Genomic DNA, 288,358 nt, shown 5'->3' on the forward strand with positions numbered 1-288,358 from the left:
TGGGCATAGTGGTGTTGGGTTGATGGTTCCAACCTTAATTATTCTGTGATTATGATTCCTCAAAGTGCCAAAGGAGAGAATTTACCAATGATGACTCAGAGGTGGAGAACCAACAATGGTGCTGGTTAAGTCTAAAAATTACTGAGACCCCTGCTAGTGTCAGTGGATGTGCTCCATCTTTAGAAAACAACAAACATAGCAGCAAGTGAAGCACTTAGTAAGTAATCAGAGCATTTAAGAGCCTAACTGTCCTGTAAAGCTTGTGGGGAAAGTCTGAATTCAGCAATGACATTTTTCATCCTGTAGAAAGCTAAATCCAGAAGCAGTGAGAGAGTTTAAACTGATCTTAGAGGTCTTTTCTAACCTTAAGGATTCTATGATCTCTCCATGATCTCCCACCTATGACCTAGGTGATCCTGCTTTGACAGGGAGGTTGGACTCGATGATCTACAGAAGTGCCTTCCAAACCCCACAATTCAGTGACTGTATTTTATCTTTCCATACCTGTTTCCAGTTATGAAGCACCTGGTATAACTGATGTCCCCACCTATCTACCTCTTTTTTTCTGCCTGTATAATGAGGGCAACAATGATGATATTCAGTGATGATATTCACAATGGTAGTGAAGGATCCTGAGATTGATGGATGCTATGAAAGAATAATAACAAGAGGGCGTTACTACCACAGCTGTAAATCTTGATGAGAAGTGTCACACTGAACAATTTTGACAAAAGTGCATTTTTCAAAAGAAAATGGAACCATCTCAAGGAGCTCATCAACTCTAACACCCTTCTTGACAGGCATGTGTCAAAATGAATTGGTTTACCTTTTCGTTTCATTTCAGTGGTGTCAAAATATTTCAGATCAAATGATTAATTTCTCCTTTTTATTTTTTTTTTTTTTGGCTGCTTATACCCCTGTGGACACTGTCCTGGGGGCTTTCTTACCAGGTTTACCTTTCTAACCCAGGTAGATGACTTGATGATGACACTGCTTGTCCTCACAGTCTGATTAGGGGTGAAAGGGGCTTTGCATGCTTTCTTTGTGGTTTGATTAAGAGAAGTAAAAATGTGTAGATATGAATCCTTAATATATTCAAATCTTTCTGTGTGGATTTTCATGGGGCCATCATTACAAGAAAGAGGTGCTGCAGCAGGTCCAGAGAAGGGCAACAAAGCTGGTGAAGGGTCTAGAGAATAGGTCGGGTGAAGAGCAGCTGAGGGAACTGGGGTTGTTTAGTCTGGAGAAAAGGGAGCTGAGGGGAGACCTTATTGCTCTCTACAACTCCCTGAAAGGGGGATGGAGTGAGGCAGATGTTGGTCTCTTCTCCCCAATAACAAATGATAGAATGAGAGGAAATAGCCTCAAGTTGCACATTAGAAGGAACTTCTTTCTTGAAAGGATTCTGAAAGACTGGAACAGGCTGCCCAAGGAGGTGGTTGAATCCCCATCTCTGGAGATGTTTAAAAGCTGCAGAGATGTGATGCTGAGGGACATGGTTTAGCTCCAGACTTGGTAGAGTTAGGTGATGGTTGGACCAACCAAAATGATTCTATGATTTTATGATTCTGTGGATTGTTCAGTCTCAATATGGATATCTTGGATATGTTTGAAATGCTCTGACTGCAAGAAAGTGTAATTAATGTTAGAAGGCACTTTTCTTCAGGAGCCCTGGGCATGTGACTAATTAGAGAGACACTGAATAACATCTTTTGAATTGATGTGCTGTTTATTCATCCAAAAATGCATAGCATGTATACAGCCTGAGGCTCACCTATTGCAACACTTGAGATCTGAAGGCTTGGGAAAGGACCTTAGCTCCATATCACAGCATTGCAACAGCTTCTGTCTTGGCACAGAGGGACAGACTTTCCTCCTCTTGATGACTCTTTCAGCTGCACATTATCCTCTTTTCCTCCAGGCTCAAGTCCTTAACAGTTCAGTGGTCTTTCTAACCTTGAGAAATGGGCTGGTGAAAGATATTTCTTACTGACTGGTTTACCAATTATTTCCCCTGAGGATTTGTGGTGTTCTGACTGAAGAGATCCTAATGATGACTTACTTTGTTTACTGCTTGTTGTGGCTTAGCAGCCCTCTTTGACTGAATTTCACACAGCCAGCCACAATAATGTCAAATGGGTAAATGGAGGTACACAAAATCCTCAGATATAAAACAAGGTTCAGAAAACCACAGTTCCAAGAAACTAACTGCCTATTATGTTGATGTGGTTTTTCACACCTCAAATATATTCATGAAATCACATTTGAGCTAGGCTTGATGAAATGAGAATTGGATATGCAAGGAAGCATCTTGGTTAGATTTCTATTTTTGCTTTTATACTATCTTTGCTTAGTTTGTATTATCTGCCCTCTGTTTTTGTTTCTAATAAAGCAAAGTTCTTTAAGTCTGGATCAGAAGTAGGAATTGTACAATGGCCCAGAGTAGAGGTCTGCCCTGTTGGAATAGTCAAGAACCACACTTGTATTTCCAGTTACTCACCAGTATCCACACTCTACTATGGCTGTAGCCATAAGTGGGGATGCAAGATAATGAAGAAAACACAAGGATGCGTTTTAAACCACTTCTTTTTCTGCTTCAATGATTCGTTGTGCTGGAGGGAGCTATTCACAAATATTTATTTGGGAGGTTGAAAAGCCAGCTTACTAGGTGGTATAACTAACTACTTAAGCAATACTGCTTAAAGAAATGGGTAACTAGGAAGTGGGATTTGATAGAACATAAAATTATAGAACCACAAAATGGATTACATTGGAAGGAAAACTTGAAGGTCATCTGGTCAACGTCCCCTTCAGTGAGCAGGGACATCTTTAACTAGATCAGGTTAGACATCTAATGTCTTTTTTTGGTAAGGACAGCAGGCAGTTTGTGTGGTATGTAGTACTATGAGTAGTAAAATCTGTAAGACACATGAGCAAATTACTCTGAAGCTGCAGAAAGTGGAATGAGTAAGGAATTGTATAAAGAGTAGATGGTAATAGATAAAGGAAATGTTGAGAGAAGGAACGTGGTTGTATAATTTTTGTGAAGGTATAGTTTTGAACAGGTAATTTAAAATGTTTTAATTAATGGTGTAGATATAAAAACCAGGGAAAGGAGCTTTAGCACTCTCATATGGGTGGTTTCAAAAGCAGCCTTCTTCATTGGCTTCTACTTCAGCACCATGTATTTTCTGTTTCAGCTCAAATCCCTAAGAAGGTTCTTACCAGGCTAATATTCTGTATGCCATCACTCAGGAAGGAAATGCTTTCACATTGTTTATGTTTTGAAGGAAGTAAACAAATACAAGGAATTTAATTTTCAATATTGATTTCACTGAAGAATCACAAATTACCTTGAAAAGATTCACAGAATGTGACATGGGATATATAACAATTAATAATAAATATCATTAAGAACCCACACAATAACATGATATATTTATCAAATAATGTGCTAGACACTGATTTTGTGTTTATTGTCAGTCAGGAATTGATAGTTAATAATGTTTTTCAAATTATTATTGCTTGAGACTTATTTTTTATTGTGTGGTTTCTAGTTAGAGGTCCTGATGTTAAAGAAGGTGTTTTTTTCTTGAGTTCTATTACATTTTATTGCTATTTTCTATTCACTTCACTCATTTATTTACCTGGAATACTTTTTTATGTCTTTAGGCAGAAAAAGATATATTTATATTTATTTGTGTAAAAAGATGTAACTCACAGGCATCCCATTCATATTTCTGTGTCTTGGTATGACGGGTGGTACTCAATATTTAAACACTGGCAGATGAAGTGGGAGTGAAAATTGTTTTATGCTTGGTAGGTAGATGAGTTTTAATCTACTGGCAGTATATGCAAGCTTTTACCTTGGTGGGAAAGGCATCTCAAAACTGAAGGATGAGAGAATCAGAGAATCATTTTGGTTGGAAAATCATAGAATCATGAATCATAGAATGGCTTAGGTTGGAAGGGACTTTAGAGATCTACTCTAATCTCCCTGCCATGGGCAGGGACACCTCTCAACTAGATGTAGTTGCTCAAAGCATTATTCAACATGGCCTTGAACATCTCCATGGAGGGGGCATCTACAAACACTCTAAGAAACCCATTCCAGAGTCTCACCAGCCTTGTACTGAAGAACTTCTTCCTCAGATTCAGTCTAAACCTACTCTCCCTCAGCTTAAAACCATCCCCCCTTGTCCTATCGCTAGACACCCTTACAAAAAGTCTCTTTCCAGCTTTCCTGCAGATTCACTTCAGGTATTGGAAGGCAGCTCTAAGGTCTCCCTAGATTCTTTTCCTGGAGAGGCTGAACAACCTTAGCTCCCTCAGCCTATCCTCATAGCAGAGGTGCTCGAGTCCTTGGATCATCTTAGTTGTCCCTTTGAGGTCATCAAGTCCAACCAGTATCTAACTCTACCAAGTCTGGAGCTAAACCACGTCCCTCAGCACCACATCTATGGTCTTTTAAACACCTCCAGAGGTATGATCTAAGTTCAGTATACTCACTATATAGCTTGATTCTGGAAGATAAACTATCCCAAACATCACTGCAAACAAGTTTTGGTAGACAGTAGGACAATGAGGAAGGCAAAATGACCACACATTTCCCCAGACTGAGATTATCTTTTATCACTCTAAATCCTGTAAGGCATGTTCACGGAAAAGAAAAAAACTAGAAGTCTGAAAACCTAAGAATAACCTCCATAGACTGGAGATTAGAAAGAAATTCCTTACAGTAAGGGTACTGAGACACTGGAGCAGGTTGCTCAGGGAGGCTGTGGATGTCCCATTCTTGGAGGTGTTCAAGGACAGCTGGGATGACGCCTTGAGCAAGCTGGTCAAGTAGAGTGTCCCTGCCCACAGTAGCAGGGGTTGGAACTAGGTGGTCCCTTCCAACTCAAACCATTCTGTGAAATTATGTTTTGTAATTTGTATATCTCTTAGAATTAAATCAATTTAAATTAAGGTATTGCTGAGAGAGAGCACTCACAAGTTTTGAGAACTCTGAACCCAGGGGGAAATCAGATCCACAAACTGAGCTCAATGACTCATTTTTATCAAGCACATAAATATCTGTATTTTAAGTCAGCTGGAAAAGCCTAAAGCAGAAAACATATTATTCCCATTTTAACAGTTGCTAGACAAAGGGAACTGAAAAATTATGGCTAGATGAGGATTATTAGAAAATGTCAGAATCATTTAAATTTCCTTCAAAAAAGAATAAAGGTCAGGCAGGAATAGCAATGCAAAACTTTCTAAATTGCTTCACAGGCTGGATCTGAGTAAGTGTTGCACTGTACAGTACCAGCAATTGTCTGTTTAATATCATGGCAGCATCTGGTGGACCTGAACATGTCTGTGGTTTTTTAGATGTCCTATAAGCAATGAAAGAAGGAAAAGTATCTTTGGCCTTGAGTAACCTGGTCTAGTAGAAGGTGTCCTTGCCCATGGCAGGGGGGTTGGAACTAAGTGATCATCAAGGTCTCTTCCAACCCAAACCATTCTATGATTCAACCCTAAGTCTGTTAACCACCAAGGTGGCTGAATGCCCATCCCTGGAGATATTTCAAAGACAGAGAGATGTGGACCTGAGAGCCATGTTTTAGCACCACCCTTGGTAGAGTTAGGTAATGGTTGGATTCAATGATCTTGAAGGACTTTTCCAACCAAAATGATTCCATGAGTTCACCCAACACTATTGCTCATGTTAGGCTAGAGCTAAAGCACTGGAGTCAAATTTTCAGGGAGCCAGAAATTTTTGTGTATGGATCCAAGCCATTTTACAGACTCTTTTGTATTTCAGTCCAGCTATCTGTGTAGCTATAAGCAATTCCAAAGAAATGAGAGCAAATTTAAAAAAAGGAAAAAATGATTCCTGAAGCCTTTACCATGCTGAGAGAACTTCCATTTATGTTCAGTCTGGGTATAGGATTCCAATGCAATCTTTTACAAAATAGCACAAGTCTGAGAAAGATGAAATCAATTATGAGAGAGCTGCAATCCCCATTGTGTCTGGGTTCTTTCTGGGGTGTCTGACAACAGCAACGACACTGAGAATTAATCACGATTTATGATTCCATTGATGCCTACACCACAGATCAGTTTTTCTTTTGCTTATGTATGTTTAAATATTAACATCCAACAAGAAGATGCAGGAGGGAGTTCTAGTAAAATTCTTATTCAGTTAATTGCATGAAGGTACTTTTTTTTACCCTGAGCCCTGCAAATAAGTGATGGACAAAAAAATGAATAACAACAGCAATAATAATAGATCTCAGATGACTAGACTCAAAACTGTGCTGATTAGACTCAAAACTAGGCTCAAATTTATGATGACTAAATTCAAAACCATGCTGCACTATATCTGAGCTTTCCAGTGCTTAACCTGAGGGTGGATTCTGAGCTCAGAGTGTCTTTTGGCTATATCTTTAGTTTACAGCTCATGTCAAGCACAGGACATAAAGCCTGGGAGCAGTCTTTCCTGCTGGCCAGACGTGGATCACAGAATCATTAAGGTTGGAAAAGACCTCTAGGATCATCAAATCCAACTGTCCACCGAACACCACCATGCCCACAATGGGTAGATGGGTCCCAGTCTTCGCAGCCTGTTTGGGAGTTTTAGAGGAAGGGATTTGAAACCTTCTCCAAGGACAAGAGATGAAGCACTTAGAATTTGTATCCCTGGGCTTGGAGGCAATTGAGACCTTTCTGGAAGGCAGCCCTAACTGCTGGATGGTTTTGCGGAGTTAATATAAATGTCATCCTTCTGACATGGAGCATTGCTTCCCTTCTTGTCTGCTTTAACAAGTAAAATGGGGAGACAACATTGCTCATATCCTCCTTAATTAGAGAGGACTGTGGAGAATTTTTAGCTTGAAACTGGCAAGAATGTTTAGGTGATAGAAGAAATATGTATATGTGTTAGCATATATATGTGCATGGATGTTTAATGTGTATGTGTATGGATGTTTAATCTATTGTTGTAATATACTTTAAAAATAACCCCTACATTTCATAATTCCAGAGCAATTTAAATGTTTTGATAATAGCTGGGGTTTTTTTCTGAGACACTGATTAGTTATGATCACTACAGTTTTCACATGCATAGTGGAGCTGATTAATAATTTTGTGTATTAATTATGATAACTGGCATTAGACATGCTCTATATTCTCTGTATTAACAGCAGCAGTTAAATGATGATGATGAGGAAAGCAATTCATAAATATTGCAGAGGTGACTGAGGGAAGGGTTTGCAGTTCCAAGGCTATCATTTTCATTGATTGTAGTGACAGTAGAGTTGCTGGAGGTTATATTTTTTTTAAAAGTAGACTTGAATTTAAAAATAGAATCCTAGCTCCCTGGTTTGTGTCAGATTCTGTTATTTATCTCTGATACAAAAGAGATTGTGATCTGGAAAAGTAGACATTATTTCATGAATCTATGATATTTTTTTAAGAGCAGTCTACCTAGAAATAGTTCACATTAATTTACTTTATTGAATTTATAATGCTCCAGATAATATGTCCTGAGGAATAGGGTGAAGCATTTATAGAACCATGACGTAAAGTGGTGCGTGGAGTGGACATGAGCAGCTCTGCTTCTTCCATGCTCTTAGCCAGCCATGCCAAAGTCTCATCCTGCATCATGAACTGATTTCCAAAGACCTCCTTTTCCTGAGGCAGAAACCTCTTGCTTGAGTGCTGGGGCAGGGAAGCAATAAGCATCTACCTCATTAGTACTTGTACTGTGACTGTGGGTAACATCCCAGAGCTCAGCAAGCTCTGCTCGTTAGAAATGTTGTAAACCAAACGGTTCTTGTAATACCTTTTGAATTTCATGGAGTCTTTGGAAGTAGAATTGTAGAATCATAGAATTGGGTTGAAGGGACTTTTAAAGGTCTTCGTGTCCAGAGAGCAGGAACATCTTTAACTTGATCAGGGTGCTCAGGGCCTCATCAAGTTTTACTGTGAATGTCTCCAGGGATGGGGCCTCCACCGCCTCTCTGGGAAGCCTGTTCCAGTGTTTCACTATCCCCATTGTAACAACTTCTTCCTAATGTCCAATACTAGAACACTATGATCTGATGTAGAATTTATGTTAATATCAAATCATGCTGTTTTCCTTTCTAATTTCTTTTTTCCCCCTTCCTTTTATTTTTTTAAGTATATTTTAAGTATATTTTTTTTCATAGAATCATGAAATGGTTTGGGTTAGAAAGGACCTTGAAATTCATCTAGTTCCAAACCCTCTACCATGGGCAGGAACCAGGTGGCTCAAGGCCCCATCCAACCTGGCTTTTAACACTTCCAGCCTTGGAGCCCCAACAACTTCTCTGGGCAACCTGTTCCAGTGCATCACCACCATCACGTGGAGGAATTCCACCATCATGTGAAGGAATTTCTTCCTAATGTCTAATCTCAATCTTCTTTCAGTTTGGGCAGATCTTTCAATCTGCACACAAACGCTTTTCCTGATACATACTTAGCTATGTTTATGGAGTTTCTTTCAAAGTTAAGGCTAATTTGATGCTACCTTATATCACCCGACATTTGTAATGTGCACCCCATGTTTCTTTTGTTTTAAGCTAATTTCTGGTGGATAAATCAATTTAACAATAAAATAGAGGAGTCATAAAAGTAGTGTGATCCTACATATTGAAAACATAAAGGATTTACTTCAGTTTTATTACACCACCAGCATAAGACTGGAAAAATGCTTATCCAGTTTGCAACAAATTTTAAGGCTCACTCTGATAAGCCATTCTTAGCAAAATTGTAACTCTGGTAACTCTTCCATATTGTGGATTCCAATCTCTTAGGAGCACCTGTTTTAACTCCTGTTAACTCCTGCACCTAGTAGCAGGTAGTTTTAGTTACTAAGGGCAGGACCTGAAAAACTGTTTTGTGCAGTAGATGTCAGAAGTTGTACTCCCCAACACATGTGACATAAGTGATATGAAAATTTCTGCAGATCAAAAGAAAATTCTGAGAGTGCTTTTTGAAACTCTTACCTCTTTATACTAAATTCTTTTGCTGTCATGAATGAGCTCTGACCTTTTGCAGATGATAGAGGGTTGTGTTACCACCCAGAAGGACCTTGACAGACTGGAGAAATGAATTGATAGGAAACTCATGAGGTTCAACAAAGCAAAGTACAAAGTCTTTACAAAGGCAAAGTCTCAGAATGGTAGAGTTTAATACAAACTGACTTTATCAGTAGAATTTAGCCTGGCATTCCTCTTGCACTGTGAGCATTGCATGTATTTTCACACTGCTTTCCTTCAACAAGCTGTTCCTAGTAGGCACACACTGATTTAATCCAATCTTACATCTGTTGCTGAGGAGTGTTCTGAATAATAATAAAGCTTTTCTACTGAATATGTCTTAATTTATAAAATGCTGCTGATGCAAGGTGGCAGATTCATTAAACTGCATAATTGAGCAATGTGCTTATGCTTTGGAAAATACTATTTTTTAAGTTAGATCACTTGGTTACCTAATAATCATTTATATACCTTGTTTTGCCTTACAGTGGTGTTTGAAGAACACCTCTTAGGAACCAAAAAATCAAGACAGTGATCCTGAATTAGCTTTAGTAGATGTGAAGTTTCCCAGTTTGGTGCCTTTCTGTATGGAGAAGGTCATGGAGTTTTTTCATGAAAACACAAGATTTATTCTTCTGGTAAGTCTACCTTTGTAAGTTCCAAAGCACTGTGGAAGATTACTTCTTAGTATGTTGAAGGGACAAACCTTTTGTTTAGACTATGATGATCCATCTTGCTTGCTAGTACCCCAATTTCATTAGCACAGATAGATGCAATAGAAATAGTTTTCTCTTTCTTCCTTCAGTAACAAGACAAGAAGAGAAAAAAGGGAGAGCTGGATATTAGCTTTGCTAGACATTGAATTGATTTTAATTAATGGCACTTTTTGATTTATAAACCAATTTTTTTTAAACTACTATTGACTGAGAGGGACAACCATTTCAGTCTTCCTCATGTTAGTAAAATCATAGTGCAACCATGATGCTTAGACTGTAATTATTAACTTCTTGTTTGAAAGTAATACACAAAAGAAGGCTGTTTTCTATCAGGTTCTATTAAATTTTTGCTTTACCCATTACCAGGGGAGGTTTAGGTTGGATATTAGAAGAAACTTCTTGACTGAAAGGGTTCTCGAACACTGCAACAGGCTTCCCAGGGAGGTGGTTGAATCCCCATCCCTGGAAGTGTTTCAAAGAAGTACAGATATGGTGCTAAGGGACATGGTTTAGCCCCAGCCTTGGGAGAGCTAGAGAAGGTTTGGACCAAATGATGTTAAAGGTCTTTTCCAACCATAACACTTCCATAATTCTATTAGCTGTTGAAAATGAAATTATGAGAGTTTACACTTAGTCTCTGATCTGTGACTATCTGTGATAAGGGACAATTATTCTTCTTTTAATGTCAGGTCATGCATTGATCTAATAAAACAGAAAGAAGATTAATCTTCCTAAATTTTCTGAGTAAACATTTTTCCCCTAAAATTCTACTGTGGTTTATTCTGATTATGATCCTAATGAAATATTTGTGTTCATAGCGAAGCCTGAATAATGAAATATCTTTCTTATCAGTGTATAAAATTAACTATGATACAATTTCTGTCACTGGAAAAAACTAAAAACATTGGCCAGCAGTGTGCTAGAATCAAGGCACTAGAAACAGGCAACAATAAATTAAAAAGCTCTGTGGTCCATGCATCCCTGCTTGTTTAGAAGGCAGTGGGATAGAACTTGTCTTAAGGAAACAGTGCACAAGAACATTGGAGATTAGCTCAGTGCCATTTGGAGGTTGTTCTGTATTCAAAATAAACTTTCATCGGGATCATTTACATCACAGCAAGGAAAAGTGTTCTAGAAGCACCTCAGAGAGGTGGTTGAATCCCCACCCCTGGAGGTGTTTAACAGATGCAGGCATGTGATGCTGAGGGACATGGCCTAGCCCCAGCCTTGGTTGGACTGCATGATCTTAAAGGTCTTTTCCAAAGAAAATGACTCTGTGATTGCTGCCATGATTAGTTAATATAATGGCTGATTGCTTATACAGATCATATCTGGTCTTTCTGGGTCCCTTCTGGGTCCCTTCTGGGGCCACTGGCTAAGCAGCCATTTCTAATAAATAAAAGCAGCTACAGGAGAAGTGTGTATTATTCTCTCTGCTGGGAAAGGGGCAGAAGAAAATTATGTTACTGGGTGTTCATAGAATCATAGAATGGTAGGGGTTGGAAGGCACCTCTGAGGATTATCTGGTTCCAATCCCCTGCCAAAGCAGGATCACCTAGGGCAAGCCATGAAGGAAGAGACAACTGTCGTAGATGATATCCCTGGGTGTTGTGCCTATTTCACCATTAAGCATCCCATACAGGCTATTTGAGTACGGGGCTTCTAGGCTCTGTTGCAGAACATGTGAATGAGACTCACCCTGGCAGAACACAGAATTAAAAATTTAGTTGATTAGAAAGTTCTGTGGTTTGCATGAACAAGTCATATCAGATTTGCTTTAATTTTTCCAAAAGGATGTTATTTTTTTTCCTCCTGATAGAAATTCTGACTTTTTTGGGGGATAAATGAGAATTTCATAATATTTGTCCATAGCTCCCTTTTCCCTGGAAAAAATCTTATTGATATTTTAGACACAGACAACTATAACTCATGGTGAACCTATCAGAATTTCATTGGTCTTCATTGATTTTATACCTTTTCACAGTATTAAGAAACTATTGTTACTCAGGTTTTGAAGAAAGAGGGAATAAACATTTAGATTTTGGTTTAGCTGATTTTTTTACCCATAACTTGAAGGAGAAGTCTTTAAACAGATTGTTATTTAATCCTATATTCTTTAACTAAAAAACTTTGCATGAGGCTCAGAGTGGAGTTGTCTGAAATATTATTCTGATTTTTCTTCACTCTTATCCCTTCTCTCATAATATTTCACTATATCTCACCTGATTTTCTGTCATCATGATTGCCTTTCCACATTCCAATATTGCTATCAAATTCCAAAAATTCTCAAAGTTGAATGATCTTTTTTTTTTTTTCTTAAATAAAGTGGTTTCTGACATTGCTAAATGAGTAAAAACAACAAAGGCATGAACATCTTGCAGTGCTATCACAGAGTAGGGAAATTTTAGGCATTGAAGATTTGGTGAAGAAATGAATTTATGAGGATTGATTAATTTTGAAAATGTCTATTTTCACTACATTTGTATCTGGGACATGTTGGGACTTGATAGAGCTGCAGGTTTTATTGATGGAAAATATGCTTCCAAGGGATGAAAAAATTAAAGCCTGTCACTAAAATACATAACTTTGCAGTGCAGCCAAATACAACACTTACACTAGTTAATTAGTTGCCACCTACCCACAAACCCCCAAAATTTGATCTACAATCATCATAGCAAAGAAGATTGAAGTTTAAGACTGATATGCACCACTCTCTCAAATTCTATTTGGTGTATCACAGAAGAAAATCCAGTTTAAAGAAAATGTGGTTTGTGGCAGTGTAAAAGAATCATACACAAACCCTTTCAAAACCAAAGAAGAATAAACTAAATAAAATCAAGGGCAACTAATTAGTAGGCTTCTTTAGGAAATTTTCCAGCCAGTGCCTGGAGTTTATTAGTAATCATACGACTAAGCTTGCCTCGTGGTTTGAATATCACTCTTTAGTGTCTTCTGCCAAATACCTAGTGATAGGAGAAGAGGAAATAGCCTCAAGTTGTTCCAGAGGAGGTCTAAATTGGGCTTTAGGAAAAAATTCTTCACTGAAAGAGTGGTCAGGCATTGGAACAGGCTGCCTAGGGAGTGGTGGAGTCGTCATCCCAGAGGTGTTTATAAAACCACGTAGAAATGGCACTTTGGGACACGGCTGAATAGCCATGGTGGTGTTAATGGTTGGACCTGATGATCTTAGAGGTCTTTTCCAACCTTTACAATTTTATGATTCTATGAATTTAATAGTTTTAAGAAGACCAAAATTGAGCAGTTTAAGACATACTGCAGTGGAGTCACCAGATACAGCCACTAAGGAAAGCAACATATATCATCTTTGTAGACAAATATCTCCCTGACTGTTTAGCACTGAGTTACGTGGATTGTGGTATGCAGTACCCCTGAAATACTCATCTTTTTTTTTTTTTTTTCCTATAGAACAATGGACAGGAAAGGTGAAGTGTTGTCATTGCAGCAATCATCTTCTAATTCGGTATTTGCAAAGGTCTAAGAGGAAGGGGTTTGGAACTAGATGATCTTTAAGGTCCCTTCTAAGCCAAACCATTCTATACTTCTATTATGGAGAATCACCTGTTCTAGTCAGTATTTTCCATCTTCTTTATTGTCTGTTTAATCTGTGTAAATGGCAGACACTCTTTATCCATGCACTGAGGTTTAGAATAATCACTCTTTTCTAGTACTATAAGTTTGCAAGAGGTACGGCAGTGTAAATTGCAGGTAATTGAGAGGTCAGCTGCATGGGTTCTTTTGACTCAGTATCCCTTCCCAAATCCTCAAACCCCTAGTCTTTCCTGCCTCTCAGCTGTAGTTAATAATAAATCATTTGATAAACAATAAATTACGCCTGTAATACAGGAGATTGCCTTTAGAAGTATATGGTAGCTGAATTTTACTTTCTGCTTTTAAGATTCCAAAATCCAAACTACTTTTTATATCTGTTTGGCCAATTGCACCGTTGCCTTGTTAGAGTTATGTATTTGGACCAGATGATCTCCAGAAGTTCCTTATGACCTGCACCATTCTATGTGCTCACCATCCTTACACAGGAGACAGGAAACCTTCTGAATACAGATAGTCTTAGTGTTTCTTTTCATAGTGATAACAAAATTCTGTAGAGAAATTCAGATAAACTAAAACCCCTAATCTTTTAAGTCAGAGTCTGATGTGAAATCTGATTTTTATTTACTTGAACACATGTAATTTTTATGAATATAATCCACCCATCTCTTGATTGCAGATGCCACTGGTATTTTCAGAGACTTCCCTCAGATCCTAACACACCTATGTACTATTTTTGTCTATGTCAACATTATGCAGTAGAAAAAGATACATTAATCCTGTTACATGGTAAATTAGGCAATAAGCTACAGACTTTTCCATTCCTTACTAAAACAGCAAACATTTCTGGTTTACTCTCTTTAAAATGGAAGTTTTCAGGGTAGTAGAGATACAGAACGTGATGAGAGTGGGCTTCCAGAGATTGGGAGAATTTATTTAGGTGAACTCGGTTTGGATTTATTTTCAATTTCGTGTATTTCACTGTCAGCTTTAAAAACAAGACCCTGTTTTAAAGATGAGAGGTTGCTTTTGACAAGTGGGTGTCTTGTTACCAAACTGGCACTTTCTGCTTCAGAAGGATGATTAGCTGCCTTCTGCTTATGTAGATAGATTGCTCAAATCAGATTAATTAGCCCAGGGAAAGAGAGAATCGAAAAATACTCTCTTTTTTCATATCAATTTCCCATGAAAACATTAATGTATGCTCTACTCCTTAAAACGACTTTCTGGTTTGTGGAAAGCAGAATGGAAAATAATTGACCAGAGGTACTCTGCTGATTTAGTCCATTGTGCAAATATTTAGAAAGAAAAGTGTCTATTAGTTCACAATTGTTTTAAAAAGAGGCCATTAAAAGCTAATACACCTCCTCAAATTGATGAGGTAATTTTTTCCAGCATATTGAAGAACCTGTGAAGAGGAGAAAATGTAGATGGAATCCCCTTACAACCTGCTGCCTTCAGAGAGTTTTTTTCTTTGAACGTATCTAATGAATCCTGTACATAGAATTAGATTTAAGAAAAAGACTTAATAAGATAAAAAAATTGCAGATACCATATTTTTGTACTTGTGTAGTCTTAGGGAAAAAATCTTTTCCTGTTTGAGATTATCAAAATTAAACATTCAATGTGCTAGGTAAACCAGACTGTCATATCCTCTGAAGCATAATTTTTTATAAATAGATCCATAGAGCTGAACATTCCATTAGAAGTCATGATTTGATTGGACCATTATCTTAACTTATTCTACACTAACAGCTCTCTAATATTAAATGCATATCCTGACACTTAGGAAAATAATTTTCTGGAGTTAATTTATACCCAGTCTTCCAAATTTGACTAGAGATCATCTAGTACCATTCACCTGCTAAAGCAGGGGCACCCAGAGCAGGTTGCAAAGGCAGACAACCAGGTGGGTTTTGAAAGACTCTAGAGGAGACTCCACAACCTCTCTGGGCAGCCTGGGCAAGTGCCCTGGCACCCTCAAAGTAAATAAGTTTCTCCTTAAGTTCAAGTGAAACCTCCTGTGTTCTGGTTTGGTTTTTTAAATGACTAGAACCTGTTGTCTTTGTTGAAACTAGTAGTTTTGCCAAACCATACCATCCTTTTATTCAAGGAAACAACTGTTCTTAGTTCAGCAGCAAATGCTTATACCATCCACAATGTGTTTATCATATTTAAAGTTTTCGGTCAGTTAATAAAATATCGTTTTTTAAAGTGGCAAAAAATGTAGAAACAGTGCCAAATACTTTGATTTACCAGAAATTCATTAGCACAGCAGCAGCAGCAGAAATTAATTATTCCTTGAGTCATCTTGATTCTCAACTAAAGTAAATAAAGAAATAAATAAATTTAAGCCCACAACAAAATGAGACTAGAAGAAGCAAGTAGGAATTCACTGCAACAAACTGTGTCACAAAAAGGACACTCCAGTAATAAGATGACAAGGTAGATATATGCTGAAAGTGAAATTATCTGTCTGTGCATTCAGCTAATTGGGTTTCTTAATTAGAAATTGTAGTACAAGAACTAAGGCACATCAGTTTGGAAAGCAAGGATCCAGAGGAGATAAAATAAAAGACTCTAAAATAAAAATTATTATGAAGGACTTACACAGAATCGTAGAATAATAGAATGGTAGGGGTTGGAAGGGACCTCCAGACATCACTGAGTTCATCAATATTTGTGAATATAATATTAAAACATATTAATATTATTTAAATGGAAGAGCTAGTTACAATCAGGGATACTGCCAGGCAGAAGATTTTAAGTAAACAATAGGAATTATTTTTGCAAAATATCTACTTATACTGTGGAACTTGTTTGTAAAGCAGTGGTGGTTGAAAAAATAAATAAGAATAGAAGAGAGATGAAGCAAAGAAATTAGCTAGAGTGAGACTGGCATACAGTGAATTTATTTACTAGAGTAAGCCAGGTATAGCCATAGTCTTATTTCTGGAATCTGGCAAGACTCTTTACAGAAAGAGTGGTCAGGCATTGCCCAGGGAGGTGGTAGTGTCACCATCTCTGAAGGTGTTCAAGAAACATGTGGGCATAGCACTTGGGGACATGGTTTAATGGCCACGGTGGGGTTGGGTTGATGATCAGACTTGATGAACTTAGAGATCTTTTCTAACTGAAACAATCCTATGATTCTATGACATAGGTGTGAAAATCTGGATGTTTTTCCCCTATTTCGTATATTCTACATGCAATTCTTCACTACTGGACTCCTTTAGAAACAAGACATGGAAGTGTTTGGACCTGTCATTAGTGTTGTTGGACTGCCTGGGAAATAAAAACTAGAAATGTCTGTCCAAACTTCGGAATTTTCCATACAAATGGAGATTACAGGGCTAGGTTCTTTCAACTCATAGAGGAGATGATGGGAGTGAAAAACATACACATGTGTAAAGCCATCAATGAGCAGGGAAAATATGTTTTTATCCTGCTAGAGTAAAAGATGGCAGAATGAGTAAATCAGACCTGAGTTTTGATCCCTCCTGACAACTATTAGATAACAGCTAATCCTAAAAGAAATGGAAATGTTAAATCAGGCTTCCAGAAATACACCAAAACATTCCTGAAAGCCCTGCTGGGCATTTTTCTGTCTATTTTAGGACAAGAATTGTTATGTTTCTGCTGCAAACCCACACTGGGCATTATGAAAATAGACTGACATAAAACAGTAATTTTTATTGAGAACATTTCACTAATGAAATGATGTAGCAGAAAATAAATCTTTAAAGGAATTTTCTGGAAGAAGTAATCTAAATCACATCAAAAAGAGCTTGGAAGAAAGAAACACACAGAAACTAAAGTAATTGGTGATGTTTTTAAGGAACAGAGCTTATTCTGAAAAGCAAATTATGCATGAAAAAGTGTATGAATTATATAATTTATCTCCTATGGTCTCTAGTCACATTAAGGATTTAGGTTTAGCATAATGAACATTTTCTTATGGTGAGAACAGCCAAGCACTGCATAGAAATGTTGTGGAAATTCAGCAACAGATGCACATTAACATCACTCATGACAAATATTTGGGATGATGGATTTAGACTTGCTCCTGGTTTGAAAGAATGGGATGGGCTGTATGATCATTGTCATTCCCTTTCAATTCTATTATTAAAAAATTTCTATTTTATTATTTACTGATAATATGTGACATTTACTCAGCTGCAAAATTACACAGAGTCAGATCCCCAAAAAGGACTTTGCTAAAGGTTAGATGACAGAGCACAGATCTCTCAATCCCAAGCGGAGAGCATGCAAATCCTGATTAATATCTGCCAAATCCTACAGATGTGTAAACACCATGGTGCTCATGAGGATCACAAAGGAGAGTTTCTGTGGAACCACAAGCTCCTCTCTGATCTGTGCAGCTGTTATGCAGCTGTGCAGGCATCAACAGTACAGGCAACTACTGTAGTAAGTATTTGTAGAAAAGTAATTTACAGACAAGTAACTTGTAGACAAGTAACTTGTAGACAAGCACTTATACACAAATACCTGTAGATAACTGCAGTCTGAGAGAAAGGTGCATGGGCAAGCTGTGAGTTAAAGCTATTTTAAATCACCATTGGCAAAGTGGTTGAAGAATAAAGGACTTTGAGTACAGTTTACCTTGCTTCTTAGCACACAACTATGTCAGGACCATAAATGCTGTGATAATGTCAGACTCAACATGACTAAATATTGTTTTGCCTCCTCATAGGACAAACCTGACTCTAAAAACTAAGTAGTTCTCTCTCTCTTGAAAGACTCACACAAACAAATGTGCTTTGAAAATATGTCTTCTACAATCTATGATCTGGGCTCATGAGACACTGCAGGCATGAGATGCTGACTTCAAGCTGGTGGACAAAGTGTCTCTTGCCTGTTTGTACACCCTTCAGATAGCTGCAAAAGCTAGGAAAAGCAAGCAGCCTCAGTAAGCCTAAATAGGCACATTCCTTCTTCATAAAAATATGGAGATTGAAATCTACTAGCCTTTTAATCCAAATAGCCCCTTAGCTTGCAGGAGACCTGGGGAGAATAGATTTGTCCCTAAAGGCTTCAAACCCACCTCTCTACTTCCCTAGATGATGCTGTAACTTCCACATCATACACTACTCTTAAGCAATACTTGCTCTCAAGCCTCCCTTTTGAAGTACTTCGAAGAGTGGAGAAGTGAAAAAACCCCAACAAAACACACATTTTATTGAGTGGTTGGGGGATTCCTGTGTTCCTCTGTGTTTCAAGTACAGAGTACATTGATCAGTGAAGAAGAGAGGTCAGAGATAGGGTTTAAATACTGCTTTTCTGCAGAAGTGCCTGGCCCAATGCTACAAACATTGCCCAATACAATAAGCTGAGGCTAATTTTTATTCTGAAACACTAAGTCAGAAAGTTTTACAAGAAGGCAGAGTCAGAATATTGTAATTCTGCTCAGATTGTTTTTCTGCTCTATCTTGGCAAGTCGTCACTGAAGATACTTGATGTGTTTCTCTGTCTGAGATTCATAGCTACATAAACAAACTAGGGAGTCAATGCATTTGGCCCAGACATCTGGAGTCTTCTGTGGAGACCAGGAATCTAGTTGTGTAGGATATTTTGTAGAATTGTAGAATGATTTGGGTTTGAAGGGACATTTAAAGGTTATCTAGTCCAACCTTCCTGCAGCGAACACCTTTAACTACATGAGGTTGCTTAGAGCTCCATCCAAGCTAAACTTGAATGTTTCCAGATATGGGGCATCTATCATCACTCTGGACAACCTGTACCAGTGTTTTACCACCTTCAGTGCAAAAAAATTCTAATCTTAAACCTAGTCTAAATGTACCCTCTTTTAGTTTACAATCATTACTCCTTGTCCTATCCCGACAGGCTGAGGTAAAATGATTGTCCCCATCCACACCGTCCACGTCACTGAGGTTTGAGGATACAGCTCACATCCACAGCTGGTGGGCTTGTTTTAAATGCTTTTAAATGCTAGGTATTGCTTCTAAGTGTAGATACTTCAGTGGAACTTCTCAGCACCCTGCAAGTGAGCATTTACTAATGCCATAAATTGACTCTGGAAATAGATGGTCCTCAAAAAGGACTTCAGCCTACCTGTTCCTGAGAGCTAGCCAGTGAGATTGTTCTCTGGGGAAAAATCAAGAGTAAGTAAACCCCAAGCATGCATTTTATTAAAGCTTCCTTTATAATTCTTGTCAAAGCACTTTTGTTTCCTTGAGTGAGTCAGTGTTTCACATCTCACTCTTCCAAAAAGACACCTTCCCAGCACTTACCTCTTCCCATTGTTAACTTCCTTAAGGAGCAGGCTTCACCGCAGGCTGGGAGGGAGAAGGGCCATGCTGCACTTCACCCCTTCCCCCTCCAGGCAAGCCTTGCTCACTCTGCACCCCAGGCCACAGTGTTATCCCTACTCAAAGTTTGAGAAATGAAGTCATTTTAGGAGGAGTCGTGCTCCTACAGGATTGTACAATAAATGAGGCTGGGGAGGGACCTTGGAGATCCTCTAGACCTTGTTCCAAGGCGAGATCAACTACAAAGCTAGCTCTTGTGGCTCAGGACCTAATTCTAATGTGACAAAAAGGTGAAAAAGGCAAACAGTAACAAAAGACTTGAAAACTTTTTCTTTCCACTTAACACCTGTGTATTTTCTAGGCCAGCACCCCCTACATCTGTTTCTTTCAAGTCACATTTTAAAAGGCTTTCCTAGCAGCACAGACTCCACATGGTCTTACCCCAGGAAGAGCTCAGACCTTTCCTTTGACAGGCAGCTTTTCCTTCACTTCTGAGGCCTGGTTTTGGTTCTGCATCTCACTACAAATGAGCTCCCCACTGCTGAAACCTGCCCTCCTGTAGGCTACTGCACTTTCTCCGTTTCCCCCCCTGCTTTTTTCCCCACTAACCAAATCATATTCTTCTCCCTACTCAGCCTTTCTCCACCCCATTTTGCTGTATTATAGAAGCTGCTCCCAACCAGCATGCGTGCTTCTTGCTTCCAGGAAGAAAAACTCTTCTAGAAATTCTCACCTGACCTTGGGCAAAATAAGTGAGACAAAGGACCTCACTTATACCTTTTTATAAGCACGCAGCTTACAACACTGAAAAGGTGCAAATGTAATGCACCCACCACAGTTTTCTTAAGGAATATTCTCAAAGTCACCAAAGAACTATGAATTCCACAGGTTTCTAGGGATACTGGCACCAAAGAATTGTACTTAAGCAGACAGGTTAAGCCAATTTTTGAAAGAGAAGGTGAAAACCCAGATTATTTCTCTTCAAAATGTCATTAGAACTTCTGAGACCCTGTTTTGGCAGCTACTTCTGACAACAAATAGCTTCTCATATGTAAATTGCCTGTTAGTTACTTGATGTAATTGACTCTAGTTAATGTAATTTAGGTAAATGTTCTGGAGCATATTAATTACTTAGAACCTTAGCTATAAAATAATCATATCCTGCATGAACATGATGTGAATTAAGTTTCTCCAGGCCTAAATGAGATTTTTTTTAATGAGTTAATAAACATTTTGTACCCTTTTCATAAATGAGGGTATAATGAACACTGTCTGTCTCTCTGTTATATGATCCAGCCTATGTAACCAAAATTATTGGCAAATGCTTACAGATTTTCACATGTATAATTCATAAAAAAATTCCTTTTAATAAGACCTTGACATGAGGAAGGCCAGCCAGGTGGATTTAAAAATAATTCTATTTAAACCAGAATGCATTTAAAATATTTTAAGCATTTCTTGATTTAAATTCTTTATGTTTTCTTTTCCTAACAAATTAGGATTGTGCAATCTGAAATGAATACAGAGACATTCTGGGACTTAAAAAGTAGCTCGCTCAGATAAGAAAACTATTAATTTTATTTTCTGTAAATTGAGTCTCTCAATGGCAGTAAGAAAGCAGCAGTCACAGAATCATAGAATAGTTTTGGTTGGAAAAGACTGTTAAGATTATCAAGTCCAACCAACATCTAACTCTACCAAGGCTGATGTTAAACCATGTCCATCAGCACCACATCTCTGCAGTTTTTAAACACCTCCTGGGTTGGGTATTCAGTAAACTCCCTGGGAAGCCTGTTTCGGTCTTTGAGAACCCTTTTAAGTCATGAAATTTCTTCTAACATCCAAACTAAATTTCCCCTGGTGCAACTTGAGGCTGTTTGCTCTTGTCCTATCACTTGTTACTAAGGAGAAGAGACCAACACCCACCTGGCTCCAACCTCCTTTCAGGTAGTTGTAGGAAGCCAGAAGGTCTGCCCTGAAGCCTCCTTTTCTCCAGACTAAACAACCCCAGTTCCTCAGCTGCTCCTCACCAGACCTGTTCTTAGATTCTTCACCAGTTTTATTGTGCTTCATGACTTACAAAATTTCAGTTTCTTTTCCATGTGGAGCAAACCAAGGTAATTGTGAAACCAATGGCATAACATAGGATCTGTGGCTATTTACATGAATCATCAAAGGATGCTTAGGGATGTTAAAATTCTTGTCAAGTCCTTACGTTGTAGGCAGTTTCTAGTCTTGCTGGAGTTCTGTGTTTTGCTGGGCAGCTGAGAGAGGTAGAATAGTCTTCCATTTGCTTGCTCAACAGCAGAACACTCTAGCTAGACTACAGCATCTATTTTCTCCCTTCCTTTTCCACTTTCTAACTTGAAAACTGCTAAGCTTAATGGAAACACTATCTATCCCCTTATCTTTGAAGAGATATGCTATCTGCTCTTCAGCCATCCGCTCCATTTATTTTCACAGTTCTTCCATTTTCACTATTCAGTCTAAAGGAGTTAAGCACAGATTTCTAGGATTTGCCTTCAACTTCTCAGTCTTCACAGGAATGACTTTCAGATGTGATGTACTGGCATTTCTGCAGTTCCACTGTGAAGGAGCAGTCTCTCTATAAATTTGTGCCATTGCTTTCTAAATTTTTTCTGACTATCTCTATGGTCTTCTTTGACCTTCATTCCCACAACCCTGAAAGCCACTGATGGGTAACAAGAGCTCTGTGTGGAATTTTTTTCCCTTGGATGGCCAGGGACAATGAACGACAATGAAAGATTATGCTTTTTTTGCCCAGAGAATTAATTAATCATGATACAAAATGAATTCTTATCCCCCCCCCCAATTACATTCTATATCATTGATAATTAAGAAATTTTGTTCTTGATGTGGGAGAGCTCTTAGAAGAGTAGAAAGTCTTTGGAAATTTAATTCTCTCTGGGGTGGTCTAACACGCCATGAACCTTACAAGCTTCTAGGCTTAATGGGCTTTCCTTCCAGCTTGCCAGCTCTAATTCAAGGCAAACTCTGCTGCAGTATGTTATTCTATTAGCTTGTGTAAAGTCACTCACATTTGCATAAGCCTGTCAAACCTCATATTCAAACATGCCTAGTCTCCTGAATGAAGCAGGAGATTTCCTTTCTGTTTTCTTCTGGCCATCATGGTCTTCTGAATTAATTGTTGAACGCTTTGATTCTGCAACCATGAACCTGACAGGTAGGGCGTTTCTCATTAACAAGGTTTTTTTGCCTGTTCTGGTGTCACGCTGCTACATTCCTTCATGCTGCACAGCAAGACTGTTTCCTAGTCAAAGAAACAGTAAGATAAATGGGAAGCTACCTCTAGAAAACTGCCTGGCATTACATGATGGCACAGATATATCCTAGAGAAAGAGAAACTTGACATAACATTCATTATTAGATACTTTCAAAAAATCAAAATAAAATAAGAAACAAAAAAAAAAAACCCTCATTGAATTTACATTATTCTCTTACTGCATTTAGAGATTAATAGGCATTAGTATTCTTAGTTGTTATTATGTCTTATAATCCATAAAAATAATTCAGAAAAGGGAGTGATAGGAAGCAAACACTACTCCTACAAACTGTTTAAAGAGATTACCCTGTACTTTGAAAAATTGGATAATAACAATGTTAAACAATCCTTTTCTTGTTATAGGTATTTTATTTGCTTCCACAATTTAAACATTCATTAGAAAGAAAAAGAGCAGAATCTGTCATGACTCTAGTTCTCTCCATCCAGAAAATCTGCAAACTACCTCACAAATCAGATGCTTTCACTTCATTGAAGCATAGCTTTGTTAAAGGGTGATTGTCCATGTAGAACTCAGTAAATATGTCTGAGGCAGATACTGTGGTGACTTGCATCAAATCCAAATCCCCACATGATTTCTCAGATAGATAAAGTGTCATTATTCACTTCCAGTTTCTAGCTAAGGACATTCAGCCATATGCTTGATTGTGTTTGTTACTGCTTTGTGATATCTGAGTGCTTCACTGGACATTCATGGGTTTAGCTTCTCAATACCATTAGATATGGTAGTATGACTAACTTTATTATGCAAAAGAAGAACTGAAATGCTGAGAAACATAGGATCCTAATTAAAATCCATTCAGGGAAGAAAATATTTTGTGAGCTTCAGCTGGCCTTGGATTACACCCAAGCTTATACACGAGACCTGGAAAGACTTTATTGTTGTCAGAAAGTCTCTTAAGCAAAAAAAAAATCTATTATGAAAGGGTAATGGGATCTGTAATCAGTGCAAGTGATATGAGCTGTAGTTTGAAATGCCAAGAACTCTGAAATGTCAGTATTTGTGCTAAAAAGTCACCAAGGCAAAAAAAAAAAAGTCATCAGTAGTTCTCTCCTGAAGGAAGAACAGTTACACTGGGACAGTTTTTCTTACTATTTTCTAGCTGAATAGTAAAGTACCTGAGTTGTGACTTCGACAGATTTACTCTCCCTGAAGCCTTCAGATGCGTATCTATTAAGAACACTTTCTTGTTATGGTTATTTTTATAAAATATTATCAGCAAATAACTCCTAAAGTGAATGCATCCATACATCTGCTCCTACAGCTGATATCACCCAGGAAACCTGTCTCCTCACTCCAAAGATTCATACAGCACCTCCAATAGATGGACTGCAGGATTGATCTAACATCAGTGCACAAAAGACTGCACACACAGATTGCTGGGAATTTAAGTGTTAAATTGTCAATGTATTATAAAGTTGATCTTAGCTGATATGATTTTGCTCTTAGAGAATTTTCTGTGACACATACATTGATGATGACACTAAGAAAATTCAAATATTTTAGTAATTTTTAATGATCTTTTAGTCCCTCTTTGATATTTGGAACTGTAGTGTGCTTTAGCATACCCAGCTCTTGCTTCTGTCAGGATTTGAAAGCTCCTCTAAGCTCATTACAATTATATGTTTTGGTGAAGCCTACAGTAAAAGGATTCTCAGACACTGGAACAAGCTTCCTAGGGAAATGATGGAGTCACCATCTCTGAAGTTATTTAAAAGATGTATGGATATGGTGCTGAGGGATGTGGTTTAGTGGTAGTAGATTAGCATTAGTGGTGGGATTGTGAGCTCTAGGTGAGAGGTTGGACTTGAAGATCTCAAAGGATCTTCAGCAGTTCTATATAATTCAGAGAGACAGAGACCTGCTGGAGAAAATCCAACAGAGAGCCACGAGGATGATTAGGGGACTTGAGCATCTCCCCTGTGAAAAGAGACTGAGAGCCCTGAGGCTGTTTAGTCTTGAGAAGAGAAGACTCAGAGGGGATCTGATCAATGTCTATAAATATCTGAGGGGTGGGTGTCAGGAGGAGGGGGCCAGGCTCTTTTCGGTGGTACACAGTGATAGGACAAGGAACTGTGGGTTCAAACTAGAACATAGAAGATTTCACCTCAACATGAGGATAAACTTCTTTACAGTGAGGGTGACAGAGCACTGGAACAGGCTGCCCAGGGGGGTTGTGGAGTCTCCTTCTCTGGAGAGTTTCCAAACCCACCTGGATGCGTTCCTGTGCAGACTACCCTAAGTAATCCTGCTCTGGCAGGGGGGTTGGACCTGGTGATCTCTTGAGGTCCCTTCCAACCTCTGATATACTGTGAGACTGTGATACTGTGATCCACGCTAAAAAACAAGTTTTAAATTCCCTAACTGGAGATGTCATAGAAGCTGAAGCCTTCAGATCAAGGCTTAAGATAAGAGATAATGGCTTCAAGTTGCACCAGGGGAGGTTTAGATTGGATATTAGGAAACATTACTGAAAGAGTCATCAGGCATTGGAATAGGCTGACCAGGGAGGTGGTGAAGTCACCACCCTTGGAGGTGTTCAAGAAATGTATGGACATGGCACTTTGGAACATGATTTAGTGGTCATGGTGGTGTTGCGTTGATGGTTGGAACTGATGATCTTAGAGGTCTTCTTTCAACCTTAATGATTCTATGATTCTATGCTAATCGCTGATAGAAGATTTAGAAATGGTAAGGGATAAATTGTTTGGGGCCTTGGGTGATGTGTCTGTTCAGCTTCAGCACTGTGCTCAATGCATGCTATGCTTGGAAAGCTGTAGTAGAAAGTCTAAAACCTAGCTTTGATCCATCCAAGGGGAATTTTGGAGCTGTGTGGATGAGCTAAAGGCTGTCTGGACACAGATGCATTTTCCCTCTGAATCCTGTAGTTCTACCCTGTGCTGCCAGGAACCAGAGCATGACCTGAGTGAATCATGCACTTTTATAGGTTTGTAATCTTTCAGTGGAAGTTATTTGTTATTTGTTCCTTCCAGTCAGTGATTAAGATGAAGTGTGAGAAGAGAGGAAACGCTGTGGAGAGAGCAGCTCTTCCAGTCCTGGAAAAGGAAGACAGACTCTGCTTTCACTCTGCTTTTGCCTAACTTCACTTTGTTTCTGCTTAGAGCATCTCTAATTGGATTACTTTAGATCTTACTGATTGAGAAATAAAACAAGAGGATCCAGCCTGAGGACATTTCTGTATTTGAATGTTATAGTTCATGGGCCAAAATCCTCTGAATTCACAGCTCCCAGCCTCCTCTGTCTTACATTAGCTTGGCAGCTTTTTCAGTTCTGAACACTGATCTTTCCTTACCCATAACTCCAAATGTCCTCTAACATTTACAATGACAGATGTGCCACTACTCCAGCAGCTTCCATATGCCCTTCCTTTCTCCTGGCAGGGCTCCCTTCTGTCCCCCCTGTCTCCTGGCATAGCTTTACTTTCAAGAGTTAGCATTCTTTTCACTTTTCTATTTGGCATTTCGATTTCTTTCATCATTAATAAATGTCTGTTGTTCAAGTTCTGTGATGTCCTATTAATCACCCAAATAAAGTTACCAGGCACTTTTTTTTTTTTAATAATTTTTAACTCAGATCATTTCTTTCCCCTGTGTGCTCTTGCACTGTCGCTTTGATTGTGTTTGAAAAACTACCTGCTATCAGTAGATTGTTCTAAGCAAAGATTTTCTGCACTTTCATCAAATTGTAAGGCAATTTGCAAAAGTATTAACAAAATATGTAACAAAGTTCTACCAAGCTTCACATCCAGGATCTGAACAAAAATCAGTTGGAAACCAAAAGAAGCAGGTTTGAAAGATTTTAGAAATATTTTTCCAGAAGAAAAGTTGAAACATTATGAATGAGAACGGATTAATGTAATTAGCCTTCACATTCAGGACCTGATGAAAAAAAATCAGTTAGAAAGCAAAAAACACAGGTTTAAAAGCTTTCAGAAACACTCTTTCAAGAGAAGAGTGAAAACATAATGAATGAGAACAGATTAATTTGTTTCTTTGTTCTCAATCTTCAATCTGAATTCTTTCATTAAACTGCAGACAGATCTTTGTCCTTTTGCAAAATACCAATTGCAGGTTTTCCATATGACCAAATACTTAAAAAGACAGAAGTGACTGATCTAATTCACCTGAGAATTTATGGTCTAATTCAGTATTTTTCTACTACCTAGCTTGATCCTGGAGTGGAATTTCCTTTATGTGCCTGAATTTGCTTTGAATTCAAAGGCAAAATATCAGAAGCTGACCCATTCTCATGAAAATTGCTGAAAATTATCCTTATAAGTAGACAAGTGTAACAGATGTTAAATATCATGTGCTTGCTTGATGTAATTTTATTTGCCTACACCTCCTGGTGCCTTCCAGAGTTGGAGATTACCAGTCATTTAAAGAATGTTAACAATGCCTATAATAAGACATTGTATTTTTTGCTCCAAACCATTGAAATAGAATCTTAAAGATAATGATAATTGCTTCTGAAGCTGTAGGAAAATCTAAACTGTAGATGTTTTGAGAATATGAAGGTTTATAGGGCTCAAGTTGTGCCAGGGAGATTATGTTGGATGTTAGAAGACACTTCTTGAGTGAAAGGGCTCCCCAGGGAGGGGACTGAATCACCATCAAGATGAATAGATAGGATGCTGAGGGACATGGAATCAGATCATGGTTGGACTCAGTGATCTTAAAGGTCTTTCCAACCCAAATGATTCTATTATTCTATGATTCTGTAATAGCTTTCCTCTGTGCATTTCTGAATATTCATAGTAGAAGGAATTCCTGGTAAGAAACAGAAAAATGCTTAAAACTTTTTCTCATAAATTCCCATTCTTCAGCTGAACTGGAAGTTGAACAACACACAAACTTAATGCACTTTGTAGCCTTTTGAATTCAGATACCGAAAAAGTAATAAAGAATAGTCCTTCCTACTAATTTGCTTATTTATTTACTACTAAAAGAATATAGAGATGTTTTTATGAGCTAAAGTTAATTGGGATTACTTCTGTGCTCTAAATAAGCTAAAGTGTTACGGTACCATCAGGAATGTAATCTACTCATGGCCTCACATTGCACCAGGGGAAGTTTATGTTGGCCATTAGAAGAAACTTCTCAAAGACTGAAAGAAGCTCTCCAGAGAGGTGGGTGAATTCCCGTCCCTGGAAGTATTTAGAAGGTGCAGAACTGTGGTGCTGAGGGCCATGGTTTAGCACCAGACTTGGTAGAGTTAGATAATGGTTGGACTTGTTGACTTTTCCAACCAAAACAATTCTATGATTCTATGTGTGCCTGAATGTCCTTTCCATATGCATGAGTGCTCGCAGCTCGCAGAACCAACAAATTAATAGTCTGCACTGCCTTTGCAAAGAGGCAGTCGAGACGCATGAGTCACTTTACTATTGATTCAGGCATCAGGACTGCCAAGTTGCTACAAATAAAGTAGTTTCCTAAAACCCTAGCAATTATGACCTCAAATTTATCTCTGTCTTTAGGCAGCAAAACATAATTTTTAAATGACAGAAGAAAATTAATTAGAAATCTGGTGGTGTTCGGATGGCAATAGTAAAGCTCTTTGAAATAGTGCAATAAATGGGAAGATGTGTTGATAGCAGGGGGAAAAAATGTGATTTTCATCTGTTTTATTTAAAATCAGAAGAGAGAAAGGATTCAAAATGGAGTTTCATCTGTAGCTTTACAAATCATGCTATGGTTCAAGGAAAAACTCAAACTGGATCAATCCTAGACACAATGTACTATTGAGTTAAGATGAAATAGTCTTTGCCCTGATAAAATGTATGGTTGCCTAAAAAGTTTCTCATTTCTCAGAAATTATTGCAGATAAATCAAGTGATGATCAGATCCACTGTGTTATTTTCACAACTGCTGCTCTGACATGGAAGAAGCCCTCGTCATTTCTCCTTCCTTAAAATATAGAATAATGGAATTGGGATCATTGAGTCCAATCATTATCAAACTCTGCCAAGCCTGGTGCTAAACCATGCTCCTCAGCACATCTCTGCCTCTTTTAGATAGCTCCAGGGATGAGCATTCAACCACCTCCCTGGGGAGCCTATTCCAGTGTTCCCAACTATCTCACTGCCACGGGCATCAGAATAAGTCTCTAGGATCCTGCCATAATCTGGCTACAAAATGTCCCTTTCTTTCAGGGCCTTTTATGAACAAGGTGTTCTTCAGTTACTGAAATTATTTTGTTGCTTCCCAGTCTTACCATATTTCTATAAAAGTAGCCTTTGTAGGCCTAAAAACATCTGCTGGAGACTTGACAGTCCAACAGTTTAATCAGGAAAGAAGCTTCCAATACATATATGATTTTTTGTCTGTTAATGTTAACTCTTCTTTGAACCATGACAGCATTCTCCTAAAGTTGTTAAATGCAAAATGTGCCTCCTCAGTTTCATCTCTGATCTCAGGAGAATGTACATCATCTGCTATTATGAAAGTTTTCAGATATTCGTGGTAGTTCCCTTGCTCCACTGGCACAGCATCAATATGTCCTTGATATCTTATCTTGTCTAGGGAAGATATGCTCACAAAAGAATATGCGAATCAACCCTCATTTTATGCTAAAAGGCACTCTGCAACCCCCCTTCAAACATAGCTCTGGGCTTACACTTTCTTTCAAACCAAAAGCTGTGCTGAGCTTTGAGCAGCACCTTTGCCCTTCCTAAGGCTAAGAACTCCTCAGGGACTTTTCTTCTGGCATCTTTCCCTTTCCTCTGGCAGCCCCTTTGCAGTGTCCCTTCAGCTGTAGCTGTGTGCTCTTTCTTGCCCTGAGCCCTGTCTCTAACTGCATGTAGTTTATCAGATCCCAGGAGATCACTCTTCCTCCAGGAACTGAATATTCTCCATTGGAGACTTCTAGTATCAGCCCTTGCCTGGTTTTACATAATTATTTCCAGTCCCTAGCCATGGATGCAGCTGCAAGCACTCTCTTTGAGTTTCATCCTCACCCTAGGCTGAGCCACAGGGAGCCAGAGCCCTTTGATTCATCCAGAAACAAAAAGCTAGTTATTTTTAAATCCCCAATGTCCTTTGACAGCTCTTCTCTGTCAGTATTTCCTTTGTAGCTCTGGGCTTTCCCTTTCTCTCAGCCCTTAACTAAGACTTAGACAAGACACCCTTTGTCTTCCTCACAGGGAAGAGTTGTTCTTGTGCCCTTCATTTGCCTCTCCCAGCCCTTCTCTGGCTATTTTACAGACTTTATGTGGCCCTGGGCAGCCTGACCTAGTTGGAGGTGTCCCTGCTCATTGTAGGGAAGTTGGACACAATGATCTTTGAGGACCACCCCAATGCAATCTGTGAATCTGTGACAGCTGAAGATCAATCCTTTATTTCAAAAAATATCTCCAGATTTCAAATGTTTCAAGAGGTCTAAAAGGCAACCATGAAAAACCACACATTGGACCTTGGTAAAGCCTTTAGCACTGTTTCTTACAGCATTCTACTGCAGAAACTGGCTGCTTATGGCATTGACTGGTGTACTCTTCATTGGTTAAAATAATCGATGGCTGGCTGGGCCCACAGAGAGGGGTGGGGAAGAGAGTTAAATCCAAATCAAAAGCAGTGATCCCTAGGGCTCAGTACTGGGGCCAGTTCTGTGTTTCCACAGCTTTTAAACTCCTCCAGGGCTGGGTACTCTCCACCACTATCCTTGGCACCCTGTTCCAGGCCTTGACAATCCTTTTGGGGAAGAAATTGTTCCTCAAGTCCTACTTAAACCTTCCCTAGTGCAACTGGAGGCTCTTTCCTCTTGTCCTATCACCTTTTCCTTGAGAGAAGAGACTGACTCCTACCTCACTCCAACCTCCTTTCAGGGAGCTGTAGAGAGCAAGGAGGTCTCCCCTCTACCTCCTCTTCTCCAGACTAATCAACTCCAATTCCCTCAGGCACTCCCTACGAGATCTGTTCCCCGGACCCTTTGTCATCTTTGTTGCCATTCTCTGGATATGCTCCAACACCTCATTGACCTTCATGGAGTGAGAGCCTCAAAACTGATCCTAGGACTTGAGGTGTGGTCTCATCAGTGCCCAGTACAAGGGGACAATCACTTCCTACTCCTGCTGGCCACACTATTGCCAATCTAAGCAGGGATGCTGATGGCCTTTTTGGCCACCTGGATACATGCAGGCTCCTCTGCAGTTTGTGTTTAAATCTGTCTCACACTTCATCATGACTCTATGACAGGACAAGTCCCTGTTTGTGCAATAAATTTCATATGAATGGAATCAGAATCCTCACATGAACAGCAGGATCCTCACAGAGAACTCAAACAATCATCCCATGGACTGGGAAAGTGGATTCTCTCTCCAGTAGATAGAGGAACTGAGAGTTCCTTATTAAATCAAGAGAGTTTCCATCAGAATCTTCCTTTACCAGCTGTGCACAGGCACATAAGCATGTTTACACTCTTAGCATAGATACAGATTATGATCCAAAACTCAAGTTGATAGATGCTACAGTAATTGCAGGGAATGAGATAAGAGAATATCACTGGTAATTTTTACGAGTCTGTGTAGAGTTATTTCTCCTTGGGGAGACACTTTATGATTGCCTGAGGTCCTTTCTAGCCCTATATTCTATGATTCTCCAGTTAAATGCTATTCAAAGTATGCTCTAAGAAAGCATTATAGATTTGTAAGTGCTTATTTATTTCATGAATAAGAAAATCTGTGGGTAATGGCACTCAGTTATGTCTGAATTGCCCTGGTGCTTAATGTAGTAAGTACAACTATACACATATAAGTACACACAACAATATGGCACAATAAATGCACAGAAATTAATGTTTTCAGGAGGCCAGCTACAAATTTACACCTAAACTGCTGTGGCTGATCGATATTATATATATATATAACTTGATACTGCAAATAAAATGCAATGAAAATGTTGATTGTTTGCATCAGATATAGAGAGAAATTGGGTAATTTTTATTTCATCTCTGATACTGGTTGAAAGTGAAACAAGCTTGTTCACATGTAAAGCCATAATTTCAGGATTTCTGTATTACACCAAAAGAGAGTGAATTCACAGTTGAAATTGCTGTTTGAAATCCTTTTGCCATCATTTTGATACATAAAGTAGAGCTGAAAAGGAAGCCTAAGCTGTAATTTATACTTTACAAGGTCTCTTTTCAGGTTCTTGACCACTACGATTATTTATTCACTCTGTTAAGTGATGAGGCTCTCAAATGTGGTGAGCTAGGTACCTAGGAATGGGCTCTGGGCAGAAGAGAAAAACTGAATGTCAATCTCTTACAGCTAGTCACAACACAAAGCTGTGTTTGAAACCCTACTGATCTCTGTAGGGAAGAAGGCCTCTTGAGAAAGCATCTCCACTCCTCTGAGATCCCCAAATCACTTCTTAGAGTAGGCACCCACAGTCATTCTCACAAACAGATGAACAGAGCTTACTGGTTTATTTTAAAATGTGGTGACAGGAAAGAGTAGTGATGGTGCTGTTATATTTTGTGGGTAAAGCACTTGTCAGACAGGAGGTAAACTGTCTCTCCCTTTTTTCCCTCTTGGGTGATACTGCTTAGCATGCAGCTCTGAGGGTAAGATGGTGAAGGATGGGTGTGAATCTCCTCAGGCTGTGGAGAATCTAAGACCAACACTTTCTGGATGGCATGTCAATTAGTAGGATGAGGTCTTTTGGAAAGTTAGTGACTGCAACTGCTTTTTACATTAGGTGCTTAGGGAGAACAACAAATGAAAGGTCAGGATTTAGAAGGAGAAAAAAAAAAAGAAGGTACTTTCTGTATGCTAGGATATATTTCAGTGGTATTTGGCTGTGGAAGTAGCAACAAGTACCTAACACTGCTGGAAAACTTCAGAACTCAAAGATCTTCTAGAACCTGAGAGACCAGGATGCCAAATGAAGCAAGCAAAATCAACTGTTTAAACTGGAGGTGCTGAAAGGACCAAACACTGTGAAAAGAACCAGGGTTTATATATTTGCATGTTAACCAGGTTTTAACATTTGCATGTTAAATCTCAGACTGAGCTTCTGTCCAAGCTTGAAGCTATTGCTTTTCACATCTTATAACTAAATATAAGCCCTGGAAAACATCAGCCCATTCAAATTCAGTTCATGAACAAGCTAGTCCAAGGACTGCTTAATCTAGATGCTTTTATTCTCTGACCATTATTATTTTTTTCTTTTTTTTTTCTTTCCTGTGAATAATCTTTTATCTGCTACCAAACTGATCTATGGGGTAACAAAGAGTTTTCAGTCTTCCAGGACTTGTCTGTCTCTTTGCAGACTTTCAGATGTCTAGAAGAACTAAGCAAGCAATCTGCTTAAACTTGAAATTACCTTTATATAAAATTCATAGGAGGAAAAGAGAGAATTAGTTGGGTTTGGGGTTTTGTTTTCAGTTTTTTTAACAAAGACTGGTTGAAAATCTCTGAAGTTACTTTTCTCTTCCTCCTTCACAGAGATGACTCAGCCTTAAATAATTGGGAAGACACCTTGTGTTCATTAAGCAGTCTGTGAACCTGGCATTATATTGAAGATCAGAGAGGAAGGCTGGTGGCACGCTGAAGGTGTTCATCAGGTACTTATGAAATTAATTTTACAGGTTAGACCTGAGGTTGAACATCACAGTATTTGTTTAAATGTGTATTAAAAATGGTATTAGAAAGTAGTTTAAAATGCAATCTCAGGAATTCAGTTTTGTTTTCTTCATAACATTAACACAGATGGAAAGGTAACTGGGAGTATGGAAATGGAGTGGATGCCACCTAGGTAGATTCCTCTGTCTCTTTGAATGGGAGACCTGAATAGGAAAAATCAGGAATTTCTGCAACACTTCAAAATAACTATAAACTATTTGAATGCCATGGAATGAATAGCTAAAATCAGGTGCCACTGAAATACAAAAAGCTTGGAGAAAGAAAATGAGTGCATTTTTTTCCTGTTGTTGAAAAGAATGTTATGATTTTGATTCACCAAGGCCTAATGCCAGGTCCTGCACTTGGATCACAACAACCCCATAAACAGTCCAGGCTTGGGGCAGAGTGGCTGGAAACTGCCCAGCAGAGAAAGACCTGGGGGTGTTGGTCTGATAGATGGCTGAACATGAGCTAGTGTATGCCCAGGTGGCCAAGAAGGCCACCAGCATCTTGGCCTAGGTCAGGAATAGTGTGACCAACAGGACCAGGGCAGTGACTGCCACCTTGTACTCAGTACTGGTGAGGCCACACCTTGAGTCCTAGGTCTGCACATGTATCTGAGGCAGAACATCTATTATATCTTTCTGTCTTTTCTGTGTGGAGCAGAAACGTGCTTGCCTTACTAATCTGTGACAGTGTGTTTTGCATACCAGAGCTTTGATTCTCTAATGTTGTGGTAAAGCCACCTACAACTTTTTCCTTGTCTGTGCAAGTGGGAGTAGGAAGAAGTAGGTTAATTCTCAGCTCAGCCACAGAGATGCCTGTACAACATTAATGAGCCAGTTACCTTAGCGAGCTCCAGTTTCCAAATATGCTAAATAAAATATTATTAACTGCTCATCTCAGACTCAATAACCATTTTAAAAGACTCTCAGATTTGGAACGTGGGTTTTTCCGAAAATACACCTGGCTAACAAAGTTTTTTAAGAATTTGTTGCTGTGTTGAGCTGACCATTTTCACCTTGGTTTTGTCTGTATTAGCAGTTAATTTCTGTCGAGTGAAACCATTGGTGCTGAGGGCATCACATTCAGACTAAAAAACATTGATTTTGGACTAGCTTTAGTGCAATCCCATGGAGTACATGGTTGGAATGCAGGAAGTAAGCTCCTGGATCGTATCTTCTCCAGTTTCAACTGAAAGAGAAGCATTTATTTGCTTGAAGACTACTCCTCATAAACTAAAACACAGTAAATTGATGGTTGGACCTGGTGATCTTAAAGGTCTTTTCCTACAGAAATGATTCTATGATTCTATGGCAAGTGTGGGTGGTTAGAATCTTTTAAAATCTCTGCTGCTGCAAATTAAAACACTAATGCAATTGCACCTTTAGCCTCTTGCTGGAGAATCATATTTGAATATAGCAAGGTTTTTTACTGTGTTATCACAGAAATCAGATAGTATAAATTCCATCCTCTAATAAAAAGACCTGCTATAGGGTATTTGTTTCTCTCAGAACAGTCAGACCAATCATTTGTGATAGCTGCCAGTAGTCCCTCAAATTCACAACCTTGGTCTGTCAAGAGATTCCTTCTCTAAATCTTTTTAATGCCAAATTTGAAAGGATTTTTTCTAAGGATATCATTTTTTTTCCCAGGAATTGGTTGTTTTTAACTCTCTTCTGTCTCTGAATGAGGTCATTATGCAATCTTGTGCAGGACAGAAGTTGTTGCTGCACAGCAGGTGAAACTTCTCCTTTGGAGAAGACTGCAATGAATAAAGAATAAAAATCACTGCAACTGCTTATTTTATCCACAGAGAAAGCAACAGATGTGTAGGATTCAATCTGGTGAAAACCAGAGAAAAACCTCGTAACTCACAGTCATAATAGAGGCTGGAAATGAAGCAGGGAAGAAGATCTGTTCTTAAATCCAAAATATGACATTTGTAGACAGTGGTTAGCCCTCAACTGTGAGATCATTTTATGAACATTATCAGAAGGAAAATTAGGCAGGAATATGGCATTTCATAGGAACTTTATGAAAGAGTTTTTGTCACAGAGAAGGAACTGAAAAGGCTATTCACGTATCTGTCTGTCTTGGAATACTGACTGCAGTATAACAGTAACAAAGCACTCATCACCTTGCACTTTAGGGTTTCAAAGCAGCCTGGATCTTGTGTCTGAAACAGCCAAGATGTGTATCTGAAAGCAGGCAGAAGAATTCCATTAGTAAATTTGTATATAAACTTTAAATAAAATGTTCTGAGTAATCTCTAAACTCCAACCCAATTCCACCTCAGCCTGGGCAGAGTGCCACACTGTTTTTTTGAAACGGAATCTGCTCCAGTACTATAAAGCAGAACAAATGAAATCTGTTTATTTTTGAGTAAAAAGGCAGCAGATTGTTCATACAAGGTTAATATCCGAGCAAAGAAATAAAATTTTTTATAATATTAATAATGCATGTTCCAATAGACAGAAGAAGTATTAAAGAGTAGATGTTTTTATACACATATATATTCTACTAACCACCCCAAGCCTGATATTACAAAACACAGTTATAGGCAGTTATTTTATCACTAATACCAAAAAATGCACCCAAAATAACAACAACAACAACAACAAAAATACACTCTCATGCCCATGCACCTAGAATACTGTGTACAGTTTTGATCTCTTCACTGCAAGAAAGACATTGAGTTGTTGGGGCGGGCCCAGAGAAGCACAGCAAAGCTCTGGAGGGTCTGGAGAACAGACCTGCTCCTGGTGAGGAACAGCTGATATCCAATCTAAACGTTCCCTGCTGCAACTTGAGGCCATTTTCTCTCCTCCTATCACTTGTTATTAAGGAGAAGAGACCAACCTCACTTCTTTCCTTTCTTTGAGACAGTATGTAAGGGTGGTCTCCACCACCACTTGGCTGAGAACAAGGGAGCAAAAAAGGGGAACCCTGCCCATATGATTTCTTGCTATAATCACAGCTAACAGAGCTTGTGTCTGGCCTGTTTAAAACTGTACTTCTGTCATTCCAGATGAGGAATCTTGAGTTTTTCTCATATCATCCTTTTAATTTAGCATATTGGCTGGGACCTATGTGGATGTCACATATGTGGGTGGCTTTCTAACCAGTTCTTCAAGCCATAGACAGATTTATTAGAAACTGAGCAGCTGATGGCTTGTATATAAATATCATTAATTCAGTGAAGATCCTGAAGTGCACAGAAATGTTAGGCTCACGGGTTGCATTAATTTATAAGTTATTCTGTTGTTATACTTTTCTATGCAAAAACTTGATTCTGCCCTTTGGGCAAACACATCTGTGACTCCTAGGGGAAGGAATTCCCATTAGATGGTACCTCAAGATCATTTCCCATTATTATCTAACCCTCTGCTATCCTATCACTGCCTTCTATTACTGTTACAGCTTCTGCCAGTTTATGGCATCAGATTACAGGGTGTCATTTGGAGATCAAAGATGTGTGGGAGCTGTGCCAGTGAAGAGCAATGATCAAAGATTCACAGAAAGCAAAACAAAACAAATTGCTCAGTGTCTACGTGGTTAAGCTGAGGAATTGCTGTTATTATAGCTCCTTTTTTTGGTTGTGGGTTTTTTTTTTTCTGTTGCTGTTGCAGATGCACCGCTGCAAAAGTTGCAGTTTTTGATTGTAAATACATATAGGAAAAGCTGAATTTGTATAGGGCACTGATCTCTTTTGAGGATGAGAGTCAGGCAGCTTTAAATATCATACCTCTGTGCAATTTATTTTCATGTCTGGCATCTGCCTCAATTTATCTCAGTCTCAAATTGTCCCTTTGACATGTTTTCATAGTTACTATGAAGACCTTTTCACTTCCTGTTCTGTTAGAGAGTGGTGTAATACATGAGCAGCATTCATACAGTGGTAAATTGTTGATTTGTTTGTCTTTCTACACCTTGTCTTCTTGTGATGCAATCCTGAATGCTTCAGTTCATATATCTGAGGAAGAAATGAAAGAATTATAGGTCCCATAAAATGACCTTCATTGCTGTTGCACAGCCAAAGGCTTGGAAGTTAACTAGATGCACGTCACAGCATCCTGCTTCCAGCCACAGTAAATAATGTCCATTTAAAATAATTAATGGAAGTCCTCTGCTGCAAAATCCAAGTAGATGAACTGGATGAGAATGATTTGAAGAAACAGTGTTAGAAGATAGAGTGGTAGAAGATGTGAAAAAGAGAACATTTTGAAAAAACCCTAGATTTTTTGTAGAAGATTGGCTTAAATGCAGAGTGATGAAGCATAACAAATACACAAGAATTCTGTCTATAAGGGATTAAAACAAACCCATCCACACTACTAAACTAAAGATATGTAACTGAAGCTACTGTAAAAGAGAAATGAAAAACTATTTGTAGGCTTATGTTTTGGTTTTGTTGGTTTTGTTGTGGGCTTTTTTGTTGTTGTGGTTGGTTGGTTGGTTATTATTTTTTAAAATTTACTATTTTACTATATTCACTATTTCACTAAATTTCACTGTTCTGTCTTCCAAGGATTGTTTCTACATCTTATCTCAATATTGCATACTGTGAAATCACAAATAACCTGCACCCAGTTAACTATCTTGCAGTTACTCATATTTTTCACTGGAAATAGTTGGTAGCCAGCTTGTAAAGACTTTTTGCCTTTACAGAGAGACCAGGAATTCTAAGACCTACATGTCCAAATACCAAAGTGAAACCTACAGGAAGGCTGGGAGGGACTGTTTAGAAGGTCTAGGGGCAATGGTTTGAAACCTGAGCAGGGTAGAATTCGGTTGGACATCAGGAGGAAGTTCTTACAATAAAAAGTGAAATACTGGAACAGGTTGCCCAGAGATGTGGTTGAGGCCCTGTCCCTGGAGACACTCAAGATCGTACTTGATGTGGCCCTGATATAATTGGAGATGTTCCTGCTCACTTTGGGGGTCCCTTCCAACCCGATGCAATCTGTGAATCTGTGACTATAATTTCTATAACTCTGGGATTTGGGGGGGTTTGCACATGAGTGCTGGGGGATTTAATTCCAGTAATCAGACTTGGATGTGAAATGTAGTACATCAAAGTTTATGGGTGAATTCAATAATCATAAAAAACATCAGAGTAAATTTATGCACAGCTTTTAATAGATGCTACAGGACAAATCTTCTGCTGTTATAAATCAACCATACTTATTTTGGAACTAAACAGATGCTAAAACTACAAGAAAAGAGTTAATTTGGTCTTGCTGTTGTGGATCTACAAACTCCTCTTAGTTCAGTTAGCACCAGGCTTGGTGAAGTTAGATAATGATTGGACTCAATGATCTTAAAGATCTTTTCCAAACAAACAATTTTATGTTTCTTTATTGTACGATGCTATTGTTTGAATTCCGGTGAACAAGATGATTCAGATGATCAGCTGGCCAAAAAAGGTCACAGAATCACAGAGACATTCAGGTTGGAGAAGACCCTTGGGATCATCAAGTCCAACTGATAATCCTACTCTACGATGTTCACCCCTAAACCATATCCCCAAGCACCACATCTTAACCACCTTTAAACACATCCAGGGATGGTGACTCAGCCACCTCCCTGGGCAGCACATTCCAATGCTTGACCACTCTTGCTGTCAAAAAATTTTTTCCTAATCACAGGACTGTCAGGGTTGGAAGAGACCTCAAGGATCATCTAGTTCCAACCTCCCTGTCCATGGGCAGAGACACTTTCCACTAGATTAGGTCCAGCCTAAACCTACCCTGCTGCAGCTGAAGGCCATTCCCTCTTGTTCTGTCGCTAATTACCTGGGAGAAGAGACCAGCACCAACCTCTCCACAATGTCCTTTCAGGTAGTTGTAGAGAGCAATGAGGTCTCCCCTCAGCCTCCTCTTTTCCAAACTAGACAGCCCCAGCTCCTCCAGTCACTCTTCACAAGATTTATTCTCCAGGGCCTACCCCAGCTCTGTTGCCTTCCTCTGCACTCACTCCAGGTCCCAGATGAAAAATTACTGAATGTAATTGGTTTTTCAGGTGACCCAAAACTGAAAAATACCCATAATCTTAAAAAGATTAGGGGACCAAACCCATGTTCTAAGCTGAACAGGAGCCTTGAAGTAGCAGCACCACTGGTGATAGGATGCTTGGCTGGAAATTACATAACGGGTGGTAACTTCATCTTTCTAAGCTAATGAGGGATTGGAAGTTATAAAGATGAATTCCAGGATTTAAGATGTAAATTGCATTATTTCTTGACCATCTGTGGAAATGAGATGGGTGTTTTTCCTGTTGCCTCTAGAAAGAGGCAGATGGAAATGTTAACTTCAAGAGGGAAGCAGAAGATGAACAGAAATATTTAACATGAAAACTTCACAAGTTTAATTTTGCTGATGATAGATTCACAACACAAGGAAGGAAGAGAGCAGACAAATTCAGAGATGGGAGAAGTCACTAATAAACATATTTAGTGAGGTTTGGAACGGGACATTATACTCCTCTTTGTTTTCTTCTCATTGCTGCTATTTCATTTTCTTATCACTGAAGGCCACAGTACACAGTAGAAGTGCATATTTTACATTATGGATATATCATCAGTGACTTTAGTCTCAAAATACTATGATGAAATGTTTTCTGTACTCACATACAAAGGAATTTTGGGAATCATAGAATGGTTTGGGTTGGAAGGGACCTTAAAGATCATCTAGTTCCAACCTCCCTGCCATGGGCAGGGACACCTCTTACTAGATCAGCTTGCTCAAGACCCTATCCAACCTGGCTTTCAACACTTCCAGGCTTAGAGCCTCCACAACTTCTGTGGGCAACTGTTTCAGCACCTCACCACCTCCTGGGGAAGAATTCTCATGTCTAATCTCAATCCATCTTCTTCCAGTTTGAAGCTATTACCCCTTGTCCTGTTGCACCATGCCTTCACCAAAGGTTCCTCCTCAACTCTCCTGTAGCACCTCCTAGTGGAAGGCTGCTAGAAGGTCTCCCTGGAGCCTTCTCTTCTCCAGGATGAACCCCAACTGTCTCAGCTTGTCTCCATAGGAGAGGTACTCCAGCCCTCTGATCATCTTCATGGCCCCCTTCTGGATTCGCTCCAATGGTTTTTATAAAGTAGGTTAGCCAAAATTGTTTTTAAAAGATGAGGTAGGAGGCTGGGGAAATTTTTTGCTTGCTCTTTAGGACTAAATATATTACAGGATTAATGTATATATATATTATTTTACCTACTTTATGTTTTTCAGAGTAGAGTTTCCTGCCTGTGTATTCATATACTCTGTTCTTATATTAGCTTTAAATTATATTTCAAGAAAGCATTTTCTTTTCTTGTGCTATTAAAGGCTTTTTGCAGTACAAATACCTGGATGCTTCTAAAATGCTTTAAGAGATTTACTACCTGTAAAAGCCTTCTCTTTTCTTTTAAAGCTCTTGATTCATTTCTTCATGCTGCCAGCGTAAGATTTAATGCACATAGGTCTGCCTTTGTGAAGATTAATGGACTAAGATCAGCATTTACACTTTGTCATTTTATTTTTAGTGTACACTAAGATTGTTTCTACATGTGATGGACTTATCAGATTTGTTACATAAAACTCTTTTGCATGCTCAAGTTCAGATGTCCCAGTTTGCTCGTAACCAAGAATCTGTCTCTGTGCTGTGAGACTCAACAAAGCTGAGAGGGAAGCACCTGCTATCATCTTAATTTCAAGAGAAGTGTTCATCTACATAGAAGCCATTCTAAAATAAGAAATGCCAGAAAAAGACTCATGGAAAAACTGCTTTCTCATCTTTCTAATGCACGCATTTTTGAATCACCTGATCCATGTTTGCAGTGTTTAAACACCACTATAACAACCTTTAGAAGTGCATTATTTCAGCACTGCCAATAAAGCCACAGACTACCTTGTAGGACTCTGAGTAAATCATCTGTTGGACGAGCAAGATCCTGAGGCTGAATCCATCATTTAGTTGGAAGTCTTTATGTCCTGCAGATAAGCAAGCATTTTGGTTTAGTGGATAATATTTTATATTCACAATACTCTTGTAAAATCTCTTTGATGCTTGCTGCAAGAAGCAGATTATGGGAAGGGATGAGGCTCTAAGATTCCATTTGAAGTCATCTTGACAGATTTAAATGTTGTGTACCCTTCTAGTGGCTGGAAAGTTGCCCAGGAGAAAAGGACCTGGGGGTGGTGGTAGACAGCCATCTGAACATGAGCCAGCAATGTGCTCAGGTGGCCAAGAAGGCCAAGAGCATCCTTGCCTGGATCAGAAAAAATGTGATCAGCAAGACCAGGGAAGTGTTCATGTCCAGGTACTCAGCACTGGTGAAGCCACACCTTGAGTACTGTGTTCAGTTTTGGATCTCTCACTCCAAAAAAGACATTGAGATGCTGGGAATGGTGGGCATTTTTAAAGCCAAACATTTTGTTATAACAATGTGGAATATTCTGCATATGTGTTCAGCTCTGGGTTCTTCAGAGTGGACCTGATGAAGTGGATCCAGAGGAGAGCCACAAAAATGGTCAGAGGGCTGAAGCACCTCTCCTAAGAAGACAGGATGAAAGAGCTGGAGAAGAGAAGGCTCTGGGGAAATCTTATAGTGGTCTCACAGTATTTGAAGGGGGCCTCCAAGAGAGCTGGAGAGGGACTGTTGACAAGGGTACATAGCAATAGGACAAGGGGCAATGGTTTTAAACTAGAGAAGGGTAGATTTAGACTGAGAATTAGGAAGAATTTCTTTCCTATGTGGGTGGTGGAACACCGAAGAAAGTTGCCCAGGGTGGTTGTGGAGGCAGCATCTCTGGAGACACTCAAGATCAGGGGCTCTGAACAACCTGCTCTAATTGGGGATGTCCCTACTTACTGCAAGGGGGTTGGACTAGATGACCTTTAAAGGTCCCTTCCAATCCAATGCATTCTATGACTGCATGTTAAAGGACAGCCCTTTCTGGTTCAGAAATGAGGAAGTCCTAAGTAATTGAACTTCATTTGCCAGGTAGCAATGCACTGCAGCAGTGATATTTACCATATCAGTGATTACAAGGCAATTATAAAATCACACCAGCTTATTAAAATTGATGAGAAATGTTATAGCTCTACGTGATTTGTTAGAAGTGTCAATGAAGATGATAATCTTACAAAGCACGCAGTGAGGAAATGAATAACTTATGTGTATAGTAAAAGAAGAAATATTAATTCTTCAAAACATTTCTTACTGGCATTTTTTTTTTTTAAGTGAAAAGGTATAGGAAAGACTTTACCATGAAACTCTTTGGTTTGTTGTTTTTTTGTTGTTTTGGTTTTTTTTTTCACTGAAGTTGTAGTAACAAGACCACTTGAAATCAAAGCTTTTCCTGAAAACAGTTCTGCCTGTTTCACATTTCCTTTAGCAGTTTTCTGACAACAGAAACAATAGTGGTCTACTTGTACTTGTCTTTCTGCTTTGAACTAAAATTTCAGCTTTTAAAGCTGAACCACTACAAGAAAGACATTGAGGTGCTGGACCATGTCCTGAGAAGGCCAACAAAGGTGGTGAAGGGTCTGGAGAACAGATCTTGTGAGGAACAGCTGTTTGCTCTGGAGGAGACTGAGAGGACCCCTTCTTGCTCCCTGCAATTCTCTGAAAGAAGGTTGGAGTGAGGTGGAGGTTGGTCTCTTTTTCCTAGTATCGAGTGATAGGATGAAAGGAAATGGCCTTAAGTTGCACCAGAAGAGGATTATATTGGATATTAGGAGAAATTTCTTTCCTGCAAGAGTGGTTTAGGCAGTGGAACAGGCTGCCCAGGGAGGTGGTGGAGTCACCATCCCTGGAGGTGTTCAAAAAAGATGTAGATATGGCACACTGGAACATGCTTTAGTGGTCATGGTGGTGTTGGGTGACAGCTGGACTTGTTAATTTTAGAGGTCTTTTCCAAACTTAATTATTCTGATTCCAAAGCAGGTGTCTATTTAGACAGATTTTCTGAAGAAATCACTCAGACACTTCCATGCTTTTCAATAATCTAAAATCCCTTATTTCTTCAGGTAGGGTTTAGTTAAAATCTACTGCAGATCATAGGAATGTTTCTACTAACTTGCACTGGCTTTGGACTTCAGTTAGTGAAGTTTTTGTGGTATTGCAGTTGTTAGGATCTGCCAAGTTCAGTAACCTTACATAGGTGAGGCTTCTACAGATCAGCATTCCCTGTTCTAGCTTGCAGTGAGTCTGTTAACTTGTATAGTGAATGCTTGAAAAAAAAGATAACTGCTGATATTTTCATTTACAAAACCCCAATATTCAAAGCTATGCTTATTATTCTGAGTTATGCTCCTATAAATGAACAAGTGCTAAGCCAAAAAGCAGAAATACCATAGAATCACAAAATGCCAGGTTGAAAGGAACTTAAGGATCATCTGGTCCAAACTTTCTAGGTAATAGTAAAGTTTAATGGCCCAGCACCCTGTCAAGTATCAGCAACCACCATCCAATATTTAATTTTGGAGGCATTTTAATTATTGACAATGCTTTTATGACCAAGCTTGTGCACATTTAAGCAACTAGCAAATTGAAGGCAGTTGTAGCGTGCTCCTAACATTTCAAAAGCAGAACCAGCAGCTAAACTAAATAGATGATTCTTTATGAGATGTCTGCTCAGATCTAATATGCAGCTAATTGAATTTTCATACCAAATGAAATTAATTGACTAGAGATAATAACACAGAAAGTTCATGAAAAATAGGGAATGATTTATAGAAGTTTCCTTTGAAACTTAGTTGAATTTGTTGTTCATCCAAGAGTTATAAAGGTGACACCTTCTGGTTATATAGAATATTGCTCCAGGATTCATTAACCACCAAAAGCTGCCTTTTCTAGGCATACAAACAGAATGATGTTATAATGGAATCACAGATGTGGCCACCTTCCACCCTGAAAGGCACTCATTACACATTATACCAATGTTATTTGTTCTTCTGAATCATGACTTGCTCCTGATGCAGATGAACACAGAAAGCACAGAAAACCTGAGAATTAAATTAATGGCATCCCACAGATACCACATGCACAAACATGCCCCTCAACGGAAACACGGAGCACAGGTCATGGAACTGCATCTGCAATGAACCCAGGGGCTGCACAGTGATAGCTGTGTGCCTGCCACCTTCATTTTTATCTCTGCACAGTCATTGAAGTGGCTAAAAGTAGAGTCTGAAATGATGCTGGGAAGAGGGGTGGCTAAACTATTGCACATTTAAAGCTACTGCCCTACCAAATTGTCACAGGTTCATCATAGAATCATTAATGCTGTAAGAGACCTCTAAGATCAGCAAGCCCAACCATCAGTTCAACATCACCATGGCCACTAAGCCATGTCCCAAACTTCCATGCCTACATGTTTTTGAACACCTCCAGGGATGGTGACTCCATCACCTTCCTGGACAGGACAGACTGCTCCAATGCCTGACCACGCATTCAGTGAAAAAGAGTTTTGTCCTTTTGCTGGTTACTTGGGAGAAGTAACAGATTGCAGATTACAGTTGCACTGTGCTGAGCTTGAACTGCTGACGTCTCTATGAGTCAGCTCCTTCTTTTCCTACAAAACATGGTCATAATTTATTTAGTAACCTTACTTAGGTAGAAATCTAATTCTTCAGCCTTCTCCTCATTCTAGGTTCCGGTCCAGCTTTAGCAATACTGATGCTTGCTGCAGATAAACCTACGAATAAACCGTTACCCTCTCACCTGCCAGCAGCTCATGTTTTACCCCTCTCAGTCTTGCAGAGCCCTGCAAATGGAATAGCTTCTGCTAAACCCCAGCTATTCAATTAATTTTGCATAGTGGCAAGAGTGATCATATAAAGTTGTTCTTATTAGTCTTAGCAGTATCCTTAAAGGATATGTTGAGATAATGTTGAGGTATGAATAAAGAAGCATATTCTAATTGCCTTCTCCTGATTAGGCTCAGAGATTGAAAAATGTGAGGGCCAGTGTGAGAGAAATGTTGTTTAAAAATTTTCAACAAATGTGTGATGAATTTCCCTGAGTTGGTGGCCAGGTATCAGCCCAAAAGGAATGAATAGTGGTGAGGGCAGTAGATAAACAGATTCCATCTTAATGAAATGGGCTTCACTCAGGAAAAAAACAGGGAAGAATTTGTAATATGGCATGACATCAAGAAATTTGTTAAAGGAGTAACAATAAATGAGACAGAATGATAACCATGGTTCTTACTTTCAAGGCTTCTGTTCTACTGCAAGGAAAGATGAAAAATAAAAGTGATGAAAAATAGTCTCCCCTTCTCCAGTACCCTCAGCAGTCTCTGTTCCAGTACCCTCAGCATCTTAGTGGCTCTCCACTGTCTCAGTTTTAAGTTGTCCTTCTTGAACTGGGGAGCCTGGAATTTCTACTTTTAACATCAAATCCTCCCAGCTAAGCACAGCAGCTGGAAGCACCTCTGTGCACTCATCAGTCACAGAGTGACTACTGCTGAGATGCAGCTGCCCAGAAGAAAGCTGAAGTGTTTCCAACAGGTGAAGTATTTAGCAGAGACAGGAAACATCTAATTAAAGTCAGACAGCTTTAAATAGTCTAGACCTGATGAGATGTTCTGCAGGATGCTTAGAGAATGGATGAAGTGCCATGCAGGAGTATCTGCAGGTTTGGAAAAGCCTCAAAGACTGGAGAAGTCATGTCCTCTTTAAAAAGCCAGTGTAGCTGGGTAGAAGAAAGAGAGATAGTGTTTGGATTGTAGCTGTGGAAAAACAACAAAATAAGCAAAATTTATAAGCCTCACAAAATCTATAGGTTACAGATGCATCACTTTTCAGGGGCAAATGATGACAATCTAGCTATTCTTTGCATTAAGATAACAGCTTTACTGGACAACTGAATCAAGTCTGGGTATTGTGATGGTTTGAAACACACTGACACAGGTATTTTCTAGTCTAGGTGACAAATGTGGCTTTGGCAGGCCTTTAACACCTGGTCAGACGATGTATATTTTTTTTCCCCTCTTGAATAGAAATAAGTGGATATTCCAGTGTAAGAACACTGATAATCTCAAGTTAGGCACTAATGCTTTTTGGGGGCTCAGAAGACAAACTGTAGTTTCTAGGTGGTTTCTCTGGAGGTGAACACTTTTCTCTTTTCCCCTAGAGGCTGGTTTCTATTTCAGTTTATCAGCTGTGAACCATGTCTCTCAGATGATTTCCAGCATCTGCCTATGCACTGTTTGCTCATAGAGCAGAGCAGATGTTTCTTTAGACCATTAGGAGTGGGTTGTTCTGTTCTCTTCTGCTACAGGATTACAGTTAGAATCATAGAATGGTAAGGGTTGGAAAGGACCTCTAGAGACTGTCTAGTCCAACCCCCATGAGAAAGCAGGATCACCTACACACATTAACACATTCTAGCAGATTTTGAAAGTCTCCAGAGAAGGAGACTCCACAAGCTCTCTTGGCAGCTTGTTCCAGTGCTCTGTCATCCTCAAAGTAAAGAAGGTTTTCCTTCTGTTGAGGTGGAACTTAACTGTGTTCCAGTTTGCACCCCTCGCTCCTTGTGCTATCACAGGACATCACTGAGAAAAGACTGGCCCTTTCTTCTCAATACCCACCCTTCAGATATTTATAAATATCAACAAGGTCCCCTCTCAGTCTTCTCCAGGCTAAAAGAGCCCCAGGTTTCTCCACCTTTCCTCATTAAACAGATGTTCCAGTCCCTTCATCATCCTTGTAGCCCTCCGTTGGACTCTCTCCAGTAGTTCCCTGTCTCTCCAGGGAACTGGACACAATATTCCAGATGTGATCTCACCAAGGCAGAATAGAGGGGGAAGAGACTCTCCCTTGACCTGCTGGCCATACTCTTCTTAATGCACACCAGGATATCATTTGCTTTCTTGGTCACAATGGCACATTGCTATCCCATAGATAACTTATTGTCCACCTGGACTTGAAGGTCAGAAACAGTCTTTAGATATCACATTTGTTCTTGCTGCTATGAAAAATCCTCCATCTATGTATGTGGTTCAGGCAGCTGCTATACATGTTGTTTTAAACTCAAAATATCTGTAGAGCAGTCTGGGGTTCATTGTCTGAATGATTTTTAGCAGCCTCAAAGGAACATGGTTAGTCACTTGAGAGAAAACAACACTGGAAAATTTTGATTAAATGTATTTAACTTCTTTTGTTGCAAGGCATTTTCTGCTTCTTTGTGCTGTTGCACTTGGAGGTGTGTACACTGATGTCAAAGTTATTCCCTGGGGTGCTGTTGTGAGCTTTTAGAGAATTCTTTTTCAAATCTGTTTTTGAGATAAAAGTATCATAACGATCTTAAAAACTTAAACAAATACGATGGCAAATGTGTATGTGTAGGTAGTTTGATTGTAATCCCTGGAAAATGGGATAGGGAAGAGCAAACAGTACAGTGAAAACTCAAAATCCAGCTAGAAATTTGTGATAATATCCAGCTAAACACAGAAGGAATTTCTCTGGTGCTTGGTAGGACCTTCTCTGTATCTTAATCTTTTAGTTCCTTGTTGTTTCTTAATTATTACACTTGCACATATCCTAGCTGACACTAATCTGGCTCAACAGTGAGACCTGCTGCCTTGAGTAACACTGAATTGCTTCAGCCCAAGTCAACAGAGCTCTCAACAGCTGGCTCTCACAACAAACAGAATGTGATCAAAATCCCCTGATTTCCTCCTCCCTTTGCATATTAACTTAATTAAAATAATCAGAGCAGCTAGAATAAAGCTGTAAGTGTGCCTCATCTTGTTCAAATAGTATTTGCATTGGGAAAACTTTTGGAAGAGAAGGCTGCAAAGTAAAGCTCTGCCAAAATTGGCATGTTCCAAAATGAAGAACTTGTCACAAGCCAACAATTAAAGTGTGCATGACAATAATGTATTTTAATAATGCCAGCTATTTCTGCAGTGTACTTGCTCTTAGCTGTCTCCTAACAAGCAGCTACTCTATATTTCAGCTTATTCATACTACAAACCCATGCTCTATGCTTCATTTATCATAAGTTATTCCATATCTTCTTCTAACATGGTTATGATTGGCTTCCTCTTTCTAGTGAATGACTTCACTACAGGAATGTGCACTTCTTGAATGCTCACCATGGTAAAGGCAAAAGATATTTTATGGCTGTGGATCAAATACACAAAGGCATTAGAATCAAATCAGCTTGGTGAAGGAATATTTAATTTGAGATGCCTAGAATGTATTTGTTTTTGTCAGAATGTGATGTGCATTCTGTGAGTCCAGAGTGGAAATCTATGGCTTCAGATGGATTTCTGGCTTCTGAGCAATTCTGCAAACTGTTGCAAAAATGGACCAGTTAAGAAACTATTTTTGAGGATATAAATATTATTCTGTTAATTCTCATGCCTAAAGGTTCAAGTAGGTTGTGACAATATAGGATGTGATCACCCCACATAAATGAGCTGAGATAGAATGGAGACGATATTTTTCTGATCTAGAATGTGACAAACACCTGAAAAATTAATATATTTCTTTGGCTGACAAAAAGGATTATTTTTTTTTTTAATCTCAAAAAGGCTTCTAGCTAGAAGAATCTCTATCTTCATGACTTTCTGTGTAATGTTTAAATTAGGATTCCAGAAAATATTCCTTCAGGTACAATGACTAACTTGGAGCTAAATCACAGCTTACTGTTTATATGCAACAATCAGAATCCATGATGATCCTCTTCTGCAGCGTTCTTCCAGCAGTTGATCTGTTGGTGAACCATCCTCCCTTCTAAAGACATTTGTGTTTTCTCTCTCTGAATTTCTGTGTTCATTTGCACTGAATTAAACTGAAGAGCTGTATAAGCACTCTTGTAGCTGCTCCACTCATCTGCATCCTTTAAGACAAACAGGCAGAGCTTGAGGGTGGTTTGGGTTTTTTTTCCTTTGATACATTTAATGTCTTCTCCTGCTTCGAGTAATTATTTTAGTGCTTCTTTCATCCCTCATCCTTCTAACTGTGACTTACTAAATGGCCTCAAGTTGTGCCAAGGGAGGTTAATATTAGATAATAGGAAAAACTTTCTTGCAAGAGTGGTCAGGCATTGGAACAGGCCTGTTCCAGGAACAGGGAACATTGGAACAGGGAGGTGGTGGAGTCACCAACCCTGGAGGTGTTAAAAATTTTTACAAACATGGCACTTGGGGACAGGGTTTAATGGGCATGGTGTTAGCTTGACAGTTGGATTTGATGCTCATAAAGGTCTTGTCTAACCAAAATGATTCTATGATTCTATTCAGAATCAGTGCTTTCAGCTCAGTTTAGTACTATAGGGACTTCTCCTATGGGATATGGGAGCACTGCAATTGCATGTTGTCAGTTTCTCAGCCCCATGGAATTGCCATGCAGCAGTGCTGGGTCACTTTTTTTCTTGGCAGTCACCATTGCACCCCCTTCTGTTATTATTGTTGAGGCTGTGGTTCAGCTGTGTTTCTGTGAACCATGTCAAGATCTCTGGGAGAATACTGAGATGTTCAGGCTGATGGAAAAGGAGAAGAGACTAAGTTGTGTCTCCTTTATCTGAATCCTGTCTGTGGAAATCTCAGGCTCTTTCTCCATCCTCTGCTCCTGAGTGCACATATATTGAATTTTTCCTTCATTGATTGAACCTTCCTTCCTTGCTCACTCCTTGAGTCAACAACTACATTTATCAGCACTGACTGAATTATCTTTTCTCCTCAGCTCTGTAACAATATAAACAAATGTAAAATCAGTCCTAGAGAAGCATGATGAAAGAAAAATAACCACTTGGTGACATTCCCTGTTTACATTGCATGTTGAGATTTATTTCTTGCTCAGCTGTTAATCCCATTAGAATGTGCCTTGATGATTTTTATCAGCTGAATTTATAATTTCATAAAAATGCTACCAACTCAATTTGACAAGATCTATTTTCCACATACCCATGTTGATTAGCAGTAATTATATTATCCTCCTTTAATTGCTTATTACATAATTACAACAATTTCTTAATACTGGCAGCATGAGACCTTTCACTGATGACACTTGGATTATCTTTCCCATGATAATGCTAGGTGTTTTTTTCTCTTTCCTCTAAATATTCCAGATAGATGCTTAAATATCTATTTATTCCCTTCACCAATATATGATGGTAGTGTGAACATAATAATGAACCAAATGAGGCCCTGTCCCTTCTTTTATTTGATGAAAGACTTGACTAGAAGATTCAGAATTACTTCAGTTTGAGTTGTCATTTCCCTGGAAATTTGGTGGCTTTTGTTTTCAAAAATATTTCTACAAGATTTCAGTACATTGAACACTTTTTTTTTCCTTACAAAGGAATACATTATTTATTTCTGAAGATTCTTACATTGATGCATCAGAAGTAACCAACCTGAAAGAGTCAATTATTAGATTTTCTACTGATTTTTGCAAGCACACATTACACAGGGAACAAAAGAGCCCCACTTACAGCAAGGACTACAATTCAAACTGATCTTTCATGAAAGTTTTTCAGATGCATCTCACAGAAAAAAACAACCGACCTTAGAGAACTTGAGGATGAGAGGAAATGGCCTCAAGTTAAACAAATTAGGACAAATTTCTTTACTGTAAGAGCAGTCAGGCCTTGGAACAGGCTGCTTAGGGAGGTGGTGGAATCACCATCCCTGGAAGTGTTCAAAATACCTGTAGACAGGGCACTTGGGGGCATGGATTAATGGCCATGGTGGTGTTGGGTTGATGGTTGGACTTCGTGATCTTAGAGGTCTTTTCCAACCTTAATGATTCTATGATTAAAACAGGGAGGGTAAGGGGAGGATAGAGGGAATCTTGGTCACCTATCATCTCCTTTTATCTCTTTTTTTAAAGAATTTAATGTTTATTATACTGTCACTGTTGAACTTCAAACATAGTGTAATATCTTCATGCATTCAGTAGCTAGATTGCCTGTCAAAATTTTGATTTGTCTGAAAATTACCAGGTCCCTCATATGTTTTGCATAAAAATACAGTTCAGTGAAAGTCATTTCATCAGCTAGACCCTTAAAAACTAGAGTTACCTGTATTTTCACATCCACAGTAGACAAGAAAACATTTTTCTATATTTTTCCATAGAGCAGCCAGACATTGCTGGCATTTGAAATACTCAAGTCACACCTGAGTAAATAGCACAATGAAGAACAAAACAGAAAGTAAAGGACAAAGTCAACTGGACATTGTCAAGTGGACAATTTTATCCTCTAAGTAGTTACTTGGATCAGTTTGGTTCAACGATTATATTGTTTTGCTTCCATATAATAAAATAGTTTGGAATTGCCTAGGTCCTCAGATGACCAAAGAACAGCTCTTCAACAGGATTTGTGCTTCTGCTTCTGCTATGACTTAATTTTAATATTGCAACATGATCAGTTTTGCTTTGTTGATCACATTTCTTCATTAATTTTAATTAGTGAAGTCAGTGTTTATAAGGAGTAAGGAGTCTTTGAACACAGTGGAAAATCAGCATCTATAGGATAAAAGAAAGCCTCTACAAAATTCAGAGGCTATAATTAGAAGATTGAATCTAATACATCTCTTCCCCTAAGTGATATTGGATTTTATACATGATTTATAAGATCTGAAAGGCCAAAATAAATGCAAACCACGTAATAGTGAGCCTATAGACTGATGTTCCTTGACTTTCTGAAATGAGTACCTGAATTTGCTCCAACGTATGTCAGCTTATCAAGAACACTGCTGCTGTTTCTGGAATACTTGTCTTCTTTTTTTTTTTTTTTTTTTTTGTGAGCAACAATTTAGTTTAAAGCTTTTTCTTTAAAATCAGTGAATATTTAATGTTCTTTTCTGAGTAGTTTCTTTCCCGTGGAAGATTCTCTTGAACACAGATTTCTTTTCCGAGATAAGTTTTAAGTATGTGATTAAAGGAATGAAGGACATCTGTACTTTACAGTAAGGGTGGTGACACACTGGAATAGGTTGCCCAGGGAGGTTGTGGATGCCCTCTCCCTGGAGGTGTTTGAGGCCAGGTTGGATGAGGCCTTGAGCAACATGGTCTAGTGGAGGGTATCCCTGCCCATGGCAGGGGCGGTTGGAATTAGATAATTTTGAAGGTCCTTTCCAACCCAAATCATTCTATGAATCTATGAATGCTTCTTTATGTGGTTATCACTGGCCAGGCTGCTACAGTTTTAATTATAATATTTTTTTTTTCAAATGAAGAAAATAAGTGGATTTTTGTTGCTGTTCTCTAGGGAGTTGTTTGCTGGATTTTTATCTGGAAGTAATGAATATAGTATTTTAAATTACATTTGTATTCCTTAAGAACTTCTTTTTAACATTCTGTATTTCAGCGACGTCTTTGAGCGTGAAGAGGAGCTTGGGGTGAAAGCAAGAAACATATGAGTGCTCTAAGGTAACGATGCTTAATGATTTTGTGCTAAGAATGACATATATTTGTGTTTGAATGGTTAAACTTCCTCAATCAGTAGTGGTTTGGTGTCATAGGAAATTAAATTTATAGCTGAGCATGCAGAAGCAGAACTCCTGTCCTACAGCTGTATGTAGGAAACAAAACGGAGAAAAAGTGCTGTGGTTTACGTCCTTAGCTACCAGTGGAGCTGTGATTAATATCAAGTAGGGACATGATCCTAGATAAAAATCTCTATACACCAATCTGATAACTGAGTGGTTTTATATCCTCTCAGATGTTACCTGGAAAGTTTTTTATTTTTCATGTAATTGTTTTCATAAGATGGTGAGGAGGGCTGTTAATCTTTCTAAATTCTGAATCCAGAGTAGCTAATGTATCTGGGATGCTTCCAAAATGGGAAATAGAGGGGGGAAAAAAAAGTCTATGCCTGATACAATGTTTTATATAGAAAAATAGCTTTACAGTGATTAAGACATTATTTTTTCCTGCTGCAAAGCTTCTAAAGGAAAAACAACTGGTAGAAAGAAAGAAAATATTTATTGAACTTTTGCAATGACTGTTAAAATCCAGTACTTCAAGCTGAAATGAAGGTCATTGAATAACCCATGAAGCATCTCAAATAATTTTTCTCATGCACCTTGATCATCCCTTTAGAAAGGTAATGGAATTTGGTGTGGAAGGAAGGCTTTAAGCTGTAAGAGGACAGACTTAGACTGGAGATCAGTAAGAAATTCTTTACAGTGAGGATGGTGAGACACTGGAACAAATTGCTCAGGGAGGTTTTGGATGCCCCCTCCCTGGAGGTGTTCAAAGTCAGGATGGATGAGGCCTAGTGGAGGTCTAGTAGAAGGCGTCCCTGTGATGTTCAGAGACTGACTTAGAGACTGACTCGAAATCACCTCCTGGCTTCTGTCTTAAAATCCACCTCTTGCTGGAACACAGCATTTATAAAGCATGAAGTGCACCTTGCAGCTTCTTCCATGCTGAAAGGCCATTTACCAAGGGTGCAGAGCAGACAGCTCAAAAAACCTGGTTCCTGATGTGTAAGAGAGATTGTGTAGAAGAATTGTCCTAACTTCTAGTGGCCATGAGTTGCTGGCTGCTATTATTGTGGTGAAAAGAAAAACCAACCAACCCTTCCTGAATATTCCCATGTGAATATTCTAGAATAATTATTGCAGGAGGATAAACAAAGATTTGCTTTGGGGTGAGAAAAAGAGCCAGAGCACTGAGCAATGAATGATAAACCCTAATTACAGAGGAAAATACTCAGAGGATTGCTTTTGCTATGAAAAATGTGAAAAATAAAAAGCCTTTGCAGCTATTTAGCCTAGATAGCTGAAAGGTGAGCAAAGTTGCTCAAGTGAAGCTAACTTAATTCCTGCCCCAACTCCACCCTGATACTGCCAGGTTGCTCTTTCAATAGTTTTCAGGCTTAAAAAAAAAAAAAAAAAAAAATTGGTCAGTGTCCTTTTTCTCTGATCCCTTGAAGCCAGCAGAAAGCTCATGAAAGGAATTTCTACAATAGTGAGGTTTTTTCAAGAGCATTCAACACCGGATTAGCTTTGCTCTCCTTGGAATCAGTGTGAGCCCCAGTGCTAACCTGGGTATAGAGGAAAGTCAAGCCAAGAGGAAGCTTCAAATCTTTCAAAAAGCTCCTTTAGATGAGCAGGAGCCAAAATCTTTCAAATTGAGTGCAGAGTTGCTTTGTGTTCTGCTTAAAGACATTCACCTTCCTCCTTCTGACCTTACAGTGCAGTTTGGTAGGTTGAGGGAGAACCTGCACACTGAAGATACAACTCCTTTCTCTGTGTGTTCACACTTTATAGGCTCAAGCCTATGGAATTAGTGAATAATGCTATAGGGAAGGAAGATGTTTTTGTCCAGAGCATGTGTGGGATGACTAATTTTATTATGTGGTATCTCTAAGAGAAATGAGTTTTGCTAAACTTTTACTGGTAAGAAGCTGGGCATGTTCAGCTTCAGACACTACCAAAAGATTTCAAGGATTTGATCTTCCAAATGAAAAAGTGAAGTGTGAGTAACAGATTTGCTCGTTGCTTTTACTCAAAAGGAGAAACAGTCCCAAAGAGAGAGAGAAAAAGAACACTTCCCAACGCAAGGCTTTGTTTTGTAACTGCTTTATTGCGTTCCATCACTTGCCTTAACCTAACAGGACGGAAGAATCCCAATCAAATGACGTTAGGTGCAGGTGCACAACGGCAGGTGCAGACTCTCATCTCTCCGCGCCTGCAGAAACCGCCTCTTTCCCCCCTCCGCCGGCACAAGTCGCCTCCAGCGCAGCCTCCCAGCTGCCTTCCAGCAGCCGGTCCCGATCACCGGCCGCCCCCGACTCTAAACACCTCAGCGATTCTCCCCCATCCCCGCCGCCCAGAGCCGCGCGTGTTAGCGCCGTGCGAGGGAAGGAAAGAGGTAGAGAGGGGAGTCGCTCCTTCCCCTCATCTTCCCCCGCCTCCCTGTGTCTTCGCCGCACCAGCGTAAACAAGAGCGGTCCTCCTCGCCCAGGGACACACCCTGCCACTCCATCCAGGGTGGGCCGGACAGCGACGGCACCGAGCTCCCGGCAGAGATGGACACAGAGCAGCCCTCTTCAGTGGGGGTGAGGCGGGGGATACACACCGTTTGACTGGCATCCTCAGAGGACCAAGGGAGCCAAGCCGCCTTCTCAGCCGCTTAGCAGACCCTTCGCCCACACAAAGGCTCACTGCGCGTTCCCACCCCAACACTCGCCCGGTAACGGGCGGGGCAACCCAGCTCACGTCCACCGGGCGGCTACCCCCGCTGCGCCTTCTCCACTAAAGGGTCGCAAAGCTAAACAACATCACTTAGAGCGGTTCCGGCGTGCCCGGGGGCCGGGGCTGTTGCGGCCGGTCCCGCGCGATGCTCCGCGGGAAATGGAGTCCGCACTCGCGAGTCCAGCGCATGCTGGCTATCGGAACGAGAACTACATTTCCCAGAGTCCTGCGCGGGGCCCACCTCCGCCTAGTCCGCCCGCGCCTCCCCCTCGGGCTGCTGTTGCGCGGTATAGGGGTGTGCAGTTCGCCACCAACCGTGGCGCTGCCGTGCGTTGCAGGCGGAGCACTCTATATTCTCTGTTCCTTTTCTTAAGGAGGCTTACTGGGCGTTTCCCTTGTCCTAGTTTTCAAGTGGAAAGTCTCAGGCCCTTTTACCAGGTGGAGTAGCAAGTTGCAAGGATAGTATTTTACTTAGTGATCAAAACCAGCTGAAAGTAGAGAAGTATTGGATGGATGCATGAACAGCTACACGACGGGAAACAGAACAAAAATATCCACATCAAATATGTGCCCGCTTGTTCAGAAAAAAAGGTGAAAATGTTTAGCTACCTTGAATTTGAACTATGGAAAAAATAAATAATGGAAATTACAGAACTGTTTTGGTTGGAAAAGACCTTTAGGATCGTCACAGAATATAGAGCCGTTGAGGTTGGAAGAGAGCTTGGAGTCCGAGCATTGAGAGTATTGAGCCTAAACATCTAATTCTAGTAAGTCTGATGCTAAAGCAAGTCCCTTTACACCATATCTAAGCCTCTTTTACCTCCAAAACTCTTGTAATTAAAATACTTTCTTCCCAGCTTGAAGATTGAGGAGGGGGGATGTAGACTGGATATTGGGAGGAAATTCTTTGTGGTCAGGGTGGTGGGATGCTGGAACAGGTTGCTCAGGGAGGTCACAGATGCCCTGTCCCTGGAGATACTGAAGGTCAGGCTGGACGAGGCCCTGAGCAACCTGGTCTATTGGAAGGTGCCCCTGCCTATGGCAGTGGGGTTGGAATTAGATGATCTTTAAAGGTCTCTTCCAACCCAAACCGTTCTATGTTTCTATGAATCTATAAAACTCCCTCCTAGGGCAATTAACCTAAAGTCTACTTTTTTTTTTTTTTCCTTCACTCCTCCCGCCTAAGTTTCTATTCATTTTTCCTGCAGGGAATACCTTTAAATTGATAATAAATATTAACTTTAGTACAGAGAATAATAAAGTTACTACTATTGGAATGAACTATACCTGCTAATCTCTAAATGACAAAATAAGAAGCTATAGGTGATCTCCAGAGGTCACTTCTATCCCCTACCATTCTGTGATTTTTGTATTAAACTGATTTTTATGTCAGTTAAAAGAAGTAGGGGGTTAAAATATTACCCTGGCTAAATCTATTAAACATAAAATGGATAGAATAGCTTTGACAAGCTCATTAAAATTTATATGAAAATTTCAATGGGACAGACTGGCTATCATAAATTATTCAGAAAATAAAATTATGCCTTTCAACAAAGCATCCATTTTTTATGAAAATACAAGCAAAATGTTAACTAGTAAATAATTTGCATTTCGTCCTGAAATTCTCTTCTTGAGGGGTGTCCATAACAACATCAGTTACAACAAACACACCCTCTGTTGTGGGTCACTTAACTGTACTACATTGTGTAGCCATGGTTACCAGGTGCTGAAAAAGAAGACAGAGTTCACAGCAGTTTGTTGTCAGCCAGGAAACCATAAATCAGGTTAATTTTATGCCTTTTCAGACACAGGCTGAAGCTATTAATTGCTTGATGGGTTTAGGTATGTGTATGTGTGTCTGTGCATATACACAGGCAAGGAGCTGCAGGAGCTCGCTTGCAAGATGAGGTGGATTGAGCAACTGGCATGTAGCAATTGGACAAAGGGCCATGATTTTAAACTAGAGAAGGGTAGATTTAGTTTGGACATTAGGAAGAAGTTCTTTACTAGGAAGGTGATGGAAGATGGGAACAGGTTGCCTAGGAAGGTGGTAGAGTCCTCATCCTTGGAGACATTCAAGGTCAGGCTCGATGAGGCTCTGGGCAACCTGATCTACTTAAAGACGTCTCTGCTTACTGCAGCAGGGTTAGACTAGATAACCTCTACAGGTCCCTTCCAACTCAGTGTGTTCTATGAAAAGATATCTTGGTCTCTTAGCCCTAGTATCAAATGATAGGACAAGAGGAAATGGCCTCAGGTTGCACCAGGGGAGGAAGATATCCACAGAGTTAAAGATACAGAATTATAGAATCATTTCGGTTGGTAACGACCTTTAGGATCATCAGGTCCAACCATTATTTGGTCTGGTAGCAGAAGGCATTTACTATTTTACTTGCAGACTGACAAAAATCTAATCTTTCAGGAGTTTCTGCATGTGTGAAGAAAAAGATGAGCTAAAGCATCTTGAAACCATTTGGATTTGATTTTGTAGGTTCAGGATCTTGAAACCATTTGGAATTGATATTAAAAGTAGCCCAAAATCAATATTGTATCAGTTTAATTTTATGTTTGATGTTCTTAGAAAAAGGTCTAGATTTTTTGTAGCATCTTGTTTTTTCTGAGGAATGATATCCCATCAAAACTCCATTAGACGAAAACAGAGAACACACATTTGGTATCTCCATTAGCAGTGATTCATTTACCCCCAAAAGTTTGCTATTTAAAAAAAAATGAAAGTATTTGAGGCATTAAACTCTTCTAATATTGTTAGGAGTTTGTTCAGTACAGAATAATTTCTTCTTTCTTTCTAGTAGTAAAATGCTCCAAAATACTTTTCCATATTTGATTCTCTACCACTTCAATTGTTTTTTTTAATTCCTTTTCTTAACTCCTCAGGCAGGGATATGGATCTTAATGAAGTATTTCTGCTAATATGTAGAAAGAAAGCATTTTATTGCTGATTGCATAATATCTGTTTCTTAAATAATCTCATAGAATCATAGAATGGTTTGGGTTGGAAGGGACCTAATTTGCATCTCTTCACCTCAAAAGACTCTAGAAGGGGGTAACTCATTATGGACACGTGAATAATATACATCTTTGGGGAATTCCTCTTCCATTATCTTATTGAAATGACTTTATATATTGATTTCAAGCCTGAAAACTGAAGAAGCGGCTCTTTGTGGAAGCTCTTCTCTGACATCTGCTGGTGAAATTGGTACCTGCAGTACAAATAACAAACCCCACATCAACAAACTCAACAACAATAATCAGCAACAACAACAACAAACAAAAGAACAAACACAACCACAACCACAAGCACCACCACTATAACCACCACCACAACAAAAAAAACACATCAAGAACAACGACCACTACCACAACAATAACCACCACCACAAGCACCTTTACCACCACCACCTCATCACCACCATCAAGAACAACAAAGGGTTGTCTTTCACTTAGACTACAGTTAAGGACTAAGTGTTACACTTTCATAGTTAGAGAAGCATTTTTCTAGTATTTATGATAATTTGATTCCTCTGGGAGAAAGGATGAAACATGGATTCTGCTTTTCTCTTCTTGCAAGCTTTACAACGATATATTTCAATATTAGAGTACATGATTAATTCATAGATTCATAGAATGGTTTGGTTTGGAAGACCTTCAAGATCCTTTAGTTCCAACCCCCCTGCCATGGGCAGGGACACTCTTCACTTAGACCAGGTTGCTCAAGGAAGGCCTCACCCAACCTGACACTTGCAGGGAGGGGGCATCCACAACCTCCCTGGGCAATCTGTTCCAGTGTCTCACCACCTTTACTGTAAAGAATTCATAAGTTAACATCTAATATTATATGAAAACATCATTCCCATATCAGTGTTAACACTGGGAGCTCTTCAAGTTGCCAGATTATAAATGACTCTTTATTCATTAATGGCTTTTTAAATAAGTCACTACTTTAATTACAAGTCATTAATAAAGTAACGGAAGTGTTAAGGCAACGTTTTTCAGTTTGTCAGAATTTTGTAACGATACAGCCTGTTCCCAAGAGGGAGTATTTGGGAAGAGGAATGTTTTGGGGATTGATTTATTTATGTTTTTTTTCCTGAAGAGTATGTTGTGATGACTGAGAAAGACTGTGGAGTGTTTTCTGGGATCAAATGAAATACAATATGAGGCATCAACCTTAAAGTTGTACTTTTTGTTTTAGGGATGTGGTTTAGTGGTAGTTACTTAGGAGTGCTGGTGGAATTGTGAGCTCCAGGTGAATGGTTGGACTTGATGATCTCAAAGGTCTCTTGCAATCTCAACAGTTCTATGATTCTGTGAAAATTGGCAGACATAAGCATGCTTGGTTTTCATGTGTTCATGTATGTATATATAATATATATATGTATAGTTGTTGTTGTTTAAATGTTAATTTTAAATAGACTTTTCTGTTGAAATAGTTTGTTTTGGTTTGTTTTTGTGAGCTGAGAAAGTGTGTGCCCAATGCTGCCCCTGCTTTTCCAGGAGATGAACAAAATGAGTGGGAAAAACCCCTGTGAAGTTACTAGTTTCAGACTGTAGTAAGAGTTATTTCAAGCAGAGGAAAAAAACCCCAGCAGGCTTAAAATTTGCTTGTTGAGAAAAGAACATGAATTATCATATTAAAAATAGTTAATTTGCTTAATCTATGTCATTTATCTTTTCCCAATTTTTAACAAAATCCATGGGTTTAGTCACTCAGTTAGTGTTTGCTACTAATAAAAATGAGGGTTTTTTTTCCATGAGCAAATCGAATATAATTTTACCATTCCATTAATGCAAAAAAATAATCTCAAATTACAGAATCACAGAATGTTAGGTGTTGGAAGGGACCTCAAAAGGTCATTTAGCCTACCCCCCCTACCAGAGCAGGATCACCTAGAGCAGGTTTTGAATGTCTCCAGAGAAGGAGGCCCCACAACCTCTCTAGGCAGCCTGTTCCAGGGCTCCACCACCCTCACAGTGAAAATGGTTTTCCTTATGTTCACATGAAACCTTCTGTGCTCCAGCTTGCACCCAGTGCCCCTTGTCCTATCATTGGACATCACTGAGCAGAGCCTGGCTCTGTCCTTGTGATGCTCACCCTTCATATAACAATGAAGGCACCCCTGAGTCTCCTCTTCTCCAAGCTAAAGAGCCCCAGCTCCCTCAGCCTTTCCTCAGAAGGGAGATGTTCCACTCCTTTCAGCATCTTTATGTGGCTCTGCACTGGACTCTTTCAAGCAGTTCCCTGAGGTTCTTCTTGAACTGAGGGGCCCAGAACTGGATAAATATTCCATATGCAGCCTCACCAGGGCAGAGTAGAGGGGAAGGAGAACCTCTGTCGAGCTACTAACAGCACCCCGTGTAATACACCGCAGGCTAACATTGGCCTTCTTGGCCACAAGGGCACACTGCTGCCTTAAATTCCTAGGAATAGGCTGAATGCAGTTGTGTTTAGATGCTGCTGAAATGCCCACAATTCTTGATGCTTTGCACTGATTTTACTGATACAATGCAGTGGAGTATCCAGGTCTCTAGAGATAGCTGTTTGTTTTTAGTAGTGTTTTATTCACATAGCATTATTATTTTTGTTAGACACAGAGGCCATCTTGTGGCAGAATGTTGGCATTTGTATTAAAAGACTTTTAATTTAGATGGCATAATGAAATCTGATTTGCTGCAACATTTCCAGTCTTATTTCTAGTGTCACCATACATTGATCATAATATACTTGTGCATTGTGACAGTATTTGCTGAGCCTGCAGCAGGATATTCATTCCTAAAGGGAAGGAACTGATGACAAAAGATCTGATGACAAAAAGTGTGATAATGTTTTCCACTTAAAAGCCAGTTTACATTTTAAAAGCATCTTTATTTATAGAAAAAAAAATCAGGAAATGATGGCTGTGTCACAGTGACAGGGTTGATTTCCACAGATATTCTGTCTCACAGTTAAAACCTTATAATCCCACAAAATGAGATATTACTGACTAGATCAATCAAACTAATGAATACAATTGCTACTTATTTTTTCTTTTGCCATGCAATATTCTGATTTATAGCAATGTAGCACACGTGTCCTCTGAAAATATCTAGACTAAAAATATGCATCAAAATTAAGATTATTCAGCAAGACATACAGGGATTATAAATAGTCTGAATACTAGTAAATTAATAACTCTAGATGCAGATTAATAACTCTAGATGTAGATTAATTAATAGTTATTAACTCAGATTAATAACTCTAGATGTAGATTAATATTTAAGGTTTGTATGGTATTATTAAAGACAAAAATAATTGGTACCAGAATAACATTAACTAAAAAAAAAAAAAGTGTGAAATCATAGAACAGTTTGGATTGCAAGGGACCTTCAAAATCATCTAGTTCCTGCCATGGCCAGGGATACCTCTTACTAGACCAGCTTGCTCAAAGCCACATCCAGCCTGGCTTTCAACACTTCCAGGCTTGGAGCCTTCTCTGGGCAACCTGCTCCCGTGTTTCACCACCATCATAGTAAAGAACTTCTTCCTAATGTCCAATCTAAATGTACCCTTGTCCTATCAATAAATGCCCTTGTAAAGAGTACCTCTACTGTAGGCCCCTTTGGATACTGAAAGGCTGCTAGAAGGTCTCCTCAGGCCTTCTCCATGCTGAACAACCCCAATTCTCTCAGCCTATCTTCCACTTAAAATTATTTTTGTTGTTTGTCATGATCTGGCTAATCCTTATGGCCGTTTTATTATCTCTTGTTCCTCTTTTCATTAGTATTTATTGCTCATGATATCATGTGTAAAATTGGGTGAGATACATTGGCTGACTCTGCTGAGCTGGATTCAGGTTTATTCTTTTCTTACATAGATAAAGCTCTTGCATAATTTGATTGGGCTGATGACTCCTAGTAGTGGCCTTTGCTGAAATATCTCTTTTATTTATCTCAGAAAGTATCTCTTTCTCCATATTTTGTCCCATAGAATCACAGAATTCTTTTGGTTGGAAGAGAGCTCTAAGATCATTGACTCCAACCTTAAACCTAAGACAACCATGGCCATTAAATCGTGTCCCAAAGAGCCAGGTCCACAGGTTTCTTGAACGCTTCCAGGGATGACAACTCCACCTTTTCCCAAATTTGACAGCAACATGAAAAAAACCCAAACATTACCAAGGCAAATAAAAGTGAGGCAAAAAATCTAGTAGATTTTTATCCTGGTTTTCATTACAGCAGAACTACTTCTAGAAACTGATTAGATATTCACATGTGGTAGCACTGAAATGTGCTATGACGGTCACAAGGATAAAACCCATTCACTGAAAAGATAAAAGTCAGGATTAATCACTACCAAACCTGAAAGTAAGAAGAAATGTCCCCTCTCTGTGCATTATAATGATCTATTATGCTCTTGTCTGGAGAATCTGGTAGCTGTTATTACTGGATGTAGAGTAATTTGTGTATCATGCAATGATTCATAGAGAATATTTCCTAATGTTTAAAGTATGTAGAAATAAAGTATTATAGAGTTGTTTAGGTTGGGAAAGACCTTTGAGATCATCGAGTCCAATCATTAACCTAGCCTATGGTTCTATGTCAGCTGACTATGGTATGTACAAACAATTAAAGTACTTAGAAACACAGTGTCATAGAATCATCATAGAATCATGGAATGGCTTAGGTTGGAAGGGATCTTAGAGATCATCTACTCCAACCTCCCTGTTATGGGCAGGGACTCCTCTCAAACACACTTGTTTGCTCAAGGCCTCATCCACCCTGGCCTTGAATACTTACAGAGAGGAGGTGTCCACAACCTCTCTGGACAACCTATTCCAGAGTCTCATCATTCAGAAGAACTTCCTAAGATTCAGTCTAAACTCCCTCAGCTTAAAACCATTCCCCCTTGTCTTGTTGGTAGTCACCGTTACAAAAAGTCCCTCTCCAGCTTTCCTGCAGGTTCCTTTCAGGTATTGGAAGGTAGCTATAAGGTCCCCCCCCGCAAAGTCTTCTCTTCTCCAGAATTCTCTGGAGTCTTCTCTTCTTCCAAAATCACTATGGTTGGAAAAGACCTTCAAGATCATCAAGTCCAACTGTTATCTGTGTTATCTAAACATATGCAGGCCAGTCAATAATTCTTCCTACCTGTATTTTCAATATCTCACTTTTCCACGGAAGAAATGTCTACTTCTATCAAGCAGGGACAATGATATTTTACTTTGGTTTAGTAAAGAGTTTGCAGATTAAATAGGCAGTGTGGTCCCTGCCTGCTATTCCTGTCACATGTTCAGTCAAAGGTATCGTGGAAATACTCAGACCTTTCAACAAAAGGAAGGGAAATTGGGCTGTTGGTTGCCAGTGACTCTGTCAAGCAAAGACTTTGTTTTGCCACCTAAAATGAAGCTCTTCTGAAAGATCACTTCTGCCACTCTTCCGCAAATAGCGAGACAGGAGCTGCTGTTTATCAGTTGACCTTGGAAGGGTCCTTTGCCAGCAGCAAAACAGCTCAAAGATCTGGTGTGCTACATTGTCAGGGCACTTGAGCCTAACAAGCTGGAGCACGCTCCGACGAACAGGTAAGCACAAAGCAGGCAAGGATGTATTATCTTCTGCAAGCTCTTCTGCAAGCCAGTACAGCAAGTTGTCCCACAGGGCCTCTGAAGGGCAAAAATCAATAAATTAAGATTAAATAGAATTAAATTAAATTATTCTTTAGCTATGTAAATCTCTCTTTCTTTTGAAAAGCTTTCTGAAGCTGGAGCCTCCATTGCTAAAATCCCCAACTAAAAAGGGTTTGGTTTTGACTGTTAGAATCACAGAATGCCAGGTTGGGAGGGACCCCAAGAATCATCTCGTCCAACCTTTCTAGGTGATAGTGGTTCAAATGAGGTGGCCCAGCACCCTGTCAAGCTGAGTCTTAAAACTTGTCAATGTGGGGAATTCACTACTTCTCTTGGGAGATTATTCCAATTCTCATGGTGAAATTTTTTCTTCTGGATCCCAGCATCATCACTTCTTATTTGTAATCCAATTTTTTGTAACTGCACTGGGACATGAAGTGACTTTATTCAAGAGCAGATTCAGCAATGATCTATAACTTTTAGAACTGCATAGGGAAAGGTAGCAATAAAATAAAAGGGGTTAGGCATTTCCTATCACTGATATATCAGTGATACTGGAACTTCTCAGTACAAACTGCATCTCCTTATATAGAAAATTCTACAGTATATATTAAAGAATTTTATATACTGTTCGAACCCATCACCACAACATTATCTTACAAGATTTCCTGGTCAAAAGATGTTTTTCTCTTGTTGTTTTTTTGTTTGTTTGTTTTTCTTTTTTTCTTTGAATAGCTTTTAACACATTAGAATCATAGAGTCATTACTGTTGGACAAGACCTCTAAGATCAGCCCCCTACCCAGCAACTCCAGGACCACTAGATCATGTCACAAAGTGACATATCTACTAATTTTTTTAATGTCTCCAGGGATGGGGACTCCACCACCTTCCTGGGCAGCCTGGTCCAATGCCTGACCACTCTTTCAGGAAAGAAATTCTTCCTCATATCCAACCTAAACCTCCCCTGGTACAGCCTGCGGCGATTTCCTATTGTTCTGTTGTTAGTTACTTGGGAGAAGAGGCCAACACCAGCCTCACTACAACCTCCTTTCAGGTAGCTGTAGATCCCTCATATTGATTCCTCATTGTGGCATTTTAAAATGTCAGTAACAGCCAAACCAAATCCTGACATTTAAAAAACAAACAGCAAACATAGGTATTATTAATACTGCTATTGCTATTAATCTATTATGTAAGTGTTCTTACCCGAGGAATCAGAAGAAATTCTTTTCGTGCTTCGTGGGCGGTTGATCATCTTCTCATGCTGTCAGTAAGGGAAGAGAAATGACCACATGAGGAAGGGATGAGGCATAGGAATCACAGAATGGCTTAGATTGGAAGGAACCTTAGAGATCATCTATTCCAATCTCCCCACCATTGGCAGGGATGCCTCTCAGCTAAACTTTCTTGCTCAAGGCCTCATCCAACCTGGCCTTGAACCCGCATGGAGGAGGCATCCACAACCTCTCTGGGCAACCTAATGCAGAGTCTCACCTCCCTCGTACTGAAGAGCTTCTTCCTAAGATCCAGTCTAAACCTACTCTCCCTCAGCTTAAAACTATTCCCCCTTGTTCGCCCCCTTCCCCCCCCCCCCCCCCAGCAGCCTTTTTGCAGATTCCCTTCAGGTACTGAAAGGCAGCTATGAGGTCCTCCTAGAGTCTTCTCTCCTTCAGGCTGAACAACCTCAGCTCCCTCAGCCTATCCTCATAGTAGAGTTTCTCCAGATATTGGAGTTAATTGCAATCAATCAGCATTTAAGATTGTGTCTACTTCCAGTGATGTCATTACTGAAAACCAGTGAACACCATCAGCAGCTATAAATGGCTAGCAATACATCACAGGGATGGTTATTGCATCTTAGTAAAAGGTTTATGCAATTGTACAAGTGTTTGAACAGTAGCATCATGTCTCTGACTGGTGTATAGAAAATCTGTACAGAACCTCCCTACATGAAATGGATTCTCATTTTGAATGCTGCATTGACTTTGCCTTGCTGCCACTGTGTTCTCATTAAAACTGTGTGCTTACCATACTGTTTCAGGGGAAATACCACTTTGCAGGTATGCAGTAGCAGAGGTTAGGGGTAGAAATCATATTGTAACTACATTTATTCATAGAATCGTAAAATCATAGAATGTTAAGGGTTGGAAAGGACATCTAGACATTATCTAGTCCAAATCCTCTGCTAAAGAAGGATCACATAAGGTGGGCCACACAGGAACATGTCGAGATGGGTCCAGACAAGAAGACTCCACAATCTCTCTGGGCAGCCTGTTCCAGGGCTGTGTCACCTCACTGTAAAGAATTTTCTGCTCATGTTGAGGTGGAACCTCCTGTGTTCTTGCTTTTACCCATTGTTCCTTGTCCAGTTATTGGGCACCAGTAAAAAGAAACTGGCACCTTCATCTTGACCCTCAGATATTTATAGAAATTCATAAGATCCCCTCCCAGTCTTCTCTTCTCAAGACTAAACAGCCCCAGGTCTCTCAGGCTCTTTTCATAGGAGAGATGTTCCAGTCCCTTCATCATCCTTGTAGCCTCTGTTGGATGCTCTCCAGAACATTCCTGTCTCTTGAACTGGGGAGTCCAAAATAGGGCACAGTAGAGGCAGAGGAGAACCTCCCTAGAACTGCTGGAGACACTTTTATTGGTGCACCCTAGTTTATATAGTTCAGCCTTTAATATTAAATCACTAAAAATACCAGAATTCAAAAGACAAGTTCCATTAGAAAGTACAGAGTTCTTCCTCCTTCTTCCTCTGAACATGGGAGAGAAAGAAAAAACATAATTTGTCCTTTTTCTCTATGACTGAGAAACAAGAAAGCCTTGTAGGCTTGATTGTTGTTTTCTACTCCATATAGAACAAGAAATTATGTACATAAGCCCTGAGCATAAGAAGAGATTAATTTGTGTGAAGTGAATTTCAGCTGGGTTTTTTTGTGGTTACAGGATGTGATTTTCCTCTTTTTGTCACTTTTATTACCTTTGTCACACACATTCAGTTGTATTACCTGGCTGGTTTATGCACAGCTTTCCCTGTAAGACTTGCTTCAGGTTTATTCACTGAGCTTTTCTTTTTTTTTTTCCATTTGCAAATTAAGGATATGAATCTCTGACTGGATAAATTACTCCACTTTTTCCTGCTGGGTATACTGAGCCAGAGTTCTGCTGTGCTCATCTTAAATACTTTTATAACACAGACTTCATATATTGTTCAGTATTTGGAGTGTTTCTTATATACGGAGCTACACACCCAGATAGTCAATATAGTCCTGTTACCTATTCACTTGTGAATTAACTTTTCATCAGAGCTGCACTCAGTCTTGGTAGGGGGTTTTAGCATGCAGAGAATGCACACAGGATGTACTGCCTGGCAGTGCAAACCCATCCTGTGCTGTACTCACCCTCAAATATTTTGGTGCTCACAGGATGCACTGCCTGGCAGTGCAAACCCATCCTGTGCTGCACTCATCTTGAGATCAAAATCTGCCTCTTGCATGCCTTTACAGCAATCCTGTCACTGGATGTACCCTAGTGTGAAGCTAACATAACATGGCTAAAAAATTCCCTCAAAATAAAGGGAATAAATCTGTCTTCCAGAAGAGGGCGTTGTTTTTCTTCCAAGACTCAGCTTCCTTTAATTATGCATTTATATTTAAACATTTTCTTTCACTAATGAGAATTTAGCACCTCAAAGGTCTGTTTGAGATTTTCAAAGGTATTGTAGATGAACTCAATTACCCATGCGTTGACTTTAATCTGAACCACTTTATGCTACTTACAGTTAAAATAGTGGTAAAAGGGGTAAGAATTGAAAATTAATATTGTCTAGAAATAGTGTAATAATATACAATGCATCAGATCTAAAACATTAAATCTGCCTTTAAAGATCAAATATCTGTGGTGAGGTGCTAAATTTACCCAGGGTTCAGCTGCACTGGCTTTTGCATCCACTCTTCTGGCTGACAGTGGAAGTAAAAGATTCTTGGCTGTCAAAGCAGTTTTGTAGTCTGCAAGGTCCTTCAATTTAGCTAAGCAACTGCCTTTCTGAAGCAGAGCATCACATGCTATTTTGCTGTTAGTCATTAGACCTAAAACTTCAGCAGAATAGTAATTTGATAATGCTTGTGTGCATTACAACCATCTCTTTTTTGCAAAGCATTCTGATTTCAGCCAATAATACTGAAGTGCTCTGTCAGATGGACCTCTCAGACACCACCAGACTCTAGCAGCATATCAAACAGGACAGACAGAAAGGAGAAATTAACCTTTTCCATTCTTCAGCTGTTTTGCATAAATGCAATTGCTTTGAAATCAGAAGGAGAAGTGACTGATGTGCACATACATACTTGACATCAAATCCTAATCCACTGGCTCATGTTGACAGTAACAGGACTGACTAACGAGTGTTTACTAAATCCGAGGAAATGAATGCTCCATAGATGGGAATTGTTAGTGGAGATCTTACTTATGTACAAGTAGAGCATGTTTAAAGTACAAAGTGCTGTGAGTGTTTGCATACAAAGCGAACTACTGCTTAGACCACTGGCAGAAATATATTTGTAAGAGAATAGATAATGTGGGCACAAACATATAAAAATGGTTTATAATATACACAGTTACTGTATTCTCTCTGCAGTTCAAGATTTAGGTGGGAATTTTGCAGGAATGAGTGAAAATGTAGTTAAAAGGTTTGCCTTCTAAGGATTTAATCTGTCTTTCTTACAGCCAAAAACAGGCACTGTGGATAGTTCTAAATTTATCATCTGGGAAAAAAAAGCAAACCACAGAACAAAACAAACCACCACCACGAAAAGAAAACAGAACAAACCCCCAAACCAAACCCAACCCAACCCAACCCCAACCCAACCCAACCCAACCCAACCCAACCCAACCCAACCCAAACCAAACCAATAAACAAAACCCCGAAGTTAATGTCATTTTGCTGAGAAAATGTCTATTGTTATGCTTTGATAGGCTTTCGAGATTTGTAGCAGCTGAATTGTTGTCACAGATTCACAGAATCAGCCAGGTTGGAAGAGACCTCCAAGATCATCAAGTCCAACTGATCACCCAACCCTAACTAATCAACTGGACCATGGCACTAAGTGCCTCATCCAGTCTCTTCTTCAACACCTCCAGGGACGTTGACCCCACAGTAGTACACAAAATAGAAACTAGCAAAATAAAGGGACCAGGACTCGAGCATATCTCTGCAGACAGGAATGTGGTCAGGTAGTTGTAGGTGCTGTGACAACATGTTAATGACATCAACATATGACTAATTCTGGACAGTGACAGTGTTCATATTACATGACCATTAACACAAGACTTGTGCTTTAATGAAGTGGTAAACAGCAGTTGCATTTGACAGCTGGCAGGCATATTTGTTTGTACAATTACCACATTAAATTTCTCCCTGACTGTGTTTTCTCATCTAGTTTTAACTATTTCCTACTATTTCTCTTATTCATTAGTAAGCCCACCTAAGTGTGAAGTAAAATCTAATTCAAGTATGTTGATCAGATCATGGATAGTAAAAACAGGGTTAATGTTCTTATGTTAATTATTATTCTCAATGCTGGTATCACTTAATTTTAGAACACATAATAAGATACAATAAGTAATTAGAATTTCCTTTTCATTGCTCTGGCATTTTATGGCATCTGGATTATTATTCTTTAATGTATGGTTCTGTCTCTCTTCCAGTCAATTCCTTTTCCAGCTCAAACACATTTTTAATGGAAGCAAATATCCTCTGAAAGTGAGTTCATCTCTTGATTATTTTTGTATGTAAAAAGTATATTCTTTTATAGTCCTGGTTTCACCCTGTTTACATCTGCCACTTACCAATATCATTGCTCTTATATCCTTTGAAAGGATTGGATATTGGGTGGGAATGTTGATCTACTTGAGGGTAGGAAGGCTCTACAAAGGGATCTGGACAGGCTGGATGCATGGACCAAGGTAAATTGTGTGAGATTCAACAAGACCAAGCACTTGGGTCAGAACAACCCCATGAACGCTCCAGACTTGTGGGACAGAGTGGCTGGAAAGTTGCCTGTCAGAAAAGGCAGAAGGTGTGCTGGTTGACAGCCACCTGATCAGGAGCAAGCAGTGTGCTCAGATGGCCAAGAAGGCCAAGAGCGTCCTAGTCTGGATCAGGAATACTGTGTCCAGCAGGAGTAGGGAAGTGATTGTATCCCTGGACTCAGCAATTTTATTCCTGGACTCAACAATGGTGAGACTGCACCTTGAATACTATTTTGGTGCCCCCACTACAAGAAAGACATTGAGGTACTTGAGCAGGTCCAGAGAAAGGCAACAAAGCTGGTGTAGGGTCTGGAGAACAGGTCTGGTGAGGACCAGTTGAGTGAACTGGGGTTGTTCAGCCTGGAGAAGAGAAGGCTGAAGGGAGACCTCATTGCTCTCTACAACTCACTGAAAGGAGGCTAGACTGACTTGAGGGTTGGTCTCTTCTTCCTAGTATCAGGTGACAGAACAGGAAGAAATGGTCTGAAATTGTGTCAGGGTAGGTTTAGGTTGGATGTTAGAAGAAACTTCTTAACTGAAAGAGTGGCCAGGCCCTGGAACAGGCTGCCCAGGGAGGTGGTGGAGTCACTGCCTCTGGAGGTGTCCAAGCAATGTGTGGACATGGCTCTTTGGGACACAGTTTACTGGCCATGGCAGTCCTAGGTTGACTGTTGGACTCAATGATCTTAGAGGTCTTTTCCAACCAAAGCAATTCTATGATCCTATAAACATTCCTTTTTCAGTTCCTACATAATATTTAACAGTGTTGACAATACTTCAGTACAGAAACTTCCTGGAGTGTTGTCATCAATGTATTGGCTCTCTGCCTAGAACAACTCCATAGTTCTGATCATCACCTTCTTTCTTTCCTCCTCTTCCAAATCCTCTTTCTGTGTTCTATGTCCAGAACTTCAGAATACAGTCAAGGAGCAGATGCCTCATAAACATATGGCATAAACTTCTGAGTGGTAATAGGTAATTTAGAGTAAGTCAGTATGAAATGAGGTATGTATGTCCATCCCAATAAAACAGTTATTGACACCTAAATTATCTGGTTTATTTTCTAGTGGCTCAGTATCATCATAGTCTGTGATTCTTCCCAGACAACTTCAGTTCTCTTAATATTTTGTCTCTCATCAGAATTTTCACTAAATTATCCAAAAGTTTCTCATGAAAATATTAGCATGGATCTGTGTGGGAGTTCACTAGCAATAATCACCCCTTGAGAAAATCAGCCACTTGACACTACTTTTTTCCCCCCCTATCTTTTAGCCAGCAAATGAGCCAAAAGAGATTTTTTAAAAATTATTCTTAAAATAATGGTTTAATTTAGTATGGAAATCAAGATTTACTTGGCTGGAGAAAGGTGTGAAGAGCAAGAGTGAACAACCCTGTAATGTTGTGTTAATGAATGTGACATCACCAAATAGTGGTGTGGGTGAAATTCCCATTGCCTTGTGTATCTATACACCAGTAGTTAGGTGTGTTGCACTTAGTTTACTAAGTATTCACTAAAGCCAAATAATCAGCTTCATTGGTGTTTTAGAATTCTTCATCATGATAATAATTGAAGTAGCTGAATTATTAAGGGATGTTTCTTCTCTATTAAAAAAGGAACAAGCTCTTTACCATGAGGGTAGTGGAACACTGGCACAGGTTGCCCTGGGAGGTGGTTGAGGCCCTATCCCTGGAGATATTCAAGCTGAGGTTCAACGAGGCTCTGGGCAAACTGATCTAGTTGAGGATACCCCTGCTTACTGCACAGAGGGTTGGACTAGATGACCTTTGGAAGTCTCTTCCAAACCAGACCATTCTATGATTCTATGAAAAAATCCTGATTTTAGGCATTATCAGTTTTAAATTATTATGATGGATGGATGGATGGAGGATAGATCTAAAAAAATAAGAGGGTTTTTTGTTGCCTAATTAATCAGTAGCATTCAATTGAGAAACCCACCTTTGGTAATGTTAGTGCTAATTTACACAATAGAGAGTGCTGTTGATATTCACCACTTGGCATGGGTTGTTCCCATTCCTTGGTTATCATCTCTCTGGTAAGTTTATAAAACACTGCTGTTCCTTTGTAATGAGGTGAACTGTGGTTACCAAATTCATCCACTTCTTTAATTTGGAGCTCCAGCCTGGATTTTCTTTGTGAATGAAAGATCAACCTGTAGACTTTTCCAAAATCTTTTCCATTCTCTGCAGTTCATGTAAAAAAAAATATATATATATAGTTTATTTAGACACGTGGCATCTAAAATAATGCATTAGGATGAGTCTAGTAGAGCTTATCATAATACAGTTGTTTATTTTTACAAGGGCTTGTAGTGATAGGATGAGGGGCAGTGGCTTTAAGCTGGAAGAAGGGAGATTTAGACTGGAGATTAGTATGAAATTCTTTCCAGTCAGGGTTGTGAGACACTGGAACAGGCTGCCCAGGGAAGTTGTGGATGCCCTCTCCCTGCTGATGTTCAAGGCCAGGTTGAATGAAGCCTTGAGTGACCTGGTTTAGTGGAATGTGTCTGTGCCCATGCCAGGGGGTTGGAACTAGATGATCTTGAAGGTCCCTTCCAACCCAAAGGATTCTATGACTCTCTGATTTAGATGATTACACATGATTAAATTTAGATTTAGATTAGATATTGAGAAGAAATTCTTCCCCAAGGAACATGGAAAGAGGTAAAGCACATAACCCAGAGAGAAATAAAAATTAAATGGTGTTGTGAATGGAATTAGAAGCACATGCTTTCTGATTACTCGGGATGGATATGTGTCTATCTGGAATACCAAAATGAATGGAGGCAGAGAGGTAGGTGCATTTTTAGGCTGTGTAATTCCTTTTTAATTGATGTCTCTATGCTGTCCTTTCCATACATGAGCAGACATTCCTTCGGGACTGGAGAAACCTCTTTTTGAAGAATAATCCTTTCTTGAGGGTAAAGGAAGTTTTCATTGGGAAAGTGTATGTACAAAATGTTCAGGGGGCCAAACATACATTTTAGGATTCTATGATTTTCTTTTTCAGTTAGAGCACTTTCCTTGTTGCCAAGAAGTAAAACACTGAAATAATTGAATGTGCTGTGACTAACCACAATCTACTTAATGTTCACATATGGTATTTCTGAATACCTGAGATGATTGACATTGTTCATCCAGATGAATCAATTAGTTACCTTACCTGAAGCACAAATATTGCCTTTAAATCTAAAATGAACCTGCTCTCCTTCTCTTAATGGGAACTGCTGAGTAGGTTCTGGAGGACCACAGTAGCCCTCCTCATGGAGATTTTGAAGCTCACAGGTTAAATCTTTGGATGCAGATAGCAAAACTACTATTTGATATGGGTTTTCTCTTTTCTGGTACAGTATCACATTAGCCATTGTGCTGCAAAGAGCTTCTTCCAGAGCCTGGGCAAAGAGGAGAAGATATGTGTTGTCCAAGAGGAATGAAAGGCGAATCACCACAAACCTGTATGAAGGGGAAAAAAGGCAAGAAAATAAATATTTCTATCTTAAATTGTTTTATAAACTATCAATTTTTTATGTGAAGTAACACAAGCCTCAGCCTCCAGTGAGCCTTTTGCTGCCTCCTTTTCATTCATGGTTTCCAACACAAGAAAGGGTGGTAATTTTCCTGCTTCTGCAGAGTGTATTGACTCTTTGTCTCTGAACTCACACACACATACAAATTTTAGATGAAAATAAGAGAATATTTCCTAATTAGAAATTCCCATAAATATTATGGCTTTGTAGTTAGAGAGCCTAATCACATTTTCAAATAAAGATTAATCTTTGCATTTCCTGGTTGAAGTTTTGTATAGATTACATTGTGCACAATCTACACAATCTAGAGATAACAACATATTTAAGAACATTTGTATTTTCTGTAATTATGAGTAGCAAATCTAAATAGTCTTTTACTGCAAAGCAGAAGAAAGAGATGCTGGCAAGTTAATAATGAACAGTGGATGATTTCTTAATTCTACTAATTTCCTTTGATACAAATACTTGGAGGCAAATATTTTGAGTAAATAAAAGCTTATTAAATTATTCATACATTACCTTTCTAAATGCTCATTTAATTGAAATGATACAAGCCCATTCCTTACATACTGGATAATAACATCATCAAACACCTTCCACCCTTCTTCTTTGTTTCTGTGACCTAATAATTTCAAAGTATCCCTGAGATTCTCCCCATTTTTTCGCATAGAAGCACTCAAAGCCCTGGGGAAAAAAAAAAAAAAAAGAAAATATGAGAAAAAAGACAATGAAAAATAAATCCTGCAGAAAGAGTAAGTTTGTATTTGTAGCTTTGCTTTCCCTTCTGCTCTCCTTGATGACAACATGTGTTTTTTGCCCACCTTGCTGAAAATCTACACGTGGAACTACACTCCTCAGTATGTAAGTGATGGAATTGTTAAGAGATTTTTTTTCCCTTTCAGTTCTCCAGAAAAAAAAAGGGGTGGAGGAAAGGAAAAAAAAGGGGTGAAGGAAAGGAAAAAAAAGACAGGTTTCTATTAAAATTACTGTTGATTAATCTGTTATTTAATATCATGCACAGTAATTATTATGGATTGTCTTTGAGTCATTCACCAAGGTTTAGAGTCTCTAGAAGCAGATACCTGAATAGAACTCCACCAACCCATTTTTTTCTTCCAGATGCAAATATTATTCAATAATCATGAAGGGATTTAGAAAAGAAGGCATGACTGCTATCCATTATCTCTTTCAACAGAGAAAACAGAAGAAGGCTGTAGTGAAATCAGGTGGTTATGCTGATATCACACTCAGAATCAAGTAACTGTGACATGACATGCTCTGGATAATTTATTCTAACGACTGAATTTATTCTAATGAACACAAGGGTGGTTTTAACAGAAGCCCATCACTCCCTTCTCACCCACACTTCTCCTTTTCAATTTTTTAACAGTGGATTGTGAATAACCCATTCACCTGAAATTCAGACCCTGTGTAAACTCAACAAAGAAAACACTCCAAACACAGACAGGGACATCTTTTACTACACCAGGTTACTACACCAGGTTGCTCAATGCCTCAGTCAGTCTGGTCTTAAACACTTCCAAAGTTTGAGGCATTCACAACTTTTTTTGGCAACCTGTTCCTATGTTTCACCACCCTCCTAGTAAAGAACTTCTTGCTAATGTCCAATATAAATCTACCCTTCTCTAGCTTGAAACCATGGCTGTCACTGCATGCCATTAGGAAAAGTCTGTCTCCAGCTGTCCTGAAGCTCTCTTCATGCACTGGAAGGCTGCTATAAGGTGTCCCTGGAGCTTTCTCTTCTCTAGGCTGAAGAACCCCAACTTTCTCAGCTTGGCTGGAGCAGAGGTGTTTCATCCTCACTCCTGATAGAAAGATAATGTTCAGCACATATAAAGATTACACATCAAATGCTGTATGCATTTCCCTGCTGTAGTATAAGAATTGTAGGGATATGCTCCAGTGTTTGTAACAATGCTTCAAAGTATAACAAACTGTATTAAGGAACTATCATATTTTGAAAACAAAGAAATGACTACTTAGCAACTCTTAAAATGCCTTCCTTCCTTCCTTCCTTCCTTCCTTCCTTCCTTCCTTCCTTCCTTCCTTCCTTCCTTCCTTCCTTCCTTCCTTCCTTCCTTCCTTCCTTCCTTCCTTCCTTCCTTCCTTCCTTCCTTCCTTCCTTCCTTCCTTCCTTCCTTCCTTCCTTCCTTCCTTCCTTCCTTCCTTCCTTCCTTCCTTCCTTCCTTCCTTCCTTCCTTCCTTCCTTCCTTCCTTCCTCCTTCCTTCCCTTCCTTCCCTTCCTTCCTTCCCTTCCTTCCCTTCCCTTCCCTTCCTTCCTTCCTTCCTTCCCTTCCCTTCCTTCCTTCCCTTCCTTCCCCTTCCTTCCTTCCCTTCCTTCCCTTCCTTCCTTCCCTTCCCTTCCCTTCCCTTCCTTCCTTCCCTTCCCTTCCCTTCCCTTCCTTCCTTCCCTTCCCTTCCTTCCTTCCCTTCCCTTCCTTCCTTCCCTTCCTTCCTTCCTTCCTTCCTTCCTTCCTTCCCTTCCTTCCTTCCTTCCTTCCTTCCTTCCCTTCCTTCCTTCCTTCCCTTCCTTCCCTTCCCTTCCCTTCCTTCCCTTCCTTCCCTTCCCTTCCCTTCCCTTCCCTTCCCTTCCCTTCCCTTCCCTTCCCTTCCCTTCCCTTCCCTTCCCTTCCCTTCCCTTCCCTTCCCTTCCCTTCCCTTCCCTTCCCTTCCCTTCCCTTCCCTTCCCTTCCCTTCCCTTCCCTTCCCTTCCCTTCCCTTCCCTTTCCCTTCCTTCCTTCCCTTCCTTCCTTCCCTCCTTCCTTCCCTTCCTTCCTTCCTTCCCTTCTTCCTTCCTTCCCTTCCCTTCCCTTCCCTTCCCCTTTCCTCTCCCTTCCCTCTCCCTTCCCCTCCCTCTCCCCTTCCCTTCCCTCTCCCTTCCCTTCCCTTCCCTTCCCTTCCCTTCCCTTCCCTTCCCTTCCCTTCCCTTCCCTTCCCTTCCCTTCCCTTCCCTTCCCTTCCCTTCCCTTCCCTTCCCTTCCTTCCTTTTTTGACAACAGTGAATCTGTGGTGAAGTCGTTCTTACCAGGGATGGTATGCTGCAGCAACCCTCCTTACTGTAGCACTAATGGCTCTCGTGTGTTCTGTTTCATCTCCTTGCCTTTTTTTGTCTGGGTTTGAAGGACAGGGTAGAGTAATAGTCACTGGGTTGTTAAATGGTTGGGCTGAAGGATGCTGGACATAAACCAGGGCACTAGTAGATATCACTGAGTGGAACATATCCTGTCTTGCTTTCAGTGTCGAAAGCAATGATGGCTCAATTGGCTGAATCTAAAGATAGAAAGCAATTGTAGAATTAATTTGTAGATGAATAAATCTTCTCTTACGTGCCTGAATTTTTACAAATTAATTTATCTTGTGGAATTGGACTATCACAGAAGTTTTAGGTTCCAGGAACAACCTTATCAATATATCAAGACTTTATACAAAGCACAATCAAGTGCTTTGATGTCACCCAAACCCTGCAACCTTTATTGACTAGAATATTTTGATTGTTTTGTTCAGATTTCAAAACTCCTGATCTCCCTCTGATTTTGATAATTTTCTAAGATTTTTTCCCTTTTATGTTTTGTGGTTTGGTTTGGTTTTGATTTTTGGGTGTTTGGTGGTGTTTTGGTTTTTTTCTCCACTGTTGATTTTAGCTGTTTTTTACCTCAAAATCAATTTTTTTATGGAGGAAGGGAGGAGCACATTGTAACTGAAGCAAATTTGGAGATTATTCTCAGCATAAGACTAAGAGGTGACAAAGCCTGTCCTTGCACTGCGTGCTACAAATGATGAACCACAGAATCACAGAATGGTAGGGATTGAAAGGGACCTCTGGAAATCATCAAGCCCAATCCCCCTGCCAAGGCAGGCTCACCTAAAGAAGGTTATGTAGGAATATGTTCAAGCAAGTTTTGAATGCCTCCAGAGATGGAGACTCCACCACCTCTTTCAGCAGTCTGTTCAAGTGTTCCGTAACCCTTATATTAAAGAAGTTTTTCCTCATTTTTAGGTAGAACTTCCTATGTTCAAGTTTGTGCCCATTATCCCATGTGCTGTCACTGGGCACCACTGAAAAAAGACTGGTGACATCCTCCTGACACTCGCACTTGAAGTATTGATAAGCATCTATGAGGTCCCTCCCTCAGTCTTCTCTGTTCTAGACTGAAAAGACCAAATTTTCTCAGTCTTTCTTCTTAAGAGACATGTTCCTGTCCCTTAATCATCTTTGCAGTCCTTTGTTGTACCCTCTCCAGCAAGTCCCTGTCCTTCTTGAACTGGGGAGCCCAGAACTGGGCACAATATTCTAGATGTGGCCTCACCAGGGCAGAGTAGAAGTCAGGTGAAAAAAAAAATAGTTTCATTAACATAAACACTGGGCCAAGCAGCTGAAGTTTGGGAGTTGATGCTTATGTCAGTACTGAAACCAACTGTATTTTCTGGAGTTCATCAAAGCAAGCTAGATGGTTCTTTTTAGCTAGAGGCATCACTGATGGTTCTTCTTTTTACTTAGAGATGTCATTGTCTACTGACGACATTATGTGGTTTAAAGAAAGTTGACAGGAAACCATTTGCTGTGTTTACAGGATGTGGAGCTGCAACCACTTTTCACAGATTTCTAATAGTGGAACAGGTTGCCCTTTAACATTATTGACATCCTTGCTTCAGAACTGATCAGATAAGAGACCTATGGAACAAGTATTGCGTATTTCAAGCTCACCTTTAACTGCATGGGTGCTGGAGAACTGAATGTTTCTGGATGGTAACAGAAATTGATTCTAGGATCCACACTCAGCTTTTGTGGGAGTCCTGCCTCTGGAACAGTAAATGCTTCTTTCTTTAAACATGACAACACAGAAAATACACCCAGCTGGTAAATTTTCACTTCTGCAAAGGTTTTCTGCATAAAAAGAATGCAGGGTTAGAGTACATTGGAGGGGAAGGAAGCTGTGTTCCGCTCTGGATTAGCATTTTGAAAAGGCAACATTATTTATAGAGCAAGATGTGAAATTAAAATACATTATGTATTATTGTCATCTAGGTGCCCAGTTATCTGGTGATCTCTAGTCATCATCTGATGTCATTAATATTCCAGTGTATGACTGGGGTGAAATGAAACAAGCTTACAAACTGGGTGATGAATCTGGCCCGATGCAATTCTTTGCATTTAAAGAAAAAGAACCATCTTGTGTTTCTTTGAGATGGATTTTGGACAGAGTTGTGTTACTTCTCTGTGGTCTGAATGCAAAATCATTCCCCTGAAGCTTTTAATTTTATCAAATATTGCAATGTATTGCACTTGTTTACAAAAATCATGAACTCAGTCATTAGTATTGTGGGAAACACAAAGACTTGCTTTAAAGGTCCTTGTTAAACACTAAGTTTGAAAGAGAATTAGGTCTTGAGAAAGTAGGAAGACAATTTCAACTGAACCCCACATTGTGAGCAATAGAGGTTAATAATTACAACTTTACTTGTAACTCCACAGAGGCTTAACTGAGAAGCTGGAATGATGTTTCTTGCAATGCTTAGACAAGAGGTTACCAACCTTATGGCTTCCTTGGTGTCTCTCCAAAGAAACAGGAGTTAAGTAGTTGGATTGAAAGTTCACATCAGTCACCTTCACCATAATCTCCCGATAATTTCCTCTGTAGCATGAAGTAAATGGGATTGCAATGCTGATAGGGAAAGGGATTGTTTTCTCATAATCAGAGCATTCAATACTGATGACGTTGCTGACCAGCTCCTCAGAATCCTCCACCACCAAGGAGCTAGTGTCATTGACTATCTTACACTTCAGGTACTCCAAAGCAGCTGCAGGGGCTTCAATAAAACAAGCCACTTCGTATTGATTCTTGTTACTCTTTTCCACTAGAAATCTGGTGAAATAAAGAGTGTAAAATATTATTATTTGTATTTTGGGTGGGGTAGTGTCTTAGATTTTTAATGAATGATGTACTACATTGTAGTGTTGTCCATAAAAACATGCTTGTGAATAGATGGGAAAACCTCGCAAGTTTAATATTTAGTCTGTTTCAGAAGAGTCTACAAATTGTTATCAAACTGACCCATTGCAGCCTTTTCCTACCGATTTCCAACAATTTGGAAAGTACTGACTTCACTGGCTGTGACTCAATGCCTCTCTGATAAAAAAAGAAACAATTATGGAAAGAAATAGAAAGTTACAGTTTACTTGAGATCAAATTGAAGGTCTTCATTGCTCATGCTTAAGTTGTAAACTGCTGTTTTGTGCATGGCCAGCAGCTGTCCAATAAATGCTTATTGAGTTTCTGGGCCCACAGATGTTTAAACATGTTTACACATGTGCTAAGAAGCAATATTGACATACATCTGTTACTAAAGAGAAAAATATGTGCTTACTCTTTCTTCATCCAGGGCCTAGATTTTTGTACTTCTTCTGAATCATTCAAAGAAGGATTCACAGTGGTAACACCACCTGTTTCTGCTGAAGCTGTGGATGTAATTTGGTCATTCCTACAAATCTCAGGATTTGTTTTCATTTTACTGTCTTCAGTTTGCTCTGCCAGTCTATGCTCTTCACTTTCTACCCTTTTTGAAGATTCTTTGACTATTGCCTTTTTATCCTGTTCTGAAAGATTCTGGACAGTTCTGTCATAAATGACTTCCTGTGTCTCAGGCAGATTGCCTTCCTCACTGCTTGTAAGAGCATGCTGAAAAGCCTGTTCTGGAGAATTTTTAGTAGCAGAGCTACTTTCATGAAGTTTATTCTTTCTATTGCAATCTTTTTTCTCTGAAACAGAGTTGTGTTCACCATCTTTCTTTTTCATTGGAGGTTCTCTGTTGATGTGCTGTTCTCCAGCAGATATGTTTTCAGCTAATGATGCCACAACATCTTTTTCCACAGTTTTAGTTTTGTTTTTCTGGATTTCCTTAACATTCTGACTTTCTGTCTTGTTCAGAGAAGGAGTTCTTTGGGATTGTTGACCGGGACTAGAAGATGCTTGCACAGGCTCTGTTGCTTCTCCTTCAGAGCAACACACAGCTGTTTCTTTAGAAGCATTTTGAGCAGTCTGGATCTGGGAGCCATCATCTTGTCTGCAGTTAGCAGCATAAAGTTTATTTTCTGTCTCTTGAAGGTACAAGACCACATTTATGAAACAATCCTTCACTTTCTGCAGACAGTCTTTAATTCTGCTGTACTCTGAGGCAAAAAAACAGGTAACCAATTGAATTTTGCTATGAAATCTAGCCAAAATGTGAACACTCTTAGGCACATACTGAATGAATTCCCCCCTGTTTCACAGTGCCATTCAATACACAAAGCACAATATATTTCCTGACTTCTGTTTCAGATTTTTGCACTTACTGCTATTCAGTTTGATTCAGTTTCTGAAGAACTGAATAGAGGCAAGTACATTTGTGTACCTGCCCAAGTGTCTATTTGAGAAAGTACTCCTGTGACAACCTTAATGACCACCTTTCTAATGATCAGACATTAGATATATGCTTAGTGATAATTGGTCTATTGGTAAATCAGGACAATCAGGCAATTGGTAAATAATAGTCAAATAAATTTGGCAAATAATTCTCAAATCCATTTGGGAAGAGCTTTAGATCTAAACGCTAACTGTATGTATTTCCTAACATTGAATCCTGCAAGATTCTAGTGCATGTGTCTCTAACAAAGCTCTTCTCCCCAGTAACAAGAGACAGAGCAGGAGGAAATGGCCTCAAGCTGCCCCAGGGGAGGTTTAGGTGGAGTATTAGAAGAAACTTCGTGACCGAGAGGGTTCTCAAACACTGGAAGAGGATCCCAAGGGAGGTGGATGAATCTCCATCTTTGGAGGTGTTTAAAAGCCAGAGAGATGTGATGCTGAGGGACATGGTTTAGCCCCAGATTTGGTAGCTAGGTAATGGCTGGACTTCATGATCTAAAATGTTTTTTCCACATGAAACAATTCGGTGATTCCCTTCTATGATTCAATATAGAAGATGCTTAGCATCTTTGAATTTTTGCTGTGGACAATAGAGGATAACACAAAAACACTAGCAGATGTACAACATTGAACTTCACCAGTTGTGGCCTCCAGTTACAGGAATGGTTGAGGCTGCTGTTGCATATAACTTGAAACACTTGGTGAAGAAGAACAGGGAACTGCTTGAAAGAGTCCATTGCAGAGACACAGAGATGATTAAAGGAGAGAAACATCTCCCATGTGAGGAAAGGGTGAGGGAGCTGGGTCCCTTTAGCTTGGAGAAGAGGAGACTGAGGGGTGACCTCATTCATGTTTATAAATAGGAGGTTCCATGTAAACATAAGGAGAAACTTTTTCACTGTGAGCATGACAGAACAGTGAACAGGCTGCCCAGAGAGGTTGTGGAGTCATTCTCTGGAGACATTCAAAACCTGCCTGGATCAGCTGCCCTAGGTGATCCTGCTCTGACAGGGGAGTTGGACTATATGATCTTTCAAGGTCCCTTCCAACCCCTAACATTCTGTGATTCTGTGAAGATTGCACAAAAATCACATGATCACAGGATGTTAGGGGTTGGAAGGGACCCCTGAAGATCATCCAGTCTAACCCCCCTGCCAGAGCAGGACCATAGAATCTATTGCAGGTTGCACAGGAATGCGTCCAGATGGGTCTTGAAAGTCTCCAGAGAAGGCAAATGTACCATTCATGTAAGGTTTTATCCTATTTAACCTATTTGTTTTATGATCCTTCATTTTTCTTATCTAACATAATTTCTTGGAAGTACTTCCAGATGTTCTCTCTAAGGATTTCAGATGTGCTTCTTTCAGCACTCTCCCCATCTTGTGCTGTCAATCTCTACAACTTGAACTATATCTTCATTAGTTAAATTTATTGCAAAGCTCTTAGAAAACTTCTTGTTTAATTCTGTTTGCTGTGTGAGATCCTGGAAAGTTTTGTTTGGCAGGTTAAATCCAGTCCAAGTCAATAGAAATAAGAAACTTGTAGAGAGTGAACCACAGGATGGTGGCTCTGCAGTTACAAAGGACAGAGACACAGGGGAAGAACAATAGAAAAGACTGATACAAGATTACAGGAAATCACTGGCTTGCCTTCACTTCTTTCAATAATGTCATGTGTGGTAAATCAATATCTCAAGGTTTTGACCTCAGAAAATAATTCTATTGAGTAAAAATGTCATTGCTCATCAATGTGCCTGTCCATGTAAGATCAGTGTGGGATGTTATATGACCTAGATTGGCTTTTCACTTTTGTCTGTAATTTGAATTGCTTAATTTAAACCTACAAAGACAACAGTTCAGAACAAAAGTTTTTTTCTTGTTGAACCCAGTCTAAAACCTATTCACTTTCTCAGGTCTGGAATGACTTGTTCTTGGATTTGGATTTTGACTATGTTTGGGAAAACAGTAAAAAAAAACCCAAAACCAAAAAATAACCAACAACAATCAAACACACACACAAAAAAATCCAAACCCAAACCCCCAACACAAATCACAAAAAAGGAGCAAACATATAATGATGTTTTTATTATATGTATTTTTTCCACTGGTAGTTCAAAGAAAAATATGTTTGCCTGCTGGTTTGCCAGGGGCACTTTTATAGCTGTGAAGCAGTTATAAATAGTTTAACTAAAGAATTAGAAATAGAATCATAGAATCATAGATTGGTTTTGGTTGAAAAAGACCTTTAAGCTCACTGAGTCCAAACTTTAAAATATCAGTTTTATTTACATTGGAGATTGTTCTGAGTCACTTACTCCAAGAAGGACATTGAAATCCTGGAGCATGTCCAGAGAAGGGCAATGAAGCTGGTGAATGAGAAGAAATGGCTTCAAGTTGCACTAGGGGAGGCTTAGTTGGATATTACGAAAAATTTCTTCCCTGAAAGACTTCTCAGGCATTGGAACAGGCTGCCCAGGGAGGTGGTGGACTCACTATCCCTGCAGGTGTTGAAGAAATGTGAGGACATGCCACCTGGGGACATGATTTAATGGGCATGGTGGTGTTGGGTTGATGGATGGACTTGATGATTCTAGATGTCTTTTCCAACCTTAATGATTCTATGATCCATAACTTATTCTGATATCTCTTTTTGCAGTTTTTCAGTTCACAGACTCATTTTCTGTTTAGTTGGTTGGTGCAGTTTTTTAGGTTGGTTGGTTGTTTTTTTTTGTAAACTCATAATGTATTTTTCTTTTTCCCCTCTGAAGCAATCTAAAGAATAATATCAGTATATTGCTCCTTTTCTGGAAGCAGAGTCATCAATCACTTTTTTAATATTTATCTTCATTGTGATTCTTGAGAGGAGAAGAGGTAAAGGAGTTGAGAATGAAGGAGCAAAGGTGAGTCTGGCAAAAGGAGGGGTGGGAGAAAGACATTGTTTAAATTTTTGGCCTTTGTTTCTCACTATCCAATTGGCAATAAATGAAATTTATTCTCTAAATTAAATTTATTCTCTAAATGAATTTTTTTCTCTAAGTCAGTTTTGCCTACAATGGCAAGCATTAAGTGATTTCCTTTTCTTTATATCAACACATGAGCTTTTCCATCCTATTTTCTCCCCCTGTCCTGTTGAGGATGGAGAAAAAGATGCTGGGTGAGCATCTGGGACTTGGCCAAGATAAACCCACCAAAGTATAATGCACATAAATCTTTGAAACAATTCTGTTTAGTTATATTTCTCACATAATGAGAATTATGAGTCTTACATTTAATCTTATGTAATAGACTTGAAAACAGTGAGATGCAACTGTTGAAATATAAATTATTTTGGGCTAATCATAAAATCATTAAAGCTGGAAAATACTTCTAAGATCATCAAGTCCAACTTTCTACCCAACACCTCCATGACTACTAGACCATGTCCCAAAGTGCCACAGCTACTCGTTTTTTGAACACCAGGGATGGTGACCACCATTTTCCTGGGCAGCCTGTTCTAATGTCTCACTACTCTGGTGCTGAAATACTAACAAATGGAAAGTAAGATGCCCCAGCCTCATCACACAGAGGAATTTAGCAACCAGTATACCAAGTCTGTTCTGTATACAGATAAATCCCTCCATACTTGCCTGGACTTGAAGTCAATTCCTGGTGCTTGTCATGGAGAACAGTCAGCAAGTGGCAGACGTCTTGAATACTTTCTGTAATGTTCTCCAGCTCCTGACTGAGAGATCTGCTCAGCTCTTTTGTTAAAGAGGTCAGTCTAAGCACATATTCCACTACACCTTCATTATCCAGATCTCTTTTCTGAAGCACATCTCTTGATAGCAATTTCAGGTGCAGGATTTTTTCCAGGAGTTGGTCTGATTTGCCTGCAGGTGTAATCTTCCCTTCAGCCATTTCCATTCTACACTCCGAATATGCTACTACACTGCTGAAACACTTTCACAAGGTGCTGTTCTTGTTTCAGACTACTACACTGTTTAGTGTTTGTAGCCTAAAGAGCATTTTTGAAAGTGCTTTGTTATATGCATCCTGACAAGTCAAAGTCTAGTTCAGGAGCTCTGAGTTGATGTTGACTGTTGAGAAGTTACTAGGTGACAGAGAGGAGTGGTTCTCCTGTAGCTATGGACAAGCTTTGCCAAGAGATGCCAACATACACCATGCACCTTTGAGGGAACTTGTGCAACTCAGTTATGTAGCACTGGCTTAAATTTCAGGAGCTCTGAGTAATTTCTTACTTCAGTAGTTGTAAATGATGAGTACCTATGAAATCAAGCTTAACTGTGAATTCATCATTATATAGTCACCAACAACGAGGAAATATTTTCCTTTCAAACTAAAGGAATGTTGTTGGCCACTTGACATGATTTTCTGACACTCCTATCTCATTTGTTGCCCAGAGGCAACAAACAGGAGGGACAGATCCAAGCTGGTATCCAATCTGGATGATGTATTTGAATTACATGTAGATTTCAGCAGTACAAGAATCTACAAATCTGATTTTGTGATTAGCAAAAATATTTATTAGCAATAGACAGAGTAAGGGTGGTGGAGCATTGGAACAGGTTGTCCAGGGAGGTTGTGGAGACTCCTTCTCTGGAGACTTTCAAAACCCACCTGGACATGTTCCTGCCTGGCCTGCCCTAGGTGATCCTGTTTTGGAAGGGTACTTGGACTAGATGATCTCTGGAGGTCTCCTCCAACCCCTAACATTTTGTGATTCTGTGACATTTAAAAAAACCCTTTTCTTCAGTGAATGAAATTTGAGTACTGATACCTCAATGATAATCTTTGCAGTGATTTAGTGTGGTCAGCAGGACCAAAGAAGTGATAGTCCCCCTGGATGCAGCACTGGTGAGGCCTCACCTTGAGTACTGGGTTCAGTTTAGGAATCCTTACTACAAGGACATTGAGCTGCTGAAGTGTATCCAGAGAAGGACAAGGAAGGTCCTGGAGAACAGGTCTGGTGAGGAGCGGCTGAACGAATTGGGGTTATTTAGTCTGGAGAAAAGGAGGCTGAGGGGAGATCTTCGTGCTTCCTGCCTGGAAGGAGGTTGGAGTGAGGTGGGAGTTGGTCTCTTCTCTCTAGTAACAAGTGATAGGTAGAGAGGAATCAACATCAGGGGAAGTCTGGGTTGGATATCAGAAGAAACTTCTTGACTGGAACAGGCTCCCCAGGGAGGTGGTTGAATCCCCATCCCTGGAGGTATTTAAAAGTGGCAGAGATGTGGTGCAGAGGGACATGGATTAGCAGCAGCCTTGTCAGAATTAGATAATGGTTGGACTTGATCATCTTTTCCAGCCAAAATGATTCTCTGATTGTGATTTCCATTTAACCCAGCAAGAAAAGAAGTTTCACCAGGACAGCAATGAAAACTGCTGGAGGAACATCAATGAAATTCTCTCCCTGATGCTAATTCAGGCCTGAAAACCTTATTAACAGAGTTCAGTACTGGGCTAAATCTGAACTGTATCACATACAACATAATATTTTATAGGTTATGAAATGCATCAGAAAAATTGTTGGTACAGTGGCTTTCCTACTAAACATTCCTTTTAATGGCCCATTATAAATATAACTAATGCAGTTTTAAATAGCATTTAAAATGGGCTATGATATAAAAGCACACTGAAAACTGCATCTAAGCATTGAAAGAACTAATAAGGTAACGTCAGCAGTGCTTTGAAGATGTAAAGCACTATATAAATGTTAAAATAACAATGAAAGACATAAAGTGTCTTTAATCAAATGTAGGAGATGAAACCAGCTGTAATTATAAATTCAAAAGGAAATTTTGTTTTGACTCATTAAAGCTAGCTTGATCACACTGAAAGTTAACACAAAAAGTAGGTGAGTCATTAACCTATTTACTGTTTCTGATGGTCCAGCATCTCCACAATTCCCCAAATTGTTCCTAGTAAACCAGGAATCTGAAAAGGACATAGATCTTTATGAACAGGAAGTGGAAAACGTCATCCTCCTATCCAAAATGTTTGGGATATCTAAGTGAAAAAAAAAAGGCAGGCAAAAATACACTATTCTATATAGTGTTGCACAGACAGCTTCTCAGGGTGAATCCATGTTGTTCCCCTAACCACAGTACAGCTGGATTCATCATCTTGGGTTGGAAGAGACCTTCCAAATCATCTAGCTCCAACCCCCTGCCATGGGCAGGGACACCTCCTACTAGATCAGCTTGGTCAAGGCTCCATTCGAGCTGGCTTTTAATACTTCCAGGCTTGGAGCCTCCACATCTTCTCTGGGCAACCTGTTCCAGTGTCTCACCACCTTCATGGGGACAATATTCCTCCTATTGTCTAATCTAAATCCATCTTCTTCCAGTTTGAAGCCATTAGCCCTCATCCTGTCACTCCACACCTTTGTCAAAAATCTCCCTCCAGCTCTCCTGCACCCTCCTTCAAATACTCCTAGGCTGCTAGAAGGTCTCCCCAGAGTCTTCTCTTACTCTCAGCCTGTCTCCACAGAAGAGGTGCTCCAGCCCTCTGATCATCTTTGTGGGCTTCCTCTGGAGTCACTCTAGCAGTTCCATATCCTTATTGTGTTGTCTCCAGAGCTGGGAATTACAGGTGGGGTCTCAGCAGAGTGGAGCAGGACAGAATCCCATCCTTTGACCTGCTGCCCATGCTTTTTGATGCAGCCACTTAACTGAGAAAGAACCAGGTCTGTCTCAGCTCACCATGTTTACCATTCCACATGGACACCAGCTGGTTACCCTTGCAGTAAGAGACTCACTGGAAAAGATACATGGGTGTCCTGCGACCTGATTGTCCAAAGAGAGCCTTGTGCCTGGGCAGGTAATATAATTACAAGGAAGAAAATGGAAACAAGTAAGAGACAGAGTGTAAGAAACAAAAATGAAAGAACAATCATTGTAGATGTAGAATTGTTACTAGATTGTATCTCTTCAGGTCCTGGGTGGTTTTTCATTTATTTTTTGTGAAAGAACTTAGAACAACTGTGTAGTCATCCTCAGAATTCACTTCTCCACTGAGTTTTGCCTTTCTAAAGAGCAATCTTACTCTTCACCAAAAAAAATCAAGTGGAAAATTGACTCTCTACTTGATTTGAAAACAATTTCTTTTTCTGGGTTATTTTAAACCCTATTCTCTAAATATTTGAACAGTCCTTTTAAAAAAGGAGAGCTTTCACATCCATGTCAAATAGTAGCCTTGAATGTAGGAAGAACAAAACTTCAAAATGAGAAAAATAGGGATCAAATTGTACTTTTAAATTAAGTTACCATTTAGCAGATACATTGTTTTCAGAATTCCTTAAAACCGTTGCAGAGCTGATAGGAAAGGGACTTTGCTCTGTGAGGAAAAGAGATTAGACTGCATGATGCATACCCAGTAAATTCTATCTTTATACTCTGAGTATAATGCAAAGTTCAGTATTTGACAATAAATGAATTTTTTGATCTATTCACATTTGAAAATATGGATAATGAATTTTCTTCCTCTCTCTCGTATTCTAAAGCCCAAGTGAGAAAAACCATAAGAAAAACAAAGAAAGTGCCATAGAAACTCTATTATATGCTCATGTGAATGGTTCATTTAGCAACAGACCAGAGTGACCAGTGCTGGCTGTTTTGAAGGCATAATCTCCCTGAAATACATAATCATGAAGTAAGATGTTTAAAAAAGGTCTCTCCTATCACACTCACAGTAGCTGACATCAAGCCATCTTAATTCTGAATCAGGGTCATGAGCCTCACTTTAGGAAAAGCAAAGCTCCAGAGTGTGGGAGGGAAGAAAGTCTGAGCCTGTGCTAAGTCCCAGGGTGGGGCCACCTAGGTGCCTGTGTTCACTTAAAGGCAGCATGGTGAGGTTGGCCTGAATTTGCCATTTGTTAGCTTCTGTGGAGGTTTCAGGTGAGCTGTGTTGAGGAAGCATGCCATGCTCAGCTGTGCTGGGCTCAAGCCAAGACACAGATGGAATCAGGGTGCTAAAATAAGCCATGCTCAGCTGTGCAGGCAGGGCTAGCATCACAGGATCAGGGTGCTAACTGTGTTTTTCTCATTTCTGAGCCAAATCTATACCAAACTGGCACAACAGCTCTTGGTTAGCTTTGTGATCTGGGACAGTGGGGACAGGCAGCTCATATTCTTTATGTGACCTCTTTTAGTTTAATTTCTGATAACTATTTGTAAGTCATTTGAATAATAATCCATGGGAACAAAGAATCATCTAGATACTGATCAGAGACAAGAAGATTGCAGACTAGGACTTTATGAGCCCTCAGCTTTGGTGGGCAAGTTTCTCATTTTGGAATGGTGAGAGGAACTTCTAGCCACATGCTGTATAATCCTATTTGCGTTACGGAGGCATAGAATTCTTTCAGTTGGAAAAGACCTCTGATTATCAAGTCCAACCATCAACCTGAGACCACCATGGCCACTAAACCATGTCTCAGAGTGCCATGCCCCCATGTTTCTTGAACACCTGCAGGGATGATGACTCTCCCACTTCTGTGTGCAGCCTGTTCCAATGCCTGACCACTCTTGCAGGAAAAGTATTTTTCCTAATACCCTATTTTAACCTCCATTCTATAGGACATAATCTTGCCTCATCTGAAAACCTACTCTGCCTGAAATCCAGCTTGACCTGTGGTGCAGATTTCCTATACCTCCCTTTGGTGAATGAAATACTTCTACTGATGCTTCTGTTAGAGCACACTGTTCCTTACAGGTGCAAGAGGAGTGACATTTAGTGACAGGTATGAAGAAGTGGTCTTTGCCTAGCCACTGGAATACCCTAATTGATTTTCATTACAGAGTGATGGAATGCATTGTGTTGGAAGGGAACCTCAAATGTCATCTTGTCCAAGTCCCCTCCAGTCAGCAGGGCCATGTCACAGAATCACAGAATCAGCCAAGTTGGAAGAGACCTCCAACTAGATCAGATTGTTAAGAGTCCCAACAAGTTTTTTTTTTTCTTCATGTTCATTTAGACCACTGGTGGTACACTGTAGAAATGGCAACGAATGGGTTTAGTGTGTTAATTTAAACTAGAATTGCCTTTATTTTAAAATTTCTTTCTTTTAAAGTTTGTTCTATATGAGACTGCAAAGGCTTCCAAGATTCTCAACATTTGTAAACAAGCAATCAGTTTTGCATTGCAGTAGCTGCACAGAGTATGTAATTTGAATTCCATACCTTTGTGCATAAAGCAAAAATTATTTAGTCAAGATTTTTGTTCTTTCAGAGTTTTTTTTTTTCCTTTGTGCACACAAAATTGAATTATCTTGAATCAAACCTTTGTGTGGTACATTGGCTTCCCAATTATTTGGTAAGGAAAGGACAAGATTGCAACAGTGTTTCTGAAAGGTCAGAAGCTTGATTAACTGTTTATCTGGAGAAGATCCTAATTTCCACAGCCTTCTCCTTTCTCGTCTCATTTTAAAAAATTAAATAATAACCTAATCTGAACCTTAGGGAAAAACTAATTCTTGAAGGAAAAATGCCTTTTGATGTGATTAGCAATAGCATTTTGTAGTTATTAAACGTGATTGATGTTGTTTTAACATTAGTGTTTAATTATACAAGAAAAACTGTAGGCTTTCCTACCCAGTGTTGAAGTGACACTTCTTTAATTGCAGTTTTAATTAAATTTTAGAAAGGGAGAGGCTGTAGAAACATGACATGAAAGTGTTGTTTTCACTTGGTGGTATTTCTTTTTCTGAAGACAAAGTCTCAGTTATCCTGCTCTCCTCAATAACAGAGTTAAACCTTCATTGCTCTGAAGAGATACCCTTGGTACAAAGCAGTCTTTGAATGAAATATGAAATTTTCTGAGGAGAAGAAGGTACAAAAGATAGTGAGAACTGTAACTGTATGGACAGAATGGTCAGGTGTGACCAGTTCCATCAGAGCTTGTAACATAAGGGAGGGGTTTTAATGAGATTTCTTAAATGGCAATTCAAAATTCCAGGCAGAATACTTCTACAATCATAGTATCATAGAATTGTTTGGCTTGGGAGAGACCCCCAAGATCACTGAGTCCAACCTTCAGGCCAAGACCACCATTAAACCATGTCCTGAAGTGCCATGTCCACGTTTCTTGAACTCCTCCAGAGATGGTGATGACATCACCTCATTGGGCAACATATTCCAATGCCTAACCATTCTTTCAGTAAAGGAATTCTTCTTAACATCCAACCTAAACATCCTTTGTTTACCTAAACCCAGGTTGCTAGTACTTCCAGTATCACCAGGTACTCCCCAGGTGGTTTGTCTACTTTGAACTTTTCTTCTAGCATTTCACATTTGAGGCTGTTTCTCAATTTGTTATTTAGAAAAGAGACAGAAAAACTACAGAAGCCATACATGAAATGGGATGTATGTAATAGAAATTCAAGTACTGGATACTTCTTGGCTTCTAACTTAACCTAATAACTTCACAAGAAATTATTCATGGGCAGATGGGCTATCTTCATCAGGAGTTTCTTCTAAAGTGTTATTTGTATGTATAGTAAGCCTCCAGTTTAGTCCCTTCAATAGCATCAGAATCCTGGGGAGTGAGCCAACTATCATGAGTTGCCTGCTGTGGTTGGGCAGAAAGGAATGAGCAAAAGAGGAAAGAGAAGAGAGAGAAATTATACTGAACTATACACAATTTTAACTGTGGTTGTGCTTTGGAAATGTTTTCCTCTAAAAATAGTTCTGTGATGTCTGCTAGGTTTCATTACTTTCCATACCAAATTTGCTCAAGCAACAAGCAAAATGTAAGAGGAAAGGGAGGTGTCTGAGATGGTGACCTGTAAAAGTAATAACATCTTTAAATGTGTCAATGTGGTTTCTGTAGAATGTGAGGAAGCCACTCCTGTGTAGACAAAACCTGAATGATGTGCAATTCATTACAATTTCACAGACAAAAGATGAATATGGCAAAAATTTAGCACTTTGTCGTTCAGGAAAGTTCCTCAGAGGTCTTCATTTTCAAACAAGTTTAAGAATGCTCCATCAGACTTCTCAAAGATGACAGGAAGTTATACCAAGGTGATCAGGTCCCCTACATGAAACAAACAGCATAGGAATAAAAGGAACTTATCACATGCTTTGAAGACAAATCTATATTCAAAAGCAACTTGAAAAACTTTAAACATAACCAAAAGGCAGAAGTGCTGAGATAAGGTCCCATATGGAGCAAAGGTAGGCTGAAAATAGGGTGTCAAAGACACCCCTCTAGATTTTTAGTGACATTTTGTGGAAAAAACCCTAAGCTGTAGCTAAAGTGAGAAATTGATGGCAGGTATTTTCAATTTTTTTTTCACTTGGATAGATGCCTTTTGTTTGAAGCAAGAGTTAATCTCCCTGCCTCACTACGATAAATTCACTGTTTTCATTTCCAGGCTTGTGAACTCAATTGAATCTTCTACACAGGACATGCTTTTACTTCCCCATAAGCAATGAATTCAAATGAAGCAATACTGCAGTACTACAAAATTCTCAGGTTACCTGCAGATTGAAACACATATCAATGTGTATATGTGTCTGCTGGAGTGTAGGAGGCCTCTACAGAGGGACCTGGACAGGCTGGATTGATGGGCTGAGGCCAGTGGTATGAGGTTTAACAAAGCCAAGTGCTGTGTCTTGCACTGGGCTCACAACAACCCCATGAATGCTCTGGGTTTGGGGCAGAGTAGCTGGAAACTGCTCAGCAAAAAAGACCTGAGGATGGTGATCAACAGATGACTGAACATGAGCCAGTGTGTGCCCAGAGGGCCAAGAAGGGCACCAGTATCCTGGCCTGGATCAGGAATAGTGTGGCCAGCAGGACCAGGGAACTGACTGTCCCCCTAGATGCAGCACTAGGGAGGCTGCACCTTGAGTTCTGGGTTCAGTTTTGGGGCCCTCACTACAAGAAAGACATTGAGGAGCTGGAGGCAATGAAGCTGGTGAGGGGTCTGGAGAGCAGGTCTGGTGAGGAGCAGTTGAGGGAACTGGGGGTGTTCAGTGTGGAGAAGAGGAGGCTCAGGAGAGACCTTCTCACTCTCTACAGCTCCCTGAAAGGAGGTTGGAGCCAGGTGGGGGTTGGTCTCTTTTCCCTAGTAACAAGTGATAGGAAAAGAAGAAATGACCTCAGGTTGCACCAGGCAGGGTTTAGATTGCATATCAGAAGAAACTTCTTCACTGAAAGTGTTCTCAAAGACAGGCTTCCCAGGGAGGTGGTTGAATCCCCACCCTTGGAGGTGTTTGAAAACCATAGATTTGTGGTGCTGAGGGACATGGTGACTGCCAGACTTGGTAGACTTATGGTTGGGTTCTGTGATCTTAAAAGTCTTTTCCAACAAAAATGACTCTTTGATTCTATGTTTCTATATGAAAGTGCAGAATCACCAGCCCATAGAGCTGTACCAACAGGTTTGGGTGCTGGATCAAGACAGCAGAAGAAGAAGGTTAGTCAGGGAAATGCTGTATTGTGTGCTTTGGCAAATGGCAGTAGACAGACCCTCCTTGATTTCTCACACTGTCCCAGGCGTGTATTTTGAATTGCCTCTTTGCAGGCTTCCCTGAAGAATGAGGTCATGTTCAATGTTCCTAGTTTACCTACAGTGTCAGTCGTGTGGTACAGGGAACTGTTGTAGGGTGCTTCTTGGAAATCAGACTACAAGGTCAAACTGGCTTAACAGCTCTGAGTAAAAATGTAGGTTGGCATCCAGTGAGACTTGCTGAAGTAACAGAGTTATCATGCACTGACTCACTGGCTGAGAGGAGTCCCAAGGTCACATAAATGCTTGACAGCAAATGTAAAAATTAAACCTAGATAATCTCAGCTCTTGTGTTTATTCTTTACTGCAGTCCCTATCATTTTCTGCCACTATCAGTAGTAGTGAAGCTGAAATCACAAAAGGCCTAGATGTTCATGTGCTGGTTGTTTGAGATGTGGCTAACATTTCATTTCTTATTATACTTCATAAGCTCCAAAACCCAAACACATTTAATGTTCTCGACACCTGGAGGAGTTTAGTGCACAAATTTTATTACCTCTGCTTTAAAGAGGAGCAAATGAGACTGGAAAGATTACAGAAGGTCACATTTGGAGCTTAGACCTTGATCTTTAGTTTGGACTGTGTTCAACTCCCTCTTGGTAGAGAGAGAAAGCATCTCCTTAAAAGTCACAAATAAACTCAGTTCTTCTGTGTATTTTTAGATAGCTGGCAAACTTTGTGTCAATGTCAGAGCTACTTGTAGGCCATCCAGAAAGGAAGGAGTAGCAGTTTCCCTGACTTTATCTTATCAGTTTGCTGCTTGTGGGAGTTCTTAAACACAATAAATATGCAGCGAGTAGAACTGAGGCATAGTTTTAAAGATATACACATCCAAAACTTAAACCATTTGAAAAGTGGAAGATGGCTGCCTAGTCTAAGTCAGTCACATTTCTCAACGAAGAACAGAAAAATGGGCAAACATCTCCTTTGCCTTATGACAAACCACACAGATGGGGTGTGGAAGTTTGGGCCAGGCTGAAGTTCTAAGGATCAGTTTGTGTAAAATTTAGATGATATTAATCCATCTTCAGTTAAACACAGACTTAATATGGTTGTTCTCATGAAGCAGTAATATTAAAAAGAATCATGCCAGTATCAATTATTGGAAAACAAGGTCATTTTAAAGGATGTTGTAACTATAAATCATAGAATGGCTTATGTTGGAAGGGACCTTAGAGATCATCTACTCCAACTCCCCTGCCATGGGCTGGGACACCTCTCAACTGGACTTAGTTGCTCAAGACTTCATCCAACCTGGCCTTAAACACCTACAGGGAGGGGGCACCTACAACCACTCTGGGCAACCTATTCCAGAGTCTCACCAGCCTTGTACTGAAGAACTTCTTCCTAAGATCCCATCTAAACCTACTCTCCCTCAGCTTAAAACCATTCCCCCTTGTCCTGTTTATAGACACCCTCTTGAAAAGTCTCTCTCCAGGCCTCCTGTAGGTTCCCTTCAGGTATCAGAAGGCAGCTACAAGGTGTCCCCAGAATCTTCTCTTCTCCTGGCTGAATGACCCCAGCTCCCTCAGCCTATCCTTACAGCACAGATGTTGGATTATCTTTGTGGCCTCCTCTGGACTCATTCCAACAGTGCTATATCCTTCTTGTGATGGGGATACCAGAACTGGATGCAGTATTCAAGGTTGGGGTCTGACAAGAGCAAAGGGGCAGAATCACCTCTCTTGATCTGCTGGCCACACTTTTCTTGATGCAGTCCAGGATATGGGGGCATATAAATTGGTGCTGGAGGGTAATCTTAGCATGTTCACCATGAATGATCTCTTACATATTTTAGGGTACCAAAGGCCCTAATGCCCTTCAGAGGATATAGCAAAAAACTCACAACTTTAAAATTAAATTTCTACACTGAAATTTTATCTTCACCAACTAAAAACCCATTACTTATCTACTTTTTTTTTTTTTTTAATGACTGCAACATAAAATCTCAAGGGAAGAGGAAATGCCAGCTAATAAAATCCATGTAGTTTTCAAGCCTGTCATCAGATTTCCAAAACTCAGGAATACCAAGAAGCCACAGATCACTGTGCCTTATGCCATATCTGAATTACATCAGAATTAGTAAGATGCAATTTCCTTTTAGATTTTGGTAAGTATCTATTTTTACCATAATAGTAGAGAGCTGCTGTTCCATGTTCTGACACAGAACTGTCTGCAGCAGATAAACCAGAGATTTAAGAGCTTGCTTAGAATCTGATCAGTTATGCTACTTTGTTTCTAACAAAGAGTAAACCAGCTTGTATGTTTGTGTGATACTGAAAACATTCTTTAGATATACACAAAAGGACAAGAAAACCCCCTAAAGCAGAATGTGGTTTTAAATTAACTTGATGTACACTGCAATTTTTCTGGACACAATGCACACAGAAATATGCAAACACAACTGAGTAGGTGTTTCAGACATGTAATACTTATTTCTGCCCTTCCTTGCCCCACTCTTCCCTTCAAAAAAAACCCACCACACCACCCTGAAGAAAAATTTCAGATCTTGTGGTCTCCAACTGTGGTCAAAAAAAAAAAAAAGATAACTATAATTCTGGTTCATAAATTCAAAGAATGGTTTGGGTTGGAAAGGACCTTCAAGATCCTCTAGTGCCAACCCCCTGCCAAGGGCAGGGACCTCTTCAATTAGACCAGATTGCTCAAGGCCCCATCCATCCTGGCCTTGAACACCTCCAGGGAGGGGGCATCCATGAATTCCTTGGGCAACCTGTTGCAGTGGTTGAGACACAGTGTGTCAGTGCAGTGTCATGCTGTAGCTCTGGGCTGTAATGCTACTCCTGCACAAGTCTAAACATGCTGAAGGCAACCTCTTCTAGTGAGATCCCTGTGAGACTGACATCTATCTTCAAGACAGGCATTCAGGAGACCATTATCTGTAGTCTCTGCTGTTCATCCCACCTACATGAGTCTCCTGGAAGAGAAAGAAAGGTGGACTTTCTAGAAGGACTTGGGAATTTCTTGACAGAGAGATCAAGGGTATTAATCAATGACCACAACTTAAGACTTGCAGGAAAAAAAAAAAAAAAGACAAAACACACAACAAACGAGTCTAAAACATTCAACTTAGAGGGCAGGTCTTTTGTTGTTTACAAAACCCAAATATTTTAAGTTACTGTGGTTGAAATTCCTTTTTGAAGTCAGCATTCATTAGCATTCTTAACTGCTCTGAAAAGAAGCTAGGCTTAGCTGGAAGTCTTGGGTAAATCTGTGCTCTGATGACTCTGTGAGTCATGAGGTAACAATCCAAAAAGGCTGTGACCAAAAAGGGTGTTAGTAGACTTACCTGCATCACATCTGTGCACTGACTTGGTTTGGAGACATAGGAGTCCCTTTGCAGATAACTGGGAATGACACTGAGCCAGACTCAGCATAGGCATTAATAATATTTCAAGAAAGAGCAAAATTAATTATTTTAGGTTACCTAAAAAGGCAAACTCAAAAGTTTGCACCGGAGCGGGACTTTCCTGCCACAAAATTTGCTTGCATAATACAAGTTTCAGAGGTTAAATTACCTGCATTTTTTTTGGTATGCTGGTATTTAGGCATCTAATAATTAGGACTTGCAGCAGGGTTTCCAGAAGTGCTCGGGCACTGGTGGAGTTGGGTCTGTAATGCTGAGCTTCAAACTTCTGATTGCTTTGACTGGGAGTTGGAGAGTGGAACCTCATTTTATTACGATGGCACCAAGAATTTTTGACAGCCTTACTATTAATAAGGCTGTTTACTAAAGGTGTATTTAGCATGTAGCAAGCTGTCTTTGAAGCAGGAAAAAGAACAGAGGTTTACTTGCTCCTAAATGAGCACTTTAATTACTGGCTTCTTTTTCCTCAGTAAATATTTGGTGTCTTTTCTGCTTCAAGACTGATAGACATCAGCCTTCAGCTACAACAGCACCAGCTTCTGTATGTTCTTGCATTTCGTTAGAAAAAAAAAAAACAACACAAACCCCAGAACTGATACATTAAGAAGAAGATGTATACATACACTGGCAGAGTTTATTAAAGTACTTGTCAGTCGTATTTTATATAACAAAAAGCTAGTTTCAACTCAGTGACAGTAATTCACAGATGTGGGCGAGTTCCTAGAAGTGGGGAAGTTGCAGGCATTACTGAAAGCTGAGTAATTTTTACTTTTTTTTTTTTTTTTTTTAAGCAAGTGATCACTCAACAGCTGTGCCACTACCATAAGGCAATACGGCTTCCTGAGCATGGCCCTGTTTGGTGCCAGAGGTGATAAAGGGAAGCCCTCTGCTTGTTGGCAGGGCTACCAGCTGCTAGGCAGAGAGGCAGGGAGGATACCCCATACTCCAGTGCTGGGGCAGTAAGCATTCCTATAGCTGAACTCTGTGGCTGCAAGTGAACTTACAGAATCATAGAATCGTTTGGGTTGGAAAAGATCTTTAAGATCTCTGAGTTCAACCATTCTTTAACTCTACCAAGTCTGGGGTAACCATTCCCCTCAGCACCACATTTCTGTGGCTTTCAAACACCTCCAAGGGTGGGGATTCAACCACCTCCCTGGGGAGCCTGTCTTTGAGAACCCTTTTGGTGAAGAAGTTTCTTCTGATATTCATCCTAAACCTCACCTGGTGCAACTTGAGATCGTTTCTTCTTGTCCTATCACTTGTTACTAAGGAGAAGAGACCAACCCCCTACCTGGCTCCAACCTTCTTTCAGGGAGCTGCAGAAAGTGAAAAGGTCTCCCCTGAGCCTCCTTTTCTCCAGGATGACAACTCCAGTTCCCTCAGCTGCTCCTCACCAGCCCTGTTCTCCAGACCCCTCACCAGCTTTGTTGCCTTTCTCTGGGTCTGCTGCAGCACCTCAATGTCTTGTAGTGAGGGCCCCAAAACTGAACCCAGAACTCAAGGTGCTGCCTCATGAGCACTGAGTCCAGGAGGACAGCCACTTCCCTGGTCCTGCTGGTCACACAGTTCCTGATCCAGACCAGGATACTAGTGATCTTCTTGGCCACCTGCATGCACACTGGCTCATGTTGAGCTGGCTATTGATCAACACCCCCAGGTCTTTCTCTGCTGGGCAGTTGTCATCCACTTGCCCTAAGCCTGGAGCGTTCACAGGGTTGTTGCGACCCAAGTGCACTTGTTGAATGTCATACAGTTGGCCTTTGCTCATCGAGGCTTCTTCCCGACTCCTCCAGAAACACGCTGCCCGGCCCAGCCAAGCACACCCTAAGCAGCCGCCCCGCAGGACCGCGGAGTGCAGCGGCAGCAGCTCCCCGCCCGCGCCTAGGTGCGGCCGCCTCCTGCGGGAGGGAGGACGGGCGGGAGCTGCGCGCCACGGGCGCGGCTTACCGGGGGTGGGGTGAAGTGTGGAGGCAGGAAGGAAGGAGAGAGAAAGCAAGCAAGCAAGAAAACGAGCAGCGAGCTGCGGGGAGTAAAGAAAGCTGAAGCAATCTGAACTCCTGCTCTTCCCCCTCTCCGCCTCTCCCTTCCCCACTGCTTTGTGCCAGAGGTAAGCCAGCTCCGCGGGGTGCGGAGTTCGCGGGGCTCTTGCTGCTCTGTGCGCGACGGCCTGCGCGGGCAGCTCCCCGGGCCCGGAGCTTCTCTTGGGCTGCTGCTGCTGTGTCCCTGAAGCTGCGGGTCCGGGTCCCGGTCCCGGTTCCTGTCCTGCCGGCAACAGCGGCCAGCGAGTGCTGCGCTGCTGGAGAGTGACTGAAGTTCCCGGCTGAGGGGTTTTAGTACAGGGCATGTCTGGGGTGAGTGTCAGATACCAGAGTAGGAATCTGACACGAAATAGCTCGTAGGCAGAAAATAAGGCATGTGTTGTTGTTTTTTCTTTTTAGTTGAGATGATTTTAACGGTCTGTATGTAACTGACATGCTAAGAATAGTTCTTTATTAGTGTGTATTTATTCAGGAGTTGTTGTGAGGTTAGACACACGCAAGACTTCTTTGTAGGTGCCCAGGAAATCAGGAAATACATGAAATTCATTCTGAGAAAGTCTACTTGCCCCTAGGATGGCCTAGATAGAAAAGACACAGTGAATGATAGAGCACCCAAGTGTTGCCACAGCAACTTAGCCAAGTGTACTCAACCAATTCCACCTTCAGCTTGCTTATTCATGCCGTGCAGCTGCTTACTCCGGAGACTGCAAGTTGTTCCACTGGAATTTCTTGCAGTATGAGGTTTGAGTCTGAGGCAGCGAAGGTGGCTGAACTTTTCTGTGGAAGAGAAGTGTCCTGAAAGAATGTAAATTAAAAACAAAACAAAACACAAAACAGAGCAAAGAAGCATTTTGACAAAGGATGTGATTAAAGGTGTTTCGTAATTATCCACTACGCTCAACTACACTTAGTAATTTCTTTGTATTTGGAAAAGTTCTATTTGAATTGTTGCAATCAGTTATCTTGCTCTGGGTTGACCAAATATTAATTCATTAGGTAACCACTTTAACAGGTCATCTGACAGCTATATATATATTTAGCATACTGTCACTGTGCTGATTACATTATGTAGATCTTTAATTATTGACAACACATTCTAGGCCTGCTAATCTTGTCACCTTGTCTGCAGTCAAGTAACAATGGGAAGATGAAATGCATTACTGGCAGATTTCATTCTGCTCCGTGGTAAGTCCTGTTACAGAGCTCGTTTTGTTTTGGGGCTTTTACCTGTTTATTTGGATCTAGTGCGTGGTTTAGCAGAAGCTGGGAGCAGGCCTGAACTTGCTCATTGAACTGATTGCTTAAAGTGTGATTATATTGCCATGCACTTCAAAAGTTTTGACGCTTTCTTCAGGCAAATATCTCCAGTGATCTAAATAAGGGGAAAAAAAGAGTCTCGCTTGAGTGTTTCAATATCCAGCCATACCCAGCTGTTCAAATATTATTAAAAGTTGAATTGCTTGCTTCAGCATAGAGTTTGTCTTCCAATCAATGTCTTGAAGACTTTTCAATGTGATAATTATAGAATGGAAGAATCATAGAATCAGTTGATGGAGCTTTCCAGAATGTTAGATGAGGAAAGGTCCTGGAACTTGTGTATATTTCTTTGTGCCAGTGTTGTTGTTCTCCTTTGATGCTATTTGTCTCTTTCAGTATAATGAAAAGAGCTGTTAGGCCACCCTGAGTTCTTGTACCTCTTTGTCAAAGACCTTTGAGTAAGATGGGAGCAGGAAGAACATGAAAATCAGTTTGAAAAGAAGTGTAGAAACATCATCTTCTACAAAAGCAAGTTGGATCATCCTGTATAAGGCTTGGGATCTGCAACACAAACTGCAGTTCATCCTCTGCCAAAAACATATTTTCTTGCAAGAAAAGCCCAGATGGTTTCCCTTGTATTATTTTTTTTTTCACATAGCAATTTAGATGTTTCACTTTTACTTCTATAACATTGAATGGCCAAGTGGCTTCCAAGAAGCTTGATTTCTTATGTATCTGCTGGAGCATCTTCCCATTTTTAGTAACTATGTTGAATGATAACTTTTGTCTTGATTTCTCTGTATTGGAGAATATGCTAATACAGTTTTATTTAAGGAAGACTCAATTCCCTTCAACTGTTTTTTGTGGTTTGCTTTTTTATTTTTTCTTCTTTCCTGGTATTTATTTCTATGAAAGACTGTAGGAAAAATCTGTTTTGCCTTGCTGTTAAGAAAGTTTTGATGAACAGGATGTGTGCACTAAAGTTGAAGGCTGTTGTTTACTTAAACTTGCTGTGGTGCTACAAAATGGATGTGAAAGTGAGTGTATATATATAAATGTGCATACCATATGTGGGCACTACATTAAAAAGACTAAAGAATGTTTGTACAGAATTAGGTATGACTTACTCTGCAATTACAAAAGAAGAGGTCAAATTTAAAAAAAATAATGAACATTGAAATAGGTTAATGTATTGGATAAGGTGGTCCTGGAGTTGTACTTTTCAGAATACTTAGAATCATAGTATCATTTTGGTTGGTAAAGATCTTCAAGGTCATCAAATCCAACCATTAATCTAACTCTGCCAAGTGTGGTGCTGAGCTGTGTCCCTCAGCAATATCATGTATCTTGTTTCGTGGTGCTGAGCTGTGTCCCTCAGCAATATCATGTATCTTGTTTCTGGAAGTTTAAACCTCCAGTAAGGATAAAACATTATAAGAAAGGATTAAGTATTTGTCTTCTAGCTTGTGATAAAAACATTCACTGTTGTGTGTAGATGTGTTTAGCTGTTTGTTACTTGAATCTTGGTCTGAGTAGTCAAACCAAAACAGGTGTCACCCTTTGCTTAGACCCACAAAAGATGTGTGGCTGTAAACTTACTGGTATCTAATAAGCTATGTAGCCAGGCCAGATGTATAGTATAGCACATCTTTATCAATCTTGATGGATGCATTTACAGCTTCTGCTGTAGATTATTAATGAAACAGTAAATGGCTTGGGCCTCAGCTTCTGGCAATGCTGGCATTTTGTGGTCAAAATGTCTTCTCAGTGAGCAATTTCTTCCTTTTTCAGTCTGCTGTGTATTTTATTTCCAAAATAAACTACAAAAAGTGATGATTCTGGGAGATTTGAAACAAAGTTTGTTCTGTGCTAGGTAACAGAGACGGGTTAGGATCCAGAGAGCTGATAATAACATGGCTATTGAGTTCCTGAAGTAACAACACTGGAGACATTCCAGAATAAGGTGTGGGTAAAGCTATTTCATGTAGAAAAACCAGTATTTAGGTATGGAAAAGAGTGTATGTGGATATAAATATATACATTTATGTCCAAATGTGTCTTTATTTCTAAATATCTAGCTAAAAGATACTTTCCTAAGTGTCTATTTTTGTGACTGATGAAGGCAGGGGAACTGATGGTGTCTGAAAATGAACACTAACACCTCGGAGAGAAAATAGCCAAGCACCATTCTGAGACTCAGAACTGCTAAGGAAGGTAGAAATGGCTGAGAGAGCCACCCAGAACTCCAGTTTTAAAACACTTAGACTGCCATGCTTATGTTGTAGGACTTCTGTAAACTTGAAAATGGGTGGTTTGCTTTTTGGTTGGGTTTTTTTTTTTTTTTTCATTCGTGGGTACGTGGCAGACTGTTCTCTGCTGCAGACAGTGCCTGCCTGATACTTTTTGCCCACTTCAGTAATTTCGGTCCTAATTATTTGCCATTCTGTACTCACCATGTACGTTCAACTTCTTAAGAGACTATTCATTTATAGTTGTATTTTTCAGGGTTTAGAGATGAGTGAAGGGGCCAGACTGCTGAATTTTATCTTTTATGGCTAGAGGCTTGTGTGCAAAATGCTGGTGTGTGAAATTTCTGAAGGAACGAACGATGAGTGTTTAGAGAAGTACACAGGTTTGGAAAGGACAAAGTTACATCTAAAAGCTGGTGTGTTGTTGTTTTTTTTTTTTTTTTATTCAGTTTAGCTCAGTCCATGGAGTTTTGAATTTAAGTGATTGGGGAATATTTTAGTGAGGGTTAACTGATTAATTTCATCTCTCTTGAGAGGTTGGTATTTGCTTGGCCTGTAATGTTGTCTCTAGAATTTTTAGTTGTATGAATTTCACATTCAAGATCGTAAGTAATTTTTCAGACTTGCAGACAGTTATTAGAGTTGATAAAAACACTGCTCCCAAAATGAAGGTAAGGAGATTAGCAAGAATCCAAAGACTTATTTAAAGTAGTGGAACATTTATAGCAAGTGTGCTGTGACCATTTTTACATCTTCCAGAAAAATGTATGTTTGTTCATCTCTTTTTTTTTCTTTCTTTTCTTCTTTTCATGCCACATATGGTTTAAGTACAAAGAGGTGTTTTCTTCCCTGTTTTTGATTACCACGTTTTAAAAATGTGGGAGGAGTAAAGGTATTTACAAAGAGACTTCCAGTGATTGAGTTAGTTATTTAATAATTTCTTTCACTGTCATAATAAAGTACTATCACCAATAGCAACAGTTGTGCTCCATGCAGTGCATGAGTTTAGATTTATATTTATTTGATGTGGCTTTGGGGACTGAAGAGGGACACAGGTTTATTTACGACTGATTTTCTGAATAACAATTTAGTTATTGAAAAGATATTGGGGGATTCATACAGGAAGAGCTTGTATCTTTTATAAGAAGAATTCTTACAAAACAAAAGCAGGCAATCTCTTAAGGTTCAATTCTAGATCATAAGTAGTGCCCTTTTGGTCAGGAAATATTTTTAAGAAGAAGGTATCAATACCTACTACAATAAGATTTTGTTTGGTTCTAATTGCTACCTAAGTCTTAGGCTGTTCTTTCTTTTCCAGGCAGCTTAAGGCTAGTACCTGCATGCCAGGACAACTGCTAGGCAGGTTTTCCTAAGGCCAAATTACTCTGTATACAGGAAGAGGGAGGTGAAAAAACCTGTTGGCTGCTGCTGCTCTTAAATCTTCATTAAAGGGATGCAATTTCAGGCTGACTCCAACACCTTCAGAGCAGTATTTTGTATGCTTGGGATTTTATAAATCGTGAATCTGGATATGGTTCTGAAAGAAAGAACTGAGATAGGTGGGATCTGGAAAGTGCAAGAGCAAAGTTGGAAAATACTGACCAAAAACTGTCATGGGCACTTAAGATACCAAATATCCCAAGTGTGTAGGCCAGAGCTTGCCTGTGGGGTTATGCATTTGCTAATGGCCAAGGAAAACTACTTCCTTGACAGAGTTGAAAAGCTTGTAGCTGTTTCTTGTTTTGAGTTGTGACAGTTCTTTGAAAGGCCTGATCTGCAGGATGTGTTCTGATCACCTCCATAGCTTTCTGCCTGTAGTTATCTAAGCAATTAAATAAGTAAGACACTTTCTCACACACACACACAGACACAGAGAAGTGATTCTACCATTGTAAGTTATTGCTATGGCACTTGTTCCAGATGGATTCTCAGCTCAGGAGGGCTTGAAACCATGGTTCACGTAGGGTGCTCTAGCCAGTCATTTTTCCATTTTGCCACTGAAAGTGTGTTTCTGTGTTGGGAAGGGTGTAAGGGTCAGAAGATAAGGGAGTAGAAGCCCTACTGTGTGGTTAATTAGTGTTAGCATGGGAATAGGAAAGCTTTGGGTTTGAGCTTTGGTCTTAGATCACTTTTTCCTCCCCCTTATATATGTGTAATGAGATTGTATGTATGTAGAGAAGTGGTTCATCTCTCAGCTGTTCATCTCAGTGTTAACTGCTGGGATTCTGTGTTTTCAGATTGCATTCCTGGTGCTGAGTTAAGACTTTGATTTCTCTATTATCTTTATACAGGCCAAGATGAAATGATGGAGGTTATGCTGTTTACCCTCCTTGAAATTTTCATATATAAGCCATTTACAAATATCACTGCAGAGATGACAGGAGCCTTTCAGAATTTCACATGCACAGAATAGTGAATTCACGTGGGAGATCTGTTTAATGCACTTTTTCTCTTCTGTAGGTTTGCAGTCTTGCAAGAAATCAGTTTGAAGTGAAGAAATTTGAAGAAGTATCCTGAAGAAACTGATGTTCTCCACTGGCTGGCTCACCCCAGACCTAGGGGGCTTTGTTGCATCCTGACCTGATTTCTAGATGACCGTGTGGGGCAACATTCGGAATGAAGCTGCCATCATGTCATTCACTGACAATGGCACTGATATTGGAGAATTCTTGGCCAACATTAACTTGGGGCAGTATCTGCCTAACTTTAAGGAGCATGGCTATACTGTTGTGACCGATTGCGTGGGGATCAATAACAGTGTGCTTCAACAAATGGGAGTGTTGCCTACAGGGCACCGCAGAAGGATTCTTAAGCAATTAGACACCGCTCTTTCCAAAATGCAAGGAAATTCTCTCCTCTGTGAAAATCTAAACTTCAAAGACTTGAAAGCTTTAGAAGAGAAGCAACATTCTTCCTCAGAGCAGGAGTCTCCAGCTCCATCTTCAAGTGTAGAAGGGCCCAGCTTGATATCTGCAACATTGTCAGAACACCCTCTTAGCAAAGCTTACGTTGATAAAGAAAGGTTTGAACTTGCAGAGCAAAACTCATCAGGGGCAAATGACGACAGCTTAACAAACTTGGATTTTTCTAGTTTGTACCAGAATTCAGACAGCATACTAAAAGCCATCAGTCTAAGTGGAAACACCAAGACAAATACTCAGACAGAAACACCACTGGAAGAAGCTGCTGCATACCAAGCTGATGAGCACTTGGCTGGCTCTTTGACACATGGTGATCCTCATTCATCTGAGACAAAATGCAATGAAAACAAACATCTCATGTTAGCAGATGATGATTTATTTGATAGTGAGCCAAAATCTCCATTCTTTAAGTTTAAAGGGGAAATGATAGACAATGATTTATATGATTCTTGTGCACAAAACTGCACAAAGGTGTTTCCAAGAGCAAGCAGATCTTTCATATTAAGGCATCGACCTGTACCAGAAATTCCTGAAGTGAGTAAAGCTCAAGCTTCCTCAAGGTAAATGCTGTTTCTTTCTAATCAAGAATTGCTATCATTGTAGAATTGCTATCATTGTAGAGATTATGGTGTGGGTTTTCTCACAGTTTTTTTTTAGTGTTGTTTTGTTGTGGATTTTTTTTATTACATGCTGAAATACACTGACCCTGGTGTAGATGTTGCCAAATTCATGTTGCTGTAATGCAAGTTAAAAATGCAAATGAGAGCATAAAGGGAGTTTTTAGAACAGTGTCTCCTTTATAACCTCTCCAATCATCTCTGTGTCTACTCATTTTCAGACAAAGAAATCTTTCTTTCTTTAGACATAGCCCTTGTTAAAACCAAGTATATCAAGCATTTTCTAGAAATTAATCTGTATGCTAAGACCAGGAGGAATGGAAATACGGAAGTGTTGCAAAAGTAACAGAAAATCTGTTGAATCTCTTCCCAATCAAAACATTGCTTGTAATACTAATCAGACCGTAACTCTAGCCTTTCTCATGAAACTCTGATCCATCCCAGAAAAATGGGGACAAAATGGTGATTTCAAGAGGGCTAAAATGTCATCTTTAAGTATCAAAATCTGCTTCTGGTTGATTTTTTTGTTTGTTTGTTTTTGTAATGAGACAACAATTACTGTGAAGCAGATATTCAGGTTGTCTTAGTTGTACCTTTCATGACATGCTGATCTTGGGAAATGCAAGTTTATTATATTATATAAGTAACTTGTGAGAAAGATCTAGAAAGATTTACACACCTACACCTTCAAGTGTTGGCTTTTTTTCCTTCTAAAATGTGGAAAAAAATTTAGACAACCCTTCTATGCATTGCACAGATGAGCCACCCTGTAAACAAAGCAAGATATGTCTGATAGAATTGCATGCATAACAAGATGATTACATGAGAATACAATGTCTAAACCTTAAAGCATGTAACATTCATATGTAAATGGTTTTGTTTTGTTTTAAATTAAAATAGGATATTTGAGAGTTGGGGTCATTCAACCTGGAGAAGAGAAGGCTCCAGGCAGACCTTCCAGTATTCTGAGGGGGCTACAGGAGAGCTGGAAAGGGAGAGAAGTTGTGGAGGTTCCAGAGTGGAAGTGTTGAAAGCCAGGTTGGATGAGGCCTGGAGTATCCTGGTCAAGTAGCAAGTGTCCCTCCCTGTCCATGGCAGGGAGTTTGAACTAGGTGATTTTGAAGGTCCCTTCCAACCCAAACCATGCTAATACTTCTATGATTTTGTGGAGGAGGAAATTGTTATGCAGTGGGTCTAAAAAAAGAACTTTCTTCAAGATGGCTCTTAGATTAGTTTCTAAACTGGTTGCTATTTAACTGTTAACTCAAAAAAATCTAAGTTGGTCTTAGGTGTTGGCTTTTGCCAAACTTTAGCTTTTAATGGTGCTTGTAGTATAAAAACATTTTTGAGGAATCCTAGCAGGAAAATAGTAAGTGGAAAAAGGGAAAGAAAAAAAATGGTGTGGGAGGCTGTTTGAGTTTATGGAATCTTTGTAAGGACAGCTCTGTGCTGCATTGATGAGGATATTATTGAACAGAATCCAGCAGACGTTATTACGATAAATTACACAGGACAGTTTGAGTTTGTTTCAAAGTATTCTTGTGATGTGGGTGTGGATTTTTCAGCCTTCAGAATAGTTGAGTTCATAATTTGAATCCACAAATTAGTGAGTAGCAGTTATTGTCTTGAGTAAGCATTAGTTGTTGTAGCTTGTTTGGCAAAAATAAGATGGAATGTAGAGGAAAAGGTCTGATGTTAGAATTTAACTCCAGGAATGTCTTACTGAAAGTCATGGTGTTTGAATGTTAAAAACACTAACCACTGAAGGTGCAGCTGATCACAGTATTGCAGGCTCTGTGAACAAAGGCTATTTCCCCACAAATTAATCTGTGATATTTTTTATTCGGTTTACTATAATCTTTTACTCCTCATGCTGGTTAAGTGTGAAACAGGGAAGAAAAATTTGTGCAAAGGCGTATGCAAAATTTTGTGGGTATAGCGTTATTCAAATCATTGGGTAGCACATTTTTTTAGTTAATTTTTTTTTTTTTTGAAAACCACTAGCTGGGCCTGGAAGGGATGTGTCTGAGAGTGTTTTGTATTTCTCTTGTCTTTTTCATCTACACATCTCAGCAGTTAGAAACATAATTAGCAAGTTTATACATGCAGAGTTTTCCCAGCATTTGTGAATCTCTTGTAGATTACTGAAAAAAGTCAGTATTAAATAGGAGAATGCAACTGATTGGTTGAACAGATGGAAAGGCAAAGATTCTTATCAACAACTGTTACGTTGCTTTAACAAATATTTCATCTGTGCCTTCTAAATCACCAGAACTTGAATGTAAACATCTTTCAGTGAGGAGTAGCTTTAAGTTAACTTTCATAGAGTGATTATCCCTTCACGATATAATAAAGCTATTCCTGCTGAGCTGGAATGGGAACCTCATCCTAAAAGAGAGCAATCACTAGCTACTAAGAGAGTACTCTTAATGTCTCTTGAGAAACAACCATCCAGTGGAGAGTGTATACTCTTATTTGTAGTTTTCCTAACACTGAAGTAAATCTTCCAAATCCTAGTCCATTAGTGACTGATAGGTGACTGGGTCACTAACTCCATTGCCCACCATTTTGCTATGCGAGTTCCAGCTCCTCTTTTCTCCATCATTATACTTCAGTTACAACAATATCGAAATCCTCAAGAACAAGTTGCAGTCTTTCTGAGGAAGATCAAGGCTAAAACAGAACTTAAGCTTTGTAGAAATATTCTGATAACCTTGCTGGATATTCTTTTAGAGGCAAAGCAATAATATGGAAGTTTAAAATGACAGCTTGCCTGGATGTGTTCCTGTGTGGCCTGCCCTAGGTGATCCTGCTTTGGCAAGGGGGTTGGACCAGATGGTCTCCAGAAGTCCCTTCCAGCCCTTACTATTCTATGATCTTTAACCTCAGAAAAAAATTGTCTTAAAGAATTGCGCAGACAAACGTTCTCAACTGATTTTTGTTGATGGATGCTGGCTTTACCCTTATTAGACTGTGTGAAGGTTTTTCCATGGAGACAGAGAAATTCTGCTGAAATCATCAGGGGAGCTCAAGCTTTCCTTCTAGTCTTTCAGGGATATGTGTCATTAAATTTTCATGCAAGGAAATGCTTTTCTCATGATACCTTTAGTCCCTTCTGGCACAAGAAGTTCATACCGTGGGTCTCCTTGTGTCCCTTAGTAGTGCTGTGGCCATGTCACTTTTTATTATTAATCATGTGCTTGCCTTTCTGGCAATTACATCTGCTTCTCTGTGCGCACTTGAGTTCCTGGCTCATGGCTGCAACAAAGCATGCTCTCAGCTGGTGGGTTTTTTGTTTTGTTTTTTCCTTCTTTGAGATATGTGGCTTTGCTGAGGGGTGCAGAATTTAAAAATGAAAAGTGATGCTTACGTGATGTTCCTAGTAGTGGAGTAATTGTGTAGATTTTAGTAGGGTTTTGGTTGCTCATTATTGAAGTGATGTCTAGTTATACTGTATTCTTGTCATAATATGGCACTTCAGCACATGGTTTAATGGCCATGGTGGTGTTAAGTTGATGGCTGGACTTGATCTTAGAGGTCTTTTCCAACTGAAACAATTCTGTGACTGAGATGCTATGATCTTTCTGCTGATAGAGCATTAATAAAGATCACCTTAAAAGTACTGGAATCTTAAAGGGAATTGCAAATAATCCAAAAGGGAATTAATCTTTCTTAGACCAAATCATCACTCTTTCTGAGACCCTGCATTCTGTATTTAAATCTTTAATTTTTGATGTGGTTCCCCAGTCATGTTTTAGAACAGAACAAATGGTTAAACAGTGAATTGGAAGTTTAACGGTCTCTTGTGATACTTTTGTTCTAAGTGACTTCTTCTATACTGACAGGAGTGAAAAACTGAGGCTTTTGAAGACAAAATAGTGAAAGCAATGCAATGGGTGGAGCTAACCACTTAATGTCTTTAGCATAAGATTAGAGTTAGTAGGTATAGAGATAGCTTCAGAGGCTTTGGAAACTTGTCTTCATGTCATTTTGCAGTCCCTCCTAGGTGAAATAGCTCCTCTTGCATCATACTTTGAAGCTGCAATCTGTTCAAAGGTGAAGCTGAAGCAGACTGATATTGTGATTATAACCACATTTGTTATTCCAAATTCTACACACGTAAAATTTCAGGCTGATGAACTCTATAGAGTGGTTTTTTTTTTTTATATATATCCCCCAACTTTGTTACCTGTATTATTTAGTAGGGAGATTGCTCTGATTCTTTATGAGAAGAAATACGCCAAAAGTAATTCTGAAAATACACTGAGTTTGGAGTGAAATAGAAATAAACAGATAATAGTGCTTGACCTGGGCAGGCACAACTCAGGCAGAACCTATAGTTGAAACTTCTCACTTGGTGCTGATACGCTTCAGACTCCATTTCTTAATAAGAAAACGATCAAGACTGCACTGAGGTACCCAAACTGGTACTCCAGTATCTCTCTACTCTGCTGTACACAGCAAATTTTTAAGCAGAGAGAAGCTGCTCCCTGTCTTTCCTTGTGGGCAAGCATCGCCATTTACTTCAGCAGTCTGTGAACCCCAATGCTCTCACACAGCATGCTAGAAAGCTTTTGTCTATTTGCATTATGGGAAGATTAGTTCTTGAGACTGAAAAGAAAACATGTTTTGCGTGAGTTTGAAAACAAAAGCTTCGTTCATTTAAAACTCTCAGCAAATGGATGCAAGTCAGGACTTTGAAGCCTGAATCCTTGCTCTGACCCCTCGCCCTTCCTTTGTTCAACATATACAACCTCACAAACAAACAAGCTCAGCCCAGTGCAACCCTCTCACCTTTTCAGTCTCTCAGCCTTTTGTAAGGCCACTTGCTGTCTCATCACACCCTTTCATCCTGTTTATGCATAAGAAAAAGGTGGTGGAAGGGAAGAGAACCACAAGCCGAGCGGCAGCAAGTACCTCTTCTTATATGAAAATAACTGCTCTTAATCCCCAGGGTTGCAACTGAGTGAAAATTTAGCTGAAATTATTACTCTGTCTTTGTAAAATCACTTTGTGATTTGGAGAACATCATTAATTGGAAGAGCTAATCGAGTTTGGAGAGGTTTAAAGAAAGTCAGAGATTGGTGTAGATACAAGGTTATAAATTCTTCAGTCTTATTTGTCCCCAGTGAAGCCTTCAGGATTTTTCTGTATTTTTATCCAGGTATTCACTTTGTACCTGGATTAAAAGACAGGTACAAATAACTACCTAACTATTCTATCCTGTGGAGCATTGTTAAATAATTATCATTTTATAGCTTGAACAATATATTGTTTATTACACATAATATACACACAAATCTTTCAAGCAGATATTCAAAGTGAACTTGTCTCATTTCTTTTGTAAATAGAGTGAGCTTTGACTTGACATCTTAGAACTTTGTTTTCCAAAAATGACAAAAAGGTCTTGTTACTGGAAAAAAAAATCCAATAATCTTAATATCAGTTTTTCTTGCTGCATATACATACATCCAGGAACATAATAGAGAATCACAAGCCTTGAAAAATAGATGAATTTAAAAACTGCAGGTCTCCATAAGATGACTTACTAGTTTTCATTTCCTGGTGTATTTGTCTTCACCCCTTGCTATTACCATTACCCACTTCTGAATCCATCCACCCTGAAACTAAGCCAATGACTCACTTCTTTTCACATAAGGAAGAAAATAATCATTTTAGAAACTCTTTGAGTCAAAGTTGCTTATCTGTATCTCTAATTTCTGTTAATGCTATTAATACCCTTACAAAAAATCCCAACCTAACAACAAAAAATCTGGTAGGCATACCAGATTATTCCAAATCAGCAATGTACAAACCTATGGAGTTAGTTTGTTAATGTAGCGTCAAAGGGTGTAACTACATCAGTTGTAGTCAAGGGTTTGAAGGAACTTTCAAAAACTTCAAAAAGTCTTTGCTATGTAGTTTTTTCTAGTTACAGCTCAAGAATTAAACAGTTACGGGAGCAAGGTCATGATCCACTCAAACTCACTTAATGTTTTCTAAAACCAGAGTTTTACAAAATCATGGAGTGGTAGACTGGTTTGGGTTGCAAGAGACCTTAAAGATCATCCAGTTCCAACCCTGTGCCAACAGGCTGGGACACACACCTCCTATTAGACCAGCTTGCTCAAAGCCTCATCCAAAATGATTATCAACACTTCCAAACCTAAAGCCTCCACAGCTTCTCTGAACAACCTGTTCCAGTGCCTCATTGGGCAGAATTTCCTCCTAATGTCTCATCCAAATCAAGCTTCTTCCAGTTTGAAGCCATCACCCCTCATCGTGTCACTCCAGGCCAAGTCCCTCTCCAGCTCTCCTATAGGCCCCTTCATATACTGAAAGGCTGCTAGAAGGTCTCCCCGGAGCTTTTTCTTTTGGCTGAACCACCTCAACTCCCTAAGCCTGTCAGTGGGGAAGTTAATATAACCTGGGTGATGGTTGACATGTCAAGTAACTTTTTAAGGTGTCACCTTTATGTTGAAATGAACCTAACCATTAGGCATGCATTGAAAGTTGTGTGAAATAGTAGTCCATAAATGTATGCTTCTAACATAGAGAAACATCAGCCTGTGAGCTGGAGTACTTCAAACTGGACCTCAGGGGACGCTACTGCTAAACTTTTCAAGATAACTGATCTTAGGAGAACAGTGGGGAAACAAAAATGACGAATATTGATGTTTTTAGTAAAATATACTTATCTTTGGCTTTGAAGGGTGGAGGACCTGCAAACTTTAAAGAACTTAGGGTCTTGAATGGCATTTTTCAGTCAGTAAATTCTTTAGGGATGCATGAAGGTATGTATCACTGATTTCAGGCTGAAAAAATGAAATTAAGGGGAAATATTACTAATTATTCCCATTTACAGGAGAAATCAGAGCCCAACTGAAAACATTTCTAATGCATCCTGGTAGAGTGGTCTAGATGGGTTAGAAATGCATAAATTCAGGCATATTTGTGCCTGTTTTGTTCTTAGGATCTTAGAGTGGCAAAACACTAATAATCCAATATTTTTTCTATTGTATATGGGGATACATTTTGCTCTATCTACAAAATGTGCAGTTGCAGTGTCCTTCATGTTTTGGACTGAAAACTTTAAAGGAAAATAATTCATCTGGAAATACCAAAACATTACAGCAATTTATTTCTTTTCCCAGTGTTTGAGAGCATCTTTTGCCTGGTTTGCAATACCTAGGCTGTCTTTAAGCTTAATTTGGACTTTCATAGTTCATGCTTCTTTAGATATAGTCATTGGTAATCAGGGTGAAGGAAAAGAAGGGGAAAGAGTGGAGGGTCTCTGTGCTTACCTCCAGTTGTAAAGCAAAACCACCACCAAATTCTGGGAGTGTGGTCACAGAAGTGTTCAGTGACATCAAGGGAACAAAGCATGTTATTGGGGGACTTTTAAATCAGAAATTTTCCCAAGACTTGAAGCTGACTCTGTCTATTTCTGTGTCTAATGTTAATAGTTTAACTTCATTAAGATGTTTTGCTCCACTTCTGGTAAATTTCACTTAATGTATTTATTTTATGCTTTGTTTTGTTCAAGTTCCCTTCAGAGAAGAAGAAAAGTGGACCTTGTAAATATTTCTTGCACTGGGAGGCAAAGTTCACAAAACAGTGAGTTAAGCATTTATATCTTGAGAAACAACAAACCTTAGACCAGAAGTTGTCTCAAATGAGTATTGACTTGCTTGTTTTAAGAAATATTGGGCATCTGGAAAGTTTGGAGAAAGTGATGTATGTAATTGCAGAGCATTTAACCACTTCTGTGTTTTTTTTAAAGTTTTTGGTTATGAGCTAATCAAATGAAATTTGGAAAACCCAATCTTTAAGCCTCACTTACTTATATAGACTTTTCTTTTTAGTCTACAGTATTTTGAGTTTCTAAGTTTAGATCCAGATTGTGGTGGTGTTTTTGGTTGTTTTTTTTTTTTTTTAAGCATTTAGCTTTTTCATGAAAGATATATTCCTGACAAATGCTGCTTAAATTGTTACTGCTCATAGCTCCAGGAAATTAATTATATTAAATAGTTTACTGGGAGAGTTTAGAAATCTTGTGCAGTCAGTTGTAAAAATAAGTTCTCTTATATTCCAGAGGTATGTCTTGTTTGAAGTTATGCATATTAATTTCAAGCAAATGCTTGGTGACAAGATGAATATTGTGCACAAATGAGGCTTTGTGCGTTTAAGGTGGGTTTCTTTGTGCTTGTTTTTAAAGTCATAATAAGACACTTTGCAGCTATTGGCCCTAAGAGTATGCAACAAAAGGGATTTTATTGTAGCTTGATGCAGGCTAGGAAAGAAAAAATGCCTGCATAGCAAGTTAGATTCAAATTATCTAGTAATTGTAGTAGTGTCTGAGGTAGGAAAAGGTGCCTCAACCCTGGAGTTGAGTAAGAAATGGGAAGTTATTGCTTGCTCTTCAAAATTTATTTTTTTTTCCTGAGGAGAACAGAAAAATGACAAGCAGAAAAATCTGTATCCCTTGTTGATCTTATTAGTACTTTAGTAGAACACTGCATTGTATGACTCTTTTTTTTTTTTTTTCTTTTGCTTTAAGAAACTTCCGCAGAAGAAAAGCCACCTGTCATCTCTCCTTATGGGGAAACTTTTATTTGTGACAACCCTAAAGACGCTAAAGTAAGTTGAGAAGTCTGGTTATAAATGATTTATCTTCACTTCAATCTTACTGTCACGTTTTTTTGTGTTGCCTTTAATTCTTTCTCCCTCTGCTTTTTCTATTTCCTGCTACTTTTCTGTCTTTTTAGGTATATGCAAAAGGTTTAGAAGGTAAATATTTATGGACTAGTAACTTTTCTTAATCTTGAGATACACAGAGGCAATAGGAAGCTGTGGTGTGTGTTGGGTTATACTGTCATGTGGGGTGTTTTTAATTTTGTCTTTTCACACAAATAATTTATTTGTGTGAAAATACAGGACAGATAATTTATTATTATTTTTTTAATGCCTAGAGCTGCCATATCAAATACCTGTCAGTTACAAGCAATTGCAGACTGCCTTGATGAGTTCTTTTTGCCCTCTTAAGCACAGTGGTGTATTGTGATACTTTGTCTGAGTGAGGTTAAGTGGTGGGTAACTGGTAGAATTGATTAGTAAAGGTAAAAGGGGTTTTTCTCTCTTCTGATACTTGCAGATCAAGACTGAGCATCTCTGCACAGGCTTGTGTATATCCTATGAAAGCTTCTTACACATTAGTTTAGGTGATCTAATGGTCACTTTTGCCCATACTCTTTTTCCATGTCTGTATCTGAAAGTTCTCAGAAGTTCTGATATTTTTCATGTGTCCCCTAAACTTGCTTTATAATCAGAAGTCACTTTTTTATAGGATTCTTGGAATGTTGCAGGCAATATTTGGTGGTGTGGTATTTGGACAGAGTCCTGAACCGTGTGGAGATCTAGGAGGTGAATTAGCTGTGTGAGGCATCTGCCAAATGCTGTGAATCACAGCAGGATTCAGACTGGAAACTGTTAATTCTATGATTGCTTGCACTTCTTCCAGCTGATGCCAAGCCACAGAGTTTAAAAAAATCCCAGTAAATTAATCTTAATTTCTGTTCTGGCCTTCACTCTAGTGTTTGTTGGGGTTTTTTGGTTTGTTGTTTTTAAAGCTGTTGTAAACTGTTGTCTACAATGAAAGCTACTCAGATGGCTTTTTTTCCCTTACCAATTTTCATTTGTTAAGACTTGATCAGTGAAAACAAATGGATCAAATTTCATCTTGTAATGGGAGTGGTTTTAGAAGCATAAAAATGGTCTCTATTTTCAATGTGTACTTTCTTTCCTTTGCAAATATGTTGTGCTTTTTTTTTTTTTTGTGTTGACATTTTAAGGAGGCACGTGTAAATTCAGGTCTTGTTTCTCCTTCTAATTCTTGCTTTCTGCACACAAAAATGAATTTTGATCTTTGATTTTCTTTCCTTGTATATAATGTCTTGTCTGTGCCAGTCACTGTTCTCTGTGTCAGTATGTTTAAAAATTCAAAATTGAACTTCTTTGTAACAAGATCGGTAACATAAGCAGGTTTTCTAGGTAAAGTTTCCTACCTTTCTTGTTACTTTTTAGCTTTGTTCTGTACAGCTCATTGAAATGGTTGGTTATAAAAGAGCATACCCAGGAAGGCTGTTAGTTATATTTCCTATTTTACAAAAGCACCAAATGCCAAAATTACCATGCTGTTAAACTGGGTTAACTGCTTGAGATGAAACTGCTCTTTCTTCTGGCTGCAAGATCACAATTAAGGCAGTCTATCAGAACACACTTACCCTGAGCTGAAGATTTGGATTTTAGTTATTAAGTTTCACATAAGTGAAGAGTTTTTTTGAGTTGTATTTATCACAGGCCTGCTGGCAACTTCACAGTTAATTTAGTTCTATTAGAACTTAATTGCAGACAAAGGTCATAAAGAAGAGCCATAAAACAAAGGTCCTAAGATGCATTTTGCTTTCTGATTTTTTTTTTCACTAGATATCAAGTATTTTAGGAACAAATTAAAAAGTTTAGATAACACTGTAAGGTATTTGAGATTTTTTGGGCTTGTAACTGCTGCTGTATTTTAAAATATAAGTTCACATAAAAATATAGTTTCTCTGTATGTAAGAAAATGTAGCAAATTCTTATGCCTACTGACAGGAGTTTGGTCGAGGGCTCATAAGTTGGCCATTGCCCTTCTTCCTGCTTCACTGGGGTAAAGAAAAGGCTTCTGTAGACTTTTTTAAAGGGAGTGTCTGTAGAAGTAGGTAATGAGTCACTACAGACAGGAGATAAGTGAGCACAAGAGAGCTGGAAGTTTATAAAGAAAACGTGTTTGACTTGGGTCACGAAGAAAGACAACTTGAAATAGAAACCTCTAAAGGGCAATATTGCAGCAGAAATTGCCAGGGATCCAAAGAAGACAGACTTCATACAAATCTGCTGTAGGCAGTATATAAAAAATCTCATTCATGTTAGTGTTGATTAGGCCCTTATGGGGTTTAATCCTGACCATGCTAAAGGTCAGTGAGTGGAGGAGCTCAGAATTTACCCCAGAAATCTGCTGAGAGGCCGGTGTGGAAGTATGCTCTTTCCAGTTCTGGTATTAAAATCTTGTAGCATGGTTGAAATTACTTTCAATGGGGTCCCGTGGATCCTGAAGGTGGGTCTTGGGCAGCCTGGTCAAGTGGAAGGTGCCCCTGCCCATGGCAGCGGGGATTGAAACTAGATTATCTTTAAGGTCCCTTCCAACCCAAATCATTCCATAAACTTGACAAAGGTACTTTTGTTTAATAGATACTGATTTAAAAATTGTGCAAATAAAAATCCAAATAGGTAGAGCTGGTTTATTGCTGTATCCAACTGAAGAGTTAGGTGTATTAGAATTCCTTCACACAAAACCAGAATTCTAATGAGTTCAGTCCTCAAGAGTGAAGTATTGGCTTTATTTCTTGCTGTAGACTGTCAGACTAAAACATGCATCTCCAGTCCAGTAAGCTACGTGCACTCCTAAGCATTTGGATAGTGTGGAATGCTGGCCAGATTGCAAATTTTAACTGCTTTAAGAACTCTGAATATTTTAAAAGAGGACATTTATCTTTATGGGCCTGTTGTAAAATCGTATTGCCAAACCCCAATTCAAGAATCAGCCTGAGGAGAAATGTGTGATATTACTTTGAATAGAAGTCTAAGGGGCTATCTCTTAAGGAAGATATCTCTCCTGATGGCATTGAGTGTTTTTCATATAGCCTCAGTCTCAGTACTACTGATGCAGTCCCTTTCAGATTTGTGTTTAGGTTCACTGAAATAGAGTAGATTTAGACTGGGTATTAGGAAGAAATGGAACAGGTTGTCCAGGGAGGTTGTGGATGCTCCCCTCCTGGAGATGTTCAAGGCCAGGCTGGATGAGGCCTTGAGCAGCCTGGTTCAGTGGAAGGTGTCCTTGCCTGTGCCATTCTATGAATCTATGATTCACAACTTGCTGCTGTGATCAAGACTAACTGTTAGAAAAGGCTTAAAACAAAAATGTATCTGAATTGCTTCCTGTTTGAAAGCGGAGGATTTTTATCCATGGCTGCAAGTAGGCAGTTCCATCTTTCTGAGATCCAGAAGCTAAATTTCTTTCTTAAAATTAGGTGTTTCCTGTGCACTATGCCCCAGTAGGAACAGTTCATATTTAAAGACAGTTTCAGTGTAATATATATGCACACCTATCTTTTAGGAAATACTTCTCTCTGTAAAGGTGTCTGCAGGAGGAAATGCTGCTGCTAGTTACTGTTGTAGAGTACCTCGGAGATTTGCAGGAGGTGGAGGATGAGAGTTTAATCTCATCCTGAATCTGAGCATCTTGCAGAGTGATTCTGTAACCCACACACTGGAAATGCTTGGGATTTAATTGGGGTGAATTATGGATCTTTGTGAGCGAATGGAACTCCCTGTCCCCACAGCCTGTCTTTGTGGGCTTCTACATTTTCAAATATGCTGGCAATAGAAATGCGTTTCTCGATTATTGCTGGCAAGTTCTCAGGCTCCCTGAATCCATCTGCCTAAGTGCTGAAGATTTAAGGGCAACAAAGCTGGTGAAAGGTCTGGAGAACAAGTTGGCTGAGGCAACCAGGATTGTTTACTCTGGAGAAGAGGATGAAGGGAGACCCTATTGCTCTCTACAGCTACCTAAAAGGAGGTTGGAGTGAGGTGGGGTTCTCCCTAGTATCAGGTGCTAGAATGAGAGGAAATGGCCAGACGTTGTGCCAGGGGAGGTTTAGGTTGAATATTAGGAAAAATCTGTTTTCTGCAAGAGTGGTCAGGCATTGAAACATTGGAGGTGGTGGAGTCACCATCCCTGGAGGTGTTAAATAAAAGGTGTGGATGTGGTACTTCTGGATGTGGTTTAATGGCCATAGTGGTGTTGGGCTGATGGTTGGACTCCATGATCTTAGAGGTCTTTTCCAACTGAAACAATTCTGTGATTGTGGTGTGGGCACAAGCAGGACATAATACTGTTCTCAGAACATTTCAGGAGAGGGAAGGAGAAGTGCTGCCACAGCTTCAGTGGGTAGGTGATTGCATCCTGATGAACACAGATAAGAGATACTGACCATTTTTAGTCTGAGGATGCTTCCTGGGCAATGACATCAGTCTCCTGAGTGCTGTGCAGAAGTGAGACACTGCCATTTCCCCTTCTTCTGTGAAATTCTAGTAATCCAAGCATGTTGATAAATCAAAAGCAACCTATCTGCTGCTTTTGTTTTGAGTTTGTTTGACATGTGTGTGAGTATTTTGTTTTGAAAATTATTTTTGTCTAATCCGTGGATCTTCAACACAGTTAATAGTGGCCAACGGCATCCTGGGGTATATTAGAAGGAGCGTGGTAGAGAGAGGTTCTCCTTCCCCCTGCTCTGTCTTAGTGAGGCTCTAGCTGGAATATTGTGTCCAGCTCTGGGCCCCTCAGTTGAAGAAGTGAAGGGAACTGCTTGAGAGAATCCAGTGCAGAGACACAAGGATGCTGAAGAGAGGAATGGCTGAGGGAGTTGGGTCTCTTTAACTTGCAGAAGGGGAGGCTGAGGGGTGACCTCATTCATGTTTATAAATATGCAAAGGGCAGTGTTGGGAGGACAAAGCCAGGCTCTGCTCAGTGATCTCCAATGATAGGACAAGGGGCAATGGGTGCAAACTAGAGTATTGCATGTTCCATGTGAACATAAGGAAAGACTTTTTTCACTGTGAGGGTGACAGAGAACTGCAACAGGCTGTCCAGAGAGGTTGTGGAGCCTCCTTTTATGGGAAACATTCCAAACCTGCCCTAGGTGATCCTGCTCTGGCAGGGGGAATGGACTAGATAATCTTTGAAGGTCCCTTCCAACTCCTAATGTTCTGTGATTCTGTGGTGTGTGGGTGGTGGTGGTGATAGAAAATGTTCAGAAGGCCAAACATCTATTTGTATGTTCTTTCCATAACTGACAGAAGAGACTGTATGTAATTTTGGATGAAGACTTGTCTGAGGCTTCTTATCTCTTTTTCCCTTTAAACAAGTCTCTCACTGGTGGCAGCCACTGCATGGAATTTTCAATTTGTTGTTTTTTTGTGTTTATTTTCAAATGGGTCTGACTGGCAGAGGAAGGCAGACTCTTCACCTCAGTTTATCCTTGGAGCTGCCTGTGCTTTCCTCAATCTTTACTGCAGTGTGCACACACTCAGCCTTGGGCTATGTGCTTTTTTTAAGCTTGCCTTTTCTTGTTGCCAAGGTACAGCCCTCAAGTACAAGGTGAGGTGCTGCTGCTCAGAAAACAAATGGCAACCATTCTGAAAGGACATCCACTTCTTTTTTTTTTTTCTGCCACCCTTCAGCTCAGTGACATACACATAAAAGCTTAAATGAGTCAATTAAAATGCTGCCATCAGAAAGCACAAAGATGTTCATTTTAGTTGTTTGGTTGTTTTTTTTTCTTTCTGTGAAGGAAGGAAGGTGAGCATTGAGAAGCTTAGTAGTGCAACATGATTGTCAGATCAAGTTTGGGAAGTGTGAAATGTAATGTTCTTGAACAGTGTTAACCTTGACATTTTGTACACTGCAAGCAGTTTGTGATAAAGATTTCTAAACAAACATTAATAAATGTGCCTTTTAGGACGAGGAACTTGGCAAGAAAATGCAAGATATGGCTGATATGTGTGAGTTCAGTGTTGCTGTATGAATTTGAATTTGTCTTTAGTGTACTGTGAAGGCTGTAGGTTTAATGCAGTGAAGTATTGATATGGAAGGTAGGCTACCAGTGGCAAATCATCCATGGTACACTTAACCTGAATGCAACTTGTAGTTGTTGAGCTTAAACAATTTCAGGGTAAAAATAATATTCAGTTGTGCCTCAAGAAAAAAAAAAAAATCAGAGCAGTGGTATTTCTATGCACTGAATTTCTTTTTTCTGGTTTGTTTGTATATTGGATATTTTGGACTATGCTGAAATGTTTTATCTGAGGATCGTTATTAAAATAATTAATATTATTATTTAAAATGGAAATACTGAAAATAGGATTTCTTAGAATACTTTCACAAACATGATCTTTCAGATGCATACTTGAAAATGTGGCAATGAATAACTTTGCTAATTAGCTGGGGTTTGTGTGTGATTTATGTCTACAGTAATTACACATCACTTAGTACTTCACTAGAAATGTTTATGATCTGTTTCTTTTCTAGGAACTTCATGGAAAGGAATTCATGGCCTGTGAAAATAAATTTGATCTGGGAATGAATGAAGAGTATTCTTCATGCAAGAATCTATGGTATTAACTAAGAGTTGTAGAGAAATTCAAAATATAAAGAGGGAAGAGTTACTTATTGATATCACAAGTAGTTTACTTCTGAAGGCACAAGCATGACTGTATTTATTTAGTTTTTCCTCCTATTGGAGCCTTTGCCCTGTGCTTTAAGAGGTGACCTTTTCTTCTGTGGCTGTCCCAAGACTGTCTAACTCAGGTTTCATCTTTTGTGGACTTGAAAGATGGCCCTCTTTGCACAGAATCACTGAATAATAAGGATTGGAAGGGACCTCTGGAGATAATCTAGTCCAACCCCCTTGCCAGAGCAGCTTGCACAGGACAGCCTCTAGGCTGGTTTTGAATGACTTCAGAGATGGGGACTCCACAGCTTCTCTGGGTAGCCTTTTCAAGTGCTCTGTGACCTCCAAATAAGCTGTCAGAACAAGGAAAACACAGGCTTTATTTCTGTATGTCTTCTGGCTAACCATGTCTGAGTGCTCTTGTACTCTGACCCCTCAATAGGGGAAAAAAGCCCCAAAACTAAAACCTGATCTTCTGTCTTGAGACAGTGGTTTGATGAAATAGGAGCTAAGCTGCTCTTTCTGTCTCCAGTCAGTACCTGGCTTCTGTCAGGGTGGGAGAGAGGTAATACTGCAAGTACTCCAAAGTCTATAAATGAGTGAAGTTAGTTTTCTGAGGAAGGAGGATTTGTTTTGGTTTTCTGTCCAGGCTTCTGAAGGAGCCACCAAGTGTCATCTTGACAGGAGAAAGTAGAATTTGGTCTGGTCATAGCTATAAGATGCACTGTGTTTAGCATGGCTGTGGCTATCTCAATGGTTAAACAGGTTCTAAACATTTATAATATGCTTTAGCAGTATTTGTTCTAATGAATAGTTGTATGTATTTGTGCATTATATCAGCACATTAAAATGCACTTTTTATTTCTAGTTCCCTTAATAACCAGGAAGGGAAGACAAAGGAATTTGCAAAAACTGAACCCCCGTCTCAGGAAAACAAATCATTAGCCCCAGAAGAATCTGAAAGTGAATCTGTATATTCTATTGTGGAACAACGTTCTTTGCCTTTGAAGAAAAAGAAAAGTAAAGCCAAGACACATGCAGCATCTTATAGTAAGATACAAAGTGGAGATTCAAATGGCTTGGCCAGTGAACAGATGCATTTTCGACACGTTGATGGAGATCAAACCTCGAGTGGGAATGAGTCGATAACGCCGTATGCTTGTTTCTATGGACCATCAGTAAAGAAGGTTAAAGCAGGATGGCTGGATAAATTATCCCCTCAAGGGTATGGTATTCACACTGATTGCTGTCTTGATTGTGAAGATGTATGTTTGCATGAGACATGTTAAGGTTGTATTTCCTCACTGCTTACTATTCATGGTGGGAAAGGAAAGGGAGGTGGTTTTCCTAGAATCATAGAATTGTTGTGGTTGGAAAACACCTCTAGGATCATTGAGTCCAACTTCAACCCGAGGCCGCCATGGCCATTAAGCCATGTCCCAAAGTGCCATATCCAAACATTTCTTCAATACTTCCAGGGATAGGGACTCCACCACCTCCCCAGGCAGCCTGTTCTAATGCCTGACCACTGTTTCTGTAAAGAAATTGTTCCTAATATCCAATCTAAACCTCCCCTGGCACAATTCAGGCCATTCATCCTATCCCATGATCATAGGGAGAAGAGACCAACTCCTACCTTAGTCTAATCTCCTTACAGGGAGCTGTGGAGACCAATGAGGTCTCCCCTCAGTCTCATTTTCTCCAGACTAAATGATCCCAGTTGCCTCAGCTGCTCTTCATAAGACTTGTTCTCTAAACCCTTCACAGGCTTTGCTGCCCTTTGTTACAAGAGCATAGGGATCTTCTGAATTCTTAGTTTCTCTAGTTACATCTTCTAAAGTTCATTTAGGAGGTGCAGTCACGAAAAATATTTTTATTATAAATGTTGATCACCACCTGTGAACTGCAGTAGGAAAATACAGAATTACTTTATACCTATATTTCCAACCTCTACGTATTTGTTGGTTTTCTGTAGGCCACAAAGTGAGTGTCAACAGGTTCTGATTTTGAAATACTATTTTACCAATTTGGCCATGGATGTATAAATTAATATGGATGTGTGTATGTATAAATTAGTATGGCCATGAATGTATGACTTAACAATTAGTGTGACTGGAAGTCTGTCTCTTCCAGAATTGTGTGTATAAGTTGAGTTTTGGATTTCGAAATTTATCAAGGATGAATTGTCTCTTGGTTTAGTTTATTGGGATGCCCAAGTCTTGCTTTAACATTTCAAATAATGAAGAGGAGAGAGGAACCCAATAAAAAGAAAATATAATCTTTGCTATACTTGTATAGCAAATTGAAATCTTGTGTTTGAGTTTTATCTTAAATTATTTTAAGCTACCTTAAATTCCACCTCTACTTTAGATTGTTTTGCAATCTTCCTTTTTTCTTTCTCCCCCTTTTTTTTTCCTCTCTGTTTTTTTTGACTTCTCCTCTTCCTTTGTGGTGTTTTTTTTTCTCTCCTCCTCCTTTGTTTTTTCCTCCTTTTTCATCATTTCAACAAGTTCATTCACAATTATGGCTTGTGTACTTTTGCTGAAGAATCAAAGGTTAATTAAACACAAAGTCAAACGATTTTATCCCAGTGTAATATTCATTTGCACATAATTTTTTGTTTTCAGAATTGTTACTGTATTGACTTCTCAGAGAGCTACAGTTAGGTATAACTTTTCATTTCACTTACAGGATTTTTTATTTGTGTATTTATTTAAGAACAATTACTGGCAGTTAGCAGGTAGTGATAAAAGTGTAATTCTTGACTCTAGTTGCCTGGTCTTGTACTATTTGAAGGAACAGAGCTGTGAACGAAGTGTGAAGGCTTTAGATAAAGTAACATGTGAGAATGTATTGCTTAATAAAGTGTTAACCATAAAATTAGCACTGGCTAGGACTGAGCAGAACAGTTGCAGGGCCATTAGCCTTGAGACAGTGATACACTTTGGCTTAATGAATGCTGCATTTTTTTGTTCTTATTTTGTTGTGTTTAGTTTTGCTTTTTTGTTTTCTTCTAATAAGATTTCTCAAGTATCTGAAGACTTAAAGAAGCCAACCAATGAAAGAAAAACCCTGATTTCTTTTTTCTGCATCCTTTTAAAGCGCTGTAATTTTGTTTCAGTCCCCACCAACTTCCCTCTATCCTACACCCCAAACCCCACCACCCTTTCTGTTACAGAGCTCTCATTTAGGCCTAGCACTTTGTGTCTCCTCGGGGGAATGAACATACGCTGTTTTCTTAAATTGCTACAGATCATACACTTAGAGTTCAGTTTCTCTGGGTGGTTCACTCATAAATTGTAAAGCCATTCAGTTTATTCACTCTGTATGTGGTACTTAGGTTCACATTTTACTCCCTGCATCATCTTGAAGTTTATTGACATTTTAATGGAAAATAGATTTTGAGTTGGCCTTTTTAGGTTATGAAAAATCATGATTTATTGTAGTAATACAATACAAGTTAATTAAGTCAGAGCTGCTTATTTGATTAAAGTTTTGATAAACTATCAGAGTCTACTAATCCTAAAGCAGAGCACTCATTTAGCAGGAAAGGAAATAATGCTGAGAGAAGGAGAAGTTAAAGTGGGGTCTTGTTCTTGCTTTAATTAACTTGTTTAATACACTTTAGGATTGAAACTTTTATAGATGATAACTAATATGCTGTCATTTTTAATGAGCATGACTTCATAACTACTTCAGGTTTATGTAAAAATAATTTTTTGAGGAGGTCATTATAAAGCATGAGTTAATGGCAATCTGAGATAATCAAATGAGCTGCCCATTAATGATGTCCAGTTAATAGCACAGATTGAAATTAAATTTTACACTGTATTTGAGTGGTCTGAGAGGCTGCCTGGAGACTTGTGTCCAGCTATGGAGTTCTCAATGCAAGAAGGACGTGGAACTGTTAGAGGAGGTCCAGAGATGGGTGCAATGATGCTCAGAGTGCTGAAGCACCTCTGCTGTGGGCACAGGCTTCTTCAGCCTGGAGAAGGCAAGCCTCTGGGGAGATCTTTTAGCAGCCTTTCAGTATGTGAAGGGGGCTGCAGGAGAGCTGTAGAAGGACTTTTGTTAAAGGGCTGGAGTGACAGGATGAGGAGTAATGGCTTCAAACTGGAAGAAGCTGGATTGGGATGAGACACTAGGAGGAAATTATTTCGCATTAGGGTGGTGAGGCACCGTAACAGGTTGCCCAGAGAAGTTGTGAAGGCTCCAAGCCTGGAAATGTTGAAAGCCAGGTTGGATGAGGCCTTGTGCAAGCTGGTTCAGTAGATGTCCCTGCCTGTGGCAGGGTTTTGGAACTCGATGATCTTTAAGGCCCCTTCCAACTCAAACCATTCTATGATTTGGTGTGACCACTATTTGCTCACTGTCCAGAGAGGGGAGTGTTCAGGAAATGTTGATGACATAACCTGTAGAGAGAGATGTCCGTCTCATAAATGTGGCAATGAGGTGGTCATTTTAGGTCATCAGCTTTTTTTTTTTTTGGAAAGTGTCTTACAGAGTTTAAGGTGTACTCTGTGTTCAGAATATTTCTCTGCATCCAGCAAAAATAGTCAGGTTCTCATCCTTGTTGGTTTCAAACAAAATTACTTTATTGAAAGTTCTTTCTCCTCTGTCACTTCAGATGTGATATGGAGGTCATGAGGAGGAAACAGACATTCGTAAAAGCCAGTGCTAACTTGTGTTTCTCATTCTAATTATGTTAATTTTTGATTCACAGCAAACGTGTGTTCCAGAAGCGTTGGGTTAAGTTTGATGGAGAGAGCATTTCCTATTACAACAATGAAAAAGTAAGTGATGTGGTTCGGTCATGTTTGGGACAAAATACATCTGTGTAACAAACACATTACCACTGAGAAATTCAGAAATAATTACACATTAATATCCATCTTAAGTTCTTTTACAATTGCAAGCTACTGTATTTTAAGTGTCCTTGATATCTTCATGTATTGTTTGTCCTCTTGTTTCCTACAAGGGTTTGTATACCTGACCTTTTCAGGTAGATATCATCAGAACTCCTTACTTTATTGAAAGAGTGACACTACTGCATTCTGCAAAACAGAACAAGATCATGCAAACATCATTTCAAAGATCTGGTGTTACTTTGATGGTAGTCTCAAAGTGTCTTCTCATGGGAACCTGGCACTGAGAAAGAGAAATTAGATATGGTAGAGAAGACCTTTTAAAAACCAAAATCCCCCTCATTTGTTTCCTCTTTAATTAAAAATGTCTCTCCTCTCTCTTGAGCAAGCTGATCTAATAGGAGGTGTCCCTGCCCACGGCAAGGGGTTTGGAATTATATGATTTTTAAGGTCTCTTCCAACCTGAACTGTTCTCTATGGATTGTCATGTATCATTGGACTAGGTTGTGTTTGAATGGGGTCTCCTTAAAATCAGCATAGTACCAGTGTCAGTGGCTGGTTTTAAGTTCTGAATCATATCGAAGTGTTTGCAGACTTGTGCGTTGCTTTGATTGAATTAGTTTACTCCTGATACGTGATACAAACATGGGTTTGTAATTTGTGTTTTCTCAACAAAATATGTGTGTTTGTTGATTTGTTTTGTTTTATTTTCTTTTTTATCTTTACAAAGGGCTTGTTTAGCATTTTGATACTACTTTCTTAAAATAGAAACTACATTGTTTAGGGGTGGTGGAGTGGGGGTGGGTTGGGGTTTAGAGACAGAGAAATGATCAACACCCCCCTGGCTCCAACCTCCTTTCAGGGCAGAAGGGATCCCCTCAGCCTCCTCTTCTCCAGACTCAACAACCCCAGTTCCCTCAGCTGCTCCTCACCAGACCTGTTTCCCAGACCCTTCATCAGCTTCACTGCCCTTCTCTGGACCCGCTTCAGCACCTCAATGTCTTTCTTGTAGTGAGAGTCTCAACCCAGTACTCAAGGTGTGGCCTCACCAGTACTGAGTACTTTGGGTGCCTGTTTGCTGTTTGAAATGTTGGAAAGCATTTCCTGTTGAAGTCGGATGTTGAATTAGGAACAAAACACAATTTCAGGTAAATGATTCCAAGCAGTATGCTGGGTGATGATAATCAATACGTGTTCTGTAGATGCTTTATAATATGCACACTCATAGCCCTGTTTTAGTAGATTGAAGGGTTTAGAGCTGAGGTAGGAAAAGATTGTTTATTTCCTGAGGGGCCAGAGAAATTAAGAACAAGCTCCAAAAATTATTTACATTGATTTTTATGCCTACTGATTAGGAACACAACATAATCATGTTTTTACTTGATTACTTTTCTTGACTCACACTAGAAGACATGATTTTGCTGAGGAAGGGAACAATAGAATAACATTTGGATTGCAGTGACAAAAAAATGTTACCCTTTTGTGGGATTTATCCCAGGGCTTCAGAGGAGCAGAAAAGCAGGGTTAGTCATTAAGAAAGACTTGAAAAATACAGCACTGGGATTTGCTTAACACTATCTGTAGCATAATTAGGAAAAGAAATGCTAATAGAGAATTTTAAATCTTGTATCTGCACTGGGGATTTTTTTTTATTATTTTTTGAAGGTCACTGAAAAAGTTGTTTGGAGGTCAGTTACTCTAGAATAATTCTTGTAATATATTTGCCTGTCACAGGAGATTCCCTTCGGCTCAGGGGAATATTTAGTGCTTCACACCATGCATAGACAGCTACCAGCTCTGCATCCTCTATTTAAAACTTTAAACTGTCACAGATGTCTGCAAAAGGCTTGGTCTGAAGCTTCTTTGTCTCACTTTTCCTGGAATCTGAGTCCAAAACCTCCTGGGGTTGAAAGAGGTGCTGGTTGTCTGTGTGTATAGAGTTTGACCAGTGTCTGGATTATTAACTTGGTGAGTCACAGATGCTAAGAACTTCTTATGTCTGACCTCTGAAGGGCCTGAAGCAGATTCAGGGGACTGAGGAATTGGTGAAACTCTGGAATGAGATTGCAGATAGGAGGAAAACATAATTGTCTACTGGTAGTTCTCAGTGCACAGTGGGATTGTGTTGGGTTAGCAGGAACTGGAGTTTTTGGTGCAGTGATCTCTGGAGGATTACTGCTTCCACATGCAAGGTATTCATGTTGCCTGCTAGATGGATACCATCAGGCTCTTGCTGTTGATTGTGTGTTGTTACCTTGACACTGTAAGCAACTATCTGCAGACCCATCCAGCCCTGCAGGCAGGTCAGGAGCAGGTTCTGGTGGAAGACATGGATAGTTGAACAGTTCTTTGCAAGGCAGCAGATACCTCCTTCATGCTACCTGGCTAGCTGTGTGTATATATGTTTAAATGGGGAAGCTGTTGTTTAATGGCAAGTTGCCTCTACGGTGTGTTTGTTCAGGGACATTCCCACACAGACAAGCATCTTCTAAAGGAATTGTTTCACTCTTGGTTTTCACATCTCAATTAAAAGTAGTTTTCAAAAGGAAACCGATCCATACTTGAATGTTTTTCTGATGATTACAAACAGAGTAGACTCAGTGGAAGGAAACTGTTTAATATCAATAGTTTCTGTGTAAAATAAATAGCTGTATTTGTCATTCAAATTGGGAACTTGAGAGTAGTGATGTTCTCAAGAAGGGGAAGTGTGCTACATGGCTAATGAAGTGTGAAACAAGTGGAGGATGGGAAGGCAAGGCACAGAGGGCAGGATTCCTGAAAATGTGTACTTAGCCCCATCTAAATGCTTCTTTGAAGAATCTAAACCTTAATTTTCTACATATTTTTCTAACCTTGATCTAATTGTGTCAGCTTCTAACTGATAGAGATCTCTACTTTGTATCTGCCTGCATGAAAAAAAGTTAGTTTTCTACAAACAGCTGACCTAGGATCGTTTTTTGAGTCAGTGGTTTTGCTCATTTCTTCTACAGTCATGGTGCTGAACAAGTTGATGTGGTTAGAGCAACATCCTATCTGGTTTTGTCTGAACAGAACGTGGTTAACTGAAGTGAGAGAGGAGGTAGAAGAGGGGAAGAAGAATTTCTTCCCCTGAAAACTGAAGAGGGGAAGGTAGAATTTGAGAATTCAGCTACCCAATACGCACAGGTTTTGTTTCTAATTTCTTCTGACTTTTAGCAAAATGCAGTTTATAGTAAGGCAAAACCTGCTGGTTATATTGAAAGCTTTTATTTAGAAACATCTTAGGGTCCCTGACAAAGACATGACTTAGGATAAAGTCTTGCTTTTTCATGAAGAGAACTTCAATATTTTTTTTTATGTTGCAAGTGAGCATAATAAAGAACAAAAATCACTGTGAAGCAGATGAAGCATTGTCATTCTTGAAATACGTCATTGTTAAGCTATCCTGGAGTGAAAACCAGAGCTGAGCAAAATGGTGTTTCCAGGATCTTTCAGCCCAGCTCTGAAGCACAACTGTCGAGGAGTGGCATTGGGCTGCATTTAAAAATAAAAGTTTTCATTAAAGTAGTTGACGTTAAAGCCCCCGAACAACACAAACCAAAACATTTTTCTTTCCCCACTAGAAAATTGTGCTGAGAATTTTTAGCGGCCCTAAAACTATTCTACAGCTCTCAGTAACAGAAGAAATGTCTTAGAGATTCTTAGCTATGCTTCTTTGGTTTTGTTTTCTATCTTTTTACATAATTTGCCTAGTTTCTAATCTGGAGTCATTCAAAGAGAGAAATTGATCAACAAGAGCTTTTTAACAGGAGGTGTTACTGCTTGCATGTGAAAGAGAAGCTGCTGTAGAAAGGGAAAAAAAATGACCAAGAAATCATTGTGCTTTAGAGTGTATTTGAAAATCTGTATGCCTTGGAGAACAAAGCTTTAAAATGCTGAGAGTTTAAATGGGAAAAGCAAAACTGCTCAGCTTTAAAGGGAACTGACTTTATATTTTAAGAAAATAAAATAGCTGTGACTTCCAGCAGCCTGAATTATTCTCTTACAGTTCCAAACACAGCCAGTAGATGCCTGCATACACCATAATATAATTTGCTCTGAACCCTCTTTGGAAGTAGCATAAGCAATAAGTTTGTTTTGCCATTGTGACAACCAAATTCCAGCCTTATTAAGAAATATGTTAAAAGCTTTCTTCTATCAAATATAACCACAATGAAAAGAGATTTACAACACTAAGATCATTCTGAGCAAGAGTGACTCTTGTGTTTAATTACAGTAACATCATCACTTCAGATGTATTTTGATATTTCTATTTTATTTGCTAAGTTGCTTTCACTGGTACACATTATTACCTAGAAGTGACACAACATTAGAGTGTGAATTTGGTGAAAATCAGCAATATATTAAACTCTGTATACAACCAAACAACCAAATCCCTTGTATCCTTCATGCTTAGCATTCACTGTGGCTCCTTAAGTCCTTGTATAAAGCCTATTATAATAATTTATACTTTGGGAGGCGAGTTATTGCAGTACAGATTCTTTATGGGGAGCTGACTCTTGGACTATTACTGCATCTGGATCGTAAATCTTAGCAATATATCTGAATTGTCTTACTCAGAAAACCAATTGATCAAAGCACAGTGGGGGACAGCAGCAACAGCATTCACTCTAGAATCCAGGATTTGTGCAACATGCTTCTATGCTTCCATGTTGCATCTTTTTTCCCATATGGAAATTAGGTTAAAAGGTTAATTAGGTTAAAAGATGAGCTATTTGGAGAAAGTACTCATAGCATTTCCTTTTTCATATCTTGCTTTTGTGGTCAGTTCAGTTCCGATTCCTAGTTGGAAATCAGCAGATCTGAGATGATGTTTTCTCAAAAACATCATCTAGTGCCAGAACAATTCTCTTCCTGCCTCACACTGAAAAAAAAAAAAAAAATACATACCTTATCCAAGCTAGAGGATTCCTGTTAGTAATGACAGGGCAGGGGATTTTTCCAGAGAGTGATGACCCACTTTCAGTTCAAAAATGGGGATAAAATCACTGAATTTGCTTTCCTTACCAGCAAGCCACTGAAGAAGTGGGGAAAGAACAGAAAAATTCTTTGGGGTTTTCTGCTTGGAGAAGGCACAACTTTTTCCCTCCTGTAATTGTTAGACTTGTAGAATAGAATCATTTATTTTTAAATTATGGTTCTGTGAGATAGTCAATGCAATTTGCTTAGGCATAAGATTGTGAATTGAAGAGATTGTGACATTTTGTCATTTTAGTGCCATGAGATGGTTTCTGAAGTGGTGGTATCTCTAGGATCTACATTCCTTCTGTGATATTTTTCTCTGTTTTGGTAGGCAGTAGGTGTGCAGAGACTCAGAACAGTGAAGCTGGTGATGTGTAGCTAGTGAAGTGGTTTACTTATTCTTACGGTTTTATTAATAGTGTGGTGAACTTCAGGTAGCACAGCCTGTGCATGTGAGCTCCCTAAACACCATGGCCAGTGGTATTACCTGAGAGATATTTAATGTTCCTTGAAAGTTAACTATTTCTGTTGCATTTTTGTTACAGGAGGTGTTCTCAAAGGGAATAATACTGCTGTCAGCTATAGCAACTGTGAGGGTTCATGGGGAGAATAAATTTGAAGTGGTCACATCCCATAGGACTTTCGTCTTCCGTGTGGATAAAGAAGGTAAGTAGAACATGTGTAATTCTAATGGTTGCCAAAAAGCCACACAATCACTGCTTCTCAATTGTAAAATGCAACTTGTTCTAGTACCAGAAATATTTCTGGAATGTAGCTCATTTGGGCTCCTAAAGTGAAACTGGAGGTAACAACTGTAGGCTTCGTAAGAACAACTGGGATTGCTGGGGAATGGTTTTTAAAAATACTGAAATGAGAATACTCTTTTCCAACTCTTTTCCCTCCTTCCCTATCCTTCCCAAAGATGAATTTGTCTGAAGGTTCCTCAGCTCTCACTAGAAGCTCTTACAGCCTGTGTGCTCTCAGCCATCTGCTCCCAGTCACCACTTGATGTAAAATTGACAAAGAACAACAATGAAGTTGATGGCTCAAATGTGATGCTGTGATCTGGGTTTTATTCTGTGTCTGTATTTACTGCTTATACAGTATTTTCAGCCATGTACTGATAGAGAATGCAAATGTTAATGGTAGTAGGGAAGTTAATATGCATTTTAATTTAATACTTTATCAACTTAGAGCTGTAATATGTGAAATCAATAGCGGTGCATGTATGTCTTATTTATGGAAACAAGCAAATAAAATGGAATCCCTAGGACAAAAAAAAAAAAAAAACAGAAAAAGAAAAAGCTATCTGTAAATATGCAATATGTATTTACAGCAGTACATGCCAGCCCCATTATAGCTAAGGGTCTCTCAGCATTTCCATTATCAAATCCCATTTTTATGGGTTATAGCTTAGTTGTAAAGATTTGCTGCAGGCTGTAACAGGAGTGCAGCATCACTGAACAAATCCTTCTTATCAGGTTTAGTTCAAATCATTTCAGGCATTTTTATGCTCTTAGCTGGTATGTCTATTTTTATTATTTTTGCCTTTCTCTTCCCAATTTTTATTTTTTACTTTTTTTTTTTTTAATCAATTAGCACATAACCATCTTGGTGCACTACATTTTGTAGGGCCATAATTTGCTTTATGGACCATTGCCTTTTGAATACTGTAAAAATGTTAACAACTTATACTGACTTATAAAATATATTCAGAGCAACCACTTGTTAGACATGAAATTGCCTTTTCATTTAGCATTTAACCATCTTTGGACATAACAACCTGTCTGTTCACTTAAGTTTAGAAATTTGTGTTGTACAGGTCATTTGGTCCTTACTGTACCCACAGCTGGATGGTTTGTTCCTAGTAAATTATGTAAATAACTCTGCTTGCTTTCTGCTATGTGCACAAACTGTTACTTGATGCTATTCCTGCTGTGGATTTGTGGCTGGGAATTGTTTTGGGAGTACTTTAAGGATACTTCTTTTCAAAGATTTTTACGTAGGGACTTTTATATAAAAGTTTGTCCTGTGGACCTTATTTATTAACTTTCTTACTGCTGGAATATCAAAATAAAGAGTGCTGTCATTGTCTTCATTGACCTGTCTCCCTTGCATCAATGTAGGTCCACAATTAGTGCTCATTTGAGTTTTCTTTCTGTGCTCTGATTTTTTTTTTTTGTTTGTTTGTTTTTTTGATGTATCAGAAATGCACAGTTTTTTTTTTTTAAATACCTAAAAGGAAGAAATCAATATAGTGCTTTGGAGAGTTTAGAGACATTTTGGGCCAAAAATTTTAGTAGTTAGGGGATAGCAATGAAATGGATCAGAATCTGCTCATATGCAGCAAGATTCTGTTTATCTGGAGTGAAATGCCATTAAAAAAACCCCAAACTTGTAATTTGATGCCCTCAACTAGACTCAGATATTTCTGTGATTTTTTCCCAAAGTGCTTTAAAGGAGGTTGTAGTGAGATGGGTGTTGGTCTTACCTCCCAAGTAACAAGTGATAGGAAGAGAATAAATATCCCCAAGCACCAGGGGAGGTTTTGGTTGGATATGAGAAGAAAATTCTTGATTGAAAGGGTCCTCAAAGGCTGGAACAGGCTGCCCAGGGATGTGGTTGAATGTCCATCCATGGAAGTTTTTAAAAATGGCAGAGATGTGGTGCTGAGGCCATGGTTTAGCCCCAGATTTGGTAGTTAGATAATGATTGGACTCTGTCTTCAAGGTCTTTTCCAATCAAAATGATTCTGTAATTCCATAGAACTAAGAGAAGGACTTGGATCACCATTCCTGTGTTAGTCTGTCAGGCTGCTGTCTTCCTCTTCATCAACTATCTTCTGAGGCTTAAGTTCATGTATTTGCTCCTTCTTGTTTAGGAAGTAAGGGCATTCCTGATGTAATGGTGCTCTTTGCAGTGTTCAGCACTGATATATGCTGAGGGTAGAGCTTTCCTTCCCTCCCTACCCCTCCTCCCCAATATATTTCACAACCTGAGTCTTTCAGAGCAAAGCTGTGAAATATTCATGATGTTCCAGTCGCATGGGGCAAGCCTTAATTCATTCAGAGTATTCAGCATTAAAGTATATTGATCTTAGTCTGGTGAAATATCTGAACATAGTGGAACTTTATTACTTCACCTACTTGTGTGCATGTATTTGTAAGATGTTAAATTAATAATGCATGCAAAGATATTCAAACATGCATTTTCTTGATTACTCAGTACCCTTGACAATTTCAAGCTTAACCACTACACCTTAATGGAATAGATTGTGAATTGCCAAATGTTTTTGCTTGAAAGTGTGGCCAGACACAGAACAGCTTTGGCAATGTCTTGCCTCTGGTGACAGATGATATTTAGGCTCCCTGCTCTTTGCTTACTTAAATTCTGTATTTTATTCCCATTGATTTAGCTTCCAGAAAGTGAACGAGCCACCTGTCCACCACCTCAGTCTTAAAGCTGTCTGAATTTAAGCATCTTAGAAGAAGTAGTCATAATTTTAAGAGTCCTGACTATCAGTTTTTGTCTAACTTTCAATTGTTGGAAGTTAATTAAATGGCTGTCTTTGCTAACATCTCTATGGGTAGAAACTCTGATAAAACTCTTGTTTATACCTCCTCTTCAAGGCAGATGTTCTCTCTGAGGTGGTATACCATCAACCAGCATAGCATAGGAGGAGGAACAGTAAAAGCAATGTGTAGAGAAGAATGGAGCTGCTGCTTAATCACATGTCCTTGTCTAATTTTTTTTTTTCTTGGTTAGAAGAAAGGAATGACTGGGTTAACACCATGCTTAATGCCTTGAAATGGCAGTCTGATAACAACTCTCACTCTGGAACTTCTGTCGCCCCTGAGAAAAGTGGATATCTTGAGCTGAAAGGATACAAAGCCAAAATCTTTATTCTACTTCAGGGGAATACTGTGTGGATCTGCAAAAACGAGCAGGTAAATTTCTCATATGCTTTTTTTGTGAATAAATGCTTCTGAAGGTGGTTTAACTAGTGAGTTGGAGACTGATGGCTCTTTGCCAATAGGTGCATTTCAATATCAATGCATATCTCTTTTTATGTAGTGCTTTATTGCTGCAGTCCTCAGAAGGCTCAAAAAAAAAAAAAAAAGCAGGTAAAGTATCATTATGTCTATTGTGTAATGGACAAAAAAAGGAATATATAGTGAGGTGAAGTGAAAAGCCCCAAGTGTCACAACAGGTTAGTGGCAAGGGCTGGGATTAATTTACTCTTAAAATGTGTGCCATAAGCACTCCACTAAATCAGAAGCCTTATTTTGTGCGCTGGTTTCACTGCCCTGTAATGCAGGGCTCTGGAAAGTGTGCTATACAGAAGCACGTTGTGGTATTTAAGTGGTACTTCAGCTAAATGTTCAAAGCTCACGTTCTTTATGTTTTTAAGAACCTAGATTGACCAGTTCCTATTCTGCATTGTAATATTTTAAACAAATCTGTTTGTAGGCCTGTCATTTCAGCTCCCTAAATCTAGGACATTTTGGTTGTTTTGGGCATGCCTATATTATGATATAAAGTTGTTAGCTGTGGAACTCTTAGGGGTGCTGTTGGCAGGGGATAAATGGGGTAATTGTGTTCAGTGAGTGACTGCATCAACTAGGGGAAGCAAAATCTGTTGCAGGGCATTAAATGGAATGTGTTACTTCTCTGTGAAGAAATCAATGACCCACAAGTAGCTGGAACCTGGGAGGGCATTTGGAGGAGGTGTTGCTATATGCTTGCCTTGTTCTTATTTTCTCTCAAATTTGTGTACAGGCAAACTCCTGTTTGAAATGCTGAATGGTCTTTCAGGCTTGATCTCGCTTCCTCTTCTGTGATGAAAGTCACCTTCCTCTAAAGTGTGAAATTGCTTAGATGGGTTGTGGGACCACATAATGTTCAATGTTAGATCCTATTATTCTTTTCCAAAGTATGGCCTGAAACTTCAGTCTGAGAAACATCATTTTTTTTTCCCCCTGCACTTTGCTCCAAGGAAGTTTTACTTGTCAGATAGGTTCTTTGAGGTCAGTCAGCAACTAGCTAATCAAAAACACGATGCAATTTAGGGCTTTATAATGTTCTGCAGCTATAACAAAACTCCACAAATTATTTAGACATGTAATAATTTACCAAAAGTGTATTGGCTACATGGCATTTGAATTTAAGCCTGCAGCATGTGTTTTGCTGAATGAAACACCATAAAGAAAAATTGGTGTTTGTAGCTGAGCACAACACTCTAGTTAGACTGAAATCCTCAGTCTTGATTATTGTAATGATTAGGTGACCTGCCAGTTTGTTTATTTATATAAAGTTTGCAGCTAGAGGTTTTTTTAAGGAAGAACAAAATCAAAATGCAAACACCACCCTCCCACCCTGACCCTGTTCTTCACAAGGTTTTCTGACATTGTTTCAGTAGAAGGAATGAAGTTGACCAACTTAAGTTTATAGTCTGCCTGTACTGTACTGTAATGCTCAGTGTTACTGTTCCAATGGGATTTCATCAGTGAGAATCCCTGAGATGCATTCTCATTGGTGAGAGTCTTCTCTTTGTAGATGTTCATGATAATGAGCCACTTCTACCATCAGAATCAATCCTGAATTCATCTGATGCCCCTGAATGCTTTTGAGTGCTCCCTTATGGATGTTGTGAGTTTCTAGGTTAAGGGACAAATGGGGTGCTTCAATGAGATGTACAGACTTGTGAAGGAATTTATTTTCCAGAGTAATAGGTCATTTGAAACTAGCTATGTCCCTCTGGAGAATCTCAATACCAGGCATCCTTCTTTCTTCCTCTACCTGCATGTAACCACTGTGAGCATCTTTCTTGCCTCAAATGGTCCTTTGCTCTTTTCTGTGTTGATAGGGGGCACTCCCAGCTCTGCCCATTATGGTGAGCAAGTTTGCCTGGCTCTGTAGGTTAATACAAAACTGCTGCAGAGCCTTTCACTGATGAAAAGTTCTTGATTGCTCTGTTACATGTTTTCAGGGTGCAGACTATCTAAAATAATCTAAGCTTGGTCCCCCTCTCTCCCTCCATCAATTCACTTTCTTACAGATTAAATTATTTTTTTTAGCTATTACTTTGTGTAGTTGTTCTTTTGCTTGTGCAGCTGTGTGGTAAGTTGTATCAGCTCTGCCCTTTCAACATCGTTGATTTCAGAGTTGTTTTAACTCATCATGAAAGCACTCTCTTACACAGCCTTTCTACTAGATGTGTATTCCCTTCTGCTACATGGATGCTCTGCAGAGATCACTGACTGCAGTGCAGCAGAAGGCAGAGCAGAATCAGGCCCTGAAACAGAGTGAAGGTTAGATGTGCTGCCAGTCTGTCAGCTCCTTCTGCTGTCTGAATATTACAAACAATGGTGCAAACCCAGCTTCTTCCCAAAGCTTATTTATTTAATACTCAAAATATCAAGTGGTTTTAAGAGGCTTCTTTTTAGCTCTTCCATTTGAACAATGTCTCTTTCTTTAGCTGATTTCTGTCTATTTGGGAGTCAGCATAAATAGTTTCTGTCTTTTAAGCTTTCATAGTCTGTAATTCTTCTGTCTATACTTTTATATCTAAGTTGAAAACAGTTATTTTTACTGCAGTACTGAAGAAAGAAAACCCCAATAATACAGCATGAATCCATTAGAGGGCTCTGTTGGTCCAAAAATCTTTCCTCATCTCAAGTTTGTACTTTAGCCATTAATTACCAAGCAAATATGTCCAGGGATGTCCTCAAATCCTGTTCATATTGGAATTCACATCCATGCTAGAATGACTCCCAGAGAGAGTTAGAGGGGTTTGTTATAACTGCAGTGCTAAAAGACACCTATTTAGACTGCTCACAATGTTGAAATGAGATCAGCTCAAGCTGATTCATTGATTTCTATTAAACTTGATAGAGGAGAGTCCACTGTTACTTTAAAAGATTTTTTTTCTTCATTGTTAAAAGTGGAGGAGATCCTGAGCCAAATGCCACATCCTAACATAACCACCATGAACTTTTTGAAGTTCAGATTGAGATCAGAACATCATGTCTCAGGTCCATTTCTAGTTAAAAAGTGATTGGTTTTGCTTGTGCTTCTGGCAGTGATATAGTGCTAGTATGAAACCATCAATTTCTTTGACTCTTCATGTAGTGTGAATTTCTTAAACTTCCTCTCTGGAGCAAAAGTGAAAAATAGATCGTACAGAATCAATTTGTTCAACCTGCAACTTGCTGAAATTCCCATTTCTATTTCAAAATCATTCCTGCTTAAATAAAAACATGTCATTGGGACCTTCATGACAGCTCAGACATTGGCTTGAAATGTCAGTCTGCTCTGGTGGTGCCAGTGATAACCTCCCATCTGCGACCAGCAGAAGAGTTCTGACAGATGCTTGCCTGGGCTGCTAGAATATACCTCCTTCATTAGGGTGTGTTAGACTCACTGGGATCTAAGGTCAGGGAGGGCCTAGGTGTCACAGTAGTTGCACTAGAATTCAGCTTTGATGAAGAGAATTCAGGCTCTTCTTTTGTTGCTGCTTTGAATGGTTTTGAAATAGATGTATTTACCTGGAATAGTTGAGGAAACTTTGCCAACACTAAGGACTGGGAAATGGTTTGTATGGCTGCCTGCCATAATTATTTGTGACTTTTCCCCCTCCATGCATGACTCCAAGCTTGAATAGCAATGAGTATTCCCTCTGTTGTGTACAAGCAATAGCATCCATTTCCTATTGAAAACCTCTTGTTTCATTTTGGCTCAATGCTCTTCTTGATTTCAGAGGGGTTTTTGTTCGGTTGAAGATTGAAATGATTTGCTCTGTGGCAGATGGGAATGTTTATTCATGTTGAGTGAACCAGTAAGAGAGTGCCTAATAAATGTCATTTCCTCTCTAATGCTAATGGTGCATTTAAAGCAGAATAGGACAACATCAAAAGATGTATTACTTCAGTAGGTAGAAGATCACAAAGAGTATAATATTGTATAGAACTTATAAGGGGATAGATGGAAGGACAAGTCAAAGATGATACTTGAGACTAGTGCTCTGAAAGAAGAAATGATGTGAATGTGAAGGAAGGGGAAGTGGAAGGGATGTGTGCGTGTGTATCTCTGCAGGAACAGAGATGTGTTCTTGGCTCTGATAAGACCAGCTTAAAGAGTGCCCTGAGCTACATGATGCAGTGAAAGATCCCTGTTCACACAGGAGGCCTGCATGAGATGATCTTTAAACGTCCTTTCCAACCCAAACCACTCTATGATTCTCTGAAACACGGTGCCAGAAGAAAATTTTTCACCATGAGAACAATTAGACATTGGAATCATCTCCCAAGGGAAGCAGTGGGTTCCCCTACAATGGACACTTTTAAGACTCAGCCTGAAAGTGTGCTGGGCCATCTCATTTCAATTACAGCATCACCTAGAAAGGTTGGAGTAGATGATCCTTGGGGTCCCTTCTAGCCTGGCATTCTGTGAGATGATGTGGTTGGGATTAGACTTAGAAGTCTGTGACTGTTTGCTATATAGCAATAGGAATTTATAATGAGGGACTTGTTCATTAGGGAATGTTCTGGTTTTCCCTGGAGAAAATGTAATGCTGATTAATAATCATAAAACATGATGGCTGGAAAGAGAAACTGTTAAAAATGTTAAGTGAAGGACCTGTTAAGTACAGTAGAAAGTGTCTAACAACAGAAGGTGAACAGAGCTAAGTAGTTAAATGAAGCCCTGAAGATGAGTCATGCTAAAGCAGCCTAAGAAAGCCTTTTCAATGTATTTAGATTCTTTGTTGTATCACCTTGCTAATATTTGTGAATGTAAAATGAATCTAAGGTGATGGCAGCAGGGATCACAGAATGGTGGGAGTTAGAAGGAATTTCTGGGGATCATCTAGTTCAGCACCCCTGGGGAGAGGAGTTGAATGGAAGTTGAGTAGAAAAGAAAATAGTTGCGTAACGGTTTTGAGACGTAATGAGGAACCCTGAGCACTAGTCAGTTTTGGAAAGGAAGCTGGGGAAAAAGGTGTGGGATTAAAGGCAACAAAAGAAAGTGGGAGGACGATAGGTGGTGAGAGGAGAGAGAAGTGCTTGTTTTGCACTGCAGTGGGACAGCAGAAGGTTCAGTTACTGAGAATGAAGAAGTAAAACGTCCTCTTCGAGATGCGGTGATAAGCTGTTGTGAAAATCACTGGAAGGCTCTCTAAGGAAATCCCTTCCCCCAAAGAAAGGGGGCTGTACTTGATCGTTGGTGCAGACTCTGAGCAGACATGTTTTCAGCAATGCCTTAAATAGGTGGAGGTAACAGGAAAAAAAAAACAAACCACCAAAAAATGTGTCCTCCTTTAATTCATTCAGGCTTTATTCTTTACTTCAAAATAATACAAATCTGTAGAAATTAAAAAGAATATATACAGCCCAGAACCAAAACAACCCAGAAATATACCAAATGTATTGGAGGGGGAAAGATCAGTATGAGGAAGTGCTTTAAAATAAAATATACTGATACATTGGTGACTAGAAATAGAAGCAAATGATCCAGCCTTTTTTAAATACACAGAGTCATGGTTTTAAAGCCTCAGTTTTAAACTAATTGCATCCCTGTTCTAAAAAAGATTAAAAACAGATTTTCAATTATATTTATTAAAGTAAGGTAGTTGAATTGGATTGGATAAAAAAGTGTTTGTCAGTGACCACATTTATGGGGAAGATTCACATTTTACATTAAAAAATAATGAAGTGGGATCTCATTCTAGATGGTTTAAGGCAAAGGTCTTAGAGAAAAGCATAAACAGTAATTCTGTCTTAAGTAAATTAAAAAAGTGAAGGTTAAACTTTTCTCTGTGGAGTTAAACTTTGGCTGTTGTGTTTCATTGTTTGTTTGTGTTTATGCTCTTAAGATCTCATGGAGATGTAATAAGTACATACCTAAACAAAATCATGGAAGGCAGTAGAAAGCTTAATGCTTCCATAGTGATCAAAAGCCCTATGATTAATTTGATTAGGGTTGGAGGGTAGAGAAGGGGGAAGGAAAATGACAGAGTTTTCAGCTTCTCAGTAATGCTCAGTCAAGCTTTCTGGATGACTAATACGTGTACAGCCAGATACCTTGACCAGGTACAGATTAACAGTGAGGAAAAGTAGGATTTGTTTGAATATTAAGAAGAAGAAAAGAAACTTTTACGGAGTAGACATCACGTGTTGTGTGAGGAATATTTTAGATCTACTCATCGTAAGGTTATAATGTTCCTGTGTGACCTTATTTTGTTGGCCCTGCAGGGGTCCAACTATGGCAGGGGGGTTGGACTTGATGATCCTCCACAGGTCCCTTCCAACCCCTTCCACTCTGTGGTAATATGTTCAATGCAGTATCAGGGAAATCCGTTTTCCTCCAAGGGTACAGGAATCACCTGAGAGCGTTATCCATTACTATGCAAGTTACTGTCATTTGAGACTTTTGAGCATGGCTTCAAATTCCACCATCAAATAATCTATTGGGTCAAAAACCTTTCCTAGAGCAAGTAGATCATCATTATGTGTATTTGAATTTCTAAGGGTAGACTAGGTCTACATGTGTTTATTTTAAATCACATCAACAAGAGAATTCTGCCTTCAGTGACCCTGCATAAGCAGTGTGTGTGCATATATGTATAGATACACTGCAAAAAGGGAGTGTTTTCTGTGTGCACAACAAGAAGTTTTGAGATGACAATAAGACTGAAAAGAAAAAGGTAGTTTTCCAGAACAGTTAGATCTGTCTTTTTTCAGTAGCTCAATATAATGTGGAATTAAAGGCAGCTACAACATTGGTTTGCATTCATTTAATTCCTGTTTAAATGTAAATATATCAGTGAGTTCTCAGAGGAGACAGGCTGAAAAACTACTCACTAGCTTTGGTTTACTTTTTCTTCTTTAAATTGAAGACAATGTAGACCACTTTTTTACGTATCCTTCTGTTACTCCTGTGTATTTGCCATGGCTGGGAAAAAAGTAACATTTAAACATACCAGTAGTAACATCTATTTTTGTTTCCCCCCTTTTTCTTTCTACCCCCTTCCTTTTCCCTCCTTTCTCCCCCCCCCCCCCTTTTTTTTTCCCCCTTCCTTTTCCTCAGCCAGCATCAGATTGAAACTGGATGATCTTTAAGGTCTGTTCCAACCCAAACCATTCTATGATTCTATGACAGTGTCTGTGAATTCTGTTTCTTAGTAAGTTAAAACCACTGTCTTCTGCCATTGCAAATTTTTAATTCTTTAGCCTGTATCTTCTGTTATTAACTTGCCATATTTGAAATCTGTTGCAGCTCAATTAGCTGAACACAGTTAATGACTTTAATCTTTAATTGCTGTGGCTCAGACAAGAACTGTCACAAAAGGATATTTACTTACTTTTCCCATATTGCCTATGTGATGAAGAGCTAAGTCATGTGTGTATGCTTCTGACAAAGCTAAACTGTAACAGTGGGGTGAGGGTACTCCTTTGTCCAGTTTGAAATGGAAAAGCAGCATTCTTGAAGACTTTAGGATTTGCCTAATCTGTGGTGAGTATGGTTGGATGAGCACTGGCTCACACTATGATGATTAAAATGTTCTCTGTGGTTGCAATACTAAATAAAATGGATTAGCATGCACCAGCAGGAGACCAAAGAGTGTGCCTGCAATCCATTCATGTGCCTTGTAACTGACACTGTATAATGTCTGGAACTCCAAGCACTTATAAACAGGTGATTGATCATAATGCACTTAGCTTACAGGAGCTGAGCAAGCAGGAAGAGCTCAGTATTCATACAGCAAACTGTTTTGGAATTCATGGATTTCTAGTGTTACTTCTTGATAGTTTTCAAGACTGGGTGCTCTCAGTTCAACCTTTGTTGCAGTTCATCAGAGTAAGGACCACTGGAATTTGTTTAAGATGCCTACAATTTGTAGTCATCTCACCATTTATTTATTTTCCTTCATACTCTTTCACCCCTCCCCAGCCTTTTTTGTTGCAAACAATTAATCAAACAGTGGACACATGCTCCAGAACTGTTGCCTTCTGCATAGTGTGCACTGGAAATGTGAACAATGTCTTTGCTGGTAGTGGAGAGAGCAGGTTGGAGTTGCTTTTTTACTACTAAAATAGTTAGGCCATTTGAGTTTACATCAGTGAATGGCTTAAAATAAGCATTATAAGAATGATCATACTTGAAATACTAAGAACTTCAATATGGTAGCTTAAGAGACATTTTAATCTTTCAGAGCTTAAATGACTTCCATTTGTGCTGGTTTCTTGATGTTGTTTGGAGCAGTGTGGCATTGCTCAGATAATAACAAAGCATTATTTTCTTCACTTCTTTGTGTTACAGCTACAAACTTTATTGAAAACAAATATGCCATCCTTACAGTGAAAGGAAGGGAATTTATGATTTACAGCATAGTGAGAATATGGGAAATACCGCAGTGGGCCTCCTCAGCAATAATTTAAGTCCCTGGCTAATAAATTGCTAGGCCAACAAATTTGAACTTAATCAACTCAAACTGAATTATTGCCTCATGAAACACTTCAATGCCATTGTTATTAAATGAAATTCCCCCTCTTCAATATGTTGCACGCAGGTATTCTCTTGTTAGGGATGATTTTAAAATTTGTTCATTAAAATTCAGTTTCTTACAGATATTTCCAGAAAACTTCACTCCAAAGTTATTTCCATCTCAGCATGTGGGTCTGACACCCACTCCCCAGAGATCCACCAGAATGATTGATTAATTGATTGATTGTCTAACACTTTTAAAGGGGCATGTGGCAAATGTTCCATGCACTGAATTGTAGCAAAAATCAAACTTTGTTACCATCACATAGGGTGAAAGGCTGCCAAAATAATTGGCAGTGGACAGCTGGAAGACAATGTGGACAGGCCTGGACAGTGGTTGAGGAAGGAAATATATTCAACCTCTGGTATCCAGAAGGGTGAAAAACAGTGACTGAGGAAAGAAAAGGTAGAAACAGTCTTGGTTTTGTATTTTAAGTGATGCTTTGAGGATTTCAAACAAATTTGGTTGGATGCTTGTTGTTTGGGGATTTTGTTTGTTTGCTGGTTGGGTTTTTGATCTGCTGTCCTTTGGCTATGAATCCATTTTGCCCATGGCAGAGCTACTGTCTCTGTCTTGCACTGTCCAATGCTTTCAAATTGTACAAGGTTCTTTACTCCACGTCTAGGCAGAGAGGAGCCTATATCCACTATACTGCATTATTAGTCTGTGTTTTTACATGTCCAGTCTTAAGTCCAGCGTGCAGAGCTGTGTTAGAGAGATGTGAGTGTGGTTTGAAGAAGGTCTTGAAGCAGTGTGGCTGCACTGGTATAATTATGATGGCTTTTTATACTGTTTCTTGTTTCACTGTCAGCCTGTCTGGCAGTTGTTTGAGAGGCTCTGCAGGACTTTGTGTGATGATGAGATGTGTGATGTGTTTTTCCAGTCAAGGGCTGTAATTCCTTGCCATGGGGTCATAAAGAAGTTCAAAGGCAGATAAAATGACAGCAGTCAGCAACAGCAGCTCAGTTCCTGCAACACAGGAGTAATTGCAGCCCATTATTACAATTGACTCTCGCTTCTTTCCCCTGAAGGAACTGAGCAGCTGCCAATTTACTGGGCTGCAAGAAAACTGATGAGCCAGGAGATGGGGGTCATAACGAAAGTTGAGAAACTGATCAAGGCAAAATTCATTAGTCCTGAGTAGCCATAAGAGAAGAGAAGGAGACAGTGCTGACTGGTCATCACTGATGCCCAGGTGGGAGAGATGGATTCTGACTTCCAGGTTGGTTTGTTTCACCTTCCACTTACTCTTTTGCACAAAAAGAAGCAAAGGGGTGGGGGGGGGTTCTGTCATAGCGTGTCTCACTTTGTTTAAAACAAACCAAGCACACAGCAGAGGAACCTGACACTTCTGTGACTTGCCTAGAAAGGGCTTATTTCACCCTGAATAAATACATCAGATGTTTCTCTGTCTGTTTTCTGTGTGCTCTGTAATCACTCCTGTGCCTTAGGTATTTACAAGCTTCTGACTTTCTTTTCGCAGCTAAAAAGGGATGAAAAATAACTTGCTTCATCTTTTCTGCTTTATTTAATGACAATATGAAGTTAGTAAAACTTGATTTCAGGATGATCTTAGGTAATTGCCCTTGCTTACAGTAAATATGTACAATTAGCAGTTTAGATATGAAATTTGTGCATCTTTATTGGTGTTCTCAGCAATAAATGCAAATGCAGGGGGGAAAAAAGGGTTACATCTACACCAGGCTCTGTTGTGGAGGCTCTGTTTCTTCATCCTTCTCTCACTGATACTGAGTATCAGAAACGTAATTCTTAGTTTATGCAGGTGGAAGTTCAGTGGAATTTTAGAGGGAAAAGGGAAGAAAAAATAAGGTTAATAGAGTGTGTTGTAGGTACAAAACCAGAAGATGTTATCGCATTCCACTTCTGTGGTGCTGCCTGTTCAGGTCTTCTCATTGTGCAGGTCTTTCATCCCCAGACCTAAATTTCATTCTCTTGACAGTACATGCAGATGTATTTTTAGAATTAACCTTAAAGAAACCTGTGCAGATTTTATTCTGGCTGCTTCTCCTTCTAAACGGAAAATTTAAAAAGATGCATTTCCAGTGCAGTTTGAGGAAAGCTGTTGATTGCAGGATCTAAAAACAGATATGTGGGGTGAATCTCCAGCTCTGTGAATGTCAGTTGGAGCTTTGCCACTAATGTCAGAGTTGCCAAGTTTTCATTTTAGTCCAGTATTTTGTTTTATTCCTGAATTCCTGTTAGTCCTAGTTTTTTAAATGGCATGGTCATGCTGGGAAAATTCACCTCCTTCTAACTAACGTGTGTTTGCAGATTGCAGCTGCCCCTTTGTGCTAATATAGAAGGATTTTTCTGGAAGATTTTCTGTTCTCAAAAATCATTGCAGCATGATACAAGCCTCCCCACCCACAGCTGGTACAAACTGCTGCTGCTGGGTTTCTGAATGTCCTGAAATGGAGCAATTTTATAGCTTGTTCTATTTTACTATTTGTGAGCTTCCCTTTTGCAGTGCTATCTTGAGCAAACCTTGATGCAAGTTCTGCATGATGAGAAGCACCTGCATGCCTTCAGTTCTGAGCCAGAACAGCTTTTTCATAGCTGTGCTTTCACCATGATAGGAAGTGGGTTCATTTTGCTGGTGTCTAGGTCAGGATGTTGCTGTTTGATCAGCCTATAAGTCAGTGCTTCAGGGAATTTTTGTCACTTTCCATGAACAATATGCCAGTGTAGGTGCTGTTCTTTACTCATCTATGATTTGTAAGGCATCTTGGCTTATCTGAGCATGGTCATATGTCTGTTTCAAAATAATTTTGATTATTGCATGATTTTGAAGGCTGTCCTAGTAGAACATTGAGGAAATAAATTTGTAAACTTGCAAAATATTAAAGTTAAGCTTCTGTTTGCTCCATTACTGAGACATTATTAATGGTTTTAGGCTCAGTGTAAGCAGCAATCAAGGCCTGTTGCCTCACTCCAAGAACTCTGAAAACAGAGTTAACATTGCTCTTAGCAAGCTTTGCTTTTTCAGTCTTTCATTAAGTTCAGATGAGCAAGATTTATTTCTTCCTTGTGTAGAGAGATGGATGGGACTGAGAGACCTGAGAGGTGAAAAGACTGCAGGAGACAGGTGGAATCATTATGGTACAAAGGGAGCTGCATGTCTGCAGCTTATCCTGAGTCCTGCAAGACCTTCCTCTGCTTATTCTGTGACGAGAGGAAGCTGGGTGAAAAAAGATAAATGTAGGAATGGTAACTAGAGATAATTTGTTAAAGATTGAGTAGTTTTTAGGTTTCTTTCTACCAACTAGCTCTTTGGTTGGTAACACAGTGTGTGAAGGGTATTGAAAAGGAGTATGTTGTTGTTTTTTAATTTTTTTTTTCCTAAGGAACGAGGTTTGTTGGGGGTTTTTGGTTTGTTTTTTTTTTTAATGTCTTGGTTTGAGCCTTTCCAGCTCAAGACAGAATGTAATTTACCCCAAAGGAGTAAATAAAAACACTCGCACAGAGTTGGAAGTTAAATGGAAATAATATTTACAAAAGTAAATACAGCACAAAAGGCACCAAGGTAAAAGGATATATATACAATCCAGCTTAGCCCCAAACTAGTCCTCAGTTAGGCCTTAACTAGGCCCTGAGCTAGGCCTCAATGACGCAGCAGAAAATATCCCCCAGCCATCAAAAAAACTTCCCCCACGCTGCAAAGGAAAGCAAAAGCCAGCTGTCCGCAGAGAGACACGGGGCTGACCAGAAACTCTGCTCCTTAGACAGGGAGACACGGGAAAAGGGAATAGAATAACCAATTATGATGGCATTCTGTGGTTCTGTGCCTCCCTCCGGGACTTTCTAATCCCCTGGAGGACCTCTGTGGTTTTACAATTAATCCTTAACCTACAACATTTAAGTTCTAATTTGTCATGGTATCTTCCTTAGAGTGTGGGTGCTCTGTATTCGTATGGAGTGCAAATATCTATTTGTCTGTTGGATGTTCTGCTCCTCATTAGCAGAAAGTAATTCTGTTGCTAGCTTGAATTTGCTTGATTTTTTTTTTTTTTAAACATATGTTGCTTCTCGCAATTTTTGAGTTTTGGAAGACTGATATTCATGAAAAATTCAAGGCTGCTATGTTAATTAGGAGAAAGGTGTTTTGGTTCATAAAGACTATGTTAATTCTAGACCAAACCCTGAAATGTGAGTGCAAAGCAGATGTTTTATAACTGGACCATTGTTTTATTTTTGTCTATCATAAAAATATTTGAATAGCTTCCCTGTAACTGTATGGGGTTATTCTTTGAGTTGTGAATGCCTTTGATTAAATTATGTAAGTGTGGTAGTTGCCCTTCTTTAGCTTTCATCATTGTAAAATCAAAGCTAAACTAAATCTGAAAATCACTACAACCAAATTGCAACGGTTTTTATGTGAACACATAATAAAACTTGTTTATGATGGATTTATTGGGAGTTCAGGAAACTCCATAAGCATTTAATATTCCAGCCATTTCAGTATTTAAGTAGTGAAAAGTAGACTGCTTATTTGTGAACCGCATTGACTTGTGAAACTCTTCCACACATTTACTTTTATACGAACATTATTTTCTTTATGTGGAATCATTGCCTTCATGACACAGTCTAGGCAAATATGAAAGTGAAGAGCTGCTGAACTGTAGCTGTGTGTGGCCATGAGTGATTTTGCTTTACAAAAAAAAAAAAAAATCAAACATACTTCTTATGCATTCCTCAACTCCTTTCATCTTTGTCTCATAAAGACAAATGGGTATGTCTGAATCTAAAGCCAGCAGAGGAAAACCACTCCATTTTTGGCTGAACTCTAAATGTAAGGAGGAGAAAATGCTGAAATAACTGACTCAGTTAGGCAGGATTCCTGCTTATCAAAAGCCACTGTGCAGCATTGCTGTTGTCATGGCATCAGACCTCTCTTGGTCCAGGCATAGAATAATGTATGGCAAAACTGTTGATGTTGCTGTCCTTACCCACTGCTGTTATATATTACTCTAAACCAGTGTGGAGTTCACAAATCATACTTTGGTCTTGTTTGGTTAAGGGGAAGTTGCTGCTTGACATTAGCTTCTAGAAAATGTCTGTACCTCCATGGAGCTAAGTTCTTCAAAGTTCTTCAAAGTTTCTGGGTATGTACAGACTCAAATTATAGTTTTACTAGTTATTTGTTTGTATTTCCTAAGCAGAAAATTCATTGTGATATTTTGGCTCAGGTATTTCAAAACTTTCTGAATTTTCCAATTTTAAGCAAATATGAGGTCTGATGGGATCTAATGTCCCTTTTCTGCTGGAGTGAATATTTTTTAACTAGCTAAGAACTTGTACCATCTGGCCAAAAGCTTTTGTGTGGAACTATACTTTCCTTGACTTATTTTTTTCCTCTTAAATTGAAGATTGTAATGTCACTTGTTAAAGTGAAACTTTCTTTTAATGGCTTTGTGAGCAGCAGGTGTCCAAAATCTCCCGAACTGGAGAAAGTACTGTTTGTGCAATCCAGAGCTCTTCTAGATTAAAATAATCCTAATGAGATGGGGTTTTTATTGTTTTGGGGTTTTTTTGGGGTGGGGCTGGTGTGTGTGTGTGTGTATTTTGTTGCAATTTGTATCATCTCTGAAGGGCTGTTCAGTTTGATAGAATCTGAAATCTGAACTGTTAGTTTTATTAACATCAGCAGGGAAATCTTGTAGTGATCTAATGATAAAATTGGGTATGTTTGGCATATAGGGTGTTCAAAAAGCCATAGATACTTGCTTAAGATGTAAAAATGTCCATTACAGTTATTTGGATGGCACTTTGAAAAGTGTTGCAACTATTATTATTTTTTTTTTTACATCAATTGTCCTTTGTAAGTATTTTGGATTTTGCAGGTTACATAGAGATAAGGTTGATGATGGATCCCATTTGTAGTATTATTTAGTCCAGATCCTGGCCCAGAATTCCCAAGTTAGATGTTGCTTTACAACCTCACACTGATGACGCTCCAGCAGGACAGGAGAGGTGATTTTCTCCCCCTCTGCTCCCAGCTGGAGAACTGCATCCAGTTCTGGTGTCCCCAGCATAAGAAGGACATGGAACTGCTGGAGGAGGCACAGATAAAATCCATGAAGATGATCAGAGGGCTGGAGCACATCCCCTGAGGGGATAGGCTGTGACAGTTGGGGCTGTTCAATCTGGAGAAGAGAGGGCACCAGGGAGACCTTAATCAGCCTTCCAGAACCTGAAAGAGGCATACAGGAAAGCTAGGGAGGGGCTTTTTACAAGGGTAGTGGTAGGAGCAGAAGGGATGGATTCAACCTGAGGAGGGCAGTTTTAGACTGATTGTTAGGATGGAATTCTTTAAAGTGAGGGTAGTGAGACACTGGAACAGGTTGCCCAGGTTGTGGATGCCCCTCCCTGGAGATGTTCCATGCCAGGTTGGATGAGGCCTTGACCAAGCTGGTCTAGTTGAAGGTGTCCTTGCCCAGGGCAGGAGGGTTGGAACTAGATGATCTTTAAGGTCCCTTCCAACCCAAACCATTCTAGGAGTCTATGAATAAAAAAGGCTTTGAAAAACTTCCTTCTATGGAGAAATTTTTGCTAATGCTTATCAAAGGAGAAATTATGAATAATTTTTACTTGTGAAATGTGATATTGTTCAATTACATTTCATTTTACTGAAGTAGGCATAGTGAGAACTAATTGTTTTAGTACCTTAGTGTTTGCAGTCATTGTAATAGGTCAATGGGACTTTTTACTGGTAAATACCATACTTTTGCCAGCAGATCCAGAGAGGTGATTCTGCCACTTTGCTCTGGTGAGACCTCACCTGGACTACTGCATCCAGGTCTGGAGCCTTCAATATCGGAAGGAAATGGACCTGATGGAGCAGGTCCAGAGAAGGACTACGAAAATGATCAGGGGGTTGGAGCACCTCTGCTACAAGGACAGGATGAGGCAGCTGAGGTGGTTCAGCCTGGAGAAGAGGAGCCTTCCAGTACCTGAAGGGGGCCTACAAGAAGGATGGAGAGAGACTGTTTACAAAGGCCTGTAGTGATAGCACAAGGAGCAGTGGCTTCAAACTGGAGAAGAACAGATTTAGATTGGATGTTAGGAACAAGTCCTTTACTATGAGGGTGGTGGAACACTGGAACAGGTTGCCCAGGGAAATGATTGGGGCCCCATCCCTGGAGATATTCAAAGTGGGGCTTGAGAGGGCTCTGGGCAGCCTGGTCTAGTTGAGGATGCCTCTGCTTGCTGCAGAGGGAGTTGGACTAGATGACCTTTGGAGATCCCTTCCAGCCCAGCCCATTCTATGATTTTGTGTTTGGAGATTTTCTATGACCACAGCTCTAGATTTTAAAATATCACAGAAACGCTGACAATCTGTCTGTCCTTCCTCTAGGAGCTCAAGCAATTTGTCTGTACTGTGAATACAGAGCAAGATCTTCAATGTGTCTGTAAAGCTTCAGCAGGAAAATTATAAAGATATGAATAAATGTATGTGGTACTTTTAAAATAAACAGATTATTTTGGTCTCCAGAGAACAATCTTGGTAAATCTTCTAAGAAGGTTCCCAGTTATGAAACACTGAGGAGTTATGAAGTACAAAGAGGATTCCAGATGGCTACTTAAATTTTAATACTAATAGCTGTGTTTAAAAATGTCCTTCTATCAACAAGAGGTGCCTTGGGTGCTTATTGTAGGGGAAGTGTTTAACAGTATGTGTGAGTTCAAGATGGTGATTATAGGGATACCTCTTTCAGCTAAATGAAAAGAATAAATAAATCACAGGCAGGTGGATGGGGTCAGGCAATGAAAGTGAGGAGAACTGAGGAATTTCCAGGTCATAACAGGTTTTGCATATGTTAAACTGGTATCCCCTTGGGATGAAAAAAGTTTGAAGGAAGTAGCAAGAGCTCTGAAATGGAATGCATTTCCATATATTATGAGTTCTGTATCATGAGGAACATGATTGTCTCTCTTAATAAGAGGCAATGCTGTGAACAGCCTTTGGAGTGGGAATGGAGGTGAAAGCCTTGAGTAGAGGCTGTACTTATTCATGACAGGCTTGGAGTTTTATATGCATTGTTTATCTAGCTGCATTATCTTTAAGTCATCTCATGATGTTTGATGAAGCAGCAAAAGTAAAGATCATAGACCATGCAAGCTGCAGTTGCTTCAGCCTCTCTAGCTGGTGAGATGCAGATTCCGGATTCTCTGCTGGAGAAGAGCCCTGCTGGGATGGAGTCACCATAATTGTTTGAATTGTCTGTGTTTCTCTTTGATGTAGAGGAGAGGGATTTGCAACAGAGAGCAGTTTTTTCTCTTTTCCTTGATACTTGCTTGATAAATACTGGAACAAGTTGCCCGGAGTTGTGGTTGAGGCCCCATCCCTGGAGACATTCAAGATCAAACCTGATGGGGCCCTGAACAACCTGATCTAGTTGAAGATGTCCTTGCTCACTGCAGGGGGGTGGTTGGACAAGATGACCTTGGAGGGTCCCTTTCAACCTGATGTATTGTGTGATCTGTCCAGGCAGGTTTTGTTTGCAGTGTTTTGTATGCAGTGTTGCCAGCTTGCTTATAGTGCTTGTTTCTGTCTTGAGTGCCTCAGATATGAGACTGTTGCTTTCCTACTATGTTGAGTGACTAGAAAATGTGCTCAAAGAATGGAGTATGGGCTGAATCACACTTTCTGTGCCTCAGCTGAACTCCAAATTGTAGAATAGTTGAAGAGTTTTGGTGTAATTTTTTGTTTGTTTGTATGTGTGGGTTTTTTGGGGTTCTTTTTGTTTTTTGTTACGCTTTTTCCAATCCCTCTCAGCACGTTTCTGTACAAGTGACGAATTTGTGAATATTTGGAATTATATTTTTCCTCTCCTCTCTTGTCATCTTCTTGCTCCCTTTTGAGGACTAAGAAATGGAAGCTTTTAGTTTCTGAATGTATGTATTTGTTCGTAGCTGCTGTCTTTGAACTTCACTTTCCATGTTGTATCATCTTGTCTTAATTCACTGTGATCACACACAAAAGCCTTTCCATTTGGAGCTGCAGAGGAGGAGGAGGAGAGTGGTGAACCAGAGTCCATGTCTTTTGTTGTGTCTTACGTTCCTTAAATCTTGTTAAGACTGAAGATATTCAGTGGCTGCTATTATGTTCAATTTGATTGAAGCCAAGCATCTAGATAATAGAAAGAAATTCGTTAGAGTGAGGGTGGTGAGACACTGGAACAGATTGCCCAGGGAGGTCACGGATGCCTTTCCCTGGAGGTGTTCAAGGCCAGGCTGGACAGGGCCTTGAGCAATCTTGTCTAGCAGAGGGTGCCCCTGCTATAGGCAGGGGGATTGGAACTTCCTTGGGGTTAAGTAAGGAGAGAGGTGCTCCTATGATTGTGTAAACTTCATTTTGGGGGAGAACTTAGGGAAAAACCTGTGAAATAACATTACCATGATTACAGATTTGTACACCCACTCTAAACATGGGAAAACTGAGCTTATTTCTAAAATCTTGATTTAATCCAATTAAATCTTTAAAATGTAATGTGCTGTTTTCCTCCACAGGAGCACTACCTCATTCAGTGCATTGTTTACTTTGTAACTTAATTCGATAATTTTAATTTCTTTTCATGGAATAACCTGTGCCTTTTTATTGCACACTGTTGAAAAGGGCCTTACAGAAAGTAATGTTCTGAGAGGAAAGCATCAGTAATTGCTCTGTTTAGCTGTTTGAGCAACCATGATGAATGTATTTTTTGACAGTTCCTGTTAGGTGAAGGAACATGATTGTCTCCTCCATGCAGGAGAAACAGAGTGAATGATTCAAATATCCATTTTGCATTCTCTTGTTTTCTGTCTTTTCTGGGGTGTTGGAAGGGAATAGTTTTCTGTCAAACTACACCTGCTTAGGATACTACTTTCATAGGTCTCAACAGAAGTTCCAGTTGCTCAGCAGTTCGGCAAATCAAACCCTAGAGCATAAAGTCAGGTACTAGGAAATGAAAAATGAACAGTGAAATGACTGTATGCTCAGGCTTTTGATTTGCACTGAGTAGAAATTGGCAAAGGCAAAGATAAGAGCTAACTCTCCAGGTTGGTATTCAGTCACTTCAATTACGTGATCCTCCTTTTTTTTGTATTTTGTAGCCTGTACAGGAAGGGGGCTTTCATCTTCATATGTCCTAGATCCATCCCATGCAACAAGCAAGGCTGGGCCTGATGGTGCATAATCACGTGATTTAGAATTGTATTGGTACTGCAAAATACACATAGCTGCTGAAGTGAGGATTTTGAATTACTTGTGTAGTAAGTGAACAGAGAAATTTGGAACTTATATGAAAAGTAACATCTAAGGTTGTAACTGCCTTAGTCTGGGTCAGGAATGTGTGTTTTGAAGCAAATCTCATAGTTGTCCTCACTTCTCAGGCATTGGCTTTCATCTCAAAGTACCCATGTTAGGTTTCTTAGAATGGGATGATGTGGAGTGATGAGGAGAGGGATGTGCTCCAGCAGCATATGCAATACACTAGGAATAAGCCTAGGGCAAGGCAGGGACTAGAGCAAGTGTGAGTGGCCCTTCTCTTCCTTCTTTTAAACCTCCAAAATTACAGATACCTTATTGTCATTACAAAATGTTTTGCAATAAGAACTTGAAACATTTTCAAATGGTTCTATTATAGGACACAGGGGTTTTGCTTAGCTAGGTAAAGAACCTAAAATTGATGCTGTGACTACCTCATGTAGCATCATAGAAGAGCATGAAGCTATGGAGTTAACATGCACAGACAGCTTGAATTCTAGCATCTCCTTGCTCATCAGGGCTTGAGTTAGCAAACTTCATGTTCTCTTAACATCATTTTTGTGTGTGTAATTAGATAGTCTATGTTTCACTGCAGTTTCATTTTGAGACCTCATTAGGAGGACTGCAAGAGAGAGTACATATGGCTTTACTCGTGGCAGTTCTTATTCCCATCTAGGATATGCAACTATCACCTAAAATCTGCATTAAAAGATTTTAGGCTGCGACAAGGGATGTAAGTCTCTGGAGGTTTGAAAAGACTGCTGAAGGGTAGTTGGAGAAGCTAAGCTTAAGTGTAGTTTAGGAGGAGAGGAAATCAGTGTAAATATGCAGAGAATTCAGGATGTTATTCAGTGGTTGTGGTAGTGCTGAGTTGACATTTGGACTTGACGATCTTAGAGGTCTTTTCCAACCTCAATGATTCTAAGAATTAATATCATCACAGCAGTTTCTGCATTACTAGTCACTCCTTCTCAGCTTCTAATACATAATGTCCTAATTTTTCATTAATATGGAAACAATTTTTTCCCATTTTTTATTTTTGTTGCAGAGTTTAGCCTTCTTCACCAGCTGGAAAGGCTGAGATAGACACCTTGAGTTAAGGAGGAGAGGACAGAAACTAGGGTTCTTTCACTTTGAAGCTAACATGGTGGCAGCATGGTACTGAATATCAGGCCCATATTCAACTTAACCCATGACACATGGAGTCAAATTTTCCTTAATTTTGTGGTGTTTAGTTCTGTCTGTAAAACAGTGGTGATACATTAGAAAAGGTAGGAGGCTCATTTTGAAGCTCCTTGAATTTAATCCAGAACAGATTTGAAGAAAGGTTACTAAAGGCTGTCTCAGGGTTGGTTTTGCCTGTGAAAAGGTAATGAATAACAGAAAACAATTCTGTACAGTGATATGCACTTTTTAAGATGCATGCTAAAGGTATGTTTTCTTTCTTAAATAAAACAGTTCTATCATCTCACAGTTTATACACAGGTGACAGGTTTTCCTAGGTTACCACTTTTTCAGACAAGGGTGATAATGACAGCAGGACTCACACATTGTAATTATTCCTTCCTCATCATTACGTACTTTCTGCTTTCCCTTATTATTTTTAGCCTTCACTTAACTGTTCTGTTTAGTGAATTGTTTTGATCTATCATTCTGTAAAAATTTTTTTTAAGCTGTTGTCAACCCATTTTTCAACCTTTCTTCATGAATCTAGTGTAAGTCTAGACATTTAAGCCATATCTGGATTTTTTTTAAAAAGTAAAACCCAACCCTCAGCTTTCTCTCTGCATTTTTGAATCTTCTCAAACTTTTCTTGGTGTGTCAGAAAGTCTAACACAGTTTAATCTATCTGAAACACTAAGCTTTCAGTCTGCAGAAGCAACTCTGAAAAGACAGTGCTTGGTCTTGCTGTCAGTACATTTTGTATAGTGCTTGAATGGCCCTATTATCCTCTTGTGCACTCAAAGTGAATGAATTTGTCTTTCCAAGTGGAGCATTTCTTTCTTCCTTCTACGAATTCCCACTTCTGTTTCTGAGGAAGAGAACAAGACTGCACTCCCTGGAAACATGTAATTCTGAACCTTCAAAATTAGATTCCAGTGTGCCTGTCCTTCACAAAGCCTGATTTATGCCAAGTGTTGCCATAAAGAGTTTGTTTGGACCATTATGGAAATAACTTCAGCCTAATGTACTGCTGAAGTTGGTTAATTTGCTACCCTCTTCAGTTCTGAAATATTCTAATTTCTCTTTTCGACTTTCCTTAGTCTGAAGTCCAGGACTGGAAGTTCTTAAGCACTTGCTAAATTTGAAATATCGTAGCTGTTCTCTTGTCATGGGGATTGCTCAAACACTAGGTACATGTGCACATTTGGGAGGGTCAGTGCTCCAGCTAAACATAAAGATTTTCAAATTAATAAAGGAAATTATATAGATTCATAGAATGGTTTGGGTTGGAAGGGACCTTAAAGATCATCCATGAGACCAGGCTGAATTTCCAGAATGCTTGCTTAGTTCTGCATTACTTAGCTCTGTAGAACAACAAAGACATAAATGAATGATCTTTTGACCTGCAGGATGCTTCCATGCAGCCTGCTCTTTTTGCTCCAAGGAAAATGGATGCAGCTGGTTGCTTGAATTCATAAAAAGGAGGAAAATGGAGGGAATATAAGATAGAGATTTTCAAGAAGCAGCAGTATGGTCTAGGTAGCCTGGAGTAGGGGAGGCTAATGGGGGACTTCATTGTTTGCTCTACAACTACCTGAAAGAGGTTGGAGTGAGGTGGGAGTTGGTCTCTTCTTCCTAGTTAGGTGATATAATGAAAGGAAATAGCATGGGACTGTGGCAGCAGTGGTTTAGGTTCAACAATAGGAAAAATTTATTTCCTGCTAAGGTGGTCTGGCAATGGAACAAGCTCCCTGGAGGTGTATAAGAAATGTGTGGACATGGCTCTTCAGGATGTGGTTTAGTGGCCATGGTGGTGTTCTGTTGACAGTTGGACCTGACCTTAAAGGTCTCTTCCAGTTGAAACAGTTCTGTAAATAAAGCTTAGGTACCTTTTCTTTTAAGGTCATGTGATGAAATTCTCAATCATCAGGCGAAAAAAAACCCACAACAACATAGATGCACAAAAAGAACTGCTGGTTTGCACAATTGGTGTTTGGGAAATTTCCAAAGTAGAATGCTACAGAGGTCAAAATATGCATTTGTTTAAATTCTTTGATGTCCAGTAAGCATGATGGTTTTGCTGCAACTATTTGTTGAGGGACTTTCCTTTAGGTTGCTGGAATCTTATTTGGGAAGATGAGAATGTAACTTTTCTTATTTACATTCTTTTTATGACAGGAGTCAGTAGCAAGTGCTTAAAGGGAAGCTGCTGTACTAGGTGAACTTTTGATCTGGCTTTCTGTGGTAGTTATTATTTCAGTCATCTTCATTACTCATCATTTGCTTCTCATCTGGACCTAAGAGTGTATTGAACTTCTATTAACCATGGCTCCTGGCAGTCATTCAGCGGTTATTTAATAAACGAGGAATGCATTGCACTGTTGTTCAGCTACAAGTTTAGTCTCATTTACCTGCCCTTTAAAAAAATCAGGACTTCTTAAGGCCATTTATTTGAAAGAATTGAAACCAACAAATGAAACCTGCATCCAATTTACATCAGGGAAGTACAAACCATTTAATTCTAGAAAGTTAAAAAGGTTATTTTTTCCCCCATTTTACTCATTTGCTTTAAGACACTGCTGCTAATAGAAATAAAGATTTAGTATTTTTCTAGCCTCAGTCTTTTTTTTTTTTTCTTCATATTTCATGCTTCTGTTTTTCTCACTGGTGATGTTTGACTTTAAGAATGCTTCACTGCTACAGAACATGCTGTCAAGTTCATACTCTGAAAGAGATTATTCTGCCCACTCCTTTCCCATAGAAGTGATCTTTGAGGATGAATTAAGAGCTGTGTAGACTTCACAGAGCTCTCTGCTCTCTTCTAAGGCAGATCTGTCAGTATGAAACCCACTGATTTATAAGAAAATGGAGTGGGTGCTCGAGATGAGGGGGGAGAATAAAAATGTCTGTATTGCAGTATATGAGGGTAGAAGAAAGGTAGAAATAAAAAAAATATATATATGAGGAGTGGATAAGCCAGGGTGCTTGTTGAAAAGTAACTACTTCATAAAAAGATTTGAGCTGAAATCCGCATCTGGATTCTTCAGTGTTACTGTAAAAGGTAAAAAAAAAAAAAAAAAAAAAAAAAAACCAAAAACCACCCAAATTTCTAAGTAAGAAATCTGGCCAAGGAAGCATTAGCTGAGTTATCCCACACTATGTTTAATTACTGGAAACTATGGCATTTAAAAAAATCTCATCTTAGAATGGACACTATAATGCCTTTTAGGACTTAATTCTCTTCAATGCCTCATGCTATGTAATTAGTACTTCCACTTCTGCGTAGATCCCTAAATGCCTGTTGTGTTAGATTTAACATTTGAAATTGTGGCTAAAATAAAACAATGGTTTTTATTTGCTTATACCTGAAATAGGGGAACGAAATTAAAAAAAAAAAAAATTGTGAAGTTGTGGTGAGTTGACTTTGGCTGGATGCCAGGTGTCCACCAATCTTTATTGTTTACCCTCTCAGCTGGACAGGAGAGAGAAAGGCTAACAAGAGGCTCATGGATGAAGATAATGACAGGAGATCACTCAGCAATTACTATCATGGGCACAACAGAATCGCCTTGGGGAAATTAGTTTGATTTATGATAAACCAAATGGTAAAGCAGACAGAACTGCTGTCAGTGAGAAGGATTTAGTTATTTAAACATTATTTAGTTACTAAAACAATTTAAGTTAGATACTTCCATAGTTTGGGGTCTAATTTTAATGCAACGTCTTATTTAACTTTTTTTTTTCTTTTTATTGATAGTTACGGTATGCCTATTTTTTTTTTTTCCCCTCACACTCAAATAAGCTCATTCTAGCAATTAGACTCCTAGTATTTGGACAAAATTTAATACAAGTTTATTTATTCCTTAATGATTTAGAAGGAGCTTGCAAGTTGTGGCCAAAATGACCTTGGATTTTTGGACCATGCTGTCTTAATTGTTCTATACCTGTTTGATTCTTGAATGACAAAGCCCTGAACTCCTGTTATCTTTTCCCTAGGATTTTAAGACAGGATTTGGCATCACTTTAATCCCTATGAATGTGGCAAATGTAAAACAAGTGGATCGGAGTGCCAAGCAATCTTTTGAAATAATTACTCCTTATAAAAGCTTCAGGTGAGAACTTTATTATTAATTAATATTTATGCAGATAGTTAATGCAGTAAAGAAATACTTGCTGTGTACTAGAGTGACTTTCCTAGTTTTGGATGAAAAGGTGATGTTTATATTAAGAAGAATTTTCTTTCCTTGCAGCTGTGTGCTTAATCTCTTGTTTCCCTGACTAGACATCCTGTGCCCACAGATTCATAATTTTATGTAGCCTTTGTTCATTCTGGGTAAGGGCAGAAGAAAAAAGAATTTGACACCATTATAAAGAATAATAAGCTGCAGTAGTGCAATAGTGTTGCATCCAATTAATAGTAAGCATTTTATTCAATAAGAAAAGATGTGCCATCCTTTGTAGAAATTGTCCATTGAAATCAGGACAAAGTTTCACTTTGGCTGATGCTGTGACTCGTAATGATTTTTAAGAAAATAAAAGTATGCTAACAAGAAGCCTTTTGCTGAGTGTTCCAGTGCATGTTAAATGGAATTTCAGTAATGCAGGTGAAGAAAATGCTGTTCTCTTAGGTAGGCTTGCTAAATGATAGCAAAGTTTCCTTTCATTCTGAGATGACTAGAGTAGCAGGTAAATTAATACTAGTCAGTGATTTGAGTCTGTGGCTGGCTGGTAGACAGCTAATTCTTTGCCTTTCTCTGGGCCATCACCATGTTTGTGTTTGCTTATGATGATTTATGTTTTTAAAAAAAGACCAGTTTAAGTGGCTGTTGTGTTTAGCAACTCCATTCTTGTTAAGTTTCCATAGGTCACTTTATGCTTTTGTTGCGGCTCAGACCTTAAGTTTGGCAAGTGGAACCATAAAAAGATTGAAAGTACTTCAGAAGCATAACTTGAGCAGGACAAAGACTGTGTAACTTGTGCTAGCAGTCACTCTGTTGAAAACTGAACACAAACCCAGGGAGTTTTCATGGGCTGAAAATACACAATACTACACTCCGTCTTAGTATTTATATCTGTGTAGAGGATGATTTTTTGAGTGTGATTTCAGGTGTAAATGTAATAAATGGGACACTCCAGACTATGTTTAATTGGGCTCTAAAATAAAAGTCAATAACACAGAAAAGTCAATTGTTTCAGCTTTACAGCAGAGTCGGAAAGAGAGAAACAAGAGTGGATTGAAGCCCTGCAGCAATCGATAGCAGAAACTCTGTCTGATTATGAAGTAGCTGAGAAGATTTGGTTCAATGAGTCCAACAGGATCTGTGCAGACTGTAAAGCTCCCAGTCCTGACTGGGCATCCATCAATCTCTGCGTTGTCATTTGTAAGAAGTGTGCAGGTAGGGTAATTAATGACAGACTGTGTGGGTTCTATGAAATGTCATATTTGCATATCTGTATGGCCTTGAATGGGCCTTTTTTCATTTTTACAGTGCCATCCTTGTGAAAGTTTTGACAGACACGAAGTGAACATAACTTGTTTTGTTTTTTTATTTGCTGATACCAAGGTCATCCTTATTCTAAAACACTTCCATGCATAAATGGCAGGTCCCTAATCCCTCACAATTAGTGGAAATTAAGACACACTAGCACTTTGAGGGGAAGCTGGATTTTGCAAGGCTGGATGCCAAAGGATAACAATTTTCATTGTATAATTTTGGGATATTAAATTCCCTGACATCAGGGCGTATTGGACTGCCAACTGGGATGGAAATTTCACATGCTGCTAAAAATCTGCTTCTAACAAATCTACTTCTAACATTTTGTATGTATTTAAGCAGTAGATTCAGGGAAATAGTCTCTAACTCAAAACTTTCCAAACAAATCCTCTCCAAAGTATTCTGCATCACATAGCCTACTTTGTTTATTCATTACTATCAAATGCAAATCCATTTTTTTCTTTCAATTTCTTTTCTTTTGGGTGCTTTTATATTCAAGTATCAAACCCAGCCTTTTTTAAAAGCTGCAATTAGAACCAAATTGTTTAAATTAACTTTTGTTTCGTTACCTCAGCAGAAGAGAAACCCAGTGTAAGTGCTCTAAGTAAAAATACTCTTGGACTTTCAGGGCAGCACAGATCATTAGGACCAAGAGATTCAAAGGTCCGGAGTCTCAAAATGGATGCCAGCATTTGGAGCAATGAACTTATTGAGGTATGTTCTTATATTGTAATTCTTTGTTCCATCTTGAAAAGCACTGTATGAGTAGGAGTTATTTATGGCTTCACTCACAAGAAAACTAATGTAGCTTCTAACTAGCATGCTGCTGTTACAGTAGACTTGTTTCCAATAAAAATGTAGTTCTGTGTCACTCAAAATACTAATTTTTGTTAACCATCTATACAACTTCTCTTAGTATTTTGATTATTTTTTGGGGAAAAATAAAATGCTTTCAGAGAGAAATCTTAATGGACACTATTGGGAAGGGGAAAATGAAAGAAACTTCTCACTACCAGTTTAGTTTAAGTGGTGCTGACAGAGAGGGTTGAGTCATCACCCTTTTCTTGAAGACAAATGCTTTGTCTTTGACCTTCTACTCATATTTTCTAATATATATTGAAATAACTGGTCAGCCTTGTAAGGCTTAGTTGCTATTGATGGTAAATGGTGACTGCAGACTTCATTATTCGTTTATAGATGACCATAGGCTGTGACTGAGAAGGGCTTCCTTCTCCTGCAAGCAGCTTTCTTTCCTTTAATAACTTTCTCTTTCAACTTCTAGCAGCTGAAAATTATTTAGAGGCTAGCTTCATATCCTTCATACTGTTTTTTTGTCTGTTTGTTTTGTTTTTCTCCTTGCACGTTATTCAAGCTCTTTATCATCATCGGAAATAAGAGAGCAAACAGTTTTTGGGCAGGAAATCTTCCTCCAGATGAAGAGCTGCATATGGATGCCCCTGCGGACAAAAGGATAACATTCATTACACAGAAATACAAAGAGAGGAAATTCAGGAAAGCACCTTTTAGCTACAAAACCAAGGAACAGTTGAATAAGGTAATACTTGAATGGGTAAGCCAGAATACCTTTTGTATTGTGTCTGGGTGCAGTTTGGTCATCTTGTTAAACTCGTGAGAAATAAATTCAGAACCCTGAGTGGCGTTCTCACAGAGCTGAACAAGGGTTGGTTTTGGAGTCTTGACAGGGCTCATTTCATGATTTCTTAGTTCCTAGATTTTCCAGTTAGTTTGTCAGTAGAAGCACCTCCATGGTGCCTGTAGTAAGTGTTCCAGAGCCATCAATCGATACGGATCTTTCTTTTTCTTCAAATGAGCACACTAGGGCTGCAGATTCCCACTTCTTTAGATGCCTTCTTTACATGTTTTTGATATTTTATATATCTGATATCCAGCATTCCCATACACTAGATGATTTAGTATGTCAATGGTGAAAGTAGCTCATGAACACTTATACAGTAACTTGTGGCTAATTGGAAATGAAACCTGCTAAAATTAATGATAAAAAAAAGTGAGTTCTCAGTGTTTCCTTTTGCTTTATTTTTGGCTAAAAAAGTGGGAAATACTCATTATAATTATCAATTTCTATTTAATTTTTGATATGCCTTTGACTGACTGAATATCTGGTGATGTCAGACATAGTTGTTTAGGATGTGTGAATATAGAAGGATTTAAATGCATAGATATGGCAATGCTAATGGCTTCAGTTCCTGAGTCATGAGTGTGCAGAGATCATGGGGAGGCAGTAACATTTGAAAGTTCTTGTGGTTTGAACTTGAGAGGTCTGTTTCTTCAGTGATTATTGTGTCAAAAAGTGTCATTTTTTTCATACATACTAAGTTGCATGTTAGTTGTGTGTATAAAATGTTAAAATAGTGGCTTGTGAGAACAGTTGTCATTAAAATACCTCTAGCCAAAGTACAGAACCATCTCGCTATATACCTTGAATTTATTTTTGTTTTCCACTTCATTGGAATTGGGAACATTCTGGGGCTTTATGAGAACTTTTTATATTGTTGCAAAATAAAACATTTGGATTATTTTCTATTTATTGGTAGCAAGAGACTTTATTTAATATTAGAGGTGTGGACCACAGCAAATAACTCTGTTTTACAGGCTTGATTCTTCCAAGTCCGTGGTTTTGGGGTTTTTGGGGGGGGCAGGGGAAAGGGTTTCTGTCAATTAATCATTTAACTACTGGCAAAAAAAATATGACGTGTAATGGTCAAATTCCCTGTAGAAACATGAAATTACTGTGTAATAAGATGGTCATTGCCAAGTAATTCTAGAACTTTCACTGAGCTGTCTGCCCTGTCATCTTGTGCCTACTGGATACTTACAGGTTTATTACAGCAGCTGAATTTGAGCGTTCTTGCGTTGAGTGACTTCTCCCTTAAACGTTTCAAAAGAACTCATTCATTAACTAAATAATTAAATGCATATTAAATTGTAGAAACTGTTATGGAATAGATTGCTGTAATTGTGTAGCTAATCCTGGGTTTAAGGTTTTAGACCAGCATTTGGAAAGGTAATAAAAAAAAAAAGGTTTGTTATCTGTGTTTGTGTGTATAAAAATAAATTTATTTAGTGTGGGGTGAAATCTTTAAATGCCAAGGAAATTGATCAGCTAGGAAGATCCCCTGAAGAACTTTTGCCTTATTACTGTGAGCGTAGTTTTAAAACACTGCTTATGAACTCAATCTGTTTCCTAGTAATGAAATTTAAAGGTGAAATCTCATCACTTTGATTGAAATTTTGAGGTGTAAAATAGTAGTATTCTTTTCTATACTAGCTTGATTTGTGGATCAAAATGAGGGGCAGTTTTTCAGATAAATAAGAATCTTCCCCCTCAAGTAGTATTAATTCACAATATCCTTCCCAATTGAAACTTGTGGGAGCAATTTCTTGCAGGGTGTGGATTGATTATGTTTTTGGAGTTGCTTTTTTGTTGTGGCTGCTTTTTTTTCCTAGATTCAGACCATACTTGATGATTCCTGCTACTGCTCTGTTTGTGGTCTCAAAATGTAGAGGAACTCTATTGGAATTGAAAAGATTTGCATCTAAATGATCGAAATACTCGTTGCCAATTATTTTTTAATTTAAACAGGCTTTTTGTTTTCCTTCTGCATGCTAAGGCCCTATGTGCTGCTGTAGTTAAACAAGATGTGCTAGAAACTCTGATGTTGCTGTTCAGTGGGGCTGATGCTATGTGTGCTACTGGAGACCCTGTTTACAGTACTCCATACTTACTAGCCAAGAAAGCTGGACAAAGACTGCAGATGGAATTCTTGTACCACAATAAGTTCTCAGGTAGGATTCACTCTCTTTGTTTCAGTCTTCTAATTTTATATTGAGCAAAAGGGAAGAAAGGAATTCAGAAGGAAAGGTGTCATTGAGTTCAACAACAGTGGTATAGTGGAGGGGGAGTTGTGTTATCTGTATTTCAGCAGACAGTGGATATTATTGTGTACAAGTTACTTGCATTTTGCTCAGATAGCAAATTTATGACTTAAAAAAATAACAAAGACAATGATAACTAATATACCTTATTTATAACACAGAAGAAAAACATCTCCGGCTCTGCAAAATTATCAGGCTTTTACCTGTAAAAGGTAAAGAAAAAAAATATATATACTATACATATATAAAAAAATATATACATATGTATAGAAAAAAATAAAGAAGAAAGAAAGTGTTTCACCCAAGGAAAGCAGTGGATTTCCCTACATTGGATGCTTTTAAGGCTCAGCTTGACAGGGTGCTGGGCCATCTCGTTTCAACTACACTAACACCTAGAATGGTTGGACTTGGATGATCCTTGGGTTCCCTTCCAACCTGGCAGTCTGTAATTCTGTGATATACTTCAGATATGTGTTAACTGTATTAATCTGGGGCTTTATTTTATTTCTTTAAAATCATTTAACTTCCTATCTATCCCTGCTGTACACAGACCTCCCTGATTTTTGCCAGACTCTTCTCCCAAAATAAAACTCACCTCTTGAACCTGTAATATGATCTATACCAGCCAACTGTCTTCACCTCACAGCTTCACAGAACCACAAAACCCGTAGGATCTATGAAAATGTGAACCAGTGTTTTACTGATGAATATGTAAAAAAATTACTGTAATTATAAAAATCAGTAAGATGTATTTGTGGTGTAGTAAAAGTACTACAGAGCAACTCCTTATCTACAGGTAACACGGATAGAAATGGTTAAAGTGCTTAGAATGATATAACTGAAGTTTTCTGTCTTGCTCCTTTTGTCTTTTAATAGATTTCCCAAACTATGATCCCAGCTTTGAAAGTGGTTTCTCTGAAGATTCTTCACATTCCACCTTTCTCTGTGAATTCCTATACAAAGTTTCTTCTAATACTGCTAAGCTTCTTATGGAGAAGAAATTAAAAGAAGGTATTTCACTTTTATTTTGTGCATTTGAATATGTATAGTTTGGATTAATTTCCTTCTTTTTAACTTCTCAGATTACTTTTAAAAACATAAGATGCCTTTGATATGACATAGCCTCTTTTGATTTGGTAGATCTCTTCCAGATAAGAAAATACTGATTGCCTTAATCTCCTTATTCAGTTGTTGAAAGAGGAAGAAAAATGAACTACTGAACAATTAGTCGGCTAACAACAGCTATTGATAAATGAAAAACACTTAGAAACACTTCTTGCTTTAATTACGTTTAGCTAGATGCTGCTAACTGCCCCAAAGCAGGTTCCATCAAAAATGATAATATTTCAGAAATCATTTAAAGTATCACTGATTTTTAGTGAGACTCCAATTTGCAAACATGCGGGATATTTCTCAAGCCCGTGAGTTTTAAAAGTATTCCTAGTAGAAATGAGCACTTCCACCAACTTTACAACCAGTTGAGTTTTGTGGGGTGAAAATGTGTGTATATCACAGTAGATACAGTCTCCTGTGTGTATCAGTCATCTTTGGTTGTTTTTTATTGTTATTGAGAGGTTATAATTTTCTCAACTTTTTTGTTACCTTTCCTCCCCAGTTGTGTCCCTACGTTTTTCTTCCATCTAAACAAAAATTGATGTGGGATTTTCTGGCCTGATTTATGGTTGAATTTATTGCTTCTAAAACCTTGACACGACATCCCCTGTCGATAAATAGATATTTTTGCACGTTTATGTCCGTATTCTTATGATGTATGCCTTTGAGATCCTTTCTGGAGATTAAAGCCTATAACACCCATTTAAATATGCTTTTGAAGAATCTGTATATTAGTGTGGGTTCAAATTCTTGGAAGTATTGCTTGATCAACACAGCTCATGCTTGATCACTGACAATTCCCAGCAACTCTGCAGTTGTCAATGACAGCTGTTATGGCAGAGGACTGCTGCTGGACAGGACTCTGGAGGATTGTTCTGAAACTGCATTGAGCTTATTTGGGAAAGCAAGGAATAACTGCAGACCTTACTAGTACTTGCTCCAAGGGCAGTCTTTGTCTTCTGTGCTGTGGGTGTGAATATCTACTGTGCCCTGCTCTGGAGCCCACAACACAAGAAGGACATGTAACTGTTAGAGCAGGTCCAGAGGAGGCCACAAACATCATCTGAGGGCTGGAGCACCTGTCCCATGAAGAAAGGCTTGAGAGAGTTGGGGAAGAGAGGGCTCTCCTTGTAGCAGCCTCCCAGTATTCGAAGGGGGCTGCAGGAGGGCTGGAGAGGAGCTTTTGGCAAAGGCATGGAGTGATAGGATGAATGGTGATGGCTTCAAACTGGAAGAAGCTGGATTTAGATGAGACATTAGGGAGAAGTTTTTCACCATGAGGTTGGTGAGGCACTAGAACAGATTGCCTGGAGAAGTGGTGGAGACTGCAAGCCTGGTGATATTCAAAGCCAGATTGCATGGGGCCTTGGGCAAGCTGGTCTAGTAGGAGGTTTCTCTGCTTGTGGCTTGGGTTTGGAACTAGATGATTTTTAAGGTCCTTTCCCACTTAAAACAATTTATGATTTGTATTCGTAAAATAACCAGAAAAAAAAAAAAAAGAAAGAAACAAAACCAAAACACAAACAAAATAAAACCAGAACAACCAACCGACCAAAAAAAAAAAAATCAAATCACAAAGACCCTTCTAAGAAAAGTAGAGAGCAGATACAAAGCAATACTACTGTTACATTCTATCTGAATGGTGTAAATTTGTGAATATCTGTCTGGATGGAAGATTTAGCTGTAAATGCTCACAATGTCTCCTGTGGTACTGGAGAGATGCAGTGGGGAGTGAACATCATTATTAGGATGCCTTAAAAATATTTCTGAAGAAAGCCCTCAGACGAGAAACAACTGAGTTTTGATTGTCTTCCATCATAAGGTTTTAGTGGACAGAAATGAATCTGCATTGAAAGTTTGTGGTCTATTGCTTATCCTTCCAGTTACTACTTGGAGGAGCACCCAGTAAACGGAAAGGAACCTCGTTTCCCTCAGCTCAAGTTGGCCCCTGAAATTGTGATAGTGTCTTGTAGCTATTCTGCTCTTTGGTTTTGAGGGGGGATTTTTTTTTGTTGGTGGTGGTGTGTTTGCTTTTGCATTCTTGTTAAATTACTCATATGTTTGTCAGGCCTAATGTTTCTGGGATGAGTGCTTTACAACTAGGTAGGAAGATAGGTTTCCCTGAGCTTTTGCGGTCCAGGAAGACAAATGACAAATGGGTCAAGGGACGAAGATGTAATAATAACATCCTTTCAACAACAACAAAAAACCCTGCAATTTTGAATTAGAAACTGCTCTTGCCTGAGGGCTGTAATATATTTCAGCCATGTGTAAGAAATACTATGACAAAAGGAGGGTTTTGCTGTTTAAAACATAAACCATACCGTTTTATTTTTGTTTCTCTTCTGCATTGATTTTTTTTTTTTTCCTGAGATCAAGAATTATTTCTTTGCTTATAAAACCTCATTAACATGAAGTAATATGGGATATACAACTCCTGTAAAGCTATACATTTGCAAACACTACCTTATGCTTGTTTTACTGTTAAAAATATGTATTTAGACTACTGGTAGAACTAGAGGGCAAGTAGCATGATGCAAATAAATAAATAAAAAAAATTTAAAGCCCCCCCCCCCCAAACCTCCAATAATAAAGAAAATATAACAATATCAAGATAGTACCAATAATAATAGAACAGTATAAAAAGAATAATAATAAACCAAACCAAACAAAAATTATATCAAAATAGTACCAATAGTAATAAACCAGTATATAAATAATAATAAATAAACAAAAAATAGCATAACAAAAAAAATCAAAATAGCACCAATAATAATAAATCAGTATATAAATAGTAAAGGAAAAAAATAACAAAAAAATTAAATCAGTACCAATAATAATTAATAATAACTTGGTATATAAATAATAAAGGAAAAATAAAATAATAAAAAAATTTAAATCAGTACCAATAATAATTAATAATAAAACAGTAGCTAACAATAAATAATGTGATGATAAATGAAATAATAATAATGAAAATATAATAGTAATAAGAAAAATAGTACTAAGAGATTTTTTAAATCACATAGTAAGTAATAGAAAAACTAATTGGATGAAATATCAGGTAAAATATGAAGTTAATATTGGGCTAACTACAACTGCAACTTGGTTTTATGTGTTTTTTGTTTGTTTGTTTGTTTGTTTTTTTCCTCCCAGAACTGTTTTACCATATTCTCATAAACACTATACCTGAGTATTTGCAGCTGTGCAGGAATTTTAAGACTGTGGAAATACACAAAACATTTTTTCTTAGGGCTTGCTTCTCTTCAGTGGTGGGAGTAGATGCACCTCAGATTATATTGTAAGAACTAGGTTTAAGCTAGAATGGATGCCTGAAAGTTCTGAGCAGTGAATAGTCCATGGTATGCTGTGTCATGTGCTGTGTTCATCTTTTAGTTTCATAACAGGGAGTAGGTATTTGGTCTTAATTCAATATGCCAAATAGTATTTTTTAAATTGCTCCACAAAATTTTATTTTCTCTGCTTGATATTTTTGTTCTATTTCAAAAGTATAGATGGCAATTACTAGCTACACCAATATATCTAATTCAAACTCATTTGAGGATAGAATTCTTAACTAGGTAATTTAACCGTAGAATCATAGAATCAGTCAGGGTTGGAAGGGACCACAAGGATCACCCAGTTCCAACCCCCCTGCCCTGAGCAGGGACACCTCACACTACATCAGGCTGGCCAGAGCCTCATCCAGCCTGGCCTTAAACACCTCCAGGGATGGGGCCTCAACCACCTCCCTGGACAACCCATTCCAGGCTCTCACCACTCTCATGGGGAAGAACTTCTTCCTCACGTCCAGTCTGAATCTCCCCACTTCCAGCTTTATTCCATTCCCCCTCATCCTGTCACTACCTGATATCCTAAAAAGTCCCTCCCCAGCTTTCATGTAGCCCCCTTCAGATACTGGAAGGCCACAAGAAGATCACCTCAGAGCCTTCTCCTCTCCAGACTGAACAGCCCCAACTCTTTCAGTCTGTCCTCATAGGAGAGGTGCTCCATCCCTCTGCTCATCCTGGTGGCCCATGATTAGCAACTGGAAATTTTTACACCTGGAGAGCACCGAGCACAAACACATCATGGATCCGGAGTGGCTTGAGGGCAGTCTTGAGTAAAAGGACTTGGTGGTGTTGTGCGATGAAAAACTCACCATGAGCTGGCAATGGGCGCTTGCAGCCCAGAAGGCAGCCGTGTCCTGGGCTGCATCAATAGAACTGTGACCAGCAGGACGAGGAAGGTGATTCTCCCCTTCTGCTCTGCCTTGGTGAGACCATGCCTGGAGTACTGCATCCAATCTGGTGCCCCCAGCACAAGAAGAACATGGAGCTGCTGGAGCAGGTCCAGAGGAAGCCCTGAAAGGTGGTCAGAGGGCTGGAGCATCCCACATATGGGGACAGGCTGAGAGAGGACTTATAGTGATAGGATGAGGGGCAGTGGATGAGAGCTTGAGGACTGTAGATTTAGACTGGATATTACGAAGAAATTCTTTACAGTGAGGATTGTGAGACACTGGAACAGGTTGCCCAGGGTGGTTGTGGAAGGTATCCCTGCCCATGAGAGGGGGGCTGGAACTGGATGATGTTTAAGGTCCCTTCCAACCCAAGCCGTCCTATGAATCTATGAGATGTTATCTTTCTGTAAACTACAGTGTGGCTAAATGAATTTACCCTTCCCAGGTATGTGACTAGCAACGAGAGAGACACCCAATCTATTTTAATGTGAACATGCCATCCTGGAATGGCTACAGCTGCTGCCTGTCTGCAATGTGTCCATTCATCTCCCCCAGTACACAGGAATAAATTCTGCACTGTTTCATTACAATCTGACACTTGGGCCTGCAGTAGGAGAGAATTGAGCTCTGCAAGTGATGTACCTAGAAAGGATTGTTCTGTTACTTTCTCTGTTCTTCAGTTTGTCATCCTCTACCATTTTGGTAGTGCTTTTTTTTTTCCTTTTTTTTTTTTTTATTTAGTATAATCATGTTAAATAACACAACTTCTAGCAGTGTTTTCCTTCTGCTTTCCTGTAGTGTGCAATGAATGCAAGTTTTTGCATGTATGGCATTATTTTTTCTAGATTGTTTTCACAGAATCCTAGAATGGTTTGGGTTGCAAGGGACATTAAAGATCGTATTGTTCTAGTCCCCCTGGCATTGGGAGGGGCACCTTCCACTAGACCAGGCTGACAAGGCCTTATCCAACCTGGTCTTGAACACCTCCAGGGAAGCGGCATGCAAGATTCTTCTGGGCAACCTGTTTCAGTGTCTCACTCCTCTTGCTATAAAGAATTTCTTCTGAATATCCCATTCTAAATCTGCCCTTCTCAAGCTTCAATCCATTCCCTCTCATCCTATCACTGCAAGCTTTTGTAAAAAGTTCCTCCCTAGCTCTCCTGTAGTCTCCTTCAGGTACTGGAAGGCTGCTCTAAGGTCTCCCTGCAGCTTTCTCTTTTCCAGGCTGAACAGCCCCAACTCTCTCAGCCCTTTGATCATCATTCTGGCCTCCTCTGGACCTGTTCCAGCAGTTCTATGATCTCCTTGTGCTGGGTGACCTACTGACTTGATTTTGACCTCTAGCTCCCATGAACGAAAGGGTAGTCCTTTTTTGCCACTATATACCATGATTCACTCACTCATTTTGCTCTCTACTCTTGTCACAAAATATTTTTCTAGTAGCTTTCAGTGCTTCTAACTTTGTACTGTTTTCATTTTGTTTCCTTAACTCTCTTCTGTTAAACAAAAAACATGGTATCGTGTACTTGCTCTTCCACCACCATGTTCCACTGCAGGAGAATTAAAAGCCCTATACAATGGTAAAGTTAACTTACGAGTATATTGTATCATTTCATAATGTAAAATTGTGGTGTTGGAAATGTTATTTTCTTAAATTGCCATGTGTTAGAGTTTCTTTAGGGGTAAGTATTATGAATATAAATATTGAATTCCTGGCCCACTCTGTAGGTGAGACAGATTTCATCATAAATGTCTTGCTGTTGCAACAGAGCTATGCATCCTGTGAGTCAACTTCTTTAGGGAGTGGTAATTTTTATTAGCATCCACTGACTTTTCCATTCTTTCTTTAATCACAGATTGCAACAGGAGATGGTGCACTTTGGAAAGTGGCTTTCTGAGCTACTATGAAAATGATAAATCTACCACTCCTAATGGTATGATTGATGTCAGTGAAGTTATCTGTCTTGCAGTGCACAAGTCAGACTTCTTCTTAAATAGAGGGTAGGTTCCCAATTTAATATTTCAATAAACAAACTCAAGTATTTCAAAGATTTTATTAGTCTGGGTTTTCAGAGCTGTTAATTTGTTCCTGATTTTTGAGCGTGCAAATTTAGAAAACTACAACAACAACAAAGCCCTGAATTATTTCATGCTGGCTTCAAGAAATAAGTGCTAAGTGGTATTTGGGGATTGTTTTATTACGTCTTTGTATTTGTAGTGATCTAATGAAAATGCTAGGGTAATTTAAAAGGGCAGCATAAATTAGATACATCTGTTTCTTATTAAAACTAATGCATATTCTCAGTGCTTAAAAGGTTACATGATGATAAATTGAACAATTAATGCTCATTTTTCTTTCTGGGATTGACCTCTGCCTCAAGCCAAAACTCTTGCTTTGCTTCTTACTGACAAAATGCAGCAGATGAGAGTTGTCCACAATGCTTTTCGGTTTTGGTCACAGACCTATCAGTCTTTGAAACTCATTCTTTGTTCTGCAGCTGAGGACAACAGTGTAACTGTGGAAGATGGTATTATTTTGAAGATAACAACTCTTTTATTTTGTGGTCTTGGTTCTCTTTTATAACTTGCATTCCGTTTGTACACTAAAACCATCATGGGGAGATTCACCTGAGCTGTGTCTCAGTGTTACTTGATTTCTTCAGGGCAACATTTTATTGTGGTTTTTTTAGACTATAGTTTGAGTCTGTAACAAATTCCATTGCACTTAGTTGAAATGTCTTTTTGTATGTAAAATAACAGGACTTTTGTATGGTATAATACTGTAATGCTTGTAGTTCCAAGTGTGTAGTTACAAGCAAAAGTTTCTCCCAAGGAAAAGAGAATCTATTGAGTAAGCTTCTGGAAATATAATGGGAAGAAAGGACTTTAGCTACTACACAAATAAAGAAATGGGAAGAAAGGACTTTAGCTACTACACAAATAAAGAATGCTTGGAGGAGAGAGATCTTGAAACATGGTAATGCCTCAGTAAGCTATAAAATACAGTGGAGATGACCTTCACTGTTCTGCAGTAGCATAGCTTTGTGGTATCCAGAAAAAAAAAAAAAAAAAGAAAAATGCCACTGTCATCTTCTATCATCACATCTAAACTATGGATTACATCTGCAAATGGTTCCACTTCAGGATAATACTTAAAAACATTGGATGAATACTTTGCTTTTAGGGAATGACTAACCTCCTACTCTGCTTCACCTGCAAGTGGGTGGTTTTATGAGAAACTTTCCTAAACTCGATGTTTCGTGTAGTGGAAACAATCAGTCTTTAAAAATGTCTGCTCTATTAGTCAGAATTAACTACATAAAATTTTTAAAGTGCTTACTGAAAATGAGAGCAATGAGTCATATTCAGTTCTCCAGATTTAGATAAATATCAATCTCCAGCACTGGAAGGAAAAATCATATTCCATCTATTTGGATTTTAGGAAGAGGTCACAGAAAAAAAAAATCATACTATAACCTGATGAACCATAATATATAATTAAAATCTCACAAGATATTTACTTTCCAAATTCCACACCAATTTCAACTGGTTTGTTTTTTCTTCTTTTACTGTCATTAGTTGTCCATTAAAAAATGGAAAAATCAGGGTCCACCTGATTAAATAATGATAGACTTTTTAAAAAGAAAAAATATCGAGACCCACACTCACGCACCTCGTGCCCTCACAAATTCTAAGAACTTTTTGAGCTACAGCAGCTTCAAAGAGTGTAGTCATAAACAGGACAGAACCAAACTTCTTGAATGGTGGCAGGTGATACAAGGTATTGATAGTGACCAGACATTTCACCCTAGGAGGTTTAGGCTGGAGGATAGGAAAAGCCTCCCCATGAGCAGGGTGTTGAAAGACTGGAACTGAGAGAAACAGTATTCTCCGTCCTTGAAGATTTTCAAGGCTTTTCATTGCTGTTCTGCTCTGAGGTTAGTGATAGTCCTGATTTGAGCTTTGGGATTAGACCAAGTGCCATCTAAAAGTCCCTTTGAACCCCCATTTCTATGATTCGTTCTGTGGTATCTTGTTCAGGGCTTCCCATCTGATGAGTTAGTTTTTCTAAACCTAAAATATTTTGAATGTATCACAAAAATATCCTTACTGAAATCACATGAACTTGTAAAAGCAAAAATTTCCCTGTGAATTTTAATGACTACATGTAAATATTTTTATTAGTTTGAGAAATCACTGAAAAAACCTAGTGGCCTCTAAAACAAGTGTTACTGACCCGAGAGGCACTTCAGTCATGTTGTGTTATAAAATACTCTGTTATTATCTGGGTTGTACTTGTAAGGCTGAAGGAGAAATGCAGATGGATTGCCTTCCATAGGTATGAAATAATGAAAAATAGAGAAATGTCTGCTGTTATGAAGACTAAACACAGCTGCCTTTTCTCTCTTGCTTGCTCTAGGGATATCTTTACCTTTGAAATCTACTTAATGTCAGAACGTGTTTTTCTATTTGGAGCTGAAACTGCATATTCACAAAAAAAATGGACTTGGGCAATAGCCAAGGTAATACTGATAATTATCTTTTGCAGTAGGCCAGGAGCCTTTGTACAAAGAATAAAGTGTCATTGTTAGCTTAAAATCCTCTGAGAAGCCATTCTTGATGAATACTGATCTGTCTTGTATGTAAAGGTTTTTTGTGCAGCAGGAAGAAAAAACTTTTGTGATTTAATGTTTGAAACAAATAGTGAAATAAAATGGAAAAGGAATTGAAGCACTGTGTTAATGCTGACCTTAAGAATGTATTAAAGATGCTTTGCTATAAAGAGGTATAGCATATGAATTTATTTCAGCTGTTTATGGTTGTAATTCCATTCTTTTAGTTGCTGAAACAGAATTCATAAAGCACTACCTTATTTTACACAGTACCAAATGCTGATGGTCACATTGCTAACTAAAATTGTAGTTTAAAAAGTTTGAATTGTTGAGTAGGAAGGGAAAAGCCATTCTACTTGATCTTATAATTGAAATTTAGTGGGGTTGTGGCTTTAAGAATGATAAATCTGAACGTATTTTTTTTACTATGCCTTTCATCCATAAATTTTCTAGATGTGCCACATGCTAATAGTCACATTGTTAATTACAATTGTAGTTTAAAAGGAAAAAAAGAAGTGTGAATTGTTGCGTTGTGGATGGGAAAAGTGTTCTACTTGACTTTATAAATTTAGCATTTATATGGGTTAAAGAATGATAAATCTCAAAGGTTTTTTTGTTTGTTTGGGGTTTTGTTGGTTGGTTGATTGGTTGGTTGGGTTTTTTTCCTGTGGCTTTCATTCTTGAATTTTATAGATGTGCAATGCCTTGATTTGGTTGGTTGGTTTTTTTTTTTTTAAGGAGAAGAAAATTACGAGCTTTTTTCTTTACCTGACTCACCCGATATTTTATTTTGGTAGCATTTTGTTCCTCCTGTGGCTGGCTGCTTATTAGAGAGAGATTGTGACCTGTTAGGCCAGCTGTACTACAAAGATTGCCACAACCTGGATCAGTGGAGGAAAGGCTGGTTTGCCATTGAGAAGTCAAGCCTTTATTTTTGTCTTGAAATGGAGAATGCTGAAGAAGATTCTATATATCTAAGGAGGCTGCAAGAGCTAAGTAAGGATTTTACTTAACAACTAGAATTCAGGAAATACTCTGCAGAATTAATTCACTGCTAAGGACATTTCTACTATAAAGCCCTAAACATTAGGGAGCTCAGTAACGATGCCTTTGCATGATCCAGATGCTCTGCCAACTTTAATCTAAATACGGTTTTGGTAAAGTTCTGTCTTGGATTTTTTTTTTTTTTCCCCTCTGCTTAGTGGCACATGCTAGAAAGATTTTTCACAGCTTCATAATAAATGAAGAGAATTTCTGTTCCAGTTGCAGCAGTATCTTTTTTACAAGAGTACAGAATTGAATAATAATATATATAACCTTTTGGGATCATTGTCTCATATTTTTGACAGGGCAGAAATACTCACTGCAGAACGTGTTCTTAAGATGATTGACAGTCCTAGTTTTAAAATACTCAAATGTACTGGAAAAATTATAATTCTCCTGGAAAACTATTTCACAGGCTAATAAACTTTTTTTTTTCTGACACTAAAAATTTCTTTGCTTAAAATCATGACGTGCAAAGATAATATTTATACCAATGGTCTTCTATGACCAGTTTTATATCATTCACTGTAATTATGCTCTGAAGCCTCTTTAAGCAGATCTGCCCTACTTGGTTTTTATATTGAAGAAGGCAACATGTTATGTAGGAAAGTAAAAATAATTTGAGATTTTTACATTAAAGTAACATAGGGGAGAGGTTTTAGCTCTCTATTGATGATCCTCTTTATAAATGCTGTCAGATTGTGGACTGCTTTGCAGGAGGAACTTGCTTAAATGCCATTGGGCTTGCTGCTGTTTATTTACTGCCACCTTACATTTGCTGCGAATAACACTGTGAAGGTGGTTTGCAATCAGGAATATTTTTATGCCTCTAGCTATCTTTTAACTTGTGAATACTTTTTTTTTGCTCTTGAGTCAGAACAAAAAGGTTAGGGAGTGGGAGATCTGTTTCTGATACTTGTTTTGCTAGTGCAACTGTAATTGCTCCTGCCTTAATCATATGAGCATGCAAAATCTGTGTATATCTCAAGTGTGGAAATGAAACATTTTTGGTTAAACATCTTTTTTTGCTTGGGTTTTGATTTCTCAGTATTATTTGTATAAAAGAACTGTATTTCTTAGAAATATTATATAGCCATATTCCTATATTTTACTTGATTTCTGATTTCCCCAAAATAAATCTGCTCCACTCCTAAAACTGAACAGTATGACTGAAACATGCCAAATAATGAATCATCAGCAGAAAGACAGTCACTTATCATCTTGGTATTTGACTCAGTAAGTGTAAATGAGGCCAGGTGCACGTGTGATACAAACCCATCATATAACATGCATCAGAATTTGTTTATTGAGCTTCATTGATATTCAGGACTTCACGGTCTCTGGGAATTAGTTGAGATAAGGTATGGATTATATATGACCTCAACTTTGGAAGAACTGACTTGTCAGAATTTTGAATTAATAAACAGGTTACATTTAATTGACCTGGTTTAGTGTATTCCACAGCACAGTTTTATGAGCTCTTCAACTGGAAACTACCCAGATGTGTTTTCTTATGGCTTAGGTTTTGCAGGGTGGGTTCTTTTAGGAGGAATAGCATAAGGCATCATAAAGTTGGTGGTGATCCTTACAGTATAGCATGTGGCTCACATGACCTTGTTGGAACAGGTTGCCCAGGAAGGTTGTGGATGGCCCCCTCCCTAGAGGTGTGCAAGGACAGGGTGGATGAGGCCTTGAGCAACCTTATCTAGTGGAAGGTGTCCCTGCGCACAGCAGGGGGATTGGAACTAGATAATGTTTCAGGTCTCTGCCAACCCAAACCAGTCTATAATTCTATGAATCTGCAGCCATTTGGGTGCAAGTAATGATGGTAATTACAGTTTCAAGTAATGCAAGTAATTAGGATGCAAGCATTAATGGATTACAAAAATCCACCTTCTGAATCATTCTGTCTTATGAAACAAATTTAATTTTAGATGTAATAAAACACTATAGCATGTTTTCACGTTAGGGTCTGGAGAACAGGTCTTGTGAGGAGCAGCTGAGGGAACTGGGCTTGTTTAATCTGGGGAAGGGGGGCTAAGGGGAGACCTTCTGGCTCTCTACAACTCCCTGAAAGGAGGTTGGAGTGAGGTAGGGGTTGATCTCTTCTCCCTAGTAAAAAGTAATAGGAAGAGAGGAAATGGCCCTGAGGTGCACTGGGGGGGGATGGGGGGTTAGGTTGGATATGAGAAGAAACTTCTTGACTGAAAGGATTCTTAAGGACTGAAAGAGGCTACCCAGGAATGTGGTCGAATCACTTTCCCTGGAGTTGTTTAAAAGAGGCAGAGATGCGCTGCTGAAGAACATGGTTTAGCATCAGACTTTCTAGAGTTAGATACTGGTTGGACTCACTGATCTTCAAGGTCTTTTCCAACTGAAATGATTCTCCAACTTGATTATTAAAAAGTACCTGTTTAATTTTTCTTCATAATTTTCTATATTAGTTTGCCTTATAAACGTGAGTGTGGTGTTTTGGGGATGTTTGTTGCTATTAGCAGCATCATTCTTCCTCTGAAATGTTTTAGAATTCCTCACTCCTTTTGCCAGTGAAGATCATATTGGAAAATCGTGTCTATGTATGGATGCATGTATGTGTTTCTCTCTCTCTTTATGTCTGTATGGCTCATAGGAATGTGTTTGTGTTCTGCTTTCAGCAATCAGTAGTGTGATGCAAAATGGGGAGAAAATAGACGTCCTGCTGCTGGTTGAGAAAGGAAGGTAAGGTTCCCATCTGAATGAAGCTTTGATCTGCTTTTATATTGATGTGTTAGAATTTTTGATCAGTCATGGAGCTTTTTCACTTGCAGCTTGCTAGAGAGGGAGTAAATTTGCAGACTTTTTAAAAAAAGGAAAAGACCTTGTGTATTAAGTACGTTTTCTGTCTGTGTCAGGAAATGCTAACAAGTACTGCTTAATTAAAAGCAGTTTCCCCACTGAGAAAATTATTCCCAGTCAGATTAGTCTGCCAATAATGGTTTCTTCAAAAGGACCTAACTTCTTTTACCCTGCAAAGGAGGAGTACCTCTTTGGAGCACTTAGCACTTCCCTTTTTTTTTTAATCCCTTAATGTCCCAGAATTCTGTGTTTCATTCTGTATAGGTCAGAACTGAGTGAGTATGCACAAGTCCCCTCTTACTATAATGTCTGATCTCAGTTGACAACATACCAGCTAGAAAAAACCATGGTGGTGAGGCAAATCCATGTCTGCTGGTGTGGAAGATTGAGAGGAGATACTCTCAGTGTTTATTAGTACCAAGAGGATAAAGCTGGGCTCTTTTCGGTGGTGCTCAGTGACAGGACAAGAAGCAACAGGCACAAACTAGAATATAAGAGGTTGCACCTGGATGCAGGGAAAACCTCTCTTACATTGAAGGTGGCAGAGCCACTGGAGCAGGCTGCCTGCAGAAGTTGTGGAGTCTCTTTCTCTGGAAACTTTCAAAACCCACCTGGACATGTTCCTGTGCATTCTGCTCTAGGTGATCCTGCTTTAGCAGGGTGTTGGACTAGATCCCCAGAGGTCCCTTCCAACCCCTACCATTCTGTGATTCTGTACTTCTAAGCAGGTAATACTCTGCTGAGATGGCTCTGTCAGATACAATGATATGGGAGGCTGCAACTTGAGGTAGGATATTTCTACCTCATGGGTACAAAAGAAATGAGTAAATGGGGCACTTCAGCACATGGTCTAGTGATCATGGAGGTGTTGGGTAGAAGGTTGGACTTCATGATCTTACAGGTCTTTTCCAACCTTAATGATTCTATCATTCTATGCAATTTAAAACAAAATTACTACAAATGATTCTTATTTTGTAAAAGGCTGGGTTTTGTGGTATTGTGTGGTTTTGTTTGTTTGTTTTTAATTTTCATTTCAATGATAGATTATTAGGCCAACATCTGTGTAAGAAATGGTGCAGTGTTTACACACTGAACACTAATAATAGGTTAATGAAGGAAGATTTTTTTATTCTCTTAGTTAAGGAAACAAATAAAACCTCCACAGATACCTTTGACACATGGAGAAACTCTTGGACAAACTCATTGTACCTTGCATGCTCTGAATTTTAACTCTTCCTAAGATGATGTTTTAGTTCCAGAATTAGGTGAGGTGATGCAGATCTGAAACAATCACTTCTTACTGGTGATTTATATTTTTGAATAAGCCTGTTGAAAGATTCAGCTGCATAGATTAACCAGGGAATCAGAAGTATCTTATTCAAGGTGCAGTCCAATAGATGAATACAAACTGTGAACCTAATTTCACAGCTATCAGTGCTGAGCAAAACTTCTAGGTCCTAGCCAGCTTTTATTATTTTTCTCATTATATCATTTCTGTCAAGTGAGGGTAGGTTTTTTCCCTGAACTGCCTTAATAGTTCAATAGAAATTCTGAACTATTTGAAAATTAAAATTTCAAGAGGGGCATTGGCTGATTTATGATTGCTGTGAATATGTTTAATTTTTCTTCACTGAAGTCTGCCATAAAGAATATAAATGCAATGTTCACATTATCTTAACCATTAAAAGCCATCTGGGTATAGAAGCTTTGGCTTAGTGATTCTTGTTTAGGATATTACTCCAAAAGTATCCAGATGTTCAGAACAGTTGCAGGATGTTTCATCTTGCAGTGCTAAGAAATGTAATGGGTGTGGGGGGAAAATGTTCAAGTATAAAATCACCTTTATCTTTAGACTCAATTATTGTAAACGGAAACATGCCCAGCAATCCTCCTTCTGGCCCTCCAAACCCTAGATAAATTAATTAATACTTCTGAGATGACATCAGCAACAATGAAGTGGTATATAATAGTCTCTAGATTTGCCTGGTTTGTCTGTTTTGTTTTGTTTTTGATAGCAGTCATTGTCTAGTGGCAACTTTGACATGAACTGATCACTTAGAAGAGACCTTGTATGCTCCTTTATTGACAGCTTTTCACATTAATTTGTTGGTCACTTAAACATAGGTTACATGATAAAATCCCCAAAAACGTTATTGCAAATGTGAAACAAAAGTAAGATTTTTTTAGAATTAAGAAAAGTTTGGGGGAAAAAAAAACCAAACAAAAACCGTTAAAAGGAAAAAAAAGAAAAAAGTTTGGAACAGGCTGCTCAGGGAAGTGGTGGAGTCACATCCCTGGAGATGTTAAAAAAATGAGTAGATGTGGCACTTCAGGAAATGGTGTTAATGGTCATGGAGGTGCTGGATAGAAGGTATGACTTGATCTTAGAGGTCTTTTCCAACCTTAATAATTCTATGGTTCTATGAAATAAAGCCCAAACTCAAAACAACCCCTGCTTCTTTGCACAAAGAAATAAACGTGGTCGGTCTCTTACATCTTGCTAAATCTTATTCCAAGAAACGGTCACAATACCTTGAGTATTTTCCTAATGAAGTTTCATGGCAAACTGTCTTTGGGTATCTTAGCTGGAGTAAATTAAAGAAGAACATAATCCCTTTTGTAGTACTTACAGAATTTGTATTGCATTCTGATCTCTGTTGGAACACATTGTCCAGCCTGGTAGAATATCTCTAACCCAGCTGGAAGCCCTGACTTCTCACAACACTGTTTTCTCAGGCCGTAATCAGATGGTCATTCACCTCCTCTTATGTTCCACTTCCATAGTCAAAATGCTTTTTTGACCTCTTGCTACAAGTGGCAAACCCCTTTCCAGTCTTGTGTCTGCCTCTATATTCAGTGTGTTTGGTTTTGTTGCTTTTTTTCACTCCTTGATCTCTGCTGTTTTGTTTGTGTGTGAAGTGGCAGGCGATACTCGATCTCTTGTTGCCATCCAAACAGAAGCTGTTCAGTGGATAGGTGAAGAGGCTACCCCTGTGTAGTTTAGCAGAGGTCGACAGAGGGTTCTGTGTACTTGAAGAGAAGAAAGATGTCTTGAAAACAACTGTATGCACTAATTATTAAATGTATCTCTAATGCCATACTTTAAGGAAAAACATTTGTGCAGACAATTCTGTTTCAAATAGTTCTTTTTTTTTTTTCTATAATCATTTAAGCTCTCTCTTAGGTATCAGTGAATGTTTTCAGACCATAATGTAATCCAGATGGTGCTTTTTTTTTTTTTTCCCTTGTTACACTTCTCTTGCAGTTAGCTCCTTCTTATTATAGATAATAAACCTTCCCTACATACTGGCACCATTTCTTTGTGCTGATGGTTCATTAATTACAATGCTTTCTTCTTAACCCTTTGCTGACAGCAGTAAGATTTCCTGTAAAGTGAAGCTACGAGCACAAAATTCTAGAATCCAGCAAAAATGTAAACATAAGACTGGGCTGAAAGGATTTATGCTTCCAGTAATAATGTGCTGGATATGACCCGTAATATCCTTTGTAGAAATATTGCTGACCTCTGTTACAGATCTGTAATTATTGGTGGAATTTGTGTTGCAATTTTAGTTGCAATTTGATTATTGTAATATAATTTCATAGCAATTCCTACCTTCTTGGTACATCTGTTTTCAGGCATTTAGATATTAGAATCGCCTGAAAATTGCTAGAGGGCACTGAATTTGTGCTGATGTCTGTTTCTCACCCTTCCCACAGCCCAGACCCAGAATCACTTAGTATCGTGGCTTTCCCAGTACAGAGTTGCACAACAAGGCATACAGACTGAAGCTGGTGGACTCACACCTGGAAGTGTTCTGAGCCAGGCTGGATGGCACCTTGAGCAACCTGCTCCAATAGGAAGTGTCCCTGCCCATGGCAGGGAGGTTGGAACTAGATGATCTTTAAGATCCCTTCCAACTCAAAGCTACAATTTTACGAGATAGGTTAAGGTAAACCTTTGCACTGTTGTTCACATACAGCAGTTTGTCTGACTGGGGGTGCAGAAGGACGTGATGGCAGTCTATGAAAAAGTTGGAAAGCTAAGATTAGGTCCCTTGATGTTGAGAGTAGGTGATGCTGGGCTGCTGTAGTAATTTGTGCAATTCAATTTTCTCCCTTCACTAAGGCAGAAATCTGCATAGATGAGCATTCTTGTTTGTTGGAGTACTTCAATTTTTCATTTCTGGAGTAAGGACTGTATGTGCTTCACACTTAACAGAGCAAAAACTCTGCCATTATTCACCATGTAGTGTTGCTAACTATTTGTTATGAAGTGCATACGTTTTATCCATTTTTTTAGCTCAAAGAGGGAGCATATATATAAACGTACTGTAAATGCAATGAATTCATGTTTTTAGAATGCACTTTGGCTCAGAGTCTGTGCAAAGTGGTTGTTAATCTGCATGATAGGTAGATGTTTGTAAACACTGCAGTAAAATTTTGCCGTGGTTGAACCCCAGCTGGCAGCTGAGCCCCACACAGCCACTTGCTTGCTTTCTCCCAGTAGGATGGGGGAGAGAATCAGGAGAGGAAGCGAGAAAACTCGTGGGCTGAGATAGAGACAGTTTAGTATATAAAGAAAAAGCCACACACACAAAGCAAAAGGAATTCATTCACTGCTTCCCAGAGGCAGGCAGGTGTTCAGGCAGCCATCTCCAGAACAGGGCTCCATCACATGTAACAGTGGGGAAGATGAAAACCATCACTCTGAACATCTTCCTTTTCTTTCTTCTTCCCCAAGCTTGGTATGCTGACCTTGACATCACATGGTCTGGAACATCCCTCTGGTCAGCTGGGGTCAGCTGTCCTGGCTGCGTCCCTTCGCAAACTCTTGTGCACCCCCAGCCTACTCTCTGTTGGGTGGTGAGAAGCAGAAAAGGCTTTGACTCTGTGTAAGCACTGCTCAGTGGTGCTGAAAACATCCTTGTGGTATCAACATTTTCTAGTACAAATCCCCCAGCATACAGCCCCCGTGCTACCTTCTATGAAGAAAGCTAACTCTGTCCCAGCCATAACCACAAGCACAAGCATTTAAAAAATGATGGCTTCTATAAGCTTAGAAGTATCTTGACATTAAGTTGCTCAGTTTTGTGGTACATGGGAATCAGAACATTTCAACCTGCTTTTGTATACTTAGTCTTTAGGCCTTGTATTTAAACTAAGTAGGTATTTTGATAATAGTTAGTTTAGTGAGAAATAGGTGCATTTATTACTGCTGCTGCTGCAGACTGTGTGGAAGAGAGGATGATATGGGCAAAGGTAGAGTCCCCATCCCTGAAGGGGTTTTGGAGATGTGTAGATGTGGTGCTGAGGGACATGGTTTAGTGGTGACATGGCAGTGCTCTGTTAATGGTTGGACTCAATCTTAAAGGTCTTTTACAACCCAAAATGTGTATGACATGAAAAGCAGCAGCTAGATCTACAAAGCTGTCTCTATTACTTTGTGAAGTTCTACAGAACACTTCTACTGTGCTTTGAGGACAGTTCTGCTTTTCTACTGCTAGTTATTTCCCCTTTTCCTTTTTTCTCCACCTTACAGGCTCACGGAGATGAACAAATTGTTTCCAAGTAGGAATAAAAATGTTAAGTTTGACTGAAAATGTTAAAATTAGAAGGAATGCTTGAACTTCTTATTTGTGCATTGTGTTTTTATGATTTAAGTGTATCCCAGGGGTGTACTCTGCCCAAAATGCTGTGGTGTGACATGAGCTTTCCAAGCCTCTTCCACAGTAATTTAACTGGATTCTGAACTGTGACTGGTACTGGTTTCATTTTCTTTTCTCCCTTCCATGTCTTGTACTGGTTTCATTGTCTTTTCTTCCTTCTGTGTCTGGTAGTGGTTTCATTTTATTTTCTTTTGACTGGGCAAAGTTGGTAATATTATGGAAGAATATCAGTTGCTTTCCATCATCATTCCAAGTTTTACAACAGCAGCAGGATTTTTTACATTTATATTTTTTTTACCAGCAACTTTCAGGACTATGTTGCTATAGGACTGCTACTTAAACAGGCTCAAAATTGTCTTGGTTAATTAGTAATTAACCTCTTCATCTGTAATTTGAATGTAATTCAATAGCTTTTCAAATTTTAGAATACATCATCTCTTGGTATTTCTAATGCATTGAAGGGAAAATGGGAAGATCCATAGAATACAAGATGGTCTTTTTCTTATAGTTAATTTGTGTATCTCCACAGCTGATTGATAGCACATGATTGAGAATTTCATATCTCTCTAAAAAAAACCCCACAGATAAGTTTAAATTACCTCTGAAATTCAATACACTACTGTATGTGTCTCTCTTCCTCTGGTACCAATTCATTGCAGTACAGCAGAGTTGCCCTTTTCTTGTTTAGAAGCAATAATATTTTCACTTTACAGTATGCTGGTTCCTATACACAGCATAATTCTTTAGATAACAAAAAGTAATCTGTTGAGACTTCCATTTATCCTTTTGCATAACACCATAATGCACATCCTGCTGTTCTGCAGGGAAAAGAAGCACACAGTAATATGCATATATATCTGCACCTCTGGTGTGGGGGAGCACCATAAATCTTTTATAAACCACACTCCTAACCTCTGCTGATCTGTGAATAATAGTGCTAAAGGAATAGTTTAACACGCACCCTCAGACTCTTTTCCACTCAGCTCAGACTTTTCCATTTTCTTTTAAATATGGCTGCAGGAGGGTGTCAGGGTGGGTGGTGTGTTATTTGGAAGTCTTTGTTTGAGAACCATCCATGTGGGATGTCCGTTCTGATAGTTCTTCTGAAAATGGGTGAAGGTATTGAATTAGGCACACTCATTTTGCTGTAAAAAGTCCAGACCTTTATGCAAAATGTTATTTTTTATTAATGGAAGAGAGTGGCTGAGTGTTTCTACTAGCTGGGTATATATCATGGTTAATATGACTTTTAAAGGTATGCAGTAGAGACTTCTTAAACATGAGCTTAAGTGATGAATATTATAGTGTCTCCTGCTCTGCTGCTAAATGGTTGTATGGTGGATCCTGAGATTACAGTCAGGGTGCTGAGACACTGGAACAGGTTGCCCATGCATGTTGTGGATGCCCCCTTCCTGGAGGTGTTTAAGGCCAGGTTGGATGAAACCTTGAGTAATCTGCTGTCCCTGCCTATGGCAGGGGGATTGGAATTAGGTCATCTTTAAGGTGCCTTCCAACCCAAACCATTCTGTGAATCTATGAATGCTTCAGATTCTGGCTCTGTGTGTGTATATTGACATCATCCTCACTTCTATCCAGATAGGAATGCTGGAATGGAAACATTTGCAAAAGCAAAATTGAAAGATGCTAATAAGAAAATGTTGAAATTAAATATTCTATCATAATATAAAATAGTTTTTCTTAAAATAAAATTAATGTGTTTCTATTTTGCTGAAAGTATTTTCATAGAAGTTCAGTAGAACATTTTAAGTTTCCCTAATTAGCAAAATAAATTGTCATTAATTAAAATTCTATGATTCTAAAATAAATTCCTTACATTGCTTTAGCAGGAGACATGTATGTAGAATACTTTTCTTGCTATTTCAGCACTTAAAACAGTTATTACTTATATGCATATGGGTAAACTTTCCAACTTGGAGTTGTATCTTAAATTTCCCAATTCAGAATAGTGTCTTAGAAGCCAGACTGCTGGGCTGAAGGGGGGAGATCATTGTAGCATGTTTAAATAATAAAACCTGAACAAGGCCATGCTTTAAGATGAACAGGTATTTCAAGTGTTACATTAAATTATGTACCTCAGCTCATAGTTTTTTCATACATATTCCTCAGCTCTGTGATTTCCTGAGGGTAATCACTTTGATAAATGTGAAGGAGGGAAGTTCAATATGTCTCAGCTCCTCTACAGAAATGTGGTGGGAGAGAAGTAGAAAACAAGGAAACCCTTTACCAGTAGTAAAAGTTGTCTCTAAATCTCTGTTTCCCTTTTAACTGTGACTTGGAGTTAAGAATGCACAGTGCAGGAGCAAGACTGAGGAAGAGTGATTAAAATGTTGGTCAGGTCCTTTCAAAAGCCTGTGACAGTGTTTGTGGATCTTGTTTCATTTATTGGGACACTGCTAGTACAAATGTATTGGGATAAAAAAAAATGCTGTTACTGATAGGTCACCACCACAGCCACATGTGGTAGAAGGTGCCTTGATGTCTTATTCTAAGTATTTCTTATTTTACAATAACTTCAATTTATAATTTTTTTTGCTGCATTCAACATATTTTTCTCTGTTTCAGAACACTGTACATCCATGGCCATACAAAACTGGATTTCATGGTCTGGTATGCTGCAATTGAAAAAGCAGCAGGTACAGATGGCAATGCTTTACAAGATCAGCAGCTCAGCAAAAATGATGTTCCCATTATAGTGAACAGCTGTATAGCATTTGTTACACAATATGGTAAGTATAGTGGATTTTATTCAACCTAAGATCACTTGTATAATAGCTAAGTCCCCACACCGTCAGACCTTATTGTATGAGTTTATACCTCACCTCAAGTAAACCCATAGCCCATCTTAGCCTCGCCGCTGCTTTGTGATGATGAAGCACACTGCCACACATCAAAGAATAGGCAGTCTGGGGAAATACACCTTGATAGATGCCCTTTAGAGACACCTTCCTATTTTAAAAATTGATTTGTTTGCCTAATATAGCTCAGCCTTGGGGTCCAGTGCCTTAGTGCAGAACACCTCAGCCCTGAAAACAACCAGGAAAGGCTAAGGCTTGGGCAGGTCAGCATATCTTCTGAGAAACTGATGGTAACTGTGGAGCTGAGTTCAGCCTTAAGGCTGCTGTTTTTTCAGCACAATATCCTAAGGAGATACAGTCAGTAAGCATTTGTTTCAGTAAATCTTGCCAGCATAACTTTCCATAGCATTAGATCGTATGCAGATGATGTCTCTGTCCTTCCTGCTCTTCAAATTCATCAGTTTTCTTGTGAAATGCAAAATCCATATCAACTCTGTACAAATTTGTCTTCAGTAGAAATGTGTCTTTAACCTCTCTCATACTGCCAGAGCCTAATTTTTAGTTCAGTGGTTGAAGTTTAACTAAATAACTTTTGAATATAACCACACTCTGTTATGGTAAATAGTTGTCTGGGTTACAACTCTTGCCTAAAACCAAGGAAAAAATGTTTTTTACTAAATTGTTTTTTAATCATTATCAATAGGAATTATTCTTAGTTTATGCTGCTTTGTGCACTGCAGTGTTCTTAAAGTTGTTTAATGTTGAAACTGGAACAGGTTGCCCAGGGATGTGGTTGATCCATCCCTGGAGACATTGAAGATCAGACTCCATGTGGCCCTGGGAAGCCTGATCCAGTTAGAGGTATCCCTCCTCATATCATGGGAGTTGGACAAGATGACCTTTGAGGGTCCTTTCCAACCCAATATAATCTGTGAATCTATAAAGCAGGGTGATTTTGTCTGCCACTCTGTTCTAAATTAAAATTCAGTTTCCTAATGTCTTTTAAATAAATTAGATCTTTACTGGGAAATATGTGGATTTTTTTCAGCATCAGCATTACTGGGTGCTGAAATACTCATTTTAAAGCTAAAATAAATATTTGCATGCATTACTTGTGTGCATGCATGTTTTTGTCAGCAGGGTAAAGGTTCTGTCTTCAGCTGTGGTCTCCAGATGACAGACACTATCAGGTCCCACAGCTGTTCCTGACAGTAACAGCACAAAAGCAGTATCAAATGGTAGTGCTTGTGGGCATCACAAGAAAGGTGAATTGCAAGAACATAAGACATGATTTCATAGGTTTTGACAGACTACTTAATTTGACAGGTACATCAGAAAAGCAAGGTTTTGTAGAAAATACATTTCTCTTTCAAGAAATGTGGAGGATATGGAAAACACTCTACAAAGAATGTACAGGACTGCAGGACTGTGCCAAACTTCCACAAGTTTAAACAAACAGAAAAACAAAATAATATTTTGGCTACTCTCATGTACAGTCTTGCCTGTGGTTTAGACTATGAATTTTCTTTTAAATTTGCTTTGGGATTTGTTGGTAGATTTAGTTGCTAAATACGAGAACTGATTGTCTGATGTCTTCCTGAATGTAAGAAAAAATGGGGGGGAAAAAAAGAATACTTTCTGCTAGTCTTGAGGTTTTTTAAAGTGAAATGTTTCAGATTAGGTGAATACAATAATGCTTTACTGAGTCCTAAGTGGAGTTGATCAGTAGGGTAATAAAATAGTGGAAGTTTTGCTCATGAATGCAGCTATTTCATGCATAATACAGTACCAGTCATCAATACTGCTTTCTATTACTGTGTCCTTTTGAATCTATTGTCTTAGGAAGTCCTGAAGAAATCTGGGAATTTAAATTGCCTGTAAAGTATTCCTGAAATGCTGATCCTGGACTTGCTTAACAATACAGTGCGCATGTTTCAAAGAGGTCTGGTTGGGTGTAAGCTGACTGGGCAGTTGAGTGTGTGCAAAAGGTCAGAGAGATTTTAGTAGGGAATTACAAAATGTTTGACAGACAGATGTACTTTTCATACAATAATGTCTGGTATTTTGAAAGGAATACTCAATTTTACATTGTGCTGATTATTGTGCCCTGTATTTCTGTATCTTAGGTTTAGGTAGCAAGCAGATCTACCTTAAGAATGGTGATTCTTCCAATGTGGCTGAACTGCTGGAAAGCTTCAAAAAAGATGCAAGGAGTGTTAAACTAAGAGCAGGCAAACACCAGCTTGAAGATGTGACTGATGTATTGAAAAGTTTTCTTTCTCAAATCGATGATGCACTTCTCAATAAAGAACTTTATCCATTCTGGATCTCTGCATTAGGTAATGTATTCAGTAGCACTCAATACAAAAAAGCTGGGATGTACATTTTCAGTAACAAATCTGAGGGGCTTGTTCATATATTTGTAGAATGGTTTGGATTGGAGGGGACCTTTAAGATCATCTAGTTCCAACACCACTGCTATGGACAAAGATACCCTCTCATAGAGTAGGTTGCTCAAGGCGTTATCCAGCCTGGTCTTGAACACCTATGGGGCGGGGTCTTCCACAAGCTGTTCCATCATCTCTCCACTCTTACTGTAAAGAATTTCGTTCTAATATCCAGTCTAAATCTGTTCTCATTAAGCCTCAATGTATTCCCTCTCATTCTGTCACTACAAGCCTTTGTAAAAAGTCCCTTCCCAGCTTTCCCATAGGTTCCCTTCAGGTACTAGAAGGCTTCTATAAGGTCTCCTCAGAGCCTTTTCTTTTGCAGGCTGAACAGCCTCAACTCTCTCACCTTGTCCCTGTAGAGGAGGTGCTCCTTCTCTCATCATCTTCATGGCCTTCTGTGGACCTGTTCCAGCAGTTCAGTGTCTTAATACTGGGGGCACCAGAACTGGACACAGTTCTCCAGTTGGGGTCTCACAAGAACAGAGTAGAGGAGCAGAATCATCTCCCTTGTCCTGCTGGTCACTGTTCTTTTGGTGCAGGGCACAGTTGTTAATTATTTGCTCTGTATCAGCCTATGCAGGGGCCATACAGGTTAGCTGGAGAGAGGTATGGAGTAACAGGACAAGGGTAATGGCTTCAAACTGGAAGAAGCTCAGTTGAGATGAGGCATGTGGATGAAATTCTTCCCCATGAGCAGAGCTGACCCTCTTTATTTCGCTGATGCTGTTTCCCTGAACTGCTGTACAGTAGCAGGCTGCTGGTATTGCCTTCATGAAGAAGAGGGTGACTGGGTAGATTGTCATTTTCAGTGGTTAGCTGATGCCAGTGTAGTTGATGAGAAGGGCTGGTGTTCAGCGTGCGCTGCAGTCAGCGCTCAGTGCCTGCTGTTTCCCGGCAGATACGCAGGACGAGAAGGAGCGTGTCAGGAAGTATGGGACCTTCATCCGCACGCTGCCGCCAGTCAATAGAGCAACTCTGGCTGCTTTAATCGAGCATCTTTACAGGTCAGTGCACTGCAGCAGAGAAGTTCTTGTCACGTGTCCTCTGCATAACTCTACCCTGAATGAAATGTGGCTTGTTTCATTAACTAGTAACCATCTAATGCTTACCTACTTGTGATGAGTAATTGTGTTTGATTCCCTTTACTTTATGTGTTGGGTTTTTTTTCCTTTGCCTGTATTTTTAGCAGTAGATATCTATAAATGTCAATGGGATGGAACAGCCTTACAGCAACAGAGGGCTGCCAGTATGTGTGTCCAAGAAGGGTTATTTTTGATGTAGCTTCTTTATATGAAGTAATTTTATTTTGGTCTGCTGGTCTTCCAGAAGGTTGTTGCAAATGATTCTTGAAATGAAAAGATTTTTTTTTTCAGGGAAAATTATCCTTTACCACACTGTATTGCACTGATTAACTTTGAGAAGTAGCTGCCCTTCCTGATTTTTGCTAATGGTCAATTTTAAAACTGAAGTGATGGCAGAGACTATCTAAAATAGAGACTTATTTAAGAAACAAATGTCATGTCTTACTGTTAGATCAAATAAACAGCAGCAAATGTATATAAAATGTGTGACTGGGATGATTTTGCAGTGTCATAGTTGAATAATAATGGTCTGTTATATTGTATTAGTATGTTCTTGGTCAGTTGTATCATAGAATGGCTTATGCTGGACGAGACCTTAGACATCATCTGCTCCAACCTCCCTGCCATAGGCAGGAACACCTCTCAACTAGACTTGGCTGCTGAAAGCCTTGTCCACCATGGCCTTGAACACCCCCAAGTAGTAGGTAGAGAATGTGTAGAACCTTTTCTGTACAGGTTATTGTGTTGAGAAATTATATTACATAGCCAGGTACAGAGGAGATGTCCTTTAAAAACTGTTTATACAGTTATTAAATTGATTGGTGCCATTATTGGGATAATTTTTATAGTAAGTATTGCATTTAGTGATGATTCTAAGCATGTCCACATCAGATATATGAATGTGTTGTTATATCTGTTCTGAAAGTAGTTTGAATCCATATTACATACAAAAGAACTTGTAGGAAAACTTTGTTCTTAGTTTCTGTACTTAGGAAAATCTCATTTATTTCCCCAGTCTGTTGGATCTTAGACCATAAGCTTACAATATACTTAAATAACATTGTGTAGTGAAGCTCTATTTAACATTGGTGTGGTCTCCTTGAGCATTGTGTACAGTTCTGAGCCCCACAACTGAAGAAGGAGGTGAAGGTGCTCAAGTGTGTGCAGAGGAAGGCAACAAAGCTGATGAAAGGGCTGGAAGGAATGTCCTGTAGGAGCAGATGAGGTCTCTAAGTTTTAGTTTGGAGAGAAGGAGTCTGAGGGACAATCTCAATGTTTCTGCAGCTTCCTGAGGAGGGGAAGCAGAGAGAGAACTGAAGCTGATCTCTTTCCCCTGCAATCCAGGAATAGGATGTATAGTAATGGTTCAGAGCTGCATCTGGGGAGGTTGAGACAATATTAGGGAATATTTCTTTAACAACAGGGTGTCCAGATCCTGGAACAGGCTTCCTAGATGGGTGGTTGATACTCCAAGCCTGTCAGTGTTTAAGAGGCATGTGGACATTGCCTTTCATAACATGCTTCGTCTTTTGGTCAGCCCTGAGGTGATCAGGAAATCAGCGTAGATGATCCTTGTAGGAAACTGAACTATCCTATTTTTATTCTATTCTAAATAATTTTGGTATAATTTGAGTTGCAGATAGAAAGTATGAGTTTTTATTTCTGTAATGAGGTAAAAAAATAGAAAGAAACAAGTATTAAAACTAATAAGTAATATTGTATTTTTTTTCATTGGATTTAATATAGTTTTTCTTTTTGAAATGGACTCCATATTCAGTAGAGGAGCCTCAAAAAGGAACAAAGAAACCTTCTAAATATCTTTTGTTTTTCCTTCAACAGGGTGCAGAAGTGTTCTGAAATCAATCATATGAACCCTCACAATCTAGCTATGGTGTTTTCCTCCTGCTTATTTCAAACTAAAGGCCAAACTAGTGAAGAAGTCAATGTGGTTGAAGATCTAATTAAGAATTACGTGCAACTTTTCGATGTAAGTATCTTTACATAAAGGTGTTCTCATTACTCAGCTGTCAGACACCCTAAAATCTGGAAGTCTTCTTTAAGAGGATCTTGCTGGGCTTTTAAACTCTATTTCAGTGGACATTGTTCTTTGTCTGCTTTAAATTTTATTTAGTTTAGCCTTTGTAGGAAGGACCAGAGTTATAGGATTGCTGTGAGCTACTGTTTTCCAAAATGGTGCATATTCTTCTTGCTGACACCAGCACGCCAATTTGAAGACGATTTTAAGGTTATTACTAAAAAAAAATAATACTTTGATTTGGATTTTATTGGTCTGATCAGACCTGAAGCATGGAAGGATTCTGTGTTCTTAGTCTCTGAGCTGCATTTGCCATAAAGACTAGAGAAAAAGTTTAGTTCCTTGAGCCCAAACTAGATAGAAGAGGTACGTAGCAGCAATTTGGTTTTTATGGAGTCCTCTCTCTTCTAATGTGTTCAGTTATAGTAACAAATCTCATCCATGAAATGCTAATTCTGACTGCTAGAATATTTTACATAGCTGCTTCTATAAGAACCTGGGCATTCTAATCAACAAGTGACTGAATATGAGCAAGCAGTGTGTCCAGGTGGCCAAGAAAGCCAATGGTATCCTGGCCTGTATCAGAAATGCTGTGTCCAGCAGGAGCAGGGAAGCGATTGTCCCCTTGTACTCAGCTCTGGTGAGGCCACACCTCAAGTATTGTGTCCAGTTTTGGGCACCTCAATACAAGAGAGATGTGGAGGTGCTGGAGCAGTGCAATGAAGCCGGGGAAGGGCCTGGAGAATAAATTTTATGAAGAGCAACTGAAGGAGCTGGGGATGGTTAGTTTGGAAGAGGGGAGGCTGAGGGGAGACCTCATTGCTCTCTACAACTACCTGAAAGGACATTGTGGAGAGGTTAGTGCTTGTCTCTTCTCACAGGTAATAAGGGACAGAAGAGGGAATGGCCTCAAGCTATGACTGGGTAGGTTTAGACTGTACATTAGGAAAAAAGTTTTCACAGAGAGAGTGGTCAGGCACTGGAATGTGCTGCCCAGGGAGGTAGTTGAGTCACCAAGCCTGGATGCATTTAAAGGTTGTTTGGACTTAGTGATCCTGAGGGTCTTTTCCAACCTGAATGTTTCTGTGATTCTGTGAATATGATTAACGCTATTGTTAATTGTAACAATATTATATTGCATTATTATTAATAATTTACTATTGTTAGATATAACCTTTTTCCTCTGTATATTTGGAATTATATTTATATTTTGATTTATCTTGTACTAAAATTACATAAATATAAAATACATATTTGTATCAAAATATTTTATATTTGCATTTATATTATATTTGGATTTATCTTGGTTTATTTTAAGTTAACATTTGGTGGTTTATGTTGTGATTTTTTTTATACTGGCTCCCTTATTAACTGATCAAAAATGATCCCCTTTAAACAGATAAATGAAGAACAGGTCAAACAAATGGATATAGAGAACAGCTTTATTACCAGGTGGAAAGACACTCAGGTAAGTGGCAAAAGTCAACTGGTATGAAAAAAATAAATAAACATCAAAGACTGTTTTGTTGTTTACAGGCTTTTATACATAGATTTCTAAATGTGAATTTTTAATTGTGTGCAACAACCAGCGTTGCTAACTACAGAGCTGAGGCAAATAGGAAATAAATAAAAGAGGAAACATCACTGTGGAATTATGTTCTGACCTGAGAAACAGGCTAACTTAGAGGCTGTTACATGCTTTTATTATGCTTCCTAAGCTGTACTAGAAGGAAATAGTCAGCGTTTGCAAGTGTGAAAGTGATGACCTGTCTGTTTTTTTTTTTTAATTTTAAACATAAATATTGAATACCTTCAAGTGTATATTAATGCTTTCATTATTTTATGAGCTTTGGGTATACATGGTCTCTCTGCATTAGAGTTTCACCATCTCTTTGATTTTAAAGCATCTGAATCTTTAGCTGCATCCTGTTTTGTCACCATTTCTAGAACCCCAAAGCACTGATACTATTTGGGGAAGCTTCAGACACATGCTAACAGTCAAATTGAATTTTGAGTTTCAATACAGGAGAAGGGGAGATCTTATGCCACTTATTAACCACCTCGAGTTGCAGTTTTACCTGTAACAACTTGTGAATAACTTCAGAGTGGAAAGAAACAGGGAAGGGATAGCATGTTTCACTGTCTGAATGGTGTTCATGTACAGTCCTAATTAAAGCAAAAAATGGTAAGTTTCAAAACACTACCAAAGTGACTAAATTAAATAAAAGGAAATGTAGGGAACTTAAAAGCTTTGTCAGAAGTCTGAAGTAGTAGTGGTGAAGCTTTCAGTGATTTTGGAGCTTGTAGGGCTTTAGAAACTAATAGAAAGGTAGCAGAAAAAGAAATCTATAGTGCTTTGTCTGTTGGTTGCCTTCCTCCTTCCAGTAACAGTTCTGTGGTACCTTGTAAGCCATCATTAAGAAGACAAGGTCTTGCAAATGCAAGTTGAAATTACATGTTCTCTGAATTGCCATCTGGAGGCTTATTTTTATCTCATATTCCTTGTTGTCTGGGTCAGAGTGACATGAAGCTGTCTGACCATAATGACCCACTGTGAATGTGCATATAGTAGGTAGAATGCCCATTTCCTCCTCCTGGTGCCTGGTAGGGTGTGACCAAGTCACTAGGAAACAGTTTAAAGTCTATTTCTAGTGCCTGGCTTGCAGAATGAAAACATCTGCCTTAGTAATGTCAAAAAAAAAAATCACAACATTGGATATCCCTAAAAGCATTCTGCAGTTGTCTTTAATAGAACTAATTAATTCTGGGGTCCATGAAAAGGACCTTCTTGAGATTGGAGAATAACGTTTTGAAGCTTAAGATGGTCAAAATGCATCTTTTTTTGTAGTATTATAATTTAAAGAGATGGTTGTTACAACTTGGATACACTATTAACGTTCCCAGCAACTCTGGGAATCTGCAATGGTTAAATGTTTGTAATATCTTCTGGAAAACATAAGGATATATGAGAGAAGTTTCATGAGCAGAGAAAGAGAGAGGGGAGACATTTTAATTAGGGAGAAAAAAAAAGTAGAAAACAAAGCAAAAGAAAGGCTGGTTTTGGACTGAGTAATAGAGTAGCAACTCCTGGCTCTGTGGTTTTGTGTAAAACTGAAGCTGCTGTGTGCAATATAGGGAAGATCCAAATAAAATGGATTTGTTCTGTATTTTTTCCATCCAAGAAACCACTGTGAAATCACCTTTATGAGATGTATTGTGTCGAGAAGGCTGCCTATTGCAAAGAAAAAAAAAAAAAGAGAGATTTGATTTTGGTTTGTGCCTTTTTATTTTTTTAATAAAGGTCTAGGCTTTATAACATTTACAAGGTTTTTCTTAAAAAGCTTCCAGCTGCTGAGAAAGTACTCTTCCAAGTTTTAAACTTTATAGTCAAATTGGAACCTTCATGAATAATTAGGCTTGTTTGGACTGGTTTCCCTGGCACTCTCCAGGTTTGTTAGGAAGTGGAGTTACAGAAAGATTGAAGCAGGATTTTAACTGCTCTTACTTTGTTCTCAGCAATGTCTCCAGCATTAGTAATCAGCTTTCTGAATCAGTGGTTTCACCTACTGTGATAATAGATTCTGGCTTGATTCTCATAATAGACATGGCTGAGCTTTAATTCTTCACACAAAATGTCACTTCAATCTTAAAGAATGAAATAATATCTACTACCTAATCATAGAATTGTGATGTTATGGGAGGCACTGTCAAAGGCTTTGCTAAAACTCAGGTAAAAAACATTCACTGCTCTCTTTTCATCCTCTAGTATCCTCATTGTAGACAACTCTCTGTTTTATTAAGCTTGATTTCCCCTTCGTAAATCCATGCTGACTAATCCAAGTCACCTTCTTCTCATTCCTGTGTTTGGAAATACTTTCCAGGAGGATTTTCTCCATCACCTTGCCAGAAAGTGAGTTGAGGTTGACCAGCCTCTAGCTCCCAGAATCTTCTTTCTTGCCATTCTTGAAGCTGCAATGAATACTTGTGCTCTTCTGGTCTTTGGGAACCTCTCCCAATCATCATGACACTTCAAAGATCATGGTAAAAATCACTCTCAGTTGTATCAGTGAGATTCCTCAACACTTGTGAGTCCTAGTTGTCAGGCCCCATGGGCTTACATACATCTGGTTTCTTTAAGTGCTGCTTAACCTAGTCCTTCTCCACTGAGGGTAGTCTACCTTGCTCCAGATTTTTCCTCTGGTTTCAGGGACATGGGGTCCCTGAAGCTCAGTCTTATCAGTAAACATTAAGGAAAAGAAAACGTACCTTTAACCCCTTGTGTGTGGTCTGTCCCTTGATCCACTGCCTTGTTCAGCAGCAGGTCCATGTTTTCCCTGGTCTCCCTTGTGCTGTGTATGTGCTTGTAGAATCCTTTCCTGTTGCCCTTTGCATCTGTTGCAAGCTTCAATTCAGGGTCAGCCTTGGGTTTCGAACCTCATCCCTGCACAACGGAGCAGTAGCTCTGCACTTTTCTTGGGTCACCTGCCTCTGCTTCCATCTCCTCTACCCTTTGTATGTCTCATTTTGGTTAGCAGCTCTTAGCTCTTCCATCCAGGCCTTGTAAATGGAAAGGGATGATTTGGAGTGCTTTATAGCACTTAAAACTTGGAAGACAGCAGAGAAAGGGCTTCTTATTTTATTAGGTGGTATACAGCTGTTAAATTTCCTCTCATTCATTCTTAACACGTTGCTAGAAATGACTACTTTTAGTTTCTGAGAATGGTTGTACAAAGACAACTTACAAAATTGAAGAAAATGGCTCTTTCCACTTTAGTTTAAAGGGAGAGAAAGGGCTAAAAAGAAATGCTGCAGGAACTGTATGGAAATGTATACATTTGAAAATCTATTTTTTCCATCCCATGGGAAGGAAGTTCTCCAAGGAATGTGGTAAGTGCAAATACTTAGGTATGACATGAGAGAATCTCAGCTGGACTGTGGAGGATGCCTACTGAGTTTCCTAGATACGACCTGTCACTGATGTTAAATTTCACTGAATTGTGTTATTACCTGGGTTTATCAGTGGATTTTTGCTGTATTCAGTAAGTGTTTTCACAGATAATTTCTAGACTAAGTTTTTGCATCACAGCTATGATTTCTGTTTCATTTCAGAGTTGTGGAAGTCCAGAGGTTTTAGATAACCTCACCTGAGATTTAGAAGCACTCCCTGACTCACATCAGGACCTTGGGACCCCAGCTGCCTGACCAGTGTGCCCTGGTTGTTTCCAGGCCCATGCTGTTAGGTTTCTGGTGGCATGAACTCGGTCACAGTATTATTTAAGAAGCAGTATTTCCATTTTTAGAGTTTAGTGCAAGGGTTCTGGGTTCCAGAGGTACTGTTCTGTCCCATATTAAGCCCTTGGCTTGCTTGGGAAATGGATAGAGAGGGGAGACTTGGATTCTTAATAGCCAGCATGCTGCAGAAAAAAACTGCCCTAGCTGAAGGAAGGAGCTTCTTAAATCACCCTTCCTTGCATACCTGTACATTGTGTGTCAGATGCTGCTTCACAGACCCAAACCATCATCTTAAGAAAAGGTACTTTCTAAAGGAAACCTTGAACACAATTAAGCTACAATTGAAGAAGGAATCCTTTCCATTTAATACCCGATTGTCTGACATTGTTTCATCAGAACATGTTCATGTCTACAGTAAAATCAGTGATGCAAGCAGATACTTAATACATTTGAGCATACAGGTTGCTATAGCAGTATTATGTAGAGTATTTCTAGAGAAGAGAAGGCTTGGGAGAGACCTTAGAGCAGCCTTCCAGTACCTGAAGGGGACTTACAAGAAAGCTGGGAAGGAACTTTTTGCAAGGGTTTGTAGTGATAAGAGGAGAGCTTTAAGCTGGAATAGGGTAAATTTAGACTGGGTGTTAGGAATAAACTCTTTACAGTGGGGGTGGTGAGCCACTGGAACAGGTTGCCCAAGGAGGTTGTGGAATCTTCCTCCCTTGAGGTGTTAAAGGCCAGGCTGGATGAGGCAATCTGGTCTAGTCAAAGGTGTCCCTGCTCATGGCAGGGGGGTTAGAACTAGATGATCTTTAAAAGTCCCTTTCAACTCAAACCAGGATATGATTATCTCCAGGCTGGTGATGCAGAATATTCAGAGAAAACCACAGAACCACATTTCTGCTGAAGAACCTGAAAGTGCTCATGTCTGAAATGCCACTGAAGTTCCGTTCCAGGTGGCACTTCATTATCTGCTCTTCATTTTCTGTCCACCATATACTTCTGCCAGCTGTTTCTGTTTGCTGCTGTAATTTACATCACATTTTCTCTCCATACGGTTGTTTACATGAGCCCAGTGGAAATCAAATGTCAGCTTCATTCTTATTTCCAACCTTTCTCTGTAATATCATCTGAAAAGCAAATTTTACAACTAAATGAGCTTTTTGAGTCGGTGCCACTATAATTAAGCTGCTTTCTTCAAAGTAGCTTTGTAATGTTTTTCCTCACAAAATGTTTCCATTAGTTTTCTATTCTCAGAGGCTAAACTAACTTTACAGTGCCCCTTTTTCAGAATGTTAATGTTCTTTAAAATTGAGAGCTGCCATTTATTTTTCTGTGGAAACGTGGGTTAAGCTTCTGAAAATGAGTCAAAATGTAGCTAAAAGCTTGCCGGTTTCTATCACTTTCTCCATATTTTATTCTGTATATGATGCAGTTCCTTAACCTCTTCCTTTCTTTGTAGTAAAAGTGGTAACATCATTATGATTGCTTTTCTCAAAATTAAGACCCAAATTGTTCTCCTTTAATATTAATTTGATTATTCATTTTCTAGATTAGTTTATGAATAAAGGGGTACACCTCCTGAAATGTCTATTTTCTGATCATCACCATATATTTCATTTTAGAAAATAATTTTCGTGCTGGGATGAATTAGTCTTTTGAACGTGCTTATGACTGTACTGCAAGGGAGTTAAAGCAGGCAAAGCATGAGACGTTTTTAACTGTAGAGAAATAATTTCTCGTCCAGGGAGATAATTTTATTGCAGTAAATGAGCAAACCTAGTAATGAATTCCTTCTCATGAATCACATTTTTCTCCTTGATCAGAAAATGCTGAATTTACTGACTTTTTCAGTTTCTAGGTTTCATATTTTCAGATGTTGTTAAATTATGTTTGTTGTGATGATTAAACTATTATATATTATGCACTTGCTTCATCATCTTATTATTCTACATTTTAGCATTGCACAGAAACTTTAGGTATCTCTTCAATAAGTTTAAAGAGCTAAACTGAAGTAGCTGATATCAAGAGCATTTTGAAATGCCTTTTTAAACTATATAATGACAAGTTTTCATTGTGATTATTAATCATAAATATATATAGTCTTTGTAGTAAGGAATTTTGATTATCTAGATATGTACATATGGTTACTTGACTGAAGTATTGTGTTATTTGTAATTTTTCCTCTCATTTTTAACTAACTCCTGTGAGTTTGGGATTCCTGACCTTTTTTCATGGTTTTAAATCTTATTCAACTGTTTAGGTTCTGATGTGAGCCTGGCTAACTTCTGAATTGTCAGATTCTGACAATTTAAGATACTAAAGTACACACTCATGCCTTATATTTTGCTATCTTAAGTATAAATTTTAAATTCCCACTTATTTCAGGTCTCCTTAAGCTCTTGAATGTGTATTTATAAAGTGTCTTCATTCTGTTTCATGATTCTGTTTAATGAGAGTTTGGATTTTCCTGCTGAATGTGTGAATTTGGGGGTGCTTTTCTGTTTCCTCTTAACTACTCAGATAAAAGTTCATGTAGCAGAGGTTTTATCATTAAAATCAGCTTTTGTTCTGTTTGTATAGATGAATGAAAATAGAAGTTTGAATACATTAGATTCTAGCATATCTGCTAGGTAATAATTTCACTTTCACAGGATAAAAGGGTATTTAAAATATTTCCAGGTCAATCTGTTTTTATTAATTTTATTTTTTTAATAATTTGTTATAGGTTTCCCAGGCTGGAGATTTACTCATTGAAGTTTACGTGGAAAGAAAAGAGCCAGACTGTAGCATTATAATCAGGGTTAGTGATACAGTGTCTTATTAAGTATTTTCTCTTAAACTACACCAAATTTATTTTCATTACATAATGAAAGTATAAATTTGTATCTATCACTGTTCTATGAAGTTGTTTGTTTGGTTTTTTTTTTAAATTTGCTGGATTGTGTGAAGACTCTTATGCATTTTTAAGGAGAATGTTATGATACAGTTTTAAAGGGGAGACATCCTCCTTTATTTTTACTGCAGTATACAGTGGTATGAATTCTTGCAGCTCTGTGGCTGCAACATGCAAGAATGTTAACAGGTACACAGTGAATGCTGGTTTTATTTAATAGTACAAAGCCATTTAAATGACTTTCCTCCTGATTTTGATTGTTGCCAGTGATTATCTGATTTCCTTCAGTGCTGAGAAACTAAAATCTTGTTACTTACTATAACTGAGATTTTTTTCAGCCTTGTATAATAATTTAGGTATTTTAAACACACTCATCTCCATGTTATAGTGCTGAGGAAAAAAAAATTGTTCCTAATTCATTCCTATAATGACAAAGGACAGATACTGTTAAGAAGGAAGCAGAAAATTCAGGACAATGCTTTTTTAATTGTTGTTTTTCTTTTTCCTTTTTGTTCTGTTCAGCACAGCTCTTGAACACTTGTGTTTGTACATCTGTGTGCTATGCATAAACACACAAATACATGCACATAAGATGTGCTGTTTTAAATAGGAATAAAAGTGGGAATATGCACTGCTAAGATACAAAAATGGCACTTTTATTGTATCCCAGACACACATATCAGTGTTCCCCCCTTACCCCCCTAAGTTTAAAAAAAACAAAAAAAAAAAAAACAAAAAAAAAAACCACAACAAAAAGCCAAAACCAACTCAGAAATGTCTAATCATAATATGTTATTAACTGATTAATTTGTATTATAGGTATCACCTTTGATGGAGGCAGAAGAATTGACTAATGATGTTTTAGGGATCAAAAACATTATTCCCAACAAAGATGATATCTGGGCTACTTTTGAAGTACTTGAAAATGGAGAACTAGGTTAGTGACACTTTAAATTTATGCATATTCATCAAATGTCATTATTTGTGTTTTTCAGTATTTAGCATAATCAAAACCTAAGCCAGTTACTAAAATGTTTATAGAAACAAACCAGTAATTACCTTTCATGGCATTGTTTTTTATTTGGTTGCTGGGGCATCTGCATGATTTCTTTCTACACTTTGCCAGAAATAAAGTGATGAATTGCTTTAAGATGCTTACAAATTGGGGGCTGAAGGAAATGTTTATGTTACTCTGCTTTGCAGTTCATTATTCATCAGCTGTAGAAAAGTAAGTCTTATCTTATATGTATAAAGAAGAAACTTGTTTTCATTAGAATGTCAGCAGCTGATTTTATAAGGAATAATATTTTTCAGAAAAATGAAGAGAGAAAAATACTTGTAATCCTTAGGGGAAAGAATCTTTTTTATTTTTTTAGTCAATTATTGTATGTGTGTAGGAGAAAAAGGAGGATTCAAGTGTGTAATTCTGTGTTTGTGGCAAGTGGCATTATGGTGGATGTAGCAGATTGTTGAAACATTTGCTGTAAGTGCATTTCTGCTGCCAACAAGAGCAAATGTCACATAGTCACAATATTAACTGTAATGAGGTTTTAACATGGGCTGTGCTTTATGCATGCTGGAGCTGCTTGCACTTTAGTATTAGAGATACTTTAAAAAGGAATAATTTTTTTTTATTAAAACATTGTATTTGATAAATACTAATGTAATCTGATTTTTGAAGAATACATGGAGGACAGGAATATGCTTTTAGTTAAAAGTCTATTTGCACTTCATAGTAAGTTACTACTCATGCTTTTCATGTTACAGAAGTGGACTGTGGATTCTAGTGCTTTTCTGTTGTGAAGATAGATATTTTCAAGTTAAGAAAAAAATTGTATGGAAAAATGGAGAAAACCAAGATTACTAAATGTTCCAAGTTTTTTGAATGGTTTTGTTATAGTGGGTTTTTAGATGTGCTTAAATCTGTTCAGATTTACACTGATTTTCCTGGTACACTTAGTCTTGACCTTGGCAGTATGAACAATGAGAATGAAATTGCAGTCTCCCTTTTGACTTAAAATAAATGATCCTGATGCCTCTTTGCATCTTGCAGTCTTGCGTGGAGCTGTAACACAGAGTTCATTTCCAGATTCAGAGATGTGGGCATCAGCGTCAGCTGATGAAAAATGCTGGCATCTATTCTCTTTAGAAAAGAGTCCTTCTAACTTCTACAAGTACTCCAGAAATCTTATTTCTTTTGACTGAGTAATGGAAAAATGTGAAGAGGAGATTTTATTTTCTTTAAGTCGGTATCTTACACTTACAGACAAATGGAAACTCAGCTAGATATGGCCAAGAGACCATAAAAATAAATACAAAAGCTAAAACTCCACAGCAGATTCTTGGGGTATTTGAGCGCCACAACTAGTGTGGGCTAGATATGTTGTTTGAGCTAATAGCCATAGAAGATGGACAAAATTAAGCTTGGTGTAAGACACTGCAGACTTTATATAAGGCAATAAATATTAGCAAGGGATTAGAGTGCTTCCCATTGAAACAAGAGTTTAGAATGCAGAGTGGAAATGGGATACCAGTGATTCAAAACTAAAACAGACAAGCAAAAATCAAATTAAAAGTCCTAATTCAGCACCTGGCTGAAATCAGTAGAGACTGTGTTGTTGAAAAGACTGCTTCATAGTCCACTTTCTGTGCATCAGAACAGGCAAACTGAATTAATAATGTTGAGGAATAAAAATAATTCAGGTACGAGGAGGCACTTAGGAGGATCCCTGTGGTGCTGTGGCTGAATCTAGCAGATTTTCAAAAGGCTGAAATACACAGGGGAAAAAAAAAAAAGTCCCATTCATTCTGTGACAGGGGAACAAAATAAGTCCCATTCATTCTGTGGTCCAAACATGATACTAAAGAACTAACAACCTAGCTGAGACTTTGCTGCTGCAAGTTGGTTTTATCGGCATCATTTACCAAACAGCATTGAACATTATGCAATCTAAGACGTTTACAAGTTGAGATTCGAACATGACATGGCAGAAACAAAGTTTGCTTCTGTTTCAAACATATATTGTCCTTCACAGTGTCTTTTCTGACAGAAAGGAATTTTCTGCTTGTGTTCCTGACATGGTCTGGTACCTGTCTAGTACACAGACTCATAGAATCCTAGAATGATTTGGGTTGGAAGGGACCTTGAAGATCACCTAGCTCCAACCTCCCTGCCATGAGCAGAACACCTTCCACTAGACCAGCTTGCTCCAGGTCTTGTTCAGCCTTGCCTTGAACATACCAGTTTGTGATATTCAGGTGGTGATACTCAGTTTGTTACACTCAATCCTGAAGTTTTTTGAGTTATTTTACTTTTTAAGATACACTGCCCTGAAAATGAACTCTGAGAAGGCAAGAATATCAGAATCCTATATTTTCTTAAAAAAAAAGTAATTTCCTCCTGATATTTAATATTGCTTAAGGTGAAAATGATGACAGGTTTGGGATATTTACCAGCATATGACCCAAGTAAAGGGATAATTGGACATATAGTTGACTGCTTGCTGTTCAGGTGACTAAAATTGCAGTATTAAAAATCAACCAAATGATTTGCATAGAGAAAAGCTGCAATGATTGATTTTATCTAACTTAGTGCAGAATGTTCAATACCATATGCTTTTACAAAATAGGCTGTATATATTTTTTTTTTTAATTTATGCTTGATGGATAGTTGGTAAATGAGGTGTGTTGCCAGTAAAAAACCTAATACATTCCAGCATGATGATTTATGTACCATGTAATCCGTGATGACAGATGGTCCTAAATGTAACTATAAATAAAACAGTAGGTGTTTACTCTGGGAGTGCTGGTGTTCTAGGAAGATGTGGTGATTTGCCAGTGTTTCCTGCCTTGGGTTTGTAAAGTTCTTCTTAAAATGGATTATTTTTTTCCCTTCTGCAAAAAACAAGTCATTTTAACTTCATCACATCAGAGTCCACAGTTTCCCAAAAGTTAAAAAGACATTTATAATATTTGAGTATTTAAAACAGAAAGGGCCTGAAGAAGTGGTGCTCTAAAGTAAGGATGCAGAGTGCTATTTGGTTTTTTGCTTTGTTGTCATGTCTGAATAGTAAAATCTTTCTATAAGTGTTGTCACAAGTCTGTAGGTAAGGTAAATTTTTGCATCCCCAAACAGCAGTAGTATTTTCTCTCATTTAAGTGTGTTATTGAAGGCTGCTGTTTTCTGAAGCTCTGGCGTTCAGGTGTTCAGGAAAATATGTTCTGCTAGAATGCAGTGCTGGACAGTCCCAAAGCAGCTGTTGACATTTCATATTCATCTATCCTAGCAGAAATGAAAAATGAGATTATGGTGGCATACTTTTCCCTCCAGTACTCAAGAGACACAAGACTAGACTGCCTGACCCGACATGACAGTGTCACACAGGTGTGATTTTCCAGGAGCTGCACCCAGCTCTTCTCAAGGTCTGATCCTGGTATTAAAATAGAAACTCAGAACTTCTGGAAAAATCCCTCTTTGATGATTAAATGGCACCTGGATCCACTTCTCTAAGTTGTAGCCCACACAGCCATCATTAAAGTTTTTGTGCATTCATCAATTACAGTAGGTTCTTGCTGCTAAGCAGGTGAAAATCCTCAGGGGTGGAGGTGTGTGTGGAGGAAGAATTAATAGAGAGGGGAGCTGTGCAGTTTCCCTCCATCCACATCAGTGTTGGCTTGTATTATGCCTCAGGCTATGTTGCAGTACATCACACATTTATTTTCTGCTGGCTCTGGTAATGCAGATTTAGGGTCTATGTGCAAGCTCTTCCCTCCTTTCATTTGGTACATGACCTGGGGTTTGTATGGATTAACTGGCTGGACTTGGTATCTCCTTGCCACCTTTCTTACCTATGAAAGAGTCTCAGTTTCCTCTTTTGGGTGGATGAGACTTACCAACAAATTTACGCCTGAGCGACTGTAGTGCTGAGGTGTGCACATGGAGCCTGGTCATACCTTCATCTATTGGCATTTCAGTCTTGCTGTCTTCTTTGTATGAGGGTGGAATATAAATGTGCAAGTCTGGAAATTCCCCAAGCACAGCAGTGGGGAGAAGACCTAGTAAGACCACATCCTTTCCTCACCTGGTAAAAGGAATGTAATGAAACCAAGAGTCTGTATCAGACTGCTTTGATCATTAACAGACAAGAAAATCTATATGAGTTTTGAGTACTTTTTCTGCTGTGACTGCTCCAAATTCTTTGTTTTTTGATTGCAGAGAGTTGGTAGCTGTGGTGCTCCATTTTTATATTAAGGCCTAGCAAAATGAGACCTAGTATGGCTGGAGGTCTGTTCTGTTTGATCACACTTAGCTGTGCCCTGTGATAGTTCCTAACTTTTGTATTTAGCTTGAAAGCAAGGTTTTGGTGTCTTTACATAAGAAAATATTCATAACTAAATGCAAACCAGTCATCGAACATTTGACTGCTGCTGGTTTGATTTGGTATTCATTACCTGCCTGCAAAGGTGTTGCTGCAGAAAGTCAATGAAGTGCCTAATTGTCTTATTTTGAAAGCAGTTTTTGACCACTGTAGCTCAAAGTGTTCTGCATAAGTGTGTGTCACTTTTAAGAGCCTCCAATCTTGCTTTATTATTTTTTATTATTTCAATGTTGTGTTGGGATTTTTTCCCTCTCTCATTTTTCAGAACGTCCTCTGCATTATACAGAGAATGTACTGGAGCAAGTTCTTCACTGGAGTTCACTCCCAGAGCCTGGCACTGCATACCTGATAATAAAGAGATTTCTAACAGCAGACATGATGAAATCCTACAGTGGTATGTATCTTTTTAAAACTTAGATATTTCACATGGGGACAGGAAGATGAAAATTCTTTTGTAGCTGTTTTCATTGGGGCAAAGCATCTCAGAGCTTCTGAATTACTACTTTCTGGAAGTTACTGATTTACTGGGGGTAGTGCTGGCTTACTTTTGAAATGTAGAAATTATGGGTGTTCCTGTTTCTGCAAACTGTAAGCTCTCCCATTTGAACATAAAAGTGTGCAGAAAGTCTGCATTTAGCTCAATTTGTGAACTTCTGTGTAGCTTGAGACTGCTTTTATGCACGGTGCCGTTCTGCACAGTCTATCCGCATGGTGCACAATGCTCTCCCTCTCTGGGCTATATGTGTGCATTTTGTATAGATAATGTTTACATTATATCTAAAACTTCGAATGTTCTCTCCTAATAAGTATTCTTATTGCCTAGTATGATGTCTCCAAACCACAAAGCTGATTTGAATGACATACTCATTCTACAAACCTTATTTGAATGACTTACAGACTATGTGGCCTTTAAAAAGGATGAGGGATTTAGATCCAACACCTGAAGGGAAGCATAGCTCAAGTATATAGTGGAAAAATGTGATTTACAAACTGCTCCAGTCCTGTTTTGGTTTTTTACATAATACCTGGATTTAAGTCTCCTGTGTAACAAATATTATGTCGTATTTGCTTTGAGGGGAAGCAGGAGTTTAAAAGTTAGACACGTTCAAAAATTACTATCCTGTTTTCAAGCAGTTGAAATCCTGTCTGCTGACACTGTAAAGCGTGTGATGGTGACACATGATGCCTGGTTTAATGCCCATCTGATTTTTATTCAAATACATAATCTTTTCCTCTCTTCCCCGTGCACAGAGGTATTAATCTCTCAATCTCCTCTCTTGATTTCAAGAACTAAAGCTTGTGCTATTATGTTTATTCTTCTGAGAGTAATAGCCTTCTCTCATCATCCTTTATTCCTGTAAAAGCATATGCCACAACTATGAACCGGCCAATTGCACACAGAAGCTATGTTTGACTTCCACTGTCTCTAAACCTGTCATAGCAGGTAGTGAATGGAGAGAAACAGCCCCTTCTTCACCAAAAGCTTGATGTATGAGCTCCCATCACCTCACTCACCATGTCTTGGGGGAAAAGGGAATAGGTCATAAGGGCTGTGAGAACCACTGCTCTCAGAAACAGAAGGATTGGGTTACCATCAATTTACAACGTGTGGTACTAGTTCGAGGGGAGATCTGCCATTTGCCTTCCTCCTTCTCTCCTGATTTCTACATCCATTTGTTCTCCAAAATCATAACATTAATTGTTTGCATTAATTCCATGCAGTTTGACCTTAGCCTAGACATATTGGCTTTTGATTGAAGGTTTGCATTTGCTGGATTTCTTCTTTTTTTCTTTTTTTTTTGGTGTTAAAATAATTAAAACCTTATTTAAGAAATTACATTGATTTCCTTAGTGGTTTGGAGGGAAAAAAATCCTCTGCCACATTGCAGACAGTATTAATCTCTGTAAACTCAACATGACAAAGTAATCTCATGTATTACAAAATGTTTAGGCTGGAAAACTGCGAGGATATCTTATTAATGTTTATAATATCTGAAGCGTGGGAATCAAGAAGAAGGGACCAGTCTCTTCTCAGTGGTGTCCTCTGATAGTACAAGGGACAATGGATACAAACTGGAACACAGGAAGTTCCACCTCAACACTAGGAAAAACTTCTGCATTGTAAGGGTGCCAGAGTACTGGAAGAGGCTACCCAGAGAGGTTGTGGAGTCTCCTTCTCTGAAGACTTTCAAAATCCTTGAACACATTCCTGTGCAACCCACTCTAGGCAGCCCTGCTTTGTCAGGGGGTTGGATTCTGATCTCCAAGGGGTCCATTCTAAACCTTACCATGCTGTGATTCTGTTACCTTTTTCTAAGAGTGGGATTGCCATTTTAATTGCCATTTTGCATGGTTTTGTTTATAGATTTACTTTTTTTTCCTAACCAGATCTTGTTATAAGAAAATAACACAATTTTGTAGTAATTTCATCTCATTAGAGTTTTTGAGTCCACCTTTAGATTTTAAATTGACTTTAAGACTTTAGCAATACTGAGGAGCACATTGACTAACTTCAGCAGGGCAGTGTATTCATGAAGTGTAGGTGAAGATGGACAGAAGGTCTGCACTGTCCATGTTTTGTAGCTGCAGGACTCTGCATGTTTATTGTTTCTATTTCTAATCTTGCGTCTGTACGCACTGTTAAAGGAAGTAGGCAGCTATTTCAGGACAAAACCATGCATTTTTTATTTTTAGATAAATGTTGTGCTTCCATCATTAGATAGTGTCAGAGGGAGAAAAGATACAGGATGAGGTCACTGAGAAAGGCATGCTCCCAGTATCTAGAGAAGTCGGTTGTGGTTACAGTGAAGATCTCCACTTCAAAGTGCACAAGAAATGTAGCTGGAATGAAAAAGTGGCAACCTTACTATTTTCAGTTTTTTACGCTCTTTATGTGGATAATTTCTTCTCAGTTGGATTGAGGCCAGATGTCCAGCCACTACTATGTCTACAGCTGCCTGAAAGGAGGTTGTAGCAAGATGATGGTTGGTCTCTTCTCCCTAGGAACAAGTGATCGGAGAGAAAATGGCATCAAGTTGCATCAATGGATATTTAGTTTGGGTATTAGAAAAAAAGTCTTCGCTGAAAGGGTTCTCAAACACTGGAGCAGGCTCTTCAGGGAGGTGGTTGAATGCCTGTCCCTGGAGGTTTTCAAAGCTGCCTGCATGTGGTGGCAGAGTTAGAGAATGGTTGGACTTAATGATCTTAGAGGTCTTTTCCATCCAAAAGGATTCTATAATTCTATTTAAAGTATGCTTTTTAACAGTGAATTCAGCCTGATAGAAATGGGCAGCTGGGTGGATGGATGTCCTCCTCTTCTGAGCAAAATTAATATGTTTGTGGTTATGTTACATTTGTAACTGAATTCAATAAATTCCCTTGGTTCTCTGATTTATGATAGAATCTTCTAGACTAAATTACAATATGTTTCTTTCTGTTAATGTTACTTCAGAGCTCTGTCATCAACACTTTTCTCCTTTTTCTTGTAGAGACTTTAAAATAACATTGGTTCAATAATGAGCCTAAAGGAAACAGTCTATTAACCACACTTCATTTTGGCAACTTATCATTTTCTTCCCTGTCAGTGCAACTTTTCCCACATTCCTTGTACATAGTACATTCTCTTATTTCATATCTATTATACTCTAATCTCATTTTGGCCATTTTAGACTAGTTTCTCTTGTCCAACATTAACCATCATACTGATGTCTAGATGTATATTTTTCTCTTGTCTAGAAATCAACTTTCCTTTTCAAGGAGAGAAAAAAAAAAAGGTATTGGAGGAAAAAAAGTATTAGTTTATTTGTATTGATGTTTCAGTAAATTTATGGTGAGTTTTCCACTTTCCTCTAGATTTTTATTCTCTCTTGACAATTTACTCCATAGCGTTTCATGCTTGTTGCAGAAGCACTCTTTCAAGTGCTGTTGAGAATAGTAAGGTGTGCTTTTTGTTTTAGTATAAGAGATACTCAGTACAGCTCAGTTCTATTTCAAGACCCTTTATCTTCTCTTTCCCTGCAAATTTTCAACCTTAAAGTTTCATTTGTTAGAAAAAAGGAGAGCACAGATTCACTATGAAGTGTGTGTCTATCGGTCCTTCAGATTGTACCAGTGAAGACTTTTGTAGTTTTGGGTGGGAAGTAATTGATTCCTGAGAACAGAGACTCTTATTCGGAGAAATTCTGTGAAATGCAAACTTTTAAACCATAGATAGATCAATCCTGAATGGATTGAGTGCATCTAGTTCCTAGGAGTTGTGAAGTTGTAGAAAGTTTTGCTTGCATTAGAAAGTTGGGATCAGAAAGTTGGGATCATTTTCATTAGGCCACATCCCTATTACTTTAGATTTGCTGTATGAAATGCTGGTTTCTGAGGAGTACAGAATATTATCAATTTAAAGGATTGTTATTTTGCCTCTTTCAGACTTTTCTAAGTATCTAGTGTTTGATAGACTTGCTATGGTGAGAAATGCTGTGAAGTTTAGAGTTGAGTTTTTAGTCATGATGAGGGCTATGTGCAGAAGCCTAAAATCTCCCAATTTAGTACAGATGTGGGACTATGTTGCTGCTGTCATTTGGTATGGCTGAAAAAATAAGCAAAAAGCTTGTAATTGTGTGGAGAAGGATTCATACTTTATTCTAAGCATGTAATAAACTCACTGCCAAAGAGGGAATATGTTAATGCTTTTTATAACTAACCATGCATCTATATTTGCACTTAAAACTGAGGCAAGCCAAGGAACTTCTGGCTTTAAGTGTTGAAATGTATTGATTCTGGCTTTAGAGACTATCTTGACCTCTAATGAAAATCTTTGGAAATTTTCTTTTGAGATGCTTGCTTTCATGGCAAGCACACTGATTAGGATGTAGCTGGTTTTATTTGATGAAATCAATTTTTTTTAAAATGTTTTTAATAACTTCAGTTTGTACTAAAATTCAAAGCAAGAAGGAATTAGATTCACAATTTTTAATTATCTTCTTTTAGCAAATAATTAGGGTTAGGAGGAAGAACAATTTAATTCCAACTCTTTAAGGAGCTGTTTTTCAGATGGTGTAAAAGATGAGATTGAGATACAACTTTTCAAGTTAGTCCTGAAGTCTTTCTACTGTACAAAAGTTAGCAGTCTGACTCAGAGTTTTGAAATACAAACCTAAGTGGGGCCCTTTCAAGGGTGTACAGGAACTGGGGTTGTTTGGTCTTGAGAAAAGGAGGCTCAGGGGAGACCTTTTCACTCTCCACAACTCCCTGAAAGGAGATTGGAGTGAGGTGAGTGTTGGTCCCTTCTCCCCAGTAACAAGTCAAAGGGCAAGAGGAAATGTCCTTAAGTTACACCAGGGGAAATTTAGTTTGGATATTAGAAGAAAATTCTTGACTGAAAGGGATCTCAAAGACTGGAACAGGCTGCCCAGGGAGGTGGTTGAATCCCCATCCCTGGAGGTGTTTCAAAGAGGCCAAGATGTGGTGCTGAGGGACATGATTTAGCACCAGTCTTGGTAGAGTTAAATAATGGTTGGACTTGATGATCTCAAAGGTCTTTTCCAACCAAAACAATTCTGTACATTTGCATAATGGGATGTTTGAGACTGAATATCACTTCTATACTTCTTGTATGTGCACAACCTTGCATCTAATGAATTAATACATTTTTCAATATTAAAATGTTTGGTCTCTTCTTAAAAAATCATATGTGGAATATCTATCTTCAGGTTCTTTAAAAGAAGAACAAAACTCATAAATTCTGTTATACAAGCAGTTGCAAACAGTACTGTGCAATCTATTTGACCTAGACCCTGCATGGTCATAGGCATTTTTTCATGCAAATTCTGCATTCTTCTTTGTCACCTGTCATGCTTGCTCTGTGCACATCATGCAATACTACAAGAAGCAGGCTGCTCATTTAGCAGAGTGTCTGAAGATGGAAAAAATGTGTAATTTGGATTAGTACACATTACAGCAAGTGTCACTTGCAAAGCTTGACTGTTCTGTAGTTAGCTGTGGCTGTATAATGCCACTCTTTGTGACTAAAAAAAAAAAAATGTATTATACAAACAGTGAAAGTTGGTCTTTTCAAGTCTTCCATGACCGAATAAAATGGTGTTTTGTGTTATTTTCTCTTTTGTGTACTTAAAACATTTTATTCTTATTTTTTGAAATTTTATTGTGTGCTAGTTCTTAATAATAGAGTTTTGATGTCAGATGCTGAACTCCCAAGTGGAATTTTAATGAATGAAAGAAACTGAGTAGTTGGGTAAGGATATTGTTCTCCGTACACCACATACTCCTTTTAGATTCATGGAATTGTTTTGGTTGGAGGAGACCTCCTAAGATTATTGAGTCCAACTGTCAACCTAAGGCAACCATGGCCATCTCTGAGAGTGCCATGTCCGCACGTTTCTTGAGCACCTCTAGGGTTGGTGACTCCACCATCTCTTTGGGCAGCTTGTTCCAATCCCTGACCAATCTTGCAGGAAAGAAATTGTTCCTAATGTCCAACCTGAACCTCCCCTGGTGCCAAGTTGAGGCCACTTCTTCTTGTTCTATCACCGGAGACTAGAGAGAAGAAACCAACTCCCACCTCATTCCAACCTCCTTTTGGGGAGCTGTAGAGAGCAATGAGGTCTTAATATATAAAAAAAATCTAGTGGTATCATTCTGGGACTCCTAAACAAGTTTATTCAGTGTTTCCTAAATAAGTGATTGACTCACAGGAAATAATCTGCATATAACAAAAGAAAATAGGTGGCAAAAGCCAAAATATAGCATAAGTAGCAGGCTTGTAGTGTTTTGGGATAAAGGAATTTTTAGCCCTGTTAGTATGGTGTTGATTGGAGAGGAGAAGAGTTCATCTCCTGCCTGGCTCTTCATGTTGGCAGTCTGCTTCCGTCACTAGTTATCTCCAGGAGCTAAAAAATGCCTCAGAGTTCTATGAATTCTGTGAATTCTCAGAATTGTACTGAGTTCTGTGCTCTTTCATAAATACTTTGTAAGATGCAGGTATGAATTATTTCTTTTTCTTTGGGTTGTTCCTTACCTTGTTCAAGAGCTGTTTGGGTTTGCTTCTCTAATGCACCAAGATTAAAATTATCCATGTCATGATCAGAGGACTGGAGAACCTCCCCCATGGGGACAGACTGAGAGAGTTGGGGCTGTTCATCCTGGAGAAAAGAAAGCTCCAAGAAGACGTTAGAGCAGTCTTCCAGTACTTGAAGGGGGCTACAGGAGAGCTGGGGAGGGACTTTTCACAAGGGCTTGTAGTGATAGGAGAGGGGGCAATGGCTTTGAGCTGGAAGAGGGGAGATTTAGACTGGAGATTAGGAAGAAATTCTTTACAGTGAGGGTGGTGGAAGAGACACTGGAACAGGTTGCCAGGGAAGTTCTGGATGTCCCCTCCCTGGAGGTATTCAAGGCCAGTTTGGATAAGGCCTTCAGCAGCCTGGTCTAGTCAAAGGTGTCCCTTGCCTATGGCAGGGTGATTGGAACTAGGTGATCTTGAAGGTCCCTTCCAACCCAAACCATTCTATGAATCCGTGACTGAACTGCACATTCTATTAAAAAAAAATCCTTTAATTAAATTGTGGTGGTGGATTCTTTCCATATTATTTTTTGAGGGAAACAGAGATGCCTTCCCCACCCCCCAACAATTAAAATTAATTGTAAAATCTTCTAACAAAATGCTTTTTTGTTTTCTTGGCAGAGAAAAGTGAGAAAGGCAGCGTGAAAGCAGGCAATCTGAAGTACAAAGAAGAACCATCAAAACTACTCTCTGGAAATAAATTTCAAGAGCGTTATTTCGTGTTACGGGAAGGAAACCTGCTTCTGTATAAGGATATGAAGGTACAACTGCCAAACTCTTCACCAAACTCTTAAGCACTTAAGCTTTAATTGTTGTGCAAATAATAGGAGGAACAAGGCAAACCAATCAACATTTCTGATGATAGAATCACAGAATGGCTTAGGCTGGAAGGGACCTTAGAGATCATCTACTCCAACCTTCCTACCATGGACAGCTAGAGGCATCCAGCATGGCCTTGACCACCACCAGGAAAGAGGTATCCACAACCTCCCTGGACAACCTATTCCACAGTCTCACCTCCCTTGTACTAAACTACTTCCTAAGATCCGGTCTAAACCTTTTCTCTCTCAGCTTTAAAATATTCCCCCTTGTCCTGTTACTGCATAGGTCCCTCTCCAGCCTTCCTGCAGGCTCTCTTCAGGTATTGGAAGGCAGCTATAAAGTCCTCCCAGAGTCTTCTCTTCTGTAGGCTGAACGACCATAGCTCCCTCAGCTTATCCTTATAGCAGAGGTATTCAAACCCTTTGATACTAAGTGAAAACTTGTAGAGGCTGGAGTTGAAGTGCAAAATTTTTATCTGACTGTATTCACAGATGCTTTAGTGAAAGGACTTTGTGTCAGTTGCTCATTTAGCTATTGTAATTATACATAAGCTTCAAAAATTTAAAAAAGTCCCTCTTTAGGAATGCCTACAGCTCATGATATGGCTGCTGTAGAGAGCAATAATAGAAGTAATATGGAATTCGTGAGCAGCATGCAGTTTTTTCTTGGTATCTCACACAAAACTTTTAGAAATTACCAGCGGCAGGGCTCTTACACCTACAAGAGTCACAGTATCACAGGTTGGAAGGGACCTCCAGAGATCGTCGGGTCCACCCCTTTGCCAAAGCAGGATCACCATAGTATCTAGGGTAGTCCACACAGAAATGCATCCAGATGGGTTTTGAATGCGTCCAGAGAAGGAAACTTCACAACCTCTTTGGGCAGCCTGTTCCAGTGCTCTGTGACCCTCACTGTAAAGAAGTTTCTCCTCATTCATATTAAGGTGAAATCTGTGTCCAAGCTTGTACCTGTTGTTTCTTGTCTTTTTATTGTGCACCACCGAAAAGAGGTTGGCCTCTTCCACTTCACATCCCCCTCAGGTATTTATGGACATTGATGAGATCCCCTCTCAGTCTTCTCAAGACTGAACAGCCTCAGGTTTCTCAGTCTCTCTTCACAGGGGAGGTGCTCAAGTCCCATAATCATCCTCATGGCTCTCCAAGTCATGACAGAAGAGGTTATAGGAAACAATATCTTTCAATACACTAGCAAAATCTTCCCCTGCTTACCAACAACACTTTTAGGTGTATTCTCAGTCCTTCAAAAGCTAGTGTTGATAATTAGATGTGCCTCAATTATACAGAAGCACATATATGCTTTATATATATATATATACACTTAATAGCAAGACAGGTTCATTTTTAAATATTTCATTGAAGTTTTCTTTAAGGAGTGTACCACATGAACATAAGGAAAACTTTTTCACTGTGAGGGTGATGAAACCCTGGAACAGGCTGCCCAGAGAGGGTGTGGAGTCTCCTCTGGAGACTTTCAAAACCAGCCTGGATGCATTCCTGTGTGACCTGCTTTAGGTGATCCTGCTCTGGCAGGGAGGTTGGACTAAATGATCTTTTGAGGTGCCTTCCAACCCTTAACATTCTGTGATTCTGTGAGTGGTTTTCATGTGTAGACAGGTTGTATTAAAATGTAAAACTGAATAATAGGCATCATGATAGCCTGGAGAAGAGTAGACTGAGAGGGGATTGTATCAATGCTTATCAATAGCTAAAGGGTGGGGAACAAGAGAATGAGGTCAAATTCTTTTCAGTGGTGCCCTGTCGATGGGACAAGGGGCAGTGGGCACAAACTAGAATACAGGAGGTTTCACTTTACCTAAGGAGAAACTTCTTTACTTTGAGGGTGTCGTAGCACCGGAGCAGGCTGCCTAGAGAGATTGTGGAGTCTCCTTCTCTAGAGACTTTTAAAATCCACCTGGATATGGCAATCCTGTGCAGCCTGCTCTAGCAGGGGGCTTGGACTAGATGATCCCTTCCAACCCCTACCATTCTGTGATTCTCTGAATTACGTTTTCATTTCAATTTTGTTAATTTCTGGTTTAAAAAAATAATAAACTCTTTTAAAGTGCTTTTTCTTTTGCTGATTGCTGATTTTTGCCCATCCAACAAATACAGATATAAAATGTTTGGGTTCTTTTTAAGGACAGATTCATTGTTCAAGTTAATGCAAAAGTCATGTTCTCTCTTCTTGTAATACTGTGGATATAATCTTAATTAGAATGACCTCAGAATGTCAAGAAGAGTGTTTCGTAATTTAGTGCTAAAACTCAAATTGTCACATATGTGAGAATAAATTAATATGCTCATAAAATCTTAATTAGTGTGTTGGAAAGAGTTTATGATAAGATTGTTGCACTACTCTATCATCTTTCTTTTTTTTTTTTTTAAGACATTATGATTTATAAAACATTAAATTCCCCAGCTCAGGTGGAGTTTTGAACAGTCTTACTTTTAAATGGCTTTTCATTTCTTTGTTTATTTTTTTTTAAAGCAAATGGAAATACCACTCTGACAATTAGGATACATTGGGTTGCTTTGTTTTCTTTTGAGAAATGTTCATCTACCACTCATCATCATGGTTCAATTTCAGTCATTTTTGGGAATGAAGGGTAGGAAAGCTTGACATTTCAGATGGGAGAGTGTATTTAATCAGATTGCATGCACTAATTAATTTATACATTTTCATTAACAAGAAATTAAGTTTGTATATGCAGGTGGAGATACGTTCTGTTAAGTGTTTCTCTTGTTCAAGAGCAATTATCAAAAAAGTGGTACTGTATGTTAATTTACAATGTTGTGCTAATTGACTGAAATAACATGCCACTCTAATGTACTGTTGTTAAGAGATAAGCTCACACCCAGACAAATGGCTTTCTTAAGGCATATTTTTGTGAGAAGAGTACTGTTGTTTAACTAAATGCTGTGTTTTGTAGGGGGGGTTATGTTCAGCCTGGCACTACCCTTGCTTTGAGCAGGAAGTTACACAGTGCCAACCAGAGAAAGGTTCTGTGTTTCTTTGGATTGGTGTGTTGGTTTTGGGGGGATTTTTTTAATGTTTATGCCATCTCAGATTCTGTTTCTTTTTTCCCCATGCTTAAGTATTGCAGATGGAAAGCTGCAGAGGGAGAAATTGAGAATCCAGGAAAACACTATGGAGTAGCTTTATGTACTAACATTATAAGATTTGTGGAGTTTGTTTTGGTTTTGGGTTTGTTTTGTTTTGTTTTGGGGGGAGGTTGGTTGGTTGTTTTCTAAACAGAAAGATAAAACATTTACAGAATCATAGAATGATTTGGTTTGAAAGAGACCTACAAGATCATCTAGTTTCCCACACCCCTGCCATGGGCAGGGACACTTTCCACTAGGCCAGGCTGCTCAAGGGTTTTATCCAGTCTGGCCTTGAGCACCTCCAGAGAGGGGGTGTCCACAACCTCTCTAGGCAATCTGTTCCACTGTCTCACCACCTTCACAGGGAAGAATATTTTCCTAATATCCAGTCTAAATCTACCCACTTGGAATAAAAGTACTAAAGAGAGGTTAGTATGTTGTGTTACATACTAGCTGTATTCCATAGCAGAATAATGTACAGGAGAAATTTATTGTTTCAACATTTTATCCTCCAGGCATGATCAGCTTTCATACCTCCTGTGGGTGTATGTCTGTTGTAGGTTGGCTAAAGGCAGTTTGTTCAAGAAGGAAGGAACCTCAGGAGCTCTTTAGTCCCACTTTCTACTCACAGCAGAGCTAGCAACTGAGGTCAGGATGGGTTGCTCAGGACTTGATGCAGTTAAGTCTTGAAAAGCCCTGGGGATGGAGATTACACAAGCTCTCTGGGCAGCCAGTTTGCAATACTTTGGCTGCCCTCATGGAAAAAAGTTTGTCCTTATTTCTAACCATCTTCTTGGGGAAAAGGTTGTCCTTATATCAAGCATTCTTCTCATGATGTGAAGAGTTGTCTTGATAATGTTCCTCTAGGTGCTGAGGGTCTGCCATTAGGTCACCTTGTTCTCACAGATTGATCAGAATCCCACCAGGCAAGACCTTGAATATCTTCAGGGATGAGGCCTCCACCACCTCCCTGGGCAACCTGTTCCAATCTTCCACCACTCCCACAGTAGAGTCCCAATGTCCAGTGCTCCTAATTCACCCTTCCTGTTCAGCACTGGATCTGTGTTTTCCTTGTTCAGCCTTTTACTACTAAAGCTACCAGGGTAGAAGCTCTTCATGCTGATGTCCATAGCAGTTCTGCTCCCAGTTACAGTGATTGACACTCTTTGTAATGGGGAAAGAAAGAGAGAAAAAATGGAATGTTAGTAAAGAGTGGTGCAGCCCATGAAAGAAACCTGACTGTGAAGACAGCCCTTTGGCATTTTCTCTTTTGCACATTCCTAATGCAATAATTAGAATCTTATTGTGTTTGCAGGCTAGCAAACCTGAGAAAGTGTTGCCTGTCAGTTCCCTGAAGCTTTATCTTGGAGTGAAAAAGAAAATGAAGCCACCAACAAAGTAAGAATAGAAAAGAAAATGAGCTAAACCCTATGTAGCAGGGTACTTGTACCATCAAGAAAGGGGAACATAAAACATTACAGAACAAGGAGAAGTCAAGAAGCCAATTGAAGTATGCTGAATTAAATTACCCTTATAATATTATTGTTCTGTTTCTCTCTCTGGTTTTGTGTTCTATGTTAACTCTTTTGTGCTAGGAAATTACTTTATTGATTGGCTTTTCTTAATCTTAAATGTATTGTCTCTTGTGGATAAATCAGCTCTTGTGGATGTGCAGCTTCTTGTGGATATGTGTCCTGGATTGTGTTGATGGACACGTCTTTGCACCAAAAAAAAGAGAGAGAAGAGAGAACCAACTAGTCACAGCCTGTAGTGACAGTTCCTCTTGTTCAGGCTTCTCCTTTTTCAGGATCCTTTATATTTTGATGTTTCTTCTAGCTGAAGACTACAGTGCCCTTTACAAACATCAGTGACTTTGTCTCTGGAAAAGAGCAGTGAAAAACGACACCTGTTCTTTCTCAGATGTTTCCAGCACTTGTTCGGTCAAAGCTGTGAGACGCTGAAACAATGTACATGGGATCCTATCCCAAGGGGATTCAAAGCTGGCTCTAGCCTTTAAACAGATCTGCTTGAACTTTTACTTCACAGTTGGCACATCAAAATGCCCCAAAAAGATCTGTAAATTTCCAAGTTTAATCATGTTAGAAGAAAAGTTGGTGGTGGTGGGGATTTTTATTTTTTTAAGTGCAGAATGAGTAGGAGATGAGTCCAAAACAGGAATAAAAGATGATGTAAATGAGGATTTAGAGGTAGGTTCTTTCCTTGAGGTTTATTTTCACTGTGCTTTCAAAAGGAGACTTTGCAAAGCCTCTTCTGGGTTTCCAGGAGTGTCTGTGTTTCACCTGAGGCTTCATTATGCACTTTTTTTTTTTTTTTCCCCACCATCAGTTTTTAATTTTCTGTAAACTTGTGTGATTCCTTCTGGTTATAGTGCAAATATTCCTCTCTTACTTCTGAGACTTTCAATGGACTCTTTGCTGGGCACCATCTTAGCAATTTTACTTCCAGCAGCTTTCAGAAAGTAGAGCCACAGCCAAACTGAAGTTGGTAGTTAGCCATCATCTATGGGGCTTGGCTATAACTCTTTGTCCAGAACAGAATGTTCATTACCTGTGAATCAGCTGTGAGCAAATGAGCAAAATCCAGCATCAAACCCACAATTCCATTCTAGCTTTGCAGTACATATTTAAACTTTGTAATCCATCTTTTCCCTCCCCAATAAAAAGCACTACAGAAAGGTAATAGATTGCTCCAGGCTGAGGAGTATGTCCTTGTCTTGAGTTTCTGGAACTAATTTTTGAATTTTTTATTTGTTTCAGCTGGGGACTTGCACTATTTTCTGAAAAGCACCAGTGGTAGGTAAACCTTGATTTAATATTTGTTGAAAAGTTCCAATTCATAAATAGATTGTTTCAAAACTAGTAGACATACTCTGCCTTACATGTTGATCTCTTTATTTATTTATTTATTTTCTTACTTAACTATGTTTTGGTAACCTTCTGGGCCTAGGTGTCTGTCTCCCTTCTGTGGCCATAGAGCAAATATTTCCACAAATTTTGAATGATTGGTTTTAAACCTATGCTCATGGTTTAAATGAGGCACATGAATTGCCTTCAAAATAGAGTGATAATTATTTCCCTGTCTTTTTATAGAATCATAGAATTGTTTTGGTTGGAAAACACCTCTAAGTCCAACCATCAACCCAACACCACCATGGCTGTTAAACCATGTCCTAAAGTGCCACATCCACACGTTTCTTGAACATCTTCAAGGATGGTAACTCTACCACCTCTCTGGGCAGCCTGTTACAATGCCTGACCACTCCTTCAGGAAAGAAATTTTTCCTGTTCTCCAACCTAAACCTCCCCTCATGCAAATGGAGGCCATTTCCTCTCGTTCCATCACCTGATACTAGGGAGCAGAGACCAAAACCCACCTCATTCCAGCCTCCTTTCAGGGAGTTGTAGAGAGCAGTGAATTCTCCCCTCAGCCTCTTCTTCTCCAGACTAAACAACCCCGGTTCTCTCAGCTGCTTCTCATAAGACCTGTTCTCTAGGGTGTTAAGTATAGACAGCACTCATAAATAAATCTAAGCACTGTTTGAAGTGGTTTAGAAGCCTATTCTTCAATATATTTACCTGCAACAGGGGTTTTTGTTGTTTTTCTTGTTAATTCTATATTTATTGTATTCTAGGTATATATGTTGTGATGGACAAGGTGCACAGATGGAGTGGATGATCAGCATTTTTATTGCTCAGGTACTAATCTGATCCAAGGAATGGAACGTCTGCTGTAATAAAAACCCCATTAAAGAATGATGTATATCTGTTATGAATATGGTATAGATAAAATTGCAATGCTGTGAAGGTTTCTGGAATACTGAGTGGAATGAGACTGTGAGGATATGTTTCTTAGTCTGTGAAGACTGTTATTTGTAATGTAATTTTCATATGAAAGCTCCATGATACAAGAGTGAGGGAGAGCATCATGTTATGGTTTCCTTCCCTCCACTGTGTTGCAGGGTAACTGATTAAAGGCAGACAACTCATTTCCTTTCCAGTAATAAACTTTTTCTGGGTGAAATCCTGGCCATTGACTTAAAAGGCTGCTGTCTGTGTGCCACAATGCCTGAATGCTATTTCTCTGCTCACGAGTTTGGATGCTGCATGCAAAGTAGTTGTGAAAGAAGGACGTTCTGTTTAAAACCATAGTGATGTGAGCTAGCTCTGTTGAAGAGCTGTGCCAATACAGCTGTATTTCTCTGGTATCCAGTTAGCCTGGTTAATTAACACTGACAATTCATTGGTGTGATGGTTTGAAAGTGTCTCTTTAATTTTTCCTCTCAAAATTCAAGCAGAGAAAGCGAAAGAGTGTAACTAAGTCACTTTTGGGTGTAAGAAAGCAAAATAATGATTGTTCTAAACACTTCCATTGGATAGATAGAAATGTTGAAGACACTTGAAGTTGAAGTAGGCACAGTCAGGGCAACTTGCTGGGCTGTCTGGCTGCTGTTTCTTCTTCCCTTCTGGCTGCAGATAACACACTGACCTTGGCGAGCTAAGTTAACAACCTTTCTGCTTTTACCTAACTAACTGCTTTCTGCCAGGGGGGTCTGGGGGGGAGGCCCCTTGGGAAAGGTCCCCTTTTGGGGGAAGCAAAGGGATCTTGGTTGTGCTTTTCTGTTGATTGTATATATTTGTAAATGTTGTGAATTTTGTATATTTGTACATATTCATTACGTTTCATCATAGATTGTAGATTTTGCTTGTAAATACAGCTTTCATTCGCTTCCAGACTGAGCTAGCCTGGTTATTGTTGGTGTGGGGGGGAATTTCAGCTCACACTGACACATTTGGATAGAAACATAGAATCATTTCACTTGGAAAAGACCTTTTAAGGTCATTAAATCCAACCATTATCTAACCCTACCAATACTGGGACTAAACCATGTCCCTCAGCACCACATCTCTGCCTCTTTTAAACATCTCCAGGGATGGGAATTCAACCACCTCTCTGGAGAGCCTTTCTTCCAGTCTTTAAGAACCCTTTAGTGAAGGAGTTTCTTCTAATGTTTAACCTAAACCTTCCCTGGTGCAACTTGAAGCCATTTCCTCTTGTCCTATTACTTGATACTGGGCAGGAAAGACCAACACCCACCTCACTACAACCTCTTTTCAGGTAGTGAATAGGCATCATCCTCAATTAGGCAAACTGCTTGCTACTGGATTGTGAGTAAGAAGGGTGTACATTTAAGTGCCATATAACACATCCTTGCAGGTGGAATTTAATATTTACATAAGGGGAAGTGGGACTAAGAGAGATTGGAAGGATTCAACATGACAGGAGACTGAAATGTAGTTTAAGGTTTTAAGAGGATTTCGTATGCATCTTAGATTTTTCTTGTCTTTCCTGGGATGCTCACTTTGGGGAATATTGCTGTGAATAAACATCACCTGATTTATGATTACCTCTGAGCTTTATGTATTACAGAAAGTGAACTAGGCACAAGCTGCAATATGTACTTCTTAGAGGCTGACCTTCATAGATAGCAGTGCTAGAAGTATAATGCATGCCTTCTAAGTAAGTCTTCCAAATTTTTGTCTTGTTCAGCTCCCTTAGCTGAAGTAACTATTGTAGTTTCTATGGAAACAGCCACCACTCCTGGCATACATCTCATGGGCATAACATGAGCCATGTCACAACAAATAGGCTCAGAGGTTATTGATATAGGCTACTTAGAAATAACTCATAGAAGCTTGCTAACTGCTGAAGTCCTTTTGATGCAAAATCCCAAGAAAGGCAATCTATTAGGATTCTGATCAGGTAGTGTGGGATGTAGACTGTGCCTCTGACAGTATGGATACATAACTGAGAGGCACTGCTCAATGTTCAGGGTTTTTTTCTAACAACAAGGAAAAAAAATATATTGATTGGGTTTTTTTAATTGCTATGAATTAATACTGTTGTTTTTTAAAACTTCATTCCAATGAATGAGTAGTCCAGTGAAGTGTCAGTGTTAATGAGCTGTGTTGGGAGGATTTTTTTGGGATGTTTTGAGCTGGTTGTTTTTGTGTGTGTGTAGCTTTTTTAATTTTTTAATTTTTTTTAAATCAACATTCTGGACCTCAGTCAAGTGTCAGTCTTTGCATCACATGAGAAGTTAAGTGCTAATGATGCAGATTTGCTGTATTATTCCTGTTGCAATCTACTGCTTTATATGTAATTTAGAGTTAAAATCTGCTTGCGAACGCAGTGGTTCATGTTGTTAAAGCTTACTCTAAGATCACCAAATGTTTTGTATTGTGCAGCAACAGAGAATTATTATTATATTATCCCATTTCTAAAGGAGAAAACTATAAGTGTCAACTGAGGCTATTTCTAGTTAGAATTTTCAAATTGAGGCCATCTTTAAGGAAGATAAAGTCTTTTACCTTATCTAGTACCACAGTATTTGAACATCCTCATGTTAGAGAGACTGCAGGCAGTACATTGTATCTGTCAGTGGAATAGCTTAGACTACAAGTTGAAAAGTACTGTAAAATAGGTTTTGAGGTATTAAGATGTTGACAATTAATAAGCCAGTGCAATTAGGAAGGAGACAAATCTGTGTTACTGTGCTCCTTGAGTAGAATAAGGCTTTATTGTGAGTTCATATCAGTAAGATAATGATACTGTTATCTTTTTCATCCCCCTTGTTTTCTGATACTGTTTCTTCCTGTGGTATAAGTAGTGCAGAGAATGTAAATAGTAAAGTGTAGGTACCACTGATACCTAGTAACACAATTACTTTTGGCAGAAAATCAAGTTATCCCAAAGGTTCTTAATGTTCTCTTTCAAGCTGGTCAATTCTAAAAGGGTTTGAAGGAGAACCATTGATTCTTTCGGTTCTGTGCGAAATCATCCTGAAAAATATGGCTGAAACTTGATTCTCAAATTCTTTAACAGTTTTGTCCAAAATCACTTAATAGCACACATAGTACAGTTGGAAGTAATTAATTGATATGAAGATAGACACAATAATATTCTCCCAGTTCCATTGCCTTTGATCAACCAGAGAGAGGCACGTTATATTACCATGAGGTGCAGTTGAGCAGATAGGTCAAAACTATGAATAAATACATTTATTATGTGGCCTAATACGTTGCTAGTATTTCTGATGTACTTCCCTAGAGTTCTATTTTAAGAAATTTTACAGACACAAAAGGGAAATCAGACTGCTTAACTGACAGGGACAGTTCCCTTAAGCTTGCTGAGAATTAAGAGAGTCAGTTTCCTTCAGAAGTTCCATCTCCATAAAGGTGTGAATCTATAAAATACTTTTGCTAAATTTGGAACTGGGGCTCCTGATTTCTAGACTGCTATCAAAGCCAATAGTCACTGATTCTGATGGCTTTTTAAGACCATCTGCAAGTATGATCACAGCTCCATGGCTGGATTTTTTTTTTTTTTGTATACAGTCTTGAAGAGACTTTGTGGATTTGAAAATTGAATACTATTCAAAACAATAAAGGATACTAAAGATTCTGACACATGTGAAAAGAAATATATTGCTGATTTGGACAATGTCACTGAAGTGTTTAGATTGGAAAGGACCTCTAGGGGTCACCTAGTTAAATCCCTCTGTCCAAGCAGAGTCATCTAGAGCAGGTTGCTCAGGGCTGTGTCCAGTCAGATCTGAGCAACTGGAGACTCCAGAACCACTCTAGGCAGTTTGTCCCAGTATTTAACTGCCTCACAGTAAAAAAGGGTTGTTGGTTCGTTGTTTGGTTTTTCTTCTTGTGTTCAGACAAAATCTCTTCTTTCCTTTTTGTTATAATTGATGCTTTGGATTAGTATTTTGCCAATGTTTACACAAAGCATTCTCAGCTTTCATTAGGGTTCCTTTGCAGTTCTGGCTTGACAATTTCCTTTGGAGTTGTGCTGATTTAGCTTTCTGCTGTCATCTCCAAGCTTCAGAAACTGTTCTTCTGTAGGCCTTTTACATTCTTTTTGATTCACAGAGTCTTAGGTTAAAGCTTCTTTTGCAAAATACCTGTTACACTACCATGTCCTCAGAGCTATCTTTTGGATTAATGTTAGCATCACCAAAGGATGCTAAGCTTCAAGCACTTGTACTCAAATTTCGGCATGTGGAATTCTATATTATATTCTAAATATAATGAACTAAGGAAGTTCATTATAGACCTCTCACAGGAAGATACTTTAAGATTTATTTGAAATATTAAGTTAATTCTTTTTTTTTTCCCCTTCCCAGTCATATTTTTCACTCAGAATGAAGCTTCACACTTTGGAGTTCTCCCCAAAACTGATCTGTTTCAGTAGAGCTAAAGCAAAAGCTATTACTGAAGCCATTTCCTTTTGGATAACATGTGGTGTTATTGTTAATTAAGCAACGATTTTCTCCGAAATTATTCATACAGATTTTGAAACACTTGTTTGCAAATTAGAGTGATTTCATTTTATTGCAGGAACTTTTGTTGAGACTTCTGAAGCCTGCTCATGTGGAATTCTGAAACTGAATCAGTTCAGTAGTATGTGTGTGTCTTGTTTGATATTTTCTGTTCTTAGAAAATAATTGGAATAATCATAGTTGAATGGGTTTGGGTTGAAAAGGGCCTTCAAGATCATCCAGTTGCAACCTCACTGCTGTGGGTAGGGACACCTCCTACTATGCCTACTTGCTGGAAGCCCTATCCAGCCTGGCCTTGAACACTGCCTGGTTTGGAACCTCCACAACTCTCAGCACTCAGTGCCTCACTACTCTTGTGGGGAAGAATAACAAAGTGGAGATGTTTGAGACATGAAAATTATATAGAGAGGTTCTGATTATTGTGCAGCACTTACAAAATACTAATGTAATTTTAAGGACTGTGGTGTTTTCTTCTCCCACAAGAGGAGGTTGCACAGTAGATAGCTTTTTCAAAGAGAGTTATACATACAAAAGAATGTTGTGTATTTATGAAATTCCATACAAAATAATAAGGAATGATCTTGTTTTTCAGCATGCAGATATATGGCCACCAGCTGGAAAAGCAAGGAAACAGTCCATAACTAAAAGTCCAAAGATTGGAGGCTTAGCACTAATACCCATTCATCAGGAGAAGAACACTTGTAAAATCAGAGGAGGTACAGAAGTAAGTGGGGTTTAATCTTGGTCTAGAACTTCTAACCACAGTGCTGTCCAGTAACAATGAACTCCTTAGAGATGGATAAATACATAATATAGATGTTCTGGTTATCAATGTCCTTTCCATTGTTTTGTCATTAAAGGAATAATTAGGACAATTTAATGTGGAAAAACTCCACATTGTGATAAAAGTTGAAGATGTTCTGCAGGAGTGTATCTAATATACTGCAAGCAAAACCAGGCCTTCTGCCAGTAGGAAGAAGCTAAAAAATAGTATTTGAGGGTAGAACAATACAAACAACAAACAAACAAAATTCCCCACAAAACCCAAAAGGCAACAACCCTGAAATAATGTCTCTGTGGATGTTGGGATCTCAGCACTTTTCTTCCACTGTACAGTTTGATAGATTCATAGAATGGTTTGGGTTGGAAGTGACCTTGAATATCATCTAGTTCCAACCCCCCGGCATTGGCAGGGACACCTTCTACTAGACCAGGTTGCTCAAGACCCCATCCAACCTGACCTTCAACATCTACCTGCCTCAAATTTCAATCCAGGTGCAAATTTAGATGCAACATTTGATATACCTTTTCTTTTCCATAGCCACCAACAGCCCTCCAATATGGATCAGTTTCATTGCCTTCAGTTTGTTGTTTTATCTGAGTTCCCGGTATATTGACTTAAATTGGAAGTATCAGGCAGTCTTTAGAATTGTTTAGGTGGTGGGGAACAGCTGCTGAAAATCTTTTTATGATCACATAAAATTCACCCTGATTGTGCATTCATATCACTCAGTCATTAAGTTATCAAAACCCAAAGATTCTCAGTATCGATTTGATTTACAAATTCAGAATTAAGAATTTAAGGTTTTAAGTACCTATGGATCTGATGTAAAACATTAAAATGTAGCCTGCTGTGATGAATTGGAAAGTCAAAATCTGAGTATATGAAAATGGATGTCTTTATTGTTATCATGCATGTCATTGTAAGCTTTATGTTATTTTTTTTTCAGAAGTCTCTCTAATTAAGAAAATAGGCTCACTAAAAATGCTTACTCAATGATAATAGCCCAAATTGTGGGGATTTAAAACTATTAACTGTGCTGTCTCAGCTCTTGAGTAAAATTGATTTGTTCTTTTAGACTGTCAGGTGAAACTAACAAGCAAAAATTGCAACCTAAATATTATTGAATGTGGTGTGAATGTGAGGAAATGTGAAGGATCTGATTTCTCTTTGCTTCTTTGCTGCTCAGAACATAGAAGTGCAATCTGGGAAACAAAGATTTGGTGAGCACCATGAAAATGACTTTGTGGAAGAAAGAAAAAACTTGAAAGAAAAAGCCTCTCTGGTAGCACAATGTTTGGAAAGGAAGGAGGAGAAGGTGAGAAACCACGCCAAAACACAGCACAGCTTCGCCTCTGAGGATGTGGGGGCAAGAATGAGTGACCTCCACCAAAGACCACATAAGGCACTGAAGAAAAATAAGAACAAAGCAAACAAAACCACTTTGGAATTAGATCACAAATTGCCGTCAAACGTGATTCAGGAACTAAATACCGTGCTGCAGAAGAGCAGAGCACTTAATGATGAAACCTCCAGCTGATTTCCTGATAGAAATACATCTCTCTGTGCATTTTCCGGGCAAAAAGAGTCGACTTTTTTTTTTTTTAAGTGTGAGTTTGTACAGTGCAGAGGAAATACAATTATTTTATATGTAGCTGTTGATTTTGTGTATGTGTGTTCCATGTGTTATAATTTAAGAATGAACTGAGAGAACTGATTATGTAAAACTCCTGAAGCTTGGAAGTTTTCCTGTGCAGTGCAATGAAACCAGGAGTTTGTCTGGTTTTATTTTTTGTTGTTTAGGGTTGTTTGTTTGTTTTTTTGGTTTTTTTTTTTTGTACAATAATTCTAAGCACTATGAAAAGCTTTTGCTCCTGTTTATATTCTGTAACATCTCATAAGTACTGGGGAGGTATTTTTGGAAGGAGGACAAAATACACTCTGAAACTCATACTGTTGCCTGGCAATGTTTTTAATTGTCTAACACTATAAAAATGAGTAACATCTGCTTTGAAAAGTGGAGGGGTTCTAATGTAACTTTTATTTTATATTTAATGGTAACATTAATATCTGCTTCCAGAAATTTGTCCTCTAACAGGGCAGCATGTGAAAGAATCAAGAGGGAGAGGAATGTGGTAGAAAAGACAATGTATTAGTTGTCAGAACTGCATCTCTGTGGTCTACATCTGATTGTGACGTCTAAGCAGTAAGAGAGAATACTGAGGGTGGCAAAAATGTCTTCAAAGCAACATCTAATTTGAAAGGGTGGGTGAACTGGAAGAGTGGCATCATCTCTTTTTTGCTCAGCAGACTGAAGTAATTTTATAAACAGCCCTTGGTTAGCTCAAGGTCAAAAAGGCAGATTTTTTCCTATCACTGTTTGGACAGAGCTTACGTGGTACTGACAAAGTTGCTGGCAACTGATGAATATTTAATTTTTGCATGAGAAATTAAATTCCTTGAGAAAAAATGGTCCCCACAGAAGGGTACGTGTAGCACTAGGACAAGGGGCAATGGTTTTAAGCTAGAGAAGGGTAGATGTAGATTGGATGCAGGAAGATCCACCTTGACATGAGGAGAAACTGCTTTACTGTGAGGGTGACAGAGCCCTCGAGCAGGCTGCCCAGAGAGGTTGTGGAGTCTCCTCTGGAGACTTTCAAAACCTGCCTGGATGCATTCCTGTGTGACCTGCCCTGGGTGATCCTGCTTTGGCAGGGATGTTGGACTAGACCTCAAGAGGTCACTTCCAATCCAGTGTATTCTATGATTCTATCTCAGTTAAGAAGTGCCAGTTACTTAATGGTGAAGGGATTAACTCCTCTGTTTACCATGGGGACAAAAGTGAACAGCGTGCTGTTTGCTGGGACTAGGAAAGGCTGCTTATACACCTGCAGCATGGCTCTTCCGAGCACAAGGAGAGGTCCCAGAGTTGAGACAGCAGCCTCGTTTGCTGCATTCTCAACATGCAGGTGGCAGTTCCTGAAAACACGTGTCACTCTGCAGCTATTTTGTTTAAGCCCCAAGTTTCTTAAGTTTAAAACCCCAGAATCTGGCTTCAGTACAAAACCTCTGTGAGCAAATCCATTTTCTTAGCTGTTTTGTGGATCTTGCTTTCCCCTATCCCATGACACTGCCTCCATTCCTCTCTCATTTCATATCCCAGTTTTTATTTTGTCCCATACCAGCTGGATGGGCAAAAGGCACAGGCACTGCTGCGCTGAGGCTGTTTCCAGGGGCTGCAGATGCTGCCTGGTTAAGCAGCAGGACCAACAGAGCAGGGAGCTAATGAGCTCACACTGCACCGTTGCTTCAGGGAAGGCATTAGCAGTGGAATCAGCTTTATTTTGCTGCTCTGATTAGCCACCCTGCCACAGATTTTCACCAACCTTTTAAAAACTTAAACTGATGCCTTTAGTGCTCCTCGAGTTTGATTGGAATTGGCCAGACCTCTTAGGGTAAAAGAGAATTTTAAATTACTTCTTGTTTATCTGAAACTTTTTCAAATGGTATCCTAATTCCTTAACATTTCTAAGGAAAAATTCCATTTCCTCAGCATCAGTGAGGATTATTGTGTTTTTATTAATGGCTAGTTTTGAAGAAGCTTTATGTTGCTGCTAAATTTCTTCCCATACAGAAGCAGAGTGCTCACTTATCCCCCTTTTCTATTTTTGGTAGTCACAGGTGCTGTAACATTTCTCACATCATTTACTTCTATTCTTGATTGCATTGAGCAGCTTAATTGGAAGAAGAATTTGTTTGATTGAGGAAATGAGACAAATTACTCAAATAATGTATCTGGCCACTTTGCTTGGATGTATAGGAGGAAAATGAGACCAAACTCAAGTATTTCATAGTGGTTTGTATGTATTCTTCTGGAAAGCAGGACAGACAAAGCAAGTTTAGTCTTTCAGACTTACCAAATTTGACCAGTTGTTAAATCTGAAACAAGTTTGTGGATTAATTTTCCCAGTGCTCTATTGACTGTTTTGCTGCCTTTAATTTGTAATTGAACCTCTTCTAATTGAAGCCCTGGCTGGAGAAAGCCTGAACTTCACTTGTTTTGACTCAAGCCGAGGCTTAATGTTAATAAGCACATTCTTAAATGCTGATTTAAATTGAGGCACGATGCCATCAGGAGAAATTACTTCATTTTCTGTCTGAGGCTGGACCTGAATGTACTGTTTACAGTTGTACTTTTTCTTTGCAAATATTTTTCAGTGTTGAGTTATGGTTCTCGTATTGTTTATCTTTTTATTGGCTTCTTAAAAATGACATTCACCTCACTGCTGAAAGCCTCATGCATCATTTAAGCCCCTACACTAATGGAATAAATGGAGCAGTGTAAGGGGTTTGTGCATTGAAGTGAATATGTCTGTGAAGAAAATGCTTTGTGGGGTTTTTATATTGGATCTAAGGACTAGAGAAACATTTGTTCTATTTCAAAAGCATACCACAGCTCAACTCTCTCTGTATAGCTGCTCTTAGCAGGCCCTAAAAATCAAGAAGAAAGGATGTTTACTAAAATACATTTAAATCTGGGGTCCTGTGTCACATTCTGTATTAGTGTCACATTATATATGTGTATATGTGCAGAGTTATGTGCACATCCACACTGACAAGTGGTGACAGTGTTAACCCGAAGAAAAGGTTCTTTGGGAAAGTAGAAATGCAATTGGCAATTAATTATTTCCAAGAGGGAGCAAAAGTTTTCTACCAATTATCTGACACAGCACTGCACTACACATTTCAGACTGATTTAAGACCTGCAGAATAAATGTGTTTTGTTGCAATACATTAATGCCTGCTAATCTTTAATTGTTCCTGTGCCATGTTGTAGAATGGTAAAGGAAGTGTAATTTTTAGATAATAAATGGGAAATATTTGAATAAATGCTATTTCTCTAAAACAGGCAATGGATTTCTTTTTTTTTATTTCAGGGGAACAAAAAAAAATCTTTTTTAAAAGATTGCTGTATGTCTTTCCATAGGATAGCTGCTAAACAACCTGGTAAGTGCTTACTGGCTGATGTGCAAAATGAAGTTCAGTGAGATACAGGTATTTTATCATAACAATGAGAATATTAGGACCCTCAAAGGTCTCTCTTTTGCTGGTTGATGGGCCTGTAGAAGCCTTTCTTGCTATTCATTGCATCCTTTGCCAGGTTCAGCTCTAGCTGTGCCTTGGCCTTCCTGACCTCATCTCTACACAACCAGGCAGCGTTCCTATACTCCTCCCAAGTTACCTGTCCCTCCGTGTACTTCCCTTTTGCTCTCTGTTTTGACCAGCAGCCTTTCTGGTCTCTTCCCTTCCCTGCCTCATTTCTTATACATGGGGATTGAGAGTTCTTGTGCTCTAAGGGTAAGCATCCTTAAAGATCTGCCAGCTCTGCTCTGCTGCCCTGTCCTTTAGGATCTTTTCCCATGGGGTGCTACTAACTCCCTAAGGAGATGGAAATTTGCCTTCCTCGCTCTGCTACTTGCCTGTCCCATGTCCCTTAGGACTGCAGACTCCACCAGTGCCTGATCACTGCAGCCCAGGCTGTCCCCAGTCTTGCCATCACTGATGAGTTCACTGGCATTCGTGACCACCATGTCCAATATTGTATTCCCTTGGGTATCTGGCTAACTCTTGTCCCAGGATTATTTTTTCTCCATTGAGACAGGTTAACACCATCTATTGCTAGCAGGTCTGGTGTCTTAAGGACCAACCCATGGTCAAAGAACCCAACATTCTGCTGGTGACACCAGACTTGAAGCCAAGAATTCATCTGATGGCTCTTCTTGTGAAAGCCCTCATCACTCCCTGCAATTGGTGGGATAAAGGAGAACATTACTTGCACTCCTAATCCCTTAGCCAGCTGTCCCAGGCCCCTGAAGTCTCTCTTCATTGCCTATAGACTTCTTAAGTTCATCACTACCTACTTGAAAAATTAGTAACAGACAGTAATCCAAGGGCTGAACCATGATGGGAACTTTTCATTTTACATTCTTGACTCCTGGCCCAGGGAGGCAGCAGACTTCCCTAAAAAGTGGGGCCAGCCTGCATATAGGGCCACCCTTCAGAAATGAGTCCCTCAGGACAAGGACTCATCCTTTTAGTTTACTGAGGTAGTTAATAACTGTAATATAATGCCTGCTTGTTGGTAATTGTAATACAGTGCCTGGTTTGTGTTTGTTTGGAAGTTTTCATATTTCTTAGGATGGGGAAGGGAAACAATCTGAAAAATATGAGCTGAAATCTCTTTGTTTTCTTTCTCCCTTTAGTTGAAGTAAATATTGGCTACTACTTTGGATTTTTTTTTTTCTTTGAAACAGGTCTATTTCCAAGATACTGTTTTGGGCTGCTAGTTCAAAAGAGCAGTTTGACTAACAGGTTTTTTTATGCCTCAGCAGAGACTGTTTAAGTGTGGGGTGAATTTGACTAGCTGAGATCTACAGTGTGCTCCTGCAGAGTTTACCTTTACCCTGTGACTCAAGTCGAGACAAAGTTTTGTGTTTTGCAAATGTTATCCAAGAATCTGTCCAGTGGGGGAAGGATATCCTCAGAAATTTCTTCAGTTAACAAGGATCATATCATTGATTTTTATTTTGGGTTTTTTTTTTTTTTGTTCCTTTGTTGTGAAGAGCTCTGGGCTGTCGTGCCTACACTAAGTGGTTCAGACGCCACTGGCTCTGTCTGCCAGAGACACCCCTGGGGTGCCCTCCACTATCACCTGTGGGTGATAGTTTTGGAGTGTTGTACAGTTACAGGTTGACCAGAGAGTTAAAGTGATTAGAGTTTTATCTCACTGCTGTGATTCTTCTCTCCTCTGATTCAGTGCTGGCAGGGTTTGTGTTCCTGTGAGTGCTGCCAGGTTACTACCAGCTCCACATCCAGTTCCAGATTAAGGACTCTGGGATAAAAAAAACCTGTCATGCTGTGCTGGGGATGGTGCTGGTGCCTGTGGGAGTCATGTGAGGTGAGGAGTCTTACTGGCTGAGCCTACCCTGTCGTATCACCTTTTTGAGTTTTAAATCCTGTTTTCCAGTGCAAGCTGTTTCAAGGGGAGAGAATCAGTTATCAGACTGTTGCTGTCAACCAAATTAGAACAGCTTCAGCTGTGCCTGAGTCCAAATGGAAATAGAATTTAAACCAACACAAAAAAAAAAAATGAAAAAAAGCAACAAACAAACAAAAAAACCCCAAACCAAAACAAAAACACCTCCCAGAAAACAACAACAACAAAAAGGCACTGATTTAAAGTCCTTGGTGTGAACACAGCCATGTTCTAAAATAGACATCCAGTTTGGGATACTAAAGACAAATTACAGTTTCAATAAGTTAAATTAGGAAACTTGAACTATGTATAGAATCATAGAGTGGTTTCAGTTGGAAAAGACCTTTAAGATCATCTAGTCCAAACGTTACCTAACTCTGCCAAGGCTGGGGCTAAACCATGTCCCTCAGCACCTCCAGGGTGGCCATTCAACCACCTCCCTGGGCAGCCTGTTCCAGTGTTTGAGATCCCTTTTAGTGAAGCAATTTATTCTAATATCCAACCTAAACCTCCCCTGATGCAACTTGAGGCCATTTCCTCTCATGCTGTGTGGGGTAGAAAGAGATTACCTTGAGGGATGGATGGGATGTATTCCAGATCGAATTGGGTCAGCAAATAAGTAACTAACTTGCAAAGCTGAGCCTTTTTGCAGCAGGATTGGCTGGGAAAACTCAGAATGCTTGGATGTGGTTTCTACACTATTCCTGCATCTGGGCTGTCAAAAAGCCCCAAACAATTGTCAATCAGTGGGTTTTGAGGCTAGGTTGTTGTCTGTAATGACAGGAGGCCTTACAAAGTCTTCTTCCTGATTCACACTAGATTTGGATGTTGTCCTGCCTATGGTGATCCATCTGCAGCTCACTTAAGGGCAGAAACCAGTCCTCCTATTTTAGTTCTTACCAGTGCCATAGCTTAACTGCCTAGTTCTTGGATTTGCTGAAATTTTAAGCTTTGCTGCTGATGTTTTACTAGAAAATCATGGCAATGTGATATGGAAGCAGAAGAAGGATGTGGATAACTGCAGTCATAGATGAATTGTACTGCAACATGGCACTGAAGATGTCCTTTATTTGGGGATGTCCTGGGTTTAGAGATTTCCACGTTCACAGCAGAGGGATTGGACTAGATGACCTTTAAAGGCCCCTTCCAACTCAAACTGGTCTGTGATTTGATGTTAATGCCACAGCTGCAGTAGGCAGTTGTGTCTTCCTACATACCTATACTCTTGTGCTGCAGCTCAGGTTTTTGGGGTGCTTTAGTGCTTTTTTAGCCTACCTGACCTTGATTGAGCCCTTTCTGCTTTTTGTTCTTGACCCTATTCTGTTTCTTGGACTCTGAGACATCCTAATCTTTGAGTTGTCTTCTGTACACATTCCTGTCCCAGTCTTTGGCTTGATTTGTTTTTGCTCTGCTTGTCTAGCTTATGACTCAAAACTTAGCCATGCTTGCTGTTTGGATGCCATGACATCTCTGGCTTGGTTTGCAGATGACATGTGCTTTATGGTCCAGCACATTATATCAAGCTAACCTTCATCTTTATTTTAATCTTAGTAGAGATCTGTTCAGTGTTTCCCTATAGGGATTTCACTGAACTGGCCAAGAGGTAGGTTGCCCAGGGAAGTGGTGGAATTATCATCCCTGGTGATCCTCAAGAAACATGTGGACATGTCAGCTGGGAACAAGGGTTAATGGCCATGATGGTGTTAGGCTGGTGATTGGACTTGATGCTCTTAGAGGTTTTTTCCAACTGAAACAACTCTCTGATTCTGTGTTAGCAAATAGGTGTTAACAAAGTTCTGTAGCCCATTTCTATAAACACCGCTGAAGGTCATCAACGTCTTTACGTTTGTAGTCTTGAGCAAACGAGGGCAAGCTGAAGCCAATGTATTCTGTTTGCCTTTGGAAATTCTTTTAGTTCAGTGCTTTAATGATCCTGCAATACGTGTTGTGCCTGGTAATAAAGAATGCAATTTCTTGCAAATTACACCTTTGGTTACATAAACAGGAAAGCCTTTTCTTTCAGTATTTAATTACCATTGGGCTGTCCAGGACTGCAAACTGCTTAAGAACTAATAGGTCTGAATAAATTGAGCTTTGCTGTATGTATGAATTTTATAACTTGTCATTTTCTCCCCTATCTACATTTCCAGTATGTTCTATTTAAAAGCTAATGATGTCTTTGTATTTGACTAGTTCTACTGTATGTCTCTATTGAAATTGCAGCATGATTGAAGGATAATTTCTTCAAATGGGCTTTAGCCATTAGCCTTTAGATTATTGTGTTTTCATAGTTTACACTTGTGTTTGGTGTACAGCACTTTAGATTGTTTACAGGGTGTTTTTTTTCCCCCTGGCTTTTTCCTCATATGCTGGAACTGTTCAAGCTCATTGGATGGACACCTAGATGTGGTACTGAGGGACATGGTTTAGCACCAGACTTGGTAGAGTTAGATAATGGATGGATTCAGTGATCTTAAAGGGCTTTTCCAACCCAAACAATTCTATGACTCTATAACTCTCCTAAGCTCTTCCTGGAGCATCTTTCCAGGATGTTCTAGGTAGAACATTTTTTATCTGAGCATCTTTACAGGCTTTCCTTCTGTAAGAAACCAGGTTTCAGGGGATGTTAAGCTTGAGGAGGGTAGATTTAGACTAGGTATTAGAAAGACATTTTTTACAGTAAGGGTGGTGAGACACTGGAACAGGTTGCCGAGGAAGATCTTGGGTGCCCTTTCTCTGGAGGTGTTCAAGGCCAGCTTGGATGTGGCCTTGAGCAACCTGGTCTAGTGGAAGGTGCCTCTGCCCATGGCAGAGGGATGGAGCTAGACGATCTTGAAGGCACCTTCCAGCCCAAACCATTCCATGATTCTATGACTGCAAAAGTTTCATGTAGAAAAATCATAGAATGGCTTAGGTTGGAAGGGAACTTCGAGATCAGCTACTCCACTCTCCCACATGTCTTGGGAGTCTTGGTAAATGAATCACTGATTGAAACCACAGTACATATTATCCCATTTTGTCCATATCCTGGAGGTTAATGGTCTGGTTTGTTTTTTGCCACTTTTTAACCCTGTATGACGTCACTTGCAGTGGTAGATGAGATTTGAAAATGTTAGCATAGTGTCTGTTATAAGAACTTGAGTACAGAAAAATAAGTATGAGATATCAGTAAAAGAACAAGAATCCCACTATTAGCTTAAGGAAGATTTTTATTCTATAGAAATAAATTTAGATTCTTAGTTTTGGTTGGGGTTGGTTGGTTGGTTGTGGAGTTTTTTGTTGTTTTTTGGGTGGTTTGGTTTTCTCCTAGCTTTTAAAGATAATTTTTCACTAGCTTGAACTTTTTTGTGGATTTCCAGAATTAGTAAGTTTCATCTAGAAAGCTTCACTTCCAAGATTTAAATCTTGATAGAGAGAAGTTAGTACATGGAAAATAGTTTTAAAAGACCTTTTATAAAAATCTTCCTTTCCTTCTAACCAACAACATCATAGCAGTATAAATTGTTTAGTTTTCCCTGAATAAGGGATAAATACACATCCTGTGATGATTATTAATCTTTTTTAATGTCAGTTATGATTGAAACAAAAAAAAACAATGTTTCCCATATATGACTGAATTCATAAAAAATGCAAATGTAGGATATTTACCATTTACTATTGGAACTTGTCAAAACAACCTGACAGCATTAGGCAAAATATTGCTATTGAAATTCAACAGCCATGAATATGTTGCTTACCTGAATCATGCAGCCTTGATTTGTTGTGGCCAATGGTGAGGAAGCAGTTAGAGGCAAGCTGACGTTTCTGCACTTAGCAGTTAATTTATCTCCAGTCGAGTCTCTTGTGGCCGTCTCCTCTTCCTCCACAAACTCCTTGGGTTTAATAATAAAAAAAAAAAAAAAAGGCATTAGTTTCGAAATCCAAATGCACAGCCAGAGATTCATCTTGAAAATTCTATTTAAAAACAACAACCCACAAAAAATAACTTTCCTCCTTTATGCCTTTGCATAAGCTTCCTGTATTAAAGGATTTTTGAGAAGCATATCACAAAGCAGAGAGATGACACCCTGAAATACAAACCAGTCCTACAATTGGCTATTTGCCTCAGAAAAGTTCTTTGCCGGCTGAGATAGAGTGAAATAGTAGGACAAATGTAAAGTCTTGCATCCAGGTCCAGTTCTGGGCCCCTCAGTTCAAGATGAACCTCAAGGAACTACTTGAAAGAGTCCAGTGCAGAGCCACAAAGACGATTAAGGGAGTGGAACATCTCTTGTGAGGAAAGGCTGAGGGAGCTGGGGCTCTTTGGCTTGTTGAAGAGACTGAGGGGTGCCCTCATTCATGTTTATAAAGATGTGGAGGGTGAGTGTTGGAAGGATGGAGCCAGGCTCTGCTCAGTGATGTCCAATGTTAGGACAAGGGGCAACAGGTGCAAACTGGAGCACAGGAGACTCCACATGAACATAAGGAAAAACTTTTTCACTGTGAGGGGGACAGAGCAGTGAAACAGACTGCTCAGAGAAGTTGTGGAGTCTCCTTCACTGGAAACAATCAAAACCTGCCTGGATGTGTTCCTGTGTGACCTGCTTTAGGTGATCTGGACTAGTTGACCTTTTGAGGTTCCTTCCAACCACTAACATTCTGTGATTCTGTGATCAAAGCAAGCATTGCAAATGGTTTCAATCAAGATCAGACATCATAAGCAAGAAAATATAACTCCATCTTTTTGAGGACTTCAACAATCAATGTTCTGTCCATAGTTTCACTTTTTTTTTTTTTTTTAATTTCATTTGTTATAGAAAGGCCTAAAATGTAGCTCAAGCAAGTGGAATTGAGGAGTTTCTCTGATGCCCTTCCAGCTTGTGGACACTGTAGTCCAGACGCAGGCTCTGTTGGTATGCATCTGGTCATGCATTATTTACTGATTGCTGCTAATTACTTCTCTGCTGTAGCTTTCAGAAATTTCCTTTTTACAACCAAACCGATCTTCAGACTTCTACAATTTGTCTGGCATGCCTGGAATGCACAACTGGGACAAGACAGGTAAAAACTGCTGCTCTGGAAAGAACAAAGTGTTTTTCTGCCTTTGAGCCTGTTCCTGAGATTTATACTCCTTAGAGGTATCAAAAAACATATCCTACTTGTAACTGGTCTTCATTAAAGTTCATTTATTGCCATGCTGGACTCCAATTTGTAGCCTGATAACATTTCTGTGAAAATAAACTAATTTCTTTTCTTGATAGATTCTGAAATGAGTGGCCACACTTTACCTGAACAAAGATTATATTCAGATTTTAGTTACTGTAACAAAATATTGGGCTCAATGCTCGTTTTGGATGTTTGCATTAAGTAGAATCTTCTTCAGAGCTGCTGGAGGCTTTATCCTACAGAAGACTGAGGGGAGATCTTCCCAGTGTTTATCAGTACTTAAAGAGTGGGTGTCAGGAGGAAAGGGCCAGTCTTTTTTCAGTGTTGCCCAGTCACAGAACAAGAGGTAATGGGCACAAACCTGAACATAGAAAGTTCTGTCTAAACATGAGGAGGAACTTCTTTACTTTGAGGGTGCCTGAAAAGTGGAACAGGCTGCCCAGAGAGGTGATTGAGTCTCCTTCTCTAGAGTCATTCAAACCCCATCTGAACACCATCCCGTGCAAGCTCCCCTAGGTGACCCTGGGTGACTAGAAGGGCATCCTTTCCAGTACCTGCTTCCTCACTTCCTTTGAAGGTATATTTTTGTTATTTATTGAAGAGTGATCTAATTGTGTTCTGTTGCACTCCTGCTCCCTTATTTTTACTGAAAACCTATGATGAGAGTCTTCTTTAGCCTTTCCTGTTCTCAGCTGTTCAGAGTCAAAAAATAAGTAATAAAAATAGAAGGCAGGCCAGACACCTTGTTGCCTCCAAAAATACAGGATGTTTTCCATTCAGAGAAATGTTTTCAGCTTCTTAGGTATTGATGTGCCCCTTTCTATTCCCTGATGTATCATTATAGCCTTAAGTTGCACCAAGGAAAGTTTAGATTGGGTATTAGAAGAAACTTCATGGCTAAAAGGGTTCTCGAGGACTGAAACAGGCTCCCCAAGGAGGTGGCTGAATCCCCACCTCTGGAGGTGTTTAGAAGCTGCAGAGGTGTGGTGCTGAGGGCCATGGTTTAGCCTCAGCCATGGCAGAGTTAGAGAATCGCTGGACTTGATGACCCTAAAGGACTTTTTCAATTGAAATGATTCTGTGATGAGTTGAGAAGATGATGTGAAGATGTGTCTCATCCTCATGGCCAGACAGGACAGTGTCATAAAATGACAAATTTCTTTCTTTCAGGTTCTCTTCACAACTAATGAACTATGAGAAGAAATGGTACAGTAAAAGGATACTACCTGTGCAGCTCTATTTATGATTAGATCTTAAACAGAGGGGCAGTTTATGTGCTGCTTGGATGGCAGAAATTACTTATCTTTCTCCTGTTATTTTGGTTTTTAGTATTGCCAAGATAAAATGCCTACTAGGCCAATATGAAATTCTAAAAGCTTCAAAATTATATAAGTTTAACTCTGAGAATAAAACCTTGTTAGCATTCCTATTTATATACTCCATTTTCAGACAATCGCTGTAGTTTTATTAAAAGGCTGGGGTCCACATCACTTTCTGCTTTTAATAACAACTTCTGAACTACCATGTACACCAGAAACTCTTTTCTTTCCCAAAAGCACAACTCTTTCTCATAGATTTCTTGAAACAAACTTTAATATCTAGCTTTATATTTTGAAATTAATTGTTAACTGAAGTTCTTTTGCAATCAATTAACTGGAGGCATTCCAAACCCACCTGGACATGTTCCTGTGTGATTTGCCCTGGGTGATCCTGTTGTAGCAGGGGGGCTGGACTAGATGATCTTCAGAGGTCCCTTCCAACCCTTACCATGCTGTTGTTATTTTAACTCAAATGATTAACTCAAATTAATTGGCAGTTGAATGAACCACAAGAAAACTTCGCCATGCAGACAAGACACCAAACATATTCAGTGTGCCACAAGTCATATGCTATTGAAAAAAAAATGTGTCAAATAGCCACTTTTGATGTTCCTTTTCAAGACCAAATGTTTACTCTTGTGTTCTTTCACATTTGTGTGCACTTGAGTTTCAGGTTGCAGAACTCCAGTTTCTATAGAATCAGGGAGGGGTTGGAAGGGACACATGGAGATCATCTAGTCCAACCTTCCTGCTAACACAGAATCACCAAGGGCAGGTCACACAGGAATGCATCCAGTCAGGTCTTGAAAGTCTCTGGAGAGTTGCTTCCCAGTGGAAAAGAAAAATTTCTCATTGATTTTTTTCTTTGGGTGTTGCCCTGAACATTTACAGGTGAAGGAGGTGTGCCTCTTAAAAAAGGTTTCAGGGTAAGGTGATCAACTGGTTTGGCAGTAAAAAAAGTTCCCCAGAAAGTCATATCTGCATCTTTGTGAAAGGAATAAGGTCATTTTACTCTGATCTACAATTTGGTTCAGGCCCCCAAAGGTTAATGTCCAGTACATTAGGCATGTTATAATTGAACTGTTGAGAAACAAATTAAAATGTTAATGAACTGTCTTCCCTTTGGAAGTAAACTCTGGGTTTCTTATTACCAGCACTGCCAGCATTCTTGATCTTATTGTCTAATCGACACTTAATGGCTCTCTCTTGGTGTCTCTAATTTTACATAATTAATGTGCATGTAAAATGAACCTTGTAAATATTGTGTGCTCATATACCACATGCTGAATAATGTAAGCAAGCTATTAGAAGTTGCTTGTGTTTGCCCCCCTCGTAGCTGCTTGATCTCACAACGTTGCATTAACATAGAGCTGTGAGCCAGGCAGCTCACCTCCTTGGAGCATGTAACCCAGAAACAATGAAATCCTTCCAAAGAGCAAAAAGATCAGCTGGGTTCTGTTTGTTTTTCCTCTACCAAAGCAGTCTAGTGAATGGCAGAAATTTTTAACTGTTATATACTGTTTTACTCTCTAAACTGATTATCTTGTTAACATCTCAATGTCTTCCAGATGGTCTTCATGGCTACTTTTCAAGACAAAACTTGTCCACGCTTGTAGCTGCTATCTAATGACATTATGAAGTAGAGATTATAAAATTTAAAATGATGAAAAGATTGTTTTGGTTTAAACTATATTGAGGTACTCTACCATTAGGAAACACTCTTTTGAATTTATATATTAGCTGTTTCCAAACACATGAAATATCAGGTCAATAATGAGACATAGAATCATAGAATGGCTCAAGGTTGAAGGGACCTTAGAGATCATCTATTCCGATCTCCCTGCCCTGGGCAGGGATGTCTCTCAACTCAATTGCTCAAGGCCTCATCCAGCCTGGCCTTGGACACCTACAGTGAGGGGACATCCACAGCCACTCTGGGCAACCTATTCTAGAGTTTCACCTCCCTCGTACTGAAGAACTTCTTCCTAAGATCCAGTCTAAACCTACTCCCCCTCAGCTTAAAACTATTCCCCCTTGTCTAGACACCCTTATGAAAAAGTTCCTCTGCAGCCTTCCTGTAGGTTCCTTTCAGGTACTGAAATGTAGTTATAGGATCCCTGCAGAGTCTTCTTCAGGCTGAAGACCCCAACTCCCTCAGCCTATCCTCATAGCAGAGGTGCTCTATCTCTTGGATCATCTTTGTGGCTCTGCTCTGGGCTCACTCCAACAGTTTTATGTCCTTCTTATGATGGAACTAGATGGAACCAGAACTAATGCAATATTCGAGGTGGGATCTCACAAGAGCAGAGTAAAGGAGCAGAATCACCTCTCTTGACCTGCCACACTCCTCTTGATGCAGCCTAGGATATGTGATGTACATTAGTGAATCAAAAATCTAGGTTGCTTTTTTTTTTTTCCTTCCTTCGAGTCTTGGTAGTGCAGAATGCTGGTTTCAAATGATTGTATTTGATAGCTGTGATTAAAGTAGTAAAGATTTTCTCACCTTTTAATTTTGCTGCTGTTATTTTGTATTTAACCCTGCTCTCCTTGTCAGCTTTAGTGAGTTTAAAGGACTTTCAATGAGACAGGTGAGGGAGTCTGAGCCCTCACAGAAAATAGATGCCATAAAAGTGTCATCTTTTAACAGTTATGTTTTTAATCAGCTCTTTTGCAACTGCTCCTTGTACTATACAGTCTGTTTCATGGAAATCAGGCAGTTTTCATTTTTCTTCAGTCAACTGAGAAAGGGCTTGCTCATCAGAATTCTCTAGCAGTCTTCTTTTCCCATCTCTTCATTTCTCACCTGCCACTGGAAATTACAGGAAGGTTGAATCTAGAGCCACGCAACAACCTGGCAGCAAGGATCCCTTATTTTGATATTGTTTCCCCCCCACACAAACACTCATTCAAATAAAAGAGAAGAAAAACTTCAAATAAATAAATATGGATTAAACTTATGGAAAACATGGACTCCTGACTGCAGCAAAGGTGTCTGTAAGAGTAAATAAATGGCAGGCTGCTGTTATATGTGCATATATATATATGAGTATATTTATTTATATTACAAAATTGAAGAAAATATTTGTCTGCCAGAGTGGTGACACACTTTTGTGCTTGTACATACACATTTGTGCCTGAAAATATTTAGTCATTGCACTTCCTTTTGCAGATCATCAAAAATCTCTCTGCTGCTGCTAGTTGGTATGTATGTGTGTATTCAGTATACTTATTATGTATTTGTTGTGACTTTGTGGTTAACCTGATGGCAGGTTAGTGCCAGGGCACTGTTAGTGGCAGAGCAGTGGTGGAGTCACCATCCCTGGAGGCATTCAAAAACCATGTAGTTATGGCATTTTGAACCATGGGTAAGTGGGCATGATGGTGTTGGGTTGATGGTTGGACTTGATGACCTTAGAGGTCTTTCCCAATCTTAATGATTCTGTGATTTGCTGTCCAAGCCAAGTAGATTGCACCACCATGGAATGCCAGCCTGATCTTCAGTACTGGCTCTGTTGTCCCCTTTTCCAGATTTCACTTTCCTGTGTTTGTAGGGCTAGAGGGAGAGAGGTCCCTCCAGTTCCATTTCTGAATCTCTCTGTTCTACTCGGGCTGGGAAGTGTCCCACAGCTGAGTTACCAAAACATTAGTCAGAACATTATAGGGGACAACTGTTTGTAATGATGGATTTAAATCATTAATATACAGGGGTGAGTTAGGAGTGCCTTCACTGTCTCTTCACAAGAAGTTGAATTTCTTCAACACAGAACGAATCAGGGTGAACTGGTTTGAGCTAGAGCAGCACTGATTCTGCTCAGTGGTTTCCCTTCCCATCTCAGGCTCTGCTCAGGGCCTGTACTTTCTGCAGCTCAGAGCAGGTTTGCACAGACAGGGACTGCTGCTAGGAGTGAGAACCTGATGGGGAGACTTAGTGCCAAGGGTGTAGAACAAGGGCACTGATCCATCTTGAATGCTACATTAGGCTGCAGAGGAAAAGACTAAGCCTCTGTGGAGGAGCAGACATACACTGAAATACTTTAGTAATTTGTTAGAAATGGTGATTTTCAAGGTGTTTTCCTCAGACAAATCAGCACAGATCAAACTTTAAATCCAAATGAAAGTACTATGCTATTCTCATTTATCAAAATGAAATAGACATAAAAGTGTTAAATAATTTCATGTTAACCAACAAGACCCACCCTTTGTACCTTAAATAACAGATAATTGCACCATGTTAAAAGCACTCCAAGAGCAAAATTAAATAGAATTCCTAGATAAACCTTTTCCCACTTCATTCCAGCAACATAATTTGAGGACCTGGTGATAATGTATTTTAAGCTGCAAAGTTGCTATGTTGGGGTTTTTTACTGTATTATAGTTGCCCTAGGGTACATTGATCTCTTCTGGTGCCTAATACAAGTGAGGTCTGAATGTAGAAAAATCTAGATAGGAAATAACATTTCAGCAGGGTGAAAAATAATGACTTAACCTTTGGAAGGAACTGTAGTGAAGGATAGAAGCTGATGCATGTTGCTCTATGCTGCTTATCTGATGTATCTTCTTTGCTACTTTCTAACCTTAAAGGAAGGGTGATGTAAAATTATGAAAGAGTGTCCTTGCTGCCAAGAATCAACTGATTTTATGGTTATTTGATTTTCTCAACTTTGTGATGCAGAGGTAGAGTTCAGGATAATTGAGACACTTGGAAACGTAGGTTTTTGAACAGTTGCTTTCTCTTATACTCAGGGTCTTGTGGTTAACTCCAGCTGTGAAAGATTTTCTAGATTTGGAACATGAGCAATCTGCTTTTGCAGAGCAGCAGATCATTTTTCCAGATTTATTGTTTCTGCTGTAACATCAACACTATGTTGATGGTAAAGGGTGTAGAGAATAAGTCTTATGAGGTGCAGCTGAGGGAACTGGGGTTGTTTAGTCTGGAGAATTGGAGGCTGAGGAGAGACCTCATTGCCCTCTATAAATCCCTGAAAGGAGGCTGGAGCCACATAGGGGTTGGTCTCTCCTCCCTAGTAACAGAGGTGAGAGGAAATGGCCTCATGTTGTGCCAGGGGAGGTTTAGGTTGGATATTAGAAGAAACTTCTTGCCTGAAAGAGTGGTCAGGCTTCAGAATAGGCTGCCCAGGTCACGAGTGGAGTCACCATCCCTGGAGGTGTTCAAGAAACATGTGGACATAGCACTTCAAGACATGGTTTAGTGGGCACGGTGGTGTTGGGTTGGTGGTTGGACTTGATGACCTTAAGGGTCTCTTCCAACTGAAACAATTCTGTGATTCTATGAAATGAACATAAGTGCAGGTTGCCTGCTGTTAATATAAGCAAGACAGAATTTATCCATTTTCCACAGCTAATCTGTACACGGAACAGAGCTAATATTTTCTGTCTCTCTTTTGAATTTAATTCTAAGTAAATGCATCGCCCAACTACTGAATTTTTCTGTCACAAAAAGGGTTAATGGATGAGATGATTCTGTCAAACAGGTTTTGAACTGGAGGGGATTCAGCTGCTACAAACTCAAGTAATATTGTCTTTCTCCTTCCTCCTCTGGACAGTAAGTACCATAAGTGTAAAAACAGTGTAATAACATTAATACTGGTAACTCAGGTGCTTAAAATATTTTAGCAGCAGCAATAGGGAAATGATTGCCCCCCTGTACCTGGCACTGATGAGGCCATGCCTGGAGTACTGGGTTCAGTTTTGGGGCCCCTCACAAGAAGGAAATTGAGGTGCTGGAGCACGTCCAGAGAAAGGCAGGGAAGCTGTTGAAGGGTCTGGACAACAGGTCTTGTGAGGAGCAGCTGAGGGAACTGGAGTTGTTTAGTCTGGAGAAGAGGATGTTGAGGAGAGACCTCATTGCTCTCTACAGCTCCCTGAAAGGAGGTGGGAGTGCGAGGGGTTTTGGTTTCTTCTCCCTCGTATCAGGTGATAGAACGAAAGGAAATGGCCTCAGGTTGTACCTAGAGGGGTTGAGATTGAATATTAGGAAAAATTTATTTCTTGAAAGAGTGGTCAGGCATTGCAACAGGTTGCCCAGGGAGGTGGTAGAGTCCCCATCCATGGAGGTGTTCATAAAAAGCGTAGACAGGGCACTTGGGGACAGAGTTTAGTGGGCATGGAGGCGTTGGGTCAGTGATCAGACATGAAGATCTTGGATCTCTCAGCTGAAACGATTGTGTGATTCTATGCCTAGACTTAATGTTTTATACTAACACCATATTGCTTCACATGTAATCTCCTCATTCCCCACACGTTGGCAAATATTCCTTAAGTGCAGACAAGCTCTGTCAAACCTCTAGAAACAGCGGCGCGTGAAATATTTCCAGATAATTACAGTGCCACCGCTTGCAGATTTCCAGGTACAGATTGCAATGTGCATTCAGCCTGTGGTCATATTTAATACATCACAGCCTGAACATTTGTATGTTGCTCAGTCTTCTACACAAAGAGGTTTTCATCTAGTGGTACTTTATAAGTAATGAAGGAAGGTGAGATAATGATGTCCTCCTCTGATTAGGTGTGCTGGCAAGGGTGACTCATCAATCCTAGCTCACCCCAGCAGAAAATAGCATCCTGGATAATTTCACAGTCAAAGAGAAACATTACACTAGGTACCGTCTTGCAGCACACTTCCAGCTTAATATTCCTTTCAATACAAATTAAAAAAGACTTTTCTTGGCAAATGAACAGTTTTGCCTTATTAATGCTGAGAGGGAAAGAGGGGGAATGCAGCTATTGACAAGTGAAGATACGTATCCCACCATATGGATCCTAACGCTTTAATTACATTGTTCTCCCCCTTTTTATGGCAACTTTTAGTGATAATAATTTTTCAACTAATTAAAGACCAGCTGCTCCTTAGCAAGCTAGGCACCCAATTAGGAATCCCAGAACCTGGTAAACAACCTTTACTGCCAGCCAGCTAGTTGAATCACCTCCTGTCACTGGCATGGAAGTATTTTTGTGGTTGTTGGTTTATAAATGCAGATTTTAGTCACATTGACTGGCTCTGCTGAATGCTTTTCCTTCAGACTAGCACAACAATCCCACATTGTGTTCTTTTTTATTTTTTCCAGGTCAGCCAGCAATACCTTGTGGTTTTCTAGTTTTTGGGGTTCTTTTTTTTTCTTTTTTCTTTATTTTCTTTAAGTTCGCAAGAAATTAAAAGTATATAATAATAGATAAAGTATATAAAAAGTATATGATATAACTCAGGTATAATTCCTGAATGCAGAAAGCTGTTTGTCTATAGCAACTTCCTCCTACCTCCTCATTGTACTCAGCACTGGTGAGGCCACACCTTGAGTACTGGGTTCAGTTTTGGGTCCCTCACTACAAGAAAGATGTTGAGGTTCTGAAGAATGTCCAGAGAAGGGCAGTGAAGCTGGTGGAAGGGTTTGATATGTAGCAGAAGAGGTATGAAGCTCAAATGGGAGTGTTGATCTGCCTGAGGCTAGGAAGGCTGTACAGAAAGATGTGGACAGGCTGGATTGATGGGCCAAGGCCAGTGGTGTGAGATTCAACAAGGCCAAGTTCTGGATCCTGCACTTGGACACAGAACAACCCAACAAACAGTCCAGGCTTGGGGCAGAGTGGCTGGAAACTGCCCAGCAAAGAGAGACCTGGGGGTGCTGATTGACAGCTGGATGAACATGAGCCAGTGTGTGCCCAGGTGGTCAAGAGGGCCTGGATCAGGAACAGTGTGGCCAGCAGGACCAGCGAAGTGAGGTACTCAGCCGCACTCAGCACTGGTGAGGCCACACCTCAAATACTGGGATCAGTTTTGGGGCCCTCACTACAAGGGTATTGAGGTGCCTGGAGTGTGTCCAGAGAAGGGCGATGAAGCTGGTGCAGGGTCTGGAGAACAGGTCTGATGAGAAGTGGCTGAGGTAACTGGGATTGCTTAGTCTGGAGAAGAGGAGGCTGTGGGGAGACCTCATTGCTCTCTACAGCTCCCTGAAAGGAGGTTGGAGCCACATGGAGGTTGGTCTCCCTAATAACATTTCATGGAATGAGAGGTATATTTGTCAAGAGCTGGGTTTGAGGTTTCTCAAAGGCATTTTGACAGCATTCTTCTCTGAACTCCTGTTGTAGGTGACATTGTTTTAGCCCAAACGAAAGTATTCTGAGTGTTTTATGGAATGTTCTTAGCATTAGTGGCACTGAGTATTGTGGACACTAAGCAGCAGTGCTGCAAAGTTAAATAACTTGGCTATTTCCCAATTTCATTTTTTTTTTTTTAATTTTGTAGAATTGCTGAGTTTAGTGTACTTTATGGATGGTCTGCCACTAATGTTTTATTTTGTCCTTTTTCTTTTGTTAAGCCCACTGACAACAAATTTCAAAGTCTATCCAGGTTGCAGGCTTTCACTTTGAATAGGTGGTGAAAAGAAAATATAAGCATTAGGTATTTCAATGTGTGGTTGACTTATAGAATCATGGAATGGCTCCAGTTGGAAGAGACCTTCAAGATCATCTTGTTCCAACCCCCTTTCTGTAGGCGGGGACACATCCTACTAGACCAGGTTGCTCTCAAACCCTTATCCAGCCTGGTCTTAAATACTTTCAGGGATTAGGCATCCACAACTTTTCTGGCCAGTGTGTTTCAGTGTCTCACCACCCTCACAGTTCTTCCTAATGCATGATCTAAATCTACCCTCCTCCAGGTTAAAACCATTGCCCCTTGTCCTATCACCACAGACCCTTATCAAAAGTCCCTCTCCATTTTTTTCATTTTAAATGAAACTGATTTTTCTTCTTCCTGCCCATGCAAAGTGACCACTTAAGACTAAAAGTGTGGGGTTTTTGCCTCTGACAGACAATGTTTAATTTTGTTATTTTATCTGTGGGTAGCCATTCTATTTGGCAACAAAATTTATTATTAGTTTCATTGGGGCTTTACTCAGAAATGTCAGTCTTGGTGTTCTAGAATATGTGCAAATATGTGACAAGAGGGTAGGAGATGGTGATGGTGGTGGTGAAAAAATCAGCACCAATGTATATTGAAAGTTGGAGTTGGCATTACAGAAGTGCTAAGGTTGCTCTCTAATAGATGGAAAAATAGTCAAGTCAACTGCAGTCACTTTACTGGTATTATGAAACCTAATTCCTATTGATTTTTAAATACCTCTAACATGGTGCGGTAGAACTTGAAGGGACCTCCTGCTTTGCTGTATCCAGCCTCCTAAAGCTACTCTTGGGGAAAAAAAACACTTCAAAACAAACATAACCCCACAAAATCCAAAACAAAACACCTTCTCCACCCCTTGCATTCACACTAGAGGTCACACACTGGCCACACTCTATGATAAACCAACAGCTTGAGCTGCTTAGCCACAAATAGCAATTTAATGGAAACAAGGAAAGGAAATGTTAGCAGTTGATCACCCATGGAGCTGACTGTGGGAGGTATAATGTACCAGGTCTGGTCAAGAGAGAGTGAATTTTTTTTTGTTTGTTTTTTTAATCTTGTTTGAGATGGAGGAAAACTTTTTCCAGCCTAAAATCTGAAATGACCAAGAAATAGCAGTACAATCATGGAATCATTAAGGTTGGAAAAGACCTCTAAGCCAACACCACCATGCCCAGTAAACCATGTCCCACAGTGCCATGTTCATATGATTTTTGAACATCTCCAGGGATGGTGACTCCACTATCTCCCCGGGCAGCCTGTTCCAGTGTCTGACCGCTCTTTCAGGATGGAAATTTTCCCTAATATTCCATCTAAACCTCCCCTGTTACAACACGAGGCTATTTCCTCTCATCCTATCCTTGTTTCTTGCTATAGGTAAACAGAATGTCTGGTAGCCCAGGCTGGGAATGAAGAGGCTACAGGTTCGTTTGGAGCACCACATGCTAATTATTCATCAGTGTCATTGGTGTTTGCTTTGTTATTTGGGACAGATCTTGATGACTACACAAGAACCTTTATTCAGTATTTTTCCAGCCTGCAACACATAAGGAAGCCAGCAAAGATTCTGGAAATGTGGTATTAGTGCTCCATTTTTTCTTAAAGGTAACAGGTGAAATGGAAGCTGAGGGGAGACCTTCTTGCTCTCTACAATTCCCTGAAAGAGGTTGCAGCAAGATGGGTCTTGGTCTCCTTAGTAACAAGTGGTAGGACAAGAGGAAATAGCTTCAAGTTGTACCAGGGGAGGTTTAGGTTGGATATTAAAAGAAGGAACTTCTTGACTGAAAGGGTTCTTAAAGACTGGAGCAGCCACCCCATGGAGGTGGTTGAATCCCCATCCTTTTAATTGTTTAAAAGCCACAGAGATGTGGTACTGAGGGCCATGGTTTAGCCCAGCCTTGGTAGCATTAGATAACAGTTGGATTCAATGACCTTAGAGGCCTTTTCTGTCATTCTTTGACATTAGGAAAAGAAAATGGTTGTCAAGCCCTTGAACAGACTGCTCAGGAAAGTGGGGCAGTCACCATCCCTGGAAGTACTTCAAAGATGCACAGATGTGGTGTTTAGGGGTCAGCTTGGCTGTGTTAGTTTAATAGCTGGACTCGGTAATCTTAAAGGTTTATGATTCTATAATTGTAGGATATGAGGTTGGCTTTAGACCCCCAAAGAGGGCTTTTGAAGATACCAGTTATTTAGACCTAATGCCCGCTGTTTTTTCTTGACTTAGTGAATGCTTCTCTAGAAAATACCTTCTTAGCAACTCTCCTGGAAGGACCTCTTAACCTAAGCTGCAGCTGGGGTCTAACAGGTCTGGGCACATAAGCTTCCTTTCTTTCTGCCAGAACTCTGAAGGGTGTTTGCAAAATGTACAATATTGTTCCTTTGCTCAAGTCCAAGTATTGTTAATATTTCCAAGACCAAAATATCTTCATATATTTTAGGCATCTTAGTTTGGACGATGTAATTTTCATTCTTCCTGCCTTTCAATGGGAACAAAGCTAAGTCAGCAATCAGCAACTTTATGGTGCATCTCCCAGAATTAGAACAGCCTGCAAGTGATTTAAGATAGAAGAAGAGAATCATGATGTATGGCTAGGAATTCAAGGATGATCCTTGAAAACCTTTATTGCCTTTATATTGTCACGTTATTTTTGTCATTTATGTTATTTTTTCCACAGGAGAAAAGTATATATTTGGTTTTCTTATGATAACAGTGACTTAATCAATTTCATCTTTGATTTTCTAATAATAAACTGTAATGCTTCCTTTTCAGTTGCAAAGAAACTTTTATAACCCGCTTTCCCAAAGAAAAGCAACACCACCACTACCTCTAATGTTAGATCTGTAGAAAAATAAAAGAAGCATCATCTACCAAGAAAATCATTCTCCTGTTGTGATGTATACAGCAATAGAACAAGGGTCAATGGTTTTAAATTAGAGAAAGGTAGATGCAGATTGGACATTAGGAAGTTCTTTACTATGAGGGTGGTGAGACACTGGAACAGGTTGCCCAGGGGGGTGGTGGAGGCCTGATTCCCTGAGACATTAATGATCAGGCTTGATGAGACTCTGAGCCACCTGATCTAGTTGGGGATGTCTCTATTTACTGCTGTGGGGTTGGACTAGATGACTGTTAGAGGTCCCATTCAACTCAGTGCATTCTATGATTCTCTGTCTATTCCAGAAAATTTAAGGAGAGAGTTCTAACTTAAGACTTGGTAAGGAGTCAACATCCGCATTTTAATGGGACTATTTTATGAAGTATTCTTTCATATTGAATTTTGATCATTATGAATTATGATCGTGAGATCATGAGACTATTGAGATGATTATGAGATCGTCTCAATATTATGAGATCATTATTGAGATCATAAGAGATCTCAATATGAGATCATAAACTGTGCTTTTTGATATAAATATAGAATGAAGGCATGAAGGGCAGCTATGGGTTGCTGGAATTTGAAAAGGTGTCATGTTTGTGATTCTCCCTTCACATACAAGTGGTACTGCTTCATACCTAGTGGGAAGCAAAGAAAACACCCTAGTAAATTAGTGAATAAATAAATAAATCTGCTTTGACGTGCATTAGTCAGGAGAAATTATCTCTTTTTAGTTGTTGCTCTTTTAACACACACAAGTGACAAGTGTTTAGTACATCTGTTCGGCTGACAATGGAGCTTTGTCACTGGGATGACAAATGAAAAAGGTTTGGATTGATTTAGTTATAAAGAGATTTACCTTTTGCTGCTTCTGTCTTGTCTCCACGAGACTGATGAATTAGAAATAATAATTCCTTCTGAAGCCCCCGTTGCCGAGTGAGGTGGAAAAATTCCATTCACTGAAATATGTATCATAGTTCTGGCAGGTAAACCCAAGGAAATTTCCTTCTGTTATTAACTAAACTCACAGGAGAGAACAAGGTTTGTAAGATGTATGACCTTATTACATTGCTGGAGCACAGGAACCTTACTCTGCTGTTGAGTACAATACTTTTGCCCTTTTTCCCCCTCCTCCAATATGCACATTTAGTAGTGGAAGGGTTGATGTTTTGTTTGGTGTAAGATTGCTTGAGTTTGTATGGGTTTAGAATGATATTGAGGGACATAATTTGGGCCTTCTACAAAGTACACCATACAGTAGTGAAGTGATTCACTTGTGTTCTTAACCATTGCTTTCCATGTAACGTGCATTGACTAGTTAATATTCTGGATTTCATGTGGCTGGATGAGGCCTTGAGCAGCCTGGTCTAATGGAGGGTGTCTCTAGATGATCTTTAAGGTCTTCTCCAACCCAAACCATTCTATGAGTCTATGAATCATATGCAAAATTAACTGCTACAGAAGTTAAGTGGTAACCTGAACAGCTAATGGATCATCCCTACTCAGATGACATTGAAAGATCAACACAGCTCAGAAGTGAATTATAGAAGGCAGGATCTGAAAAGAAGTGAAGTAGCAAGAGGTATGCTGTGTCCAGCTCTGGAGCCTCCAACACAAGAAGGACATGGAACTGTTAGAGTGGGGCCAGAGGAGGGTTATGAAGATGATCAGAGGGCTGGAGCATCTCTTCTGTGATGACAGGCTGAGAGAGCTGAGGTTGTTCAGCATGGAGAAGAGAAGGCTCTGGGGACACCTTCTAGCAGCCTTCCAGTATTTGAAAGGCTACAGGAGAGATGGAGAGATTTTTGACAGAGGCCTGGAGTGATAGGATGAGTAGCAGTGGCTTCAAACTGGAAGAAGCTGAATTGGGATTAGATACTAGCAGGAAATTCTTCCCCAGGAGAATGATGAGGCACTGGATCAGGTTGCCCAGAGAAGTTGTGGAGGTGCCAAGCCTGGAAATGTTGAAAGCCAGGCTAGATGGGGCCTTGAGCAAGCTGGTCTAATAGAAGGTGTCCTTGCTCATGATAGGGGATTAGAACTAGATGATCTTTAAGGTCCCTCCCAACCCAAACCATTCTATGCTTCTATTATTTCAGAAGCATTAAGACATCACTGAAACAAAATGACAGCAAAGGCTTCTGGAAATAAAACTGGCAGTTTTCAAATGTACTGGTAACTGTGAAGTATCTTCTTGTGCTGTCCAAAGATGGTCAGATGTGACAGCAATTAAATGAGAATCAGAAATTCTCAGCTGCTGTCTTTACTCTCTGAGTCAAATTCTACCTGCAAAACCCCACACACTTCACAGATGTAAAGACAGCATAGTGGTCTAAGGATGGCATCCTACAGTTAAAAAAAAATAGTTGAGAGGTTCAAGAAATGATACTTTTCATTATTGTTTAGCAGAAAAAAACCCAAACCAACAATCAAAAACCCCAATCCCCAAAGGTCAATTAGCTTCAGCAATATAACTGGCTCCTGTTTCAAGTTCTCTGACATGTTTGCACTTTCAGTTCTAGTATGTTTTTTCTTATTTTGTCAAAGAGCAGCATTTTTATCTCGTATTGCAGTGCAGTTGGTCTGTCAACAATATGCAATAATTGCACAGCTGGCTCCCCAAATTGTTGTGTTTGGTAAAAATATGCAAGCACCACAGCCCTGGCTGTGTACGTGTTGTGATGCAGACTGACAGCCCCAAAAGTTTGACATGCAGTAAGTAGCTCTAGGCAGTTCTCAGGTCATTTAAAGAGTTATGACCCTGTTACTTTTGTTTAAAAGATTATTTTCCCCATACAGTGGTTTCCTTCTGATACCCACAGATCAGTATAGGTTGGGGGATGATCTGTTGGAGTGCAGCTCTGGGCAAAAGGACCTAGGAGTCCTAGTGGACAACAGGATGAGCATGAGCTAGCAATGTATCCTTATGTTCCTGTGTGACTTGCTTTAGGTGAACCTGCCTTGGCAGGGAGGTTGGACTCAATGTTCTGCAGAGGTTCCTTCTAACTCCTACCATTCTGTGATTCTTCTTTCCCTTTTTTTTTTTTTTTTTTGTGTGTGATTCAACACCATCCTTTTTATCTCTCTTATTAAATATTTCCATGGATATTTATGTATTTCCAATGAAAATTTTCCCCCTCTATTTTTTTTTGCTTCCTTTATGACTCCTTTTGAATATACACCTAAGCTTCAGTCTCTGCTATCATTGTCTTAAAAGTAAAGCTGGAGATCTCTCTGCTCCTCTGAGGAACAGTGTAGGTTGTCCTGCTCCTGGACAGAGTTTTAAGCTGTGAACTCAAGGTCTCCATTGAGCCCTAAATCAACAGCATCAAGAAAGGCAGGATTTCACTGCCCAATCATTTCTATGGCTCCTTCTTTGCTGGGTTATTTAGTTTCTTTATACTTCCCAGTGAGTAAACAATGAGCCTTTTGGATGTATCCTTCTCTCAGGAAGACTGTGGCCAGCAGGACCAGGAAAGTGATTGTCCCCCTGCCCTCGACACTGGTAAGGTCACTCCTTGAGTACTGGGTTCAGTTCTGGGGCCCTCACTACAGGAAGGATATTGAGGTTCTGGAGTGGATCCAGAGAAGGGAGCAAAGCTGGTGAATGGGTCTGGTGAAGACTGGCTGAGGGAGATGGGGTTGCTCAGTCTGGAGGAGGCTGAGGGGAGACCTGATTGCTCTCTACAGCTCCCGGAAAGGAGTGATAGGATGAGAAGAAATGGCCTCAAGTTGTACCAGGGGAGGTTTAGGTTGGATATTAGGAAAAGTTTCTTTCCTGAAAAAGTGGTCAGGCATTGGAACAGGCTGCCCAGGGAGATGGTAGAGTCACCGTCCCTGGAGGTGTTCAAAAAAAATGTGGACGTGGCCCTTTGGGACATGGTTCAGTGGGCATGGTGGTGCTCGGTTGGACTTGATGATCTTAGAAGTCTTTAAAGATCTTTTTCAACTTTAATGATTCTATGACTCTATTTATTATTTAAAATATGCTTTGTTGCAGTGCTTAGGAACATGATCTCACAGCTGTGTACAGGGAGATGTTAGGTTATGGTTGGGCTCAATGATCTTAAGGTCTTTTTCACCCAGGCGACTCTACGTATTTTCTTGAACTTCCAAAGGAATTTTTAAAGTCCCTTCCAACTGAAACTATTCTGTGATTCTACAGCTATAGCATCTGAACCCTGTCTTGCTCTTTCCCAACATTGTCTCTCCTTGTTTGTTCAGTTGCAACAGGTCCTTCAGACTTGCCCTTTAAAGGAATGGTGATGTATTCTGGCATGCAGGTGCAGTGGTCTGTGGGGGAGGGTGCAAAGGTTAAGTACTGGTGGCTTGGTGGGAATCTATGAATGCTTTATTTTTCCTGTGATGTGTGAAGCTATACCACTTTATTTGTGTGTGGTAATCAACTTTGTATTAACCATGTAAGTAAAAGTGAGAAAATATAGGAGTTGTCTGTGTTCTTCTGAAGAAGCAGCTAAATAATAAATAGTTTTTGTTGTGCCTACCAGTTTTCAGAGATGAAAAGCAGCAGAAATCTGAACGTGGTACTTTGGTATGCAACCTTGGTTCTAATGAAACTGTTTGGATTTCGTGCATTGACCTAACTATGGACCTGATTTTGACTTCTATTTTATGTGTGTCCAGCAAGAGTAAGGTGAAACGTTAAAAAAGTAGTTGCAGTCCAATCTGTGCCATCAGTGAATGTACTGAATGTTCTGCAGCTGGAACAGACCACAAATAGAAAGTTGTGAAAGGACTAATCAGTAGGAAAAGTTAATGATGCAGCATGCATGATAGCAGTGCAATGTGATGAAATCATTTATACGAATACATGGCATGAAGAGGCCACGGAGAGATGCTTTTTTAATTGCTTCTTCAGCTATATCCTAAGGAAATACCTAAGAACAAAGAAAATGCTTTCGTAGGGTTTTACCAAAGCTTTTTCAGTATCCATGTGAAGTGAGTGACAAACAAGCTGGCCAGCAGTATTTGGTGCTGATAAAGTGGAATCAAGCTTAGAGTTCATCATACGTGATTGTACATCTGCAGTGACTTAATAAATATATTATACACACACCTCTCGTAGAATCATTAAGGTTGGAAAAAGACCTCTAAAATCAAGTGCAGCCATGAATCCAACTCCACCATGGCCACTAAGCCATGTCCCAGAGGCCACGGCTACATATTTTTTTAAACAGCTCCGGGGATGATGACTCCACCTGGGCAGCCTATTGCAATGCCTGACCACTCTATAGTAGATAAATTTTTCCTAATAGCCAACTTAAACCTTCCCTGGTGCAGCCTGAGGCACTTTCTTCTCCTCCTATCACTACTTGGGAGAAGAGACCGATCCCCACCTCCCTACAACCTCTGTTCAGGGAGTTGTAGAGAGTGAGAGGGTTTCTCCTCAGCCTCCTTTCTCCAGGCTAAATAACTCCAGGTCCCTCAGCCCCTCCTCACAAGACCTGTACTTCTATAGCATACAGCAAGAGCAAAAGTGTCTGTTATTTATTTGTACTTTTTGGATGTTTTCCACATTATTTTTAACATTGCAAAAGAAGTGAGGTGAAAAAAGAGAATTGCCAAAGAAACATTTAGGTATAGAAAACCAGCAAAATTATATGCATAATAAAGAAAATTTATAAAACCAATATGTTTTTCAATTTGACAATAAGTAGTATATTATTCCTTTAATGAATTTTGCACATAATTAATGAGGTAATATTTATTTCTGAGTTTTTTTTTTCTGGTATTCAATACTCCAGAGCTAGGTGGGGTACTTAGGTCATGCATTTTCTTTTGTTTTGAATTAGGTGGCTTAACTTTAAGAATCAACATAATTTTCATGCCATTCATGGCATTTCTCATGCAATTTTCTGCATAATATTCATGCCAAAGCCAAGATTTGTTCCTGTCAATGATTTTTTTTTCATTTATCTGTAAAACTACCTTTAACTCCTTTAACTACTTTAACTACTACTGTTGTGAACTTGAATATATGGGCCAAGGCTAGCAATGAAGGAAATTTTGTATTTATTTCAGTAAAAATTGATAGGAAAAATTTTCATATGTCTTTAGGTGTTTACAAAAGCCCTTAAATTTATTTTATTGTTATTATTATTTTTGTCTTGCTCAACTTTGCTGCACTTGAAGCAGTTGAACTTGCCTTTCAGACAATCTTTAAGGCCCCTTCCAACCCAAGGCATTCTATGATTCACTTGGAAGGAAATAAATTCATTGCTTTGAAAGACTTCTCATTTTGGCTTGTACGGTGAAAATTGTGTTGATAGTACTCATAAAACACCATCCAGATGATTTTGTGAGGATTACTATTTTGTTGAAAGCAATGAATTTAAACAGAGCTGTATTTACATCTGCTTTTCTAAATATTTATCCCACATTTATCATCTCATTCACCGAGTGCTTGCAAACAGATCTGCCAAGCACCAAACACCAGAAATGATAGATGAGCTACCTTTTAAGATCTAACCAACAGACATCAGTTCAGTGATGCCATTGATTAAATAAAAAAAAGCAACTGAAACACAACAACAAAAAAATGAAAAACAACCAAAAACTACACCCTAAAACTCAAAGCCCACAAGGCAGAGCAGCAGTAAGGATCATGTAGCAAGCAGAAAAAAAGGGTAGAACATAATTTCTCTTTGTTTTGGGTTTAGAACCATAGAGATAAAAAGTCCTCCAAGAGCTAGACAGTCCAGGAGCTTGTGGCAGTTTTAGGCTGATGCCTGGGAAATTTTCCACAGATTTTGAGTGGAAAGTGGTAGAATGTAAACAAATTACCACTGGATGCAAAAGAAAAGTAATGTTAAGGTCTAAATAATCCCATTGGCCCGATAACTAACATAAAATTAATTGTATATACTAGCTTACTCTTTCTTGGCTCTTCACTCTAGCAGATACTGGCTGGTTGCTTCTGCTGGCTTGCTGACTTTGGCTGTGTTTCTTTTGTTGTGGCTAAGTACTATCTGGTTGCTTCTGCTGGCTTTGCTGACCTTGGCTGCATTTCTTTTGTTGTGGCTAAGTACTATCTGGTTGCTTCTGCTGGCTTTGCTGCATTTCTTTTTTTGTGGCTAAGTACTATCTGGTTGCTTCTGCTGGCTTTGCTGCATTTCTTTTGTTGTGGCTAAGTACTATCTGGTTGCTTCTGCTGGCTTGCTGACCTTGGCTGCATTTCTTTTGTTGTGGCTAAGTACTATCTGGTTGTTTCTGCTGGCTTGCTGACCTTGGCTGCATTTCTTTTGTTGTAGCTAAGTACTGTCTGGTTGCTTCTGCTGGCTTTGCTGCATTTCTTTTGTTGTGGCTAAGTACTGTCTGGTTGCTTCTGCTGGCTTTGCTGCATTTCTTTTGTTGTGGCTAAGTACTGTCTGGTTGCTTCTGCTGGCTTTGCTGACCTTGGCTGCATTTCTTTTGTGGTGGCTAAGTACCAACAAGGTACTCTCTGCTTCTCCCCTCTTTCTCTTTCCCTTGTCTGGAGGGAGAGGGAAGATATTGGTAGCCCCCTGGTTTTGTCCAGGGGGGTACTTGTGTTGTTTATAAATTGTAAATGTATGTAAATATTGTGTATTTTGTATATATTCATTGCATTTCATGTTTCTAGGTTGCAGTGTTGCTTCATTTGCTTCCAGAATACTTGGGGGGGTTGTAATTTCAACCCACCACAGGGGTGGACACAGGAAAGTGTAATCTTTGTTATTCCATCCCATTCCTGTACCTCCCTATAGAGAGGTGCTTCTGGCTCTCTTCCTCCCTTCTCTCTGCTCATGACATGGCAGCTCTTACCTGTGTGGTTCGTGGGGGACTTTCTGACCTTCTGCTGCCTTGGGCTGGAAGCTAATTTCTAGCTGCGCAATTTTGGCCTGGCCTGTGGGGGGCAGTGAGGCTTGTGAGGGGCATTCGGGCCTGGTCAAGGCCTGGTTCGTCCTGTCCTGGGGGGTGGGGGGAGGTGGGAGGGGGTGCAATTCAGCCTGCTCCTGGGCCAGCTATGGCTGAGTGTGGGGAAGGTTTGGAAGGCCTAGTATTGAGGCTTGGATGGCCCAGGTGCAGAACTGGGCTTAGTTTGTGTATATCTTCCTTTTCCCTGGTGTGTTTCTGTATATATTTGTAAACAGCATTCATATCATTCATATTTAACCTCCAGTTCTGTGTTTTTTATTTGACTCCCTTGGGGATAAAATACCTTTCTTTCCTTTTGCCCTGGCTCAAAACAAGGACACTCTCTCCCATTTTACCCTTGGGGATAAAATACCTTTCTTTCCTTTTGTCCTGGCTCAAAACAAGGACACTCTTTCTCCCATTAGAGGTGTAAAACTATTAACCCATTTCCTCCTAAACAAATTTGAATTTCTGGTCAAGATCTTCCCATGTACTACTTCAAAATTGCTGGAAAAGGTGATGATTTGAATCAAAAGTGATTCAGCACTTCAGAATGGGCTAACCTGCTTTTAGAAGTTTTCTTATATTACCACCAAGGAGAGGTTTGTTTTCATCTGTAAAATAGAATCACTGAATCATTTGGGTTGGAAAAGCCCTTTAAGAAAAATGGCAAAACAGAACAGAAAATGTCACAGTAAGGATAGATTTATACTGGGAAACTAAACTAACAGAAACCATCTCTGTTGCTGCTTTCTGCTCTTGCTGTTCCTCTTGCTCCACATGGGGTCCCACCCATGGGAATCTTGGTGGGATGAACTGCTCCAATGTGGCCTCTTGCCTTTTCTAAAAGGTACAGTTAATTTGCTCTGGTGTGGGGTCCTCCATGAGCTGCAGGTGGGTATCTGCTCCACTGTTAACCTCCATGGACAATTTGCTTGAACATGGTCTTCACAAGCTGTGGAAGAATCCCTGATCCGATGCCTGGAGCACCTCTTCATCCTTCTTCATAGAGTTTACCTGGGTATCTGCAGGGCTGTTTCTCATTTTTCCCACTCTGCTCTCTCACAGCTGCCATGCAGCCTCTTGTGCTCACTCTTAAGCATGTTTTCACAGGGGCAACACCATCATGTGCAAGGAGCCCTGCAGTGGGTAGGTCTGTTAGAAGCTCCTCACAGAAGCAATCCCTGCAGCTACACCACTACCAGCACCTGGGCACCCACAATTGGTAAGGACACCTGAATTCAGAAGGGCAGATGGACTGGATGATGTCCAGAGGTCCCATCTAACCCTTCCCATGCTATGACTCTACCATGTCTGTGGTCCAGGCTGTAATGCCACTACCACCAAGGATATCTCTCCTAGGAAGTAATGCATGTCCCACTAACCACAGGCTCTGAAACAACAAATCCCTAGCTGCTCTTGATGTTGGCTGGATAAACACACAGATGTTTACTCATAGAGTTTATTATTGTGTAATTCTCTGTTTTCTTTGGAGTGGCTTAAATATTTAATGGTAAAATATGTTTATTTTTTTTCAAGGTGAGAACTTCAGTTTTTCCCTCTGCTTCTCAGTCTGATGCCTTGGAGAGGTAAGAGTGTTGCTATGCTTCCTCATCTCTGTGGTTACTTCTGCTCTTTGCAGTCTGTTAGTTTGTTCCCTGGTCAGATTTTTCTAGATTCTAAAATGTCTTGCAACCAACCCAGCTGAGTGCAGAATTGCCTCTTGAGAAATGAGAAGATGTGGAGTCCTTTTCCAACACCTGAGGTTATTCTGTTCACTTTCAGTTGGGATTATATTTGGTATACTATAGTTTCATTAGAATTTTATGCTGAATAGCTTACAGGTTCAGCACAGAATTACCAGGACATAGTGAAAACTTGTGTCTCCAATTTGTAATTAGAGAAAAATGTGAACTACAGTAAGAGATTTAAATAAATTATTTGGAAGGTGGTGCTTTGCAATGCCTGTGAAATCACTTTCAGGCTCTTTAGAAGCATGTTTGTTTTTTTTTTTTTCCCAGAGTTTCTGTTTGGATTTCATGCAAAGCATGTTCATCTGCTACAAATGAATCCTAATGAGGAACCTTTCAGGTGTTGTGATGTGCAAAAGATTTCTGCAGAAACTCAAGACCCTCACCTATAAATCCTTTCTTACCTTGTTTCAGTGGTGGCTCCTCTGATAGGGGAAATGAATTTTTCACGTCTGACTCCTCCAAGCAGTTGCTAGCTTAGTAATAACATTTCAGCACCTGCAAATGCCTTATTAGAAACACTTTCATGACTCCCCCGCACCCCTGCACCAAGACTCACTTGCTGCAAAAACCTTCAGGATTTTCTTTGCCAGTCAATTTTACACTGTGTGACCCAAAATCTGTGGAGAATATTTCCATTTATATTAACAATACAGCCCTGGACTTTCTGTAAGTTTTAAAATATCTGTGGGGATTAAAATAACATTCTGTGATTTGTGCTGTAGGAAATAATATTCCCAAGTGTACTCCACAAACAGCAGCATTTCTTTCAATAGGGTGAGAGTGATGATTTGGATTGGTATTATCTTTGCACCTATTTTTGTGGTTTTGAACAGACTGCAGGTATTTTATTTAATGGTACTATGAGGGAAGATCTCATAAATGCTTAGAAATATCTAAAGGGTGAGTGTCAGGAGGATGGAACCAGACTTTTCTCAGTGGTGCCCCATGACGGACAAGAGATGGTGGACACAAACTGGAACACCGGAGGTTCAATGTAACGATAAGGAAACAGTTCTCCACTTTGAGGGTGGCAGAGCACTGGAACAGGCTGACCAGAGAGATTGTGGAGTCTCCATCTCTGGAGGCATTCCAAACCTGTCTGGATGTGTTCCTGAGTGATTTACTCTGTGTGACTCTGCTCTGGCAGGAGGGTTGGACTAGATGATCTCCAGAATCATCCAACCCCTACCATGCTGTGATTCTGTAATGTAAGAACTCAGATGAATAAGGAAAGAGACATGACTGTTACTGCTATAAGTTTAATTGATGCTGCAAATCAAGTTTCCCTTTTTATTATAGTTTATGTCAGATTTTGTATCAGTCACCATCCCTGGAGGTGTTCAACAAATGTATATCTATGTCATTTTGGGACATGGTTTAATGGCCATGGTGATGTTGTGTCGATGGTTGGACTCAATGATCTTAGAGTTCTTTTCCAAGCAAAACCATTTTATGATTCTGTGATTCTATTTACTTCTATCACAGTCCAAGTATTTGTATAATTAATGATTTATTTTTCACACATTTGATCAACTGGTAACAAGCAACAGGACAGGAGATTTGCACCAGAGGGTGTTTACATTGGGTAGTGGATAAAATTTCTTTACTAAAGGAGTGGTCAGGCATTGGAACAGGCTGCCCAGGGAGGTGGTGTAGTCAGCATCACTGGGGGTGTCCAAAGAACGTGTGGACATGGTACTTTGGGACATTGTTTAGTGGGCATGGTGGTGTTGGGTTGGCAACTGGGCTTGATGGTCTTAGATGTCTTTTTCAACCTTAATGATTACATAATTCTATGATTCTTGAGAAATTTGACTCATTAAATACAAGAAAACCAGTCTGCTGGCTTCTACCATATAAGACAACAAACAGAATTAGGGAAAAAAACAAAAACAACCAACCAACCAGCCAAAAAAAAAAAAAAACCAACCCAAACCAAACCAACCAACCAAAAAAAAAAAAGCCCAACCAAATACCACCCCCCCCAAAAAAAACCCCTCCTAAAACAACAGCAACAATAAAAAAAATCCCATCCAGCCCCAAAACAAAAACAAACCCCATGCTTATAAATGTTATTGCTTTCCCCTACAGATATATTCCATCAGTCTAGGTAGGTGATGAAGGGGCTGTAGCTTGTGTCTGATGAGAAAAGGCTGACAGACCTGAGGCTGTTTAGCCTGGAGAAGACAGAGATGGGATTTTATAAATATTTATAAATATCTGAAGGAGTGGTGCCAAGAAGAAGGGGACATTCTTTTTTTCAGTGGTGTCCTGTGATAACACAAGGGACAATGGATACAAACTGAAACACAGGAAGTTCCACCTCAACATGAGGAGAAACTTCTTTATTGTGAGGGTGCTGGAGCCCTGGAGAAGGCTGCTCAGAGATGTTGTAGAGTGTCATTCTCTGGAGAATTTCAAGACCCATCTGGATGCATTCCTGTGCAGCTTTTCATAGGTGATTCTGCTTTGGCTGGGGGATTGGACTTGATCTCCAGAGGTCCCTTCCAACTTCTACCATTCTATAATTTCCTGAAGTTATTAGATTTTTTTAATGGAATGCCATCACTAGAAAGAAGATCTAATAGACTTTAAATAAGTTATCTGACATCTTAATGAAAATTAGTTTGATATTTTTGGTGTGAAGATAGTAGGTATGGAAATACTTGTGTGTTCCAAACCCCAGGAAGGCCATTTTCTTTTTAAAAACTTTATTCTAACACTAATATATTGTATTGAATTATAATTAGGCTGCTTCTTGTTGTCAATGTAGTTTTCTTTTAGGTAGAAAGTTTGACTTCCTTTAGGATAAAGAGCAATTCAGGTTATCCTCTTCTCAGTCTAAAATGAGTGGCAAATAGAATTATTTGTATCACCACTCTTCCAGATCTGAACTGAGGTACCTTTTGTGCTGCTTTCATATGCCAAAGCCACACACAGCATTAGGATTTCAGAGGAGCAGTTGTTTCTACTATTTCCAGCTTGGCCTGCAAGAAGTACTTTTTATCAGTGTGTAGGTCACTTCAGATTCCATTTGTGGTGTCCAAGGTTATACTGAATAGGAGCAGTAATGTGCTCTACGAAGTGGTAGGCTTCATGATCTGTAAACTGTTTCTGGGAGATGAAAATAGATGCAGCCTGACTTGCCCTGTGCACTGCAGATTGACCTTATGCACCTCAGGGTTTTAATCCTGGAGTCCTTCTAGAGCTGGACTGCTGATAATATACTGTACTGATTAATTCTTTTTGGCATTTATGTTCTTTCATGCATCTAATTCTCTGCCACTTGACCACAGCAAAATCTATGGCAGTGTCAGGATTTCTACCTACATTTTCTACCTTAATATTTTTGTGTGTGTGTGAAAACACAACCACAAAAATCATCCCATTGCCTGCACCTCCACATGCAGCCTTGTCCATAGAATCATTAAGTTTGGAAAACATCTCTAAGATCATCAAGTCCAACCATCAACCCGACTCCATCATGCCCACTAAACCATGTCCCAAAGTGCCATGTCAGATGAATATTTAAATCATCTGACTCTGCTCAGTAATGGTCTTCTCAAAGCTGCAGAAACTTTTATGTGAGAGGGTCTATTTAAAGTATAAAATGTACACAATGGGATGACCAGCATGTGTTTCACAGCTTATTATATCACTGATTATTTCAATGTAACTAAAATTGATAGGACTCATCACCTTGGAAATCATTTGAGTACTCCTATTCATCATTAATTTTTCTTCAGCACAAAAAAATACCAAATTTAATGTTTTGTTTTGTTTTTATTTTTTTCTTTGCTTTTCCCTACTGGTTATGCACTTTTTCAGTCTCTAAGTCAAAATAAATCTCTTGGGTAAGCAGTAAGTTGATTTTGGATTTGGTGGGTAATAATTTCCTCAAAATGCTGTTATTTTTGTTAATGATTCTGTGATCCATAACTTAGGTGAGTGCACAGCACCTGATGAAGCTTCCAAAGCTGAACTGCTCTTTTTGACTGGGTGACAGGGGAAGAGATAGCAAATGTCAAGAACAGAACTTTCATATTTTCAGCTCAGCTCTTTCACTTCTGCAGTAATGACACTGGATGTCTGTCAGTCTTGTTTGTTTTCTACAAGACCTTAAATGACTGGACTAACATGTTGTTCTTTTAAGTGGCACAGGAGGAAGAGAATGCAAAACCACTTAGGAGAGCAGGTCAGATAAAGTGATGTGGGCCATTAGGTCTTAGAGACAAAAACATACAGTTCCATTTTTGTTCTTGTTTTTCTGGTAGATGACCAAAGGAAAAAAAAGCAATCCCTCCAATCTTTTGTACTCTGGTTCCTATAAAGAATTTATTGGAATAGTTTGCTAGCACACTAAAGGTGGGTGCATTTTAGATGTTGTGTGCATGTATGTTAGGGACTTGGAATCTAAGATCTGAGGTGAATAAATATAAAATATAAATTGTGCACTGTAGAATAGCTGTGAATACAAAATGTTTGGTGAGCACTGAAAGAGAATCTATAGAAACATAAGGGATTTCTCCAAGCTTTACAAGCTAAGGACTTCTTTTTACCCTTTGAGAATATGGTGGATTGCCTGAGTGATTCTTCTCAGAGTGCCTCTGCTTGATGAATTGATTCCATACATCCCAACTATCATCGTTCTTTATTTCTACACACTCAATACTAATAGATTTACATTAGTAACAAAAGATTTTTTTTGTGTGTGTGTGTTAGTTGTGTTTGAAAAGGGTGATTTAGGAGAGGATCACATTCCAGAGCATGGCCTATGGCATTTGGTAATTGGGTAATAAAGCATGGGTCTGTCAGTAGGAATATAAATACCACCAGATGTAATTGCCAGTCTCTGTTCTTGTAGTCCTTCAAATAAAGCCATGGAAGTGGAGCAGCTAAAATGCCTCAGAAAAAACTTTCTTTTTCTTTTTTTTTTCCTTTTTCTTTTTTTTTTTTTTTAATGTGTATCATTATTTTTCTAGGGTTTTTTTTTTTGGTGCTTAATTGACAACTGTGAGTTTGGTGGGTCCTGTCCTTAAAGTATCTTCTAGTCCAGTGGGAAGATAGAGGTAAGATGGCTGGTTTTATTTAGATCTAAACACCACAATTTCTCACAGCCAATATTTTATGTGCTGGATATACACCTACACAGCCATTCACATCTGAGACTCTTTTCCAGTGACCCAAGTGTGAGTGCTCACATACAAACCATGATTCAAAGTGGAACTCTTGAACAAATGACTTAGTAGACATTAAAGTAAAAATCCATGAGTCAATAATAGCTGATGTCAACAAGAAACTGAGACAAAAATATGAATTCCATGAATTCAACAGTTCTCAACTAGCAACCTTCATTTTCTTAGCAATTCCTGTCTTGTATACTTCCCACTAGCCCATCATGATACAGCCAGCTCAATCCAGATCCACAAATATATTTAATCATCCTTATTGATTCGCTCTGGTGATATTTCTGGATTCTGCTCATGTTGTTTGTTCCATCTCACTGAATCACCAGTCACTTCCTGCTCTTTACAGCACAGAGGATAGGAGCATTCCTCAAGCCTAAAAGAAGAGGATGGTGTGCAACTGGATCTCCTGCAGCTAGTGAGTGGGAAACTGGGCTGTGCTCAGGTATGTAGATCCTCTAGTTTTGATAAAACCTTTGAGACTCCTCTGTCAGAGTCAGAGCTGCAAAACAAGATGAAATATCTGTGTGGAAGTGAGGGGGAAGAAAGAGTGCTATCACAAGATGTTAATTTCCTGAGGAAACAAGGTTAAAACATAGACTGTAAATTACTTTTTCGTTGGGTGTAGTTGGTGTTCTGTAAGATTTCTTTTCAAGAAACTGGTGAGAAATGAAAAGTAGAGTTGAAAACTTTCTGTGAGAGCACTGTCAAAGACTATGACTTAAACATTTATGAAGAGAAACCAAGAGACTGCACAGAAAATTCAAACTGTGAAATTCTATATCAGCAGGCTCTTTTCAGAAGAAGAGAAATTCTAAGAGTACTCTTATTTCAGAATATGATCTTTTTATAATCACTATCAGGTCCCCCCCCCAGTATCTATTTCAGAGTTTTTCTGAAGAATATCATGTTTATATTTAATAAATTCTCTGATGGTTTAACCCTATGGGATAGTGACCCAAAAGGGAATGATGAGATGATACAGCAAATAAATAGCAAACTTAGTAAATTCAACTTTTACTGCCTTCAGATATTTTAACCCCTTATTTTGGGGGAGAAACAAACAAGACCAATGTTCATTTTCATATTGACCACGCTAGCTAATGTCCTCTATATCTCTACAACACTAGGTGAAACCCATTTAAATTTTGCTTAGTCTATATGGTAGAAAGTCATTTGCCAATATCAACCTGAGGTTTCAATAACAGCTAATAAGAACACAAACAAAGCACAATAGCATTTTATATGGTATGAAACTGTTCCTATCTGATCAATAATGTATTCCTTCTTAATTATTCAATATTATTTAGTGAAAATTTTATGCCTACTGGAATATTAATATGATACAACAACTGTAAATACTCCCATTTTAATTAAAATACTTTAGCAAAAGTTGGGTGAGAAAGTTTTGATGCATTGATAGTCATGGCAGAGTAATTCATTGAAGTACAAAATAAAGACAAAGAATTATGAAACTCCCAAGGAGCTGCAGGGAAATTATATTTATAAATCATACACTTTTTTCTTTTCCCAAACTCTATTCTATATACAAATTATGTAACTAAAACATTCTGAGATGATCTGGTTTGCTACTTATTTTTTTTTATGTGCTGTGTGCAGCTTTTCTATTTCTGAGAGCTTTTAGGAATAGAAGATGTTCCTATTTAGTACTATAGAACGCTGGTCTCAGATCTCCAGGAAATTAGATTTACTTTTAACTAAAAAGGTTCATTCCAGCTGCAAAATATTCTAGATGAGGCATTTCTGTCAGAACTATGAAAGCAGATGTGGTGCTGAGGGACATGGTTTAGCACTAAACTTGGTAGAGCTAGATAATGGCTGAACTCAATGATCTTAAAGGTCTTTGCCAACCAAAATAATTCTGTGATTCCATTAAGAAGCTCCTGGATACAGTTCAGGTAAGAGTGGTAATGCCATTAGGCAGACAAGATTCACAGTACAGAGGTGCTTCACATCCATTATAGGCTTCAGGTTGCAGCTGCAGTCCTGAATTCACTGATCTGAACATCAAAAGGTCTTAGGAGATCTCATTGCTCATACCTGTGTAAACATGGAGCAAGAAAGGAGAAAACAAAGAGATTCTTCAGAAGGAGCCATGAAATTCCATTTCATGTTAATACCATTATGTACTTATTTGGCAATAAAAAGCCAAGATAAACAAAAAAACCTCTTCCTGCCAAACTAACTCTGTAACAGTGCAGCATGAGAGATAAAGGAAGTTTACAAGATAAAGAGACCTTAGATATGTCACTGAGTAGTTAGAAAATGGTTGGACTTTTGTTGGTCTTAAAGGTCTTTCCCAATGAAAATCCTTCTGTGATTCTACAAATTTATGAATATTGTTCAATGTGTGAACTTGTTCTGTCCTTAGAGTAATAATCTTAGACTAATTGAAGTTTATCTGGTTAAGTGATGCTTTCACTAAGGTATAAAGTTAACTAAATCTGTACCTTCCAACATCTGGGTTGCCATTGTGAGGTCTGCCTCAGGTAGTGCCTCCTAACATCAGATCATCCCATCATTAGTGTTGTGGGACTGGTGAGGCTGTCCTGAGGGTTAATGTGTATCCTTGCTCAATGGAACCTACAGCAGTGTGAAAATATGATAGGGGGAAGAAGGGATTTATTCATTAGAAAGGAGATAACAATCACATAAACAAAAGCTTGAGGGGGTGGGGAAATGGATTGTAGTATATTTTCCCTTTCACTATTTGAATATATTGCTGTGCTGTTGCTAGAAATGGCCCTTTCCACTACAGCAGCACCTTATCTTCACAGCTTCATGTTTCAAACTGTCAGAGTGCAATAGGCCTTGCTAAACTGCTACTGGCGGCTCAGAAACGACGCTTAAAAACCAGAACAAAACACAGCAATCAGAAAATGGATATTCCTCTCTCACAGGCACCATGTTAGGAGTAAAGCAAAGGCCAAAGTGACTTAAAATAGGTGTTATGAACAATGCTGTAAACTGTTCAGAGATATATCCTAAATAAGGTAGGCCAGGCTATCCCAAGCTCATACTTTGTCTCACAAAATCATGGAATGGTAGGGGTTTAGAAGGGTCCTCTGGAGATCTTCTAGTCCAACCTTCCTGCTAGAGCAGGTTCACCCAGAGCAGGCTGCACAGAATCAAGTCCAGGTGGGTTTGTAATCTTTCCAGAGGATATTCCACAACCTCTCTGAGCAGCCCATTGCTGTGCTCCAGCACCCTCAAAGTAGTTTTTCCTCAAGTTCAGATGGAACTTGTCTTCTGGTTTGTGACCCTTTTCCCCACATCACTGGGCACTACTGGATGAGCCTGGTCCCTTCCTCTTGACCACTGCTCTTTAGCTCTTGCTAAGTGTTCACCAAACCCTCTTTACTCATGCATGTATTTACATGTTTGCAAAATGCTGGGATATTAGTAACAGTGTTGTCCTTGAGTACCTGCATACTGACTCTGGAGCTCTTCTTTATTATGGATTCTTCTCTTTTACCAGCAATGGTAGTCAGTCACTAGTTTATAGTTTCCAGAAACCCCAATCACCAGAAACCCCAATCACATCTTGAGACAGAAAGAACTGCTGCAGATCACTGCTTTCACAGTCTCACAGTATATCAGAGGTTGGAAGGGACCTCAAGAGATCATCAGGTCCAACCCCCCTGCCAGAGCACGATCACTTAGCATAGTCCACACAGGAATGCATCCAGGTGGGTTTTGAAACTCTCCAGGGAAGGAGACTCCACAACCCCCCTGGGCAGCCTGTTCCAGTGCTCTGTCACCCTCACTGTAAAGAAGTTTATCCTCATGTTGAGCTGAAATCTTCTATGTTCTAGTTTGAACCCATTGCTCCTTGTCTTATCACTGTGAACCACTGAAAAGAGCCTGGCCCCCTCCTCCTGACACCCACCCCTCAGATATTTATAGACATTGATCAGATCCCCTCTGAGTCTTCTCTTCTCCAGACCAAACAGCCCCAGGGCTCTCAGTCTCTCTTCACAGGGGAGATGCTCAAGTCCCCTGATCATCCTTGTGGCTCTCCAGTGGATTCTCTCCAGCAGGTCTCTGTCTCTCCTGAACTGGGAGCCCAAAACTGGACATCTATTTTTGTTTATTTGTATTTTTCAGGTAAGACTAAATAAATATCATAGAGGCATAGAATGCATTGAGTTGGCAGGGGCCTTTGATGGTTGTCTAGTCCATCCCCCCATGCATAAGCAGGGACATCCCCAACTAGATCGGGTTGCTCAGAGCCCCATCAAGCCTGGCCTTGAATATCTCCTGGGATGGGTCCTTCACCATCTCCTTGGACAACCTGTTCCGGTGTTCCACTACCCTCATAGTAAAGAACTTCTTCCTAATGTCCAGTCTGAATCTACCCTGCTGTAGTTAAAAACCATTCCTCCTTTTGCTAATGCCACATCCCTTTGTAAACAGTCCCTCCCCAGCTTTCTTGTAGGCCCTCCTGAGGTACTGGAAGCCTGCTAGAAGGTCTGCCCAGAGCCTTCTCTTCTCCATGCTGAACAACCCCAACTCTCTCAGCCTGTCTTCTCAGGAGAGGTGCTCCAGCCCTCTGATGGTTTTTGTGGCCCTCCTCTGGACCATCTCCATTTGGTCTATATCCCTCTTGTATTGTGGGCCCCAGATCCTGACACAGTACTCCAGGTTAGGCCTCACCATAGCAGAGCAGAGTGGGAGAATCAACTCTTTCGGTCTGCTGGCCGTGGTTGATGCAAATTGGCCTTTGGATTTAAGGGTTTGCATCAGTGTTCCCATGTATTGCATGGAATTATCTCCAACCACATCTGCATTTGAAGTGAGAAGTTGAAGGAGGAGGGAGGAAACCTACATCTGAGGTGAAAAGGGGAAAAAAACGGAGGGGGGAAAAGGAAAAAAAAAATCCCTCTCTCTAATGCCCTTTGAATGTTGCCCCATTTTTATACAGAGCTTCTGGAAAAACTAAAAGTGACATCTCTAGTAGAAGAGCAGTGGAGCTGCTGTGTTTGTTGTCATTAAGGTTTAAATTCATAAATACTATAATTACAGTTAGCAGTGAGCGATATGAGCAGGAAGCATATCCACTTGTTCAAACCCTGCAGTGTTTGCCTATGTGGAAAGCCCTGAGAATGCTAATTTAAGGCTTTGAGTCACCTCTAAGATAGGGAAGCTGAGTTGTTTGTTATAAAGGGAGGCACAATACTGTAATTACTTTTTATGCCAGTGTCAGCATCTTTAATAAGTATCTGCACTCTCCTCAGCATGTGTACTAAACCTTGATGCAGTCAGTGTAGAATAAAAGTGGCACTTCTTTGTCCTGCTTTGTCCTTTCTGTTGAAGTTGCACAGCTTAACATGTAGACATTTTCCAGCTAATGAATAGAAAAGATGCTTATTTTATTTATTTGCAGCATTACTGCGTACTTAACACAAGACCCATCAAGAATGGATTTTGGGTTTTGTAGAGTACTCATAGTCACACACAGGGAAACTAGAACCTTGTGCCTAATATACAGCTTTTTTCTGTTCTGATGCCTGGAAAAATCTAGTTGGTTCCAAAAGTGCTGACCTTCCTTTTGCTTTCAAACTGCATGAATCAATAACATTTATATGAACTACACAGTGGTGTTCTGGGCTCCCCAGTTCAAGAAAAACAGAGAACTGCTTGAGAGGGTACAGCAAAGGGCTACAAGATTATTAGGGGACTAGAATATCTCTCTTACGAGGAAAAGCTGAGGGACATGAGGCTTTTTTAGCCTAGAGAAGACTGAGGTGGGAATCTTTTTAATGCTTATCAGTATTTAAAGGGTTGGTGTCAGGAGGATGGGGCCAGTGACAGGACAATGGGTAATGGGCACAAACTAGAATGGAGCAAGTTCCATCTAAACATGAGGAGGAATTTCATTACTTTGAGAGTGGTAGAGCACTGGAACAGGCTGGCCAGACAAGTTGTGGAGTCTTTATATCTGCAGTCATTCCAAGCTTGCCTGGACTCTGTCCTGTGCAGCCTGCTCTAGGTGGCCATAGTCTGGCAGGGGGCTGGACTAGGCGATCTCCAGAGGTCCCTTCCAACCCCTACCATTCTGTGATTCTCTGCTTCTTTGGTGGGTTGATGTTTGAACTTGGTGATCTTAGAGGTATTTTCCAACCTTATGGATTCAATTATTCTAGCTGCACTTTTTGCACATCCACTTTCCCAAGTAAATATCGGGAGGAGAATCATTCCCCAGGTTACTGGCTGCAGTGAGCAGCATAGCTAGAAGTGCCAGCTGAGAGCTTAATCACAATACAGCAGCAAAAGACCAGTTACATTGATAATGGGCTTTCAGCCTAGCAGCTGGCACTTATAAGAAGATCCTAGGGCTGGCAGCTGAAGTTAGACCAAATAAGCCTTGTAGTCAGGTACATGTTTTTAACTGTGAGGGGCAGTAATTGGAACAGGTTACACAGGTTTCTGTTGGCAATTTAAAACTCAAGGCTGACTGTTTCCAAAACACATGCCTCATTGCAGATGGAAAGCTGAGGTTGACTATGATCTGTGCTCTTAAAAGGAGAAACTTAGTGATCATGGTGTGAAACTGCTACGTGGATGGCAAAGCAAGGCTGTAATGCTGCTACAGTTCAGACAGTCTAAGACTCAAAAGAAAGCAAAGCTTAAAAGGGCACTTTTCTGAAAAGGTTAAATGAAATGTCCACTTCTGGGCTCCTCAGTTCAAGATGGACAGGGAGATATTAGAGAGAGTCCAAAAGAGGCTATGAGGATGATGAAGGAACTGGAATGTCTGTCTTATGGGGATAGGCTGAGACATCTGGGGCTGTTTAGCCTAGAGAAGAGAAGGGTGAGAGGAGATCATGTTAATGTTTATCAATATCTGAGGGGTGGGTTTTCAAGAAACGGACAGGCTCTTTTCAGTGATAGACAAGGGGCAAGAGATACAAATTGGAACACAGAAAGTTTTATCTTGACATAAGGAAAAATCCTCTCATGTGCAGGACCCAGCACTTGGCTTTGTTGAATCTCATACCATTGGCCTCTGCCCATCAATCCAGCCTGTACAGGGAACTAGAATGCAAATGGATGTGTCTGGTCTGCTGCTAAGTAATTCTTACACTGTTCATGCTCTGCACAAGTATAAATGAAGTACATGCAGTAGAAAAATCTGACCTACTGAAATGGTTTTCTGCTGGAAAATATGAATTTAAATTGTGAGCAACTGTCATCTTTGACCATATTCTTGTCCCCCTTTTTTATTTGCTATTTACAAATATTCATGTAAATATATTATTGTTCCAAATGATGTTTGGGGAATAGCTACTCTGCATATAAAAGTATGTATTTGCATGCAAAGAAGTATTTCTGCAATATAAATATTCTTCAGTCCTTGTGTTTTTCCATTTTAAAACACTTCAGCCAACCAGAAACTATTAAGTGACCATTGTCATGGCCTGAATAGAAAGTAGCAAACAATTGAATCCACAAAATATTTTCAGGATTTCTTGTCTGTCAGGTATATCTAAATAATAAGTAGTATCACAGAAATAAATCTTTGTTTACCGAATAGAACTTATTGCAAAATTTGTTTATTGTGAATAATTTCTTCCATTCTTTCTCGGAAATATGTGTAGGTGTGGCACTTTGGGTCGTTGTTTAATGGCCATGGTGGTGTTAGTTTGAGAGTTGGACTTGATGATCTTAGAAGTCTTTTCCAACCAAAACAATTCTATGATTCCATTAAAAGACAAAATTATTTCCATCTACTTATGCTACTGGAAGAATGCTATTAACCATCAAAACTCGGTCTTTAGAACCAAGTTCAGATTCTGCTCCTTTCAGATTCTGCTGCTTGCTTGCTTTCCATGCTCCTGCAGTGTGCAGTCTTATCTCTTTAGGTCATCGCTTTCATTCAGTGAGGTGCTGGAAGTAGAACAGGTAATAGTGCTTGGATTGATAAAGGGTATTCTCAGTACCTCTGTTAAAATATCAGGGACTGCTGGTCAGGAGTGCTCAGACTCGGTCAGGAATTCACAGTTCACAGATGAAAGTACAAACTATTTGATACAGGTGCACAAGGTGACATCTTTGATGGGTAAAATAAAGCCTTTCTGCTATGCTGGTGAGTAGCTGCAGGAATATATTTACAGCTCAGTGACTGAATTTGCAAATCTGTTTCTCTTTCCATTTACAGCATGAAAAGTGGTGTAATATCTGTTTCTCTTTTCAGAAGTCAATGATCTGATAAACATCTTTTTCCTTTCAAGTGGGAACAGAGAGAGCAGAAGATGTTCCCTAAATATCTATTTTAGAGAAAGCTCTGATGAGCTTTCTCTCAAATTAACAAGAGGTCATCCTTTGTGAAGCAGACAAGTTTGTAGCCTTGTAAAATCTGGGAGTGAGATATTTCTCTAATTTGCCCTTTAGCTCTTCTTTCATAGAGATTTATTTTTTACCGCCTGGAGATTTTAAATATTTCCCAGATCTATTTTAGCAACTGGACAGACCTCACTGTCTTCCTCTTGGATTTTCTACTAGGAAACTAGCTCTGATGCTGAGCAAATGTACTTTGAATGTTATTGGCACTGCCAGTAACAGCGTCAAACTAGAAATTAATTTTTAAACACCAGGCTTCTGTGACCACTGCACCACTATGAAGCTCTCTGGCACAATCTTTAGTTTTACTCAGACATAGCTAATGAGAGCTTTTTTATAATTTTATTTTATTTTTTTCCCTTTTAAGCTCTATTTTATGGTGCATGTTACCTTTTTCTCCCAAATTAATATGTAATTCAAAGTACATTGGGAAATAAAAAAAGCAGCCATGTTACTGGCAGATAAAGTTAGAGATTTCACTTTATCTGCAAATGACTGAAGTTAAAAACACCACATCAACAATTTTCTGCTCCTTTCAGTGGCTGTCGTTCTAAGAAAAGGGCTGCCACATCAGCAGGCCCCAGCAATCCAAACTGGTTTAAAGGAAAGACTTAAAAAGGCAAACCCAGCTGTCCCTCCCAAAAGGTTCTCACTTGGCTGTCTGAGGGAAAGAGAGTAACCTGAAACATCTGTTGCCAACCTGGACATTCTATAGCCATATTCTGAAATGACCCATGGGATCACAGTTCTCTCAGCTGACATTAAAATACAGGTGGAGATCTCTGATTTATGAAGCTCAAATGGGAGTATTGATCTACTGAAGAGTAAAAGGGCTCTAGCGAGGGACCCGGACAGAATGGATCATTGGACTGAGGCCAACTGTATGACATTTAACAAGGCTAAGTGCTGGATGCTGCAGTTGGGTCATAACAACCCAACAAACAGTCTAGGCTTGGGGCAGAGTGGCTGGAAACTGTCCAGCAGAGAAAGACGTGGGGGTGCTGGTTGACAGCTGGATGAACATGAGCCAGCGTCAGGAACAGTATGACCAGCAGAAGCAGGGAAGTGATTGGCCCCCTGTACTCAGCATTGGTGAGGGCACACCTCAAATACTGGGTTAATTTTTGGGGCTGTCATTGCAAGAAAGACATGAAAGTGCTGGAGTGTGTCCAGAGCAGGGCAACAAAGCTGGTGATGGGTTTGGAGAACAAGTCTGGTGAGGAGCAGCTAAGGAAACTGAGGTTGTTTATTCTGAAGAAAATCAGGCTGAGACCATTTCAGTCTCTACAACTCCCTGAAAGAAGGTTGGAGCCAGGTGGGTGTTGGTCTCTTCTTCCTAGTAACAAGGGACAGGATGAGATGAAATGGCTTCAGGTTGCACCAGGGGAGTATTAGGTTGAATATCAGAAGAAAAGAGTTGATTGAAAGGGTTATCAAACACTGGAACAGGATGCCCAGGGAGGTGGTTGAATCCCCATCTCTGGAGGTATTTCAAAGCTGCAGAGATGTAGTGCTGAGGGAACAGGTTTAGCACCAGCCTTGGTAGAGATAGCTAATGGTTGGATTCAGTGATGTTGGAGGTCTTATCCAACCAAAATGATTCTAATTCCACGGGCAAGCACACACTTTGCACATGCCCCCCTTGGGAACCAGTGCTGCACAGGGTTCAGAACACCTGAGAATAAAGATTAAAATTCCTCTTGCATCTTAAATTCATCATGTCTGAAAGAAAAAGAATCTAACACCTCCCTGATGATTCCAGAGGGCAGAAGTCTAACACTTAGAGCAAGCAAAGTAATCATGCAAATAATTATATATATATATATATATATATGTATATATATTTTTTGTGTGTGTGTGTGTGCGCATGGTGTTATTTCAGCTGCTCCAAATTATACCACTAGGCTGAACGAGCATGAAGTAACCAAAGATTTAAATATGAACCTGGGATGATTAAACAACGTGTTTGTGTCAAAAGAGCAGCTGCTCTCAGTACTATGTTGAACTTCCTCAAATCAGTGCTCTCCAAACTTTGTGGTGACACCGCCCCACAAGTACTATGCTGTTACTAAAAATGTTCATCTCTCTCAGACTTCTCAATTTTAATTTTTCAATCTCCTGTGACTGCAAGGGTGTTGTCTGCATGTCGTGGCTTGCTTTGGAAGTCTAAACCATAATGCTCTTTCATATTTTGTGTAAATAGGCAGAAAAAAAATGCTCCTTGAAACTTGGAATGCTCAGGAATCAATGAAATTCTGTCTGCACTGAAATTAAGAGCTGTTCTGATTCTGGGAGTAGCGCAAGTCAGATTTCATCCTTGTCAATGGAAACAGAAGATGATTTCTTTGACTGCACTAGACTCCAAAACTGAAGTTGTGTACAAATATCCTCACTGCTTTGGTTTTGAAGTTCCAGGCCTTTTATCCTTTTTAACATTAGTTTGGATAAGATTCTTTTATCTTTTTTTTTTTTTCAGGCTCCAAGCCTGTAAAACAGGCTGGATGGGGCCTTGAGCAAGCAGGTCTAGTGGAAGGTATCCCTGCTCATGGCAGGGGGATTGTAATGAGATGATCTTTAAGATCCCTGCCAACCTGAACTGTTCTACCATAGTCTGATTATTTGCAGAAAATTACCAAAACTGGAATCTGTAAGCAAAAATACAGAGCATACAAAATAACTTCTAAAGAATTTTTGGAGTTGCTGTTATGGAAGGTTAAATGTTTCTATTTTGTTGTCTTCCTTCTGAATACTGCTCTTTAATTGCAGCACATCCTTTGCTACTAGTAAAGCAAGATAATTCCTATATGTTAGGAGAGTTTCTGCTGGAGGGTAAGTAAATAGCAGCATGACACTGTGTAGCAGCTGTGATATGCTCTAGATATTTCATATATATTCTAATTACTCTTTACGCACTTTTTGTTCCATACCAGTATACCAGATAAAATACACATCTGATGTGATATTAAAATGAAGAATTATCTTAGTTCTTTCTTTCTGTAATGTCCAAATGACCCTTCATTTTGTGTATTTAAATTTACTTTCCTTCCATAATGTGTTTTGTGGTTGTTTGTTTTTTTTGTTTTTTTTTTTTTTTCCCCTAAATCTGATACACAGCAATAACCTTCAAGAAGATTTTACCTTTATGTTGCTGATAAAGATTGTCAGATTCAATTTTTTTTTGGTGAGGAATTTATATGAACTACATATACTTATATATAGTAATAATAAAACTAGAAAAGCATCATTGACCTTATAGTATTGTATTGATACTACTTTTAATGCTAAAGCAGGATCCAGAGTTTTTGAAGCCAGCTTTTATGGTCTTGAATATTTTATTCCATCACCAACATTGAAGGAAGGTTTAGTTCACACACATCAGTGGTTTTAATGCAGCAACCTTTTCAACTGGATCTAAGACATAAAAATTTCTTTAGCTTGCTTGGGAGGCTTATTCAATGTTGTGAACTTGAGCTCAGCTGAATCACAATGTGACAATGCAAAGCAGCCTACAGAAAGCTAAATTAAAAATATAAATAAAAAATTCACAGCTGAAGCCATCACGGAAAGTTTGCCCTATGCAGAAACAAAATGTTGGAATGCTTGAATAAGTTAGTGTTCCATGAAGAATATCATATTTCCCTCTTCCAATTTGTTCTGAAATTTAATGAAAGCTGAAAGAAATTCACCCTCCTGTTTTTCTGGGATAAGAGAAAGAATGGAATTGTGAACTGCTTGTGTTCTTCCTGTGCACTATCGCTGACTTCCAGGAGGTCACTCAGCCTCCTGAGTTTGTCTGGTGATCAGGATATTATATTTGAGAAGCAACTAATTAGTGTCTCTGTGTTTACTTTTCTGTCTTGCCTATTATGGAGAAAAGGAGGCTGAGGGGAGATGTTCTTGCTCTCTATAACTCTCTGAAAGGAGGTTGTAGGGAGGTGGGGACTGGTCTCTTCTCCCTAGTAACAAATGACAGGAAGAGAGGAAATGGCCTCAAGTTGTACCAGGAGAGGTTTAGTTTGGGTATTAGGAAAAATTTCTTCACTGAAATGGTTGTCAAACTCTAAAACAGGCTGCCCAGGAAAGTGATGGAGTCTTCATCCCTGGAGGTATTAAAAAAACACGTAGACATGGCACTTCAGGATATGGTTTAATGGTCATGGTGGTGGTGGGTTGATAGTTGGACCTGACGATCTTAGAGTTCTTTTCCAATGTTAATGATTCTGTGATTTCATGATGATTACAGTGTCTTCCAACCATTGAACACTTCCTTAAACACAAGCATGTCATAACAATATTTGAGTCTTTATTTCCAGCCTTAAAGCCACCTTTTTTAATAGATTAATCTACAGGACATGGATTAACTTGGCTGGAGAAAGTCTATGACTCACCAGGAGAGCAAGTACTTGTTCTGATGAGTACCCAGTTAATACTGATGTTGTCAAGTATTTGTGAAGTATTTCTTGTAGCCACCTTTTTTTTCCACACTCATTCCCATTGTTGTAGAAGACCATGATTACTATTACAGCATTTGCTAAAATGCATTTTCCCTACGCAGGTCGATGGAGGAGATCACACTGCAGGGCTACGAAATGAGAGCAGACTTTTCCAATTCCCAGCTCATAGATCCTCCCTCTTCAAACTAAACATCTTCTGTAGTGTCTGAGAAAGAAGGAAGTAATCTTGAGCAAAAAAGCTATCCACTGTCTTCCCATTGGTGTAAGTAGATACCTATATCTATATAGATTTTGTTGGTATGTTGTGGTGGAATGTTTTGTTTCCACTCTGGGATGTGGTTTAATGTTTATGGTGGTGTTTGGTTGACAGCTGGACTTGATGATCCTAGAAGTCCTTTCCAACCTAAAGGATTCTATGATTCTATAAGAGATTTTGTTTATTTTTGAGTTTATGCCCAGAAACTAAGACTTTACTATAGGTTATGTAAGTTGTACTGACTTACTAAAACCAAAATACTTTCTTTAAGTAAAAACTGCATGTTTTATTACAGCCATGTCACTCTCAGACCAATACTAGTATATTATTTGGCATATTTAAATAATGCTAACTATCAGTGGTAAGATGTCTTCTGTTGTTGGCAAAAAGACTTGTGAAATGGGTGATAATAAACATACCTGAGCATATCAGATTGCTGCCCTGAGGATTTATTTGAGTGATATTTGTTGTAAAATAAGACTCCAAATTGCAGTTCCTTAGTGTAGCAAATCATGTTTATAGAATCATTTTGGTTGGAAAAGACCTTCAACATCATTGAGTCCAACCATGATCTAACTCTACCAAGTCTGGAGTTAAACCATGTTGCTCAGCATCACCTCTCTGCATCCCTTAAACAACTCCAGGGACAGGGATTCTTCCACCTCCCTGAAGAGCCTGTTCCAGTGTTGTTCCCCCATCTAACTCTTAGGGAACAGCATTAATTGCAGTAAATTTGTCAATTAATGACAAATGTGTCTGAAGCATAAGAGCAGCATTTCCCAGAATCACAGACTGTTAGAGATTGGAAATGACCTTGAAAAATCATCTAATTCAACCCCCCCTGCCAGAGCAGGATCACCTAGAGCAGGTCACAAAGGAGTTAATTTATAAATGTTATCTGTGCAACAGGTATGGCACAAATAACATTGTATATGATAATACTCATGCTCTTGTTATAAAGCAATTTCTCTGCGAAAAAGAAGAAAATAATTTCTCCTGTTTTTTTTCTTAATTGATATTTTCCTTAATCTCCACTTCAAATGCAAATTTATTGTAATGAAATAAACAAAACCATAATGAACAGTTGCTCTGATGATCTGACTGCTTTTGGGTTTTTTTGGGGTATTTTTTTAAAAGATGTTTTCACAGAATCATAGAATGGTTTGAGTTGGAAGGGACATTAAAGATCACCTCATACCAACCCCTGCTGATGTTTTTCTTACTACTTTTATGCAAAAACCCCACCCCTGAACATCCTGGGGTGCATCATGGAAAGTGTGGCTGGCAAATCGAGGGAAGTTATCTTCCCCCTCTACTCTGCCCTGGTGAAGCTACATCTGGAATACTGTGTCCAGTTCTGGGCTCCCCAGTTCAAGAAGGACAGGGACTTGCTGGAGAGGGTACAGAAAAGGGATACAAAGATGCTGAGGGGACTGGAACATCTCTCTTAAGAGATGTCTTTTTAGCCTGTAAAATACTTATAAATACTTAAAGGGTGGGTGTCAGGAGGATGGGACCAGTCTTTTTTTCAGTGGTTGCCAGTGACAGGACAAGAGATGATGGAGAGCTAGAACAGGTTGCCCAGAGAGGTGACGGAGTCTCCAGCTCTGGAGGCATTCACAACATACCTGGACATGTTCTGGTGTGACCTTCTTTAGGTGAACCTGTCTTGGCAGAGGAGTTGGACTTGATGATCTCCAGAAGTCCCTTCTAACCCCTACCATTCTATGATTCCGTGATTAGTCTTCAATCTCTGACCTTCGTTTCCTGAAGGATAGCAAGCAAGATTTAAATTCCACTCATCTTATACAGTCCCACTGTGGCTGGTTTATTGTTTTTACATCTTCCTTTCTCTGAAGAACTAATAATGAGCCCCATTCATGGCTCCCTATCTGTATTTTTATAAAGTGTAATTTTTCTAGTGTGAGTGGTTATGAACGTTAACATAAACTCAAATACAAACTTCTCCCTTCTGGTCTGCAGACTAAATTTGCTGTGGGTAAATGCTTTTGTTTGTATCAAACACCAGCTAGCTGCTAGGGTTTTATTTACCAGTAGTAACTGGGACTGCAGTGTTTCTGGGGTGTGCATCGATACTGTCAAATATTGTTTTGGAAGAAGTGATCACATTTCTCAGCCATGGAAAACTATAATGTAACGTCAAGGAGGTTTCAAAAGGTCATGGATGCTGTTTCACTAAGCTACAAAGGAGCTGATAAAGCAGAGTGTTGGTCTAGCAGAAATGCTTCCCAGAGGGAAGTGTTAATCAGACTATCCTTGGCAGGTAAAAGGGCAGTGGAGAGAATGCTTGGAGGGGAATGTCTCCTTGGAATGGTAACACTACAAAACCTTCTGTTTTCAAAGTTTTAAGTGGGAAAGCAACTAGCCTTTCTTGTTGAAAGTTTTATTTATTTATTTGTTTATTTATTATTATTAATTCTAATAGAGATTTGTAGGCTCTCAGATGTTTTTATCTAGAAACCATATAGAATTTAGTCTTGCATCAATGACACAGAACTCTGTTGTTACCACTTCTGAAGCAGTAATGGACTCTCAGCTCTTACAAATCTGTTTTTGGGGTTTGTTTGTTTATTTGTTTGGAAGGGTCTGGTTACCTTCCTATCTTGTCCTGATGTATTGATATTCCCACTTCTGAAAAGAACACATAGGCAGGCAATGCTAGTGTTTAGGATTCTCAGCCAGAATACTGGAATTTGCTTCACAGAGAGGAGTGGTACCTCTGAAACTGACTGATGTAGAGAGGAAAAGGCAGACAGCATGATTTTTCATATTTCAGAACTGTTGTGTGCTTGTAAGGAAGAGTGGCGGTTAAGCATTGGACCAGGCTGCCCAGGGAAGTGATGGAGTCACCATCCCTGATGGTGTTCCAAAACCCATGTAGACATGATGCCTGGGGACATGGTTTAGTGGAAGTGTTGGTGCTGGGTTGATGGTTGGACCTTAAGATTTTAAAGGTCCTTTCAAACCTTAATGATTCTATAATTTTAAGTACTTGACATGTTTTTTTTCCTTCTACTTCATTTACACAATGGATCTATACTGTGTTCTTAAAAAAAAACCACGACTGTGTGACTGAACATGAAAATCCTACTAGAGGAGAATATTTCTAGAAAAATATCATAAAACCTATTGGAAAACTTTCCTTAGCATCAGCCTATTCACAAAGCTACAGCTAGAAGAAAATAGGATTATTTTTCTTCCATTTTTCAAATGCATCTATATTTTCTAGAAAATGGACAGATATGTCTGTGCATTAGGCCACCTGCTCTGCAGTTCTGACCCTTCCAGTAGTAGGCTTACCTGTTTTTTCACTTTCAGTTCAAAGTTTGAGTCCTGGTTCTCAATACTATGGATTCTCAGTTGAAATTTTTATGCTTGTCATGTTATAACTCCACCTAGCAACCAAGCCCCACACAGCTACTTGATCACTCTGCCCTGGTGGAAGGGAGAAATGAATTGGAAGAGTAAAAATGAGAAAACTTGTGGGTTGAGACAGATAAATAGATTAAAAAAAAAAAAAACATGGAAGCAAAGCAAAACAAGAAATTCATTCACTATTTCCCATGTAGAGGGAGGTGTTCAGCCATCAACAGGAGAAGAGAGCTTCATCACACTTTACTTGGGAAGATAAAAGCCATCACTTCGAACTCCTTTTCCTTCTTCTTCCCCCAGCTTTATATGCTGAGCATGGCATCACATGATTTGGAATATCAGAGTATCACAGTATATGAGAGGTTGGAAGGGACCAGAGAAGGAGGCTCCACAACACCTCTAGGCAGCCTGTTCCAGTGATCCGTCACCCTCACTGTAAAGAAGTTTCTCCTCATATTGAGCTGAAATCTTCTATCCCTCTGGTCAGTTAGGGTCAGCTGTACCAGCTGTGTCCTCTCCCAACTTCTTGTGCACCCCCAGCTTGCTCACTGGTGGGGTGGGGTGAGAAGCAGAAAAAAGCTTGACTCTGTGTCAGCACTGCTCAGTGGTGCTGAAAGCATCCTGTGGTACCAACAGTTTCCATCACAGATCCAAAACACAGCCCCATAGTAGCTACTATGGAAAAGATTAACTCTACCCCAGCCAAAACCAGTAAAATGCTTTACTATCAATACTGCACTACTTAAATTCATGTGAGGGCAGCGACTCAACAAGCACTCTTCATCAGCCTGAGCAGGATAGTGTTTACATTCTTTGGATAACAAATGATCCAAGGAGAGCAAGTCGTGTTTATACATGTATAGTGATCTGTAGATATATCAGTAGTCCTGTGGTGAAGAAGTGATTAACTCCATCTTCAATGAAATAAATAGACTGTGCTGTCCTACAGCAAGTGAAGCTCCTATCCACAAAATAAAACCCTAGTAATGATTAGCCTGAAAGCTACAGGCAGAATCATTTAGATATTATTCCTTCCCTCATAAACCATATGGAGACACACTTCAGTTAGCCATACCCTAGCACTTTAAAAGTGTAACATTTACGTATAGATCCTTTCTCTTTTCCTTCTATTTCAGTTAATCCTGCCCACAAACCTTAAGACACAGTTTGTGCCTGGAAGAATTTGCAGCCTTTTTGTATCGATTCCCTGCAAATTCAGGGCTTAAGAAGAAAAAAAAGGTGAGTTGCAACTATATAGACTATTAGTGCTTACTAGCAGTAATGTACATGCTTATTTTTGGATAATGGGATCTTACTAAAATATTAATACTATAATATTAATATGATATTAATTAAAGTTGGTATAATATTGAATTACATGCAAGCACTCCTTCAGCATAAAGGCTCTTACAATATTAGACCAAGATGCCATTTTGTTTGTCTTTATTGCCTTCGATTGGTTTTTTTCCACATGGCTGCAGATGTTACTTTTTAGCATTACCCAGTAAAAGTCTGGTTTAAACCTATGTAAAAAACTGATAATTCCAAAAATCTAGCATAACATTCCGTTCATGATACTAAGAGATGTTAGTAAAAGGGCAGGGAAATGAGTGTTGTCACTGCACTGCTGTCACCAGAGCATGGCCCACTTGGTGTCACTGTTGATCCATGCAGTTTTACACAAAATACTTTCTTTGGCAGTACAAATGTTTCTCCTCCCATGAACAGCAGGTACTCTCTTAACTGTTCGAACATCCCTACAGAGAAGAAGAGTGTCTGATTATGGCAAAAGCCTTTTTTCTTTCTTTGTATTTTCCCTTCTCTAGTGAAAACTTTGCTCTCTTCCCCATCTTTGCTATTAGTTAACATCACCAAAGGCATATAGAAGAGTGGACAACTAGAATCGAGTTTGAAACAAGTTTTTAGGTGTTTTGTGTAGAGGTTGCACGGGTAGTGATCTGCTGGATTTCAGATCTCCGAGAGCTAAAGCTAAATTCTGTACTGGTACTTCATTTGGTGTATTTATATTTCTTGTCCTTCCATAATGTCTCCGATTTTGGTTTTTTTTTTTTTTTGTTTGTTTGTTTTTTGTTTTTAATCTGATACATAACAATAACCTTCAAGGAGATTTCATCTTTATGTTGTTGTTCAAGACTGTCAGATTAAAATTTTTGGGGGTAAGGTATCAATATGAAACTAGAAAAGTGTTCTTATGGTATTGTATTGATACTACTTTTAATGCTAAAGCCGTTTCCAGAGTTTTTGAAGCCAGCTTTTTTGGTCTTGAATATTTCATTCAACACCAGCACTGAAGGAAAGTTTAGTTCACACACATCCATGAAAAGAGATTTTTATATATTACATGCTATGATCACAGAATCATAGAATTGTGTTGAAAAGACCTTTAAGATCAAGTCCAACTGTTAACCCAGTGCTGCCAAGTCATCACTAAACCATGTCCCTCAGCACCACATTTCCACAGCTTTTAAATCCCTTCAGGATGGTGACTCCACAACCACCCTGGGCAGCCTGACCGCTCTTTCAGTGAAGAAATGTTTCCTAATGTCCAATCTAAAACTCCTCTGCTGCAGCCTGAAGCTGTTTCCTCTTGTCCTATCGATCATGACAAGAGGATAACAGTGTTTGCTGAGTTTTGTGGTGTTGCAAACACATGCTCTAACTTTACCCGTTGTTTTGTTTTGTTTTTTCTTTTCAGCTGTTCAGGGCCTGGTGTGCACAAAGAGCACAGGAACTGAGAATGATGAAGTTGTCTGTATGCAAAATAACACTGAATATGTAAAATACTAGGTAAAAATGGAGACACATTCTCCTTGTGCCCGGAATTTTTAACAGAAGGTAGATTTAGATTGGATATTAGAAAGAAATTCTTTATGGTAAGGGTGGTGAGATACTGGAACTGGTTGCCCAGGGAGGTTGTGGGATGCCTCCTCCCTGGAGGTGTTAAAGGATGGGTAGGATGAAGTCTTGAGCAACCTAGTCTATTGGAGGGTGTCCCTGTCAATGCTAGGGGTCTTGGGACTAGATGATATTTAATGTCCCTTCCAACCCAAACCATTCTATGAATCTATAATTACTTATTATTGTTCCCTTATAAGATTGAAAACAAAAGAAATAGCAGACTGAATACTGTGAAGTTACTTCATTGAAAGATGCCAAATATACTTCCTATTTTGACCTTTCATAATGACTTTGACTTCTTCTCTTTAATCAGAGTTGTGGGAAATTTTCTCTCTACCATATTTTTCTTCAAGTTCAAGTTTTCTGTTTGCGTTCTCAGGATGATTCAAAATGTTAATGATTTTTGTATTCCTGTGAATTGCAAGCTTGATTTTCAGGGTTCTCTTACAGAATTTAAATGTCATAAATTCATAACAGAACACACAGGAACCAACTGAATATTCAGTGACATCCAGTTTGTTTAGGTTTTTCCATTCAAAATCCTCACTGAAGCACAATACATTCTTTTCCAAATGAGCCCAGAAATCATGGCAAGTGGAAAATAGCTGAATGTTCAGAAGGTCAATAAACCAATGCTATAAATATCCCCAAAAATGTACATCTGGGAACAATTCAAGCAAGTGATACCCTTACTTCTTTGCACCTAGTTATCTGCTAGCTTAATCAGAACAAAAAGGCACTAAAACCTTCGTGGAGGGGACTGGTTTTTTATGAAATAACTGTTAAACTCTTTAAGAATGCTAAAGGACATATCTAAGAAGCCTGCAAAAATCAACTTGAACAGTAATTTATTAATACATATCCTGTTCCTTTTAGCACTGCAACGGGCACAAAACTGGACCACACTTTGGAAGTGGTTCATGAATTCTTGCAGATCGTTTGCAGCATACTCACTGCTAGAAAGGAATAATAATTCAGCTGGCACTTTTCCAGTCTAATAGGACTCTTTTTTTCTTTCCCTTTTCTTTTTCCCCACCTGCATCTCAGGTTAATACATCTTATTTCTTTACAATCTGTGGATGTCTTCAAAAGATATGGAAGCCTAAACAATACATTTCAAAATGTGATTTATTCTTTTTTTTAAAGTATTTCTCCCTTTTGTTCTTTCTTTATTTCTTTCTCTCTCTAATTTTTTTAAGCACCAGAGGATTGGAGTACTGTAAATCCACCTTAATATGAAGAATAATAGGTAGAACTTTACAGGAGAGTAGAATAATGGAATGCGTTGGGTTTGAAGTGATCTCTGAAGGACATCTAGTCCAAGCCACCCTCTACTCCCCAACTAGAGCAGGTTGTTCAGAGTCCCATCAAGCCTGACCTTGAATGTCTCTTGGGATGGGACCTCCATCACCTCCCTGAGCAACCTCTTCCAGTGTCTCACCACCCTCAAAGTAAAGAAACTCCTCTTTGTAAGTATGAGCTATTCTGAAGCTAAACCTGACCATTTCTATGATTTACATTATTCTGTGAGCTTTTTAAACAGAGAAATATTCCTGCAAAGCACCATACCCATGCAAAAGTCACCTTTTCCTAGTACCTTCACTCTGCAGGTTTGTCAGTTTTAATAACGTGGGTAGGGCTTCTTCAATTGGAACTTCTAAACTCTACAGAGTGTGTAGTCCAAGTGGGGTGTTTTGCTTCAAAATCTGCCTTCAGTGTTGCATTGTTTTATTTTCATTGATCCTTTTTGTGTCTTTAGCATATTTTGAAAAGCTTAGAGATATTTGTGAAGAGTCAAAAGCACCACATACTTATTTTTACCTATACAGCAGGGTTTCTTCTGCTTAGACAAATCAAATTTGAAAATGCACTGTTTAATATCAGGCACACCAGTAAACAACAGAAGCAGCAAATAAAAAGGATATTTTTCAAGCAGCATATTTGTTTAGCAGTGCTTCAAAAGAAGACTAATTTACTGGTGAGAGAGTTCAAAGAGGTAAGAATATGAAAAATAAAATCCCCTGAAGCTAAACTGGGAAGATATGAAGGAATTTTCATCACTGAAAAAGCCTGAAATAATGCAGTGATTAGAAATGGGCACCAACAGGCAAAAAGAGAATCACAGAATCACAGAATCATTTCAGTTGGAAAAGACCTTTAAGGTCATACAGTCTAACCACCAACCCAACACCATTATGGCCATTAAACCATGTCCCAAAGGGCCATGTCCATATGTTTTTTGAATATCTCCAGGGATGGTAACTCCACCCCCCCCCGGGCTGTCTGTTTCAATGCCTGACCACTCTTTCAGTCAAGAAAAGTTTTCTAATATCCAGTCTAAACATTCCCTGGTGCTACTTAAGTCCATTTCCTTTGGTCCTCCCACTAGTTATCTGGGAGAAGAGGTTAATAAGTACTGAAAAATGTCACTAAAATTATCGTTTTTACAAGTTACCTGTGACTAAGGAGATTTTGGGCAAATATTAGAAAGAATTATTCAAGCAAGATAGTTTGGTAAGTGATGACAGCTGAAAAAACATATTTGTGCACATGCAGTGCTCAAAAAAAAAGAGAAAGGAGTTCACATCTCCAGGAAATAGTAATGTTTTCTGAGTTAGTTGTGATTTAACAGTGCTGCTGCTGAAGCCTGAAGCAATATGAGATAGATGTTTCTGAAGTTACTAGGAAGAAATTTTTTCCTATGAGGGTGGTGAAGCACTGGAAAGGGTTGCCCAGAGACACTGTGGAGGCTCCAAGCCTGAAACTATTGACTTTGAGCAACCTGATCTAGTGGAAGATGTCCCAGTCCGTGGCTGGGGGGGTTTAACCTAGATAATCTTTAAAAGTCC

The 288,358-nt window shown here is 39.2% G+C and overlaps 2 protein-coding genes across 2 annotated transcripts; one reads left to right on the top strand and one right to left on the bottom strand.

Annotated features, from left to right (window-relative positions):
* Window positions 1-64,103: 64,103 nt before the first annotated feature.
* Window positions 64,104-85,256, bottom strand: DTHD1 (death domain containing 1). Its single transcript, XM_054383304.1, has 10 exons — window positions 84,982-85,256; window positions 80,324-81,217; window positions 79,491-79,821; window positions 78,663-78,842; window positions 76,983-77,227; window positions 74,456-74,620; window positions 73,573-73,862; window positions 72,349-72,593; window positions 65,565-65,622; window positions 64,104-64,393 (listed from the first exon to the last, which is right to left on the bottom strand). Exons 1-10 carry the CDS (start codon window positions 85,254-85,256, stop codon window positions 64,104-64,106), a joined length of 2,973 nt encoding a protein of 990 aa, XP_054239279.1.
* Window positions 85,257-105,388: 20,132 nt separating this feature from the next.
* ARAP2 (ArfGAP with RhoGAP domain, ankyrin repeat and PH domain 2) lies at window positions 105,389-228,029 on the top strand. The gene is made up of 32 exons (XM_054382985.1): window positions 105,389-106,284; window positions 113,888-113,958; window positions 114,902-114,981; window positions 121,526-121,611; window positions 122,536-122,892; window positions 126,391-126,460; window positions 132,079-132,199; window positions 135,299-135,480; window positions 159,505-159,620; window positions 160,705-160,904; window positions 161,632-161,717; window positions 162,376-162,558; window positions 164,654-164,828; window positions 165,795-165,929; window positions 172,131-172,275; window positions 174,695-174,797; window positions 175,685-175,883; window positions 178,586-178,649; window positions 187,019-187,182; window positions 189,378-189,590; window positions 190,600-190,705; window positions 192,623-192,770; window positions 194,218-194,286; window positions 200,776-200,850; window positions 201,763-201,880; window positions 206,587-206,715; window positions 214,015-214,154; window positions 218,656-218,738; window positions 220,118-220,153; window positions 220,993-221,056; window positions 226,301-226,432; window positions 227,679-228,029. Exons 1-32 carry the CDS (start codon window positions 105,395-105,397, stop codon window positions 228,027-228,029), a joined length of 5,091 nt encoding a protein of 1,696 aa, XP_054238960.1. The 5' UTR covers window positions 105,389-105,394.
* The last annotated feature ends 60,329 nt before the right edge of the window (window positions 228,030-288,358 follow it).

Source organism: Indicator indicator, chromosome 8 (assembly GCF_027791375.1).
Source record: "Indicator indicator isolate 239-I01 chromosome 8, UM_Iind_1.1, whole genome shotgun sequence".
Taxonomy (NCBI): Eukaryota; Metazoa; Chordata; class Aves; order Piciformes; family Indicatoridae; genus Indicator; species Indicator indicator.

What these genes read in the sequence shown, in the direction of transcription:
- DTHD1 (XM_054383304.1), bottom strand. Translation starts at nt 85,256, where the DNA reads ATGGCTGAAGGGAAGATTACACCTGCAGGCAAATCAGACCAACTCCTG. An exon ending in AGGCCCTGGATGAAGAAAGA is followed by an intron (nt 79,822 to 80,323) that starts GTAAGCACATAT and finishes TTATTTCACCAG; the next exon opens with ATTTCTAGTGGAAAAGAGTA. An exon ending in TTAAATGAGCATTTAGAAAG is followed by an intron (nt 73,863 to 74,455) that starts GTAATGTATGAA and finishes CCCTTCATACAG; the next exon opens with GTTTGTGGTGATTCGCCTTT.
- ARAP2 (XM_054382985.1), top strand. Translation starts at nt 105,395, where the DNA reads ATGACCGTGTGGGGCAACATTCGGAATGAAGCTGCCATCATGTCATTC. An exon ending in AAGGAGGCTGCAAGAGCTAA is followed by an intron (nt 175,884 to 178,585) that starts GTAAGGATTTTA and finishes TTCTGCTTTCAG; the next exon opens with CAATCAGTAGTGTGATGCAA. An exon ending in ATTCTGGATCTCTGCATTAG is followed by an intron (nt 189,591 to 190,599) that starts GTAATGTATTCA and finishes GTTTCCCGGCAG; the next exon opens with ATACGCAGGACGAGAAGGAG.